This window comes from Stegodyphus dumicola, chromosome 1 (assembly GCF_044657685.1).
Source record: "Stegodyphus dumicola isolate Sdum_Otavi_A_Nest chromosome 1, ASM4465768v1".
Classification (NCBI taxonomy): domain Eukaryota; kingdom Metazoa; phylum Arthropoda; class Arachnida; order Araneae; family Eresidae; genus Stegodyphus; species Stegodyphus dumicola.
The window spans coordinates 243939080-244227437 of NC_140768.1; positions in this window are offsets into that span (position 1 = coordinate 243939080).

Consider the following 288358-nt stretch of genomic DNA (forward strand, 5'->3'; position numbering starts at 1 on the left):
AACAATTTAATTAGAGGATGACAAAAAGTACACTATTTGTTTAATATTTCACACAGAAATTTTCAAGGGGTTAGTATTTAAAACATTAAACCGATATTAATGAATGCTTACAACATGTTTCGTTCTTCTCGACATTATACTACTCAAAAATAAGTAAAATAATTTTCTAATTTATTTGCAGAACTATTAAAACATTGTAATTTGTTTTTTTTAATTTTGCAATTTGTTTTTTCTATTTATTATTACTATATTCATATATATATATACTACATATACAACTACTATATTCATATATATATATATTTATTTATATATACATGACTGCAAGTTCCTCGGTTTATCTCCGAGTTTAAACGTTTATCGTAACGAACAGCGAGTTTTTGAATACCCACCTCATAAAACTCTACTGCGAGTGGTAACAGCCAGTAAAATTCACCGTTGTTTTCATTTCTGCATCAATGTCTTGAAAATCTTGCTCGAACATTCTCAGCCATTTTCTCATTCTACTGTCACTGTGCTGCAGCCTACGCGCACATTGTTTTTCACATAGGTGTGAAACTTCAAACGCTGTTAGCAAACAGACCTTACTTATAAACATCCTATATATATATATATATGCTACTTGTTTTCAAAATTTTCAGTATTTTTTCCTCTGCTTGCTTTCACAGTTTATTTCCTTGCATTTTGGAGTTGATTTCCTGAAATACTTTCGATAATCTTGTAAGGATCTTAAGTTTTACTAACGTTTATTTTATTTTAAATCTTTACTATCACTTCTTATTTTCTACTTCCGGCCAAAATTATAAGCGTTAATGTTTTTATGCAAAGTTTGTCTGGCGAACGCCAAGTATTTAAGTTGTGGCTTTTTGCCAAGCAAAAAGGAGGAAGCAGTTAGTCGAAGCAGGCCGTTTACCTTAGAAGTTTTACGCAGTTGCTGGTTGCCTTCCAGGCTAGAGGTTTTAATCCTCTTGATAAATTTTAAACGTATTGTAGTGTTCACAGTTATCTGTACTACATACGGCTTCCTGTTAATATAAGGCCAATCTTCCACGTTTATTATTTTAAAGTTAAATTAGAGTTTAGTTCTATTTTTATATTTTTACGTTAGACCCCAAGTAGCGGGTCTGTGTATTCCGAAGTACGGAAGTTATTGTAAATAGAGAAAAATAAAGGGTTTTGTATACCCTTCTTGTGTATCCTATCTACTTCCCACAATTGTTGAACATAGCTTTAGTAAGCTCTCTGTTCCGAGTCAGGTCCTTGCATGTTCCCGAAGAAGGTTAGACGGAACATTGAACCTGATAATCTGAATGGTTTTGCTCGTGTCTACGTCTTCGAGTTAACAAAAGTTTAACATTAAAATACATTAAAATAGCTAACCAGTAAATATATGTATAAAATGTGAACCCTCTTTGGTAACATGAGAATTTCTGTAAATCTCATATATTACTTTTCCTAGAAATAGTTTTGGAATTTTGAAACGTTTTAGAAACGTTGCTTTATTATGTTATTAATTCACATGTTTTTAATGTGATTTTTATTTTAAACCATTAAGATCAAATACGGTCTCTGCCAATATCTACCTGATGCTATTCCACAGACGGATCCTAGGAATATCCAGAGAAATGAAGCACGTTCCAATACACAAATGTATTTGTTAGTTTTGGGAGTTTTCCTGTTGATTATAATATTTATTCTCCTGATATTTATATTTGGACCTCATGAACACGTTTGTTTAAAGAAGATAACTAGTTCACCATTAGTGCCCCGTGCAATGAATAAATGTATGGAGAATAACATTTGATTTGAAAGACTGAAGTTCAACTGATTGTCTTAAATGTTGTTACCTGGTGTTGGTAAAGTGACTTATATATATGTGACCATATTTTTGAATGATTGTACAAGTTCTGTATGTTATATGGATTTGTTATAATAAACAAAGGAGCAAAAAAGCAAGGTATACCTTGCACTTATTACTTTACACTCAGTTCATATTTATATGAAAGAATGTGAAATGCCATTGTAGTTAATTTATTTAAAAATAATACGGAAACAGAGAGTGATTTTCGTAATATTTCGAAGATTTTCGTATATATATACACACAAACACACATATATATTTAAAATTAAGACGGCGACGAATTGTTTAAGGTTCTTTTACGTTGCTTAGAATTGAAATTATTTCCTTCTGACTGTAGAATATGTTTTTATTTATTTCTTCTTTTTAATTTATTCTTCAAAAGAAAATTATCATGAAACATTATATAATTTTATTCATCCTACTAATGTTAGCTAAAGGCGACATTTGGAATCATCTGATGCAAGAAAAGGAGGAAAAAATAATTAATAAATTTATACGGTATATACTCCAATATTCATCTGTGCGATTTGCATCCTGATCTAGATTGAAATGTATGAAGAACACACCGACCAAAGAGCAAAAATAAGAGAAAGCAAAAATGACTTTCAAAACATCTTTTAGTGTGTGTTTATTACTCAGATATTAAGAGGCTTAATTTAAAGCATCTTAATATCTGAATTTAATATATGATTTTAAGAGGAAAGGCAGTGATCCCAAGTCCTTAAGTGCTGTTAGATGGAAATGGCTTTCCGGAGACCAATCAAGGTCTGAAGTATGGGCAGGAAAACCTCACAAAACAATATTTTACCATTATAAAAGCAACTTTACTTTTAAGCGCTTATCGTTCCTATGGCAACTTTCGATGAAGTTTAATCGTTCCCACTGTAAAAATACATATAAAAAACTCTTGTTATGAAATGCATTTTATATTTCAATCAAAATAAGCAGAACGTGAGTTTTCTGTACTACACATTTTACTTATACGAAATGCAAAGAATATCCAGTGTGTTTCGCATAATGAATTGTAGTGCTAAACGCATTCAGTGAAACGATCACTCGCACGATTTAAGAGATTTTCGGTTTAAAATTCTCGATCATGCATCATAAGCCTAATGCGGATACTGCCACATTACAGTTAGGCTAAATGTAAAACTAAATTTATTTGACTTTCTGTTTAGGTGATGAGTAAATGAGGAAAACTCCCAACTGCCTTCATTGTTAGAAAAAGGCTATAACCAATAAACCAGATGTGTGTCCTCGCAACCGTCTCCCGCCTTTGTATGGAAAGACGAGGATACAGAAGGATTTACGTATGATTTACTCAAGAAATTAAAATCTGACTATTTTTATCTGCAAGTATGTATTAACCATGAGAAATTCCTATCATACTACGTCCGCTTCTTGAGAAAGGATGTACGATACTTGTGGCACTAGAGAAAAAGAAGCTAACGACTTTCTATATACTACTAGACTGTAACAGGACTTCCAATTTACTTAGCAAACAATTCCTACACAACTGTCAGAATCATTCTCCAACAACGCTATTCACAGATTACTGTAGTGTCAAGGGAACTGGAGCCTTAAGTGAACATTTAACACGTCATCACAGAAGCATCGTGTAACAGGGTAGAGCCTGATAAAGATTAAATAGGCTGTGACCTACCATATGTATATAATTTGTAAATAGCTACTAACAATTGTTGAAGGTTCTACTGACATCTTGTATTACTGATAGAGATAAGTTTTTTTTTATCCCCACCTCTGGGATTGGGGTTCCTTGCGGTGCGTTCTAGCTAAATTATACTGAATTCTTCTGGAAGCTTCGCGAGTCCACGACTCCTGATTAAAAATGAGATTTTAAAAAGCGAGCCGCATAGTGAGGGCCAAAAACACAAGCGAAATAGGAATACATATTATTAATACGAAATTAAGACTTTATATCACCATCCCTATTTTTTTGCCTATGCTACAATGAATTTTGCCATTTTCGCTTTTCTTGTCATTCTTTATCTTCCATTTTACAGAAACCTTTTGCATGTTTCTTTAGTTTAATTTTTAATGTGCATTTATTGTTCTTAATCAGAACATGGTATGAGTGACTTAATGTCTAGTATATTTTTTATTATATAAGAGTCTTCTCGTTGTATGAAATGTATTAATTCCTTGTGATTTTTTCATACATGCAGAAAGTGAGAGACGAAGTTGTAAAGTTCGTAAGTCTTTCATAAATTTATCAAAATTAAGCAAATGCATAAAATAAAGATTTCAACGCAACCATTTTTTCGGTTGCTCAAAGAAATTTAAATATTTATTGAAACTTCTTTTACCAAATATTTTCCTTAAGAAGGATTTCTGCAGTAAATCCTCTTTAAAAAGTTGATGAATATTCTGTATAACGTAGACCTACTTTAAATTCGTTTTAAAATACTGTTATCACCTATCGTTTTTAGAAAGATGTTATTTATTCAATGTGGCAAAATGGGATTTTAAACGCACTAGAGAATACTCTTGAAGTGAAACATAGGGAAAATATAATTAATTTTTCTAGTTACAGAAACATAACACGAAATAATCACAGTAATTAGAAATATGAAATTTTTATCGTGGGGTAGTATTTTTTGCTATGCAGTGGACTGCGCCACATTTGTAATAAGCAAGGAAGACTGAGTACCGAAATGGAGATTTAGGAGTTTGTATATACTAATTCTGCATATGTTAAGGTTATCAGTAATTGGTTTGGAAAAATTTTAAAAACTGGTAGCATTGTTGACCTTCAAAGTAGGGATCGACTTACTGTAAATGTTAATAGCGTTCGTGAATCCGTAAGGGGATACATTAAGGACCGAGTCTTTGCTGCTCTAGTTCAGTGGTTAGCAAAAGTATTACTATCATAATGTTCAGAATCCGTTAACATAACATCCAAAATACATTTAAATACTACTTTTACACATTATTTTATAAATAATCTACCTTTAATCTTGCACTTACACACAGAAGATGTCATACATACGGAAGAGACCTAGCAATGTGTCTGCGTACTTGAATACGTTTATGCTTCAACGCTTAAAATATAAAATGCAGATGTTTATGTACTGGATCATTTATCTTATATTAAAGAAATATTTATTAAGAAGAAAATATTACATATAGAAAGAGTAAATTAAAACAGGAATGTAAGGAAATTTTATCGAAACAGTTTAATGTACTTCATACATATATAGTACATATGAAAATTTCTAAAGAGAAATTGGTATTAAAGTGCCGTAAAATTTTAATGCTGGTTTTGTTAAAAATAACAGATAATTTTGGAAAGGGCCTGACTCATCTTCTCTATAAATGAAGAAACTGTGAAAGGTTCTGGTAAAGTCAGGCTGTGTGTCCAGTACTCGTATTCCAGTCGTGTTTCCAAAACAGAAATTTTTAAGCTCTGACTGATAAACTCAGTAACATTTGAAAGATAAAAGTTAAATAAACCAGAACTTGGGACTATGAAAACGCAGCATTTATAACCGTAACATTTATTTTAGAGTTGCACTTCAAGCAACTGATACAATAGCCTTTACCAGCTGTCACTAAAAGAAAGACAATCCATGTCATTTCAGTTGTCGGCATAAACTGATAATCTCTACATTTATTGATTAAGTTAAACCCTGTTTCATCAACCTTTGAAGATGATCCTCCAGTTTGTTCAATTCCAAATTTCTTACGGAAGGCATCATTTCGCAAAAAGCAAAAAACCAGGTAGCCCCAGCAGTTTTTCTCAGCATGTTCTCCGGAAATATTGAAATATTTGTAATTTCAAACAGAAAATACGAAGATTTATAAAAATTACAATAGGAGAGAATGAAATAAACTTATCGAAGCACAAAATAAATAAACAAATATAATAGAGAGTCTTGTATCCCTCAGATTAAAATGGAGTTTGAAGCTAATAATAATGGAGGTTGAATCATATCTAAATTACTTAATAAATTTAAAGAGATATTAAAAACAAATATAATCCATATATTCCTTTCTGATGTTTATTTCTATTCCTTTTATCTCATTATTTTAGTACGTCCCAATTAGAGTGTCATTTTTAACGATGCTCGAAATGTTACACTAGTGTTTCATCATTTGTTTGCTAACGAAACCCACATTTATTAGAGACAATTCAAAGCAAAATGAAACTAACTTTAACGGAAATCACAGGAAACTCCTGTTCACACTAAGAAGTCCGTACCCCAACCGAAGCTAAAAATGGGTAATAAATCTTGATCTGGTATTTTTTCTTTTTCCCTACGCATCAAAGCAGAAAATAATGAGAAAAATAGAATATTGATGTCTCTGAACTCGATATCGTACACAACGTAGATTTAAGATCTTAACAGAAAAAAGAACTTCTGTTTAAATATTTCAAAATAAGGGGCACAAAAAATGTTTACAGAAGCAAAATTTCAAGTATAAAATGACAAAAGCGTGTGATGTTTAATCGTATCCGCAACTAAATCGATATTTTCTGATATCGCAGTGCTACCTAATCTTGTACAGAGTGACGGGATTTTGTTTTCCTGCACGATAGTCGTTTGCTACAAGCTTGTATTTAATTTCCTCAAACTAATCGATGGGGTTTCAAGTGAAAAGTGTTTTATTTCTGAACACGAGTTCTGTAAATGCAGAAATTATTTGCTTATTTTTTTCTCTGCTGTGAACTCCTTAGCAGCGGAAGTTTCCTAATGTGCGTTAAATTCGATAAATGGACTAGAAAGTCAACTTTTTAACTTGATATTGGATTCTTTTGAGAAGCCTATCGATTTTAATTCGTTTATGAGGCGCATCCGATAAAAAAGTGTGTGAATTAACGAATACTTGGCTCAGTGCTAGCTTTACTGAAAAGATAACCTCGCCATTTTTTAATTTATTTCTTAGTATCATGTCCTGTATCATATACAATAAAGAGATAAACTAAAAAAATGTTTTAGATATTTATAACATTAAAAATATAGTTTTAAAACTTCAGTATAGATTCCAATATAAAAATCATCTTAATTTTGTTCATAGACTTTTGTATAATAAACTTTATATTGTGATAATTATGATTTTTGCCTTATTTTTTTATTTTTTATTTGCTTTTTTGCTGCAGTTAAACATAATTTTGTTGCATGTAATAAATCAAAACAGCTGTGTTCGATATGGTATCAGCGGTGCCGGATATTTATCATCGAGCCCGGCTCGAAACACCAAAAGGAAATTTATGTTTTTTGATGGTTATTACTCTTCTTGCGGATGTAATATTAGTCTCCCTCTGCAATGTACTCAAGCAGCATTCTTGGTAATGAGACGTCTAAGTAGCCGATTTAGTAGCTATTCCCGAGCAACACAAGAGCAAAAACCTCCAACCATTAACCCCCGGGGGATTAGCATTAAATCCACCTACATAAAACTACCTTGATTTCCATAGTTATTACCACAATTCAAAAGCTTTCATTTACATTACAGTTAATAAATATAAATTAACAAATCGAATAAATTTCCATACACTTAAGAATAAATTTCCATACACAAGTAGAAAGTCAATTACATTATACTGAGCTTTTCTTGCATAGTATGCATACAGATAAATTAAAATATTTTATCTGGTTAATATCATTTATCAAATTATTTATCCAACCAAATTTTTTCAGAGCTCCAATGGCCGAGTTATAACACCACTGAACGTAGGTAGTTCGACCTAGTTGAGTGTCTGCTGAAGAACTATCTGCTTCAGAGTTTCCGTTATTATTCCACGTGTGCAGTATGAATATGAGACAATTTCTGTTAAAGTTTCTTTAGCAAAAGATCTCCCCTCATAGCTAGATAGACCTCGTACGCTTTACCCCATTCTAAATAATCCGATCCAATCCAATGTTTTTATGATACTTTTCTCCCTTTCTTGAACATGCAGCAACCTGCATTAGAATAATTTAAAAAAATGCGTCCCTCATATAATGTTTGAATTGCTCTGCTAAAATGTCAGTACCTTTCAATATAATTCACTCATTTAATAAATGGAACTGCCGATTAAGGAAATCCTAGCAAACACAAGCTATATAATGCATGCATATTGCGAGTAAGAGAGAGGAAAATTTACCATTTATTATTCAAATCAACTTTGCTTCTCTTTACCTGTTAGGATAAATGGCAGATTAGTATTAGGAGGATTTCTCGTTATTCGCTGTTCGCCATTAGTGGAACACAACTACTCTGGATTTCTTACCTTTTTTAAAGTATTTCATAAAGGTTCGTTGAATTATTCAGTGAATGCTAACTTTGTTATTTATATATAAAACAAAGTACTTTTTTAGCTGACTGACATAATTTTATTTGCCTAACTAGTTTATTAATTGTCAAATGTAATTAATATTAGCAAGCATTATAAAATAAATACCTACTTAAATAATAATAAATAATTAAGCCATGTTTTTTTTCATATGATTCCATGGAGTTTCCAAAGTAAAATCATTTTAATTGGAGCATCGCCGTCAAATTATTTATAAGCAGCTTGGGTAATAAATGAGGTTGAATAAAAATTGTAAAGAACTTCATTTCCAGAAAAGGAATTAAATGGTTATCAAAAATATTCAACTGTAGAACACACTTTTCCGCTTCTTAAAAAAATTCACCCTGAAAGCCATACCTTCTTTCTGTCAGATTTTTTTTTCCCGTTTGGAACCGGTCCTAAATTTTTATTTATTTTGAAGGATATATGAAATATCGCTGACAGGCATCCCACTTTACTTGCGTTTTCGATTCCTGCTCAGTATAACTCCAAAAAGTGCATTAATTTTATATACTGAAAATATCTAAAACCACAATTAAGTAATCAATCCCGTATTTATTGTTCCACCTACTTAAAGGTTGGTTCTGCCAATACGTCCTAACTCTTTGTGGTGCACTATACTTTAAAGTCAGAATTTTAACAAAAAAAGTTGTACGCAGTCTATCTAGGCCTAAAGGAGCATACAGGTAAAATTTTGTATAAATTTCATTTACCGTTTTAATTCTGTGGGTGTTCCATGAGGTGGAACACATCGACGCCAGAGATTTTAAAAGTGCGACTAAGCGAGCATTGTAGTGAAGCACGGAAATGAGTAGGAGCGTTTTTATAGTAATGAAAAAACACTGTATTATGGCTGTATACATGGTTTTCTCGATATACACAACATTCTTTAATAAATATGGATAAATGACATACATATATGTATATACATAAGTTATATACAAAGATATTTACAAATTTTTCGATTTCTTAGCTTTGTGAAATTATTCAAAGCATGTCGCACCTTTTTGATAGAAGCACAAACCAACTTTGCAAGTTTTGAACACAAAACTTGTTTTGTGCGGCTTCTTGTTCCGTGCAACAATATGTTTAGAATTCCAAGTAAAAACTTGAGGCTGCGTAGAGGGGGCCTGGGTAAGATGGATCATCAACCTTCTCATCAAATAAATGAGTTTCATCCGACATATCACAGTAGGATTACACAAGTGGTTCAGGAGCATATATCTCAGTATCGCTGCTATCTTCATGCTCTGAATCAGAATAAGAGGGTAATTCATGAAGCACGTTTAGCGCTTCAGAAAGAGTTAGACTTCTCCGCGCCATTTATTGAAAATTAATAATAAAAAATTAACTACAATTAATTCTAACAGTAAAGAAAAATAAGCTATAAGATATACATACACAAAAAATATCTACACAATTATTGAAAGTAAACGGAAATGAGACTAAAAAGCGACAGCAAAAAATTCGCGCATCTCTAAGTAAAGATGACTCGAGCTACTGATAAAAAACGCGCCTGAAAATTGCTCAGAAAAATTTCAAGATGACCATATTAGGGCTTTCATAGCACAAACCACCCCTCACCCCTCAAGACTGCTTTGTTTGAATTTATTACCCCCAAAAAAGTAAATAGAAAACATATAGAACAGATGTTTTCTCCTAAGACAGATGTTGTGAAGCGTAATAGCATGAGATCGCTAAAGGCGCAGTGTTCCCGCTAATGGAACACCCCGTTTTATTCAATGATTCTGCATATGGTTTTTGTATGAAAAATGTAAAAAAAATATATAACAAATAATATAGAGAACCAGCCATCAAAATTATTCAGAAATTGGTTTTCAAACACATTTTTTGTATCACAAAATATATATATATATAGAGAGAGAGAGAGAGAATTAGTAGAAAATAAATGGATTTTAATAACACATCATAAATGAAAATTTTGGGTCTCCTTGTCATATATGCTGCTATCGACTATTTAAAAAGAGAAGTTCGAAGTATATTATATAGGCATTTTTATCCATTTATGGTTGAATTTAACGGTTTCAGAAGCGATTCAAGTTGGGTGTTCCATGTAGTGGAACACTGAGCAACAAAGGGCTAAGAGAAGCGATACATCCTTCCAGGATGTGCAATTCATTAGTTACACAGACAGACAAAAACAGAATAGTAAACAACATAAAATTCTTAAATTTGCATAATATTTTATAGTCATATATTTCATAATGTCATATGTAGCAATAAGACAATTTTTTTACAAAAACGTATTTATACTAAACTATGAAAAAATATGAAAAAGAGAAAGGTTTTTCCCAAAAATTTTGGAAGTGTTATTTGATACCATATAAGTAATGAAATAGAAACGACGATCTTAAGGAAATACTTGTCTTTTACAGAATACTTATAACCCTATTTTTAATTTATTTACTGCTTAATAAAGAGAGGACTAGATATTTTGATAGAAATTCAGGTATATTCCAGTAACAACTGTCTTCATGCACAATATATTTGTTAGTAGATTTGTAGGAATAAGTTGTTTTGTAGTTCGCAATGCACCCCTTGAAGTAATTTTTAGAATTTAAAATAGTTTTTAAGGCAAATGTCTCTAGTTAACCATGGACATTATTATTTATTTTATTTTTGAATATTACCCGCAAAGTAATCACGACCCTTTATTTTTGGCCAAAGAATTTGTAAAACTAATATTTGTTCATTTTCTTAGTATATTAAAATCCCAAAACTATGAATCGTGCTGTTCATAAGCAACACAAATATTAAATCCAACCCAAGTATCTGTAATATCAAAATGTGAAAGCAATGTTAAGTACGTCACTAATGTACAGCGTATTTTGTTTTGTTGCAGTTTCGACTCAGACGACTACACGAACCTTATAAATTCATAAATTTTGTGTTTAGAGTTTTTATTGTTTTACCAAAGTAAATATGTTTATACAAAAATTACGCATGAAAAGAATGCGCAAAATGTAGTAAAAAGTGCTATAAAGAGATACATTAAATCTTATTTAAAAAAAACTGTGACTTTCATAATCTCATCTCTTATACAACGTATCACATTTAATAATTAAAACAATTATGTGATTCAAACGCCATAGGTTTCAGTGTTAAAGTAAACCAGATCGTCCCTACTCTTTCTTTCGGACATGTGGGTGACGCACGCTTCGCCCACTGGGTTAATCTACCTCTTATAAGGTGCATGAACGACTAATCGTGACGTCACAATCCAGTATCATGACTGTCTTATATATGCTTTAATCCACAAGCGACAGCGTCAACGAATGCTACTAGTGCCAAAATTGCAGCAGTAAAAATAATTAATTAATTAAGTAATCAAGCAGTGAGGTATATAATTATTCAAGCTTACATGAATTTATGTATTTAATGTGAACTACGATACATACGAACTTTATGTATCCAAGAATTATTGTATATATATATAAGTGTCAACAATCATACTAAGTACACAAAACTAATGTATATAGGATAATGTAATCAACTCATCAAATGTTTTTATCGCAATCAAGTATTCAAGTGGTAAATAACTAGTATTTAAATGTATAAACGGTATTCATAACATAATTATGTATCTATTACGTTTTTATTGCAATCAAGTATTCAAGTATATAACTAGTATTTAAATGTATAACAGTATTCAGAACGTAATTATGTATCTATTATAACAACGCATGTATGTACTTAAATAATGCAAGCCCCAAATAATGAATGTAAACATGTCTAATGTATGTCTTACCGTAATCAAGCTGTCAAATACATAACTAATGTATTCATGTAACTTTATAGTGTATCCAATTTATTTATTTGTTTATTTACCATCAGACGAGCAGCCGCACAGTCTTTAAGACAGTTTTTACGATGTATCCAATGTATTAATGTATTTTATTGATGGATCATATTTCATGCATTTAAGAATTATTAATATTATTATTATTGTTATGTTGCCCTGGGACTCGGAAGCTGCCGGTTCAAGATAGTGGAGGGCGTGGGACATATACCTGCTTACCTTTGTTAGACAACAGGTGTCCCCGTCCTCCGTCACCTGTCACCTGTTAGGAGTTATTGGTTCTGTACGTTAGTGCATGGCTTATAAGTTTCAAGAGTTCTTAAATGGCACATCAAGCATTCTTTTGAAGAGACTAAAAGTAGTTCTGTTATTTGAATGCACCATCTCTCTCCTTTGTTTAGCGTCAACGTTTAGCCATTGATGCTCGAAGTTGCAATCCTATGCTAACAGAAAACTGCGCACTCGGGGGGAAACCACAGAATAATCCCCAAGAGAAAAGTAATCGCTTTACTCAAGTAGGTTACTGTTAATGTTATAGCATTCTACTTGGCATGGGAGAAGGAAATCTATTCCATCGAAAATTCTTATATATGGGCGTTTTTGTTCTTGTATTCTTGTATTCTTATATATGGGCGCAGTTGTTTGAGGGAAACAGATTTTGGCGTTTACTGATACGAAAGAATCAAAGCTGTTTTCTTCAGGTTCATTTGACCTTCACCCTACCATTGCAGTTACAACTGAGAGGAAAGGAATGTTGGTTCTGCAGGCAATACGGAGACATCATATAAAAATATTACAAAATCAAAAAGAGTCTAAATTATGAAAATGCAACCTGAATAACTGCGAAGTTAAAAAATTAAATTTTTAAAAATGCGTTTAAGAGCAGTAAAACTTTGTAGAGGTATTTTGGTTAGCAGGAGATGTGAAAAATGAGCAACACCTTCGCGGGAAACGAACCGCGGACCTCAGGAATACGTGCCCAGCGTGCAGACCACCACACCACGAACGCATGCGAAGAAGACAGGAGAAATACCTTATAATATTTTTTGTATGAAACACTAATTTGAAATAAATCTTGATAAAAAATTAAATTTTTAATAGAGCTTTCTTTTTAAAAATACTTTCTTTTTAATAGAGCTTTCTTTTTAAAAATACTTTCTTTTTAATAGAGCTTTCTTTTTAAAAATACTTTTTTAATATTTCTTTTTAGAAATACAGTACGAGATATTCGAACATCTGCTTTGTAAAACAAAAATGCATGTGCCTTTGGTTGTAGTTGTAATGTCAATACACTAAAATCTGCATTTGATTACTCAAGTCTATAAAATAAATTGATTAAAAAATTCGGAATTTTGACAGAGAGAGAGAAAGTAATTTATAAACGAAATATGCCTTAACTCACCCCATAAAAAATCGTGCCAACTTCGGAGTAATACGATAATTAGGAGTGGTGGATTATCTGTTTTTGGGTTTGGCAGTGTATATCTGTATAGTATTTCTAATTTTTTTTACGTATGAGGTTGTGCAACCGAATTACATTACACTGTTGAGACAAACCAACAAATTACGTCAGCTATTATAACCATAGTATAAGCTACGTAAATCTGTTTGGTTTGTCACATAATTTAGCATATGCTACGAATTATTATAATATATTTATATTTGTTAATTACCGAAATGCACTCCAAAATTTATCACTCACGTGCTTATTTTTGCTCACAAAGCTGGAAGGAATTACTGCTTTCTTCTATGCGAGTTCTTGTTAGCATGTTAGCATGCCCAGCAAGCAAATAAAAGGTTTGTGATTCGACGGATTTTTCATGTTCCTTTGCTTCGAAAAAAACCAAAAGTTTGCTAAAACGGCGCCTGAACTAAAATGTCGGTAAAAGATACTTCGTAACCACTCGGATTTGTTCCACTGAAACTCGTGTTACTCCTAGTCACCCATTACATGGGGCAGAAGGAGCAGAATTATCGCCTTTCGCCTTGCATGCTGTAGTGTTTTGATACGTCCAATTAGTAATCGGAACGTCCGAATCTCGGTAAGCGTCAACTGCGTTCTCGCTGAGTTCTTGTGTGCTTTTTGTTGCAAAATAATACTAGTCTATAAAAGGACCCGAAGTCATCGCCAGTTAGTGTAATGTTGGGTATAAGGACTGCTGAATACAATTTCTACAATATAGTTAGCGATGTCTAATTTATACTCTATCTTTAAGTTTCGTCGATAACCGAGGACAACTATATGAGAAAGCGACTGCGCTTAAACATTAACTGCTTTAATTAAAGTTTTAGATATTCTCAAATAAAAATATTACAATTAAAACATTTTTTTTTAGAAATTTTCATTTCGAATTAAAAAATAACTGTTTTATTCTCATAAAACACCTAGTTTCTTTCTTTCAAAAGATTTTGATATAAATCCTCGTATTTAATTATTAAACTAAAAAGGCTATGGGTTACCTCTCTCAATTTATAAAATCAAAGCTGCTGAATAGACAGGAGAATGAGTCTTTCCATGTGCCTTATCTGTGTCATCTTGTTATACCTTCCGTGCTTTATTAGACACTTTTAATCAAAGGGGGCCGTACTTTTCAAAAACTGCTCAATGTATGCTTGTATAACTAGCCACTACTGGGCGAAAGAAGCAAAATTACACAATCAACACTTTACTTCACTAAAATTCGTAAATAAATAACACATATAGGAAACGAAAGCAGTATTGGATTTTTCATATCAGTGTGTCATTTTTTCCTATAAAAGATCCATCAGGACACCAAATTTTATATTAATAATTATTAATTATCATTTCAATTAATCATGGAGTTAAAGCATATACTTATTTAGAAAAAGGGACAGAATATATAAGCAAAATAAAATGAATATGTTGCACAAAATATTCGATTTATTTTATTGCTAGCGTAATATATTACATCATACTTTGTTTTTCGAAAATATCATTATTTCAAATCTCCCAAATGTTTGCACCATTTATTTTTTACCAAAATATTATTCATTTAATAAAAGTCTTCTAAAATGCCTTCTAATCCTCTCTTTAGAGATTTACAATTCTTCCATGCTGCTTAGATTGTGTAATTTTAAAATATCTTCGTTGTTCAACAAAAGATATCTCTGAGTAAGCTTAAAATAAAGCATTATGTTATGAATACAGATTTTCATTACTATTATAGTTAAATGGCGTGGTTTCTGTTGCAAATTCAAAAATTATTATTAAGTTAAATTATTATAGTTAAATGGCGTGGTTTCAATTGCAAAATGTATTCTAGTCGTTTATTTTCTTTAATGCTCTAATTAGCTATTTAAACGGATGGTTTTTGAAAACAAACAAAAAAGAAAGTAATTATAGAATTTTAGCAAAACATGTGTAAATACAGTTCTCTCATAAATGTATGTAAACCCCTGGCCATTCAGGAGTCTGAAAGATGAGAAGGATAAGTACACATAATATTAAAATACCTCAGAAAAAATAACATAAAATTAACACCCGCTGTAACGAATACAGTCTTTAAAAAATTCTGGTCCACCAGCGGCCGAGCGGTAAAGTCGCTGAACACTGGTAGTTCGGTTCGAGGTTCGAATCCCGCGAACGGGCTGGCTGCTTGAATGTTTTTGTGGTTTTCCCCATGTGTAAAGTGTATACGAGCCAGTTTTCCTTAGAAAGTCCTCCACGAAGGCATCCCTCCCCTTAGGCAGATAGCCCTAGTGTGCTTTACCATAATTAAATACACATTTAAAAATTTTTCCAGAAGTTAAAGCAATCTTTTTAGTTCCATCCATTTTCCTACAGACGCGGTACTATTTTATACTGCTACAGAAAACCTCAAAATACCTAAATGGTGTCTGTGATTATATTCATGGATACGATTAAAACATATTGCTGTATTTTTAACAATTTTCCACAGAATTTCTGCGTGTTGTAACTGTAAAGGTAGGAACCAATCATCCAAGTTTAGGCTACTGGAACAGCAAAAAACACAATTTTTCTCTTATCTTTTTCGTGGTTTAAATGAAAACTATGAGAGGTAAGTATAATATCCATTTCTTCGAAAACAAGGTATATAATAAACATGTCTTAGGAGATTGTTCTCTGCCCCAATGGAACTATTGATCTCAAAGCGTTCAGCGTTTCCATTCAAGTTCTTGAGCTGTAAGACAGCGTTCTGTTCAGCATTGATGCTATAATAGAAATTTTGAGATTTTTTGCTATTCAGGGAAAGTGGAAGAAGTGAATACATTCTTATGAAATAGGATAGTAGAGACAACACGTTCATATGAAGATTCGTTGTAGGAAATGGAATTTTTAACTCTCATCAGTTTCCCTTGCTCCAGTGTTTGAAACGCTCTCTGTATTCTGCCTTCTGAATGAGGGTTTTGCATTCTTTAGAGTTTTTGAAAGATTTACGATATTATTTTTATGGGTTATTGTACCTTTGCTTTGCAACGGATATCTTGAGGAAAATTGATGCTTTTTTCACTGGATATTGAGCAGGACAGATTAGAGTTTAAGTTACTTTCTTTCTTCTACTTTTTTGTATGAACACAGCTTCACATATTTTTAGCCTAATTCTCTTTAATTTATATTGATAAATGCTTATTTGTTAAAAATTGATCCATACACAGAAAGTATAAACTAAAAACAAACGCATAATCTGAGACGCTAAGATTAGCATTATTCGAAAATATAAAATGGGTGTAGTTAAGTAAAAATGTGATAGAAAAAAAAAAAACCTAAGCCGCCAAACTGTAACGGTGGTTAGCGACACTGATTGCTGTATCGAAGCGCCCGAGTTCTTATCCCGCAGAAGGCGCAGATGTATGTAGATGTACAGAGTCTGTGAAGGCACTCTAAATATAGAGGAAGCCGAAAGTCCTCTCGTGAGATTGATGGTAGGGAAATAGAGTCCCACGGACTTGTCTCCCTGGCATGCTCTCTATCAAAACAGGTGTGGAACTGAGCAAAGTCGTACAGTCACCTATATGGTGCTCAAAGCTCTATGCAACGATAGGCGCAATCTTGGCCGTTTGGCGCGATGAATTTATTAGGCTTGTTCTGATGTCAGATACCTGATCTGATGTTACTGTCGATAGGGTGGGATAAATCACAACACCACCAACAAACACCAAGCATGTCGAGCATGTTGAATTGAAAAATGGTTTCCCATTCAGAGAAGGCAAAGTTCCCAATATTTAGACAAATGCTCCACACAACGGCCAACGGATTCGCTAAAACACTTTAGAGAGACTACATTCGTGTATTGAAGCGGCTGGTTAGGTAGGCTCAAGGAGCGGGACATTTCTTCAGGAAAAATTATTCATGAATAAGGGAATATTAAGAAACATGATATCAAGAAATAAAAAGGTAAATATAAAATTTAAAAAAGATAAATATGTAAAGAAAATAGTGTTGGGGATAATTTTAGTTGCCACTACAAAGAAAAAAAAGCGTCATTTTTAACGTCAACGCATGTGGACTGCTTTACATGTCAATGTGAAACCAAATATTAAAATTTGCAGCTCAAGCATGCACTAACAGATGTTCTTGTGCATATGAAAACGAATGAAAATTAGCATTATAGGCTTTTGGTAATTAAAAATTTTTCAAAAAACAGAACTTTAAAAAATGTGAAGATTTTCCCTGCTTCTTATAACATTAATCATATGAAATGGAGGACATAGGAACTGAGGTGACGAACGTTTGGACCAAAAGCGACAGATTTCGACGAATATGTTAAGTATAATTATCGTGCTTCCTAAAAAATGTTTAAGATGAGCTTCTTTCTGTAATAACTCCTGTTCATATTTTATCCCATAGGTTGTATGATTGAAGTTGCTTTGCGGGTATAAAATCATTTTTAATCTATACGAAAATTTCGGTATTTGAGTATGCAGTGCAGTTATCAATCAAAATCTGTCGCTTTTGGTCCAAAGTCCTTCATCTTAGTTCCTATACCCTCCATTTTACTTTTTAGTGCACTATAAAAATGATGGCGGCTTTTACAGAATAAACTGTCCAAATTGCTTCAGTTCGCCGATCTGCCAAACGGTAACCCCATTGTCGTACCAAAGGGTAGGTGGAAGAAAATAATCAATTCGAGAATTTACCTATCGCTAGAAGCGGCTAAAAAAATGGAATTTCGATACATTCAGACATGAACACTTGAACAATTTTTAGACGAACATTTTACAAACATGTGATGACAGTTTGCTACATAGGAAAAGGCGAGTGATGAAGATATTGAGACAGAAACTAAAATGAAAAATCATATGCAGTCATTACATGACCTCCAGCCCATTTCATGTTTTAACAGCAACGAGCTCTAAGTAAAGTTACACTTCCGGTTTATCATGTGAAAACAAAATCTTACTTGTTATTTCAATAAATAGAAAGATCTGTAATACAAAATTCTAGAAATTTTAATAGGTATAATTGGATATGCGTAAAAACCAGTTTTTCTAAATGTGTATCAATATAATCAGATGTTTACTCCTTTATTTCATTTTATTAAAAATTATATTTTAATGGACAGTTCAAATATACGAGTATATAATTCAATTAATGTTTAATAAAAATAATTAAGTGTTTATAATGTATTTAAAAATACTATGAAATGAATTCCAGAATTGAATTTTCATTGGTGAAATTTCTATAGTATTAACAAATCTAAATTCACTTTAATCTGCACGTATATCCCCACGATATTTAAGTATCAGTAAACAACGCTAGTTAGGTTTTGGAATTACAGCTGAATGTTAACTACATTGCATTCCAGGATCAAAAAGAGGTAAAATAATAACTGCTTTCGAATTTGCTTTTTACTCTTGTGCCTTGTCATCATCAATGCTACAAGGCAATAGGGCAATAGCAAGTGCATTTTCAGTAACTTGCCTGCGTTGCAAGAGTTTTCATATTCAGCAAAGAAAACATGCTTAAAAATCCTTCTCATCTATGTTTTATAATAAATAAATATAAGATCTAGATATATTAAAAATAGCCTTTATATGTGCTGCATGTTTTATTAAACTCTTATTATAGCGATTGTGCATTTTCCCACAAAAGTATGTTAAGAATTCCAAGTAAAATACCATTTCTGGTTTGTCGTATTTAATAAAAATCTAAGGTCATGCTCTCATTCATGATTGTTTAAGTACCAAGTTTCGAAAATCTATTCAGAGCTTCAAGAAAAGTATCATTTCCTATTTATCGATTTCAGCCAATATTAAGTCAATATAATATAAGCCGGTAATATTTAAGCCAATATAATATTTCTAATATATTGCTTCTTTTGATATAAACGTCTTACAGTATAATCCAAAACTGGAAAACTGTGTTACAATATAATCCAAAAATAAAAAATTTTGGATGATACTGCAATATAGTTATTTTTTTTTAAATACGGTTATGTGCTTTAAGTAAAGTAACATTTCTAAGTGTCCGTTGAAAACTATCATGGACTTCAAATAAAATACCACTTCTGGTTGTCTAGCTGGTTACAGGCAAAAATGACCCGGCAAAAACATCATGGTCTAAAACGTCGCGGAGAAAGCAAGCTTTGAAATTTGCAAATGCATATTACGGCAATAATTTGTGAGCTCAAGAAGGAATAAGGAATATTTTTACTTTTATATTTTTGAACTAAGCAACAAATTTTTATTGAAAAATTAAGCAAGAAACTTAAGCATTCGAAAACTAAAATTAAGTAGAAAACTAATGCATTCAACAGAATTTTACAATCTGATAATTAATTAAAAATTTTAATAGAGGTAACCACATGTAGTTACTCATCTTCCTTTTCCTAATCTTTTTTAGAATATATTTCTCATGAAAAATTACAAGTAAAATTTTATAAAAATGTTTAATTAATTAATGGCCTTTGTTAGTTAATTATAAAAGTTTAAAATTCTATTAACGGTTATCCTAGAATTACATTTTTACTCATTTTCAGTCTTTGAATATTTAAATTTCCTTCTTAGTTTTTCACTAAAATTTTATTAGTTAATTCAAAAATATGAAATACAAAAGTTAAAATATTCCTCATTTCTTCTTGCGGTCACAAATCATTATGAGAATTTTTAAAGACCGAAAATGCATGTCTGTGGCGTTATAGTCATGCGATGATTTTTATACGTGCAATTTTTTTTTACCACGATATTTCCGACGACAATGTTCTTAAACTGTGAAGTTTTTTGAATTTATTTTCGACCGCGATATTTTGTACTAAATGTTTTAGACCTGCGATGTTTTGCGCTTATCCCACAATGTTTCGCAAGACAACTCTTTCGCTTTGCGCAGTTTTCTCTGCAATGTTTTCGTCCGCGATGTTTCTGACGCGCTGCTTTCGGCGAACACCTGTTCAGATTCCTCAAAATTTAATCTAATCTTTACAGGTGACTGGTGACGGAAGACGGGGACGCCTGGTGTTTAACAGTGGTAAACAGGCATATGTCCTACGCCTTCCCCTGTGTAGAAGCAGCAACTTTAAATTAATAAAGTATTTACAGTGCAACAAGAGCAGATGAGTGATTGTGTTACATTGCAGTTCAGGTTACATTAGCATGTCATAAATAGTCAAGTGCAAGACATAAACAGAAAAAGTCTTAAATTAAAAAAAAAAAAAAAAAAAAAAAAAACACACATTAATTACATAAAAATAAGGCGTAGATGCCAATACTCTTCACTCAATACATAAACTTAAGCATATTGCCAATGCATGATAGTGTTGTATATTGGGAATACTGAGGTATCTAGAGATTCTATACTTACTACAGGGTGTGCAGACAGTGAACAAAAGCTTAGTAAAAACATGATACTTGATAAAATACAGGACAAAATACATGATACAATACATGAGACACGGAATACATTGATAAAATACAAGAGACATGAAATACATTGATAAAATACATGAAACAGGATGCAACTTTAGAAATAGTACACAACACTAAAAATGTGATATACAGAGCGGAATACGTATACAAAGGTATTAACAGAATACAAAACAGAAGATAGTGCATTAAAGATTTATGTACAATGGATATATACACAGAATACCCACACAGGTGACAGGTGACGGAGGACGGGGACGCCTGGCGTCTGACAGAGGTAAACAGGCATATGTCCCACACCCTCCCCTATCCAGATGCAACAACTACACATTACACATTAATATGATACATAATTAAGCACACACATTTGAAATACATGACAAATAAATATACATAGAGAAAACACAGTTCAACACAAAATATACAAAACATAACAGTACAATGATACAAAGTACACACAATACGACATTAAACAGCATAAAACTTATATAAACATTACGTTAAACACACACATTGCATAAAACACATAAAACATATAAGGTGCACAGTTATAGTGGCAGTTCAGTATAGTTTCAGGGAAAGTACTTTACAGTGGCAGTACTTGGCACATTGCGCAGAATGTACGCAATACCCACAAGTGAAACACTAGCGGTATACAGCATGCAGTATGTATCGTTGCACAGTTTGTTAAGGCAGAATGCAGTCACTGAGACCATTATGAATAGCACTGTTTTATAATGGGAGGCAAAGGTCTTGGCCGTAGGCCTTAATGGTGTTAACGATTTTGCACACTGTGTTGATTGCCGCTTTATTTTTAAGGATAAACTTGTGGAAGGCAGGTATGTTCGTGGGTTCCGGGAAATGGTGCTGTTCTGTGAGTGGGCACCGGAAGATATAGTGATCGGGTGTCCCCTCTTCCCCGCATACACAGCGATCCGTATTAGAAATAGTGCGTCTGTTGAAGTAGTCCGGGAAGGGACCGTGCCCAGTTACAAAGTTAGTAAGTGGAGCGTTTGCTATGAGTCTCTCCGTTGTCACCATCGGTAGAAAACCATACACTCTTCTTCCTGTGTTTCCATGTTCCCATACTCTTTGCCACCACTGGACTGCTGCGCCTTTCAGCAGTCTTTTAAGATGGGAAGGTGGCGCCGGAACAGCGATGGGACGTGCGTTGATGTTTGAGGCTGCCTCTTTGGCGAGCACGTCCGCTGCCTCATTACCTGCATTGCCTTCGTGAGCTTTCATCCATGTCATGTCCACGTGTACCTGTGGGTTATCTTTTAAGAGTTTTTGAAGGCGGATGATCAACGGGGAAACATGGTTGTGTTTGCTTAGGGCCAGCAAGGCAGACATACTATCCGTATAGAGATAAGCTTTTGAGATTTTTCGGCTTATTAGATATTCAACAGCAGCTGTAATTGCTATCACTTCTGCCTGAAAGACGCTATTGCTGTCACCTAGGTGGCCTTTCCAATGATGTAATTCTTGGCTTTGCCAACAGTGCAGGAAAGCACTGCCAACGCCTTCAGCATGTTTAGAACCATCAGTGTAAAGTGTATGGTAGCTGATGTGCTGTATTTCCTTGTTGGGCTGTTTGATGATGTGGGTGTGGACCCCTAGTCCTTTATGCGCTGGATGTGTGTGCAGCGGTGTCTTGGGGTGCTCATAAAGTGCTGGACTGTAGAGAGTACCTGCGAAGGAGGCGTCTTTCCTCAAGTGAAGGACTCTCGTATATGTCGCCTCTAGCTCGGCCTGGATGTGTAGAGGGACTATACCTGCTAGAGTAAGGGCGGAGCTCGTGGCTGTTGTGCAGTATGCCCTGCAGATGCTTATGACAAAAGGGCGTTGGAGTGATGTTGACTGCTTGATTTTCCTCGTTGTCATCGGTTGAGCCCAGATTGCAGCTGCGTACAGCACAATCTTTTCCACCACCGTGCTATAAAGCACTTTTTGAATGTGGGGATTTAGTCCCCAATTCCTTCCTTGAAATTTCCGTGTCATTCTGGCTATAGCGGAGGTTTTTGCTCTCTGTTGCTGCAAATGTGGCACCCATGTTAAGCCAGAGTCCCAGACCACTCCTAGATACTTCTGTGTATCCATGAATTTAATGTTGCGGCCAAGTAATCGGATACAGGGACGACGTACAGGCCTCGTGCCCGGTCTTGGGATGAGGAGTGCAGAAGACTTGGTGATAGAAATCCTCAGCTTAAGGTCTTCGCATAGGCTTGCGAACTTGGCGCACGCTTCGCTGCCATTGGCTTCAATTTCGTCTCGTGTGCGACCTTTAACAAGGAGAGCCGCGTCATCAGCATATGCAATGACAGTTGTGTGATCAGGCCACGTCGCTTCCAGGATTTTGTTAAATGTCAGGTTCCAGAGCAAGGGCCCTGCACAGGACCCTTGTGGGCAGCCTCTGACTTGGGTCTTTTTAACAATACCATTATTGTTTGCCATAAGTAATTGCCTATCTGTGAGATAACTCTCAAAGACTTGGTAGATGTTCTCCGGGCATTGCGCCTCTCTGAGGGCCTGCTTGATGGCGGGCCACCAAAGGGTGTCGAAAGCGCTCTTGAGGTCTATTGAGATGAATGCAGTCTGAAGATTCTGTGAGCGATTAAGCTGGACTTCATCATATATTCGTTGAAGGGCATGTGTGGTTGAGCAACCTGAACGGAAGCCATATTGCTTGGGACTGAGGAAGTTGTTTTTGTGAATATGATACTTCAGCCTGTTAACTATGATCTTTTCATAGATCTTACCCAACGCTGAAAGGAGACAGATCGGACGAAAGGAGCAGGGGTCTATTGGGTTCTTATCTTTTTTGAGAAAAAGTACCACGTGTCCCTTCTTGAAAGCTTGTGGAAATACTCTGTGGTGCAGGAGTTTATTGAAGTAGAGGCGAAAGAAGGTGGGCCGTGCTCGGAAGGCGACCTTTAAGATTGCATAATCAAGTCCGTCCGGACCCGGTGCCTTCTTCAGTGGTAGATGGCGGAAGATGTGAGTGATTTCCTGCATTGTAATGGGGACATCTTCTGGCGTTCTTGGGATCTCTGTGGAGTTTCTCAAAAGTCGCTGGGCCGTCGTGTCATCCTGTTCTGGATCCGCTGGGAAGATTGCATCAAGCAGTGCTGTGGCCGTGGACCCTGCTAAGTCAATTGTTTGTGGTAGATTCCCTGGCTGCACTGGCACTTGTGCCGGCTGGAAGATTTTCTGCGTGGCCAGTTTATGCAGGATTCCGTAAGGATTGCTATTGCTGGTACAAAAATTGCGCCAGCTGTTGATTTTGGCTTCTAGAATTGCTTTTTTATAAGTAGCCCGTGCTTGTCGGAATGCAGTTAGCAACCTTTCCGTTTCTGTGCCGTCTACAGCCGTTCGGAGACGGCGACGTAATGCTCTGCACCTTTGGCGCATTTGTCTCAGCTGCCTAGTCCACCACGTAATGCCTTGCAGTTTCTTGGCAGTCCTGATTGGTAGAATTCGCTCGCATGTGTCCTTGAGAGTGGTGAGAAGATTATCTGTGTAGATATTCATATCATACTGGTCATTATGCGTATTAAGCTCCATCTCTTCTCTTCTGAGAGTTTCGCTGAAAATGCGATGCAGATGCCTAATCTTGCCACCCGGAAGCTTAAACCTTTTTAAAATGCTAATGCTGGTGTCTACTTGAATGAGGAAATGGATGTACTTATGATCGGAATTGCTTTCATCATCCATGACAGTCCAAGAGTAAATATTGTTGACAATGTCCGATGTTGAAAGGGTCAAGTCGGGCCAGCCTTTATGATACGAGTTGTCAAATGTCGGCTGTGCACCGGGGCTGTTATGCAAATGCAGGTTATTGCTCGCCATGAAGTTTTCCATTTCGTGGCCCTTAGGAGTCGTGTCACGGTAGCCCCAAATGACGTTGTGGGCGTTGAAGTCGCCTCCAATGATGTGTGGTACCGTAGGACATTTCAGTCTAACGTGATTGTATGCTGTAGTTGCGTCAGTGAGGTCATCGTTGGGGGAGGAATAAACGGAGCTTAGTATGAACTGTTGATTGTTAAAGATAACTAGTACGGAGACGAAATCTCGTTCCATTGAAACCAGGAAAGGTGTCCAGGTAGGGTTACAGCAGGCAATGGCTGCTCTGGGTGCCTGCTCTGCTGTGGATTTCCTTTGGAAGATCTTCCATGCCAGGGGAAAACTTGCCACCTGGCCTTCACGGCAGTATGGTTCCTGGATTAGAAGAAAGTCTAAATTATGATGTATTGCATGTTGTATGGCTTGGGTTGAGGCAGCTTCTGCTCTCTGCAAATTAATTTGAGCACATCGTATGGGTGTCTGGTGCTGGGTGGTTTCCACTTTTGTTTCTGGTCGATCTTCAGTGGGTGTATTTTTCGTTTTGTGTGGCGTCCATGCTGGTGCGGAGGTACTTGGTCGTTGTGCGTTATTCGTAGATTGTGCTTCGTCGGATTCGCTCAACATACCGTGCATAGGTTGGGCATCGGATGTCGTATGCTGGATGGTTGCAGGGCATTGTACTATGTGTTCGGAAATTTGTATCTGCGCAGTTGATACAGGTGGGCTGGCATGCGTGGCAGTCCTTGATGCTGTGGTTGCCCGAACAGAAGGCGCAGTAGATTTTATTCGTGCAGCCTTGTTGAGTATGACCGAACTCTTAGCATCGGAAACATCTCTTGGTATTGAAGTGTTCCGCGATGCGGTGTCTTTGCCAACCAATGAACAATTTGGGCCATTGGAGGAGACTTCGGTAAGCTGCTGGCTGGCACTCCACGATCCATTTAACAGTATTTTCTCTGTCTTTGAGACGGTAGAGGATCTTTGCTGATGCTTTGGATAGATGGAACTCGGAGCTGAGCGCTTTTTCCAATTCTTCTGGCTGGACATCAGGTGACACACTGTGTATGGCCACTCTCGGTAATCTGGTCTGTGGTTGTCTGGTCTTGACCAGATGTTGCCCCTGTTTACTCTGTAGGGTGTTGACTAATTTTGTTGCGTCCTCTTTGGTTACGCAGTCTACCGCTAATCCTCCCTTCTGCAGGTTCCGGATGGTGCTAATTTTGACTCCCAGCTTTTGTAGTGGAAATTTCTCGTTGAGGACTGTTTTCAGGTCTTTGCTAGAGGTTGCTGTATTCTCTGTTGGATAAATGAGAATAGTATGCTTCAGCTTCGGGGCGGCAACTTGTGCGTAAGATTTAACGCGTGTGCTGTTGGAAGCTGCCGTCTGTATGGTGATCGGTGCTGTGAGAACTTCTTCCTCAGTGTTCACACCTATTTCAGTAGTAGGCCGAGGGTTATCGCTGTCTGGACCCTGTAGGGCCAGCTCTCTGAGTGCTTCTATTATAAAACTTATTTGGTCTCGTAAGTCAGCTGGAAGTACTGCTCGTTTGCCGCACTTTGTTTTGCTGATGCGCAGAGCCTCGTCTGCAAATGAATGAATCTTCTCCGAGTAGCTTAGAGTGTCTTTCTGGGCTGGATTTGTAAGGTCGAGGTCCCTTGCTAAAATGGAGTTGTCACTTTCTTGCATATTTCATCAATTGCTTAGTTGCAGGAGAAAGTAAATTATAATCACTTTGTCGCTGAGAACACTGTTGTGAACACTTGAGCTGTGTGCTAAACACAGATTGGGTAGAATACTGTTGCAGATACTTATACACTTGAACACAGAGCACTTTTATAAACACTTGGGATGTGTGCTAAACACTGATTGCCCGGAACGCTTTTGCTAACGCTTGCACAGTATATTATCACAGTATGACATTTGTACACTTTAACACTTCGGCACTAAATTAGTGTTGCATTATGCACTACACATTATTCTTGGTGATCGTGCACATAGTTACACTATTTAAGCAATTATTACACAGTTACACTATTAAGCAATTTACACTATTTAAGCAATTAAATACCCTATTTAAGCAATTGTATACAATTTATACTACACTAATCACTAAGGTTACTGTGGTGCAGATAAAGTTTTGATTACTTGAACACTGAATTAATGTGGCACTCTATACTTAATATATTATTGTCATTCGCTACCTTGTATATTGCACAAAAGTGAAAACACTGTTGAGCACAGTAGATATGCGAACCAAGGTGCAGTGAAGAAAAATGTTAATTAAGTGGTACCGATAATCACAAATAATTAATTAATTTGAATAACTAAAGTTAGATCATTACTTTCACAAATGCCAGTTAATACATTGTGATTGATAACGTTATCAGAATGCAAGAAAAATACAAATTATACTTGAGTACAGATAATAGGAGAACTGAGATACATAGCAAATTGGAGTAAATTTGGTAGAACCGATAAGTACAGATAATTAATTAATTTATTTAAGCGAAAACCTAATAGTCCGGTTTCTCTAGAAGTCTGTATACTATTCGTCACTTAAGGATGACCAGTAAATTTAATGTAGTTAAATAGCAGATATTTGCGGTAATTGGGAGACGAGATAATTAATTATTGCTGCTAATTAAAAAATTAAAGAACGAAAGGCCTACCTTGGCCGTTATGTTTCTTCTGTTTTCATCTGTTGCTTGCACTGCAGGTAATCCAATGTAATCCGATTGAGAAAAACACACTCACACTGCACTGTATAATATCGCAAAAATTGAAGAATTTCTTAAGTCCCGAAAATTCCTGAAGAAATTAGTAAATTCAGAAGTTATTGACGGATTTTCTCCAAATTTTGAAACTTCCACTTCCTGGGGCTTGAGTTGAAAAATGCCGTTTATTCCAGAATGCTACGCCAATTAGGGGCTTAATTAGCAGGCTGATTAGTATTACTCCAGTACCTCTTGTTTACCTTTGTAGACTGGTTTCAATTCGAGGACGACGGGGGGTAGATGACATCCGGTTGACCGTCGGAGTGGGAAAAGGTCAGAGTTCACCAAATTAAAACGTGGTAAATCATATAAAAATTAATTTCGCGACTTCTAATTATCTGACTGCTATGAAATTACCATCAAAATACTCGTGAAGATGTGGAGCGTCTAGCAGTATGAAAACCCAGGCTCATCGATGAAAGGTGACTGCTGGGCGGGCGATCAAATACGCGTTGTAAGGCTTACTTGGGTATTCGAAGCGTAGATGAAGCAATTAATCTGTAATTAATTAAACGGTGGACCAAGCTTGAAAATTTTGCATCGATGTGCTCCTTAAGATGTTGGCTATCCACTGCAGGTGATTTTAGCTAGATGCGCTGCGTATTTCCGCGAATGCTGGGGTAGAAAACGGAGCAACAAAGGAACGACCTTCACACACGCCGTCAACGGCAGCTCTCTATCTCTAATCTTTACATGAACGACGAATGCTTAACTACAGAAAAGAGAAATTTTTGGAAGTTTGATGTAAGAATTATCGTGGACAATCATAGTCACGCACGTCCCACCAGCGGCCGAGCGGTAAAGTCGCTGAACACTGGTAGTTCGGTCCGAAGTTCGAATCCCGCGAACGGGCTGGCTGCATGGGTGTTTTCGTGGTTTTCCCCATGTGTAACGTGTATACGAGCCAGTTTCCCTTAGAAAGTCCTCCACGAAAGGCATCCCTCCTCTTAGGCAGATAGCCCCAGTGTGCTTTGCCATAAATAAATACACCACAACATAGTCACGCACAGACAGACATCATTGTAAGAATAGTAAAAACGCATTCGGAGACCCTAAATAACTCTTATTCAATGAAAATTCACTATCGGAATTTTGAACCCAAAGTTTTACTTCCCTTACTTATGTATATAATTTGGCGATGCGGGAGGTAAAAATGCTGACATCAAAGTTTCATTCTTAATGTTGATGAAAATGTTGAAAGAAGAAAGGCAACAGAAGGAAACTGAACTTTCTGCCACAACGGATGAAAAACCTGCGATGTGTGTCATGAATACGTTTTTATTCACACAATGTGTAAAACCGGAAGTGATGGGGACTTTTCTGTCTTAGACATGGAATAGAAATATGTGTAAAGATTTCCTGCAGTGCATTGCAACAGCAAAAACTGGATATAAATTTTATGCTGATTTTTTAGAGTAAAAGTTTAATTCGTCAACAATTTTTATTTATTTTTAATATTTATACATTTTAAGAATAAAATGATTATTTATAATTCTGCGTAATGATTTTAGAGAGAGACAAGTGCTTTGAATAAAGGGTCTGATCCATAATTTTTGTGTTAAGCAGTATGTTTTTTGTGTAAAGTATTTTATCATGTAAAATTATTTACACTTGGTAAAATTGAAAAAAGGACGGAAAGCAAATTTGATAACTCAATAATACTAATTGTAATTCATCATTAACATGATTTTTGAAAACTGCATTCTTTATTTACTTTTATTTGCAGATAAGACTATGCTGCTGAATTTTTTTTTTTTTTTTTTTTTTTTTTTTTTTAAATTTACAAGTTAGTTTTATAATTTTTTGTGAGGTAACACATTTTCTTTCCTGACAGGATATAATGAGGATATAATGAACTATGTATACCTCAGTCGTTTGAAGCTCGTTATAGCGATGCCTGTATTTCTGAAACTGTGTGTTAATTACACAATGAATCGTACTTATGTTATCATATTGGCACTTAAACGTAGCTTCCTTGCCTGCGTTTGGATAAATTTCTGAAGATAAAATGAAATAAATTAAAAAAGATAATTCATTAAACCGCCCGTCGAAATCCTTTTGATGTAACTATTGCAAAAGGGAAAAGAACATAGCTGTACAAAATACCGTGAAAACAATATTGCCAGAAAAAGCATTTCGCAGTAGAAAACAAAACAGAAGCAACAATCGAGTTTCGATACATTGCTGCGCAAAATAATATGTTGAAACTGAAGAACGACAGAAGCATGTGTTTGAATGCAACAACCATGGCGAAGCAAACACATTTATTAGCATGTGTATCAAAATAAATTTTTCTTGTTCTTTTATGAGCCAAACTAAAAAAAATATGTTGCTTGTTGTTAATACAAAAAATCTGGGGAAACTTTCTGTAGAATTTTCACTTGAAGATTTTATTTATCTATAATAACACATACGTAAATATATAAATGAATAAAAAAAACATTAATTTAAAGGCAGAGCCAGAAAGTATCCCTGCAAGTAAGAAAATAAATATAGAAAAAGGATAGCCCTTTTCCCACTAGAAGAAGAAAATGAAGCAGGAATCACGTAAACTTATTTACAAACACTCTTGGCAAAAAACTATAAAATACAGAACCATAAACGCTATTTCCTTGAAATGTATTCTTTACTAACCTGCATTTTAAAAGTGACAGCAGAAATTATGCATTTTAATATTTTGGACACAAGAATAGAAATGCAGAGGACATAAATTCCTTACCACGATATTTTATTTCCGCTTGAATAGGAAATGTTGATAAAATATTCAAGTTCGTTATATTACCTGTTCTTGTATTTGCTCATTTTTTAGCTGCGAATGTCTTGAAGATATTGGAAAATATAATAAGTTACTATTTGTTTACCTTGAAAAGTTTTAGTCAAAGTCTTAACAAAAAACAAAAAAAAAAAAAAAAAAAAAACGAATAAATTTGTTTCATTATTTCTTACAAAATATAATTATTCCTGTAAATATAATTATACTTTCTTTTGTTCTCCAAAGGTTTTTATGGTAAATTACTATTATTTAAATTCATTTTTCAAAACATTCCCTGTGTTAAGGGAAAGAATATTTTGATAAAGGAGTCTGTGCTAACAATTTCGGAATGTTGCACTGCTGCAAGTTCTGCTTTTTTTTTGGGGGGGGGGGGTCTAACAAGGAGTTTTTACCTAGTTTTTCAAGGATGTCTAAAATTTTTCAAAATCCCACATCACATTTTTATTATTGTTTTAAGAGGACTACATCGTTTTTTTACATGTAGGTTAAGTTTCTGTTGGTATAATTTGTGTCACAACCCCTCGTGTTTTCACCGGTTCATAAGCTACATCAAGTGAGAAAATATCTGTTAAACCTTCAACCCTTTTACAATTAATGTGTATGTAGAAAATATGTAAGTATTTTTGGGCTCGTTTCGTTTCTTTTAGTTAAACGTCTTCATTTGTTTCGTCTTTCGTTACTAGCAAAATCTAATACGTTCCTTTTGAGTAATTTTCTTTTAAGGCATAAAACAGTTGGGGTTTAAAAAGTATCACTCAATAATTCCTAACGATGAAGTAAGAGAAAGCTGAGCCTCACAAAGGACTGTCAAGTTAATAATTATAGTGATTTTCATTTTATTAACCCCTACCCCCGTTTATTATTACAGGTTCCACTTAAGGATATCCGGAACAGCGATAAAATGTAGCCACAGAAACTAATTTACTTTGCCTCTTTGTGATTCTAATCCGCACCACAGAATGCTTTCTTTGCTTATGCTAGGTTGCCTAGTCAAATGAACTGTTGTTGAAGACATTTTTCTTTTCATTTTTTAAGGAATATTAAACTTGCGATGATACATTGCATTAGAATACTGTCATTGTAATAAAAGTTAAAATGTTGTTATATCATTTCAAACACAGGCTGATACGTCTTTTGATATACTCATATATATAAATGCTGGATATATTTAGTTGATGTAATGAGAACAATTTCAATTACGTTTTTACACTTAAATAGTTCAACGTATGTGAAGAAGCAACGTAAAAAAGAAGTGTACTTTTTTTCTGTTCATTTCTTTGTTTCCTAAACTAAAGAATATGTACAGAGAGAATCAGGTCTTCATATTATCATAGTTCTATAGAAATCATTCTTTATTCTTCTGTTATTGGAGTCGGATTCAGAAATATATACATGTACGCATATATGTATGGATGTGTGTGTTCAGATATGCATGTATCTATATACGTAGGTATGTACATGTGTGTATACACACACATACATAAGCACATACATACTTGAATATGTATATACATTTATAAATCTGGTCCCAATAATAGAAAGGTGCCTAATATTTTATTTTTTAAAAACTAGCTGAAGAAATGTTTGAATGTATCAGTATTATGAGATAGTACTCCACTTTCTTGGAAATAAATACGATAAATGTACAGTTATCCAACAAGTTGACAAACGGCTTCAAAAATTCCATAAACACATTTATCCGTTCATATTTTTACATACATAGAAACTTCGTACTTTCTGTGCATATACAAAACAACATAACACTATCAAATGTCCTTCTTCCACCTGGAGAACACGGCAACATGCCATTTTATAATATTTACCTTTATATACATTCATGTATATTGTATTTTGATTTAATCTCCCAACAATAAACTACATTTTTATCATTCATTACAGGAGTTCGTAATAAATATGTTGTTAGTATTAAGTGCTTTGATAATCTTAATAAACCTAAATGCAGTGTTCATTAATTCAATATTCATTTAATTAGTTCAACGCTCATTCAATTAATTCAATGTTCATTCAATTAATTCAATGTTCTGTTACAGAACATTGAATTAATAAAATTAACGCAGGCAGCAATCCGAAATTGCTCATATAAAAACGGTTCTTTAAATTAACTCGTTTCGAAAATCGTTTCATGTTTATTAGATATCAAAAGTTTTATTTAATGTAATAATTTCTTCTGAGAAGCTAAACTTTGATGATTTTGATGTGATAAATGTGATTTTGTGTGTATTATTAACCGATCGGCTACAATTTTTATGTGTTATTTATAGTTAACTTGTTAATTGCATATAAAACATTTATCTGTAGATTTCATGAATTAGTATTTTCCTGAATGGTGGCTTTTTTTTCGTACAGCGTACCAGCTCTATATCAATTTGCCCAATATCAACAGTTGTTCATTATTCACAGTTTAAAACTCTCTTACTCCTAATCCATTGGTTTTTAATAATATTAATAATACAAAAACTGATGATGAAATGCAGATATTTTGAGATATAAGATAAATCGATATCACGGATTAAGTCAGTAGAAAGAATGCATTATGTTCTCATAAATTCAAAATCCTTTCTCTAGTTTCTTCATTGTGATAATATGACAGAATCACTAGAGTAGTAAAATTAACCAGTTCTACACGTTTTGTTAAAAGTCTCTACATCAAAATGCTACTATTCTGAGGTATTATATGTATACCAAACATAGAAACAATATTTCTCAGCTTTGTATGTGTACCATAATAGCTTTACAATGGCATCATTAAGACCAACACACAATGATGGAGAGCTGGCTTTTATTTTAATGTAAACAAAGTTATAGAATAGCAAACACATTTGAAGTGCCGTGTTTCCAGATGTCACTGAATAAAAGGACCTACGTTAACGCCTGACAGTGGAGAGTGCATATCTATTGTTAGCACGTTCTGATTCATTTCACACATCGAACAATTAGCATGATGAATTACTTAGCTAAATTTCAATTGTATTTAAATAATTCAGTTTTGAAGCAGAAAGTATGTTTGTTTTACTCGTTACACTGAACATTATTAAAAACATTACAAAAGACACTATCAGCAGCAAACAAAAACTTTTCTTGTTGATATCATTTTGTTTCCACAATTCTTGAAATAAAAAGCTTGAGATATTTTGCTATTGCTATGAAATAGACAGTATTTATGTCATATGAATTTAAATATATACTTTTCATTGATTAATTCTTTATATTATCCATGAAGGCCCAGCTTTTAAATTCTTGTCATGCCAGTTCAGCAACCGAAGTGACTCCTTTTTAATACGCTTTTCAAAATTTCAATTAAATATGCCACAATATTATATACAAGAATAATGACTTCGAAAATAAAATGTTAATTTTGCAAAGAAATTTTTTATATTAATTCTTAAAATAAAACGCTTTAAGAAAGTCTTAAAATAAATTTAAAAACTTGACTAATTTTTCTCGGATTTATCTGTTTTTTGCGTAAATATAGCATCTATATGCATGGAAAAAGATATGAAGAAGCTATTAAATTATAAATAAAATAACAATGTGGGATACATATTTGGTGAAGTTTAGTAAATCCATAGTCTAGTATAATTTTCAAGGTATGAAATTATCGACATACTTAAAATGGTTGAAATAATTACTAGGTGCTTCTGAAAGCCTTTCTAAATTAAGAAGATTAGAGCCTGAAGAGCATTTTTGAAAAGAAAAGTATGGACCTTAAGAAATTTGCGACTTCCTCATTGCATGCATTTTTGTTCACGGTAATATTTGATTAGCTATCACAGTTTTAGAGATAAGAATACAGATATAATGAACTTCATACAGAAAGTAATTTAGCGTTATAGAAATGAATGCTTTATTTAGGCTAATTACGATGAAGCAAAGATCGTTTAACTTTTTACATTTCTATTAATGAATAAATATGGCTTATTAATGAAAACAAAGAATAAGTTCGTTACAGATAAATAAGTTGCAAAATAATGAGCTATCTGGTATTAGAGACAATGAACAAATTAGTATTCAATCTTACTAAACAATATTTAACAAACATTTAATGTTAATATTTAACAAAATGGAACTCTTATCTACTATAAACATCAGCGAATAATTAGAATTCTGCTTAAATATCTTAAATAAACACAAAGAGAATCATACAAAATCGTGTGTGTGTGTCCCAAAGACAATGTTATTTAATATAAATATTAATGATGATTTTAATTTTGCACATTTGGGAGCATTTGGAAAACGTAAAATTTAGAACATAATAAAATAAAAAAAATTAAACAAATCTGAAGGCTTTCAGATTTTATCTTACGCCAAAAAGGCGTTTTTTTTTAACATTTTATGTGTTACCTTTATTTACTGAATATCATGTTCTTTGCACTTGAATCACATATAAAATTCAATTCAACAGCAATATCACAACATATTTCAAAACAGCGAAACAGCAATCTTTAGAATTTCTGATGCACTGTGTCGTGCGCTGGAGATACTTTTTTTTCCGTCCAGTGTTGCCATTGCTAGCTTTGAAATTGTTGAGTTTTTTACTCAAAAATTCGCTAAAGTTTCACAAAATATGAAATAGATAATAAAACGAATTCCAAATTTGGGTTTCCAGATGCCCATATTCGGGTGGAAACATACGTTATTTCAAAATTTGATGGTTTTAGGTACGGTCATTTTATTACAGTGCGAAAAATATACATACGTTTATGCAGATTCTTCATTATTTATTTTCTTTAATTATAACACAAGGCTGTAATATTTGGTGGCAACAGTTTGAAAAGTGAACCGATATTTAAAATTTGCAGATGATACAATGCGTACTAAGTTTTGGTAAAGGTTGGTTTGCTGCAAAGCAACAAACAAAAATAGAAATTTAATTTAAAAAAAAGAATTCGTAAGTCGTTTTTCATTCTATGCAGATGATGGCGAGTTGTTATGTGCTATTTTTTCGTGAAGGTTTCAAAACGAATGAAGCCATTTTCCCCATTAACATATTTTTCACCCTCTCCCATTCTAGAAATAGAAACGAAGTAATTTATAATTTCATTTTGCATATAACTAATACCAGTTTTCAAATATTTGTTGCTGGTAGAATTTTCCCATCATTTTCATAGGCTTCAAATAGCTAGATACTTGCAACCTAGTGCAAGCGTCTGGCGAGAAAGGCCAATACCCATCAAACATTTAACTGTCTCACCACACAGAACCTAAGGTCAGCTACAGGAAAGAACAAATTTAGACCCGAGACGACAGGGAACTTGCGTAACAATTTTGACGGAGAGAATCCCAGAAAACGGATCCGAGGATTTCCCACCTCTTTTTCTTTACCACATTGTCTGTCGATAAGACTTTCTGCTTGCCAGTGTGTTGATTGCCCCATGACGCGTAATCATTATACACTTACAAACATCCACAGAACATTACGGCCGCGTTCAAAGGTTGCATGCTATGCTAATGTTTTATCCAAGTGTTAAGTAAAAATGCAATAAAGCACCGCTCGCTTTCATTACAAGGTCTGACTCTTTAGTAACTAATAATAGCATAAAATCATCCGTTCCTCAAACTAATGTACAGGGTAAATAAATATATTTTCCTTTCCCGTTCGGAAAGACTGCTGTCACAGATAAACGTACATTTATTTTCTGAAAATCAACAAAGTCATTTATGTTTCTCACTGCTCTGAGTTCAGAAGAATATCAGCTTTTCTCAGCAGTCATCTGTGCATTTGATTAATTCCCCGCGTCATCAGCAATGAAGCTTCTATTGATTTTCATGGCTGTGCAGGATATGATCATCGCTATTGCTTTCCTAAACACGTCTAAACTTGTCTCTGGAAATTGCTTTCGTCTCGATAACGCCATATCAGGCTCCAGCTGCTTTTTCCTTTTTTTCTGAATGTTAATCGGGATTTCTTCCTTTTCACGCTTATAGATTAATATCTCGTTATTGTATTTCTGGCTTTAAATTTGCGCTCTTCCCGTTTGTTAGAAAATATGGGTGCTGATGTAAATTCTTTCCGGGAAAATAGATAAAAAATTGGAATCTAAATTGATGTAAATGCTACATGCAAATCGCTATTAATTGAAAATAACAATTAGAAGAAATTAGATATTTATGAAGAAAGGCAACTGGGAAATAAATATTCTTATTTATTGAATTTTTTTTATTAATCTTTTGTTTTCTTACTGATTTAGGAATAACTGCATTATTAATATATACATATTCATACATAAATGTAATATATGCATATATATATATATATATATATATATATATATATATATATATATATATGTATGTAAGGCATAAAATATGAAAGCAATCTGAAACTTTAATTTTACAATAATCTCTTTATTCTTCAATTTAATTTGAGTGCGTCCCCTTTCTTTCCTAAAAATAGTAACTATTCATAACCTATCAACATAAATTGTGTCACATCAAAATTAATCTCTATCCTAAGATCTTACGTAAACCCGCAATGACAACTTTTATCCAGTCACTGAAAAAGATTTTTATTGAAATGAAGGCATTTTTATCTCCCCCTCTCTTTTTCCGAATGCGTTATACGCTTTCCCGCTTTCCTGCATCCAAGTAATACGCTGCCGCTTGATTCCATATTTCATTCAATGTATCTCATCTGTATAGGATATAGTCTTTGTAAATATTGCGGGGTGTATATTGCACCCCTGATGATGTCTGAATCAGATCAGATACTGCGTCTGGAGAATCATATTATCCAGTAACAAAATTATGATGAATCAACAGCTACGTCTGTATATATATATATATATAGCTCTTGAGCTACATATATATTTATATAACCCAATCGCTGCTCCGAAATAAAACAAAAACTTGTTGATGTTATAAATATTATTGCAGTTGCTACACAATCACTCTTTAGCTGCATGCAATGTCTAGGAAAGTACGTCTCTTAGTTAAGCTTCTTTTCTATTATCTAAAATGTAAACTGCGTAAATAGGAATTGTGGGGCGCGTTTGACACTACTAGTATTGTACCAGTTTAGGCAAAAATGTATTTCAGAATAATTATTCCTGTTCAAACTAGAAATGTAGAAATGATGTTTTAACTATCAAGTCAGTTCTGAATTTCGCTCCAGTCAGATCTACCAGCAGTTTTTCTCTGCCATGACTAAAACGTGAATTGGTTTCATCTTCTGGAAAAGCTACAACATCATGTATGTATAATAAAAATTAAAATTCAAAATAAAAATAAATTCCATTAATTATATGCAAAATTTAAAAAACAATTAAGGAAACTATAAGAACAATTCATTTTTATGGTTAGCAAGCCTAGAAGGCAAAGGATTAAAAGAAAATACTAATAAAAAATGAAGAAGGTGAATGGGGAAAGCTCGCGGGATTCGAACCTCGGACCGAACTACCAGCGTTCAGCGACTTTACCGCTTGGCCGCTCGCGGGGTCGAAAGGGAAAAGAAAAGATAATTTAAATAATCGCAGCTCTTCGTCTGGAAGTAGATTACAATTTCATATAATCCACCTCTTTTTTGATTTTATTTCTGGAAGGATTGAAATAATAATATTTTACCAAAGCAATAATTAGAAACAACAAATTAAATTCTTACCAGAAATATATCAGCTCCAAAACTGTTGGAACAACAATTATTAACATGCAGTTACAAAACCTTGAATAAACATCAATTTTCACCCCCTTGATCGAGTGAATAAAATAATTAAATATCGGTAGTTTTATTCGAGCTTCAGGTGTTACAGAAATGAGAGTTTCTGTTAAGTTCTGTAATATTCACGATAAATAATATAACAGCTAATTAACATTTTTACTAAGCCCTCCATGAAGGCAGATATCTTTTAATTTAACTGCAATTGAAGAAAAACCTATTCAATGCTTCAATTTTAATTTTACTTTATAATTACGCTCTTTACACGTACGTTTACGAAGTTTAATTAAGCAATGAAAAGAAGGGAAGAGACTTTTAATAATAAAATTGCTAACTTGAAACCTAAACTTCAATCGTAAGACCTTGTTTACGCATCTATGTTAATAGTATTTTCATTAACTATATTCTTTCCTTTCTTCTACTGTAGCTTCATACTGTAGCCTTATTCTACTGAATTTGCAGATTCTAGTAATAATTAAGAATAATTAGGTAAGATGAACCTATAAAATATTTTATCAAATGATACCATTTAGTAAAAATATGTATAATTTATATTTTTATACATATTCTGTACGAAAGTATTGCAAAGAGTATTCCGTTGTAAAGTCATTAGGATTTTTTGGAAGCCAGAGAGATGAAAAATTAACAACCGCCTTCGCCGGGAATCGAACCACGGACCTCTAGAATACCAGCCCAGCGTGCTACCGTTACACCACGAAGCCACGCTAGGGAAGTTGGAGAAATACCTTATATACTCCCCTTTTTGAAGGGCGACTAGGGTTTTAGAGGACCTGGTCGCCAAATCCTGGGTGTGGAGAATAATCATCCACAACCCTTTTAGTTCGGGCGCCACTGTAGAGTCATTAGGTATTTTGGAGGGAGGAAAGATGAAAAATTAGCAACCACCTTCGCCGGGAATTGAACTACTGACCACTGGAATACCGGCCCAGCGTGCTACCGTTACACTACGAAGGCACGCTAGGGAAATAGGAGAAATACCTTATACCGTGGTCTTAATCTATTAAAGGTCTTCCTGTGGGGAACATGTCCATAACTGGACTGATAAAAAGTTGAAACAGTCAAAAAATTCAGCATGTACTTTTAAAATTTAATCTGTTTTTGTATGATTTAAATCCGTTTAAAGTTTAATCCCTTAAGCATTTAAGCCTAAACAAAATTTTGAAAGTTAAATATCGTATAACCTTAAATTTTATAAATAATACAATTGAAAATTTAGCATTTATATAAAAAATAATTTTAAATACTGTCAACTACATTCGTGTGCAAAATTAAGAGAATTTTCAAATTATATAAATTTTTAAGAAAGTTATTGAACCAAAGTTGCTAATTACGCCGAAGTCGAATACGAAGCGCATGCGCGTGTTATCTATGGAGTTGTGATTGTAGGTAAGATATAAACATACAAGGGGTTTTCGGAAATTCGTACGCTCGTACTCTTTCACGATATTCTCCGTGTTTCTCATAAGAGTTGGGTAAATTTTATAAGGTATCATGTAAAATGAGTAGCCACTAACATATGGATGACGGAAAGAGATGCAGAATTGTCGGTGGATTAGAGACAGGCCAGTCCCAAGCGCAAGTAAATATTGAGCTCAATGTAATATTCAGTATTGCCTTCAATTTGTTAAAACAATTTCAGCACACCGGATCCATATCGAAAAGACCTACAGAAGGTCGACCAAGATCCATAACCACGAATATGGATCGTTATTTGGCACATTTAGCACGACTACACAGGCCTGCTACAGCTTCACATCTACCATATGAGCTATATATACTGGCACAGGAACTCGAGTTTCGCGGTCTGCTCTTGCTTGAAGACATCATGAGATATGGCTGCATGTTAGAAGACTCGCTGTTTGCGTTCCGCTCAGTGTAGCACACAAGAGTTTAGAATGGCTCAGACAAAATACACCTAGGATCAGACTACAGTGGAGCACCGCGCTGAGTAGCGCCGTACCAGATGAGTAGAGATTTAGTCTGCACACTGAATCTCAGGGACCTGTACCTCGAAGAACCCTGAAACACAATACCTTCCCTCCCCAGGGAAAAGGATTATTATAGTGAAGCGTAATGGTTTGGGCAGGCTTTATATTTTACGCCCGCGTGTGTTTTACAAAGACTTCCTAACTGCTATAAGGTATAGAGAGAAGATCTTAAAATTCCCTGTTTGAATTTTCAGGGTGCAGTTACTGTTGGATTCCTGTTCCTGGTTTGCTCCATATAGGGTTCAGACGGTCGATGGTTACCAGGAAATATGAGGATATTCGCCACAGATTGGCCAGACAGATCTCCTGAATTTACTCCTATAGAGTTTATCTGAGAAACACTTGTGAGGATAGTTTCATTTCGCCCTCCTCCTCCGAGAGTAATGGTATTGAAAACTGCCATGCTTCAGGAGTGGGATCGGCTGCCACAGATACTCCTAAGTTACGTCTAGTCCAGTGTGCCGTCATGCTGCGTGGCCTGTCTGGTTTCTTCGTATTATATTTATCTTCAGCTCGGTATCACAACATTGATTTTGGACATTCTTGCACTATGAACTTTATTAATAACAATGCTTACATAAAATGCCTTTTGAATGGTACATCTCTTTCTCTGTCATAAATGTTAAATTATTCATACCAAATTTTAATAAAATCTGTCCGTTAGTCCTAGAGAAATTTGAAAAAAAAAAAAAAAAAATCTGAAAGTTTTAGATTATAAATTACGTCTAAAGGGGCGTTTTTTTAACGTTTTGTGTGTTACCTTTCTTTATTAAATATCATGTTCTTCGCACTTAAACCATAAATTTCAGTTCAATAGCAATGTCGAAAAATAATTTTAAAATGAGTCTATCTTTAGAATTTCCGATTCACAGTTTCGTGCGCTTGAGATGAAACATTCTCCCCCCCCCGTAGAAGATTGTTGCCATTGCTCGCTTGCAAATCGTTGAATTTGTTACTCAAAAATTCGTTAAGTTTTATAAAATATGAAATCGATAATAAAACTGATTCCAAATTTCAAATTTGGGCTTCCCACAAGCCCATAATCGCAGTAGGTTTACGTCATTCAAAATTCGATGGCTCTATGTACCGTTGTTTTATCACAAAGCGAGAAATATACATACATTTATGCAGATTTTCAATACTTAATTTCTTCAAATATAATGCAAGACTCTAACATTTGGAGGCAACAGTTTGAAAAGTGAAACGGACATTTATAGTGATTCAACGCAAAATCGGAAAACGGAAACACAAGTCCTTCAGGGACAAAGCCCCTTTGGACAAATAATGTGCAAATTCTCTTAATTTTGCACAGGAGTGTTGTTAATTTATAAGATAGATGTACCATTTAGGAATTTATATTCAAATTGAACACAAATATTTAACAAAATCTATGGTTTCTGACTGAATGAAGATGGCTTATTATGTTTGACTACTTACACTATGGAAACGAATTTTTTCGATAACAAACTTTTCTTCTTATTTTTAGAAAGATTAAAGTGTATTTAGAAAGATTCAAGTTTTTATTTGTTGTATGTATTTATTTACTTAAAAGATGTCAAAAAATCAAAGATCAAATTTTTTATTGTCTGAAAGTTTGCATTATTTAATTAGGTTTTGTAAGGAATCATGAAAGTACGGCTAAGCGAGATATTTGCTCATGAACTCATTTTGAAAAATCTTCTTTAAAATTTAAGATTTAATGGGAGAATCTAAATAAACTTTGAAGAAAAGGTTGTAAGAACTATCACATTTCCCATGCATATACTATATTTGCGTTGCAAGTGGTTAGTACATCCAAATAGTAATTAGGAGATCCGTGGCTCAAATTTCCACCAGAGCACAGTTCTTCCGAAAGACTAATAATTTTAACAGAGTTATATCTAAAATTATGTAGAATATCAGCTTTAAAATTCTATAGTGTCTGTCATTTCTAAGTTCAAATATTATTCGGGATACTACTGGAGAAGTATGTCATCCAATATAAATATTATTTGGGATACTACTGGAGAAGTATGGCATCCAATATAAATATTATTTGGGATACTACTGGAGAAGTATGTCATCCAATAAGCAAAGAAGCTGCTTTTAAGAACAAATTATTACTGCGCCTTTGTATCAAAGGAGTGAGTTCAACCATCCAGTAAGAAACGGTACTTTCTGAAATAAAAAGTTTTAAACTTTGATTCGCATAGAAAACTTAGGTTACTGTACAGTTTAGAATTAAGAGCTAAGCGCAATTTGCAGATTCCTGAACTATAAACAAGGAAACAATTCCAGTTCATGGTAAACTTAATATGAGGTAATATATGAATAAATAAAGACATTAATAGGATAAAGAAAAGAAAGCCATCAAAAAGAATCTTTTTCTAGTGAGTAAAAACATTCAGAAAAAGAAATGAATTCTAAAAATATTAAAAATAAGAGCTAGAATTGAAAAGAAGAGTTGATTTTAATACAGTTTTAGTCATCATCAGGGAAGAACCAACAATGGATTTGGATAATATTTCAGTCCCTCCTGCCAATTAAAATGATATAAAAGCGTATTTGTTCAATTTATCCTTCTGATTTTCTTTTTTGAGTCGAAATTTAACCAATTTATGTTTTCATTTTGTTCCCTTTACATGTTTTCTAAGAGGTAGGGAATTAATTAAATTATTTCTTTCATATTAATATTTTTCCTTGTTTACATTCTTTGTAGAAAAAAAAGGGCCCTTTAAATGAAATACTTTTATGCTATATTTTCATTGTTTGTAAATAATAAAAGTGTAGTTAAATGTGATAAAAACTTTGAATAACATCTGACTAGAAATTCATGTTAAATGTTCTGATTTGAATTAATATCTAAATTATAACAGAAGATTAATAAATAACTGAAACCTCAGACTTGATAAAAGTATTTTAAAGAAATATAATTTGAATTTAGTCCTAAATAAATAACTTTTTAAATTTCAACAGAACAATAACATCAATAGCAAATGACAGAAATTGCGAATATACTCGGCTTTCCTTACATTTTACTCTATACCCCAGCGAGTGGCAAATTGCTACATATGTAGGCAACCGACGAAGTAAATATTCAAAGTAACATGATGCGAAAATATTGGCTCTCTAATTCTGCTGAAAGCAAGCAATTCAGGCTACACGCAGATCTCAATACAGATGTAATATTTAGGTAGTGTTGCCAACCGAAACAGGAGTTAGGAATAGCAGTTGCATTAGACAAATGCCGCAAGCACATATTTTCATAAATCATTTCGAGAATTTTCAACTCTAATTGGCAACTAGAGATTGCAGATTCAACAACTATTTCCCTATCATATCGAAGAGAGGGTTTCAAAAGTCTTCCACAAGCGCCATGAAGGTCATAATGGGCTGTATCGGATAATTTATTCAATTGTTTGGAAGAGCGATTGTAGAGAATGAGTTGTATCAGCAGTAGCAATTCGAAATACTGGAAGTAGGAATAGAAAATCTAATGGTAACTCAGGGTGCTTAAAACGGAATATAAAACAACAACAAGATAGCTTTGGTTAAATATTGCATTAAAGTATAAAATTTATCTCAATTAGTACAGAAATAATTTTGCTATCTTTTCAGATTTTTAGATGTATTTTAACTCAGATTTCTTTTAATATTAAGACGTAGTTTAAACATGCGCATAAATGATTTTAAGTATAGACATGGCCAAACTGCTTGCAGGCTTTATCGTAATTTACTGTGATGCAGTTTTACATCAAAAGATAACAAAGTAACTGAAAAAAATAATTAAGCACAGAAATCTGACAACATGGAGAGGAAAATGAGATCTGTGCATTAGGTAAATTAGGATTTCGTTTAAATAGTTTTGCTTACGATTGGAAAGATTAATTATAGTTCTGAGTCAATGATTAGCATAAATTAATATGGTTTGCTATTAAATTTTCATCTGACTCCACGAAAATATTCATTGTGCATATATCTGCGAATATTGCTCTCGAAGGTAACAAATATTTGAAGTAAATTTATTAAAGTTCTCGGAATGTTTTCAAAATTGGCAATTTTGCTCTTCGAGGATCGCTTGATGCTGCTTTTACTGAATCTTTTCATCTGTATCGTCGAAAGTGTTTCAATCAAATTCTTGAACTTACTTTGAGAAATTTTGAAAATATGTTTTGCTCTTTTTGCAATGCCTGTGACGTTAAATTTATAATTCCTTATCGAAAAAACGTTTAGCTAGAAAGACTTCTTTCTAAGTATTTACTTAAATCTGTAAGGAAAACAAAAATACACTTGGCATTTAAGTAATCAATTTGTAAATTTAACGTAGGATTTTATGGAGAGTATTAGATCAAGAATGGGTGGCTGAGGATATTCGAGAATCGAAAGTGAAATTAAACTAATGATTTTAAATTCAATCATAACAAACAGAAGTAAAGATCTGTCAATAATAAAAGATAACGCATTAAGCTATCTTCTTAGTACGCTTATGCATTGTGGCAGTGACGTTTAGTTTTAGTTTATACAGTGAATGGACAAAAATATGGAAACACCTTGTGAAATGCATGTTTGAAAAGAAAGATTGATTTTAATGAAATATGTAGGAGGCGCTGGCGTTTTTGATTACTGACGCCACCTATACAACTTCGTAAATGTGCTAACCAGTTCAGTTGTTGTCGGAGTACTGTTACGTGAGGCTGTCATTGCATTATGTCAGAGTTAACAGACTTCGAACGTGGGCAAATTGTTGGAGCACGTATGGTAGGTGCTTCCGTAAGCAAGATAGCCGAGGTGTTTTAGAGTTACTGTATCGAAGATTTATTCCGCATATTTGAAAAGCGGAAAAACATCATCTGCTAAATCACAGCGCGGACGAAAGTGTGTTCTGAGTGATCGTGACAGACGATCATTAAGGGCAATTGTGACGAAAAATAAGAAGACCACAGCTGCAAAAGTTACTGCTGAAATGAATGTTGTGTTACCGAACCCTGTGAGTACCAAAACAATTAGAAGGGAGCTTCATAAACAGGGAATTGCAGGCCGTGCTGCAATTGAGAAGCCACTCATCAGTGATGCTAATGCCCGTAACAGGAAAAGGTGATGTTTAAGTCATAAAGCCTGGACTATAGAGCAGTGGAAGCGAGTAATATGGTTTGACGAGTCTTCTTTCACATTGTTTCCCACTTCTGGCCGAGTTTACGTCTGGAGAACGCCATCTCAAGCCTACAATACAGACTGCTTGTTACCAAGCGTGAAACATGGCGGGGGTTCTGTTATGGTTTTGGCAGTCATATCGTGGTTCTCTGCCAGCCCCATGATAACTGTGTCAGGGCACATGACTGCCAAGACTTATGTGAACATTTTGGCCGATCAAGTTCATCCCATGGTACAAACTTTGTTTCCCGATGGTGTCTTCCAAGACGACAAAGCCCCTGTTCACACAGCTCACATTGTCCAGGACTGGTTTTCTGAGCAGGAGGTTGAGTTGTCCCATCTCCCCTGGCCACCACAGTCACCAGACCTGAATATTATCGAACCTTTGTGGTCTACATTGGAACGGAAAGTGCGTTCTCGTTATCCACCGCCAACATCGTTATCTGAATTTGCCATCGTTTTGCAGGAAGAATGGTATAATATTCCCTTGTTAAACATACAGGAACTGTATTTATCCATTCCGAGAAGACTGCAAGCTGTTTTGGATGCCAACGGGTTTCCTACACCATATTAAGCAAAGAAACATGTTTTTTTAAAGGTGTTTCCATATTTTTGTCCAACCACTGTACCTTACTCATGGAATACAAATAATGCACAATAACTAAATGGACACATTTCATAAGGTTCAATCAATTCACGCGTTTTTGTTAGTGAACACACAGATTTTATTTGTTAGTGAAAATACAGGTCTTTTTCAAGATCTACCTATCTTTCTGAACATCATGTTAAATTGCTTATTTTTTTCTTACTTTTAACCGTTTCGGCCACTCTTAAATGCACTGCTTACTTAAACTGAAAGGGTGAAATGTGCTAGACATATTTAACTTTATACACTTGATATTCTGTCTAGTTTCCTCTGCAAAACAGACAAAATGTGCTCTGGATTAGAATGCACTGTGCTTTCACAATGTAAAATTACAAACTGCGCAAGGTTACTGGGAAAAAGGACAACGAATTTTCAGCAACGTATTGTTGCCAGCCCTTAACAAAATGCTATCATCTTATGTACCGATCCAATATGTATCTCTTGATGTATGCGATTTTCGTTCGTGAAATACAATGCACATTCATTTGACTGTTAAGTTTTAGGAATCAGCTACAGAAGATAATGGGATGTTACACCACTCTGTTTAAATTTAAGAAAAATCGAGTACTTCTATTAATTTAGAAAAAATAAAACTTTCAAGAAAATTATACGATCGATTTCTTTCATTTTATTATAATATTTTCTACTGACATTATTACTAATTATTTATTTATTATCTGCAAATTATATTTACAGGTACTAAATAAATAATTATTAATTATTATTTATTAATTTATCTGAAAAGTTTAAAAATCATTTGAGTAATTTGAATTACTTCAGGAATAAAAAAATTTTTACTCTTTTTGAACCACTTTTAGTAGAATATAAGAATATTTGGATTTTAGAAATTTTGTGTTTGTGTATTTGAAAGACTAAATAGCGAAGCTTATTGATTTAGGAAACGTAACAAGTGTAAGCTACACTGAATACGAAAGAATATTGTACATGCTATTCAAGCATAATTACTGTTGTGTAGTATAATTGTTACCAATTATCATTAGCTGCCAGAACCTAAGAATAATTATGGTCGAGTTAATTTCAAGAAGCAAGATAGTAGTTAGTTGGAATAAAACATGATGCAAACATTTTTTAAATTCCTAGCACACATAATTTCTCAGAGACGTGACCAGGAGAAACAGTACTGAAACAATTGTAATTTCCTAAGGAATGGAATTTATTTACCGAAAAAGACTATTATTATTTTTTTAATTCATTCTTTGATCAGCTTCTTAGTTTGCAGGAAAAGAATGGCTTCTCAAATTTCTTGAAACATAAACTGTTATGTATGCTCAAAAGATGGCGCTCGTCACAGAGTTACTTGCAAAGAACATCGCAGAATCATGAATAATTCAAACGTCGACGTATTCGAATTTCAATTTTTTAAAACACATTTGCGAATAAATGTCTCATGCTATTTTGTACTTCAGCATCAGGATAGAGGAGGCATTTATTCAGAAATGCAGAGACTTTTTTCCAAACCAGAGCAAATATATGACATTGTTTTGCATTTCTTACACGAAATACTTGAAAGATGCTGCGATATATTGGAATCTTAGATACGTATGAAAAACAAAAATGCATCGTCTTACTATAACAAATATTTTATCGATCGTAATTCTAAAATTCTTTGTTTCTTATCTGTTCTTACTAAATATGTTATTAGGTACATATTTTCTCATAGAAAAAGACCTAAGAACTATATGGCACTTCTTATTAATAAAACATATGGCCGCGGTAGTGATGTTTCCTGTTATCATTATTTAGAATGAGTGAGAGAGTGGCGGGAGAACACGCACGGGCTCAGTCCCTGTACCATGTAGTGAATCGGTACAGCGCCATGTCCACCTTTATTTTTAAATAAAATATAAACATAAATACATATATATAATATATATATACGACAAGATATACACATATTTATACAAATGGTGAAATATACATATATAAGTGAATTATTAATATTCAGAGTTATTCTTAAAATTATTACTTTATGTTTATTTAGAATGAGTGAGAGAGTGGCGGGAGAACACGCACGGGCTCAGTCCCTGTACCATGTAGTGAATCGGTACAGCGCCATGTCCACCTTTATTTTTAAATAAAATATAAACATAAATACATATATATAATATATATATACGACAAGATATACACATATTTATACAAATGGTGAAATATACATATATAAGTGAATTATTAATATTCAGAGTTATTCTTAAAATTATTACTTTATGTTACTATATTTACCTAGTAACACACAAATCTGCTTTAAGTACTTTTATAAGACTTAGGTGACTTTAAATTAAACATCGCTTCTTGATTAAGTATATTTATAGTACACTTGCCTATTCTTGTTTGGATGTTTCGTATGTAGACTATTGGTTAAAGAGTAGCTCATTGTGTAGTGCTTTCGATTCTCTGTTTCTCCACCGTTGTATAATTCTGTGTCTCTGATTCTCAATCATGCAAAATAAACGAGAAATGGACCATGCCTCCAAATGATATAGCTTACTAACTGCGAATTATTTACATTCCGATGCCTGTCTCCATGTGCAGTGTGATAATATGCTCTGTAGCACTAAGGCTCCATTCTTCTAACCATCTGGGTATTGCTTTCAATTTATGATTCTCTTGTAAAGTTGCGCGCTTCCAACCTGCACGCAACAAAGTGGTGACTGCTGAAAACTGGAAATTAGACAGAGTCTTGAGAAGGGTTTAAGTCCCTTTTTTTTCAACTTTAGAAGTCACAAATGCGTGCTCTTGACGCTCACAAACTACGCCGACCCGGCGGTAAAATAAAAATAAGAAACTAAAAAGAGATAATAACAAGCGACTAACTACGAGGCTCTCTAAACGTAACTAACCTCACCGCGTTCTAAAATACCGCTGATAGTTCAGAAAACTCTGAATATTACGTTGAAATATTAAAAATTTGCCGACGCAAGCACACAGGCCGAAACGCGTGGTTCTTCAATTTCTAACTAACTACCGCCCACCAGCGGCCGAGCGGTAAAGTCGCTGAAAACTGGTAGTTTGGTCCGAGGTTCGAATCCCGCGAACGGGCTGGCTGCATGGGTGTTTTCGTGGTTTTCCCCATGTGTAACGTGTATACGAGCCAGTTTCCCTTAGAAAGTCCTCCCCGAAGGCATCCCTCCTCTTAGGCAAATAGCCCTCGAGGCTTTGCCGTAATTACATAACCTAACCTAACCTAACCTAACTAACTACCTCCGCGCTCGTGAAGTAAGAAAAGCACACTTCGAACTCGTTTCCTTTCTATTTAACTCAGAATACTTCCGCTGATAATTTGAATCCTTGCGCGTTCTACTAAAATTTACATACTCTAGCGTTGACAGTTCCAGGGGAAAGTAAGGCTTGACAGGAAAGATAGTTTAAACTTAAAATAAATGCTAGTTAAAATAAATATAAACCCTACATTTGCCGCTGCCAGAATGTGGAAAACTTGGAAGCAGGTCCTACAAACGACCTGTTGAAAGGTTTCTACAATTCTGAACTAACTTTTAAGAGCCTCGTTTACATAAAAAAAATCTTATCTCACAAAAGGATAATAAAATTTCTGAGTATACTTAATTAAATCTCTCTTCTTACAGCAACTTTTCCTGGACTTCAGCAATCAATCTTGTTCTTTTCCTTCCAGCATCTGGAAGGAATAAGTATCAGTATCTTTCTAAATACATTATAATTTACATTTTCTTGACACTGAATAAATTTTTGTTTTTAAACGATTTATTTTCCTTAGTTACTGCTTAATTCACATTCATTCAAGTATTCAAACATTAATTTAACTTTACCCTGGCTCTCCACCATGTGTGGTGTCAAACGGGAATATTCGTGTTTTAGTATTACAACACTTCCCCTAACCACAATGATTTGTTAGAATTCAACGACCAAATAGACACACCTTACTCGACATTCTACAACTCGATGAGCTACTTTAACATTCTTAAAATTCAAGTGTAGGTGGAGAACCCTACAAAACACATTCATTCAAATTTCCTCCTCATTCATCTTTAGACATGCAGGCTTTCGCTCTAAAGCATGATTTTATCTATAGTTTAATACTTAAATTTGAATTCATTGCTTTTGAGCATTTACTTTTAGCATCTAAAATTTTATGCTTCTAGACTAAATTCTACTTTTACATAACTTTCAATTAACATAACAGAATTAGTCTTTCGACCAACAGAAACTGCTTGTTCTTAGATTTTATACTGAAAGAAAATAATACTTTTGCTTTAGCTAAATAAAGTAAAACAAAACTAAGTCTCAACCCAGACACATTGACTTTCGTCAAAACATAGAACTTCGTATTTACGCATAACATTTTGGAACAAAAGAAAAACATTTTATAGAAGATTTTAACTTATCTTTGAGTTTTCGATGATTGGAACTCCGTCATTCTTTTCTGGCAGAACTGTTCCCTCGTTATAGGTTTCATGGACGTCAGTCTTCTCCTTAATGACCTGCGTGTGTCGTCCACTTTAATTTTTCTTTTTCGTCCTCTGCATGCTGGCCTCTTGGAGTAATAGTCGTCGGGTTGCTGTCTTTGTCGTTTTTTCCCTGGACGGCTGGTCTTGGCGTCCTCCGGTCTGGAGTCATTTTGAATTTCTTCTGTTGTTGCTGGTCTTTTCGTTCCTCCTATGTCTTTTTATTTTCGGGAACGGCGGCCTTGTTTGCAGCTGACTCTCTGGCCCTGGGAGCGTTCTCCTTGATGTATAATTTCTATTGCGATACGTTATAGGTAGTGTTTTCCTCTTTACCAAGGTTTCTTTACGCGGTGGCTTTGCGTTCTTGTTTTTCTTAAATGCTGGAGTCTGAAAGTTTTCGTTTTTTCTTTTCAGTACCGTCGCCTGGGTTGTAGAATTGCTAGGTCTCTCTTCAGTTCTCTGCTTCTTGGGTGGTGGAACGGGTGACGTTATTTCTGGACCTTCTACTTCTTTTACGCTTGAGTCCTGCAAGAAACTTTTAAGGATTTCAAAATTATTTTGATTATAGTATTTTTTTCACCTGGTCGGGACTTGCTTTACAGATTTCCCCTCTCTCGTTCTTAAGGTACAATACGACTCTATTGATTTCCTGAATTACATAGGGGCCTTCAAATTTTGGAGGTAACTTTGCAGTAAAATTGTCTGGGGAACTTGATAAAGAAAATTTCCGCTTCAACTCTTTATCCCCAACTTTACCCCCAATCTGCTTCACGGCGTTTTCTATCATAATGTACTTTTTGCCTATTTCTTGCCGTGTCCGAACATTTAATCGCCTGGTCAATAAGTTTATGCACATCTTTCTGTTTAAATTCTTGCTTGCTTTATTGCACAAAGAATAATTTATATAAAGGCGTAATTAACTTTCGGCCTAAAAATAATTCTGCTGGGGTTTTTCCCGTAGTATCGTGATTTGCCGTTCTTAAAGCATAAGCCAACTCATTTATGTAGCCATCCCAGCGCTTGTGATGTGTGCTTACGTAACTGCGAATTATTTTTACAATGTTTTTATTAACTCTTTCTGCTATGTTTGCCTGTGGTCTATACGGAACCATTTCGATATGGCGTATGCCAAGTCCAGTGCATATGTTTTCAAATATTTGACTAATGAATTGTTTACCATTATCGCTAATGACTTTTATCGGTGCACCGTATTTTAAAATGTATCTGTGATATTACAGTGATGACATCATACATAAATATGTATGACTAAAACTGATTAAGAATGCATCTGCGACTGTTTTGGCTGACGCGCGTTTAAGTGGAACAATTTCTGCCCATTTTGAAAAATGATCTACAATTACTAAAAGAAAACGATTTTTATTTAACTCGCTCTTGGGGAAAGGACCAAGAAGATCTATGCCTAAAATTTTATTCGGAAATGTAGCGCGAATGCTATTTAAGTACCCGGCCGGGCTGTAATTAATATCATTTATTAACTGACATTGATTGCAGGACCTGACATACGCAGTTACTATTTTGTATAATTGCGGGAAATACACCGCCTCGCGTACCCTTTTTAAAGTCTTTCTGACCCCTAAATGACCCGCTGCTTCCGCGTCGTGTAATTCCTTCAAAATGCTTAATCGAAGCGAGGCTGGGATGACTGGTTTGTACTCGAGATTTTCGTTTGTTGTTTTCGTATAAAATAATAAATTATCTATTATTTCATAGTTTTCTGCTCTATTTCTTATCGCATCGATATCTGTATGTTCAAAGCTTTCGGGGTATTTCAAATATGCATAGATACTTCCAAATTCAGGATCAGCTTTCAGTTCAGCGATAATTGTATCTCTAGAACCAAAAATTTTGGAAGTCAACACAGCGCATTTAAGTTCATTACCTTCATCGTCCAGTTTTATACGAGAAAGTGCGTCAGCTACATTGTTTTCCTTACCCGGTTTATATTTTATTATTAGATTATATTCTTGGAGTTTTAAAGCCCATCTTATTAACCTTGGCGTTAGGTTTTTTCCCGAGTAAAGTCTACCAACAGCCGCATGATCCGAAAAGACTGTTACTGGCGATTTGCCGAAATAAACTCGAAATTTGTGTACAGCCATTAATACGGCTAATGTTTCTCTCTCTGTAGCTGTATAATTCCTTTGTGTATGATTCAACGTTTTACTAAAAAATGCCAAAGGATTGCTATTTTGCATAAGAACCGCACCCACTGCATATTCCCACGCATCTGCTGCAATTTCCAGGTTTTCGTCCCCCTCCGGGAATTTCAAAACAGGGGCATTGATGAGCGCTTCTTTTAATCTTTCAAATGCGGTATTTGCTTCCGCTGTCCACGTGAATTTACTTAAGTATAACAGGGGTATTTCTTTTAATTATAACAGGGGTTCAACAATATTAGCGAAATCTTTTATGAATGACCGATAGTAAGAACATAACCCAAGGAAAGAAGAAAGTTTCTTGGCGGTGTTGGGAGGTGGGAAATTGTTGATTGCTTTTATTTTTGAATCTTGAGTTTCTATACCCTTTTGCGAAATTTTATAACCCAGATATTTAAGTTCTTTAGTTGCGAACTTGCATTTTGAAACGTTAATTGTAAGACCGGCCTCTTTTAATAATTTAAAAACTTGTTCGAGATCACTAATGTGTTGTTCCAACGTACTACTCGTTATAATTATATCATCTAGATAGATTAAAGTGATTTTCCTAGGACAGGCTTTAGAACAATATCCATAGCTCTCTGGAATGTTGATGGGTCCCCACATAACCCAAAGGGCATGCGTAAAAATGCATAAGTGCCCGATTTTGTTATAAATGCGGTTTTATGTATGTCTTCGGGTCTCATAGCTATTTGATAGTAGCCAGACGTTAAGTCCAAAGTAGTCATGTATGTAGTAGATTTAATCTTTCTAATAATTTACTCTATAACCGGCAAAGGGTAAACTGGGAATTTAGTAATACTATTCAGTTTTCTGTAATCGATAGCAAACCTCCAAGCCCTATCATCCGAAGGAGGAAACTCGTTCTTTTTCCTACATAGTACGACTGGACTCGCGTACTCACTATTTATGGGCGTTATTATTTTGTTCTTTAACATTTCCTGAATATTTTCTTCGATGATTACGTCTTTTTGTTTATCATAGCGATACGGTTTAGTACTACAAGGTTTGTCGGCAGTTAACTGTATCTGATGCGTAACTATTTGACAGCTACCAGGCCTTTCTGAAAACAAGTTTGAAAAAATACTCACCACTTGCTGGATGGCTTGACTTTCATGGTAAATCAAATGGCTAAGGTCAACTTGCGTTTATTCCACAGGTTCCACCACCCTCTGGTCCATCTCCAGCACAATAGAACTGTCCTGAAAATTCAATTTGGCCCTCGCGGCCCTTAAAAACTCCATACCTAAAATAAGAGGATTTTTCAAATGTTTTACTACAAAAATTAATACTTTGAGGCTTTCCTCTTTTACCTGTATGTTTAATGATAATTTCCCGATGCAGTGAAAGGTTTTTCCTTGCGCCGCTATAATTTCTGTGTTTTTGTTTTTGAATAATCGTAACATATAAAAATTCTTTTTGAAGAATGTATCGCTCATAAAATTACCTTCTGCTCCTGTATCGATGAGGGCTTCTACTGGTACATCGCCAACCAGGACTTGTATAATTGGTAGATGTGAGTTCTTTACGATGACCGTATTTAAGTGTCTTTTTGAGGGCTTTTTTAAAACTTCCGGGGTCTGGACCCTCGCTTTCACAGGCCCCTCTACTCGTTTAAAGCTTTCCTTTCAACTTCTGCCTTCTGGGTACGCGGACGTTTGTTTTCAAATATCCTTTTTGGGCCTTGACCTTCGAGGTTCGATGAGTTAGCTTAATAGCTCTTTCCCCCATAAGAGCGGTTTGCATTTCTGGTCTGCTCATTTGAAGATTGCCTTCGGGCACTTTGAGAATACGATGCCCCTCTAGCTTTTTCCGCTATTCTGCGATTTTGAAACTTAACCGCCAATTCGAAGAGCTCCTGCAATGTGCTTGGGTTTCTAATTTCAAAGTAATCTTGAACAGCAGGTAACAATCTTGGTATAATTATTTCAATAATCTCCGCGTCGGATTTCTTCCCATACAGCATATCCGTCAGTTTAATTTTTCGCAGAATAAAGTCCGTTAACTCTTCTATATCCCGTTGATAGAAACTATATATTTCGACTTCTAGCCTTGCTCGAATTTTCACTATGGAGAAGGCCTTTAATAACGATTTTTTGAAATTTTCAAATGTATATGTCTGGCCTCCAAATTTCCCTAATAAAAATTTGCCTATATTCTTCCAACATAGCGCGGCCTGTCCTCTTAGTGCAGATGTGGCGACGGCAACTTTTTGTCCTTCAGCCACAGGGTAGAGCTGAAAGTGATTGTCGAAGCTTTCTAGAAATATCGCCACCGAATTTTTTCCGTCGGAATTGTCGTTTGGCTTGATTGACGCTCTCAACGTCTGGACCAGGTATACAAATCCATCCAATTGGCTTGCCATTTCTTGTTGTTGTCCCGCGGCTTCCATCCGATTTTCGGCCATTTCAGTTCGACAAGTGTTCGGGCGCCAATGTAAAGTTGCGCGCTTCCAACCTGCACGCAACAAAGTGGTAACTGCTGAAAACTGGAAATTAGACAGAGTCTTGAGAAGGGTTTAAGTCCCTTTTTATTCAACTTTAGAAGTTACAAATGCGTGTTCTTGACGCTCAGAATCTACGCCGACCCGGCTGTAAAATAAAAATAAGAAACTTAAAAGAGATAATAACAAGCGACTAACTACGAGGCTCTCTAAACGTAACTAACCTCACCGCGTTCTAAAATACCGCTGATAATTCAGCAAACTGTGAATATTAAGTTGAAAGATTAACAATTTGCCGAGGCAAGCACATAGGCCGAAACGCGTGGTTCTTCAATTTCTAACTAACTACCTCCGCGCTCGTGAAGTAAGAAAAGCACACTTCGAACTCGTTTCCTTTCTATTTAACTCAGAATACTTCCGCTGATAATTTGAATCCTTGCGCGTTCTACTAAAATTTACATACTCTGGCAATGGCAGTTCCAGGGAAAAGTAAGGCTTGACAGGAAAGATAGTTTAAACTTAAAATAAATTTTAGTTAAAATAAATAAATACACTCTTAAGGTGTGATGAGGGACATTAAATCTTAGTTTGATAGCCCTTGTTCTCGTTGCATCATCATTCGCGAGACGATCTTTTGTCTCACTGCTGTAATTGCCAGGACGTGATTTAATACATTCTAGTATGATACTGCGATATATAGATTTGTGGGGTTGTTTTGTACAGCAGCATTGATGATCAGTGTTGTGGATTTAAAATTTCATTCAATGAAGAGATATTATCATTTTTTATTTTGATATTATAAAGTTGCTTGCTTCATATATATTTTATGGTCTCAACTATAGCTAATGCTTCACCTTGAAAGACACTATAATTGGAGTGTAGGTGACATTTCCACTGATATTCTATCTGTTCATGAAGTAATACTATAGAAGCACTTCAAGCGTTGTACTCAACGTTTCAACCATCTGTATAAATTCGTAATTCGGTAACTGAGGTGGAATTTATATTGTTTGTGTTGTTGAATTTTATTTTGGTTCTTGGGTTCTTTTTGTGATAGATTTTTGTGCAGGTATGGAGCATGATTTTCTTATTTGTTCGAGAGGCTATGCTTCATTATCTAAAGTCTCTAGTTTTTGCAGTTGTTTGACTAGTTGACATACTAAAATCCCTGCAACGACATTGACTGAATTTGTAGAAGTTATTCAGTATATCCTATTAATGTTAAATAAGAACAGTCTTTGTATTCTAGACAGATATTTGATTTTACGTCCTTGCATGGATTGAGCCGATACCGCTGTACTTTATATTATAATTTTCTCTTTAACTGTAGAATATAGAACTTTTTGAATGTGGAAGTTCAGTCCCCATTTTTAATCTTTGTAAATACCGAAGTTTCTTTGTAAATAATGGTGGTACACTTTTTGAGTTCCATGATGAGCTCCATTTTTGATTCCATACTTGTTTAGAGAAGGACTCTTCGCCTTTCCTTAAAATATAAAAGAGCATGGAGTGAAGTATGTTAAATGGCGAATACGTTACCATCATTTAATTACACAACTTCTGAATTGTACCTTTCAATATATGTTTGACACATGTGCCAATACATACTGATATGTTCTGTGCATCTGATTTTAGGACTAATTCACACAAATCCGAAAGTTTAAGAAGAAATCCTAACTCCTCATCTTTCAATATAAAATACACTCATGTCCAGAATTATCTTTACATGCATAAAATTCCGAATTTCGCAGAAATTGTGAACTATAATTTTATGAAATCTGATGCACAACATCACAATATACAAATACAAAGTAAAAATCTAAGATAAAATTGTAGCATGAAGAAGCAAGAATGGTAGTATTATGTTATCAGGTAAATTCAGGAAATAAGAAATATAACTTAGAAAACAATGCTAACCGCTGTTTGGGGAAATAAGTTCCACTCTTCCATCAATGCACTCTTCAAGACATTCATATCTCCTAAAGAGGATGTTTCCTTGCACCTGCTTTTCCAAGGTAACACAAAAATTTCTCTATTGGTTAAGACCAGCAAATTTTCCTCGCGACTTTATTTGCTCAAAGCGATCCAAGGAATTTGTCAACCATCCAAGGAATTTATACAAGGAATTTGTCAACCATCTTTGCTTATTGTGGACGAGCATTATCACGTATAAATAAAAACTTAGTAGTTTCATATGCACTTCTAAAAAGTTTTATGTAAGGTTCCAAGACCTCATTTTGATATCTCTGGTAAGCCGCTGATCTGCTGTTGAAACCGTTTAAGGTTGTCGTACGTAATTCAGTCGATCATTATTCCTCTCCTCCACCCTAAAAATTGCTTCATCCGTCATCATACCTGCATTGCGGGAAGGGTCATGATCCTTTGTTCGAATATCGTAATGCATTCCTAACTCTTTCCAGATGTAAAAACATTTAGAGTAAGAGTTAAGCCTAACATCGATTCACAAGTAAATAGAACAGGGCACCACTGGTGTTCACTCCACTTCTGATATTCTTTATACCAATTGAAGCGATGCCTCTTTTATAATGAATTGATCTTGAGATTACGACCTTGTCCAGAACTTTTTACAACAATTCCGGAGCTCTGAAAGCGTTTCTATAGCCTAGAGACTGTCAGTTTTGAAATATTCATACATATCATTGCTTCCGTGGTTAACTACCCTGCTTCTATAAAGCCGATGATTCGCTATTTAACCCAGCGTTATTCGCGCCGGGCTTCCGAGGCCCGATAAGTTTGTTAAAGCTATGTAAACCCTACCCCTTAATACTGAAATGGACCACACCCGGTCTAGCTGAGCGTAAAGTAACCTTTGACACAAAGGGGAGGCGTTTCCGGAATTTTGTTTTATTCTATTCGGACAAAAAGCCATTTTTCGGGTCGCTTAAGCCCGGCGCGAGTAAAAGTGTTTCTAATTTCGAGTTTGAAGTGCACTGATTTCGTAGCACAACATGGCTCGCAGATTAACATATGATGAAGAAATGGAACGATTACGTAATTTTCTAAATAAAGTATCGACTGATGACGAATCTATCGAAGGTGATGATTTATTGTCTGATTGCTATGAAAGGTTTAGTGAGCATCATACGTCGTCTGAAGAAGAAATCGAGTCTGATGAAGAAGACGCTACTGTTTCTAATTCAGTTGATTGTTTTATTGGAAAATATGGAAAGACAATTTGGAAGAACACAAAATTTCGTCAAAATGTTCGAACCTTATCGCGAAATATTATTTCAAAATTGCCTGGAAATGTTGAAGATGCAAAAAATGTAACTTCTCCTCTTGAGTCTTGGAGTTTATTACTGGATGAAAATATCTTGAATACGATCGTCACCTGTACAAATATATATATTGACACTATCAGTGACAATGTTCAAAGAGAACGAGATGCTAAAGAAACAAAACTCTTCGAAGTTAAAGCTTTTATTGGATTACTATATTTATGTGGTATACATAAAGCATCCCATGTGCATGTGAGAGATTTATGGCGCACTGATGGAATGGGAATAGAAATATTTCATAGGACCATGTCTCATAATCGTTTTTTGTGTCTTATGAGATGCATCCGATTTGACGATGTTAGAAATAGGCAAATGAGAAAAGAAATGGACAAACTTGCCCCAATAAGATATGTACTTGGCTCATTTGTGCATAATTGTTAGGAGTTTTACACAGCTGGATCATGTGTTATAATTGACGAAAATATCGAAACATTTAGAGGACGCTGTTCATTTCTACAGTACATACCAAAATGCCAGCTCGGTATTGAATAAAGATTTTCGCTCTAGTTGATGCAAGAACTTTCTTTACATGTAATTTAAAAGTTTATACAGGTACTCAGCCCCAAAGCCCGTATCATGTAAATAATTCATCAGTTGAAGTCGTCAAAAGGTTAACAGAAAGATTAAATTCTGGGAGAAATGTAACAGTCGACAACTGGTATACTAGTTATGAACTTGCAGAGTATCTCCTTCAGGAAAACATTACTCTAGAGGACACCATAAGAAAGAACAAGAGGGAAATACCGAAAGAGTTTGTGAACAGTAAAAGTCGTAAGGTGCATTCATCCTTGTTTGCATTCCAGAAAGACATGACTTTAGTGTCGTATGTTCCTAAAAAAACAAATATGTTAACCTCTTATCTACAATGCATAACGACGATGCTATTGACCAAACAACAGGTGAGGCAAAAAAACCTGAAGTAATAACATTTTATAATTTGACGAAAGGAGCTGTTGATGTGGTGGGCCAAATGTCAGTAGCGTATTCAACTGCAGGAATTAGCAATAGATGGCTGTTCTTTACACTGCTAAATACTGCTGCAATCAATGCTCGAGTATTACTCCAATGCTCAAAACATCCAACACAGGAAGCGGAGTCAGTTTTTGAGAGATCTTGCAACAGATTTGCTGAAAGACTACACAGCGGAGAGGTGCACTGTACCATGTCTCCCTCGACATTTGCAAGAAATCTATCTCTCAAGAGCAAAAAACATACTGCTAAAAACAGAAAGTAATTAAGAGAAAAAAGTGCTATATTTGCACAAGTACAAAGGATAAAAAATCTAAGATAATATGTGCAAAATGTGAAAGAAATGTCTGTGGAGATCATTCTGTTTTAACATGTACGAATTGTACATAAAACTTGGTAAGTTTTTTTTTAAAATTCTATACATATATTGAATAAAATTAAAGCTCTAAATATTGTTTTAAATTATGTTGTTAGTAAATGCTTAATGAAGGGTTTAATGACCTGCATAAATTATGAATCCATAAACGGGCCTCGCAGGACCAGCGTGAACACTTGCGTAAGTACGATTAGCGCGAGTAACGCCGGGTTAACAGATTTTTTTCAAATACTACTTCGTAACCTTACAACCCGTTTGATCTCACTGAAATCAAGTTCTGTACTGAAGGAACTCACTCAGATATTCACTTTGCTCAAAGCGCTTGATTCAGGAATAGATGTTTCATTATATATTATTTCATTATATATGTCATGCCTTTATTTGCACATCAGAAAACGTTTGACGACATTTGACTTTAACAGTGCATCGGGAATTCTAAGCATAAGCTGCTGCTCAGCCTTTATTAAAGATTTTGTGATTTTGCTGATGAACTTTATGTGGTGTAAATGCGAAATAAACGATCTTTCTTTATGATAAAGCTAAAATGAACATTAACAAAAAAAAAAAAAAAAAAAAAAGGATAAAAGCTATAATGCAGGAGCAAACTGGTAGACTACTAGTTCGGCAAGAACGTAAAAAATCTTAGCAAATCGTTTTGTTTGACCTCTAAAATCTGCAGTCTTTCAGATTTTATTTATTTATTAGCGAAATTTTAAGCAAACAACCAATTCCTAAATAAAACTTTGTTGCGCAATACGCGTTTTCAGAGATTTTAATTAACATCTCGCAACAACCCGCGGCAATCAAAAATAAATATCTGGCGCTACCCGCAATACTCAATCCGTAAATAAATTTTCAGTGGCCAATATAGCGTTTTAAGAGTTTTTAATTAATATATCTGCTGATTAAGATCGTACCAAGATGAAATGGCCGAAGTGGTTTTCAACGGTCTTTAGGAATTCGGGGTACATCTCTCGAAACTCAGCTTCCGGGGAAGATGATGTTACAAACAGACAGACAAGCACACATTTTAATAGCATAGATTTATTTGTTGCCGAACAACTAATTTTAAGAGAAATTTCTTTTTTTAAACCCATGAATTTTCCTTTGTATGATAAATAACTAATTACTTTTCAACTAAGATATTTCTTCTCTGCGATTTTATCCATCAAGTACTAATAAAAAGCTTATTCGTAACGATGCATCAAGGTAGCTCCTTGTCTTCTTATTCTTCCCTGTTACGAATCTGTTTAACAGAACTTCAAGAATTATCTTAATGTTGTAATAACATTGTGATTGATTGGTATCTTTATTTCGTCCGTAATGCTTATTATTAAGTAGATACAAGTAAGAAAAGAAATTACTTGTTAAATTCAATTTTATTTTTTGTCACTAGTAGAAAGAGTAGGGAATTATTTTGATGTCTTTTACCATTGGATTATTGCATCAGCTGCACTGCAATTTTGCGTATATGTATCTTTATTCATAATGGCATAACCTAACTCAGTAATTTTCTTAATATCTGGTACATTTTTCGTAATACTTGTTATTTTAACATTGAGACGGTATTATTTCGTTTCATTATATATTATTATATTTAACTCTAGGCAGTCATTGTGTGAAAAGGAAATTGACATTTTGCAAGACCAAATGAGAAACTTTATGGGAAAAGGAAAAATAAAAATACGTTTTTGCAAGATCTTCCTTGACCATTTTGTGAACATTGTTTTTATTGATGTTAAGCTCATCAGCTATCAATTAAACAGTTAGGTGACGTGTTTTCAGTTTTTAAGCAGCTGTTGTAAAAGTTTTTATTTGCGTTTTCAACCGCCTGAGATTGCGAAGGGAAGCGTTTTTGCATTCATCGTTACCATCTTTGCGAAATTGTTTAATCACTGGACAGAATACTAATGAATCTGCTAATTACTGTAATATTGATTTACTGGAATTAGTTGAAAAATGAGTCCTAAAATTTATAAATGCGCCAGGTTTTCAAAAGATTATTCTTGCTACTACGTTACTGATGAAAATTGAAGTTAGCACAGGCACGAAAACAGTTTATTTAGCGATCCAACTTAAGGAAAAGAAAGTATATTAGATTAAATAGATTAATTCATAACCTAAAAGTCTAAATAGCAATTAATGCTATTTTTAGAAGTTTTCCATAATGGAAGTATAATAATTGATTAAAATTTTGTATATTATTAACGATTTCAAAATGAAAGTAAGGCATTCTTTAAAAAACTGAAACATATTACAGGCTATAATGCAAAACAAGGAAGGTAAAATAAATCAAACAACAGTATTTAAAAACAGTATTACTAAACAACAGTATGCTATGAATTCAAAAGAACAACAAAGCAAGTTTTTAACATCGAAGGTTATATTATTTATTTATTTGATTAATTTTGCCGCTGAAATAGTTGAAATTTCAACCCAAGACTGTTAAAAAATTAGATAATATTATTGGTTTAAAACTTACAAAAATGTTCAGACTGTAGCTGAAACTGAAACATTTGATACTGTTGTGTGCGTAAGGGTTCGTAATAAATTGAATGCACAAGTCCGATGAAAAGTGAATAAAGCTTATTTTTATCATAATGGAAACAAAATGCTTAAATTTCCTCAGATATTTGTACAATATTGCAATATCTCGCAGTAAATATCTTTTAAACTAATAAAACGTTCAAAAGAACTAATTAAAAATAAAGAAAGCTAACCCGATTTCACCGCGAGTTCGCTACAGTAAACAACAACAGTTTTCTAAACAAATTGAATTGAGATGTTTTCCTCTAGCTTTTTATAAGATTTTTAACTACGCATGAGAAATGTCTCGTATTTTCGCTAGATGTTAAAAGAGTTACGAGATATCTATGTATTAAATACGTGTGTTCCTGTATTTAAAATTTTTCCAGCGCAGCTTTCTCTTCAAATATGCCTCATGCTGCACTGAACTGTAATATGAAACAATTTTGATTAATTCTATTTAAAAATATCTAAATCAATACAAAAACCGTAACACTGCCCTCTTTCCAAGAACTGCACGTCCCGATAGTACAATCCCTGGACAGGAAACCAAACTTAAACTAAGGCATAAATGCAATAATAAAGATTACATTACAATAACAACATAAGCAATAATTGCAATAATCAACATAAATCAATTCAAATACTGAGTACAAATCAAATACTAAATTTATAAAAAAAAGGACAATGATCTTACACTATTTACAATTATATACACTACGTACTACGGCACTACTGCCATAGTAATGAGCTAACCTGTCGTAATGAACGACTTTAGGCTTAGAGTTCGCTGATTTACAGATACGAATCACGACGTCGTTCAGCCTGTTTAGGACTGTGTACGGACCATCTCAAGGTGACTGTAGTTTAAGACAAAGTCCTTTCCTTCGAGTCGGATTCCACAACCACACTTTGTCTTCTTCGTTGAATCGATGTTCAGTAGCTTTCGTGTCGTATCGGGTCTTCCTCTTCTCCGTCGACAAGTTGACTCGCTCTCGTGCAAAGTTGTGCATCACTTCAAACCGAGCCTGGAGATCTTGAATGTATTCCTCAGGCGATAAAGGTGCATCCAGAGGGCGACCAAACAAGACATCACATGGAAGACGCGGGTCACGACCGGATGAGCATCTGGGATGGAGAACAGCATGTAGTCTTGTGTTTCTCTTCGATCCTAGTATGATTTCGGCAGCTTTCTGAGCAGGGTCATTCAGACAATACGTCGGCGTATCCAGGTGAGGATCCCTTCTGATGATGGATATGTCCTCTAATGCTGAAAACAATCTATTGTTTTTAAATCCAAGGAAAAATTGTATTTCCTTAAAAATTCCAGTCCGAGTATGGAAGGATCTGTAATCTCTGCCACATATGCCGTGTGATATTAGGTGACACTTCTAAACGTAATAGTGATTCATGTTTAACTTCCCATCTACGTCCATTTTATCACCAGACGCTGTCCGGAGGGTAACACAGGAGGGCGCTCAAATGAATTTTTCTTTAAACTGTTGAGCTAAATCTTTCCGAATGATTGTAACATTAGCTCCTGTGTCAATGAGCCTATTCCAAGGAACTCCATCGATATACCCATTGCTGGATAGTCCATTACTGCTGCAACTTACTGCAGAAATCTTAAGCGCTTTAAAGAGTTTTTTTTTTCATTATCTGGCAACCTCTGTTCCCCGATATGGTCATTAATTTGTTTCCTCCGTCGTTGATGGGAAATGGTCTTATTTTCTGTAAACGGGTGTTCTGCAGTTCCTTCGTAAGTGGCATTCAGCTTCACAGTTTGGTGTCTTGTCAAGCACTTTGGTCTCTTGGCAGTCCTTTTTCGTCTGATGGCATTTATTTGTCTGTTTAACTTGTTTGTCTTATTTTCGATGTTCTGCAGTTCCTTCGTATGCGGTCTTCAACACCGCAGTTCCGGCTCTTTAGGATCGGTTTCCTTTCACCAATATCATATCTCAAACCAATATCTCAAAGCCTTCACTGGTCTTGTCAAGTAATCCGTTTTATTTTCCGCGTCCTGGGGTGTTCTGCAATGCCGTCGTATGTGGCCTTCAGTACCACATTTCCAACACCTTAGAGCCACTTTGTTCTCACTTTTACTCCGTATCAAAGCATTGACTTGTCTGGATAAATCTTCTAAACGAGCCATCAACTGATGCACTGGCTCATGGACTCGCACAGCTCTGACTGGGTAGCGATCCCTACGAGTTGCTTGCTGAGCTGCATCAAATTTCTTGGCGTGCACTAGAGCGATTTTTACGTCCTTGACATATCCGCCATTCGCAGAGCTTTCTATATTTCAGGATCCCGAATGTCGTCGATAAAGTATTGTAGGGACACGACTTCCTTTGTTTCTGTTGGGCACTCCAAAGAGGCAAGATGGGACAGCCTTTCAACATCAGTGGCGAGCTCTTGGAGTGTTTCAGTGGGCTTCTATTGACGGGATTTTAATTGAAGCCTGCTATAGTCTTTTAAACATATCTCGAAACGCAGCTGCAATGCACCGGACAGAGCTTCGAAATCTAGCCTCTGATTTTCTGGAAGAATTTGAAAAATATCCACAGCGTCTGCTCTCAGGTAAGCGGTGAGATGATAGGCTTTTGGTTGGGAATCCCATCCGTTCGCTTCCGCTACTATTGAAAATTGCGTCTTATTCACTTGCAATGAGGTCTTCCCGTCATATGTAAATAACTTCAGGTAGGAACGAGTAGGCGTGGGTAAAAATTTAAAAACCCTTAGAATTGCTTCCTTCTGTTACTATGCACTTCTTTCAACTTCTTTGGCGACAGCAGCAGAAAACCCTTTCATCAATTTTGTTGTTGGATGGCAGAATCTCTTTCTTCAATTTGTTGCTCCACCGCAGAAACTCTTTCTTAAATTTCTCCAACTTTGCCTTCAACTGTATCTTTTCTTCTTTCCATAGCCTCGAATGTGTTTTCTATAACGCAGGTAATTTCTCTTTTCATTTCCTCTTCACTTGCTCCAATCATTTATCCTTTAACAAATTCTTAGCTCATTTCATTTCTTCTTGGCCTGCTTCCAAATCTTCTTTAAATAAAGCAAAGACTAGAATCAGTTGTCTTAACTGCTCTTCCATCGCTCTTGTGATTAGCATTCAAATCCCACTCCTGACCCCAAAATGTGTTGCGTGGGTTCGCAATAAAAGGAAGGCACAAGTCCGATGAAAAGTGAATAAAATTTATTTTTATCACAACAAATAAAACCAAAATGCCTAAATTTCCTCAGATACTCGTACAATATTGCAATATCTCGCAGTAGTTACCTTTTAATCTGCCAAAACGTTCAAAAAAACTAATTCAAAATAGAAAAAGCTAATCTGATTTCACCGAGAATTCGCTACAGTAAACAACAGTTTTCTAAACAAACTGAATTGAGATGTTTTGTTCCAGCTTTTTATAAGATTTTTAACCACACACGGGAAACTTCTTGTATTTTCGCTAGATGTTAAAAGAGTTACGAGATATCTACGTATTAAATACGTGTATTAAATACATTTTTCCCTAGATATTAAGAGGACAATTACGAGATATCTATTTATTAAATGCGCGTGCCCCTGCGTTTTTAATTTTTTCCAGCGCAGCTTTCTCGTCAAATAAGTCTCGTGCTGCATTGCATGGTAATATAAAACAAATTTGATTAATTCTATTTAAAAATATCTGAATCAATAACTACATAACAATATCATTACTACGATTGTAAGCATGTTTGGGAAAAAATTATAAGTAATATATAATTAAAAATTATTTGTAATTCATTTTTCAAACGTTACTTTTATTATATAGTGATATATGTCTCATTTCCGATGTATGTGTAAAGAAAAACTTAATTCTATAAATTTAAAAATCTTCGACTTACATAAAGTCAAAATAAAGCATCTTTCAAAGCTTATAAATATTAAAAGCGATTTCAATCATATAATATTAAAGCGTTTCTTACAAAAATTTCCTTTAATTTATGTTCATGTAGGTTACTGGTTAAAAGAAATAGTGCTTTAACCTCTAATCACCGATCTCTAAAGCCTGCACAAGGAGTCCACTATAGAGATATATCTGATCCTCTGTAATCTGTAATATGTGACAAGCACTTTGATCTTTAGAAAATTTTCTTTAGATAAAATTCTTTATTAGTGTATAGAAGTTTTGAACTGTTTTCCGTCATAAACGATATTTTGATTTATACATCGTTATTACATTGTTTTTACTTTTCAGCAAAGTTAGCTTTTGTCACATGCCGAAATATTATGAAATTATCTAAATGTTGAATCTAGAATATATGTGTAATTTTTTTATCATATTCTTGTCCAAAATTTCTTATACTCAGGTTTGCTTCATAGAAACAATTCCATGTCAGTCGAACTGAGTGAGATCAGAATTTGGTGAAAATGACGATATTCGAATTTCAGCTGGTCATTTGCAATTAGAGAGCTTGCGAAATCTGTCAGAAACCAGCTATCGAGTATTTGGGATTAACCTTATTCGTGTTATACATGTAATTGCAGGAGAAGAGGAAATGAAATCGAAAACTGACATAACCTATGCACTCAATCCTGTGACCTTTACTATCATTGCGATATGGAATATGAGGCAGAATTTAGCAGCATTTGGGGATATTTTGCCTATAGGCATTGCATATCGTGCAGTAAATGATAGTAGGAATGATGACATAACGATTTTAGATTAGAGAACGAAATGACCAACTGAATTGCTTTGAGTTTAATGTATTTCTCTCAAATGGTATATAAATCTTTTACCTTGTTCTTAAGCGAGAATGCTTAACAGCTTATATCGTTTTGGAGGTAAGTACTAATTACCTTCAAAACCTAAGTATTAATTGCCTCCTCTGCGAAAAGGCAATTAAATTCGCCTTCTCGAAGAGGTGCGATAGATGTTTGGCTGTAGCCGATGCAGTTATTGTTGGATTCTAAGCTAGAAAAGTGGTTCGAGCAAAAGGTTGACAGAATGAAAAAAGTTTCTCTCTAACTTCAAGTCTCAGTGTTAATGTATACTTTCTATCCTGATGGTAAAATGTCTGTAATAAGTATTGTACAAGGTGTCACGAAAAGAAAAGTCAATACACCTGCCTATTTCATGGACTTTGATTTTGTTATCTTGACAGTCCATGCACCTTGGTTAGTAAGTTTTCACTTGCATAAGCCACTGAAAAAAGCAAACACAAATGCAGAAGATATAGCTATTTGCTTTTATTGAAGAAGTTCGATGTCTATTTTTAAATGCATACCAGATGTCAAAGAACTCTTATTGTCTACTCGCACATATTGATTTTCGGCTGCTTTTATTATTTGTCTATCACTAATCGCATAACATTCTTTACATTCACATATGCTATTCGTTACATATGTGACTATGTTTGCGTAACCTGTCATGACCATAAGATCAACTTGTTTGGTTAGGCGGGTCGGGCTGCGCCCACTACTGATACTGATGTGACTATGTTTAAAAAATTAATAATTTTCTTATCTATTTTCATTTTGGTGACTAGAAATGGTGATGAAATACACTAAAGCTTTAAAGTGAATACGCTAAAGTTATAAAACATTCGCTAAATTTCTATCGGTGACTAAAAATTTAAAATGCATCTGAAGATTTTGATTTCGCGGTTCAAAGAGCAGGCTTACTGTTTCGAAAGATAACTTGAGCTGTTTTCAAGAATAACCAAACTATCGAGGCCCACCACTTAAGTCGCTGAACACTGAATGTTGCGACCGGGTGGCGAATCCCAGCGAATGGGCTGGCTGTGTGGGCGTTTTCGTTGTTTTTGCCATGTGTAACATATATACAAGGCAAGATTCTTTTAGAAAGTCCTCTACGAAGGCCTCCATCCCTTTAAGCAGATAGCTTTCGGGTGCATTGCTATACTTAAATAAATAAAATAAACCAACCAAACTATGATGAATATTGTTCTCAGCGTGTTTCAAGTCCACATTCTGCTTTTTAATTTAAAGGAAATCAAACTTCCTTCCTTGAGACTGAAGAAAGATTTGTTAGATACTTGAATTTCAGTATTAGTATCGCAAAGCACACGAAATCCATCTGCTTAAGAGGAGGGATGCTGTAGTAGAGGAACTTTTAAGTATTTACCAAACAGTGATTCCTATTAACGGTTATACATGTGAAAAATCAAGAAAATGCCATTTCATCCAGCCCGTTCGCCGCCTATTCCGTAGACGTGGATTAATAATGTGATTTAAATATTTGTTTTTATTTTAATTGGTATTTGTGGTCATAACTAACTTGGAACACTAATCATGCCTGTACCAAAACATTTATAGTTTTCAGATCTTTGAAAAGAGGAAGAGAGGGGTTTGGAAATTTTAAATTCAGAACTGTCTATGCTATCTTCGTTATTTAAAGGGGAAATATTGTAATTAAATTAGAGAATTAAGTAGCTATTTCAAATTTAATTTAGAATTTGATTCAGGTAGCATTTTGTCTTATGTATCTCCACCACCCCCTCGTTCAAAGAAAGAAGGCCTAGTAACAATACAGCCTTTTTTTAGAGAAAAAGTGCTAAAGCCTAGGTAAATAAAAAGCATGCGTAGTGTGAAGCATGTGAAGAAAGATTTGTTAGATACTTGAATTTCAGTATTAGTATCGCAAAGCACACGAAATCCATCTGCTTAAGAGGAGGGATGCTGTAGTAGAGGAACTTTTAAGTATTTACCAAACAGTGATTCCTATTAACGGTTATACATGTGAAAAATCAAGAAAATGCCATTTCATCCAGCCCGTTCGCCGCCTATTCCGTAGACGTGGATTAATAATGTGATTTAAATATTTGTTTTTATTTTAATTGGTATTTGTGGTCATAACTAACTTGGAACACTAATCATGCCTGTACCAAAACATTTATAGTTTTCAGATCTTTGAAAAGAGGAAGAGAGGGGTTTGGAAATTTTAAATTCAGAACTGTCTATGCTATCTTCGTTATTTAAAGGGGAAATATTGTAATTAAATTAGAGAATTAAGTAGCTATTTCAAATTTAATTTAGAATTTGATTCAGGTAGCATTTTGTCTTATGTATCTCCACCACCCCCTCGTTCAAAGAAAGAAGGCCTAGTAACAATACAGCCTTTTTTTAGAGAAAAAGTGCTAAAGCCTAGGTAAATAAAAAGCATGCGTAGTTTTAAAAATACAAATCATACAATTTTGACTTTAATAATAATTTTTCAAACAATATGCAAAATAAAAAATATGTAAATCCAAATTCTAAACTTAAATTTGCAATAACTCTTTAATTCTCTGATTTAGTTTTGATATTTCCATTCATTTTGTAATGATAAAGACGTAGCTCGTTCGGAACTTAAACCCAAAATTTCCGAAACGGAACTTTTCTTCTGGTAAAATAATAAGGCTCAAACTGGACGCCACACTTCGCTTCTGAACCTTGGCGTAGCTAAATTACTGCTTGTTGCTTCTCTTCTTCCTTCAAAGAAAGAACATGTTAATGTTCTAGAACAGGCACGATTAGTGCTGTAAGCTAATTTGTGGCCGCAGATGTCAAATGGAGTAAAATGACTATTTAAATCTGCCTAGACTGTCAATTCTGCTCATTATGTGTGAAAATTGTTTGACTTCTAAATTAATATTTATTCGGCGTGTTATTGTATCTCAATTCTATGAGCTCAGCTTTAAGAACTTCGAAAATATCTATTAATAAACAAGAATTTAGGAATTTCAATATTAATCAGCAAATTAGAGCAGAATGCTGTAAGTTATGTAATCAAGAGATAATAATTAAATCAAAAGATGATGGCTAACAATCTAACACTCAAATTAAAACTGCAACAAAATCAGAACAAATGAAATATCGCTAAAATATTGACATAATACAATAAAGGGTTGAAAATTCTTTGAAGGTTTTCAAGGAGCAGAACGAAAAATTTTCAACCGATAATCTGAAATTTATCTAGATAATTATAAAAATAAATTCATGAAATAATTCAAATATAACTGTAAATAAAAATAAAATTCATTTAATTAAATAATAAAGCAAGGCTATTGAATACTTTTCGTAATATTATAAAATAAAATTTAAATCTCCTCTAAAATTTTTTTAATGTCTTCACAATATAATTTGCTCCGATGTGACCTTTGTTGATCCAACGATCCTGACACGACGTTGTGCATTCGCTTCGGAGCAGACTATTGTCTTGATGACTGAGAAAATTTTTAAACTTTATTTCATAGCATTCTGTTTCAGTGTTATAAAAATTATAAATGGCCTTTAATATTTTTTATTTAAATTAGTTTTTTATTTGCATTAATTTTGAATTATTTCATAAATTTATTTTTATAATCCCCCACATATAATTCAGAAACGTGGTTCTACTCAAAACACTTCATCTGCTTCTTTAAAACAAACAAAGAACTTTCAAATATTTGTTATATTATATTTTTATTACCTTATATCGTTGAGGTTTTTTGTTTTTGTTCCAATTGTGTTTTGTGTTCTTTCTGTTAGCCATCACATTTTTAGTTCAAATGGGCTTTTTCCCTGAGGGACTATTGTTTTGGTTTTGCCATTTTGCGTTGAAATCTTTATCAAGCTGTATGACGCTTCAAACTGTTGCCACCAAATATCATCGCCCTGTATTATATTTAAAGAAATTTAATAATGAAGAATCTGCATAAATGTACGTATGATTCTGGCATTGTGATAAACAACGGTACCTAGAGCCATCCAATTTTCAATGACTTATATTTCTATTGCGAATATGGGCATCTGGAAGCTGAAATTTGGAATTTGCTTTATTATCGATTTCATATTTTGTAAAACTTTCATGAACGAATTTCTGGTTAACAAAAAAATCGCAAAGCGAGTAATGGCAAACTTGTACAGAAAATACATTTTTACCTCCAGCGCGTGAGACTGTCTATCGGCACGGCAATAAAGGTATGCTCAATTTAAAATCTTTTTGCGATATTGCTCTTGAATTGAATTTTATGGTTTAAGTGCAAAGAACATGATAATTAATAAATAAAGGTAACACAAAAATTGTAAAAAACGCTCTTTGGACATAATTTAAAATCTGAAAACTTTCAGAATTTTTTTATTATTATTTGTTTAATTTCTATTATGCATCGCATTAGATTTGTTATAGTATTTGAATAGAACTTGTGGTAATTCTTCAGATGATATAATCTTTGTGCTCTTTTGAGTTATAAAATGAATTTTAATACTGTTAAGGGAATGTAGCGCCGAAGTATCGCTATGGTAAATAAATACAGTGAACGTTAAAGAGGGCACTTTATTCTATTGTGGTTTATGCGCCATCGACGAAGTAGACTTAATTCAAAATTCGTTAACTTTTAATCCAATATGTTTAAATGAAATGCAGGAAAATTTCGTGTAATTTAATATTCCGTACAAGGAAGTCATGTGGTATACACATCAGATTTTTTTTTTTAACCCAAATATAATCCTGTCTAGAATTTTCGCGCTGCTGAAGCATTATCAGTAGAGACATAAAGTAAGAAATCTAGAACCAGTTTTTCACAAATACAAATAATTGAATTTTATAATTAACAAATTTCAAATAATCTGTAAATGCAATAATTTAATAAATGTTAAAAACAAAGTTCTTTAAACAATCAATACCCGAATTCGAAGAAACAATGAAATTGAAAGAACATAATAGAAGAGAAATTCAATCAATCTCAATGCCATTTTGTCAGGAAGAGGAACAACGAAATCAATTAAAATCTTTATTCGACAAAAATCCTTGCTTTTCTGTATCCAGAATTAGCCGATGAATCATTTCAATTCATATTAATTATAATAGTCCATCCGAAAATTATGACCTCTCCCCAGACAAGGAAGAAGAAAACAAAGTAAATTCAAATTAAAATCTTGAATAAAGAGAATTCATTTCAGATAATTTAATACATAAGTGAAATAACACACTGGTGTAATATGTTAAGAGAATTTTCATATTTGATCTACGATCTTCAGAACTACTGGACAGATTTTAATAAAATTTGGTGTGGACATAGGTTGATATAATACAAACGAAATAAACATTCAAAAGTTATAATAGACACACATGTTCGTGTGTGACACTCATGGGAGTCTGAAGATCTGAAACAGCGGTTGCATACAAAAGCGGTTGCATACAAAGACACAAAAGAAATGGGTTAATAAGGGGTATGGTCCCCTCTTACAGCCATACAGGCCTCGCAGCGTGGTTTTATACTGGAAATAAGGCAGTTTATCAATTTTATCAGTGTGGCTATTGGACCCACTCATTAAGCAACGTTGTTTTCAGTTCCTGGATGGTTCTCGCATGGAGGTAGGAAGTAAGATGGAGTAGCCCTAAACAGGTTTCTCCCGTACCCTGCTCTGAAGCAACGGCGATCCCTACGTGGTGACCAAAACATTGGGTCATTTACCATTAAGTTCAATGGGTTTTGACGCCATCGGATGTAAATATTTTGTAATTACGTCATAAATATACATATAAATGTATATATTTTCTTTTTCTACAACACTTCAGAGTCCTAAGTATGTGAAAACAACATATTTTTAAACAACATTTCATTCTGAACGGAATTAAATGCTATACTTTTCACAGGACAGTTTTCTCAGAATGGTTTAATTTGAATGAAATATTTTCACAAGTTTTCGTTAATTACATTAGAAAAAAAATTAAGGTAATTCGATTTTATTCGATTAAGGTACAAAAATTAAGATCAAAATTTATTGTATTATTAATATTAAAATTATGCATTATTTCTTTTCTATTTATAGAGCTTCTTCCTAAAATACTTTCTTAAATATGACATGATTTTTTAGATTCTGAGACATCTTTTAAATCGAAAAATATAAGTCAATTTATAATTAATGCTCTATTCTGTTCATTTTAAATTAGAGAATTATTAGAAATTAGAGAAATACTTTAAATAGTACTTAACTTTCTCCGAACATTTCTGAAAGGGAATAAAATAAGGATTTTTTTAAAGTATTATTTAAAACTTGTAACTGAGTTACTATAAAATGTAGGGGAAATAATTCTTTTAATTATACTTACCAGATTTTTTTTACCATTAATTTCAAAAATACATATTCCAAAACTCTTTATTACTTTCTCAAGTGCGCATCTCATAGCATTTGCTTTACAATGCCTTTTAACAAATTGCTTTCCAGTACAAACAATTCTTGCTTAAATAATTTTATATCTTATTTGTCAAGAGGATTTCAATTTATGTTTACAATTCAATATTAAGGTTATTGTATATTTATATAACATTTATAATCATTATAAATTAGATACATTTAATAATTAGATTTCTTCACAGTTGTTTATAAATGAATAAATTCTTCATTTCAAATACATTTATAAATAATTTAATGAATATTTATGTATTTTGTTAAAGGCAGATACATGCTTTTTGCAAGCACATGCATAAATACCCATACATATTTCATATTTTTCATTTCAGGCATGTGCAAATCTTTAATTTCTGTGCATTCACTATATTTTATTTTTAATTGACCCAAATAAGTAAAACGTGTAAGCCCAAAGGGATTATTTTTCAGATATATAAAATTCAAATGAGCAACAATAAAGCCTCTCCTCTAAAAAATTTTAATAGGTACATGTTACAATAATATATGGATGTGAAAAAAAATATTTTATTTAAAACATTTTGGCGTTTGGAACATAAAATGAAAGTAGCGAATACTCTATCAAGGGTATCGAAAGACGTATACAATTTTAACGATACCGTAAGGTATTTTTCATTCTTTAAGCATAACATTTTTGTTAAAATTTATATTTTTGTAGTTCAACAGCTTAGAATTTTATAAAACAAATTCATAATCAAAATCACTGTTGTTAGTTATCGAAAAATAACCAAGATGTGATTTTTGCGTAAATGTCACTAAAATTTACAAATTGCTATTATCCATCACACTATGAATGTTTCTTTCATGTGAAAATACTTCATCCTTTTTCGATTTGTATGGAACTGTCGTGAGTCGAAATACTATCAGAACACTGTCAAGCGAGCTTCTGAATGTAAACAAAGAACACCCCATCTGGTGACCGAAGCTTCGAAGCAGTGCTTCACTTCTAGTACCGGTTGGCCACTCCTTCCTTTCGTACCTCCATGGGTTCTCGGAGGGGGTTGCGAGTTTCAATTGCTCTTCCCAGAATGTTCATGCTCCGGCAAATATCCTTACTGTCGAGAAATTCTTCAACCAGAAGAGCTCTATGTGGCATCGCGTTATCGTCCTGTAAGATGAACTCGGGGCCTATTGCACCCTGGAAAAGGCAAACATAGAGCTCCAAGACTTCATCCCTATACCTCACTCCAGTCACAGAGCCTCTGTCAAAGTCGTGGAGAAGGGTGCGGCCATCCAACATGATGCCTGCCCAGACAATTACACCGCCACCGCCATAATTGTTGATTTCGCAGATATTAGAAGGTAGGTAGCGGGTCCCTGGCTCTTTCCATATGAAAGTAGGCCGAGATTCGGTGTTTTAGGCTAAAACGGGACTCGTCGGTGAACAGAACGGTCGCCCATTGCTCCATACTCCAATCACTATGGTAATCGGACTATCCTGCAGGTAGACGTGAGCGGGACGCAAACAGTCGGTCTTCTGGCAAACAACCCTCCCTCATTCAGTCTTTTGGAAACAGTCACCCTTGTTACATGGGTTCCTGTGGCTGCATATAGGTCCCGAGAGAGCTGAGAAGCTGTAGCCCCTCTGTTATGCCTTGCTAAAATGGACAAATAACGATCTTCTCTGGCCGTTGTGGCTCTTGGACGACCTTGCCCAGGCTTTCTCTCGATGGATTCTGTATCGTGGAACTGTTTCCATATGTTACACACGACGCTGGCCGTTAAATTAAACTCTCTGTATATCTGGACTTGCGATTAGCCTGCCTCTAGCCTCCCCACAATTCGCCACGTCATTCCATCGCCTAAACGTTGGTGGTTACTCATTTGTTCCGATGTGAATTTAGCCGATTACTGCAAAATAACACCAAGAAATTTGTGAAGGTGTGCTAGCGAACGCAATTCGTCTCACCCTCCACGTGCTTATAAAGCCTGTTTTTCTGATGGCTCCGCCTACACACGCGTGTATGCTTATGTATTTGCTGTACACGATTTGCATTTTTATCTAGAAGCAGTGATGTTTCCTTAAATACTTTAGTGAAAAATTCAAATCAAACTTTTACCTTTAAACTAAGAGCATATAATCCAAAGAATTTAAAATGTAAGTAAAATTATAAAACCTTAGTGAAAAGACTTAAACAAACACTCACAAGAAGTAATTAAAAACTTCCAGCACTTGCATTTAGAGCACATTCGACATTATGCATAAGATCGTTATAATAGTGACGTTTACGTTTGCCATTTTGGCTTCATTGGCGAAACTAAAATACTGTGGGCAGAAAGTAGTCGCTCAAAAGGCTAAAAATTGAAACAAAAGATAGAATTTTGAAACCAAAAGAAAAACTTTCTAATACTTCTATAAAAATTGTAATTTTAAAAAAAGGAAATTATATATTCACTCTATTGCTCGGTTCAGTGATCTCAGGTTTTTACTCTTGTATGTTGGTAAATTGTGCATTTTTTGCTTTAAAAAACGAATGAATTATGTTGTTCTTATCTTCCGGTTAAGGTTTTTATGCCTTTAGTTATTCTGCATGCAATAGTTGCAGAGTTATCAATAATTTAAAAGTTGTTTAAGTGCGAATAAGTCTAATTCTTCTTACCATAGCAATCATATTTGTTTGCATTTGGAAGATGTCAGAATAGTGAAAGTATTTCTGCACCTTCAGGGTCTTCTTGCCTAGTAGGATCAAAAGGAAACTTCTAGTTTTGTGCACCGAAATATCTGCCTTCTTGCCTGTTGGCCGAACTGCTTCTTTCGGCGCAGAATCTCTACTCTTAATTATAATTTTTTTTTAAAATTGTTTTAACTGTATAGGTGTTTTATGTTTTTCTATACCTTTCAATTTTGAATGAAGATATTTTATTTTGAGTTTTATGTATTTTTGCCTTGCCTCGAAGTGAGGACTGAATTGATTGAGTGAGAAATATATCTCTAATGAAATTCGAGGAAATAAGTGCTCCGTATTAGCAGCAAATATTGTCGTCAGTCTGTCTCGGACAGAAGAGAATGCTTACGAATAGCGCATGCGCATTAGGTAAGCGGAGCTGAATCGTCTGTGAGAAACTGTTTCTTTTTTATGTTTAATTTCTTTTATACATCGTTTTAGATTTATTATAGCATTTTAATAGAACATGTGGCAACGATTAGGTAATTCTACAGATGCTGTTATTTTTGTGCATTCTGCGTTATAAAATCAATGGAATGTAACGTTCTTAAGTATACCTTGCGCCAGAGTGTCGCTATGATAAATACATAAATAAATAAAGTGAATTTTAAAGAGGGCATTTATTATGTTGTGGTTTATGCGCTATCAAAGAAATATATTTAATTCAATTCAATAAGTTTAAATGAAATGTGGTAAAAATGCATATAATTTATAATTCGGTACAAAGAAGTCATGTGGTGTACACATCTGATTTTTTTGGGATCAAATTTCAAGTGTAACTACTCAATCTGAGCAGGCGCATTATCAATTAATTTTAATAAAATATTTCAAATGTAATTAAATTTCTAAATAGCGAAAAGAAAAAATCTGATGTGTCCACCACATGACTTTCTTGTACGGAATATTAAATTATACGCATTTTTTTCTTCCATTTCATTTAAACTTATTAGATTGAATTAAACCTACTTCGCCAACAGCGCATAAACCATAATAGAATAAATGCATTCTTTAAAATTCACTTTGTTTAACATAGCGACACTCTGGCGCTAGGTTTTACTTAACAGTATTATATTTCGTTCATATTATAACTCAGAATGTAGAAAATTTATATCATTTAAAGAATTATCTAATCGTTGCCACATGTTCTATTCAAATACTATAACAAAGCTAGAACGATGTATTAACGAAATTAAGAAAACAAAACAAAAAAGACACAGTTTTTCACAGACGATTAAGTATTTCTCTTTCAATTAATTCAGTTTTTACTTCGTGACAAGGCAAAAATACATAAAAACTCAAAATATCTGTATTAAAAATTACGAAGTAAATCTTAAACGCTTATTTCCTCGAAAAAATTCCAGAAAGGATTAAGCATGATTTAAATAATAAATGAAGGCGTTATCTTTGTTGTTGCGAAGCTAAGTTTCTCTAGATTGGCAACAAATCCGCCGTCCTGCTGTTTCAAATGTAAACAAGAACAATGGCCGCCATCAAAAACATTATTAGGCTTAGCGGCACATAAACAACTTTAAAATTGTTGATAATTCTAAATATATTGCATACAGATTTACTATAGGCATAAAAACTTTAACCAGAAGATAAGAACAACATAATTCAATCATTTTTAAAGCAAAAAATGTACAATTTACAAACATATAAGAGTAAAGAAACTGAGATCACTGAGCCGGGTAACAGAGTGGATGTATATATAAATATATTTATATACGTTTGGTGCGGCCGATTGCAACCAAAATACGAGGTGCACATCTACATGTGATAGCAGTCCTATATACAAAATTTCAACGTTCTGAGGCTACTCGTTTTTGAGTTATGCGAGATACGTACGTGCATACGTTCGCACAGACGCCACGAAAAATTCTCTTCAGAATTCATTTTAAAGCAGTTTTATAATTTTTTTGGAGGAAAAGAGTGTTTTATTCTGTCCTTATATACAGATATCACGGAAATACATCGTTAAATTGCATTTGAAAGAGGTCAAAATGGGAATTTTCGTTGAAATATGCTGCCTGAAACTTTTCGCGATTACATTACTTCCTTTTTACTTCGTACAAGGAAGTAAAAACAGATAAAAAAGTAAATAAAACAGAATAATAAAAAAATAATCATTAATTAATTGAAATGATTACAAAATTAATCCTTACTGAGCAATAAACTACTGCAACCAATAATATTAAAATTACGAAAATTTACAAAAATCAAAATAAAGCCAAGGAAAGTTTTTAATTTAAAGGAATAAATAAAGCTTAATTCAATTAAACTGTTCCTCAAGAGGATAGTCTTAACTGAATAAATCTTGTTAGCGACTAGCCATTAACCAGAAACGAAACTAATTACTTAAATAGGTAAAACATAATAAATAATTAATAAGTTATAATATTCGTCTGACTGAAACCTATCCCCCAGACAGGAAACTATTTAACTTATTGTGTTTTATCTATTAAAGTTAGGGGATATCTTTCTACCAGATGGAAATTAATTTATTAATAATTTCGTTTATTATGTTTTATCTGTTTTGAGTTAATGATTTCTATTTCTGGCTGATGAGAAATCACGAAAAAAAAAATCATTAAGTTCCTCTCTTGATATAGAGCTTTGCGGAATCAATCTTTATTCTTTTAACAAATAAAAAATTATTGAATTTATTTTAATTTTTGAAAATGTTTAGATTTATATTATTAATGACTGAAATTATTTAGTCTTCCCTAAGGATTATTTTTTTCGCAGAACAATTTCTTTTAATCATTTCCCAATAAACTCTTTTTAATCATTTCAATTAGCTTTTTTCTATATATGTGGTATTTCGAAAAATTAACTACGTTTAAATTATCTATTGGCGTCTATCTATCTACATCTATGTACTATACTTATATATATTAAGAGTTAAAATGTTAAATTTCAAGACTTGATTAACTATTTTTTGTTTTCCTCTTGATATGCGTAAGTACTCTTAATTTGAATATTATCATTATTACTCCTCAAAAACACTATAGAAGGTTAAATTCATTAATTAATTTTCTTGGAAAATATATGTTAAATAAAGAACAAAATGTGAGTATATTTATGAAGTGATTTATAGATAATAAGAATGATCAGCAATTCTTTTGACATCGGAATTGTTTGAAAGACATAAAAGTTTTAAGATATAGCATTTTTCGAACAACTGAAATTAAGATATATAATTAATTATTAATTATTTTATTTACAAATGCCTGGGTTTAGGTTGATAATATTGCGAGATGCTGTACTTGTGTTGCTTGATTTAAGAACAGATAATAACTTATCTTTACCACTGAGCTCAATTTTACTGGGGTAAATAACAGATTTTTCATGACTGAAAAAAATTTCGGAATTTTTCAACTTATTAGGCATTTTCTTTTCAGCAAAATCTTCTTTTTCCGATTCATCCCAAGAAATATAATTTTCTTCTTCACTCTTGGGTAGCCTCAGGTCTAACCCAAAACACTTTGACATCTTCAAGGCAACACAGAAATGAACTTAGTCGGATTCTGAAATGAAACATTACAGCTAACCATTCGTCTGTGAGACGAATATTGTTCTAAAAATGCTATATGAGAAAATATTCCGGTAAGAAGGAGTGCCCTAATCTATAGCGGCCAGGATCATATAAAGGTACTGAGTCCCACGTCCCAGTTCCTATTTTAGGTAAGGCAGGGCAAGGTTATTTGTTGGGTTTCGTCCAGGAGACGAATAGGTAGCATTCTACGGGTAATTAGTATTAGATTAGTTTCTTATTTCCTAGCTTGAGTTAAAACCCAAATGGAAGCTAATAATAAACCCGAGAAGGTGCCAGTTGTCAATTATTTTGAGTTGTAATAAAGGGAAAATTTAACCTTTCTTTGGATTGTTTCTTGAATAAAACTCTGCGATAAGTCGCTACACAGTTCGTAAGTATTTTAGCCTTCAAGGACTGCCAATTTAGCTCAGATATTATAAACTGTTCGTAATAAAAAGGGATTTTTTTAATTATTGCGCAATAACACTATTTGTCATAATTTTTGTAACCTCTAATGTGTTTCGTTCAATTTTATGTATTCTTATTTGCTATCTTTACATGTTCTATATTCATGTCTTATTCTGTTGATAGATATTGATCAATGAATTGCTAAGCGGAAAACGTTTCAAGAGTCTTAATTTTCTTGTAGTTGCTTTTGTTAACTATAAAAAAAACCATTTACATAATTCGATATATCTTAGCGTGATTAAATCACTTAAGTGAAGTCTTGTATAATCTACTATAAGGAAAACTGTAATAAACTACTTTTGTTATTTTATAACTATGCAAACTTCAGTAATACTAGTAAAATGCAATACAATTTTGATTTTTTTAATAGTAGTTGCATATAACTGTTTACACTTAAGAGTGTCTTCCTTCTTTATTTGAAACAGCATTCTAAAGTTAAATGGTGTTGTGAACTTTTTATGAATGGCATAATACATGTGACATTCAATGAAAAAGCAAGTTAGAAATTTTAGAAAATTGCATGATTTTTGTTAATATATCTATGTTATATAATTTAGAGTGTGAACATTTACTGCAATGTTTGATATAACCAGTGCATTATCTTCAATCATTTCTTCTGCATATTTATTTTCTGCAAATTCTTTGAATATTTATATTTGTTTATAATGACTTAAATATAAGTACACTGAATACTCTGAGCACAATCATCTGTGGTTCCATATGACTTTTGTCTCTCCCCCCCTCAAGAATCGACGTGGAGAACTCTGCGAAGCTACTGTCTAGGATCTGTACTTAGGCAGTCTCAGTGTCGAGGATATAGAAATTATGAACCTAGGTGGTTCTAAAGACTGCGGAAAGACCACTTATTGGTCCGCTCGTGGATCTGGTAAGTCCAAGCTCAAAGTTCTAGTAGCCCGAGGTGACGTTATGGGTTCTGCCTGGAGGTGGCGCCATGGGGATTCTGGGTAATATCCTTGGGCGACGGGCAGCCCGTGTGATTGGTGGGTATAAAATCTTTGACCTGCAGATCCAATTCCTCCAAGGTTCGATGACAGGGTTTGAACCCCTGGGCCTGGTTCTTTTGTGCGGCCTCGTAGTGTTTTATTTTGAGGCAGAACAAGGAAATGCCCAATAAGTTATAGTTATGACTTTTGTCTTCTCGCAAAGTGGTCATTTTAAAGAGGTGATGGGTTTGTTTTTGTTCTCATAAATAGCAATCTCCTTCAGAAATGTTCGATATGAAAATGTTCAGTATATATATATTTTTTTCCGAATTTATTTAAGCATCAAAGGTATAGAATGTTTAGAACACCTTATATTCAAAGAATAAAGAGTGGAATAAGGTACAGGAGCCTATTTCAAATAAAAATGAAAAATTATGCATGCAGAGAGTCCTGGAAATTAAAACTCACCAAGATATCATTGATATGATTTTGAGCTGCATAAATATTTTTTCATTTTTGTTTGAAAGATACAGTTGTGTTAGATAAAAAAGGTAACAAAATCTGTTCTTCACTAACTTTTTCATTTAAAAGCCCTTGCATTTGATTTCAAGGATAGAGGTGAAGTTTGATTTTGTCTATTTACTCTTAAGGAAGTTTACTAATTTTTATTCTAATGCATAGGTTAGTCTACCTACAGCTAAAAATGGTATTATCCTCGAAGCTGGTAATAAGCTTTTTGCCACTCGGTGCAGCTTCTGTTTTTCCTGAATTTTGCCGCCTTTAACGCCACAGCAATTTCATCGGTGCTAATGATGTATGTACGTTCAGATTTATGAATTGGAATCCTGTTTGGTGAGCAAGGTTTTCATAATTTGTTCTGAACTAAGTACTTTAATTGCATTATGGTTCAAAATATTTAAGTCTCCCCTGCATTCCACACTTTCTAATGCTGAGCTTATTAGTTTAAGTTTATAAAACTTATTTTAAGCATTCCTAAAACAATATGTTCATTGTTAGTAAAAATGAATATTTAAAATTACAGCAGATTTGCTTTAAGAAGGTTTCTTCAAATATAGCACTGACGATAAAAATATGATATGACTAGTCAGGGCCGCCGCTACCATGTGTGAGGTGTGTTCAAAACACACAGGCGGCCGATTAAGAGAGGCGGCCGCGGACCGCCGATCTTTAAGCAAAAAATCATACTCACCGAGTTTTATTGAAAATAAATCTTCCAAAACATAAACTCATCAAGCTTTAATAACGAAAATAAGCCGAACGTATTTCTTCGCGAATTTGTATCTTATTACAGTATTGTAACAACATAAGGAAATACACACTTGAGTCGTCAAATTTTGTTCTTTATTGGGTTATGGAATATTTGCCGATGCAGCAAAGAATTGATGATTGAAAAATATTACAGCGGATGAAACTAATAATTGGGGTTATTAGTTCGCGAAAATAAGCAGTTGTTGGTTAATACTTGCTGTGACAAACAGATAGCATTCCTCCTACACGAGGAGGGCGTTCTCCCCCCCTCCTAGAGACATGGAGGTAGGAAGTAAGATGGAGACGCCCTAAACAAGTCTCTCCGTACCCTGCTCTGAAGCACCGGCGATCCCTACGTGGTGACCAAAACATTGGGTCATTTACCATTGAGTTATGGGATTTGACGCGTTCGGGTGTAAATATTTTGTAATTACGTCGCAAATATACATATAAATGTATATATTTTCTTTTTCTACAACACTTCAGAGTCCTAAGTATGTGAAAACAACATATTTTTAAACAACATTTCATTCTGAAGGGAATTAAATGCTATACTTTTCACAGGACAGTTTTCTCAGAATGGTTTAATTTGAATGAAATATTTTCACAAGTTTTCGTTAATTACATTAGAAAAAAAATTAAGGTAATTCGATTTTATTCGGTTAAGGTACAAAAATTAAGATCAAAGTTTATTGTATTATTAATATTAAAATTATGCATTATTTCTTTTCTATTTATAGAGCTTCTTCCTAAAATACTTTCTTAAATATGACATGATTTTTTAGATTCTGAGACATCTTTTAAATCGAAAAATATAAGTCAATTTATAATTAATGCTCTATTCGGTTCATTTTAAATTAGAGAATTATTAGGAATTAGCGAAATACTTTAAATAAGATTTTCGCTAATAATTAAATAGGTATTAAATAGCATTTGACTTTCTCTGAACATTTCTGATAGGGAATAAAATAAGTTTTTTTTTTTTTTTTTTTTTTTTTTTTTAAGTATTATTTAAAACTTGTAACTGAGTTATTATAAAATGTAAAGGGAATAATTCTTTTAATTATACTTATCAGATTTTTTTTTTTTACCCTTCATTTCAACAATACGTATTCCAAAACTCTTTATTACGTTCTTAAGTGCGCATCTCATAGCATTTGCTTTACAATACCTTTTAAGAGATTGCTTTCCAATACGAACAATTCTTGCTTAAATAGTTTTATAACGTATTTGTCAACAGGATTTCAATTTATGTTTACAATTCAATATTAAGGTTATTATATATTTAGATAACATTTATAATCATTACAAATTAGATACATTTAATCATTAGATTTCTTCACAGTATTTTCACAGTTGTTTATAAGTGAATAAATTATTCATTTCAAATACATTTATAAATAATTTAATGAATATTTAAGTATTTTGTCAAAGGCAGATACATGCTTTTTGCAAGCACATGCATAAATACCCATACATATTTCCTATTTATCATTTCCGGCATGTGCAAATCTTTAATTTCTGTGCATTCACTATATTTTTCGTGTAAAGCAATTTACACTAATTTAGCATACACCCGAAAATTTTACATAAAAAATATATATGAATATAATTTGAATGAAAATTATAATTATTATTTTTAATACCCACTCAAAGGTCAGTTTTTCTTCAAAATTCCTCCACGATGGCATCTCTCTCTTTAGGCAGATAGCCCTTGCATGCATTACTCTATTTAATAAAAACTTAATTTGACCTATGTGCCTAATTACAAATATTTTAACATACATAATTTTATATTTACATTTAGCCATCAAGTTTCAAACGTTTCAAATCTTCTAGAAAATAAATTTTGGCAGATCTCTTTTAGCAATTTTCTTAAAAATCTATATTTTTGTAGTGCAACAGCTTAGAATTTTATAAAACAAATTCATAATCAAAATCGCTGTTGTTAGTTATCGAAAAATTACCAAGATGTGATTTTTGCGTAAATGTCACTAAACTATACAAATTGCTATTATCCATCACACTATGAATGTTTCTTTCATGCGAGAGTGTCCCTTTTTCGATTTCTATGGAACTGTCGTGTGTCGAAATACTATGAGAATCTTGTCAAGCGAGCTTCTGAATGTAAACAAATAACACCCCGTCTGGTGACCCAAGCTTGAAAGCAGTGCTTCACTTCTAGCGCGGAATGGCCCCTCCTCCCTTTCCTACCTCCATGCCTAGAGACTCGACCATGGAGGTAGGAAAAGGACTTCCTACCTCCATGCACTCGACAGACGAAAAGGAGACATCACCAAGCGCATGCGCAGATGTATTTAGCTGCGCCTTAATTTTCTTACAGTTGCGTTGTAAATTTGTAGTAGATGCGAAGAATGGACCACTGCAAGTGTGAGGTAACAAATTTTAATTTTAGTTTAAACAACCCCGTGCGATCGCATAGTTTTGCCGATTTTGCGTGTGCGATGTGAAGATGTTACATTTTAACGAATATAATGACATTTTGTACTTTGTACTTTAAAAAGTGTTACCGTTTTGTTACATTGATACTTACATACTTTTTACCAAAAACGTGCGTAGATTCAGTGCAGTTTTGTATACTACTATTTAGGTTTTTATTTTCGACCCTTAAAAATAAAATATTGTAAGTGTAAAATTAGTGCATCAACTTCTGTGGGTACCGGGTGCCTAAGAGATGAATCTGTAGTGTGCTGGGAAGCAGGAAAAGACATTTCATTTACTAAAAAAAATCATGCTGTTGATGATCGCGAAAAAGAGAAAAGGCAAGAATGGGAGAAGGAAAAAGTAGAGCAGACAACTGAAACAGGTATGGACATGGATGCTTTAACTACTTTTAAATCTTTAGAAAAAGACGACGCTCTTTGCCTAGTTTCTGACGATCCTGGTAAATGGCCTATAAACCTAACCCACAGTCAGGTACAATATATAATTGAAAATTTCCCAAGTCAAGTTCAAAACATAGCATTTCCCAGAGATAAGCAAAATAAAAAAAAAATTCAGAGTCATATTTTTACCGTACTTTAAGCAATGGTGAAAAAATCCACAGTCCTTGGTTATTATATTCTTTATCTTTAAATAGTGTTTTCTGTGCACCATGTAAACTATTTTGCACCGATGTCACAAAAAGGAGTGTATATATGGTAAAGAAGGAGTGAACGATTGGCAACACTTATCTTTAATCTTAAAAAGGCATGAGAGCAGATTAATCCATATTAAATATACTAAACAAATGCATGACTTGAGTGTAGCACTGAAAAAGGGTACGACAATCGACTCCTCTAATCAGCGATTATACGAACTGGAAAAAAATCATTGGCGTGCCGTTATTGAAAGATTGATGCTTATTGTCAGATATTTATCTCGTCAGTGCTTGGCCTTTAGGGGTTCATCACAAAAACTGTTTCAGCCAGATAATGAAAATTTCCTTCAATTGACTCAAATGATTTCCAAATTTGACGCAGTTCTTTCCGAACATTTACGTAGAATACAATCCAAAAATTACAAAAATGCGCCTCACTATCTAGGTTGGGAACACCAAAACGAAATGATTAAGTTATTGGCAACAACTATACAAGAACAAATATTAGACAGAATACGACAGGCAAAATATTTTTCTATAATTCTAGATTGTACCCCAGATATTTCACATACTGAACAAATAACTGTTATAATTCGACGTGTTCCTTGCGCCCCACCAGTTAAGATTTATGAACATTTCTTGGGATTCTGCCCAATTACAGATACAACTGGTCAAGGATTATATGAGTTTGTAGTAAAAAACCTTCAAGAGCTAAAACTGGATATGATTAATTTACGAGGATAAGGTTATGACAATGGGGCTAATATGCGAGGAAAACACATAGGACTACAGAAAAAAAATTTTGGACGCTTGTCCCCGTGCATTTTTTATTCCTTGTATAGCTCACAGTTTAAATTTTGTTGTGAACGACGCTGTTAAAGTAAGCTTCGAAACAGTTGATTTTTTTAAATTAATTCAGGAATTGTACGTTTACTTCTCAGCATCAAATTATAGATGGAGTATATTATTAGCGCATATTCCGAAACTTACATTAAAGCCATTATCAGATACAAGATGGGAATGTCGCATAGAAGCAATCACACCACTTAAAACACAATTAGGTGAAATATATGATGCTCTAGCAAAATTAAAAGATGATGCAACTAGAGATATAATTACGAGAACTTTGGCAAATTCACTGGGTAAAAAAATCAGTACCTTTAAATTTATATTTTCAACAATAATCTGGCATGCAATTCTTAATAAAGTCAACGTAGTGAGTAAACTCTTACAAAGTCCAAAATTAAACATTAAATCTTCAGCCGAAGCCCTAGAAAATTTAAAAGACTACTTTGTTGAAATAAGATGTGACGAACATTTCAAAATATTTATGGATGCTGCAAAGCAAATTGCTGCCGAAGTTGAACTAGAAGCAGAATTTCCTCCTCCAGCAGCAAAACGCATTGGAAGAAGAAAAATAAATTTTGATTACGAACACGAGGATGAAAGCATTTTAGATCCAGAGAGCTCTTTTACTTTAAAATTTTGGATGCAACAATGCAACAAGTCAACTTTTACTTTAAAATTTTGGATGCAACAATTGGGGCTATAAATGAGAGATTTCAATTATTAAACCAACATATTAACATCTTCAAAATTTTATATAATATACACGAATATGGCGACCTTAAAGACAATGAACTGAAAGCCCACTGTGCCGAAGCGAAACTAGCCTTGACAGACAAGAAGCTAAATCATAGCGACATTAACGGGGCGGAATTATTCGAAGAAATTAAAGCTATGTAACCCCATCTTAAAACTAAAATGAATACAATTGGAATTCTTGAATGCATACTAGAAAATAATTTATCGTCATCTTTTCCAAATTTAACCGTACTAATTAGAATTTTCTTGACCTTACCGGTCATTGTTGCAACTGGAGAACGTTCATTCTCCAAGCTCAAGTTGATAAAAACTATCTTAGATCATCCATGAGTCAGGAAAGATTATCGGCTTTGGCAACTCTTTCTACTGAACACGAATTGTGCGATACCATAGACCTTAATAGTGTGTTAAAAAAATTTTCGGAAAAAAAATCTCGGAGAGCGCAATTTTAACTTTTATCCTAAAAACAATTTGAGAAGTGTTTCAAAGCTCCTAGGTTCTTTTTTCACCATTATAAGGTAAGTTTTTTTTAAAAAATCCGTTTGATTTAGTTCCCACAATTTTACTAATTTTTCTTTATATTTTTAAAACGATTTCGTTAAAAATTAGGTCTATTTTATATTAAAACATTGACTTCTGAAGTTTTATAATTGAAAAAAAAATTATTTTTAAGACAAATTTGCTGAAAAATTATTCTTTGGAAAAAGGTAGAAATTTACATAAATTGTATTCCATTCCAACGATCTTCATTTTGTACTCTAGAGAAGGGGGGGGGAGGGACGGAGCGGCGAAAACTATGTGGGCACACCATGGACCTTATAAGAAATAGACTAACCCAATTGCGTTTTCTCCCTTATCTGACGCGTTCCCGGCTGTCACCTTGATCACATCCGGAGGAGTAGGGACGACTTCCAGAAATTAGCAATGGTTGGCTATAGCAATGATAACTTATCAAAAATAAGAATATTTAAGAACGAAAAGTATACATCTTATATAGCTGGTTTTGTTGTTAAAAGCTTAGCTTATAAAGTAAAGTGTAATATCTGTTTCCCAGCTTTAGTTTCAACAGAACCATAATGATTGTTTGCTAGGTTTCAAATATTATAAATCTGGATGTAAAGGTTTGACTTCTCCTTCCAGTGACGTCTGAATGATCTGCAAAAATGCAGAAATAATTTTTAGGCAGACTGAAAAGGAGTTTAAATTGAATAAAAAAATATTATAAATTTCATGACTCTAAAAGTTTTAAAAAGCGTAGGAACACATATATTTCCTTCTCTTCAAGACCATATTTATGATGATGAGCCAGATAAAAACCACCTGATTAAATTAATTAAAGCAGTGATATTTCAATATTTAAAAATCAGAATGCATCATGCAGTTGCATGTTACAATGAATCTAAACAGAGAGAAAATATTCGAAGCAAACTTACTAAATTAATTTTATTTAAGCATCAATAAACCATATTATCTGTTTCTCTTCCTCTCTCTCTCTAAATATATATATATAGGTGTGTGAATTTACATTAATAGATAAATAGATATATAATCTTGTTTTCACAAATATTTGAAATAAAAAGTGAAGTAAGCGAATTTTTCAATGCAACAAATATCCTAAATTGTTTACTTTCATACATATGTATTTATGGATGTATAGTCATTCTGCTTAAAGTATTTACAGGTATATAAAATTACAAGGTTACTTTAGGCACATTAATAAAAATTTAAGATTGGACATATAATATCTTGTATATTTATATTTTTTTAAAATTTATTTCTAGTTCTGCATAAGATTTTTTTTATTTACTGCGAATTCTTTTTTAAAAATTTTTCATTACATTCAGAAAAGTTTATGCTCCAAATTTTATGAGTTATTAATATTGTAATAAATGATCATCTTTTAATACCATAATAATTTTGAAAACAGAAAAAGTAAATAAAATAATCCTTGGTTTCTATAAACATTTGAAATGATAAATATTTGCTACTACTGCCTGAAAATGTTCATAAAATTAAAAAAAAAAAATTACCAAATCTTGTTTAATTTTACCTTATTTGTTTCATAGCATCATGTACTATCAATCTTACTTAATTTTACTTTATTTGTAGGCAAAAGTAAATTCATAAATTTTTTGTTTAGAGTTTTTAACGTTTTATCAAAGTAATGATGTTTAGAAAAAAATTACGCTTATCCTCAAAATGCAGTAAAAAAATTACTCAAAATGCACTAACATGTGGTTTCATGAGATATATAAAACCTTATTAGCAAAAACTGTGATTTTTATTATCTCATCATTTATACAACGTTTCACATTTAATAATTAAAAAGAGTTATATGATACAAACACCATATGTTTCAATGTTACGAGAAACTAAATAGTCCCTACTCTCTCTTCCCGACATGTGTGTGACGCAAACCCCGCCCACTGGGTTAGTCTATTTCTTATAAGGTCCATGGGGCACACAGGCGGCCATCACCCTAGCGGCGGCCCTGTGATTAATTGGGAAATGAATTCAATTTCAGTTTCATCATTTTTCAACTTTGCCCATAAATTTTAATCACAATTTGCGAATCATCATTTCTATAATCTTTTCATTATTGCTATTCCCGAATAAAAAGAATGGGCAAATATAGAATATTAAATATATTACACATTAGGAATGGCGGTTTTTTTAATAGTTGCAAGTCTTTTTAAAGCTAAGTGTTATCATTTAAATTTATTTTCAGATAAAGTGATTAAAGTTATATACATATACATGTAATAAGAATGACGCAGGTTGATGGCTTAGAATATAGAATATTGAATCTGTAAGGAACAGCAAACTTGGTAGCCGAGGTATATTAAATATTTATCTTTATTTCAATTGACATTTGACGCCACAGTTTACTTGGCACTCCACTCTAATCGTGCCTATTCAAGAACATTTACTGTTTTGGTTCTATTGCGATAGTATAAGAGCAGACGGGAACGAGCTTAACGGGAACGAGGTAGACGCAAAAGTGAGCGATTAATCCAATATGGAAGAATGGATGCTATCGAAAATTCGTATTATGAGAAAACGATGGAGGAAAGGGACATGAATTTGAGAAACAGTTAAAATGTAGTGTTTTATGATGTAAAAATATGTAGATAAATATGAAAAATACGTATGTAAAACTCAACTTGTAAAACTAAAGCAATATGTGTTCAGCAAAAGCAAATAATGTTACTTTCATTTACTTTTATTTATCAAGTGAATATTTTTATATACATCTTTAACACTACATCGTATACAAAAAATGTATTAATTTACAGAATTTTTATTTCCTAACAGATCGTTGAAGGAAAGAGGACTCATACATAATCCATTTTCTAAACTTAATTAGATTTTGTATAGAGAAAAAATTTTAAATCAATCAATTAAGAGTTATTTACAATGCTTATATTATTAGCTCAGTCCTATTGTATGCAGAAAGATCGGAACATGTTAGAAGATTTTATTCAAGTTCATTATTTCAGAAGTCATTCTTATCTAATAGAGAGTTTGTTAAAATATGTAGTTTTATATTAAATATGCACGCTATTCAGATGTTCCAGATAAAGCATAAGTAGATATACTTCAGGATTCATAAAAGCCGTGAATTAAAAATTAAATAATATTTTAATACGCACAATAGTCCAATAGAACGGACTACCCTTGTAGAAAGACGTTTTAACGATCTTTTGCGGCTATCCTAAAGTAAATTACAGAACTGAAAGGTAATTTCTATAATCTTATAAAATCTTATAAAAGGAGGAAAACATCTCAGTCGTTAGTAGTTACTTAGTTTGTTGTTGTTTAGAAAACTGCCGTTGTTGATTATAGCGAATTCGCGGATTAGCGTTCTTTAGCTGTTTTGAATTACGTTCTATTGTACATTTACTACTGTGAGATATTGTGATACTGCATGATAATTTGAGAAAATTTAAGCATTCTGTTGTGATAATAATAAATTTTTGTTCATTTTTCATCGGATTTGTGCATTCATTTCATAACGAACCCGTACGCACGCAACAATTTTTGTTCAACAATAAAAATTGTTGCGTGCATACGGGTTCGTTATGAAATGAATGCACAAGTCCGATGAAAAATGAACAAAAATTTATTATTATCACAACAATAAAAATTGTTGCGTGCGTACGGGTTCGTTATGAAATGAATGCACAAGTCCGATGAAAAATGAACAAAAATTTATTATTATCACAACAGAAATGCTTAAATTTTCTCAAATTATCATGCAGTATCACAATATCTCACAGTAGTTATCTTTTAACTACTTAAATGTACAATAGAACGTAATTCAAAACAGCTAAAGAACGCTAATCCGCGAATTCGCTACAATCAACAAGAGCAGTTTTCTAAACAACAACAAACTAAGCAACTCCTGGGTAAACTATAGGTAAAGATGTGAAATCGACATTTTTGCTAAAGTGGAAAAAGCATGGAATTTCGCTGACATCTGAGCGTTTTAAATACGATATAATGCGACGTTTCTGCAACACCATGCGAGACGAGATTCCTACATCATTATGACGTCATCATGCTATTTGGGTTCCTTCTCGTGTGTATAATATCCTCTGTTCACTGTGGCGTATCATGAGCAATGTGCACGGTGATGGGTGTCAACTTAAAGACGATGCTTTCAATTATTTTCGATATAGCTTTCTAGTAAATATCTGGCGAATAGGGCGGAAGTATGTTGCGGTATTTTAAACAAAAATTTACATATTTTCAGAAATAATGAATCAAAACATCGAATTCATTGTAAGAGTGATTTATTACAATTCTCTCATATTGCTAGAATTTCTAGAATTATTTAAGTAGTAATAATCTATAATTTATGCACTTTTACTGTAAAATATCAAGAATGTTTGATTACTAAATTACTCACATAGATTTCAACGAAACCCTTTGGAACGAAAATGTGATTTCTGTTTAACTAGTATGTACTTTTGAATTCAATTATACACTCGAAATTAATTTTTTTCTGAAATATCTGAAAGTTAGCCAATGTATGTGTTCACTTCCACACGCCTATTGAATTAATTTCCACCTTTTCGTTGCCCTGTGTTGGCAACACTCTTTTGAGATTTGTCGTTCGTAGAATATTGTCGCTAAAAGCGTAGCTGGCCTGTAACGGTTGTAATTCTTATTTTATAACTTATCTGTATTGCTGAATTATTACTATATGTTTACGCATGAATGTTTTATTATTAAATGTATGCAGTTTGGTTTAAATAGATCAAGAGTAGTTGAATTTATTAGGGATATTTAAAATCGAAACTACGTCATCCATTTCGGCACCATTCTAACACAGGAACGTAAACAGTATGTTATACATCTATTTTATTCTATTTAATTTACATGTAACATATACATTCGCCCTTGAATTTGAGTAATTATCAAAACTTAGTTAATCTTCATCATGGCGTTTACACATTTTCGATTCGATCACGAATCGAAAAAAAAATAAAAAAAACAAATGTCACTCGAAATGAGAAATATCGTCTGCTGTTTCTAAATTAATTCTTCTTTTAAAATGTCGCACGAATAATGTGAAACCCAGCATTTTTCTCGGTTCTTATTTGAAATATTGGCGAAAGAGGCGCACAGTGAGTGCCAGAGTTAAGCTCATTAATGAATATGTCCTTAATTTTACTAGTTACCATTTTCTCTGTTTAAACCTTAAAATCTTTTTGAGCAGAGAGGATTATCTTTCATTTTCTATCACACGTAACCTGAACGTAATTACAAAAACAATTCGTTCTTCTCAGAGACTATAGACTACAGAATTAGGTACGCGAAATGATGGTTCAAAAATCAAAACAGCATTGTTTTATGAATCAGTTTATAAAATATAAGCTTTTGCTATGTTCATAGAGTACTGCGCTAAAAAGGTTCATGTAATTTCTTGAAATGGAATATATAAGAATTTTTATGTTTAGTTAAATGCACTAAAAATTAAAAATATTGCTTAGCTATCATAATACTCTTGGTCCCATGTGACTATGAGTGGGGGCTAATGTTGTGTACTTTAAATCAAAATTTTCAAATAGAAATTTAATTGAACTCAGCGTGATCATTTTTACACATGTCATTTCTATATGATTACTTCTGTTATTCCTTGAATTTCTGCTACGTAGACAAGCTGTGTATTGAAGGATATATATTTGCTCTTTCCAAAGACAAATATTCTTATTCTGTAATTCAAAAACATTGTAAAATGCATAGTATTATGATTTCTAGGAGCAAACTAAGGAATAGTATTAATCAGAAAGGGAAAAACCATCAATCATTACTTCTACATCGAAAGAACGAATACCCGAAGTCAATTTCAAAGTCTCTAGTAACAATAAATAAAATAATAAACCAGAATTTACAACTTAAAAAAGCTAAAAGCCTTAACGTTCACTAGTTTTTGCCCAGTCATGTGGCTCAATGCAGAACAATTTCTAAAACATTTTATGAAAATTATTTAGCAGGAGGTAAATGGAAATACCTTCTGACCTTCGATGAAGCATAGGTTTACCTAAATGACTGTAACAATAAAATGTCTATTTATTACTGCCTGGTTAACCCTGGTTAAAACCCTGGTTCCGTGAATGCAAAGAAAGTTTCACTATGGATTTTATGATTGTCGCAGGCTACTTTTATAACGGAAAATTAAGAATAAAAGGCATGGAAAAAATTTTAAAAATCAACGCCTTTCAAATAGTGAAGCTTCATTAAGACAAAGCAATAAATCATACCTCGTAAAACACCACTGCATTCTATGAAAAAATGAAGACTAATACAAGTATTGCATATTTAACTTTTCATTGTATTCCTGCGAAACCCCTGGCAGTTAAAATCTAAAATATTTAGGCTTTGGTACCAAACGCACTACGCTTGATTGATTGACTCTGGAAAATAGTGGAAGAGGAATAGAAATCAGTGTCCCTCTAAATTTTAAGGAAAAATATTTTATTATAAAAATCACGAAGCAGATGTTTAGTCAAAAAAATAACTATCAGACTGAACATTAAAAATAATGTCATTAATTCTTCTTTTAAAATACGTTTTAAACAAAAATTATACAGCCCCGAAATCGTTCTAAAAATGGGTAAATAAAACTACCTGTCAGATAATTAATTTCATTCATGAAAAAAAGCACATTCACACAGCATTAAACAGTTCTGAATGTGTTTTGCGTTCTTATATTTGGCAATCCCATGAAATTTAGCATCATGTTAAAGCAATATTTCAGGTGAAATTATTAAAAGCGGCATATTTGTTTCCTTCGTATACCCAGATGAAAAAAATACCTCAACTGCGTGTAATTTTCAAAGTAATGTGAATACGAGCAAGTTTCCTATATTCCTACGAGCAAGTCTTCTATATTACTTCTCCCTTTAAGCAGATAGTCCTTTCCCGCTTGGACATAATTTAATAAATCCAAACCTTCTTCAACAACTCTTAGTTTCCAGTGCAAATCGTATCACTTCCTTCTATTTTACAGAGAGAAATTAAAAATCTATAACGCATTTTGCAATGCTTGAAAATTTACGTGAAAGCGTACATAATTCTACTGCCAATAATAATCTGAGTAGGCAGTCTGCGATATACAAGAAAATGGAAAACAATAAAGCAATATTCATTAATTTAAAGACGTGTGAAGAAATAAAAGTCTAAAGAAAGACAAAATGCAAAAGTAAGAGAAATTTTGGATTCAAAAATTAAAACGAAACAAAGGAAATTATTGAAAAAGTGGCAAGAAAAATATTTAAAAAAGTGCAATATGATCCTTCAAATCCCAGTCTAGTACTTCAAACTCATGTTTCTTAATTACTTTTAGCAACGCATTTTTTTACTTCTGTTGCATTTTTGCATTCTGCCAGGTGAAATTCTATGGTAACCTTATACAGTTTCTTAGGTGTCACGAATAAGGATATATCTGTTTCCATGCTTTGACTTGCAAATATTGCGCGATTGCTAGATTTCTTTTCTCTCGTTTTTATTTTTATTTTTTTTTTAACTTTCTTTAAGCGGATGCTAGAGATTAAAGATTATGAGTAACACTGCATTTTTTTTTCTAGCTTTTGTTACTGTTAGATATTTTAATTGAGTTAAATAAATAGATGAGTTAAGGAAAGAAAAGAATATAAAACTAGAAAAGTCAGAACATTTTGCAGTATGAAACAAAAGAAATCCTTTTTTAGATTTAAATAATGGGGATATATTGTTTTCTTGTATAAAATGATGAATATCTAGCAATGACGTTCTAAAGGTCTTGGTGCCGCCCAAACGTGAAAGTAGTTAATGACTCTAACTGCCGTATCGAAGGGCCTGGGTTCGAATCTCAGAGAGCGCATAGATGTAAATTGTCTGTTCCTTCGTAGGAGGTAGCAGTGGCCGCTTATTAGTTGCCTCCGTAATAAAATAACCACCCCTTCTGGCCTTAGTAGTGCCCAAAGCACAAAAAGGCTTAAATATAAAAAAAGCTCATGTGTGGCACATGTCTTTCTTGTACGGAATATTAAATTATACGCATTTTCTCCTGCGTTTCATATATCTCAAATTTCATTAGAGATATATTTCTCATTCAATTAATTCTGTTCTCACTTCGCAGCAAAGCTAAAATACATAAAAACTCAAAATATTTTCATCAAAAATTGAAAGACATACAGGAACATAAAACTAAAAGTTTCCTTTTAGTCCCACTCTGAAAAATGTCATTGAAGGTGCAAAAAGAATTAAATCACTATTCTTCTAAGTTTCAAATGTAAACAAATATGGCTGCTATAGTAAAAACTTAGCCGCACTTAAATACTTTTTAAATTGTCGGTAATTCTACAAATATTGCATGCAGATTACCTAAAGTCATAAAACTCTTAACCGGAGGATAAAAAAAAAACATAATTCAATCATTTTTAAAGCAAAATATGCACAATTTACCAACATATAAGAATAAAAAACTGAACTCATTGAGTTGAGTAACAGATTGGTTGTGTATATATATATAAATATGTATATATCACTAAATACACACACACATATATATATATGTATATATAACTAAATACACACACACACACACACATATATATATATATTATATGTATTTTCATTGCACTTTATTTTACTTATGTTAAAAATTTTTTTCACCGGAACCACAGTATCACAGCCACTTTCAAGCGGACGCATTAAGAATTTTCTTTTTTACCTTGTTTTCTAATTTTTGCAGCTCAATCCGCAAAATTCTTGATCACAAAGGTCTTTTTTAGTTTTCTCTCTTTTCTTTACTTATGTATATATCATTTTAAATCAGTTTTACAATTCGTTTGGGCGGGAAGTCCTTTATTCCGTCCTTCCGTGCAACGAACTCGAAGCCCTTTGTTTCCAACAGAGTCAGAGAAATTTGGTTTCTCACAGATCCAGAAAATTGGATCTATTGTTAAGGTAAAAGAATTCAGCTGATTTATTGAAATAAATCAGCTGAATTCTAACTGTGTAAAGCTAACAACACTTGCAGGAATAACGTCACTTACAGGAAATAACGTCTGTTGGCAAGGTACAGTTTGGTTTTCACTTCATGAGCATTCATGGCCGTCAAAATTAGTAACAAAATTAACCATATATGAGTTAATTGAAAGAAGCTTGAAGCCGCAAATTAATAATTTATGTTGCACCTGAAACAGTTTAAAATGTTTATAAATTTAGCAGTCTTACAAGAATTTACCATATCACAATACGGATAATGGGTTTTGCATATAATTCAAATAAACGAAACTTTAAGACCTCTGGCCCATTGAAAATTTTTTAACTGAAGAAGCAGAATGTAAATGTATTCAAGAACTTTCACTTAAAATAAAAAAATACTTATTAAAATGTGAAAAATATATCGGTAAAAATTAAAGTTATATAATCGCAATTCCGAAGCAGATGAAAATAGAGATTGCTTGTGCTAAATGGTAAACTGCAATTCTCTGAATTCCAAGAACCAGGAAAACATCTTGAATACTTCTTAACGAATTTGTCAAGTTATTGATTAGGAGGCATATGATAGATTATAACATTTTAGCTTAAGTACCACTTTAACGCAAAGGACGAAGATATGAGAAATCTGATTTTTGTACGTACCCCAGGTAAGAAAATATTTGCACTATTACCAACAGAGAAGATTATTGAAACTGTGTCTTTTGAAAACACTTTGATTTTTCGGGACCGATTTTTATCTGGTTCAGAAAAGGCCCGTATTGTATTATGCAGTAACTAGAGGTGACCATGAAGAAGTGGTACCAAATTTAAACACTAATACCTATATTCTAATTCTCTGAAGGTTCATTGCACGAAAAATATTTTGTAAAATAATTTATAGTGATAATGCGAAGGCATTTATCAAAGTTGAATCAGTATTGACAGAGATTTGGAAGAACATTTCAGATAACGAAATTCTATAATATTTCTCAGAAAACTGAATTAAATAAGAATTTGTTGTGCCTAGAGTCTCGTGGTGGGGTTCTTAGTTTGGGGAAAGGATGGTCTGAATAGTTGAGATAACACTGAAATGAGTACTTGTAGGATATATTTCATTGTCGAAGAAAGGGACCGCTCAGCCGATATAGTGGTTAGTGACCGTACCAATAAGCGCGGGATCAAATCCCTGAGAAGACATGGATTTTAAGTAAGAGATCTGTGCAGTTGTGTTACGGGCGTGACTTAGAGGTTAGATCCTTTATGCTTCGAACTCAATAGGACTTATATAACGACTCGTTCAATTTCGACATAAATTTGAACTGAATATAAAGGACGAACACTTAAATGCCCGTTCATAGTTATTTGCTTTTTCCTCATTTAAATTTTTCATACCACTCATTTATTATTTTTTATTATTCTAGATTCCACCTTCGTACTGCGTTTTGAATTTGAATACAGTCAAAAGTCGTTAATTCGGACACCCATAATCCGGAATGATCTATAATCCGGACTTCAAAGCTAAAAACTTTCTGCGCATGCGCCGCGTTGGCACATGCGCATAGAAGTTTACGCTTGCGCGTAAGACCTTTACGACTGCGCATATGCGTGTGCGCAAGTGCAGAATACGTTTTCGCCTGCGCGTTTAATGTATAACGGACGGTATAAGCTAAAATTATATAATTATCTATTTCAGTTAATGTTGATGATTGCGTTGTTCCTTAATCTTCGAACTGGATCCGGCTCATTACTTTTTTCAGACTGTAAGAGCAATTTTATAAAAGTAAACTTGAACTTTCGATTATGTCAAATAGAATTTCCGATGCTGGGGCTCCCAAAGGATCTACAAAACGAAAGTATGTTTCGATGTCCATCAAACAAAAAGTGGAATTGCTGCAAAAAGTGGATAAAGACATGAAGAAGGTGACAGAGAGGTTAGTGAAAACGAAAAAATTTTGATTGACAAGTTAGTCGGTGTTCTCGGCACAGCAATTACGGGACTTGAACAGCGGAACTTTGTAACTGAACAAGAAATTATGTCTGTTTATAGAATTAAAGAGAAAGTATTATCACATAAAACGAAGCAACTTAAACAACTTACATTGAAAGAAATGTTTAATAAAGTAAACAAATAAATATTAAGCTTTTTTTTTTTTTGTGAATTTTGATACCCTTTAGATCATAATTGTTCTTCATTTCATAAATTACGGTTACGGTTTCATATTTTTAATTTTAGAATTTCTGCATGCCATTTTACGAGATTTAAAATGATGATCTATAATCCGGAAAAATCGATAATCCGGAATCGCCGAATTCCAGACGAGTCCGGATTAACGACTTTTGACAGTATTTGTTTTCCTTCTGTAGGTTAGTATAGGTTGGTGATAGGAGGATTACTTGCTATCTAAGAATCTGAACTGTCTACTTTGAAAATGTTGCATATCTTAACATTAGTTTAGTTTTTCTTATATTTTGAATTAATTATTATTTTCTTTTAGTGCTGCTGAAAATGGTGATTGTTGTTAGTGATGACTAATGTTGAACAATGGTTATTTCCTAGTTTTTGTTACTGTTAGACGTTTTAACTGAAAGATATAAATAGATGTGTTAAGGTAAAGAAGAAAAACATCAAACTAAAAATAATCAAAACATTTTGTAATTTAAACCATAAAAAAGAGCGATTCCATTTTAGATTTAAAAAATAGGCATATATTTTCTTCTTCTGTAAAAGGACACAAATATCTGGTAATTACGTTCTAAAAGGTTTTGTTACAAATTTTATAACTGGAAATGGATCTGAAGAATATTAAGTAAAGAAAATTACGTATACATGTTTAGAAATTTAGAAGTCTTTAAATTGCCAACGTTATGAGTGCTGATTTGCGCGTTAGGCAGAGCTAAAGTGCTTGCTTGATATTTCGCATGCTTTTGCGGCAACTTATTACATTTGTTTTTAGAATATTCTTGAAATCGATTTAGTTAGCAAAATAATTAGTAATTTGAACTCTCGTTTTGAGAGTAATTTAAAATAACTAAATATGTTCACTTTGTAAGTAAACCTGAAAATAGTTTATGCAGTGTCTTGATTATTCACCGTTTGAACTGATTTTTTTGACTTATTTTAAAAGTGATTCGTGTTTGCGATAAAGCCTTTGGATTTATTTTAAAGTTCCAAGATATGCATTAGCTTAGGAATTTTGACTCATGCTTAATTCAGAATTTCCAGTTCTTCTCGAATATTTTAATTTGATATGGACTAATATATCAAATTTCTTTGACTCATATCACACCTTGGTTATGCAGTGGCGTAAATGTAGTCTTTAGAATAGTAGTTTATTAGGTTTTGTTTCCTTCTTCTTTTCAGCCTGCCTTCGTGGCGTAACGGGAAGCATACTCAACGCGTATTCGAGAGGTTTAGGGTTCGAGTCCTGCCGAGGGCATCGCACACTTATCCCTTCTCCTGCTTAAAAAATAAAATAAAAATCTGAAAGGATTTAGATTTTAAATTACCTCCAAAGGGGCATTTTTTTAACGTTTTGTCTGTTACCTTTATTTATTAAATATCCCGTTCTTAGCACTTAAATCATAAAACTCAGTTCAAGAGCAATATCGCAAAATAATTTTAAATTCAGCATATCTTTAGAATTTCCGATACGCAGTCTCACGCGCTGGAGATAAAAATGTTTTTCTGTACATCATTGCCATTCTCGCTTTGAAATCCTTGAGTTTGTTAATAAAAAATTCGTTTTACCAAATATGAAATCGATAATAAAACAAATTTCAAATTTCAAATTTGGGCTTCCAGATGCCCATATTCGCAGTAGGATTACGTCATTCAAAATTCAATGGCTCTATGTACCGTCGTTTTATCACAATGAGAGAAATATACATGCATTTATGCAGATTTTTTATTATTTAATTTCTTCAAATATAATGCAGGACTCTAACATTTTGTGGCAACAGTTTGAAAAGTGAAACAGACATTCAGAGTGATTCAACGTAAAATCGCAAAACGAAAACAATAGTCCGTCAGGGACAAAAAAAAAAAAAAAAAAAAAAAAAAAAAAACACTAATGAGTGTACATGTAAAAAGCAGATTTTATTCTGAATTTATTTCTGTTCAATTTTCATGGTTTTTACATAAAAATTCAAAGCAAATCACAATAAATAATAAATGCCATTTAAGCTTATATTCGAAAAAAATAAATTGTTTAAAAAGTATTTGTGAAGCATTATCTCAAAGCATACTTGAAAAGATTTACTGGCGTAGATATAGTTGAGAAAATAAATCGTTTAAACAAGTGTCGAGTAAGTCATTAAATCTTATCTAAAAGTATAATACGTTAAATATTTTTAATACTTATACAAAATCATTAATTTTTTTCTATTTTACGGCTAAATTATTCCAACGAATAGTATTGCAAGCAAGATTTACTATGCTATTTTGTGCAATCTTTTTAAAACCTTGTTATTTGCTTTCTGATAAGATATTTAAAAACCTGAAGCAAAAATATATTATCTAACCAAGGAAAAGAAATGCTGGTTTCAATATTTAACTTATTTCGATTTTCATCGATACCGGCAAATCGCGAAGGGTTTGTTCGAAGTTTGTTTTTGAATAAAAGCGTGGGTAAGAAATTTATTTCATTTTGTAACAAAAATTTGTCTTTAACTTTCTGTATAGGCCATTAGAGGTCAAAGTTTAGACAAATAGTTTGAGCTTAGAGCATTCGTTCTTATCTCTGATAGAGAGTAAACTTTAGTAATCTCTCACTTGGATCTAATGGCATTTTTTCCGTCTTCTTGTTGGAAATTCCTAAGAGAGTAGACGAAAGAATCTGGCGTATTTTATGACACAACAGGCTACCAGCACGCATGCAGAACACGGAGTCTTCAATACTTTGTACAGAAAAGACTTTCAAATTTAGATAACATTTTTTGTTTAGAAAGGTTGTTTTAAATTCACATTTCAGTTAATTTCAACTCGGTATCTGGCTTTATCAATCCAAACACCAACGGGTGATTATTTTTAAATCACCAGATAATCTCAAAAAATGGTATACATAAAGGTTTCTTTTTTCCAATGAGTATTAATTGCACTTTTGCTGAGTATACTTAATTTCCACTTTTAGTTGCGGCCATTACAATTCTTGTTCTTTTTATTATTATTAAATTCTTACTGTTAGTTCATATTCTCCCTATATCTTGTTCAAATTTTCAATCGTTAATAACTATTTTTTCATCCACTCAAGTTCAGATACATTTTTTAAACTTGTAGTGGATGACACTTGATGTTAATAAAGATTTTCACATATTAAAAATAATTAAATTTTAAAATTTCACATACAGTGTCTCACAAAAGTGATGGGACACTTGTGCTTTACAAAAGGAAACTATAGTAAAATAAATTAAAAAACATGTAAAAATATTTTGTGGGTGTGTTTCATACTTAAATTTAGTAACAATTATTACATAACATGCAATTTCTCAAAATATTAAAATATTAATTTAATAAAAATACAATTGTTTAGAACGGAGCAAAAAATGGCTCACATAAGTGATGGGACACTTAATTTTCCATCAAATATTTATCCAAAAATTTTACTTTTTAAAAGGTTTTAATATTTTGTTGGATTTCCTTTTAAAACATGATTTAATCTTCTTGGGATGGATTCGACTAATTTTTTTGTGATTTCTGGAGTGATTTTACCCCATTCTTCTTGAAGCACCGATTTTAATTGTTGTTTTGAAGAAATGGTGTGTTTGCGAATTCTTGATTCCAATTCTTGCCAGATATTCTCTATGGGATTTAAGTCTGGAGATTGTGGTGCTGTTTTTATTATTTCAGGACAGTTATACAGCAGCCAGAGTCTAACGTTCAAAGCAGTGTGCTTGAGGTCATTGTCCTGGTAGTTTTTAAAATCGTTATGAAGGTTCAATTTTCTTGCTGAAGATTTTAAATTTTGATTTAAAATTTCAATATACTTGTACTGATCCATTATACTGTCAATAAAAACAAGATTACCAACTCCATCGGACGACATACACCCCCATACCATAACTCCTCCTCCACCATGTTTTACTGTTGGCACCAAATTCTGTTTGCGAAATTCTTCCCTGCGTTTTCTCCACACCAAGATTCTACCGTCAGAATCAAATATATTAAATTTACTCTCATCAGCAAATATAACTTCATTCCAGTAATCAGAATTCTTATTTATGTTGGATTTTGCGAAAGCCAGTCTGAGGTTTCTATTCTTTTCACTCACGAAGAATTTTTTCCTGGCTGCTCTACCGTGATATCCAGCAGATCGAATTACTCTTCCAATAGTCTCAGGATTAACAATTACTCCATATAATGCTTGTAAATCAGCAGCAACTTTAGGAGCACTCATTCTTGGAGTTTTTTTGGAATATTTCGAACGATAATTCGCTTTATTCCATTGGATAGCTTTGATGGTCGGCCAGGTCTTCTTTTATCCTGAATCATATGATTCTTTTTATATCATCTAATGATATTGAAAACTGTTGAATGACTCAGGTTAACTGTTTCAGCAGTTTCTCTAATATAATTTCCACGTTCAATATGCAAATTAATAACTAATTTTCGAATTTCAGGCAAAGTTTCTTTTCGTTTAGCATTCATGACTGCACAGAGATAAAAAATACAAAAATTCCAAAACAAACTGGGGAGAAATACTGCAGACGATTTTATAAATTATTGCAATTGCTTTTGAGTAAAAATAAAAACCCAAAAAATATTTTTATTGCTTACTTCAGACGATTTTTGTTGCATAGTACGTAGTAGTATCTAATGGTGTCCCATCACTTATGTGACACATTTTTTTGCTCCGTTCTAAACAATTGTATTTTTATTAAATTAATATTTTGAGAAAATATATGCTATGTAATAATTGTTACTAAATTTAAGTATGAAACACAGCCACAAAAATTTTTATATGTTTTTTTAATTTATTTTATTACAGTTTCCTTTTGTAAAGCACAAGTGTCCCATCACTTTTGTGAGATACTGTATTTCTCATATTAAGACTTACACATAATGACCGTTTATTAGGAATTCTCACGTGCTGTAAAAATTAATATTATAACAACTTATAAATAATAGTACATGACTGTGATAAATGGGATTGTAATATTTAACAAAAATAAGTGGCAACATTAAGACAGAGTCCTAAAGATTTTTAAAGTGTATAGAATTAAAGAATTGTAGTTTTATAGATATGGATGAAGCGGGTGTGATGTCCCATTATGTAGCGAAAATTCTCATAAGTAGGAATTGACTATTAAAAAAAACTTTCTTACTTGTTCTTTCTGTTTTGCTCTTCTAAAAATAGTTGTTCGGCTGCATGATGTGAATAAAGATTTAGAATGTTATAAAGCAAATATGAAATCAATAATACTTTAAATTAAGATTTATCCTCAGCGATTACCGTAAATTTGGAACTAGAGGCTTCTTTGGATCATCATGAAAATTGCCACATTTTCTGTATGCCTAGGATGAGGTCTCTGTGCAATGATAATTTGCGACATATGCAACAGTTAACCAATTAAGAAATATAACTTTATGTATACACGGGTAAATGTGCCCAATAAATCTGTGGTTTCGGAATTACTGCACCGTAGGTACGATGATATTGATTTAGATGGAAACCTATGGACTGTCTATTGGATAGTTCATGAAGTATCAACCGTATAGTCGGCAGCTTCCTATCAGTTGCCCAAACAAAGTCTTTCATATCCAGATATCCATTAGATAGTCCAGTCCCACGTTTGATATTATGAGCTACTAACTCATCCATCACGGTTGAAATGCGGTTTAGCCCACTGCTTGGCGATTCTTTTTCAGTGGGCAATAAACGCGCCAACATGGCTAACCCGATGTTTTGAAGCTGTGTTGTTATTCTGTTGCAACTAGATGTTGTGATAAAACAACGGTACCTAGAGCCATCAAATTTTGAATAACATACGTTTCCAAACTAATATGGGCATCTGGAAGCCCAAACTTGGAATTTGGAATTTTTTTTATTATCTGATTGATATTTTGTAAAACTTGAACGAATTTTTGATTAACAAGCTCAAAGATTTCAAAGCGAACAACGGCAACACAGTACGTGGAAAAAAAAAATTACGTGCAAAGCGCAAAACTGTGTATCAGAAATTCTAAAGATATGCTCATTTTAAAATTATTTTGCGATATTGCTGTTGAACTGAATTTTATGGTTTAAGTGTAAAGAACGTTATATTTGATAAAGAAATGTAACGCAGAAAACGTTAAAAAAACGTCCCTTTGGGCGTAATGTAAAATCTGAAAGCTTTCAAGTTATACTTTATACATCTTTTTTTATTGTATTTTTAATTGTTTGGTTTTGATATGTTGATAATGCTTTCCGAAAAATATCGATAATCTGACTATCTACTCAATAGTAGCAAAATTTGACCCTATAAATAACTTATACTTTTTTATTTTAATACGTAGTATTTGCTATCTCAATTGCACTTGATAATATGAGTTCATTGATAATATGTTTGTGTATGTGTGTGTGTGTGTGTGTATGTGAAGCATTGCTTAGTGTTCCAAATTTGCAGTATTTATTTTCTTTCATTGTGATAAATTAGATTTTTTTTTATTTGTAGAATGTATAGAATTCTAGTAAGACTATAGAATATGAAGGGATTTAAGAATTTAAGAAACAGTGATATGAAAGCTGTGTATGATGTTGATCTGCAATAAAAATATTTATTATTTTTTATTATTGTAAAGTTTAAAATTTTTAGAAAATAATGAAGATTGTCTACTTATTAGTACCTAAGGGATTGTGTCGTTACATAGCAACAAGGTAATTTGTAAAAATGATAAATTAAAATGTTCTATAATATGAATTTAAATTTTTTGGCAACTACTCCGGTAAAAGAAAGGAAAAAAAAGAGGGAAATAGTTTTTTGATTCGACCGTATTGGCAACAGAGATAAACCAGACGAAAACCGTAGAACTAGCACTTTTTTTTTAGAACTTGAACTCGATTTTTGGTAGTTTTTGAATCGGTTCTAATCGGATATTGTTCTTTAAATGATTATCCTTTTAAACTAAAAATGTAAATAATATTATGCCAATATAACCCTCCCCCGAAAAATCAAAATCATGATTAGTATTTTTCTAGTAGCTATCCATATTTAACGTAAATTGGAGTATACACTATTTTATTTAAAAGGCACGCAATAATTTGCAACATCTGATATAATTGCCGCAATAAATTTAATAATAAAAATCTTTTTTTATTTGTATAAATTCTAAAATCTTTGAAAATACTGAAGCTGTGTGAAATACAAATATGAGAGACTGCGACGTTGCTTACAGTTTTAATAACTGTTACAATTCACTTACTGCATCATTATAACTTAAAATATAAAGAATTTATTATACTTATTTCTATATCTATAAAGAAAACATTGTGACGTCACAATTTTAGTCCCACCCATTTATGGACATCACTTAGCTCCGCCTTAGAAACTTTGTTTACGCAACGTATTCTGAGATTTTACTGGCGATTTTCTACTGAAAATCGCCAAGAAGTGGGCTAAAGCACATTTTCACCGATATACCTTTAGTCACTCAAGCTCCAGATGAATCCACAAAATTTGCGGTATCATAGGCAGTGTTACCACCACTCCAGTAGATAAGATGATATCATTTTAAATATTCTACTTTTCGCATTTTTTAATACACTATTTAGTCTGTCTGTTTTATCTGCATAGTCAACATCTGCATATGTTCACTGTGTCTGATTCTGAAATTTTTGATGACACATGATTCTGAAATTTTCATTTGAGCTTATATTACGTGAATTTATTGTGTGTTTTTACATAAGATTCTAAAAACATATTGAAATCTACATGAATATTAAAAGTTCCTCCTTTGTTACAAACAAAGAAAAATTCAGGAGATTAGTATATAATACAAAATAAGTCAATTTTAATGGTAAATTTAAAGTTGAGATCCACACACGGATTAATGTAAATCATAAGCATTGTTAAAGTGAAATGGCATAGGATAGAACTGACAAGTCTAACATCATGTGCTTCAATTTTGGGAGAATTATGCCTCATAAGACAGAATGGCCCATAAATGCTGAAGGCCTTAGTTGTAATATGAAGTAAGAAAAAGTAATCAAAAAATTATTCATAAAAAATAGTTCATAAAACAAATAAAGACGACATTAAAAAAAATCTGGGTTCTGATCACTTTTCGAAACACATTCTTACAAAGTACTCAATAACTAATAACAAATTTTATTCTTCAGTACTGTTTATTCTGAATAGTTACGTATATATTTATACATATTTACAACCAAGGAAAAACAAATAAATTGGAAAAAGAAGAAAAAAAGTCATAGATCAAACGAAAATAAAGTTACTTCCATTAGATGAGCACCCGTTTTTATAGATTTGTTTGCATTATGCATCATGCTGAATTATGGATACGTTTTTTGTAGCATGTGAGCTTCGGAGATCAAAGAAAGGCAGAAGTGTCATACATGCTAATTCACAAAAACGTAATGTATCAACAAGTCGTGTTCCCCTCCCCCCAAAATAATCATGAAAACTACAAAGAATGACATTGATTTTCGAATCTTTTTGAAAATTTAAAAAAGTGTCTATTAAATCTTTAACTGAAAATAATTGCAGAAAGAAGATTCAACGCATTTCCATGAGGCAAAAGTTGATAAAAGTATTTCTGTGAGAAAAAGTTCTGTGTAGGATTAAGATTCAGCAGAAGATTCGCTATATGAGTAAACGTTTACTTTGAAATGCACTATAAGTTATTTTAACTCCTCCTTCCAGTATGCCTTCGTGCTGTAACAGTAACATAATCGGCGTGTATTCAAGAGGTCAAGGTTCGAATACCAGCAAGGGCATTGTTCATTTTTATGTCACCAGCATCAGAAAAACCCAATGGTTTCCTCAGTGGCGCCCGAACTAAAAGGTAGTGGATGATAATTCATCACCACAAGATTTGGCGATTGGATTCTCTCATCGCCAGTGGCCCTTTAAAAGGGGCAGCATATAAGATATTTTCTTCCTCCTTCCAAGATGCTTTCGTGGTGTAACAGTAGCGCACTCGGTGAGTATTCGAGAGGTCCAGGTTCGAGTCCCGGCTAGGGCATTGCTCATTTTTCACATCACAGCATGAAAAGAATGCCTAATGACGTTACAGCACAAAAGTTTTCAGTTTCTTTCTCATTTAGCTAGTTCATTTTAATTAAAATAATAAAGTATTAATTCTCATGCGTTGGATGAATATTTTTCTTTACCTGTATGAGCTAAGCGATACGAAATTTGCTCCTTATTATGTGTGTCTGTATATTCCATAATAATAACACTGCGTATATCACTCGTTTGGCACAAAATCTTTGAGCTCTAGTGTATGATAAATCTTTCTACCTTCTGTTGTTATTTGTAACAAACCAAATGCTTCTAAATGTTCAACAGAAAACTTAATGTAAGGTACAATAATACAGTTTGTTCTATCAAAGAGATGGCGCATATTTAAGAGCACATAAGTTTAGGAATATCACGTATTAAATGGCTCTCCGAGCCTTACCTTGGTCTGCTATGTATAAGGAAATTGATAAACTATTTACAGAAAGAATGATTTCTTCGAAAGCAGAAATAGGTTTTATGAACCATTTGTAGAAAACAGATGTGGAATATCAGAGCATATTTTTGCCTTATCATTTACTACTGTTTTATTATTACATATTAGAAATGCGTATCAACATGCAAGAGTCCATGTTTCTAGTATTTATAGTTATTTTAGATACATTCACATATTTAATATCATGTTCTATTTTGCAATAACTTTGGAAACCATGCTCTAAAAATTCAAAAATGGATATCATTGCTACAATCAAGAGTATAAATATGGAAAACCTTTGCAAGGATGGCTTAGAAGATAGTAAAATGTGTAGACAAATGCATTAAATTGCATATATGCCGTTTGCAGCGTAAAATAAAATCAAGGATAAGGCTTACAAAACATATTATATCACACACATATTATATCCATTTGACTGACACATATTATTTCCATTTATTAATAATAATATATCCATTATATTATATCCATTGACATATAATAAGAGCACGTTCCATTGCATGTCCGCCTGTAACTGCTGTTTACTTAAACGCTTATAAAAATTTCTAAAATATGTAGACCAGAAGAATATGCATTTATAAAACGTTCAGCTCAAAGTAAAGTTTGTGTAATTAAAGGAATTTATATCTTTGTCCAAATTAATTTTATATATATTTTTAAACAAACTTTAGTTGATATTTGCAAATAAATTAAAATATAAATTTATTTACTATTTGAAGAACTCCAGAATGACATCTTTGTGGTGCAGAATACATTAAAAGCTGCAAATTCACATCTCGGAGTCTGTTTACCATTTAATAAAAATTACCAGCAGGAATAAAATATTAGCTGGCTATTGAATTGCTTAACATCAAATCAATATTACACAAGTAATATCATCATCATCCAAATTTATAACAGATCAACTTCATAATAAGCATAATATTCATAATAAATGCAAGTTCATTTATATTTATGGTCTAAAAGTTGGCAGGGAAGCAGAATAAAACAACTGACTTTCCTACCTGAGAGTAGACTTTGAATATCGGCCAATGCGCCAGGAGGACACTATACAAATTATTAGTCCTTGTTTAGAAATGAATTGTGTTTAATATTAAGTGCTTTGTTATTCTTGATCTTGTGTGAGCAAGTTACAATAAAATATATGTGATTAGTTAATCTGACACTATAGTTATGGTTAGAGGAACTTCGATTCGACCAGGAAAGTATTAAGTTTTTATTATAGCCCAATGCTGCTCAGTGACAGGAAGTAAATACAAACATCTTACCAAGAATGGACTTATAACCTCAGTTTCGTGCCAGCAGTCGGTTTTCGCTAAACATTCAGCCGTCCAGAATGGCATGCTATGAATTTATGCTGTAAAACTCTTACAGAAAGAACAAAAATGATACTATGCATTCTCCTTAATCAGTATATGGATCGAAAATATCCGTCAAAATAATATACGGGAGATATTTTTCAAAAGACATTATAGTTGTTACAAAATTTTAACTTTACGTCACTTTTACACATTATAACTATAACCGCCAAAGAAAATATAAATTTAGGTAAAGATTTCCTCGATTTTACTTTACTGGTCACGCTTCAGTCACTCTGTGCCTGATGTTCTAATTTCGATTGGAGCTAGTTCCATTAAGATTTGTCGATGAAGTGACGCTCTCTCTTCACACCTTCACGCCATATGCAGATGTGCATCTCCTAAACGAGTTCGAGGGAGAAAGGGCATAGCCAGAGAGAAAGCGGAAATTTCCGTCACGAAGTCTGTTTGCTAATACCCCTGGGGCCCAAGCGACGCATCCCAAATCTAATTAAAATTAATCTACGGATTTAGATCCACTGCGGCACTTCATAAATCAAGTGAAAAGGGAAGTTCGCATAACGACTAATTGGATGCGAATTTGATGCCCGGATTTTTGATGATCCTCCGCGTAGTTGTTGACAGAACTGGAGATATTCGGCTCCAAAGATTCAACTGTGAAATAAAATCGGGATAAATTTTCTTAAAGGATATTTTCAGAAACATGCACCAGTTAGTTTACATAAATGATTTAAGAAATAAGTAAATTTTTTATTCTATTCTACTCTGACATCAAATTATTTAGTAATATATATATATATATATATATGTCTGTATCAAATAAAAATCTAGTTTTAATTTGTAATAGTCTCTGAAATCTTCCATTTAGTTTAATTGCCTCCTTTTTCAATTTTAAAAGTAGTAAAATGCCTGAAATGCATGGTACAAAAGAATTATTCTGTTATGAATAATTATAGGACATACTTTTAATTGGCACAAATATGCTTGAGATACATCAAATTTAGTTTTACCTATTCATGGGTCTTGCCACACTTTACAGGTGCTGTAAGTATGAATCATTTGTCAGACCACACATATTACGTCAAGAACATCAATAGTCTGTGCTTCATTGTAATCATCTTACAACGGGATCTGCTTAGTGTGGTGGTATCCTCATTTTTCAAAAGAGATTAGGCTAATTGAATATGGTAAAATACACTTACTTCGAAGTTGAATATCCAAATTCTTAAAGCATCCTACTAGCAAAGCAACAAAAAATGTTAGATGAACATTCATTATAATGCGCGTAATTCACAAGTAACGCGAGAAGAAAGACTAATATGTATACAACATACAATGCATATAATAGTATGACAGACATAAAATAAACTGGGATGCAGTATGGGTTCATGGAAATCTTATCTACAACTGCATCTTATAAGCAGGAAGAAATAAAAACTTTATTGAAATAAATAATAGTTTATGTTGAAATAAGTAGCTATAAATATCTCAAGAAGAACAACAAATATAAAGTTAATTTTTGAAATTCAAGAAATTTCGGAGATCTCTGAAATCCGTCACAAAGGAAACTCTAAAGCCGTAACGCTGAGTAATCACACACTGTTAGACTGACTAATTCAGCTAAGTCTTTGAATTAATTGGCTCTCATTTACGAGCTACTGTATTTATGAGATTTTCCAGAGCTCTTTACATTTTCGGAAAAATTACGTTTAGGACTTCGAAAATAAGTTTTCTAGAAACTTCCAGATTATTTCCAATTTCGCGAAATGTAGGGAAATGGCATCAGAATCCTTCAGGAGAGTTTACGCGTATATCTCAGCTTTTAACTGAGCTTCCATCACATTTTAATTAGGAATTTCAAGATCTGCAAAGCGATATACGAATATCTACTTAAGATGGATGTAATTTAGGTTTAAAAAATTAATAATAAAACTATTACATTAAATACACTATAAAACAATAGAGCAAATAAAAGAACTCGGTCGCTTTAAAAATGCACACAATTTTAAAATACAATGAAATAAGCACAACTATTTATATAAATTTGAGGCAATATATGGGTTCGAGATCTTTTTAACTAAATTAATGAATTAATACTTTCTTAGTAATTAATGAATTAATACTTTTTTGCTTAGTAATTCATTTTAATTAATAAGACTAAGAGACAAAAGTACAAATACTGCGTCTTTAGAATTCAACTCATTCGCTGCCAGCTCCAAACAGATCTTCTTCAAAATAAAATCACTTTTGTCATCTATTTTCAAATGATTATTTCATTAAACGTTCAATTTACACCTGCACAAAACAAAGAATGACACCAGTTTTAATAATTAAAGAGACAGTCCAAATTGCACTTCATGTCCCCTGCTATCTGACAAGCGTCTATTTCCCATGATGTCCGAAAGTCTCATTACACTTGATTATTGCACGTGTATCGGTACACGATAGCTCCGAAAGACATTTTCCTTTGATGTACAACGACCACCTGCTTGGATTTCAGCCTAGAGTTCAAAGGTCTAGGAGAAGAGCCGGGCATCAGGTGCGGTGCTGCCAAACCCATACATAATAATACATAATACCGTATGGTTTTAAATGCAGGACACACAGCAGAGTACAAGAGATTGCCGTTGCTGCTTAAAACGTTCGGGTGTGTTACGGATGTATACAGCATCCTTATACCGTTGCTGAAGTTCTTATGATATAACAATATTTCATTAAATATGAAAGCATGCTCTTCTAAGAATGTCAGATATTTCTTTTGAATTTTAAGTTTGACAAGGGTTTTAGCTCAAACGATGACAATTTCATAAAATTTAAAGGCTGAAATTAGCACCTTTTATAGTGCGGTAAATGAAAACTTCTATTTTAAAATTACGGCAAATATGATAAAAGGACTTCAGAAGTCTATATGATGCAATAGGCGTCTTGTTAATATGTAATTATGTAACATGATATACCAGGAACAATGTATTTTCAAGTTAAGTTCATTAGAAATTGTAGCAAATTACATTTTTGATTTTACAAAGTGTCCAGTAAATTTAAACACAACGAGAAATTAGCGTATCAGGACGGATGAAAATTTGTTCCTGAAGACTTACGACATTTCGTTTTAGACACATAATATAATTTATTCAGATTGTTAACAGATAGATAGCACTACAACATAAGTATGACAAGAATTGTAATACTTAGCTAGCGTTACTATATGTAAAAATTAATTTAACTTATAGTTCGTTATGGACTGCTACGGTGTTAATAATATCATTTATGTATATTTCTTTCTTCTAATAACGTAGATGCCATATACTACTGAAAAACGCCGTCCATTAGTGAAAACTTAAATTTATTCATTTTAAAAGAAAAGGCATTTTTGTTATACTTTTTTTTTCTCACTCAGATTATGTTGTAATAGTTTATTGATCTAATGCTTTTTTTTTAAACTGTCCAGAATTACGGAGCATCCAGTATTTTGAAATACGCCAGTATATCTTAAAAACAGTATCAAGAATATACAGGAAATAATGATAAAAACGAAAAATTTAGTTTTCTGAAGCAATTTCTATGCAACAGAAATTGGTAAGAACAATGTATAAGGTATAAAACAATAGCCGACAAAATAAACTCCGCTCGGAATTTTTTTTCCTTATTTTTTACACACCCTTCTCATAAGAGTTCAGCAACAAAGCAGCCATTTTTTGGCCGTTTTTCATACACAGATAATTAATCACACTCTCTTCTCAGCTGATTGCATCTTTCTTTTCCTTTTCTTTACTCGTTGTTTCGCTACTTTTTATCCATACCACTTCATTGTTCGCTTCTACTTTCATTTTCTTCCTTTAGTCCATCTAAAAAATATTATTTCGGCCGGCCTATCGGATGAATCATATTATTCGTTTCTTTTCGTTACTCATTTTAAAGTGGACTCTTCTTCTTCCTTGCATTTCAAGTATTTATAACATTTTGTCACCTTTCGAAATTGCTTAAGAGTAAAACGTTTTAAACAGAAGCTCAGCCGCGATAGAAAAATAAATATTAATGGATAAAAAATATTTTACCTAAGGCTTTTATTTAAGATTTATGCTTAGATGGTTTGTATTAAATATGACTAAAAGAAAATAAAAATATGTGCATCGATATATTATTGTATTTAGGGCAAATACAGACACATGCAGAAAAGAGAGCAGAAAAAAAAAATCGTACAGAAAATGTATCTCTAATTCCGTTTCTCTAGTGGTATAAGTTATTTGTGACCGCATATGCAACGAAGGTTAGAGAAAATTAATATCAATAAGAAATATCAGAATAGAAAAATTATCTCTAAGAAAAATTGCATTGTGTTTATGTCTTCTGGAATACCAGACTCTTTCGTACTTTATTATTATAATTAGATGGTCAGCGTTGCGTTGGCAAATTAACTTAATTCATTAAAATCATGTTCCAAATTCAAATACACACTTTAAATTACTAAGTAACATTTAATTAAGGGGGTTAATAATAAATGTGTTTAAGCATCCTTTTTTTTTTTAATTTTGGAAAAGTCAGATATTCGGTTCGTAGGTTTGCTTAAATCTGATAAAAGACAGCTACGTCTTAAGTGATTTTTGAGTATTATTACAATTTAAAAACACAAATTATTTATTCATCTATTTGAAATTTATACACATTGTACAGTAACATTTTGCCTTTCTGGTGAACTTATATAAGTCGGTTAATTACTTGAGAAATTATTTGCAAATAAGTATTATTTTATTAGAAAAGGCAAGGAATTTTCTGGCTTTCAATAGCTACTTTTAAGGAACGTCACCCGCTTGGGAGGTTTTATCTGGTTTTCACGTCCTGTTTCTGATTGGACTGGAAAGTGAGCGAAGAAAGTTACTCTTTCTTGTCTCGATTGGTGTCAAGGAAGAAAGGAATTGAATTGCAGGAACAAAACATTAAAAATTATTGTATTGTTTTGTTATTGGCGTGGGTGCTGAAAATTCTCCCTTCCTTTGGGACATATCTGGAATGTGGCAGCCTTCACTCTTTAAAACGGGTATTTAATTTAAAATATTGCAAATTATGTTGACTTAAGCTTTTCTCGCTCTAACCAATTAACATCACGGTAAGAGATCACGTGTTTCAGTTCCTCTGCCTCCTGTAACAATATCTTGAATTAACTGCAACTCAAGACTCGAATTTCTAATAACATACATCTTTTCAAGATTTAAATTCCCACATTACTAAAGCCTTAATTCGATTATTCAAATAAGAACAAGTCATGTACTTTTGGTAGTACGACACTTGTAGCCTAATGCTAAGACCTGATCTGACCTGAGAAAGAACTCACCTTTTTTGCTCTCTAATTCCACTGCTTTCATTCTGTGCACCACCTTCAAGCGGCGATTTGTCTTGAAATAGGAAAAAGAAATAGCAAAACAAACTAAACATAACTATCTACTGTAGAATTCGACGCCATAACCCAGCTAATAATCTAGCTAGGATTCGGTTAAAGATGAAGATCTTGATGTCGTTAACATCCTTTCATTTTGAAGGCGGAATTGGGTGTCGATTTCCGTTTACCTCTTCTTCTCCAGCTACTTTTCCATTTCACCGACTCCCTTGTGGTTTCTTCTTAGTGATGCATTCCTTCAAGGCTAGGTCCCTGCTATTTACCATCACCTGCCAAGTTCTGCTCTTCATACTTATGTTCTCACAGAAGGCTGAGTCCCTTATATTTACCATCTTGACTTTAAAACCCGCCGACCTATCTCATCTACAGTACCTTTTCATTACCATCTAACCATTTCCAGGCTTCCTTGTCATGAGTCGCAAAAAGATGTGTAACTTTGTTTGACATTCTTTTTTTTTTAATTTGTTTAATAACAAAATAAAAAAATAAATTGATTGAAATGATGAACTGTTTTTATTTCTTTTCCTGTCACCTAAAGTCCTGCTAACCAGGTTTGTTGTCTGTATATATATTTGTTTGAATTTCTTAGAACACAACACAGTGTTTGTATTGATACATTTTAATTTTAAATTAATTAAGGGCTTTGAAGGGTGTATATGAATCACTACAAAACATCTAAAACTTGCTTAACGAGTTCTAATTCGAAAACGGGTTCTAATTCGAAACGGGTTCTAATTCGAAAAAAATGGACTGTATGTGATTTTTAACAACAAACAAATGATAAAGAATTATACTATGAAAAAAATAATTTACCGTACCACATATTATAAACTAAGAAATTCGAAGCCGATGTACCTGCTATTAATTATCTGCTCGTAGCTAGATCCTTCGTAGCTAGATGGAACTTCAACACAAGTGGTGTTCACAACACTAAGACTTGCTAACTGTCATTTTGCGATAAGTATAGGCTTCTAAAATACTTAATGAAATTTGCATAAAAATAGGGTAACTTTAAGAAAGAACAAATATTTCAAAAATGCATCACCCTGAAAAAGAAAATACAATTATCTAACTCTCTTTGGCCACATAAACTAGTCTGATTCTACTAATGAACCTGACGACTTCTCACACAGACAGGAAATAATACCAGCACGAAAGAAAAGTGTAAATAACACTTTATTATTTTCAACTATGGAATAGAAAGGCACGTACTTTGTGCTTTATGCTGCGGAACTTAAACGTTGTTACCCAAATCAATCCAAGTGTATAAAAAGAGTTCTGCTGGACTACCATTTTTAATTAACTATGTTGACTCAACAAACCTACCCGGCGTGTTAGTTATCCAAATGGTCAAAAAGGCATATCAGCAACTCTTCGTAACAGCAAGGTCAGAAACGAAACGTGCGCTGGCTAGCAAAACAGGCTGTGAATAAACTCCATGTTTCATCCGTTTAAATATTCATTTCACTTAATTTTAAATTAGCATCCTGGCGAGGAAATGCGAGGAGAAGTTGATGAGTTAAGGAAAGATAACAAAATTTGAATAATAAATTAATTGAACTAAAGGAAGCCCTACACATTTAGTACAAATTAATTATATTTTAGTTTCTAACAATTTTATAAACCATTAAAAATTAATATTTAGACTAACAATTAATCCAGTCTTCATAATTTCGTAAGCTTATGTCACGTGGAGTAGAAACACTTTAGAAACCGTCTATTTGCTATGCTTCTTAGAAAAATGATTAAAGATCTTATTTTATGTGTGAGGCGACATCGCTTGCCACCGAAGATGTATGTATCTAAATGATTCAATGTACAATTTTATTTTGAGACTTCATATCACGATCCTTCAGGACACGAATATTCACAGTGTGGGCGCTAACAAATCAACAACAGGGGCAGACATCCACAAACACAGCCGTAAGTAACTTCGAAATAGCTTTTTCCAGCAATAGTTGGCTCTAATTACCAAATTAAGAAGGCGCCACTAGACTAGCAGGCTACATGAAAACAATGTGTATTCCGTACATGCACTAGCTTTTAAAAGTTAAGCACGCGACGGCAAACGCAACAAAAATAGAATTTGATTAATGCCGAATTACATATGCGAAGAGAAAATGTATTTAAGTATGAAAGAAAGTAAACATTATGTAAAAAGTAAAAACAATATTTAATTTTCTTAAATTTCTATGATGACGTCTTACATTAATAAGGTATATAACTACCTGAACCTTAAAAAAAAATTATAGCAGTTGTATTGTTTCAATGAGATTATCAACCATCGCAGATGCTAGTAATGGTTATTCCTCCATCAGGGTAGTTTAGAACTCTTTGAAACTATCTGGAGAAAAGACAGAGACAATATATGCATGCAGAGACAATATATGTGCGACATATAAAAGATTTTTAATGGGTTAAGCTCGGAGGAATACGACGACTATACCATACGAGAAATGCTTTCAATTTACAGATTCTCGTACTGGGCAGAGAACTTCATCCCAGTACCATGCAACCTGTCACAGAAGTGTCTTTGAAGATGTTCAGCTGGGTGAGAAAGGCCTTGAAATTCAAACTTATACCATGATGTTCCCTCCTATGAATTCGTGATATTAAACGATGGTCTGAACCTTTTTCTATGTGCCTCGTTCTCTCCATAACCTTAACTCTTATCTTTTGATTCCAGGGAAAATCTGGATCCGTCCGTAAACGCGACGTTACACCAGTCTGAGATGATATGATGTGTGTTCTTGTGTAATGTGACTTGTGATGTTGATGGCACCACTTTAATATTGTCCCTCTAGATTGAATGATTAATTGAATAAAACACTCGGTACCTGGGCTTAGAAACCCTTCATGTGAATCCTTTGGTGCACAGTGCTGTCAGATATTGTTTTACCAAGTGACGCTGCAAACAGGGATTGGAGGTCTCTCGTTCACTCCGCTTGGTTACTACAGAAGTATACCGATCTTCAGAAGGGGTGGTTTACCTTGAGCAAACGCAGATCTCAGAACAATTATGTAACTTATCTAGAACCGTTTCCATATTCGAGAAATCACTGAGGAGTCAAGAGAAAGAGTGACATCTTTGTTTGACCGTCGTACATCAATACCTTCGATAGCACGCTAGGTATTGCCATTCGTCTTCTTTCAGCTATAGAAGAATTAAAATTAATTTGAAAATCTTGCAGCACTTCGTATCATCAATCAAATGAACTTCTGAAACTCTTCAGCATTCTGAATTCTTTAACGATTGACTAACTGATACAAGTATTCGCAATCAGTCATGATTGGCTATAACATACGATATTTGCATATTATCATCTGTATCTGCAGGAATTTTCAGCCACTCAAAATCAACCAGGCTTTCGAAAATTGATAATTTGCTTTGCGAGGCTAAACTTTGTAAGACAGTGTATAATATACTTATTAGGCAGCGCATATGATTAATTGCATTATTAGGCCTGTGCCTAAGTCCAAGAGAATTAGGCCTACGGTTTCAGGAATTTAAAGTGGGCCTCAAAACCCTCATATAGTTCTTCATAACTTTTTTTTTTTTTTTTTTTTTTTAATTTCTTGTACGAAGTAAATGAAGTATTGTAATCACGAAAAATTTGGTGTATCATATTTCAACGAAAGTGTTCATTTAGATCGCTATCAAAAGCAATTTAACGATGTTTTTGCGTGACATTTGTACCTAAGGATAGAATAATAGAACTCCTTTTCACGAACGGATTATAAAACGGATTTAAAAGGGATTCAGAAGAGAATTTTTTCATGTCGACGTTAAGAAAGTATTCTCGTATTTATTTACGTATGTATGTATCTCGCATAATTCAAGAACGAGTAGCCTCAGAACGTTGAAATTTTGTATATATAGGACAATATATATATATAGGACAACCTAAATATTTAGTTTTACAACTTCCTTTTCGGTTCAAATCGGCTGCACCAAAAGTATATATATAGAGAGAGATATATACATCCACACCGCACGCTGTTAGTCAGATTGGTGAGCTCAGTTTTTTTATTCTTATATGTTGATAAATTGCGCATTTTTTGCTTTAAAATTGATTTAATTATATTGTTCTTATGTTCCGGTTAACGGTTTTATGTCTTCAGTTAATCTGCTTGCAATCGTTGTAGACTTGCTAACAATTTAAAAGTTGTTTTAGCCTAATAGAGCAGCCATATTTGTTTACATTTGAAACTTAGCAGAATAGTGAATTAAGTCAGTTTCTGCAACTTCAGCGTCTTTTTGTCGAGTGGGAACAAAAGGCAACTTTCCGTTTTGTGCACCGAAACACCTGCCTCCTTGTTCGAATTGCTTGTTTTTGCCCAGAAACTTTAATTTTAATTGTAAAAAAACTTTTTTAACTTTTATAAATGTTTCTGGTGTTTTATGTTTTTCTATATTCAATTTTTAATGAAGATGTGTTTTTATGTATTTTTCCCTTGCCGCGAAGTGAGAACTGCATTATTTGAATGAGAAATGTATCTTTAATGAAATTCGAGGAAATAGGTTTAAATGAAATTCAGAAAAAAAGATGCATAATTTAATAGGCCGTGCAAGGAAGTCACAAGGTGCCCACATCAGATTTATTTCTATACTCGAAGACAAGAAAGTTGAATGTGACAGGGGGTTGCCCGAAAGGACGGTGTACTTAAAGCTCCAGGCTGCATTTATTGGACTTAATATGATAGTACAAAATACAAGGTGTAACATCCCAAAAATATATGCGGGTCGTACGATAATCTGACCACTTGTCTAGGGTCAGATTATCGTACTCCGGGGCCCAACGTCAAGAAAGTAGAAAAAGGGCACTGCAGGCCGTGACCCACTAGGGCTGCTGCGCCACTGAGTTTAGTTTTTAAATATGTGCTACAGAAAAGTTCATTATCTACAAAGTCATATTTAACATTAAATGTCACACAAGAATCTACAAGTAGTTTGGATATACCACATGATCAAGCAAGGTTTTGTGCAAAGTCAAAAATCTGAATCTGTATTTCAAGCTAAATTCAAAAATACGATTTCCTGACCAGAAAGATAATAATAATGAAAATCCCGTTTGCTTTCGTATTCAAAGTGCAGTTTTGATATTTCCAAAAATAATGAAGCCCATCGTATTGCAATTTTTATTTCTGTCACACAAGAAATAACACAAGAATAAACTGGAAAGAGGATTGTTCAAAAGAAACAAATAAGCAGGTTTTAAAGAATTTATAAAATATTTTTCAGCCAAATTTAAGCACGAAATTCAGTTTTAAATGTGTTAGAAAGAAACCTAATTCAAAGACTTTATTCTGGTTATCAAAGAAAATAATAATTTATAAAACTGATTGCATTATAATTAAAAAGGCAAAGAAACTCTTTTTCATTCTGAAGATATTCTATTGATTATAGAAATTTCTTAGATCTTTTTTTTTAAAAAACGTTCCTTTTAAAATACTAGTTTATTGTATGTAATAAGAAAATTCAAAGGTGATATTAAAAGGGGAGAAATTAGTAATAAAGTGTTTAAAAAAAGTTTCTGGTACATTCGTTTGGCTTTAGTAAAGCTTTCAGAAGTTCTACCCTAGAATCTAATATAATTTTCTGTAGAGGGGATTTAACTTGACCAAAGGGTTAAATATCTTTTTATTGTTACCTGCGTATCTCGAGCCACCACTAGAGATTCCATTAAATATTTGAAATTATTATTTCTTGTTTGATCTTTTTGTACTTCATTTCTTATATATTCAGTGTTTACTTTGTGATTTATACTTCATTATTTTGATTTCGTCACATTTAAATAGCATCATTTTCTTAATAGGCCCACCAGCGGCCGAGCGGTAAAGTCGCTGAACACTGGTAGTTCGGTCCGAGGTTCGAATCCCGCGAACGGGCTGGCTGCATGGGTGTTTTCGTGGTTTTCCCCATGTGTAACGTGTATACGAGCCAGTTTCCCTTAGAAAGTCCTCCACGAAAGGCATCCCTCCCCTTAGGCATATAGCCCTAGTGTGCTTTGCCGTAATTAAAATACACATACACATACACACATTTTCTTAATAACTGCTTATTTTACACAGATCTTATTTTACTCAGGCTACGGAAGTTTTCCTCCGTAGCCTGAGTACCTTTTACTGATAAATCATGCAAACTGCTCAGTTATGAATGATTTGCTTGTTATATTTCGGATTGCTGATACAAGCAAACTTGGAGTAAGCAATTTAGGTATTAAATTCTATATCAATTAAACAGTTATTACGATTCGAACCTTTGCAATAACTTCTTCCGTAGTTCTCTTGCGGCCGAGCGGTAAAGACGCTGAACACTGGTAGTTCGGTCTGAGGTTCGAATCACGCGAACGGGGTGGCTGCATGGGCGTTTTCGTGGTTTTCCCCATGTGTAATGTGTATACGAGCCAGTTTCCCTTAGAAAGCCCTCCACGAAGGCATCCCTCCTTTTAGGCAGATAGCCCTCGTGTGCTTTGCCATAATTGAATAATCCAATCCAATCCAATCCTTCCGTAGTTCTCACCAGAATGCAAATTACCTTCGACCGGAACATTAGTAAACAGTGATTTGACATCAAATGATAAAATTGAAGTCATTGATAAACTTAAAAATATTTCTCCACTTCTTCCATTATGGTTTCATTTGATGTCAAATCACTGTTTACTAATGTTCCGGTCGAAGGAGCACTAAATTGTCTTGAAACTAGGCTTCGGGAATTTCACTTCACACATACTGAAATTAATGAGTTGGTTTCGCTTACTAAAGTTTCTCTGAGTCAAACCCACTTTGTTTTCCAAAATGCATATTTTCGTCAAGTTGAAGGATTGGCTATGGGTAATCCTCTCAGTCCGGTACTTGCTGACATTTATATGCACTATTTTGAGATGAAATTATTTGATAAATTCTCTTTTCGTCTTTGGATTCGGTATGTTGACGACACTTTCGCACTTTTTGACGGTTATAAAGAGGATTTATCCGAGATTCTATCTATTATGAATTCAATTGATCCAGCCATCCAATTCACTCTTGAAATTGAATCCAACAATTCCCTCCCCTTCCTCGATATTCTTATAATCCGCAATGAAACCGATTTTAGCACCACTGTGTACCGTAAACCCTTTGCAGTTTGCTTACCACCCCATGCCAAGTCATGCCACCCTGTTAAGCAAAAAATGGCTTCTTTTTACTATTATGTTTTCCGCTCGCTTAAAGTTTGTTCCTCTGAATCTTTGCTTACCAATGAACTTAATTATTTGAGAGCAGTTGCGATTGACCGTGGATTTTCTCCCGTGATTATTGATAAAGCCGTTAAAAAATTTTCAGATTCCCATCAAAGAAGACATTCCACTGTTAGAAATAATATTAATGACCTTGTCGTGCTTCCATTTTATCCTTCTGTTAGCTATAAAATTGCACGGATTGTCCAGAAATTCAATTTTCAAGTCGGTTTCTCCCCTATTAATAAAATTCACCCTTCGATTCTAAAAGACTGCGTTTCTGTCTGGAATTCTTGGGGAATATATAGTATATCGTGTCAGTGTGGTTTAAAATATATTGGCCAAACAAAAAGAGCGTTGAAGTTTCGTATCAAGGAACATGAATCTTATGTCAAAAAAGGCGAAATTAACAAGTCTTCAATAGCGTATCATAGTTGGACTTTTAACCATAATTTTGATTTTGGGTCTGCAAAAATCATCCAAAAGGCTTCTTCCAAAGGTGAATTGGATTTTCTTGAGGCTTTTCACATTCACAAAGATTTAGCAAGTTTAGTTAATGATTTGAAGTCCAATCCAGTCCTTCCTAATGCCTTTAAAATTCTGCTATCTTAATTCAGTTATTTTTGCCGATAGATAGCGTTACCTCCTCGCGTTTGATACTACCAGAGGGTATAAAAATCCGTTCTTTCCATTATTTGAAGTTCAGATTTTGAGCGTAAGGTGCATTTGCCCCTCGCTCCCTATTTTAACTTCGCTAATATTTCTTTATGCTTGATCAGATAGCCTGGCTCAGTAAAAGTAGGCGGCCAGTGCTACTCTGATTAAAAATCTAGTTATAACCACGTGCAGTGCTGATAAGGACCACGTGTTTCTCCACGTGACTCCTCCTATTTTCTTCTTTCTATGTATTTCTTTCTCTTGATGAGGAGGGACCTTTAGCTGCCCTCGAAATCGATTGAGTGTTTCATTATACCTACGCTAAATACAAGGTTGTTTTTTACGATTTTGATTATCAGTGCGAATTTAAAGCTGATGTATACATACTACGCTACAGAGTAATAGATCGAAATTTTCAAGCCAAGACGCATAAATTATGCCCTAAGCTTATGAATAAGAATATTCAAGTTGAAAACTTCAGCAACCTATGAAACTCTTCCTTTTCCTTTTCCTCTAGCTTTAGGCAGATAAGAAAACATCTCAATTTTAGTCTTATTTTAAACGTTTGATTCGAAATTCATTTGTAACATTTGAGCAGATTTGAAGAATTTACCATAGATAACTTTTTTTTTATCTATATTGATTATGTTTAATTCAGGATTCAGCCGATGTCTTCAGGACTTCTCGTTCCAAGACGTTAGTGTATGGTTCAAAGGTATCTGATTACTGTAATCTGATATGGTATCTGATCATTTCTTTTTTATAGAAAACTGGTTAAAAGTAGAAGGAAACCGTTTATAACCCATTTTACTATTTTCTTGAATATTATTAGTTGCTTCACTATAATATTTATCTATTAGCGTCCCATTTTATTAGAAACGAATTTCAGCAGGTAGGACTAAATAAAATAAAGTATAACAGATTCACGGATTTCCTTTTAAGAAGCTATTTTGTTTTTAGTCAGAGAGAATATTTTGAACTTTAAACCAAGCAATCAAAGAATGTTACTTAATTTGAAGCACCTCTCCTTGACAACTATTAATTTGCCATTATCTTTTGCGCTGAAAAAGAGAACTTTCTACATGGCATTTTCTAATCAAACAGTTTCTCACTATAAGGCAACCAGTGATAAAGTGGAGAATTCATAGAAACGAAAATCTAATCGATAGCCTATGATTTTGTTTCTAAACTAAGTGATAAACCAGTCATGATACTGATCCTCAGAAGCTAAGACATTCTAAGTGACGTAAGTCGGCACAAGTAAGATAATACAAGTCAACTACTATTCAAAGATCACAGCTGCTTGAATTTAATCTCGATATAAACACTGTAAAAATAAAATAGTAGTTTAAAAAAATGATAAGGCAAATATAAAAAAAAGTGTGAAATAATGTAAATAATTTTTTTGCTGCCAAACCAAGAAACAGAAATTTTGAATACTTCAGGTTAATACGTATACATAGTATCACGTCATGATTTAAATTTAATGTAATATAACAACTTTTATTTCAGTATCATTAAAAGAAGTAATTTGGCAATAGCATGTCGGGCCAATTGTCTTAAATCTGAAACAAAAAAGTTGCCAGCAGCAGCTATTTATTTAAAATGCTGACATTAACGAAAATTTTCGACATACAATAAAGTCACACAAATCGTGTGCTTTCTTAACGTCAGAACATAATCTTATTTAATAATAATTTATATAAAAGTTTAGCAATACTATTGTTATTTCCTATTTTGTAAAAATTACAAATTTTTATTAGCAAACTGTACAGTTTGAAAGCGAACAGTGGCAACACTTGTCGAAATAAAGCAGATTTTTATCTCCCGCGTGCGAGAATGTTGTCACTTGCAAAAATGAGGGCGAAAATTATAGTTTTCAGAGTTTTTAGTTAATAAATATCTCGGCTCTGAAAAGTCATACCAAGATGAAAATGGTTGAAATGGTTTCCCACGATTTGTTGGAACCTGGGGGTACTTCTGTCGAAACTCAAATGCCCGCCGTTCTTGAGGAGATAATGCCACAAAGAAGAGAACAGACAAACACAGATTTAATAGTATAGATGCTGTTTTTATACTGTGATTTTGTTGTTAAATTGAATTTTCTGGGGCGTAAGTGCCAGGAATATTATATTTAATAAATAAAGTTAAACACAAAAAGTGGTAATAAAAAGACAAAAAAAGTTGTTTAAATCTTATCAACTAAAGTGAACATTGATATTATAAACTGAGAACAAAAAATACGCTCAACACTAGATCGGAAATTCTAAACATATGTTGCTATTTTGCTTTAAAACATTTTATGATTTTACTGTTAAACTACACGTGGCGTACGTGCGAAAAAGCGATGCTTAATAATAAAGCTAAAACGACCAAAAAAAAAAAAAAAAAAAAGACTGTGTTAACAAGGCGTGAATCGAAGAGTAGACTGGTAAAGTACTGTGCTAAACGAGAGCATCAACTTTAATTGAACCTTTGGTGCGATGTTAAAATATGAATCCTTTCAGATTTCCTTTTCTTTTTTTCTCTTTCTTCTTTTATTTTTTGTATTCCTTTGATTCCTTTCCATATTTAATTGCAAAGTTTTCAAAGTAATTTATATTCCCCATTGTTATGAATTTTGTACATAAATGAATGATTTTAGTGCAATCATTTGTGAAATTGTTGTATTTTCCTGCGTAAAGTAACATGAAAATTCTAAAGAAACAATCTATGCCGGAAAAGTAAGAATACAGAGGCAAGTCCATTTAACTTTGAGTAAATGGGTATCTCGGTAATTTGGCGAGAAAACTCCCGAAGTCGCCAAACTTGGAGACCGTTTGGTCCGATCCCTGGATCACCGTAATAAGTATTGTAACTGAATAGATGTAATTGATCACTATATTAGCTGTAACCGTAATTCGACCCTCATATTGCTTTTCAGTAATTTGGAGAAGCAGAAAGTATAGGGTGCGGCAGCGTTCATAATAGTATATTAAAAGCACACCATAAGGCAGTAACTGTAATTTATTTATTACCTCTTATGTCAATTAATAGTTAAAGGCATGCCATTTATACTAATGTGTAAGTCATTGTCTATTGCGTGGATTACTTTTGGAATATGATGCCCCTTCTGCACAACACATTCATCTAGGCGGAGTTGGAAGCTTGCCATAACTCCGCGTAACGTATTCCCTGGGACACTGCCGACGGCAGTTCGGATGCGATCCTTCAAGTCAGGAATGGTGGCACAAAGTGTTTGGAAAACGTCTTGCTTCAGGTGACCCCAAAGTCGGCACATGAAAGATCAGGTGAGCGAGGCGGCCAGGAAATGTCACCAAAACGGGAAATTACTCTACTGGAAATGTCTGTCACAATGATCCGTTCATCTGGAACTTTCCCATAAAGTCCCAAGTTGAAATGTTGCCGAAATAGACGCTGGGTAGCAACAACAGAGTAGTTACTTTTGAAATAACTTTCAACAGCAAAGGCATTCTGTGCACTAACGATCCATATCACTGTCACACTCGAAATGGCAGCTCATTAGTGCACGAATGCGGCGCGAACTGGCGCGCATTCATGCAGTACGTCATTGTGCTACGCACGTCAAATTACGCTATGAACACTGCCGCACCCTGTACTAGAAATATCTCGGAGGCCGGCTGAAAATTGTATGAGGCTGGAAAAAGCGCATCTGCTCTTAGTTTTCTGTCTCTCTCTCTCCCTTTTTTTTTTTTTTTTTTTGTTTGTTTGTTTTTTTTGGTTTTGTTTTGTTGTTATTTTTACGAGTTGTTAGTTCAGCGTGAGATGGGAGATATTTCCAGGTTAGGTTTTCCTTTAGATGCCTTTTGAATTCCATTGTGTTTAACGTTCTTAGTAGTTTGAAGCGTTACTACTGACTGTACTTTGTAATACTACAGTATACTACAGTATTACAGAGTATAATCAGTAGTAACGCTTCAAACTACTAAGAACGTTAAACACCTCTCAGAATAGAAAATCCCTTGAACTCTGAAGTTATTATTATTATTATTATTATTATTATTATTATTATTATTATTATTATTATTATTATTATTTTATTGACCTATCACCAGACCCGTGTGCGTTCATTCTATTACGATCCAGTACGCACGCAAAACTATATTTTATCCTGTTCTTGTTGAATTAATCGCTTTCGTAGCATTATGTACGACATTAAGGCCATTTATTTAGTTAAACATTCTTCAGTTCTTGATCTGTCTCAGTGTATACATACAGAGCTAAAATGAAATGATTAGTAAAAGAAGCTGAAACGATTAGTGAAAAAAATGCTAAAATGATTAGTAAAGGAAAGAAACTCACTTAAATTCATAAACTAAAAGCGCGCTAACATCTTTGATGCATTTAGTGGAAATAATAACATCTTTGATGCATTTAGTGGAAATAATACAAAAGAGTAAAGGAGAAAAAGACAACCTTTAGAGAGAAAGAAGATGCAAACATTTTAAAGATTTTCGTTACCTTAAACAAAGAGGAATTAAATTATCTCTTTTATACATGTTATTTTACCTAAACATCAGGCTGAAATAATGCCGTTCAATATCTCTTTTATAAAAACTGATGTTTTGTATACCAGAAGATATAAACTGATAACTTGAAATTTTGGACAACTAAAACAATCTGATGCACTGAGATCGTTAATGGATACCTCAAAACTACTTTTAGTTCAGAATTATCATGTGATAAAGCTCACGAGAGCATCTGATTAACCAGTAGTGTTTGTTCATGCTACATATGTTTAAGGATTGTTTGGAGTAACGAAACTCTTACTAAACTGTATAAGACCTGATAAAATATGGTATTTCTGAGAACTTAAAATTTTAACTCTAACTCTTGCACTTAACTTAGAATATATTGCTAGTTTTTTCTTGAGTAGTGCAATATTAGGGGTGGATAATAGCATTAAATTAAACTTTCAAATACATTGTTTATGCCTACTTTCCTCGTGAAACCAGATTTGTTGAAAATATTTTTAAATCAATGGAAAGAAAGAGTGAAAAGCTTTTTCCTTTTTGTGACAGCAGGCACCAAATAATTTTCTTACAAAGTGTAGCGAAGATATGTGTGCCAACTTGATTCTACCAAAAAGAGAAACATACCTTCATTATTGAGATTATTTTGATTGCAATAATATTTTTCTAAACATGAAAAATTAGTATAAGAACATAATAACTGTTTAGTTATTTCAATAAACAAAGAATGAAATACAATTTTAAAGATTACTTTGAAATTGTTTTATTGACAGTACTTATTTTGGAAGGAAGAAAATTGTTACAAAAAATTAAAACAACACAAGTCAAGTGTAGTCAATAGATGTCCTCGACTGTGTATTGAAAATGGTCAAACCTCAAGTAACAAATATAAAAATATGGGTAAAATATTCAAGGCAACCAAAAACAGAAATTATAGACAGCTAATTAGTGAGCTTATGGAAGAAAAACAAAGCTTTTAAGAATAACAAGTCACTCAAACTTCATTTCTTGTGTTGCCATCTTAGTATACCCCCTTCCAAAGAACTTAAAAACTGTAAGAAACAAGAACGAAGAATGTTTGCATAAAGAGAGAATATACTGGAATTACCACTGATTTGAATAACATATACCTGCAAATTAATTATACTTGAGCATCAAACTGTCGACCACGAGAACGTAATACGAGATAGGAATATTTGCTAGTTAGGTTTTAGTTGTTCAAAAGACATACCATTCAGTATTTAAAGCTTCTATGTAATTACTAGACCTTGAAAGTAATTTGAAGCAAAAAACTAATAAAAAATTTAGCTTTTATACGCTGAATGGAGGTTTACGACAACCCATCTGCTTCGATGCAATGGAAACTGAAGCTATTCAAAAAAAATTTTTTTTTTCTTCTTAGACCCACTGTAGAATTATGATAAGTCATAGAATCCGATTAGCTGTTTTCTCTCCAAAATCGATTCTTACGGATTTCATCTTTTACTTGTTGCCAGTCCAATTTCAATAAAAAAAAAAGAATTCAATGAAAAAAGAATTCTTGCTTTCTTTCTTGCATAGCCACAAGGAAAAATTCTACTAATGAATTGTTTTTGCAGCCGAATGATGTTTCGGAAGACATTTCTTATCTTATTTTCGTGTGAAATGTGGTCGATTAATCGGTACCTTTTTTCCTGTGTTTCTTCCCATTTGATTCTGATCTGCGCGCATTTTAATCATTGGCTGACTTCAATTTTTTAACCTTAGCATTTACTTATACATTTTTTTTTTTTTTTTTGTTAATCAGCAAAACGTTTCCTTAGGGAACTTAATAATTGTTATAAGGCATTAATTATCAACTATACGATAATTCTTTTCTTAGGTTATCTTGAAGATGGGCAAGCTTTTTACGTTACTTAAAAAAACAAGTATAAAGATGATTTATTCAGGCTTATTTTTTACTTAATGAAGTGTAAAAAATATTATTTTCATTTGGATTGACTATTAAAAAAGTTTTACATTAGTAAGCAGGCAATTTACTTAACAATAATTCTCTCATATTTATTTTCCATGTTGATAACTTTTTAAAGAAATCGAGGTCCAATTGTAAGAGTTATTTCAATAGACTATCTTAAAGAAATTCAACAAAGCAAACTGCAAAACTTTTTTTGACAAAAAGGACTTTAATAATCTTTAGAATAGAAAAACGATGTACCTAACGATTAAAACGATTAAAATATGAAATGATCGTTACACATGCTTAAACTATTTTAAGAATTTATAACATATTAAAAAAAAAGACAAAAAGTCTGAAAGGTTTCAGATTTTAAATTAAGTCCAAAGGGGCGTTTTTTAACGTTTTGTGTGTTACCTTTATTGATTAAATATCATGTTCTACGTACTCAAACCATAAAATTCAGTTAAACAGCAATATTGTAAATTAATTTTAAAATGAGCAAATCTTTAGAATTTTCGATACAGCATCTCGCGCGCTGGAGATAAAAACGTTTCATTTTTTTCGTACAGTGTTGCCATTGCTCCATTTGAAATCGTTTAGTTTTTTAATCAAAAATTCGTTGAAGGTTTACAAAATCTGAAATCGATAATAAAACAAATTTCAGATTCAAATTAGGGCTTCCACATGCCCATATTATATGGAAGATTACGTTATTCAAATTTTGATGGCTCTAGGTACCCTTGTTTTATCACAATGCGAGAAATATACATACATTTATGCATTCATTATTTAATTTCTTTAAATACAAGGCAGGGCGATAACATATGTGTCAACGTTTTGAAAAGTGATACAGCCTTTTAAAGTTTACGACGCAAAATGCCAAAACGAAATTAATAGTCCTTCAGGGCAAATTGCCCCTTTAGACTAAATAAAAAATCTGAAAGAATTCAGATTATAATTTACGTCCAAAGGGGCGTTTTTTTACCGTTTTATGTGTTACCTTTGTTTATTAAATATCAAGGTCTTCGCACTTGAACCATAAAATTAAGTTCAACCGCATTATAGCAAAATAATTTTTAAATGAGCATATTTTTAGAATTTCCAACACACAGTTCCGCGCGCTGGAGATAATTTCCCCCCCCCAGTAGAGTGTAGCCATTGCTCGGTTTTAAGTCGTTAAGTTTGTTAATCAAACATTTGTTAAAATAACAAAACAGGAAATAGATAATAAAAGAAATTCCAGATTCCAAATTTCGTTTTCAAGATGCCCATATTCGGGTGGAAAAGTATGTTATTCAAAATTGGATAGCTCTAGGTACTATTGTTTTATCACAATGCAAGAAACATACATACATTTATGCAGATTTTTCATTATTTAATTTCTTTAAATATATTACAGGGCGATAATATTTGGTGGCAACAATCTGAAAAGTGAATCGGACATTTATAGTGAACCAACGCAAAATGCCAAAAGGAAAATAATAGTCCTTCAGGGCAAATTGCCCCTTTGGACTAATAATAAAATATGACACACTAGAAAAAATAATATTGTAGATGAAGTAATATATATAGCAACGTTAAATTTAAAAATTGGGAAAATCACAATATTAATCTGGTAACAATTTAAAGGGAAAAAAGTGTTAATAATACGTTTTTAAACATATAAACACTTCTCGATCTTTTTCAGGAAAAGGGTCAATTTGCTTTACTTTTTGATAGAAGAGTTGACCTTTTCCTAACCTTTTGATCCTGATTTCTGCGTAAAGTCACAGTGAGCTATGTATGCCAGTTAACGGCGACTTAATGTTGAATCCCCCGTTTTTTTATTAAAAATCACTTAATAATGCATTGTAAATCCTTGAAATTTATATCATAACTTAAAATCATACACATCATCAGCGATCACATCATAAAATCTTTTAAATTATTTTTGTTTATCAATCTTAAAGGCAATCGGAGGCTTTGAATTTACTCTTTCAGAAATTTATGCATTATTAAAATGAAAGTACTAAGCTCCACTTAGTTATTTTTATTTCGTGTCTAGTTCTTCAGTTGTTAGGGAATTGACTACGTTAAAAAGAAATATTCGTTTGAAAAATAATCGTTCAAAACCACAGCTTTTCGAAAGCTTTTAAAAGATATCATGTTTAAAGTATCTTTCTAAAATAAATCTTAATCTTCCCAAGACAGAATCTTCTTTTTATATTTTAATTTAATAAGAAGACACTGTAATAATTTCATATGATATTAAGCGAACAAAAACGAAAACCTAAAACGAAATGCAGTTTTCAATAAAATACAAATAAAAATATTTAATCTTGCTGAATCATCGTTCAGTTCTTTACTTTTATTGAATCAAGTTATAGTCGCTTACCTATAGATGCATTTCGCTGTTGTTAAATATTCTTGCCAAATATGTGATGGCTAACGGAAACAAATAAATAATATCTGTTATAACTAAAAATGATATTAACTTAGAGTTATTACGACTTTATTCTTACCTCTGTGAATAATATTTGAGTAAAATGTATCACAAAAAGAAATTTAAAAAAATCCGGAAAGGTTTCAGATTTTAAGGTTCGCCTAAAAGGATTTGTTAAGGTTTTCTATGCTCTCGCTGAGCTCTCTCTCAGTCTACCGTTCTGCTGTTACACTTTTTCTTACTAATCCATTTTTTCTTTCTTTGTCTTTTTAGCTTTATTATTAAGCATCAATTTCTTCGCACTTAACCCATATGCAATTCAACAGCAAAATTACAAAAATTTTAAAAGCAGCATATTTTTACAATCCCCAATGCAATCTTAACCGTTGGCATATATTTTTATATTTTGTTTTCGGTCTTTTCTCAGTTCATGGTATCAATGTTCAGTTTTCTTAGAAAGATGGCATTACAAAACTTATTTGTCGTTTCATTGTTAACGCTTTGTTTTTTTTTTTTTATTTTATTTATTAAATATCACGCTGTTGGAGCTTAAGCGATATAAAATTTGACTCAACAGCAAAATCACAAAATATTTAAAAACAGCACATATTTAAAACTTCCGACAGATAGTCTCGAGCATTGGAGATATTTTTTTAAGACAATATACAATGTTGCCACTGCTCGTTTAAATATCTTTGAGTTTGTTAATCAAACATTCGTTAAAGTTTTGCGAAATCTGAAATAGATAATAAAACAAATTCGAATTTCAAAATTCGATGCCCATGTTTGGGTGCAGAACTACGTTACTCAACATTTGATGGCTCTAAGTACCAAGCAAACATCCATGCAGATTCTTTTTTATTTAATTTTGTTAAATATTATACAAGGCGATAATATTTAGTGGCCACAATTTGAAAAGTGATACGCCTTTTATAGTGATTCAGCGCAAAATGCTATTTCGAGACTAATATTCAATTGAGAAAACGATAGAAATTTCCCAATGAAAAGCTAATTTTACTATTCTGTTTCCTCGCTACACATATAAAAAGGAATAATAAACTACTGAAAAATGGCTTTCCGAAATGAACAGTTTTGGCTGGTAGACATGGAAAAATTTAATGTGGCTTACGAGCAATGTTTGCTCTTTCTAGATTTCTTTCTATCAATTAGTTAGTTATACATATAGCGGTTTTATATAGCTATATGTAATATATGTATAGCGGTTCTATACCGTTATTGGTTAATACTTCCTGGAGCAATAGAGTGCTATGCAGTTATAAATGTTTGATAATTATGTGCAGCATTAGTGTGAAGTATTTGATAAACAAACATAAAAGCAATACTGTGCAGAGACTCCTATTATAAGGTATTTCGCAACTACAGTTATCACATAGTTACAGATTTAAAAGTTATAAATAACTGATAAATAATATAATACATATTCTTGATAATACGCTGCATTTACGATTCATGGCAGAATTATGATATATATATACTACAGACACCTTTTTCATAGCAAGATATGATATGCATATTTTTATACAGTATGCTTGTCATATCTTACTATGCATACAAGTATTCGAACGAATGATACATGTTATTTAAAAAATGTTATCCGAATAAATAATTAAATAAACAACTTGAAATCTTCAGAATATCCATTTTTCTTTATTTTCTACAACAGCAACGGTAATAAAACAATTTTTATATACTGCTTTGCGACTGCGCAGATAATCTCACAGAGTACCTTAAATATTAACAAGAGATTAAATACAAAAGAAATTAATAAGTATTTGTTATGCATAAGCCATTATTAAAGGAGAAATATCAGGTTATTTCAAGCGGATAAATTAATTGGATTGGTCGTTTATATTGTCCCTTGTCATTTCGAATAACACACGAACGTACGTGTCTGTCATGACCAGTAAAACTCTCTTCGACAATACAAGTTGTCACAGAAATTTTGATTTAGCGGTCCCTTCAAGCAAAACTACGTCTCCTCTTTTAAGAGCCTTCCCTGGTGATGGATTTACAAATTTATGTGTATTTCTCATTTGCATAAAATAATTGTCTTTCCATTTCTTCCAGAGTGACGTAAAAGTTTAGTCTGATATAATTTTCGACGTGTCCTTTGTACAAGGTTGACTGCCGAAAATTTCAACAAAATGTATAAGATAGTAATATTCTCTTGACCAGGAAAGACAAAATGGGCTGGAGTAAGAGGTTTGGTTTCATCTAATTCATTGCTTATATAAGTAAGGGGCTCATCATTAAATGCCAATACGATTTTCACAAGAATGGTCGTCATTTCCTCGAAGCTAAGACACGCCTTTCCAAGGACGTTCCTTACAGGGCCTTGAAACGCTTCTCAAGAGTGTTTCATAGAATCTGCCCCACAATGGAGCATGAGGGACAATAAACTGCCACGTTATTTCATGCACAGCAAGAAAATTTTGTAAGTCCGAATCAGCCAAAATTTGGGAAAATCCTTTCAGAATGTTGTCTGCGGTCTTAAAACGCTTAGCATTATCATTTAAATGATGACCTTATAATTCCCCCTTCTTGCATAAAAACGTCTTAAGGACAATATGAAACGTTTCTTCGACATTCATTGCAGTAATTGATTTAATATGAAGTGCTTTAGTAAGTCGACGTGTGAATAAGGCTATGTATAATATCTGTTAATACCATATTACTACTTGTAACGTTACTTAATATATACATATATTAATCAAAAAATGTAAACTGCAACATAATGTTGCCTTTTTTTAATAGTATATAATACCTCTCAAAATACCTTATCTTGAGTTCTAAGGAATATAAATTAATTGACTGTGCATTTATTTCTGTTAGCAAAGTATCCCTTAAATGCTGACGTACGTCCACTTTTAATGAACTCTATTAAAGTGAAGCAGACTGTTGTATTTGGTTGCTGTTTTATCAGAACTCTTTAATATCATCCACTCCACTGAGTATTGAGATAGTTTAATAAGTCGTAATTTCTTATCTCTTTCCAGTGTCTTTGGTAGCTCCTTTTAAGCAAAGAAAATAATACAGTTGTTGCAAACAACCATAAACTTAGTCTCTAATTCTTACTAAAAGTTTGCGTGATAAAACTTTATGGCTCAAAGCTGAAAACGCTAGGCTTAGTATTTAGCTTTAGGTGATACTTAAAAATTAAAAGTTTAGTTCTCAGGGTTTAAATAATTATACCTTTTTTTCAGCGTCCAGAATATATGCATAGTTTAGACTTTTATCAGTCCCATATCGACATGGACAAGAATACCGTTTCAGAATTTGTATTAAAGTCACAAAAAACTCGCGTAATCCTTGTCTTCGCGTTTTTTTTTTTTTTTTTTTCCCCTTGCCCCATCCTTTATTTCTTTCTATCCCTTGGGGTATTTCTACTCACGCCTTTTCTCGGATCTCCCGAGAGATCACGAGATAGTAATCGGTCGCGTTTTATATCCACTTTCAGGAAAAGTCCTCTCAATCTGAACTTTCAGTTGTGCCTTTTTACTGCCCCTTGCGATGGGAATCCGCTTTGGGCCTCTTACTTACCGTTTCCTTGATTTTTTGCTGTTTTCACTTTCTCTCGCAGACACAACGCCAGAGGCTCTTAAAGGGAAAGGAACAGAGGAATCATCTGAGATTTAATCTCTGCGGGAATCTCGTCGCTTCTTCTTGTATTTGTTGTTAGCTTCTTGTCATTCGAAAGTGGCAACGCCATTGTCTGTGAAGTTCTTTAAGAAGTCTCAAACAGCGAGCACATGATTAATGATATCTACTCTGACTCACAAGAGGCGCATTCTTCTTGCGCTAAAGTAAAAGAAAACAAATTTGAAGTCATAATGATAAATTCTATCTTGTTTTCGATAGTTATTTTAAAATAAATAACACATTCAACATAAAACTAAGTATAAATATATGATAACAATTTAATTAAATTTGTATATTCCATTCATCTTTTTTCATACATCTATATGTAATGCATTCAGATGCTTTAGGAAGTTTCGCACTTATTAAATAGGATAAAAGCAGTCGTTATTTATTTAACACACAATTTTAATTCTGTATTTTGTAATTTTTTTTATTTAATTTTTAAATTCGGATATTTCGATTTTCCTGTTACGTTTGATTTTAATGTGCACCGGGCATCTGTGACAGTTTTCATTCTACCATAATGCAACAGCTCTAACAGCGGTCTTTTTCCAGCCGCGCAGAAAATGTTAACCTCAAATTAAGTAATATATAACAACATTTTTACAAATTTCAAGCCGGGCATGTTTGCATGGATCGTGAGGATGTCTGCTATTATATGATGTAATTAATTTATGTTCTTTTCCTGTCTAACTTTCCAGCTAACGACTCTTGTGTAAAAAGAATTATAATGTGGCTTCTAATTTTCTATATCTTTCCTACCGCACTTAATTGAATGAAATTTTAAAGAAAATTAATGACAAGGAATGAATGAATTTAATACCAAAAAACAATATCTAAAAGGGTTCAAATTTTAAAGGTTGTTAAAAGTGGATCTTTTAAAATGTAATATGGTTTATCGGTAAAGATGGATCAGAAGGAAAAGCGAAACTTTTTTGGGATACAAGATGAATTTACATTTGGACTAATATAGGAACGTTATATATCATCTACATATTAGAAAAGGAAAAAGAAGTATATAATGTCATTCTTTAAAAAACAATGAATGTTTCTAATTAGGTATATCGCGAGTTAAATGCATTTTTATTAAAATCAATATTTAAAAAAATAAAAAATAACATTATTGTGAACCGCATCTATTGCTTTTAAATATCTTAATATCTTAATTTATTAATCGGTATAAGATAGATTAAATTTTAAAGATGAATATCTTGCCTTTTGTCGAATAACAGCATACTCCCCCCACCCAAAAAAAAAAAAAAAAAAAAAAGGGAAATAACGTAAAACCGTGTTTCGAGACTAATAGCCTTTTCGGGGTATCTGGTATAGAAATATGCAAGGTTAGGTTTTTCATCACTAATATTTAGAAATAATTATTGGGAAAACAATATTTACTACATCTTAATTCTATTCCTTAAACGCTACTTTTACATCAGATTGCTCAATATTTTAACTTATAAGGCATTTTCCCACTTCCCTAGCGTGCCTTCGTGGTGTAGTGGCCAGCACACTGAGCCGGTATTTCAGAGGTCCGTAGTTTAACTCCCGGCAAAGGCGGTTGCTAATTTTTCATTTCTCCGACTTTTCAAAATAACCTAATGTCTCTACAAACTCACTATCACAAAACGTAGCTCAAACTTAATAAAAATCAGTTTTTATGTGGAATGCCAGAGTTTCACAATCTTTGCGTTCTGAACAGATATTCTGACCATACTTCGTGAAATGTTCATTTATATCTCATTTACCAGAAAATATTTCTTGATATTTCTTCAACATGTTATTTAATGCCAACGTTTTGCTATTTAATTTGATTCCAACTGAGGATTGGCAAGGTTCCTTAAGCATCCATGCATGGAATAGAAGCATTATAAAAATGTTGCAATCCATAACAGTTGTTGAAGGTTCTGTAGTATTAGTGCCACATACTGTTGGTTTTGGAAGCATCGGTAAGTGAATGTAGTTAAGCCTCGTTCGCTGTTCCAGGCCCCTTGATTCCATCCTCTATTATTACAGCATTCCTGTTATATAGACACATTTTTTCAGAGTTTAAATCAAAAAAAGGCACTACCCGTGGTGTGGTACCAATACAAAGCATTTCAAGCAACGCCTAGCAAGGTCTCCTGTGAGCCCTGTGAAGTGTAATTATCTGATAACTAGTGTGTCTGGACAACACCCACATTGCCAATGGTTAAAGAATGGGTGTTCACCCCACTTCACCATATCCATATGCATGTAGAAAATGTTGTCCACTCCAAGTTGAGCCACCATATTCCACCTTCAATTTTCTAATACTTTGGTAAGTTTTATAATGCATACTTTTGCATTCTTTTGGGGTGTGTGATATCGTTCGTAACAAATATTAAAATAAAAAAAAGGTGCAAGTTAAAATTTATAAGCAAAATACATCTTCAATCTAACTTCTTGAATACAATCCGTTTTCTCGAATCCATTCTCATATTCAAAATATTTTTTTACGTTTCAAATGAAAAAATTTTACCGCTAATAAAATTACCGCTAATTCTAGTTATAGTGTCGACTTTATTAACAATTTATCCTGCAGGCACCTTTACATTTGGTAGTCATGAAAATACATCATAGCCCGTTACTGATATGAATACCTAAAATAGTGCGCAGGTTTAGAATTAAGCAACAACAAGATTCAAATTCTATTTTAAAACGTTCAGTGGTCCGTCTTGTGTGGGCCTATTATATTTCATTTCTGGTCTCAGAAAATCCATATCATCCATAAACTTCTCTCCCGTTTCACATATGTTTTTACATTCCTTTGGCTTACCTTCGAAGATGAAAATAATCCTATAATATACCTACCATGTAGCTACATACAAGATCAGCTCAGTCTCTCATCAAAACTAAAATCATATTTTTAGAATTTGATCGCTGCTTAACCCTGATAATGAATGGTGATGCCATCAAACTCCGATTATCTATAACTAATGCACCCGTAGCATGAGTAATCAAAAACACAGATTCTCTCCACCCCCCCCGCTCCCGAGAAACGTATTCTCTTATCTTCAATGGATATAAAAGGGTCAGCATTCAGTAGATCTATGCCGCAATAAGATACGTTAAATTATGATTAGAAAACGGTAATAAAACTTTGACCGATTTTTTTAATTTTCTTTGCATAAAAATAGTGTGTAATCCTTTCTTCAGTATGGAAACATAGTGATATATGAAGTTCGCATTTGATAAATTCCATCTTAATTTATTGACCGATTGGCTAATATAATTTAACAATTTGTTTACTTTTTTTATTTACAAATATTGTGCCCACCCATTATTTTTCTATTATATTTCTATTTGGTTTCTTTAGTCCATCCTTCTACTAGCTATTTTTGAGTAGCAACATTCAGAAAATTCAGTTTAGTAAAATCGTGAGAGTCTTCAACATTCTCAGGTTCATTTTTAGGCTTTTTTGATTCATATTTAAATGCTTCTGAACATTAATATTCAGACTGTTGCATTATTTAGCTACCAATGCTTAAGCGTTGCCATAAATTAAATATCGGAATTTTTACGAAATCCCTATATGTAAGAAAAAATTATTCCAAAGAAACGTCTGATATTTTATTCTACCAAAAGTTTAGCTTACTCATCTGCACTGACTTTTCCGAGCTTTGTTTATTTATTTAGCGAATATATTGTGTTAAAAACGTTTTATTTGATTTATGTTGAGGTATGGGGTCGCAGAATTTCATTATAAGTTCAGGTTCATAGAGATACTGGTTCGTGCTCAAAATTATGGGTTAAAAATATTTTGCCCTATCAGTCTTAAATATTGTTTATGTATATTTATTTCAAATTGAAAGATTACGAAGCAGTTTATTATATTAAACAGTTTTAAAATTGTAGTTAGATATACACACCGGGCTTGAGCAAATATGATTGCAAATCATATTTAAACAAACATGCCTTGAATGCTACAGCAAGCTCATAAACGTTTTAATTTATTCAAATGAGAAATCAAGATTAAAGTATATAATAACATTATTGATTAATTAATATCAAAGTACCTCTAAAGTTTTCATTTTTAAAGATGTAAGATCTTGGGATTTGTACTCCATTCCGTATGTGCTATTTTAAATCACTTCTGCAAATTACAGAAAACTCTTTCCTTTCTCTTTGAATTTTGATCATGCCAGCAGAGAAAAATTGTTATTATTCAGGCTGAACTGTCTGTTGCTCTCTGCAGACTTTATAATCTTAGATTCTTAATTATTCTGTCATGATATTAAACTATGTTTTGAATATATGCTTAAGAGTTCACATTTAACGCATTTATTCACATCTAGTCTGTAATCAAATGTGTATTTTTACATAAATGAGCCTTTGTTACATACTTATTTATTTCATTAATCTTTCATTTATTTCCTCAGACGAAGGAATATTTAAATTTACATTAAAAATTAAAAAATATATATAAATTAATGTATAAAGTAATGTAAACTTTAAAAATAAGCTGCCATAGCAAAAAATTGAAAGTAAGATATTAAAGATTAAATAATGAACATAAACATTAAATACTAGTATTAAGCATTAAGTTTAAAAATTAAACATTCAATTCAAACATAAATTACTACAAATCAATATAAATATTAAATTCAACATTAAACATAAACATCAAAATTTAAACTTAAACTGCTACAAATTAATATTAACTTTAAACATGAAATGAGAAGTACAAAACATTTAAACTCCTTGTAAAACATAGATTCTTGTATGACAAAAGTCTACCTTTTAAAAAAGATAAACTTAGACTAAATCGTGCAGCATTAAGAATTCTGAGATAGGTTAGGTTATTTCTTACTCCAGAATATTTATTTTCAGTACTTGAGTATTGCTTCCTCCAAGAATATCTGTGAGAAACTGCCTCACAAAGATGTATTCCATATTCGTATTAAAAAACGCAGTTACTTCAGTTCAAAAAAACAGGTAAAAGCACAGAAAATCCACATAACCAGCCCATTTATAAAGTTACCTATTAACATTAAAATATCCTGCATACAGACCTGTGATAATTAGCTATTCTGAGTATTGAAAAGCCAACTACGTGGGAAAAAGCTATCTTCAGGTAAGGAAGTGTAAACGCCCATGCGTACAGCGCTACACAACATTTTGGGATTTATTCATAAAATGCTATGAAAAATGTAATTCTGTATGAGAAGTCAAAATTTTCATCCTAACTGCCAGTAGCAGAATTTAAAACAGATATCACTAGCAGTACAGCGAAAGAGAACAGTTACATGATTTACACTGCGTAAAAGTTTTAGGAAGTTAATTTCTGAAAATTCTAATTGTACTAATCTTGATTATAACCTTACCAATATATAATATTAATCCTATTTACTTTTTTGTTACTTTTTTATTTACCTTAATCCTTCCCTGTTTCTTTACCTCGTAGAGTCATTAGATGATTTTGAAGCAGAAGACGAGAAAAATGAACTGGAACCCTGAACCTCTTGAATAAGGGCCGAGTATGCTTAGGCATGCAGTAATGGGCCCGGAAATACCTTATATTCTCCTACATTTAAATAGCGACTGCGGATGAAGGAATCCAATTGCCAAATCCTGATGAGGACGAATTATTGTCCACCACCTTTCAGTTAGGGCGCTTTTCAGAATCATTAGGTTTTCTTGAAGCAGGAAATGTCTAAAACGAGCAATGTCCTCTCGGGGGCTCGAACACTGGACTCCTCGAATATGCTTCCAATTGCACTACGAAAGCATGCGGGAAGGAGAGAGAAAATATCTTATAACCTTAAGTATCATTTCTTTACTTACCTAATTAATCCTGCAAACTTACCTTTACTTATTAACACTAATTCTGTTTACTTACTGAACCATATTTTTACTTATACTACTGCTAAAGGACACATGCTTACTATCACATAACGCTGTATGTTATTACATTACGCACAGAGTGGATTAATGTTGCAAAGGTATAAAATAAAGAAATTTACAGTAAGATTCAACAAATGTATTAAAAATTATGAACTATTCTATAAATTAATATAAACATTAAGCATAAACTACTATAACGCAAAGATTAAGACAACAGGACACAAACATTAATAATAAAAATTTTTAATTAAACATAAAACGTAGATTACTGAGCATAAACTGTAAAATTTAAACCGAAATTAATACAAATTAATATAAACAGTAACTATAAAAACAAAATATAAACATTAAAGAGAAACATTTAACTGTATGCAAAAAATAGATCCTTATACAATAAAAATATGTCTTTCACTAACAATAAAATTTCCCAAGGAAGATTAAGGGAACATATAAACCTTCCCCTAGATTAAGTTATTTAAAATAAACGAACTATGAAAAGGTCCATCTGAGACTTCAGATGTTAAGAAATTCCATACAATATTTTTAATTGGAATTTGAGATGAAACAGATTTGAAAATTAAATAATTTTACAAATTATAACTAAGCAAAAGGAGCATATTTCATTTTTTAAAAGGAATGTACTTCACAGCAAATAAGCGTGTATTTGATAATTATATTAGCATCAAATCTGTTCACCAGGATAAACAGGGAGGAAAAAATTATTCATAAATGAGTAAACCTTATTGAAAATACACTTCTATCCAAAAAGAACAGCATGTTTTCAAAGCTCACCATTACAAAAATGTCAGTAACGTTTAAATTCACAGTTCATATGCATGGCAGTAAAGATCCTGTGCACGTTACACATGGAGAAGATCGCGAAAACATCCATGCAGCCAGCCCGTTTGCACGAAATCGAACCCAGGTGGGAACTACCAGTGTTTAGCAGCTTTACCGTTTGGACGCTGATCAACGAAAACATATCTTACTACAAATATCATTTGTTCAACCTTACTCGCATCAGGAATACGATGAACGATAGTCGAATAATATTTCGCTTTGTGAACTTGTTTCATAATATAAGATTTTAAGTTATTATGTAAGAGTCCTAAAATTTCATTCTGAATGTTTTTACTAAATACGTTGTTGTCTTTTCTTCAAGATCATGCTTCTCCATTATTGGATGAAATTCAGAAAGGCTAGAGAACTTTCACCAAGCAATTTAATAATTGGCATTATGCCTAAAATGACTTCATGTCAATATTTAAATTCAGATGTAATTAATCTTCGTGCAATTGAATCTACTGTCTCACAAGTTTTAAATCTTCATTTCAACTCGATCCATGATTTCAAATTATTTACGTGAATTTTCGAGTCCTCATGCTTTCTTACTATCTCACCAATATTTTTTCAGTTTCTATAATCTTCATTTAAAAACGAATTCAATTTTGAATTAGCGAAAATTCTGCAGCAGATATAGAACACAGAATCTTTTGAAGCGGAATATACCATCGAATCTCTTGACACGTGTTCCCCATTTTTTAGAATTCTAGGGTTGTGCGTTTAAATTCATTGGGTGAACTTAGAATTTTAAAGTTTTTCAGGTGCAACAAACAATACTAACTTATTTCAGAAAAGCACTTTTCACATCCACTACACTGTAAATGTTACATAAACTTTATCACTACCACAATCCAAATGGATCTGAGTCTCTGTTATTAGAGGGTAAAAAAGCTTGTTAAATCATGCCAGCGGTGAGGCGCATTTCTCACTTCGCGGTGCTGTCGCGTATACAAATACTCACTACCTAGAACTTAGAGGCTTATCTGTTCTTGTCTGCTGTGCATCTCAAAATATGGGAACGACCAGAAGCTTGACAATGATTAGTGTATTTAATTTTATTTTACTATGCCTTTATTTTCTAGATTCAGACAATCGGAACATACTTGAGTTTCTGTTTTTATTTCAGTTGGTTCTACCGCCTCTAAGTTTTGCCACCGTAGGCAGTTGCCTAACTTACCTATCCCCTACAGCCGGCCTTGACTACAGTCTCAAGTGATGTGGATGAAATAAATTCTGTGCGGTGATGACGAAACGCGTTGCAGTAAAAGGAACAGCATCTTTTAAAGCTCTTGAAATGCCTATTTTATAGCAAGAGCTTATATAATAAGGCTAACAGCCTAATTACGTTGAACCTTACAAATGCTTAGTTAAAAAAATTTAGATTCACCTTAACTGCTAGTTTAAAAACTGGGATCCAAATGCCACAAGACTACATTCATGCTTTTTTTTTCTATTCTATCATCCTTTTAAAGATTTTCAATTAATTTACTTAAATAATTTAATTGCTCTTAACACGATAAATAAGGTTATGCATGTACTTAAACAAATCAATCTCGACCATGTTTATTTAAACTGAAGAAAATCGTTTTCAGGTGCAAATTTCTATTTATAAACTTTACACGAAACGAATTCGGTATAACAATGTAAAGATTTAAAACTGATTACTTGCAAGCGATTTTCGCCTGCAACATCAACTCGAATTTTCATTCCTCTCAAAGCACGAAGACAGAATTCGCTGTTTGACATTAATCTCTTATGTCGAATCTCTTGATAAAACTTTGTGTTACATGTTAAACTGCATCAAGAACAATAAATAAAACACCTAAATTAGTTTAAAATTCGCTCTGAAAGTTTACAGATTCCTGCATTCGTTACCCTAATTGGCAATCAAGTCCTTCTCTTGTACTGAAATTCTAATTTCAGTGCAAACTGCTTGTTAAATCTCGTTTACTCTTTTCTAATTGCTTTTAAAGAGCTCGTTTAATTTACAAATAAAGCTTTCTTTATATACCTCATTTATATGCAGAATTTGTGATAATTTAATTTAATAAAGAGATTTTTTGTAGTAATATTTATGCATTTAATTATTGCTCTCAAAGCGTCATTTTGGCTTCTTGTTTATTGATTGCTATATTATGCAGACAAAATTATATTATTCCAAGTAACAATTTTGGTTTAAACGCATATGTCAGAATTTTTTATATAATTTTAAAATATTTTGAGAATTTTTAAATTATTCTTCGTATGGCATTTTTTGTTTTTACCGTCACGATTCCAACCTATGAGGAGAGTTGGTCTGGTAAATGCACATAATAGTTTAATTGATATTTTTCCTGTTTTAAGTTTAATTTTATATTTCATTTTCGTATTTGTCAGCTTAGAAACAGACTTATTCCTTTGCATTTTTTGATGCACCAACACCCTGTCGAAGGTGTGTCAGAGGTGTATATATGCGGATTAAATAAATTTGTATGTGGCGGAATTTCCTGGTATGAAAGAATACAAGCTATATACTTCTAATATGTTCTCCATGGAAGCAACTCTTTGTCTTCCGTGGCAAACAGCCTTCGTGTACTGGTGTCTCAAGCAATTATTAAACTAATCGTCCATACCGATGGCATTTAATATTGATTAGATGATTGGGGTTTCAATGTCTTTGTGAAACAGGATAGTAGAAATGGATGTGAAAAGCTGCATTTAAAATTTCCCCTGGGGGTCGACTGGGAGCAATCCTGGCGTTTTGGCTAGTTCAATATCTAGAGAGAATATATTTCTGAGGAAACATTAACAGTTTGTATAGTGACCAGAACCATATTTTATTCCTTGGTAGGTTGGACGCTACATGGTTTGATTTTGAAAGTTATGCTTGGGAGTTTGGCTCCCTTTGATCAATTCTGGAAGATGGTCGATGCCAAACAAGCGTTCTTCGAATTTCAGGTGAATGCATCGCTGTCCACCGCTGACTTTGTGTGCAATTGTCCGGAATTTGTGAGTCAGAAATTGTCCCCTGTCTTGTTCCGGGGATTATGCGTCTTTGGATCGTCTTTAGGAGTTGGGGCGGTTAACTGTGTAACGGTAGCCTCGAGCTAGCCATGTCTGGGTTCCCTTTCCTCCTAATACACTTCATTTTAAATTATATTCATAAGAATATCCTGAGCAGAGGATAATAGCAAAGGAACAGAATAAAAAGCCATCGGACACCGTCATCCTTAGAACTCTCAGTCAAGGGATTGGGGTCAACTCAATAACTCGTTTATGCCGTCCTGTATTTGAATAATTCAAATCCCGAGTTTTTACTTATCATTTAAGAAAATATACGATAATCATGTAAATTTTAAAAGTAGGCTAAATCCAACCTTCTGTCTGTTTTAATTTTATTTGAATGGCCGATCTAAAACAGATCGCTAAATTTTCAAAACACTAGTAGTTCACTAAATTTTATTTAGTGAAAGCTCTTTCGATCATGATGTTTTCAAAGTTTTCTTCTTTGGTAAAGAACATGAGTAACGATCCAACTTCTTACAATTTCATTTCTTTTTTCAAATGCTTGAAACACTTTGTTCTTTATTTTAGTTTTTTTTTTCATTCTATTTTATTCAGATGGCATTATAAATCTTTTTATTATTATTGTTTTTTACTTTGCTAAAAGAATTATGTAGTTTCAGCAAAATATCGTGAAGTACGTTTGTTCCTCGATGATGACAATCTCATATTTCCAATAATTGGAGCTTTTATATGATACGAAAAACAACAGGAGTTGAATTTTATCTAATTTGAAAGCTCAGCTAGACCAGTCCTGTTTCATTTACCAACATAGCAGTGGTATAACCTACAACAGCTGGATCTTGATTCTACATAGGCTATTCTAATTATTATTAAGTGCCTGGCAATCCATTCCGAATCACCATTTTAAACACATAACGCCTTCTGACTAATGTTCGAAACGCAGAATACCGTCTCTCGTTTGCGAATAGTTTTGTTGGCGAAACTATATATTCTACCTTTCCAATATGCTCTCTAACTGTCCTTTTCTGGGCGTATCGTCATGTTAATAGCAATTGTTATTTACGCCAGAAGTGTGATCAATAATTGTTTGCTGCGCTTCCCCGTGTTTCACGATTACTCATCACTCACGCAAAGCAACAATCGAGAGGGGATGTTCTGAGCGGTGTTTACTGCAAGCGTAATTATGTAGAGAACTCTGGAAGCTGACTTTTCATCGCAGGTGATTGGAGGGGGGGGGGAGATATCCGGGGTGTGGGAATGATAGTCAAAGGGGGATTTCATTTCTAGGCTGTTTGGTAATTCATCGGAATGGTTAATTTAGCATTTCACTCGCCCGCTTTCATTAATCGTATATATTAATTAATGTCTATTTGAAGGAGTGATGTTAATAAGAATTCTCGGAGATCTGGGAAGTTTATAATTTGGGTTTATATTCGTTTCATTACAAACGTGCTCGGATATACGCGATTAATACTGCGCAGAAGTGTGATTCAAAGCTTAATAACTAAATCGGAAATGTGGTTTTATTTATTCATATTGTAGAATAAATGTATTTTCATATGTTTCACATAGCATTAAGGAATATATTAAAAACTTAAAAAATAGCGAAAATCATTTTGGTTATTTGATATTACGCATAAATCAAAGTACACTGGATTAGGATATACTGCAGTATTATATTATTCTGAAATGAATTCCGCAAATTATTCCCTAAGATGGTAAACGAATGCATATTGAGAAAACATGAAACGTATATTTTCTGAATACACGCAATTGTTCGGATCTCGAAGCCGTAGGATGAGAAATTTTTTTTGAAAGTCTATTTTGTCTAGGCTTCAGATACGTAGTGGTACTATAAATCCTTTTTACTTAGTAGTTTTTATTACACTCAATAACAACCCTAGATATTAATTTAACATTTTATTTAATTAAAAATAAAATGCTAAAGTTTTGATTCAATTACTGTTATGTTAAAAGTACAGTTTATTGATTCAATTATATTAGAGATTATTTAATTTAACTAGACATTGCTTTTAACTATGTTAAAAGCAATGTAAATTCTGAAACCCAAATGATAACACATGAATGAAATTTCAGTTCTTCAACTGAAGAATTTAAAATTATAAACACTCCTCTCTGCAAGGAGCTTCAGCCATCCGTATACATTTATTAGCACTTATGGTGTGCTTTGCTAGTAAATGAAAAGAAGTTATTAACCAAGCAAGAAATAAGTATCTTACATTTACGATATCTGTTCCATCTAACTGTATGGATACAGTAATTTAATTTTTTTTCATACTTGGATCGGAGAGCCACATTAGCGGTGATAATTCGGTATTCTTCTGTTATCGTAACCGGATTCAGAATTGTATGTATGTATGCACGTCTTATGTAACTAGCTAGAGAACTTTGGAAGCTGAGTATATATGTGTGAGTATATACGCTATTAAAGGGATTAAAATTAATAATTTTAAGTGTATCATCATGATGATAATCTGAAGATCTAAACGCACACATATAGTACGTATTCTATTACTACACCTTATTTTCTGATGAAAGGCGTAGCAAAACATTTAAACTTTATTAAAATAATGATTTTTTTTTATACAACAGTTTTATTTCTAATGACAAAATAAGAATTTGTTGTCTCATTATTATAATCGTTTTCTTAATATTTAATTAATTTGACGTTTTAAGTGCGTTTAATCCTTCTTTACGATTAAAAAAAATTACCCGATATTTTTCCGTGTAGGGCGATAAATGTTCTATCATTCCTTATTGCGTATTGTTCATAGATAAGACATAGTGTTCCTATTTTTTATATTCGTGTTTTTCTTTTTCAATTAAACATTTTAAATACAAGACTTAAAAGTATGTTTTTATGCTTTTTTCTTTGATTATTGAAACAATAAACCTAAAAAATATGCTTTTTCTTTGATTATTGAAACAATAAACCTAAAAAATGTATTTCGTATTTAACCTGTGCTGTCTTGAAACGGAAAAGACCTGAGACTGGCCACCAATAAGCAGGCGGTTGAAGACTGTTGAATATTTGTAGTTCGAACCTAGGTGAATGGGCTGGTTGCAAGCTTTGTTTTCCGTAGTTTTCCTGTGTGTAACATAGATTCGCGTCAGCTTACATAAGAAATCATTCACAAAAGCCCCTTCCTCTTCTCTTAGGCAGATGGTCCTCGTTTGCTTTCCCATATTTATGTAACCTAACCTAATCTAACTTCTCTTAAACGAGGCTGTAATTAATATAAATAAATGAGCCTCGCTAATGTTGTAGATTATGTGAATATTGGGCACACATGTAAAACATAATATAAAATTACTTCCAAATTGTTATATCCAGAAATATACTTGTAAACTATACATCTTAATTTCTAAGGCCAACAGCGTGAGTAACTGGATTTGTATAAATGTTCGTTAGTTTTCTTAAAGGCTTCTTCATGTTGGTTTGATTTTTTTAAACATGTTGGAGTTTCACATACGTCCTAAAGCTAAAAGAAAAAGTAATTTGCGAATTTTTTGTGCAAGGCATTTTTGGTCCATTACCGGCTAAGTGGTAAGCTGCTAAATATGAGTACTTAGATCTGGGTTTAAATCCTGTGGGAAAGGATTCATGGGAGATTTCGTAATTTTACCGATGCGAGATACCAATACGAATGAGTTTCTCTTAGAAAGCCCTTCACAAAGGTATTTTTCTCTTAAGCAGTTAGCTATATCATGCTTTGTAACATTCCAAATTATCCAAATTCAGTTAGTGTCTTTTTATTCAGAGAATTGTTGCAGAGTGTCTTGGTGAGAAGTGCGTAGTAAAGCTATTCTCGTGAGTCCAAACTGCCATTTATTCTGGTAAAACCCGTTCACGCACATGGTTGAACATCTACGCCATGCATATTTACATACCAAATACTCAAATACTACGAAAGTAGCAAAGCCGAAAATACTAAACTGTCATTTTTATGATTTCAGAATTCTAATCTTATATCAGAAAAGGGAAAAAGAAGAAAATGAGTGCGGCATGGGCGCACTCAGCTAATCAATATTTGCGTTTATTTTTGTGCAACAAATTTCCATACTTTTTTATATTAGATATACTGTTTATATTAAAGATGTAAATGGATGATGATGTCCGGATTTTCTCCGGTTATCTACACTTTTGAAATCTGTTACTGCTTCGTATTGTAAAAAGGTTCAAAATTTGTGATTAATTCTTTTGCTCTTCTGGAATGTTTATTCTTAAAGTTTATGGGAATTGTGAATACATAAAAATATTAACTCAATATTTGAAAACACTGGAGAACATCAAGCTGTTTAATTTAATTCTTCTTCTTCTAAAGCTGAAGATCGCAACTATTTGTAAAGCAATTTAAAATAGAATCCCAAATTTTAAGTTTTTTATTTTAGAAAACAGATGAGATGATATTTCTATATATTTAAAATTGTGAACTTTGAGATTCAGCAAAACAATGTATAGGATGATAAAAGCCTTATTTATATGATTTAATTTTTTCATTGGCATTCTGCCCCTGTTTTGATTTTAGCTTTAAATGTTATGATATAAATGAGCTTTAAAAGGTGAGTTGTGTACTTCTCTTAAACCAAAACTTGTAACGTTTATGAACATTTCTATATTGTTACGTTTTTCCCCCTCCTCACACCAAATGTTACGTTATTTTCTTCCCAGCACTTTATGGAATATCCAAACACACTTCATTTACTAATATTAATCAAGACATCTCCAAAACACTTTTACAATCGTCGAAAATCTACTATAAACACGCTGGAACAATCAGCGACACAATGTCAGGCAATAATGGGGGAGATAGCTTCACTGCAAAGCACCGGAGTACACCTCCCGACTCTGCTCGGTTGTTCTCAGAACTGAACGTACTCTCGCGATTCTCCACGCTACAACTCGCGATGCACTCGACGACAGACAGAGCACAGCTCCCTATCCTTCGGTTTCAGTCGTTCCCGGAGCTTAACACACTCTCTACGATGCACTAACCGCGATACACTAAGAGACTGTTCGATGAACTCGACGACCCACTCGGCACTCGCTGCTCGGCTGTCAACTCGATCGACTCTGCACAGACTGACTAAGTCGAGATTAACTGTCTCGCACTCTTGATGAGGCACTCTCTCAATGACTGACTATCAGTTCGCCAGACGAGGCGCACACTCACTAACTGCGGACTAGCAGGGTTTCGGCTTGTGTTCGAAAACATTCTGGACTAAACCGGTCAGAATTCGTTCCAGAAGGTTCTCCATCCGTCCATGGTATACCGCCAATTTTGTCGCCAAATGGGCGATTTCTCGCCAAATGTGGCAATTTTAAGGCACATTTTAAGGCCTCGCCATTTTAAGGCAACCCTAAAACTGCTTTGCGGAGAAGCTATCTTACCGCTCCTGTACATTTCGTAACAATGTGTTTATAAAAGTTACAAGTTACCGTTTACTTTATGTATTATTTCCCACGTTCGCTTAATCTGTTTGTTAGAGAATCCGGAACTTGCTACTTTGCATATATTATGACTAGGACGCTTAATTCCAGCTGATGAGGAAGGCGCATATGATATTTCTAGATATAAATAAATAAACATTAAATAGACAAAACATTTCATAAATAGGCGTATCTAGAAGCATTTAAGCGCAAATACACAAATAAGACAAGCTTAAATGCACAAATCAATTTTAATTATATAGAAGCAAGTGCATAATTATAAGGGCATCTGTATAAAAAGCAACTTATCGTAACCTGATATAGAGAGTGTAGTATTCTTCAAACTACAATTAGACGCAGTCACCTAATGCTGGGAGAGCAAAGCGATAGTGCAAAGCATAAATAAACTCACACATAACTCAATCTGACAGATAAATAGGTGCACACCGGAAATAGGCATTGCTATACCCTGCTATAAAAGAATTTAAATCTTGTTAGAATCTAATATAGCAGTATTGAAGTTAATGCTTCCCAATTCCAACACTGCATATAATAGGCTCTCAAGTAATAAAAACCTACACAACGAGGATCCTAAATTGCCCGACAGGCACGCTTACGCATAGGGACAGAGCTTAAGCTCCCAAATGGTAGAACAAAAGAATATCCACGGGAACATTAAATCACAATTTTATCTTTTCCCAGATACGTACCCCTCTTGAGCAGCTCAATCGTTAGCGCCACTAAACAGCAGACAGCAGAGAAAGTACAGGAAAACCATCCGTCTTTATCAAGACCTGACAGTCCATAGCTTACGGCGGTCCCGTGACAATTTACGTAAAAGCGAGTTGCTGCTTACAATTAATATTCAGCAGCCGATACCTTATAAAAGATGCACTTTACAGAGGAAAATTTCCGAGAGGAGAGAGCTTCCTGTTATTTTACTTTTTTGCTTCAGCTTCGGTGTGTGCTGTGGATTGACTGTCGGTTGATCCCTCAATATTTATGAATTCCATTCGCATTTTTGTTTGCTTAAAGCATGTAACTAATGTAAAATTCGTGTTGTATTCGTGACAGCTTAACAGTCGGAATTGTTTTAGCCTTTAAGTGAAATTGATCTTATATATTTTACATATTCAGCGTTTATGTTTTAATTGAGATTTCAAGTTAAATTAGAAATTTCGGCATAGTTCAGGAGATGACAGGTTTAGTTATACGTAAATTGAAATATGAATTTGGCATTTAGAATAATTATGCATCGCATAGTTTCATATAACATGCCATGAAGAATAATTGCTTATCACCAGATACAAAGAATCCATTCCTTATTACAAACTATCTTCATGTTTTGAGAAACAAGTTTTATGCCATTTGTCTGAAACATTTATTTACATCACATGATATTATTGCATTTTAGAGTATTGGAAATGAAAATTTTACCTTCTTGTATTTCCATATGTTTATAAATATTAAGCTGTTTAGAGTCTAATGGTATGAAAGAGCAAGCAGGTGCTTATCAGGCACGTTTTAAGTAAAATATTTGAAATTATTATAGATAACTACTTTTTATTTTCAGGCTAGATTTCATTTCGTAGTTATTCGATAATTTACATTTATTCATTGCTTTGCTTTGGCAACAGAATGAGCGTTGTTGCCGCCATGGAATTCGGTCGCTATAGAAAGTAACCAACCACGGAGTTGTTATACTCTGTGTAGCTGACTTATAACTGTTTTAATATTTATTTTTAACTAAACTATGTTATCAGATTATACTATTAGATGCTTTTGTATGGATACTGTAACTATTGTATACTTACAATCTGTGACCTTGTATAAATAAGTAGTAGTTTAATCCATCGAAGTTATAGCAAAACGAAACTTCGTACTCCTATTTCCGCGCCACATTTGATTGTTGGTCATTAAAACACTACTTTGATATTTATGTCAAAAATAATCCTTAGCCTGTTTATTAGTTTCTTTGTTATCATATAATTCATAATTATTAATAAATTAAATTTTACGTTTACCTATTTCAAATAAATTTTTCATCTTCTAGCAAAAGTTATATTTTGAAATTTCGTTATGAGTGTAATGTAATCGTTGGTGTTTGGAGGGACAGCATATCATTTGCTGTTTGCAGAGGAAAATTATCTCAGGAATATTTTTTATTATTTAATTTTTTATTTTTCCACGAAAAGTATTTCATTTCAGATTAATTGTTTGAGAACAATGTACATTTTTTAAAATAATTTATCTCTTATCTATTAAGAAAATATTTTTGAGAGATGTGACTGTCTTCAGTGTAGCATTTCGTTCAGCTTCTCATGCTTACTCGCATACATGTGTTTAGAACCAGTTTCATTTCAAATTTTTTCATTTGTGTTTGCAAGCAGAGTTAGTACTAAAAGTTTTAGATATTTAATTAATTGGTTTGCTATTAAAATTTATACAATAATTAATTATTAAATGTATGTTATAAATGCATATCTGATTTAATCCTGAAGTAATTAGTTTCGGGAAGTTCTGTAGTTCAGAACTTTAGAATAGTTAATATAAATTTATTACATTATAAAATAATTATTCTCATTAAAACATATTATTCTGAGAATTGTAACCTTGATTTTGAATTCTTATCATATTGCTAATAAATTTAACTTATTAAAGTTAACTCTCGTTAAGCCGTTACAAGAGCGGACCAGTCAAAAGTGACGTTTTAAAAGGGGTGACAGTAAATACGAGTTAACGAAATGCTTCTTTTTAACCACGGTCAGACGTTCTAGGAAAAAAAAATAAGATATATATATATATATATAGATAGATAGATAGATAGATAGATAGATATAGATATATAAACTTAATGCTTCTGATTATTATTAAATATATATACATGCAAATGCTATTTCTAAACGCACACTACAATACTACTTGGAAAATTAATTGCATTTTGGTGTATTTGATTATGGCAAAGCACTCAAGGGCTACCTGTCTAAGGAAACGGATATTTTCGTGGAGATCTTTTTAATAGTAATGAGCTCGTATACACTTTACACGTGAGGAAAACCAAGAAAATTACCTCAGTTGTTTTTAGTTTTTTCCACCACTGTAATCTCTTCGTCGTCTATTTCCTTGCCAAAATTTTTAAAAAAGTAACTGTATTTATCTCAGTTGTAGCATCTTCATACTTCGGCACTTTATCTAGTTCTTCAGTGGAGTCAGTGCTATGTATATTTATTGAAATCAAATTCTAATATTATCTCAATTTGTTGTTATCATAATTACTTAGGCCACAGCCGAAGTTCGATAATATGTATAAATAAATGTTCAAAATTGCGACCACCAGCAGCAATACATGCTTGGTAACGTCGCAGAAAGGATTAACGAACATTTTGAAAAACGACAGGCATTTCGTGCACGCTTGCAGCCGCAATGGATAGTCGTGCTACGAGGTCCCACAGAGAGTCAACGGGAGTCTCGTAAATGATGCTTTCCAGATAGCCCCATAAAAAAAAATCCAAGCTGGATAAATCTGGCCAACGTGGTGGCCATCGAACGGGTCCACCATGGTCAATCCATCGGCCCGGAAATGTCCTATCCAATTAATTGCGGACCCGTACGTGCTTATGGGTTGGTGCACCATCATGCTGGAAGCACATGCGATCACGAAAGGCAACCGGAACGTCCTATAGCAATGCCGGTAGCATTTCTTGCAGAAAAATATGATAACATAAGCCATTTGTGCTTGCAGGTAAGAGGTATGGGCCTATGAGGTAGTCGTTAACAATACTCGTCCACACATTCACGGAAAGCGGGTTTGGAATGCATGTCGACGTTTGCAGTGTGGATTATGAGTTGCCCACACGTGCATGTTGTGTCTATTGAAGATGCCGTCCTGTGAGAAGGTTGCCTCGTCCGTGAATAGCAAATCCGATGGAAAATACGCCTGCGTCGCATACAGCTGCAAGATCCAATGACAGAAATGAACTCGAAGAGGGAAATCTGTCTCTTGCAAGGCTTGGACTCTCTGCAAATGGTATGGGTGCAAACCATTTTCATACAATACTCTCCAAACGGTGGAATGACTCAGCTGCAGACGACGTGCAATAGCTCTTGTACTTATCTGAGGTGATTCATGCACAATGTTCAAGATGGATTCTTCAATGGGAGGTTGTCGTGCACTTCTTCCACTTCTAGTGTCAGAGGTGGCCTCAAATGACCCGTTTTCACACAGAGATGCTATGCAACCTCTCGAACAGCATACGCCTGTTCGGAAACCGTTCCTGGTAAAACCGTAGCGCTGCTCTGCCGTTCCCATTAGCAGCACCATACATGAGATGCATGTCCGCTTTTTCCCTGTGCGTAAATTCACACATCACGCTCGACATCAGAGTGGCGAATGATCCTCTGATGCATCGGATCGTGGTTTGTCGGGCTCACTACCACTGTATTTCCAGACAATCAGAGCTGTAGTTCCTATTACTGTTAGTGTTCCCTTTTTTGATCATTTATTGTGAATACTGTATTGCTGCAAAGAAGCACTTTGCGTTGATTTTGTACATAAACACATTTTCCTCTCGTGTCGTTCTTCTGCGTTCATGCCTTAACCCGTCACTTTAGACCTTACATTCCTATACAAAAAATGCATGTTTTAGTACGCTCCACCACCTCTCCAAGTTTGTCCCATGATCTACGAAACACCTTGTATACATGTATTTAAGAAACAATGTGTTACAAATAACTAAAAACATTTTAATGCTTTAAGAAACAATGTATTTTAAAAAATGAAAGTGTTAAATTTATGCTCAACTAACATAGTAAGCTACTGCTAACCAACATATTTAATTAAAAATACTTCAGTATTTGAACAGTATTATTTATTTCATATGAAAAACTTTAAAACAGTTGTTGGTTTTCTTTAGGAACAGATGGGCATTATATTTCTCACACATTATTCTAGAGTATGACTTTTAGTCCATAATTTGCATTACCTTTCTTCTGTGTGAAAATGCCAATGAGCTACAATGGGTTTCATCGATAAGTTCATCATATAACGTGCCACTCACGCTACATAGTACAAGAACTTTTATGCTCCATTTACGCGGCTCGTTTTCAATCTAATGCTTTAGACTACTTCTACCCTTGAATGGGATTATAAACTCATTAATACTGATATACTCTTTTTTATCTAATTTTAAATTTCTCGCTAAGTGGCCTTATTTTATTATTGGTTGCCATAACCAGGTTGACTATGGAATATATTTTTGTTGTTGCCGTTGGCATAAAGATATTGTCCCAGAGCTTGAAAGCGATTCGGAACATATCCTCTGAAATCAAAGGAAATTTTGAGTCATTACATAAATAGTTGGGTGCTCTTCTGTTATCGCTACCGCATTCAGAATAATATGTATGTATAAGCATGCATGTGTTTGTGTAAACACACACGTACATACATCCGTACATAGCACATGCATGCATGAACACATCCATCCATACACACATACATATATACGTATCTGAATCCCGTCCCGATAACAGAAGAGTACTACTAGTTGCATGCAGGCATAAACACAAGGCAAGTCCTAGAAGTACCACATTTATAATGAGCAGAAACTAAAAACCACAAAACATCATACAACATCTTACACAGTACTACAATAAGACTTAATTAAAATAATGGTCAGAAGTTGTTATAGATCTTCAATCTAAGAAGGTAATGCAATTGATTGACCCACAAAAATAACGTTTCGGACGGAATTACGCAGTTAAAGATGTTTTTAACATTGAGAGTCTACCAAATGTCTAATTTAAGGTTCATCTTAGACGATTTCTATCAAATTTGAGTATGGCAGTAGGACTAAAAATTTGGATATCAGTTGAAAGTTATTACAATATTTTGACAGAACTACGCATTGGTTTAGAAATTGGTATAATGTGATTATGTATTTATTGTAATTTTATTAAATAATTGTAAATTTTGATCAGGTTTGATTCTTATTTTGAGAATCCGTGTTTCCCTTTCATGTTCGCTTGGGGATGTTTCTCCTTTTATGTTAAACGGAACCAACTTTTATATCATATCGCCTGCTTTTAGTTTTCTAGGATTAAAACTCCAGGTTAGGTAGGCAGTTGTTAAGTGTACTGTAAACCAGTTTATAATTTTAAAAATAAGTGTTTAATTTATTACTTAAAAATGAAATTAAATACTTTTACGATTTATTAAAAAATCATCCATCTAATAAGTAAATGCCATTTAGATAAAGAAACTGATAAACTTTTGGTTTGATGCCAAAGTAAGTTAACAAAGAAATTACACAAAACTGAGCAAAATAACATTTAATGAACCTATTTAAACTTTCTATATTTTTGTTAATTATTTCTTTAATAATTCATAATTCTTGAACTTCCTTCTACTAAAATATTTTTACAGAATTTGTTGTGTTATGAGAAAGGATTGATCAAAGTTTAAAACACTATATTTCGTAAACTGTAAAAAATTTTTTAAATAAGTATGTATCATGGAGTGAAGAAAACAAAGTTTTAATATTTTATTAATAGCACTAGAGATTTTTCTAGTGCGTTTATCTTATTACATGACACGCTCCTTAAAGTTACTACAATTCTGTCCACACGTGTTGCAATATTTACACGCTGATAGCTACGAAAGCAGCAGAGAATTATGTCTTAGAACATTTCTTTCGTTGATTGAACGTAGAAAAGTTCTTTAAATGAAACCCCAGCAGTACCTTGGGAGAAAGGTCAGAAATATTCAGATGGGTATCATCTATTTATCAGATCATTGGTGGCCACATAATACTATTAAGCAATTTTCCCTGTCAACGAACTTAGTTTTACCGTGGAAATAACATACTGTTACGAAATGTCCAGGCGCGGTTAGATAACTTACCCGCAAAGCAGGTTTCAGGTTGCCATAAAATGGCAAAGGAAAGAAGGATTGCCACATTTGGCGAGAAATCACCCATTTGGCGACAGAATTGGCGGTATACCATGGACGGATGGAGAACCTTTTGGAACGAATTCTTACCGGCTCAGCCCAGAATGTTCTCGAACACAAGCCAAAAACTATACAAACTCTGCTGGTACGCGGAGAGTCAGTGCGAGATAGTTAGTGTCTCGAGTTTAGTCCGTGCGGAGTCGATCGAGTTGACAGCCGGGCAGCGAGTGCCGAGTAGGTCGTCGAGTGCATCGAAAGAGTCTCTTAGTGTATCGCGATTAGTGCATCGTCGAGAGAGTGCGTTGAGCTCCAGGAACTACTGAACCGAAGAGTCAGGAGATGTGCTCTGTGTCGTCCAGTGCATCCCGAGTTTTAGCATGCAGAATCTCGAGAGTACGTGGAGTTCCGAGAATGACGAAGCAGAGTCGGGAGCTGTACTGTCGTGTTTTGGAGTGAAGCTGTCTCCACTGTTGTAGCCTGATAACCTGACGGCTGTATCGCTGATTGTTCCAGCGAGTGTATAGTAGATCTTTGACGACTGTAAAGCGTGACTTTGGAGCTGTCCTGATTAATATTGGGTAAATAAAATGTGTTTCGATACTTCATCAAGTGTCGTCGTTATTCACTTCAAATCCTTACGAGCCCCGTACGTAACGAACATAGTAAAGGAAAGAAAATAACGTAATAATATGTTTTATAAGGACATGCTTCATTGAGCCAATGAGTTGGATCTCATTCTTCTGCCACACGAATGTTTTTCAATCATACTTCATTTGAGGAAATAACTACAAGTGCATCACATGAAGACAAGCTTGCTTGCCACAGCAGTCTCGGCGGAAAAAATAAAGGCTCCTATACTTCTCTCAGGAACACAGTGCAGAAGAAATTTAGGTTTCTTGAACCTCATTTATGTTCATCAAAGCATTAGAGTTTCCTGTGCTGCATATTTGAAAATTGTAGCTGTTTATGGTTTCACAAAAATAAAATGTTAGTTTATTTCTGGTCATCAGATGGACGGGAAAACCGTTGTTTTGCAAAGCCTATCCCATGAGATTACAAAATTTAATCGTTGATACAATTATTTGGCTCTCAGTTGTGTAATATTTACAAAAGATATTATTTCATTTGCTATCGCCGACGCAGTGTCATCCATATATTTAACTGCAAGAATACTAAAATAATGGCCAATGCGATTCGCTGAATTTTGGGATATGTGGAAATTCCTCATTTTCGTTAGAATACGCTTGTCGATCTGGGGTTTTACTCCTATACAGGCAGCCGATGTTTCCATATCTTCCACACTATCTTAAGTTTAAGAAGTTAAAGTTTAAGTTTAAGAAACGCTGGGCTCTAGTCCAGCGTTTCTTAAACTGTGGGTCGCGGGACCTGCAGCAGAGGGTCGCCAAAAATTTTAGCAGTTTTGATATTTCTTTAACTTATTATAATAATTTTACAATTACCAAATATTTTTACACAATGTATCTGAAAATAGATAAAGATAGGACAATACAGACCCAAAAAAAAAAAAAAAAAAAAAAAAAAAAGAGGGGAAACGTTTCGACGCTTCGACGCATTCGTTTTATAATATAAACGTTCATTTTACTTGCTTTGCACGTGACGCTGTCACTTTCTCTGTTACTTATTTAAAATTTTCGCATTGTTCTATGTCTTGAAATTAAAGTTAATGACCTAAAGCTGCAATAGTATATTACAGTATAAGTGAAAAAATTTACAGTTTCACACAAGCGTGTGTCGGATTTGCGCAATGCTTATGGGGTCTCACAAAATTTTCGTATATACGTATTATGGGTTCTTGGGGGTCGCGAAAAAATCCCAGTGATAAAATAGGGTCGCGACTGAAAAAAAGGTTAAGAAATCCTACTCTAGTACACTGCTGGATGTCTGTCTTATTTTCTTCGAAAAACACGTTGCATTATAAATCTTGGTAAACATTTTTGGAAATACTAAATGATAAAACGCGTTCTGTAGAACAGAGGACCTTTACACATTTTAGAATTATTTCCATGCAGTTTAATTAATAGTTAAAATGTAAAGAGTACTTTTTTAAATGTTCGATCTTACCGCCTTTTTTCTGGATTATATGTCTGCATTATGATTTCCATGCTAGAAGGGCTTTTCGTAAAATTTCAGGAGGCACTGATTTCCATTCCTCTTCCATTACCTTCCAGATTCCATCAAACGTAATGGGTTTGCAAATAAAGGCACAATAGCCTATAAGATAAATATCCGGGGCTTCTCAGTAATACGTTGCAAGGCCTGTATCAGTCTTTATTTTTGTGAAGGAATGCGATGGTACCTTTCGAAGTATGACTTGTTACTTTATTTTGAAAAAGCTTCACTCTTTGAATGTTATTGTGATGAAGAAAAGGAATTTCTTCTGCAAATATCGTACGTAAAATTTTTCTTGATAATATGTTGAACTAATTTTGCCATTCTTCTAATTTTACATTAATCACTAATTTTCCCACTCTTCTTATTTTTAATTCCCATTTGTAAGATTATTCTATGACAATCATAAATCTCTTACTGAAATATTATTTGCATTTACGGAACCAGATTTTTGCATTTTCCTTTTCATTTTTGATAAAAAATAATTCTTTTTAATTGCAATTACTTAGGTAAACTGATGCTTTAAGAAAAGCCATAATGCATTTCCATTTATCTCTTGCTAAATAGTTCTCCTACAGAGCTCTACAAATTAATCTGCGGTGAGCCACATGGGAAGATAATGAACATTACTTTTTTTTCAGTTTGAAAACCTTGCTTTATTATTATATTTACTGTTTTGACATATGTATGTAAAGACCTAGTAATTGACTTCTGAGTCGGTGGATTTTCTCTAGTTATCAATGACTTACATTTAGAGACATACAGACAGTAGAAACAATACGTACCCTTTAATTTAATAGTTGTTGAACTTTTCTTATATATGCATTTTTGCAACAGCTTATCCGTCTTAAAAACATACATATTCTAATTATTGCACAGAAGAAAAACATGTGCATCTAATTAAAACGATGATATTCCTGTTTGCATATTTTTAATGCACAACTATGTAACCAACGATATTTTTAATGCACACATATATAACTTAGAATACTTATATAACTCAGAAATTTAGTGTTAAATATCTAGGTCTGGTAGAAACATATTACACATACATAAAAGCAAATAAATTATTAAATGAAACAAACACATTTCATTCAATGTTTGCCTTTTTTTAATAAAACGTAATGTATTCACACGAATTGTTATTTTCTATTTCTTGACTTTTCTGTACCCATTTTCAAAACTAACATTGTTTTCAACAACTGCTGAAAATAGTCTAACATAATTGAAAAAAACATAAAAGTAAAATTTACGTATTCGTATTACATTCTGTTCACAGCTCGTTATTCAAGTTCTTCCACACGGAAAAGGAAAAATTTCATAAGGCTTAGTTAAGTCTTTTTGAGAAGCAATATATAATTTGACTTTTTTTTTTCGTTCTTCTCCTTTCGCATTTTTACCCAGAAAAGGATCTGATCAGGCGAGATTTCCTTCGTTTGCCATGTTTGTCTTTGCATTTATTCGCCAAATATGAGAGACCTCTAGAAACAGAGAAGGGAGTCGAATTTCTTTAAACTAATGACTGAAGCGCGCGCGGGATTCAGAAACGTAAACATCTTCATTAGGCTTTGTGTTTGTCTTTTCAGTTTCAAGTCAGGATTTTCGGCAAAAATTTCCTTTTCTGAAATTGACTAGCTCATCTTGCATCTGATGAATACTGTGATCTCTTCAATTTCTGGAAGGAAAAAAAAAATGCCAGAGCTCGCAGAGATTGACGTCATGCTCTAACTTCCAGCGAAGTGGACGCTTTCGGGAAGGAATAAATGAAGCGGAGATACGAAATAAGATTGTTTTTATAAGGAATTTTGTCTCAAAAAATGTATCTCTTTGGGTAAAATAATAAAATTTATATCGGATAAAATTTGAGGAAAATATTTGTTTTCTTTACAAAAATAAGCATGATTCAAAACAAATAACGTAATTATATTAAACTGTATCTTTATTTCCGGCTGGAAAGCTCTGATTTTCTAAAAGTCTACTTATAATAATTTCTACTTATAATAATTTCATATGTAAGAGCATAATATGTAGATGACTACAAAATTAAAAATAAGAAAAAAAAAAAAAGAAAAAAAAAGAAAAGAAAAAAAAATCTGAAATGTTTCAGATGTTAAATTACGTCCAAAGGGGCGTTTTTTAACATTTTGTTTGCTACCTTTCTTTATTAAATATCATGTTCCTCGCACTTAAACCATAAGATCCAGTGCAACAGCAATATCGCAAAATAGTTTTAAAACGAGCATATCTTTAGAATTTCCGATACAGAGACTCACGCGCTGGAGATAAAAATGTTTTTTCTGCACAACGTTGCCATTGCTCGCTTTGAAATCCTTGAGTTTGTTAATCAAAAATTCGTCAAAGTTTTAAAAAATAGGAAATCGATCATAAAACAAATTTCAAATTTCAAATTTGGTCTTCCACATGCTCATATTCGTTGGAGGATTACGTTATTCAAAATTCGATGACTCTATGTACCGTTATTTTATGACAATGTGAGAAATATACATACATTTACGCAGATTTTCATTATTTAATTTCTTCAAATATAATGCAGGACTCTAACATTTTATGGCAACAGTTTGAAAAGTGAACCGACATTTATGAGTCCGACGCAAAATGCCAAAACGAAACTAATAGTCCTTCGGGATTCAAATCCCTTTGGACTAATAATATTAAATATAGTGTAATTAGACTGCTATAAATTAAGGATTAGAAAGAGAATGAAATAAATAAAAAGTTCAAACTGATTGATTTTGCCGTTATGGATCCATATTTGTCAGATACAGAACTAGTTTTAGCCTTTAAACTATAAGCCTTGTATTACTGCCTACTCTGTTACTCAAATATTTTAGTTTAGCGATTGTTATCCCACTTTGTATATTTTAAAGATAATTTGGTACTGTTCTGTTATCGGGAGCGGATTCAGATATCGCCAAAAGCGGACGACCTGGCGAAAAATTCAAAGCGGAAAAATAATCGCCAAATTATTCAAATTACGATACTGTTAAGTTGAAGAAAAATCCAAGGGAAAAAATAACAACTCATATTCGTAAAATTAGACATGTTTAATATAATTTAAACAAATTGCCAAAGAAATCCAGGAAAAAAAATTCGTTTTAAGGTTTTTTGTTAACTTTTTAAAGACTGAATATTTTCTCGTTCCTAAGGAAATTGTATAGAAGATATTTCATCATTAGGCAAGTCAAATTTTCAAATCCGTAGTAAACACAATAATAATAAAAACACAAGTAACCGCTACAACTTTGGAATTTGCATTCTCGTTGCGAATTTTGAAAAGACATTCTTTTACTTTTCCTTAAAAAAGTTAACATTGTAACAACTTTAGAAGTGAACTTTGGCGACTTCATATAAACCAATCTCTTGGCGAGTTTAGTGAAACATTTGACGACGATTCCGGTCCCGATAACAGAACAGTACCGATAATTGTTCTTATGAAAACAACTTTGTCGTTTTATTGTCGCGAAATATATTCAACTTTCATTGTGTGTTGTTATACTTTCTATTCATAAACATAAGGTATACGTTGAGTTCCTTTCTTCTATTGGCATTTATGAGAAATAATTTGTAAATAACAACATTGCTTTTCTCTTTCTCTGTATATGCGTTAGAGGCAAAACGATTAGGCATTCTTTACAATGTCGAAATTGGTAAGTTTAAATATGGAACGTGTAGATTTTCATGCATTTGCTAGGTGTTCTGCAGTAAGCCAAAGACAAACCTTCAAAGTATTAAATGCTCTATGAAACGAAGCTTGGTAATGCAACCCAGATGCCGTCAAGGCTCGGGTAACATACATAAAACTCCTGAAAGTTGTAATAAAGCAGGTATAACAACAATGTCTGTTAGCTGTTTGAAATTGCTGGCTGAATTTTAAACCAGCTGAGGGCGAATCATAATTAGTTTTTTATAGTCTCAGGTCATATAGTGAGTTTGAGACTTTCCTTACCGTGAAATGATTGTCCTATTAGACGCTTCCGCTCACCTATGGGTGGCGGCTAAGAAATCGTGAGGTATACTTGCAATAACAAACGCCGGAATTTAAGTGATTTGGATAAAAATGGTATTTAAGTGGAATTCAGAATGCAATTTCAGCCCACTTTCTAAAATAAACCATTTGACTGCAGTGAACCTGTTTCACTCCAGTCGAAAAATCCTGTTATCTGAAATTTATTTCTTACATTTTTCATGTTTAAATTAGTCAAATAAAAAAGTAAATCTTTTGCAATCAAAATTACCCGAAATATTTTCATTTAAAATTGAAATAGACCGTTTAAGAATATTTCCAAAGGTATGCGCATTGCATGACAAGCTTCTTACACAAATTATATTTTTCCATTAGAAAATATTAAGAGCACTAGTTTCAAATAAAAACTTGGGAATATCCAAAAAATTCAACAATTTGTTTTTAATGCAATTCGACTCTATATCAAACCTAAACAGAAATTCCATTTTTTAAATGAAAATGTTCGTATAATTTTTACATTTAGTTTACACTTATATGTTATGGATCGATATCCTTTATAAGGTTGCCAAGGCGAAAAATTACTTGCCAAGGCGAAAAACGATTAAACACTGGAGATTTCCTTCATATAGTTGCTGTTTGTATTATTTTTTTTCAAACATATTCTCGTAACCAATGATGTCATATTCTGAAAGCTTACTTTATTTGTCTATTTCTTCAACTGGAATTACTTTAACTCAAAACATAACTTTAGAACTTATTGAAACTCTTGAAGTAGACACATCTGTAAAAAATTCGACGACATTTGCTGATTTATGTATGCAGGCTATGGACATAATTATTCACTGTTGTGGATGTAATATGTATCGTAGCCACCGTTTTATGAATGCTGTTGTGGATTATAATGCTGTTGCGGATATTATTATAATTAGAATTATTTTGTTTTCTGTACTAATGATTTTGACACTATCTGATTAACGCTAACCTTGGTTTCGGTACACAACATACTGAACGACTCAGGGGTTCCCTGAAATGGGAAAACAAGAAGCAAAGAGGAATTGTAAACATCACCTCCCACAATACCTCTCGGAATTAAAATGCTGGAAGAGTCGAGCAAGTACAAGAATAGTTTGGAAGAAATTTTGCAGACCATAGCATATCCACCTGCTATAATATCATTCAAATAGACTTTTGTATTTTCCTCATAAGCAATTTATTATATTCTTGATTCTTTCGGGGGTAAAGTTAACATAATTAACATAAAAAAGTTTATCATCCATTCTCAAAGTTGCTAACGATTTGTCAACTTTTCGTGGTGTCTATGCATAGTTGGAAAATACTATTATATTCTCTGGAGCTCGAATTATTTACTTACAGATACTACCGGATATCATTTAATAAGTTCGTGTTTGTTTTTTCGAATTTCGGTAGGAATCTTAAGTAAGTATGACATGAATCACATTTAATAGAATACCTTTTGTATTAAAAATATAGAGAATGAAAAGCCAAATTATTTTCTCCCATTTCTAATGAATGGTTAAGCCATAAAAATAAATAAGCGGGATCATTCATGGCTTACATCAGAAGAAAAGAAGCTTTCAGATTCCAATAATCAAAACTTATGGAAGTTGGGATTTGAACATATGTGAATGTTCGCACACTAAACTTTCCACGAAACAGAAGGAAATGTATACGCATTAAAAACGCAAACACAAAAGGAACTTACGATAAAAGAAAAGGAACTTAAGGTTATCGCAAGAAGAAAATGAAAAATCTCCGATCCCTTGTTGAAAAAAATCCTAAGAAACTAAATAGATTTCCCAATTCCTGGAGTATCTCCAAAAGACTTCTACTTTTTCTCTTTCTGAATTGCAAGTCGATAAAAGAGTTAAAATCTAAATAGAATAAAAGTTCTCCTTCAGTTCGAGTTCGCCAAATTCCCGTTGCAGCTGGATGTAATAACTAATAATAGTTATTCGAACTGGAAAGATGGAGTCAAAAGCAAATTTTATTTTAATCAAATTTTATACAGAAGAAAACTGTATCAAATGTCACGATTTCGAAGACTGGATTGAGAAGCCTGAAGCTGTAAAGGGTTTGATACTTTTGGAGTACACTGCGAAGGGACTTTCTAGCAGTTACGATATTTAAAATAAAATCTAAATTCTTAAGATTAGAGATAAGCATTGGTGCTTTCTTAAGTGTTTAAAACATGTTATTTTTATCATACATTTGACATAGATAGTTTCTACCTTAATAGATGGTTGAATAATATGGTTGATTCGGAGATTGGCAGATTTTTATTTCTGATCCTTTACCATTCCAGATATAATCTATTAAAAATTAAACGTTTCAAATGAAATTTAACGATTGAAAGTTATTTAACGATTGAAAAATTAATTGAAAAAGGAGGTTTTGAACTACGCTTAAGAAATTTTTATACGAATAGTGTTCTTTATATTTATATTTTTATGGTGTAATTTATGCGTATGACATTTCATTTATTTACAAACAGAGGTTTCCAAAACCTACGATAAAGCCTTACTCTCAGTTAAGGTCTCGTATTGCGCTTAGATCATTCAAAATTAATGCCAGAAAAAAGACCTCTTTTATTTCTTTTATAAGAGGGTTCGCAAGCTTCCTGACCAGAGCTTGTAATTAAGAATCAATTCAAATATTTTAATTTGTTTTGCACCTCAGCCAAGAAATTCAAAACAAGACTTTGGTGGTGTTATCTACCTCCTAGACGAAATTTAAAGACTGTGTCTTTGTTAATTCAAGCAAAATTTAGGAAGGATTTATAACTTAATAACTTATCTAGAACCAAAAACAAACTAATTTATGTGTCTTTAGAATATTAGAAACCAATTCCTAATATTTTCTTGGCGTGTATTCTCGTTGCTGAAAACTTGAACTTTCAAAATTATTCTTAAAATTCCAAGAATATCCCAAATTATCATTTCTTTCGTGACACAGGAATCTATAATGATCTTATTAATCCAACCATTCTTTTATCTTCTACAAGGTTGGTTGGTTGATTTTGTTAATTACGGCAAAGCTTTTTAACTCAAAACAGAACTCTAAGGAAAAGGATGTCTTCCTTTCTAAGGGAAACTTGCTCGTATACGTGCTAAACATAGGGAAAACCACGAAAAGGCAACCACCTCGTTAGAGTGAAATCAAGCCCAAGACGGAACTACCAGGATTCAGCGATTTTACCGCTCACAATTTATAACCGTTTATAAATTGTGAAGATTTCCACATAGTGGCTAGCTACCTTAAACTATTTTTCCAGGAGGAAATTTGTCTCACTATTTGTAATTTTAATGTATTTGCATTGTAAAAGTATTCTGATAAAATCTCTTATAACACTGAATTTTCAAACAGTTTCATTTTATAATACTTGATATTATGATATAGCTTGTCAAATTTCATAAATTTAAGAGCAAATTTTATAGCTTTTATACCTTACACAAGCTATAAAAGGATTTTATAGCTTGTGTAAGGTATAAATATAATTATTTAGCGTAAAGGATGAACATTAGAGAATGAATGGATGAACATTAGAGAGAACCTTAAATACGGAATTCATTATATTGATTCATTTTACCACCAAAAATAGATAAGTCATGATTAGATTAAAATGTTGAGATGCATAAAATACCCTCTTAACTGAAAAAAATCTGGAGCTGCAGTGTATAAAAATGAAACCTTATTTAAGCAATGCAAAATTAAAAATTTGAATTTGTGTCTCACTGATATCTATTTTAATCCAGGAAGAAAGGAAGCAACTTATATCTGACTAATATCTATTTCAATCAACGAAGCAAGTTTTTTTTTTTTTTTTTTTTTTTTTTTTTTTTTTTTTTTACTTCCTTGTACGAAGTAAAGGAAGTATTGTAATCACGAAAAATTCCGGGTGTCATATTTCAACGAAAATATCTATTTTGACCGCTATTCGAATGCAATTTAACGATATTTTTGCTTGACATCTGTACGTAAGGACAGAATAAAGGCCTCATTTTCTCCAAACGAATTATAAAATTGATTTAAAATAGATTCAGAAGACATTTTTTCGTGTCCCACTTGTACGTACGTATGTATGTATGTATCTCGCATAACTCAACAAGTTGCCTCAGAACGTTGAAAGTTTGTGTATAGAACTGCTATAATATGTAGTTGTGCACTTCTCGTTTTGGTTGCAATCAGCCATACCAAACGTATTATAAATATGTATATACCCACTCTGGTACTCGGCTCCGTAACCTCAGTTTTTTTTATACTTATAAGTTAGTAAATTGTGCACTTTTTCCTTTAAAAATGATTGAATTATGTTGTTTTTATCCTCGGGTTAAGGATTTTATGCCTTTAGTTAATCTGAATGCGATAGTTGTAAAATTATCAACAATTTAAAAGTTGTTTAAGTGGGGTTAAGCCTAGTTCTTGTTTACCATAGGAGCGATATATGTTTACATTTGAAACTTAGCAGAATAGTGAATTCAATTTCCGCTCCTTCAGTGCCTTTTGCTAGTGGGACCAAAATTAATCTTTCATTTTTGTGCACCGAAAAATCTGCCTTGATTCCTGTTGGCCGAGGTGCTTGTTTTTGCGTAGAAACTCTAATTTTAATTGCAAAAATTTTTTTTTTTAATTTTTATTGTTTCAACTGTATTTGGTATTTTATTTTTTTTCTATATTTTACAATTTTAAATGATCATATTTTGAGCTTTTATGTATTTTTGCCTTGTCGAAAACTGAGAAATAAGTATCTAGGAAATAAGTATTTCGTATTAGCAGCAAATAATGTCGCCAGTGTGTCTCGGACAGAGGAGAATGCTTAGGAGTCGCACATACGCATTAGGTTAGGTTATTTAATTACGGCAAAGCTTCGAGGGCTATCTGCCTAAGCGGAGGGATGCCTTCGTGGAGGACTTTCTAAGAGAACACGTTACACATGATATTTTATAAGAAAACGCCCATGCTGTATGTAAAAATTTCAGATGCAGCCAGCCCGTTCGCGGGATTCGAACCTCAGACCGAAATACCTGTGTTCAGCGACTTTACCGCTCGGCCGCTGGTTGGCCCATACGCATTAGAAAATTAGGTAAGCGGCGCTGAATCGTCTGTATAAAACTGTTTCTTTTTTATTAGTTTAATTTTTGATACATCGTTTTAGATTTATTATAGTATTTGAATAGAACACGTGGCAATGATTAAATAATTTTTCAGGTGATATAATTTTCTTGCATTCTGAGTTTTCTTTGGAATAAGATTCTGAATAAGATGTATCATTTTTAAAACACGCTCTTAAGTGAACCTAGCGCAGGTATGTAATATAGTATGGTAAATAAATATAGTGAATTTTAAACAGTGTATTTATTATATTGTGGTTTATGCTATCGACGAACTAGATTTAATTCAATTCCATACGTTTATATGAAATACAGGGAAAAATCGTATAGTTTAATATTCCGTACAAGGAATTCATGTGGTGTACACATCGGATTTTTTTCCTCGTTTGATAAAGTTTGGCCATTTTTCTCACCAGTTTCTGATATTTCACTGTACAAACAGAAAACACGTATTGACTTAATTTGTCACTTCGGGATCATCAAAAAGCCTTTGCTATTTCTATTCTTCATTTACACTCATGTCCATAAATTAAGGATAATGCAAAATCAGGCAGAGGAAGTGTTAGAAGCAAAACAAATTCGACTTATTGTAAAGCTTATTTATTAAACAACAGGTAAAGAGCAAAAAAAGATGCTATATGTTTGATATTATTAAAAAATTAGCGATTTTTTCTCCCTGGAGCAAATTACAAAAAACACCTATTTACAAAAAACCAATATTAGATGGTCGGTATGATTGTTAATACATTGTATGTCTCCCAGATGATGCAATACAGTTCGTACAACGTCTAGGCATGCTGAGTATCAAATTATCGATCTGATCTTGGGGGATATTACACCACTCAATAAGCAATGCTCTCCGAAGTTTCGATAGACATGTAGGAGGAGGTTGACGGGCTGCAACTCGTCGGCCAAGCATGTCGCACACGTGCTCTACTGGATTCAAGTCCGGTGAGAATGCTGGCGAGTCCACACGGGTGATATCCTCCGATTGAAGGCATTCGCTTACGATGTTTGTACCGTGAGGACGGGCGTTGTCATCCACAAACACAAATTGTGCGCCCATGGCGCCCCGAACAAACGTACATGTTGTTCCAGAATGACGTCCCGATAGATTTGGCTTGTCATGGTTCCAATTTGAACATGCAGCTCAGTTCTGGAACCCAGAATAATTCCACTCCAAACGAGCACTCCTGCACCACCGTAACGGTGTCGTTCAATGATGTGTTCTTGGTGGTAACGGGTATCTGGAGCTCTCCATATGAAAGTCCGTCGAGAATCAGGCTGCAAGCTAAACCTGGACTCGTCGGAAATCATCACACAAGCCCACTGTTGCGGTGTCCACAATGCATGCTCTCTACTCCAAGCTAACCGCAGGCGACAGTGAGTTGCAGTAAGTGGAACGCATCTGACAGGTCTACGAGCATATAAACCAATCTGCCCTAAGCGTCTGTACACGGGCAATTCCAAGTTCGTCTGATACTTCCAGTTGGGTACGCCCACATTCCAGACGGCCGATAATTCTACCACGTAAAAAATCATCCAAATGCGTCCTTTGTGTCATAACTATTCGGTTATTGCACTGAAATGTTTATAAAGCGCCTGCGAACAATTTTACTTCTTTGCCTGTATTCCTTATATATCACTCTCTTACACTCTCGTCATTGTGACGTACCATTGGTGTCATCTGGTTGCTTCCTGAAATTTGCATATGATTCTTGAAGATGTGTGTAGGGATTTTACAGGTGATATATTTATTTTAGAGTTCGATTTCCACGTAACTCCGAATTATCCTTAATTTATGGACATGAGTGTACTTTCCCGTTATTTCTGTTGTTCATAAGCAATGTGACAGGCAGGCCGCTCGATACGACTTGCTAGGTCGCTGGTTGCTTCGACGTGCCGTTTGGACTATCCTGCATTAGGTACTAACTTCCATATTTTAATTCCAAAACACTGTTAAGATTTAGATTATGCTTTTGAGGCAGAGACTGCTAGATTTACACGAGTTTCAGAATGCTGCAGCCTTAGAAGACTGTTTCAAGATTTTCCTTCACTGGATTTTTAACAGGCTATCTATGAAAATTGTCATTGATTACATTGTCATAAATGCAGAATACGGAATAACAGGGGTAACAACAAGGACGACATTAACGTTTAGCCCAAAATTACGGTTAAGCTTACAAATAGTTATAAAAAATACACTAAGAAAAACACATGTTATATCTAACAGATAACTATTTTTAGTAAATTACCTATATTAAGCAGTATACTTTGGAGAATAAATTAATTTGGTTTATTAAATTAAATCAACGTTCAGATCAATAAATAAAAGCATACATCTTCAAAAGAGAAAAAGGAATGCTTCTACAAGCTTTTATTTAGTCCACTCGTGACGTTTGTCTGTTTGGTCGAAGTTTGTCATCGATTTTTGACCTACTTCCTGATAAACTATCGAGTTTAAATTTTGAGCATACACAGTTTGTGAATGATAATGCAGTGTTTTGAAGCGATATAATTTAAAAATTCGATTTACTTTTTTTAATGGAAAGATTGTAATGTAAAATTCGATTTTTTTTTTCAGATATCTTGTTTACCCTATTGACTAAAAATTTTAGAAATTGATTATTTGCAGATAGAGCTGGAAAAAATCTTTTAAAGCGAATTTGTACCAAATATTTTTATGTCATTCTGACTTTTTGAGGAATTTTCGAAAATCGATAGAATGTTTCGACTATTTTACGTTTATGATTTTAAAAATCTTACATCTAAAATTGTGCTGGTTACAAATTTTTAATATTTTTAACATTTAACATTTTAAAACAATCTCTTCGCCCTTTTTTAAAACAAGAATTATAAAAATCATTAGGCAATTTTCTACATTTCTTAAAAAAATATTACGATGTGGCACAGAATCGCTTCTTTGTTGGGAAATATAGTTTCATGCGTGATAATAAAAATCCACAGCGTCACATTTAATTTTTTCTAAGTAGGTTTATGAAACGTTTTTTCAGCATTTAATTTTATGAGTGCATTTTCTTAATATTATTGGGGTATATGATATTATATTTCTTATGGAAATTAAAATTCTAGAAATTCAACATTTTTCTGTTATAAGGACTTGAAATTTATCTGTAGATTGATCTGTTTATTGATCTGTAGAATCTCAGAAAGAACAGTAATGTTTTCAAAACTAATCTTGAATTAGCGATAAATATAGTACACACAACTGTTTATGGACGGCAATATAATAAAGCGAACCGATTTTTTTAATTCAATTTAGATCTTTAAAATTTAATATGGGAAAGGTTATCCGTATATAGCTTCATTAAACTATGAAGCTAAAAATCTCAGAATTTTATGATTTGTACCATCGGATCATCGAATAGAGAGGAAAGCAAACTTTTAAATGAAATTTATCAAAACATTTTATGCAATTTCTGAATTTTGTTTTCATTATTTCTAATTTGTTGTGGATTTTGAATTTTTGATTATTTTACGTAGGTAAATGTTGGAAGTAAAAACGTGATTATTTATTGTAGAAAAAGGATTTTTAATTTGACTGTTCACGTGTCACTGAGTTTAAAAATGCAAACAAAAAATGACAAATATTTCTGTAAAATAACATTTTATTTAAAACTTATAAAATAATTAATAAACTAAAAGTAGAAATAATTTATTACATAGTTTAATGACAGCAAGATATTAAATCAATTGATATCTTTAAAAAATTCATCTGACACTTTATATGAGGAATAATAAAGGTGTGGGCAACTAAACGAGGAAATCCTAATAACCGAGTTGGCGTTGTCAAAAGCATAAACCATTAACTTGCATTTACATTAATTAATGCATAACCATTAATGCATTTATCAAAGATGTCCCAACTCTTTTGTTATTTGTGATATAAATTGGTAAATTTTGTTTTAATTAAATGCTCCCATTAAAGTGTATAACAAATTATTTTATACTTTTAATTAATTTATTGTTATAATAATTGTTATTTTAATATAACTTTTGTATTCCGACAGAAGCCCACGATAGGATGTCCGGAGAAAAATTAAAAACTGTACACTTGCTTAATGAATTACGAATTTATTGTTAAACGGATTTTGCTTATACAATATTATATATTCAAGATAGGTACAATTAAATTAAGTATTGTTGTGGGTAAAACTATTCCTGAATATTTTGAAATAATCTGTCATTGCTAATGTTGTTCCATGCATTTTCTTTTCTTCTTTGTATTTTAAAGAACATTTTTGCTTTCTAGAACAGTTTGATTGTTTGTGATAATATTTTTTCCTGTTAACACATTTAAACGCTTTTTAGTTAAAAGTCAGCTTAATTCATAACCTGGATACTTCGACTAAAGAGAGTTGATTGTAGTAAAAACAAGATTTAATTAAAAGAGCTTGCGCTTCTAGCAGTCAAATACATACAATCAAAATCGTTGTATACAGTATCGTGATGGTCAGAAACGGAATGGAATGAACGTTCTTACTATTATCCTTGAAGAAAGTGAAGCACAAAGAATCCAAATATGTATCTAGGCTTTTAACTTAGCATTTTCTGCGATTGATTTTTAACTTAGCAGACGAGACTCGGCATGTCATTTATTTTTGCTCTGCTCAACACAGAAGATGTTAGTAAAGATCGTGACTTGAAGATCGTGACTTAAAGAGAACGTGAAATATAAATAATAGGACAAGAACTTGCATTTTACGGTGTGGCAACAAGAAGAGGATTCGAAAGATTTTTATTTTTATTTTTGCTTTAGAGAGTTGAGGATTTTGAATATTTTAATAGTTGTAAGAGTTTTAACTGCAGTAGTTAAGAGTTTAAAATTTTGATAGTTAAGAGCTACAGTATTTATTTTTTTGGTTCTGTTTTAAAATTTAAATAAAAGTATTTTGTTTATTCTGAAAAATTAGCTTTATTCTTCCTAGAAGATTCAATATTCATTATATTGAAATAAGGAAAGGATTTTTACTGGCGCAGTCGACAGGATCGGGATTTCTCCGCATATAATTACGAACCAAAATAACTCAGGTGAGAGCTCAATTTACCTTGTTAACGTAAAATAATTAATTAAGATTATGAAAAGTTAATTATTGTTTCCGTCATGGAATATTAGTTTATTTACTTGTCAAAGTAATGAATACGCCAGTGTTCAAATGTAATTTCGTTTGACTCGCCAGAGTAAGTGAACAACACATTAAGTATTGATTCCACTGATTGATTTTCGTGCCGAATAAAATTAAATTCATTGTGAATTATATTTAAATAGAAAATAAGAGAGAAAAAAATTGTTTTTTTTAAAAAAAAAAAAAAAAAACTAAGAGTCTATTGGCTGAATAAAATCGAGACATGGCTTTTATGGGACGTGGGAAAAAAGAGGATTTGCTAGTTTTAGCTGCTGAATTAGAAATTCAAGTAGATCCAAGTATGAAAATCGTGGCGATAAAAAATGAAATAATTCAAAGTGATGAAGCATTTGCTAAAGAAGTGTTTTTAACGATTATTGAAGAGAGGGAAAGAAAAGAAGAGGAACAGCGAAGAAAGGAGAAAGAAGAGATTGAGGAACAGCGAAGAAAGGAAAAAGAAGAGATTGAGGAACAGCGAAGAAAGTAGAAAGAAGAGCTTGATGAAAGGCGAAGGAAAGAAGAGATTGAGGAACAGCGAAGAAAGGAGAAAGAAGAATTAGAAGCACAACAGAAAAGAGAGCAAATGGAGTTTGAATTGAGGAAACTCGAAATTGAATCTCATGTTCGACTAACACAAACTCCACCAACAAATGAAAATGGACATCATAATTTTGATTTAATTAAGCTTATTCCCAAATTCAATTTAAAACACGATGATATTGTGATTTATTTATCCTTATTTGAAAGACAAGCTAAAAGGACAAAGATTGATCCTAAAGATTGGGTTTCATGTTTATTGACTTTAATGCCATCTGAAATCATTCAATTAATTGGTAGGGAATCTGAAGAAAATTTTGAAGATTATGAGTACATTAAGGCCATTTTATTGAAGAGATTTAAATTAAATCCTGAAAGCTTTAGAAAAAAATTTGTGATGCACCAAAAGAGCGCTGAAAAATCATGGAGAGATTTTTGCTACGAAATTACAAGTTATTTTGAAGAATGGATCAATGGTCTTGAAATCACAAATTTTGCCGCGTTAAAAGACTTGATTATTACTGACCAAATTAAGAAAAGAGTACCCTATGAAGTAAGAGACCATCTTCTTGACGACTGGGCGAAGTTCGTTTCTCCAACCAAATTAGCTGATAAACTTGACGAATATGACAGTGTTCGTAATATCTCAAAACGGACTGGTGGTAGTCCATCAGCAGACAGAACTAATAAAAAATGGCAACCTCATTCTCCACTTTCAGAAAGAGCTTTCAGAAATAAATCGCTGTCCGCTGAAAACACGCCAAGAGTGTACCCATCCCGTAAGACTGACGAACCACAAAAGCCTAGTTTCAAACTAACTTGCTATAATTGTGGAAAAGAAGGTCATACATCTAAGTTATGTACCAAAAATCGGATACCAAGAAGTGCTTCTGCAACAGCACAAAACAACTTAATACAAACACAAGCACCCCTTACAGAAAAAGAAAAACCAGAAGTGCTGACTGCCAAGATCTCTATTCCTGTCTCAAAATCAGTGGACGTGTCTAGAAACATAGATGAATTAAAACTTGTCAAAGTTAAATGTGGAGATATTATTTTAAATGGAATCGTAGACACGGGAGCACAAATCTCAGTAGTCCGTGAGAAATTGGTTGACAACATACCTTGCGAAGGAGAAAGTAAAATAGAGATATCTTCTGCTTTTGGTGAAAACGAAATTACTCCACTAAAGATTTTCCAGATGAAAATTGACGATGATTTTCACGGTAGAGTGTCCATTACGTGTGCTGTTTCAAAAAAGCTAGTTACCGATTTGTCATTGAGTTCTTCAGCTTATGAAACACTCTGTGGGAATATCGAACTGTTTAACTGTGATCGTTATTGGGATGCATCCCCCTTAGAGTACAAAGAGACAGATGATAAACCGTTACCAGTTGAAGAAAATACTACAAATTTGGCTGTTGTTAATCAGCTTTCCCAAGAAAACATAGAGTCTGGGAAAACAACGAATAGAGTAAGACTAGAATTCAAGACACATCAAGAACAAGACGAAACTCTGGAAAAATGCTTTGAATGGGCAAATAAAAATAAAAATTCATATACTTTCGATGATGGCATATTACTTCATTCCGAATATATCTGTGGTGAAAACATTAAGCAAGTTGTATTACCTTTAGAAAAAAGAAGGGAAGTCCTAAGAATGGCACATGAAATCCCTCTTGCCGGCCACCTCGGTGAGAAAAAGACAATTCAACGAATCAAGTACTCATTCTTTTGGCCTACTATTAAGCAAGATGTTAAAAAATTCTGTGGAAGTTGTAAAGAACTGCCCTTTACAGAAATGGAGAAAACAGAAATGATAGAAGATAAAATTGTTGAACAGGAAGCACAGAAGGAAGAAATTATAACAGGAGAAACTAAGAGGGTAGAAACAGAAGATGAACTCAAAGGGGAAAAGTTAATTGACAGCAAAATAACAGATGTAGAAATTATTCCACCTGAAAGTAAAAACGAATTTATGGGTGAGACTGAAATCCCAGTTGAAAAAGAAACTGTCAATGAAAGTGAAACTCAAGTGAAGCCAATAACCAAAACAGAAAATACAGATGATGCTGAAACTGCAGCTGAAAAAGAAATAATTGCAGATGACAATAAAACTCAAGTAAATCTTGATTATGAGAACATAGAAGAGAAAGAATATATTGCTGAAATTGGAAACGAGAAGGAAAAAGTAGATGATAAAAAGAATGACTTAATAATCCATAAGGAAAGTATGAAAGCTGACTTAGTACCTAAAAATGAAAATGTAAATCACACAGAAGCTGCAGATCTTGAAACTGAAAATAAACTTGCAGATAACAGTGAACTATTACAATTTACTGAAAAAGAAATTCTGGATGATAACAGAAACAAAAAGTACAATAAGGACAGCATAGATACTGTTGAACTGGGAGATGAAAAAGAAAATGTGGATTATACAACAAAAGTTAAAACTGAAAAGGAAAATGTCATCCACAATGATACTGAAAACCACAGAAACCTTTCAAGTTCAAGGGTGAAAACATGGAAGATTGAACAGAAAGTTATTCGGATGAAAGCGAAGAACTGGAAGACGAGAAAGAAACGGAAGGAATTGCTGAATTAATAGAAGAGCCCGAGTCCGAGGTAGACGATCTACATCATGTTGATGAAGAATTATTAGAAAAAGCAGAAGAAAAAAATTGCTGAGATTTTTTTAGTTTATAGGACTTTCACCAAGCACAGAAATCCCATATTTGAAGAAATTGATAAAGTTGAAACAATCGATAAATGGTATGAGCTACTTGACAAAGCCATTGGAAAGATAGAAGAGAGGAGAGATGATAAGGAATAACAGCTACTAGGATTGCCTACCATAGGTGAGAATGATAATGAACATAAGCCATTTACAAAAGAAATGCCCATAACATTCTTCAGCAAGAAATTAACGCCCTGTCAACAACGATAGTCAACCATCGAACGAGAAGCATTTTGTGTCATCGAAGCCTTGAAAAAATTTGACACATAGATTTTCGGTGCCAAAGTGCAGATTGTGTTTGATCACAATCCCCTCACCTACTTGACCCAAAGCGCCCCTCATGGTGCTAAACTGTCTCGTTGGGCCTTAGCGTTACAACGGTATAACATGACTGTGACATACCGCAAAGGAAGTTCACATGGGAATGCTGATGCTTTTTCAAGGTTAGCTGTTAACTCTTTCTCTCTCAATGAACTCTGAGCAACATTGTCTCTACGGTGACGAATGTGCTTCTTGTGGGGGGACTAGTAAAGATCGTGACTTGTAAAGATCATGACTTGTGAAGATCGTGACTTAAAGAGAACGCGAAATATAAATAATAGGACAAGAACTTGCATTTTACGGTGTGGCAACAAGAAGAGGATTCGAAAGATTTTTATTTTTATTTTTGTTTTAGAGAGTTGAGGATTTTGAATATTTTAATAGTTGTAAGAGTTTTAACTGCAGTAGTTAAGAGTTTAAAATTTTGATAGTTAAGAGCTGCAGTATTTATTTTTTTGGTTCTGTTTTAAAATTTAAATAAAAGTATTTTGTTTATTCTGAAAAATTAGCTTTAATCTTCCTACAAGATTCAATATTCATTATATTGAAATAAGGAAGGGATCTTTACTATGTTCGTTATTTAGTAAGAGGTTAATGATATTCTCTTAGCATTTTCTTCTTGTTGTTGTTACTTAGCTCGCTTTTCTGACAATAACATCAGAACGAGCCCACGAAATTCGTCATCGCAAGGAGTGCAAGATTGCGCCTGTCGTTGGCAATAGCCTTGAGCACCATACAAGTGAGAATACTACTTTGCTAGTTTCGGCCCTAAATTTGATAGAAAGCAAACTGGAGGACGGCACCGAGGTCTCCCATCCCACTTTCCATACCACAACCTCTCTAGAGGACTTTCGGCTTGCCGCGTGTTTAGAGTGCCTCCATCCCGCACAGACAGTATACATTTACAAACATCCATTTTTTCTCAGGGCCCTTCTGTACGCTAGTCAGAGTCGCTAAACACTACTCCGGCTTGGTGGCTGTTTCCTTTCTAAGATGATTATCACGTTGATTAATGTGTTCAGGCAAATGGGAACCTGCAAGTAAATAAAACTCCTTAAACAAGATAACCCATTTTTTTAACCCAGGATTTATTTTATTACATAAAACTGGGTTGTTACAAAACATTTAATCTTATACTAATTAATATTAAGGACTTATAGCTTTCTTCATTGATTAACAAACCCCGTAGGTAAATGCTAGCCTTTAGAAGGCTACAAGGATTTACCTTCAATTCAAGTTCTTGGTACCGGAAACTCATTGGCTTAAAAACAGCTACATTTCCGCCTAGTGAGTCTTAGAAGAAACTTTCATTCCATTGTTACAATTTGTTTCCGAAAGAAAAACTGAAGTACTCTTTCCGAGAATTTTTTAAAAATCTTTCATGTGTCAACCCTCCATGTGGTCGGGGTATGACACCGAAAACCTAAAGTTTCCCAAACGGCTAAGCCTAAGTGGTATTTTCTTGATTATAATCACAGCATGAACCTCCACCATCACAGCATAAACAGCATCCAGTAAAATGTCTGAACACTTTTCAGGATGCACATCTGTATATTAAAGATATCATAACCAATATTTTTAAATGTAATATGACTTGGCCATTCGATGAGTAACAATAACCTTTCATTTTAATTCATTGATACAGAACGTCTTAAAATAAATAAAGCTTTACAAATTCAATAGCTGCATGATTAGTCACGTTAATTAAATCAAAATATGATATTTATTAAGGCGTACCATAAATTAAATATTAGAAATGAGTTGTTATGAGTATTTGCCCAAATTCACACAGGCCCCACCAGCCGCCGAGTGGCAAAGTAGCTGAACACTGGTAGATCGGTGCGCCATCCAAATCTCAGTGGAGGGGCTGTATGGGAGTTTTCGTGGCTTTCCCTATGTATACTGCCAGTTTCCCTTAGAAAGTCCCCCACGAAGGCATGCCTTTCCTTGGGAAAATAACCCTCGAATCCTTTGTCATAATCAAAATAATTCGTAGCTTTACACAGGATCAGTGAGAAGTTTTAGAACTACGCATATGTCAGACGTTAATATGAAATGTTAGTACAGCTTAGCAAGGGTAAAAATGTTCCTTCCTGTTTTTAGACAACTACCTGTTGTTTAGGTTAAAAGTAAATGAAAGCAAGAATCTGTGAAAGATGCCCAAAAGAAACTTATTCCTGGAGATAAGGGTATGAAACCGATATTTATATTATTAAATAATATATATGTAATAGTGGGCCAGGTTAAAAATTTAAACATATGAGAAGAAAACAGTTTTATAAAAAGATTTCCCCTTTTTCACTTTACTCAGTTGGCAAATATAATAAACGAACTGGTGAGCTAAACTTAAAACAAATGTGTGTCACTACGAAGATTTCCAATAAACCTAATTTAAAAAGAATACACTCACTATAGATTTTATTTACTTTACTAGGAAACGGAAAATCGAAAACTTCTGAGTTTAGGACTTGAAAATGTCAATTACATTGGACTATATCCTGGAAATAAAATTATCCCGATAAAAAGAAAACGAATTTCATACATCTCTACTCTCTTGTTGCTGACTGATTCAACTGAATAGAAATTATGACTTTACCTATTTTTATCCTTTTCTTCTTTTATCACACTTTCGTTTTATCGCTGTAACTTTAACCGAATTAAAAGAAATAAACTGTTTTGTCGCCCTTTGGACCAACTCCAGAGGACTAACGATCGCCGATAGATCTTGTTAGGACTGGGACATCATCAAAGTGTACTTTGCCTGTTTTGTTTCAAGAACATTTTATTTTTTGTTTGAGGAAAAAAGGAAGACGTATTTAGTAAAATGTGTAATTCAGATTTAATGAAATAGCAGGAAGCTTTAATTGTTGCTTAAGGGTCCGTTAGATTATAATTTTCTTTGTTTAGAGATAGGTTATTAATTTTAATTATTCTTTTAGGGCTCTGAAGCAAAGTCAGCGTGAAAGATAATTTAAGGGTTGTAATCTATTGCTTTCACAAATCTGTTGACTGATGTAGGTTTCGAGCACATTGTTGATATTGTTCTACACCTAATAAGCTGTGTTCTAAACGCATTAATGCGTTGCTGATGTCTAAATGGGAGTTACGGGAATACAAGTAACGAGGAAAAACGTTTCTCTGAAAAACGGAAGATAATCTGCTTTATATACTACTAAATAAACTATTTCTTTGACGCAAAATAAATTAGAAAATTGCTTAAAATAACTGATTTCTGTCTTGTAAAATTTCGCTTAATTTATTACATTGAATGTAGTTATGTTTTAAATTTGAAAAAAACTAAGACAGGTATTGGTAAAATCCTCTTTTGTGTATATGGAGTATTTGAGTACTGTATACGTTTTGTCACTTAAGGGAAGTCAGCTAAAAATATGATAACAGCTTATACTTATTTGTCTTTAAATTATCAAGTATTAAAAACATTTTCCTCTTCTGCATTAGTTTCCTCCAAGAGCATTAATAATATGTATTATTAATACACTATTAGATTATCTTAAACCTCGCCCGAGTACTGCCTTTCGCGTATTTTGCGTACTGTGCTCACACGAAAAACGCTACTCATAATGAAATTCCCTTAACGTTAGCAAACATTAATGCAATCACCATGCGAATCAAATTTACCATCATTTCGGCAAATACCAATTTTCTGATACCATGATAATAAGTGCAACGCGTACGTTATATTACTCATTATAAGGACATATGCAATGACATTTTCGAATTCAGGCTGTTGCATCTAACAGCAAAAAATTGAAAGTTTTTTTCAAAATTATGAATAGAATAAATATTTAATAATTATATTTTGAGAAGTTAAAATATGTTTATTGTGTTTATGATTTTTAGCTCTGAAGTGAAATCTGTAACATCTTATTATTTAGCAAGTAAGCGCGGAAAATTAATTACAGGAAAATTCTGGAAACAATTCAGCTTTGCGGCCATTATTAGTGTCAGGATTTTACACATCGTTCAGTAAAACTAAATCCCCTTGCATTCGAATCATGTTCATCTAACGCATAAAATGTAATTAAAATCTTCAAATAAAAAGTTATATTAGCATTCACACCCTCAAGTCGCAAAATCCTCTAATGTGACTCTCATATGTGTGTTACGTTAGCTGTATCTATAAGCGATATACATATATAATTACCCGAATCATTCGACGATTCATGTTAATTTGAGCATTATAATCATCCAAGTGTTACTTAAAAACTGATGAAAGGTGTTTCGACTGAAACGTGATTAGTTACATAGCCTGGATAAGGGTAAGGCAAGTGAGGTGAAGAAATAGATGGAGGGCCAAATTTTCAGTATTCATTTTAAAAAGAAATTTTAACTTTTAACTCTAAATACACAAATGAATATATGAAAAAATTTGGAGTTATAAATAATCACTCTGAATTAAAAGCGGAATTAATAACATTAATTTATTCTCAGAAGAGGTGATATTCCAGAGCAGTGCATGAATTATTTTCTAACATTATTAACAATAATTTTATTACTCAGAGTAGCATATCGAAGTTAATTTACACCTAATGTAACGGTCTTTTAAACTTGCATAGGAAACTATCATGCTCTTAACATTAGTACTTCTTTGCTTTTGCCTCCCATTAATTTGTAATGCACATTTGTCATAACAAACTTTTCAAAGTTCACTAACTAAGCATAGACGGCGACGCAAGTGCCGATGTCCGTATGTACAAGCGAACCTTGGTACATTATAACAGTTATATAAGTTATAAGCGGTTTTAGGGCCCACCAGCGGCCGAGCGGTAAAGTCGCTGAACACTGGTAGTTCGGTCTGAGGTTCGAATCTCGCGAACGGGCTTGCTGCATGGGTGTTTTCGTGGTTTTCTCCATGTGTAACGTGTAAACAAGCCAGTTTTCCTTAGAAAGTCCTCCACGAAGGCATCCCTCCCCTTAGGCAGATAGCCCTCGAGATTTTGCCGTAATTAAATAGCCTAACCATAAGTGTTTTTTTTTTTTTTTTTTTTGGAAATTGATACACTGCAAAAGTGAGCATAAGTTATACACGTTAAATGCATTTTTAACAAGGTTTTTTAATGCCATGAGTTTACACATAATTTTAGATACGTAATTACTTTTTAAATTATGGTGAATAACTATCAGAGCCTAAGCGACACGCTGTCAGCAGGCAGGTGAAAGAGGCGAAAAGGCGGAAGACTACGCAGTCAAATACCTATTTATAACAGGTAAGTGCATAAAGTATAGTTAAGCTGCTAAACTGGTTAACTTTATCTTGTTATGTAACGTGGAAAGATCTCGAATTTGGGACAACATATGAACTTAGGGGGGGGGGGAACACCAAATTTAGAATAGTTAATGAATTTAGAATAGTTTGAGGTCGCCAATCGTTTCTTAGACCAGACATCGTATTTTGTTATATCTTACATATTCCCGACGCTTCACAAGAAAGGTTGGGAGAGCATTTTAGGAGAAAATACATTAGTATATTAGCGAATCAACAGAATGTTTATCATATGAGGAAAGACATGAGGAATCATCAAGGACATAGCCTGTAGATTTTCCTATGCCCCGTCGAGGTTCGAATCCCGCGAACGGGCTGGCTGCATGGGCGTTTTCGTGGTTTTCCCCATGTGTAACGTGTATACGAGCCAGTTTCCCTTAGAAAGTCCTCCACGAAGGCATCCCTCCCCTTAGGCAGATAGCCCTCGTGTGCTTTGCCATAATTAAATACACCTACACCAACACCTATACCCCGTCGTTGTTCATGACTTTTCTCATATATAGATTATGAAATACTAAAACATATAGTTTACCACTATTATAACAGCAATATAATCTCTAAATAAAATAAAATAATAAATTAACAAAAATATAATTTTTTATAAAGTCCGAAAACTTTCTGAAAAAATGTCCTATGAAAATTTTTGTAATGTCTCTTGAAAATAGTTCCACAAAGTAAATGTTCAATGTTTTTCAAACTTTCTTGATTAAAATGTTTCCATATATCTGCTAACTTTCATGTGAAATATAACACACAATTTATGATTAATTGAACAACTTTTTCTTATTGTGGATACACATGTTTAATACAATAGAAAATTCAATATAAAACATTATGATATAATGCAATACTAAATAACACAATACTACTTTTGGCATGTCCTCTCCAACAAAATCAGCGTACCAGCTTGTTGATGGTTGGGGGATGCTTAAGAACATATATAAAAAAAACCTCCGTTCCTTAGAACTGGTTTTTGGCATTGTACAATTGTCAAAGTTTTTTGTTTAAAAAATCTTTCATATTAATTATTAAAAATACAAAATTAAGACTAAAATTTAAGACAAATAGCTCGTATAATCAAGTTAAAGACTTTTAAATTTTGCAAAATATAACTGAATATTACCCTACCATAAGAAGAAAGAAATGAATTGTTTTTTTCCGAATTAAAATTACCATAATTTATTTTTCAGAATATGGTAGAAGAAAAAGTATATATACCGAGTAGATGTATAAGTAGATCTAAGCTGTGATTGTTTAATTTCAGTTTGTTATGTAGCGTGGAAAGATCTCCAATTTGGGAGAACATATGAACTTACGGGGGGGAGAACACCAAATTTAGAATAGTTAATGTAGAGGTCGCCAGTCGGTTCTTAAAACAGCCATAGTATTTTGTTATATCTTTTATATATATATATATTCACGCAGGAAAACACGATGTCAAGCAGCCAATACATATACTGTTATGAAGTTTTGATACACAGAGACAAATATAATAATTAAAGTTAAAAGGCTCTGTTACAACTGTTGATCCATTAAAATACACATAAAACTAAATAATACGTTATTACTGAATTGAAACAAGAGAAAACGGAACAATATTATAGACATATACAAGACTTATTAAAAATTTCAAATTATGGGGAATATTCGTCGGAGGTCAGATCAAAATCGCGCATGTGCAAATTAGAAGTCGAAGATGGTTTTCTGTCCAGAACTGCCTGCCGTATTAGAATAAGAAATTAAATGTATGACGAGGATTTAACACTGTAAATCCCAACAAGATTTCTTTGCAACTAAAATAACTATTTATAATTTGAATGTCGTTTCAATTGCATTGTTACTAGACAGTATTATAAGAAAAACGAATTAACTAAATGGCAGAGAAATATCTAAGAACGTTGTAAAAGTTATGAAAGCGGGACTGTAAAAATTATTTTTCTTGAACTACTGACATTTCAAATATATCTACAGATAATAGGAAAAACGCTTAAACGCAATTTGTAAAATTGAGAACATTCATAATTTTTTGTTTGTTACGAAAACATTTATTCTATTTCTAGTTTGAATCAGTTTTCCCATATTAACGCAAATTATTAAGCATTTTTATTTTACTATCAGTTTATTTTATAATAATTAAAATATTCACGCTTATAGAAAAAGGAATGTGTATAGGTTTAATCAGTTTTACGCTATGATTTGTTAAAAGATAGTTTCGAAACAATTAGAAGAATGATTCTGAATTTTAAAAATAACTAAAAACTCTTTTAAAAGTACTTAAAGAAACTTTAAAAGGATTAAATATTAATGATACCATATTCGGATCTAAAAATCTCACACATGGATCTATTCAATTCTATTATAAACATAAATAATATAAAGCGTGTAAACAAATTTAAGTTTATTGTATGGTAGATGCTTATGAATTATTTTATAATTTTCTCAAAACATAAATCTAGACCTTAGGAAATGAGTCTTCTTTTCGAAGCTCATTTCTGATCACGATATAAAGGCATAATTATAACAGTATTTTTATTTTTAAATGATTCGTCGAATTTTACTACCCCCTAATTTTTCTATAAAACTAAGTAATTCATTATGTATTATTTCAAAAGCATCCCTATTATAATTTATAAAACAGGTTTCTTTAAATATTATGATCTAAAATAGACAGTTTTTAATATAAACATTCATTCCATAAAACAAAATGATTTTTAATGTTTTATGTTAAAATACTGAAAACACCAGTATGTACTACATGTATTTATGTTTGTTACGAAGCGATTAACGATACTAATGCGTAGTTCGAAAGGCTAGTAATAACTTGACGATTCTTGTTCGAACGCTAATTTTGTTTCGACGAATTTGCATCAGTGGTAAATTTGATCTTGATTTGGATACAAAAAATTCATGACGATATCTTTCATTTATATTTAACGAAAGCACCAAAATATATCACAGCAATACACATACATCGCAATGGCGAACCACAGTTACATAATGTAAAAAACACAGAATTCTTTTGGCGCAACAGCGCCCTCTATACTATGAAAAGTTCCAACACACCTGTGCTCTTTTAAGAGCACGTTAAATTTACATATCAATAATATATTTAGATATAATCAAAATCAATATGCACGAATTAATACTGAAAACTACATTGCAAATTAAATGCAATACATGAAACAAACATATATATATAACTTTAAACTTCAAAAGGATAGATTAATTGGACGGGTCTTCGATAAAGTCCTTGAGAAGTACGAATCAAACATGAACGCACATACCCATCCCTACCTTTATAAACTTCTTCTATAATTCCAATAGGCCATAAAAATTTTGATTTCGTCGACCCCTCCAGCAATACAACCTCACCCTTTTTAAGATTCCTTTCAGGAGATGGATTTAGAAAAGTATGCGCAGACCGTAATTCGAGGAGATAATTCTCCTTCCACTTTTTCCAAATTTGTTTCAAAAGATTAGTTTGATACAGTTTTCTCCTAGTCAAAGTCTGCCTGTTCAATGGTTCATTCCTGAAAAGGTCGGCAAAATGTACAGGATAAGAAATATTTTCTTGCCCTGGAAACAAGAAATGGGCAGGTGTAAGAGCTTCTGGCTCTTTTATTTCATTATGGACATAAGTAAGAGGTCTATAATTTAAAACTAACTCAATTTCTGATAGAATAGTCATCATTTCCTCAAAGTTAAGAAGAGCCCTTCCGAGAACCTTTCTAAAAGGATCTTTGATACTTTTCATAAGCCTTTCATAAAAACCACCCCACCAAGGCGCGTGAGGCGCAATATATTGCCAAGTTATGCCGTTTATTGATATGAAATCTTTCAATTTTGAATCTATTATAATTTTTGCAAATTCTTTAAGAATTTCATTAGTGGCTCTAAAGCTCTTAGCATTGTCGGAAATGATAACTTTACAATTTCCTCTCCTAGCTAAAAATCTCCTTAATGACAAAATAAAATTTTTTGTTGACATATTTGTGATTAATTCTATGTGCACAGCTCTAGTAACACTGCATGTAAATAATGTTATGTAAGCCTTTTGAGGCGTATCCTTTCCTGGTTTTATTAAAACTGGGCCAGTGAAATCTATGCCAGTTACAGTAAAAGGAGGGTTTTCAGTAATTCTACATTTAGGTAGTTGACTAGTTATTTGTTTAGCTGGTTTCAACTTATACTTTCGACAAATTAGGCAGTTACCTAATACTCTTTTTATAATTTGTCTACCTCGTGGAATCCAAAATCTAGACCTAATTTTGGCTAGCGTAAATGTAACTCCACCATGAAAAATTTTATTATGTTCTCGAATAATAATTAACTCTGTAAATTTAGACTGCTTAGGAAGAAGTATAGGATGAGCTTCATCCTTTGTAAACGCTCCTTGCTCTAACCTTCCTTTTATGCGCAATACACCACAACTGTCGAGAAATGGGGCTAAATTCGAAAGTGGAGAGTTTTTAGGAATCGATTTACCATTTTTAAGGTTCTGCAATTCTAAGTTGAACTCTATGTTTTGCTCATGTTTTATCCAGTCTATTTCAGCATTTTTAAGTTCTTCTGCTGTGAGGGGACCTGCAATCGTTTGTCGTTTTTGAAGTTTATTAACAAACCGTTTAACTAGTGCAGTTACTCTTAGTACTTTTAACAAACAACTATATTTCCTTAAATCTAAAATAAATTTCGAATTTTCTACCAAACAGTTATTTTGCACTGCACTTTCAAATTCTTTTTTTAGCTCTAAGTCTACGTCTGTAGATTTTAAGTTCTCTCTTTCAGTAGGCCAGTATTCAGGTGATTGGCTTAGCCACGGTGGACCGTGCCACCAAAGATGGTTTGTAGCTAAATTTGCTGCAGAAATTCCTCTGGACAAGATATCTGCAGGGTTATCCTTACCAGGGCAATGAGCCCAATTATTGGTATCTGATAAAGATTGAATTTCTTCTATTCTATTTTTTACGAAAGTTTTGTCTTTACTAGCTTGTCCCTTAATCCAACATAATGTAATCATCGAGTCGGTCCAAAAATAACTAGATGTATTAAATTTAAGACATTTACTTACTTGATGGACTAATCTTGCAGACAATAAAGCTCCCATTAATTCCAGTCTTGGTAATGTAAGACTTTTCAGAGGAGCTACACGACTTTTAGAACAAATAAAACTGATACTTATCCTCCCATATTCAGATATAGCTCTTAAATACAATACAGTTCCATAGGCTAAAAGAGATGAATCTGAAAAAGAATGAATTTCAAATGAAATAAATTTACAGTTCAAATTTGAAAAATAACATCTAGGAATTTGGAGATCTTCTAAGTGTTCGATTTCACTGCACCACAACTGCCACATGTGATCCAGTGACGATGGAAGTTCATCATCCCAGTCTATGTCATGACTCCACAGTTCCTGTAGAATGCACTTCAGCTTTATGATGAAAGGCCCAAGAAATCCGATAGGATCATAAATACGACCCACTACTCGAAGAATAAACCTTTTCGAAGCAGTTCCGTTCTTGACAAACTTTGATAATTCTTTTACGTTAAAAGATATACTGTCCGCATCTGGATCCCAAACTAGACCCAACACCTTGGATGGTGAATCAAGTCCCGTACTTGAGCTCTTTTCCTCATCGATGTCGAACTCAGCATCTTTCCACAGCTTACGCAGTTCCATGGAATTGGTTTTCCATTTTCGTAATATCATGCCACATCTTTTGAGAATTTCTACACTTTCAGTCGTAATTTTCAAAGCCGCTTGCAAGTCTTCTTCGCCTCCAATCAAATCGTCGACATAAAACCATTCTGACAGTAATTTGCAAGTATCAGGAAATTCTTCTTTGCATTTATCAAAATGATATTTCAGAGTTGCAGCTAACAAATATGGACTTGGTTTTAGTCCAAATAAAACTCTACTAAAGTTCATTTCTTGATATGAATTAGAACCAATATCATCAGTCCAGAAGAATCTAGTAAATTTTCTGTCACTAGGATCGATCAAAATTTGTAGATACGCTTGCTTTATATCCGCTGTGAAGGCGATTGTATTTTGTCGAAACTTTATAAAATCATTTCAAATAGATTTGGATACAAGTTTAGTCCTTTAAATAAACAGTCATTAATTGAAAGTTGTCCTCCTTCATGAGAAGAACCATCAACCACGATTCGAAGTCGACTAGTAGATTTGTCCTCCCAAATGACAGCGTGGTGGGGTAAGTAGAATGACTGCTCAGAATATGACACTTCAGTATCTGACGACGAATTCTCAATGATACCTTCCCTACGATAATCATCAATTACCTTTTTATAATCCTCATAAAAAGCTGTATCATTTCTAAATCTCCTAACCAGACCATCGAAACGTTTCCGAACCACTTCTCTATTATTTGCTAATTTCTCCTGCATACCTGGTTTCCACGGCAACTTTACACAATATCTTCCATCTACGAACCCAACAGAATTATTAAATTCATCAAGTATCTCCTGTTCCACTAAAGTCAAACACTCCGCTTCCTTGTTTTCAATACCTAAACTTTCCAGTTCCCAGAAACGCCTGAGTTCAGCTGATACAGTGCTTTGATCACCTAAAACTAAGTTCACAGCAGCCGTTTTACTCATATCACCACAATTTCCCTGCAAGGACCATCCAAGTTCTGTGTTTACAGCTACCAAAGACGTATTTAACCTTTCAAAACCTTTTGTCAAATTCCAATAAAAATCTATACCTATTAACAAGGAAATTTCATTATCATCTGACGCTTGATTATAACCCCACGTTAAAGTTAATCCCTTGGCTTCCATTTCAGCTCTTGTACGCTCATTAGGCAAATTAATCGCCGTCTTCGAAATTTCATCTGTTTCCAACGCCTGTATTACGACTTTATTTCCATCTAAAATATTTCGCAATCTCACTTCAACTCTGCGACATGTTTGCAACCTAGGATCCTTTGCTCCAAATGAATAAATCTTTAATGTTTCTGACGCTAGACATTTTAATCCCAACTTCATAGATACATTTCTTTTAATAAAACTCTTCTCACTACCGTTATCAAACATTGCAATAACTGTACCTGACGATTTACGACCAACAATTTCTGTCCTAACACACTGCAATAAAATCACATTCCTATCATTTACAACTGAATTCAAAATAGTAGGCTGAATTTTCAATTCCTTTGGTTTTTCTTCTTCCGGTTTTGAATTAGATTTACACTTGCTAGAATTTTCAAATTTAAAACAAATAGCTTTGGCGTGTCTACCAAAGCAGAATGAACACTGTTTAGCATTACATTTTTTCACAAAACAGTTTGTGTTACAACATAACAGACATCTCCTTTCCTTAATTAATTTATCCCTTTTTTGTTGCACAGTCATGCTTTCACATTCAGTCTTACAGTGACCTTGACCGCAGAATAAACAAACTTCGGAAGTTTTCGCCATAAATTCTGTTACTGACGCGTGTTGATTATTGCGACTCGGATGAAAGTTTCGTTTCTGATTTCGAAAATTGTTTTGTTTGTGTTGGTTAGAATGAAAATTATTATATGAAGATACATTATTAGAATTAATACGGAATGCCTTTTCTCTTGCACTAATAGCATTGTGTAAAAACTTCATCAATTCCTGTAAATCATGACAATTATTTATATTTTGCTTCGAAAATTCAAGAGTCAATTCTCCTGGCAGATTTTTTAGTATTATGTTAGTCAGTATTGTTGTGTATGTTTCCGATTTGACATTTAATTCCTCTAAACATCTAATTTGAGTTTGGGCTTCAAAATAAAGGTTACGAAGAGCCTGAATGTTAGAAGCATTTCTTACAGGTGCCAGATTTAATAAATTTGACAAGTGAGCATTTATTAAAATGTCTCTTTGGCCAAATGTTTCAGAAATTAATTTAACAGCCAGTTTATAATTCTCTGGAGTAATTGAGAATCCTTTAATGCTAGCTAGAGCTTTACCACCTAATAACGACTTTAAATAGCAAAATTTGTCAACCTCAGTTGAATTAAAATTATTATGCACAGAATTCTCAAACTGATTCCAAAAATCTAAATATTCTGAAGGCTCACCATAGAATCGAGGAAGCGAAAGTTTAGGAAGTTTAGTTTTGTTTCCTAAAGTTTTATTTTCTACGTGAACATTTTCTGGATTTACTGTTTGTTCACCTGACTGATATGGAACTTTTCCAATTGATTTAATTTTGTTTTGCAACTTTACTTTAACTGGTATTATTTTTTCGTTATATTCATCTACTGTGTTAATTTCATCCTTAATTTCTTGTTCTTCTTTCAACAATTCATCAATGTCACTATTTAGTATGTTAATAATTTCAATTTTACTATTCAACTGTTCTAAATATGAATCACATACATCTATATCAATATCTGATTCATTCAAATATATGTTTATTTTTTCTACTAACTTTAAGGCTTGTTCACGATGTGTCTCACGCTTAGTTCGAAGCTTTAACAATTTAGCCATTTTCACAGTTTCTAGCAACAAATTTTACCCCTCAAATACTTTAACAATAAATTCTAATTCTAGAATTCTAAGAAAACAAACTGTAATTTTCAACAACAAATCACACTTCAAGCATTAACAACAAATTCTAATTCTAAGAAAGCACAACATTTTCTTACTTGCAAATACCAATGCAAATATTCAGTAAATGCGAAACCTAAAGTTGTAAATTTTTACCAAACAAGATCAACAACATCAAACAACCCTACTACTTCAACAATTACAAAATATTCTATTCAACCAAATTTTCAACAAAACTATTTACTCACCCCACCATTACGATAATTCCCGGCGACAGCACCACATGTTACGAAGCAATTAACGATACTAATGCGTAGTTCGAAAGGCTAGTAATAACTTGACGATTCTTGTTCGAACGCTAATTTTGTTTCGACGAATTTGCATCAGTGGTAAATTTGATCTTGATTTGGATACAAAAAATTCATGACGATATCTTTCATTTATATTTAACGAAAGCACCAAAATATATCACAGCAATACACATACATCGCAATGGCGAACCACAGTTACATAATGTAAAAAACACAGAATTCTTTTGGCGCAACAGCGCCCTGTATACTATGAAAAGTTCCAACAATATTAGTCTGCCGTTACATTTTACTTTAATTTATGTAATCTCATATCACGCAGAAAATGTCAAGTCTGGTTGTAAGAGATACATGCTTTTATATAAAAAACATAAGCTAGAAGTCGTCGACTAATGCATATTTATTAAATATTTACGCATTTAGCTATACATTATTCTTCATAACTTATATGAAATTTTAAATGAAAATTTAAAAACATGAATCACAATAATTTTTCGCTACATATATATTTGTAACTTAATACGCATTTACAAATAAACAAAAGATAAATACATTTTTTAGATATATTTAACTGATTTGTCTTTTACTCCTAAGGAATTATTTAATAAGGGTATAAATTATTGGAGAAATAAAACAACAAGGATCAGCGTTATATCTGTTAATTTGCAGGACTAGTTTCGATGGTTTAACTACAAGCATCCTCTCCAGCTGCCTAATACAAATGAACGAGATAAGATATCGTAATCAGAATGGGTGGACAAAAGTTAAGCTAATGACGCCATCTAATGATAAAACAAGGAAACTAAAACATAATTTCTCTTAAAACTGAATTTAAAGATGGATTGGAATTAGGGTCGTTAAATAGATTGGAAAGATTTTTTAATGTAAAACGCCTCTAGAAAATCTAATTCACCAATAGAAGATGATTTTTGAATAATTTTGGCTGCAGAAAAATGAAAAGTGTGATTTTCGGGCCAACAGGGCTGAGCAGTAGACGACTTATGTGTTTCCTTTTCCCTAACATATGCCTAATGTTCTTTGATCCGAAATTTTAATGCTCCCTGAGAAAAGAAAATTAAAACCTTTCACACTATTGGTAAGAAAACTACAGTCTCTAAAATAACATTAAGAAATTAAATTTTCTGCAGCCAAAATTACTCAAAAACATCTTACATTGGCGAATTAGATTTTCTAGACGCGTTTCACATTCAGAAAAGTCTTTCTCCTCTAGTAACGACCCTAATTCCAATCCACCTTTGCCTTCAGCCTTTAAAGAAATTATGTTTTAGTTTCCTTATTTAGTCAATAGATGGATCCAGTAGCGCTAACTTCTATCCAACCATCCTATCTTATCTCGTTCATTTTCACTTAAGCAGCTGATAAACTTAGTTCTGTAGTTAAATCATTCAAACTAGTCCCGCAAAATGGACAAATATAACGCTGATCCTTGTTGTTTGATTTTCTACAATAATCATTATTCGGCATGTTATTTTAACCTAAGTTATAAGGGTATAAATTGTTTCAAATCATTCTGTCTTCTTTGAGATAAATGATTAATTAATTTAAAATACGTAATGTTTGAAATGAATTGTTCATATAAAACATATTAAAATAAGCTTGTTTTTCTGTGGAAACAAACTTACATTAAAATATTACACTTGAGTGCCACAGAAAAAGATTCATAAAAGTACAATCAAAATCTGTTCTCAAACAGATTTACAGTAAAGCCAAAATTTAGATAATTTTAAAGAAAGAAAAAAAAAATAACTTCAAACTTATTGCTACATATCATCCGATATGTAAATCAATAATTTTTCTACAATTTTATTTCTTTTAAAAGCATTATAATTTCAGAAAGAAATTAGCTTTTATTCTTATACTTTTAACAAAAAGGCGGCGAGATTCTTTTAAACTGAGATAGCGAAAAATGCAATTAATTCTGCATAATGCTTTGCTTTTAATCAATTTGCATTCTTTTTGATCGATTTTAAAGTTCTTAAAAGAAATTCTGAAAAAGTAATTCAAGCACTGTACACTTTTTATTACCATGATATAATTAAAGTGGGTATTATCAATTTCAGTTATTAAATTGCAGATCCTACGTTTGATCTGATAAAATACAGAGAGGAGATTAGAATCGCATTTTAATTTCAGAATGTGGATATTGACTTTAAAAAATTAAGGATGAAAAATCATAGTTTTGCTTAAAACGTCATATACTTTTGCTTATTTGGCATAATACGCCTTTCTATATGGTAAAGATTTAACGTAAAGACTTAAATTGAATGATTTGGTTTCCAAACGTGAATGATACAAATTATAAAGTTTTATTTTAATTGTAAGGCTTTTCTTAATTATGTAATTTTCTTCTTCCTAGAAGTTTCTTGAACTGAAAGTTATACTTCTTCTTGTTGTAGAATGAACTTAAAATACCGAATATGTTTGTAATCTGCTTAAAAACGAGGAATGTGTTAGAAAGAGAGACAATCTAGAACCCTCTACCCGGCACAGAGTTTCGTTACGAAAGACCAGATTCCACAACTTCAATGAAAAATAAATATTTTCTTGATTTTAATCTGAAAATGCCCCTTCTATTTTATACCGAGATTTATGCACTTTTAGTAGATTTTCTTAATTTCTTAGTCATATACATTACTAAAGACATCACAAATATAATCTAGGCCATGTTTATTACAGTCTTGCGGTTCAGCAGTTTGAAGTATATATTTCATTAAGTTACTAAAAAGATTTCTTTGGAGCTAAAATAAAAAAATTTTATTATTCTTTTATTTTGTAAAGTACTAATATTGATAAGAAGAGAGAAAGATTTGTTTGGTTATGAAGTTGTTTTGCACAATTTATTATCAGTGAATACACAATTTTAGGCCTTTTGAAACAGGATTCATTAAAAATCAACTATATTTTCGACGGAATATGGAATCACAGATCTTTAAATTGCCAGCTGTATGAACTAACCACTTATACCACGAAACTGTGGACGGGGAATTCCTTACGGAATATCTTACAGTTTCTCCAGTTTATAGGGAGACTAAAGAAAAACATGAGACTCACTCCACAAATTTCAGCTGATAATAGTCTCGTGTCCAAGTTTGGCCCATAGTAGCTGGAAGAATATTTTATTCAGAGTCATATATCACATTCAGAGTAGTATATCGTTTTCAGAATAATATATCATACTGTAGAGTAATACATCACATTCTTTCCGTAAGTTTACTGAGGGCTCAAACTCATACAGTAGGATAGTCTGTATGTCTGGTCTATAGGTTCAGGTATCATTGGTTGTTTGGCATCGTGAACAGTACGTTTATTTCAGCACACTGTTTCTTTATTAAATCATTGCTTCTCGCGTCCTGCAAGCGCAACTTTATACCTGTTAACTGCATAATTGTGCTATGTAACGGGCCTGTCTTCAAACAATTTGGACCATCTTTAAAGCCCTCAGCTGTCGGAGAAATATCGAGTCAGATTTGTATCTGAGTATATCCCAAATCTATCTCTCAGAAGACTTTTCTCAAGCTATCATCCATACAATTTCTTCTAGCAGGGAAAATTCAAATAAGAAAAACGTGAATGAAATGAAAATTAAAGCAGCGTAAAAATTAAAGCAGCGTAAATTAAAGCAGCGTAAAATTAAAGCAGCGTAAAAATGCCTTTTTTGTATAAGTCTGTAGCTTTATTACTAAGTATTACTTGTGGAGACGGTGGAAAACTAGTACCACATTTTCATTTAGTATGGCAGTTCTACGTACGTTCTGTACGTTAGTTTAAAAAATTGCTGCGTATACTTCGAAGTACGTAAAAAAATTTCTATCATAGTTATGTGACGTCAGTTGGAGGTGTTCAGTAATTTACCTCCCAAAGATCCTTTTTATTCTTTTTTACATGTAACCACAAACATAAGAATAATAAAATTTTGGTAAGTGGCACTAATGTTGGATCAAATTATATATCATTCATTACTGTATTCTATACTGTTCTAATAACCCCTTTGCAGGAACAAAATCTTAGTCTCTTTAGGAATTTAGAGGGAAAGTTTTGCGTGCATGCCTTCAATTCGTGACTTAAAAAGCCGCTGCGTTTTTGTTGGAAACTCCACATAATTACTGTGCATTTGCACAGAACATAAGTGCAATTTGCAAACACATAGAAAAGATGTGAATTACTGTTGATGTATGTGTGTCGCCCAAACGGTATAATGGCCGGTATAGTGTTTAGTAATGCTGATTGTCATACCGAAAGCCCACGATACAAATCGCATAAAAAAGCGTGAATGTTAAAGTGCATAGTATCTCTGCGTCAAGGGGTACTGAAAATATATGACTAGCCAAAAGTCTTTTCAAGAGACTGGTGCAGAGGAAGAGGGATGGGAGACCATTGGGCCGTTCCTCGGGTGTTTCTTTCAAAAATTGGGACAGAGCTGCCCAGTTAGTGCGATGGGACTATACCTGCTCAAGGAATTGGAAAATTATGGTGTCCCCTTCCACTTCTAACTCTAACTACTAATATGCGTGTATAAATTGTTTGCTTCCGAGAAATGTAGACGAATATTGGAAAAATGTAAAGCAGTTTCATATACTAAGCCATATTTTTTATTGCTATTTTGGCTAATCTCTCTGGTCTGAATTATTCAGAAATAATAATGAGACATGTATTTAAAATTACCCAAAACAGCGATCTTAATTTGTCTTAAATTTTAAATAAAAATCTATCATTTCTTGTACTGTCAGACGTATGTCCCTCTTCTTCAGAAAAAAGGTTACAAAACTGAGAAAAGGAACAGACATTTGATATGATAATCAAGGGAAGAAGCAAAGTGAAAACGCTACCTTTGAGTAAAATAGTAATAAAAAGTAAAATGTTGAGATATTTGAATTTTGAAAGCAGTGGGGGAAACGTAATTAGGATTAATTTTATTTTGTAAAGAAGAGGAATTTTCGTTATTGTGAAAGACCTTCAAGAAACTCTGAGACACCAAATAATGAAGGTTTTATGAATGATTTTTGCACACTCAAAATCAAAAATTATGAAGACTGTATTTAAATGCCCGAGTGTGATTAGCTGGGAGAATTTTGTTTATATCTCCTTATCAAGTATAGGATTCGTGTTCTTTATGCAAAATTTTATATTTAAACCAATATAAAGCAAAGGCAGTGCACAAAGCAAAGGCAGTAGCAAAGGCAGTGCACAAAGTTAACAATTCTAATTCAAAATTTGCTTTTTTCCTTATTTAAACATCTATACCTTTCCTGTATTCTTTGGAAAATCTGCGAACAAAACAGCTTTTAACATATGAAAACAATTTCCAAAAATTTGAGTATTTACCAACATATAAACACTAGAAGAATATTATAATTTTGAAGGAGCCGAGAAACTGATGACGTAAATGTGATTGTTTATTGTGTTATCTTTATGAACATATTTTATGCTGAACTAGAGAGACTTAGTAAGGAAAAGTTCAGTGAAAAAAATTTACCACTTTTTTTACCATAATTACCCAACACATAACTGCAGTAGAGGAGCTTTTCGGATGAAGGAAACATACGCCTTTCTTACCAGGTTAACTTAAATATAATTACTGAGTATTCTGTTCAAACACTTTCTTATATAACTTTGTATAAAAGGCAAATACAAAATCCAATCTATAAACACTTTAACTTGCAGTGCACAAAGTTAACAATTCTAATTCAAAGGAGCCTTATTTCGCATGCATAAAAGAGCACAGTAACGGATGCAGTGTCAGAAAGCTTACTTCTGGAGCCGCAGTTATTTACAGAATAAGAAATAAGAACGCAAGCTTCAGGATAAAACAGCCGGCATTTTTCTTCGCATAAAATGCCAAATTCTATGATCCTAAATTCAGAGACTTTGATTTAAACATATTAAAAGCGATTGTTGGGACCATTTGATTCCAGTTTTCGAAAGAGGGGAGATCAGATTTAAAAGAGCAACTCGCTTTTGAAGAATACTTTTACAGCAAAAGGTTTCTGCAGTTATTTTACTTTCGAGAGTTATTGAAGTGAAGATAAATTTTTCTTGACACTGTTAACAAATAGGAAGATTCGTTTCTGTTAATTCGAGCAATATGATTTAGTCTCAAAAGCAACAGCAGTGAAAACTGGTAATTGCAAAGTAGCGAAATTTATTACAGATACAAGAAAGCTAACATGCAGTAGAATTTAAATTATCTCGATTCTAAATATCCATAAATTTCTAGATATCTGAAAATTTAGTTAATAAAGATCACTTAATCTAGTTTTTTAAGCTAAGTATAATTAAACTTATTTTTAATTTATTGACAGGTTTTATTTTTCCCAGCGATATAATTAATATAACAAAAAATAATATGATAGCTATTTTCTTACAAAGCTCTGTATTTTACTGTTAATTCTGTTATTTCATGTAAGTAAAAATATTGAATTATTTTAATATCAGTTGAGGAAAAATAGTTTATTTTACATAAAATAGTTTGATAATGTTTTGTTTTATGTAAGAAAGAAATCCATTCTTTATTTAATTTTTGTTCAGTAAATATAACGGCAACATTATTTGTGTAACTTTTTATGTCTGTATAAATAAAAGTAATTTAATTTTCTACGAGTACATTATAGTCGAAATAGCAATAGGTTATTTATAGAGGAAAAATAAGTATAATTTTATTGTTTACTTTTCCAATAAATGTATGTGTTTTACTTTATGCAGTTTTCTATTTTAACGTATAATTTTTATTGAATTAAAAACAGGTAAACGAAATAATGTCACAAGGTTTGTTTAAACACCATATTTTTATATTAATTTTACCCTTGTCCGTTCTTCCGTCAGCTTGACCAGAAATGTAAATTAGGTATTAGTTATGCGAGGCAAACTGCAATTTAAAAAGACATACCTTGTAAACACAATCAACAACGCTGCTTCTCTAACGATTCCGTACACCAATTGTACACTCTGATTTCGGTGGTTGTTTTTTTTTTTTTTTTTTTTTTTTTAAGTCCCTAGGGGCTCTGTCCCCGAAGGACTATAGTTCTCGTTTTGCGATTTTGTGTCAATCACTATAAACGGCAAATCACTTTTCAAACTGTTGCCACCAAATGTTAAAGTCCTGCATTATGTTTGAAAATACCTAAATAATTAAGAAATCTGCGTAAATAGATGTATATTTTTCGCATTGTGATAAAACAACGGTACATAGAGCCATCGAAGTTTGAATGACGTAATCCTCCTACGAATATGGACATGTAAGACCAAATTTGAAATTTGTTTTATTATCGAATTCATATTGTTACGAATTTGGTATTTAAAAAGCTAATGTTAGTTCAATTATAAATTAAATGGTTTTATTTCTCGCGCAGTGCAGCGCGTGACGAATATTAAAAGAAAGCTAAGCCGGAAAAAATAAAAATACAAGAGCGCGTGCGTTAAATAAATAAATATCTCTTTTTGATTTCGAGAAAGTACTGGAAAATTCTAGCGCGTGATTTTAAAATCTTATAAAAGGAGGAAAACCCCTCAGTTTGTAGTAGTTGCTTAGTTTGTTGTTGTTTAGAAAACTACTGTTGTTGATTGTAGCGAATTCGCGGATTAGCGTTCCTTAGCTGTTTTGAATTACGTTCTATTGGACATTTGAGTAGTTAAAAGATAACTACTGTGAGATATTGTAATACTGCATGATAATTTGAGAAAATTTAAGCATTTTTGTTGTGATAATAATAAATTTTTGTTCATTTTTCATCGGACTTGTGCATTCATTTCATAACGAACCCGTACGCACGCAACAATTTTTGGTGTCAGAAGTGGGATTTGAATGCCAATAACAAGAGCGATGGAAGAACAATTCAGGCAAATGATGACTGCATTTGCTGCTTTCCAAGAAAAGATGGAAGGGGCCGTCAACTCCGTTAAGGAAGAAATGAAATTGGGCCAGGAATCCGTTAAGGAAGATATGAAATTGGGCCAAGATTCCGTTAAAGGAGAGATGAGATCCGTTAAAAAGGAAATGGAAGCCGTTCACGAAAAGTTGGAAGCTGGTCAAGTAACTTTTAAAGAAGACATAAAAGCTGTACAAGAAAAGATTGAAGCAGGTCAAGTCGAAATGAAAAGAGAAATAACCTGCGTAATAGAAAGTAAATTTGAGGCTATGGAAGACAGAATAGGAGCTGTCGAAAATAAAGTCGGGCAAATTGAAGAAAAGGTTTCTTCTGTCAAAGATGAAATAGAAGATAGAGTGTCGGCTGTGGAGCAACGAGACGAAGGAAGAGTTTCGGCCTTCCAACAACAAATTGAAGAAAGAGTTTGCCGTCGAACAACAAATTGATGATAGGGTTTCTGCTGCCGTCGCCAAAGAAGTTGACAGCCTACAGAAGTGCATAGCGACGGTAGGAAACAATTCTGAAGGTTTCAAATTTTTATCGATGCCTGCTCGTTCCGTTCGGAAACTATCTACATATGATGGGAAGACCTCCTGGCAGGTGTATAGGACACAATTTTCTATCGTTGCGGATACGAATGGATGGGATTCCCAAGCTAAGGCCTGTCATCTCGCCGCTTCTCTGAGAGCAGACGCAGCGGATATCCTGCAGACGCTTCCCGAAAATCAAAGGCTAGATTTCGAAGCTCTATCCGGCGCTTTGGAGCTGCGCTTCGGCGAGAAATGTTTAAAAGACTACAGCAGGCTCCAATTAAAATCTCGTCAACAGAAGCTCACCGAAACGCTTCAGGAGCTCGCCACGGATGTTGAAAGGCTGTCACATCACGCCTTTTCGGAGTGCCCGACAGAAACAAGGGAAATCCTGTCCCTGCAATATTTCATCGATGGCATCCGGGACCCTGAAATACAGAAAGCACTGCGAATGGCGGATGTTAAAGATCTGAAAAGCGCTTTAGTGTATGCCATGAAATTTGAGGCAGCCCAGCAAGCCACCCGTCGAGACCGCCATCCAGTCAGAGCTGCTCAAGTCCAGGAGCCAGGGGATCAAGTCACTGCTCGTCTAGACGATTTAACTAGACAACTGAACGCCTTGAGACAGAATATTGGTGACAAGAAACCGACCGTAAAGTGCTGGAACTGCGGTGCTGAAGAACACATACGATGAAACTGCAGAACACCCCAGGGCACGGATGCTAAGACCGCTCCTAACAAACAGCAGGGAAACTAATTAGTGGCCATCTCGCGGGGCGGAGGTTGCCAGATCATGAAAAGCCCCAGTTTAAAGCGCTTCAGATTTCTGCAGTGAGAGGCGGCAGTAATGGACTTTTCATAATAGGACATATTAATGGAGTTCCCTGCAATATGACGATAGATACAGGAGCCAACGTTACCATCATCCGAAAAGATTTGGCTCAACAACTGGGAAGCAAACTTATCCGGACGCCGCCCTGCGTTACCCTACAGACTGTGTCCGGTGAGAATATCAACATCGATGGAAAAGTAAATGCTAACATCACGTTTGGAAGTGCCGCTTACCATCACACGGCATATGTAGCAGAGATCACTGATTATTGCATACTCGGATTGGACTTTCTAAGGAAATACAATTTTTCCTTGGACTTTAAAAATAACGAATTGCACTCTACATCTGAGGACATAGCGTTATTTGGAGTCAATGATGAAGTTAAATCTGTCCATAAAATCATAGCACAAGACAATATCACAATACCGGCAAGAACAGAAATTTTACTTCCTGGATCCATAGCCGAAAACAGAAATTTCCGCTACGGCATCATAGAATATCCCAATAACTGTAATAGCCCAAAAGGAGTACTAGTAGCCTCAACACTCGTCGACCTATCCAGAACGGTTATCCCGGTGAGAGTCGCCAATGTAACTGAGAAGGCGAGAGTTATTAAGAAAGGTGAAGTGGTTGCAACATGTACTCCAGTAACCACCGTTGAAAGAAAGAGTAACATCCAAGAATCCGTGTCTTCAGAAAGCATTACATCAGAGTTACTTCAGAATGCGCAATTAAACGATGTAGAGAAGAATGTTGCCGATCGCGTCGTTAAAGATCTTCAAGTTGTTTTCTCCCGCTCGTATTCTGACGTGGGTCGAACTAGTTTGATACAACATAGAATTGATACCGGTGATCATCCCCCGATCAAGCAACATCCAAGACGTCTACCGTTTGCTAAACAGGAAGAGGTGCGAACACTGTTAAAAGATATGGAAGAAGGCGATGTCATCGAGCCTTTAGTAAGTCCATGGGCATCTCCCATCGTCCTAGTCAGAAAGAAAGACGGCTCAACAAGATTTTGCGTCGACTATCGCCGGTTGAATGAGGTTACGAAGAAAGACAGTTACCCTCTTCCTAGAATTGACGACATTCTAGACACTCTTTCTGGAAGCAAGTGGTTCTCAACACTTGATTTAAAGAGTGGGTATTGGCAGGTAGAAATACAGCCTGAAGACCGAAAAAAGACGGCATTTACTACGGGACAAGGGCTTTGGCAATTCAAGGTGATGCCGTTTGGACTGTGTAATGCGCTGGCAACATTCGAACGTCTTATGGAAACTGTTTTGAAAGGCCTTTCCTACGAAGCCTGCCTCATATACCTGGACAACATCATCATCGTCGGAAAGAGTTTTGAAGAACATTTAGAAAATCTTAGGAAGGTGCTTCAGAAACTGAAAGAAGCCTATCTGAAGCTGAGTCCCGCTAAATGCAAATTGTTCCGAAAGGAAGTGACTTACCTGGGACATGTCATCTCTGCAGAAGGTGTGCGCACGGATCCTGAAAAGGTATCAGCCGTTAAATCCTGGAAACGTCCCGAAAATGTCCATCAGCTGAGAAGCTTCCTAGGGCTTTGCACCTACTATAGGAAATTCGTGAAGGACTTTTCTTCCATCGCAAGACCCCTACACAAGCTGACAGAGAGCAACCAGAAGTTCTTGTGGACAAAAGAATGCGAGGATGCATTTAACAACTTAAAGGAGGCTTTAACATCTGCTCCAATCCTGACGTATCCTCAGCTTGACCGACCATTTATTCTCGACACCGACGCGAGTAATGAAAGTGTTGGTGCTGTTTTGTCCCAAGAAATAGACGGCCAAGAACGTGTAGTGGCATACTGGAGCAAGTGCCTGTCTAAACCGGAGAGGAATTATTGTGTCACCAGGAAAGAGTTGCTCGCCATAGTCAAAGCTGTAGAACAGTTCCATCACTATCTATACGGCAGAAAATTCCTGCTCCGCACCGATCATGCATCATTGACCTGGCTTTTAAATTTCAAGAATCCTGAGGGTCAAATAGCCAGGTGGATACAGAGACTCCAAGAATACGACATCACTATCCGTCATCGTAAGGGATCATCACACGGAAACGCCGACGCCCTGTCTAGAAGACCTTGCCAAGAAAGCTGGCGATATTGTTCCAGGGTGGAAGCGAAATACGAGCTGCTGACTCCGGTCGCAAGACAAATTACAACATCAACATCGGCTGATCGAGAACCGTGGAGTGATGATGAAGTCAGGAAAGACCAGCTGGAAGACCGCGACATTAAACCCATAATTGATTTAATGGAGTCATCAAACAGAAAACCTACCTGGCAGGACATTTCTATCTGTAGTCCTACAACCAAACAATATTGGGCACTCTGGGATTCACTTCACATTCGAAACGGCGTCTTATACCGGAAATTCGAATCGGATGATGGGAAGACGTTCCGATGGCAACTTATACTTCCAAGATCCCGCATTCCTGATGTCCTTAAAGAGTTACATAGCACCCCTACTGGAGGTCACTTTGGAATAATGAAGACCTTGCAGAGAGTTCGTGAGCGCTTTTACTGGAATAATGCAAAGGATGACGTGCAAAAGTGGTGCCGATCTTGCGATGCCTGTGCAGGTCGGAAAGGACCGAAGAGACGCAGCCGAGGCAAGCTGCAACGTTACAACGTAGGGGCGCCTTTTGAACGTATCGCCTTTGACATCCTGGGACCTCTGCCACGAACTGCTGATGGCAACAAATACATACTCGTTGTCATTGATTACTTCACCAAGTGGCCTGAAGCTTATCCTATTCCTGATCAAGACGCTGTCACAGTAACTAAGGTAATGATACAGCACTGGATTTCCAGGTTCGGAGTGCCTCTTCAGTTACATTCCGATCAGGGAAGGAATTTTGCCTCGGCAGTGATCAAAGAACTATGCAAACTACTCGGCATTGACAAAACTCAAACGACGCCATTGCATCCCCAGTCGGACAGCATGGTAGAGAGGTTCAATCGAACCATCCTTAATAACCTCTCATTAGTGGTTTCCAGAAACCAACAGGACTGGGACAAGAAATTACCACTCTTTTTACTGGCTTACCGCAATGCTGTCCACGAGACTACCGGCTATTCTCCATCACAGATGCTCTTCGGTCGTGACCTTCGTCTGCCTTGTGATCTATTGTTTGGCCGCCCTCCGGATGCTCCTTCATCGTCTGAGGAATATATTCAAGATCTCCAGGCCCGGTTTGAAGTAATGCACAACTTTGCACGAGAGCGAGTCAACTTGGCGACGGAGAAGATGAAGACCCGCTACGACACAAGAGCTACTGAACATCAGTTCCAACGAGGAGACAAGGTGTGGTTGTGGAATCCGACTCGACGGAAAGGACTTTGTCCGAAATTACAGTCACCTTGTGATGGCCCGTATACAGTCCTAAAAAGACTGAATGACGTCGTGGTTCGGATTCGTAAGTCTTCGAACTATAAACCTAAAGTCGTTCATTACGACAGGTTAGCTCATTACTATGGCCATAGTACGTAATGTAAATAATTGTAAATAGTATCAGACCATGGTCCTTTTTGTTTATAAATGTGTATTTGATTTGATTTGCATTTAGTATTTGATTTGTATTTAGTATTTGATTTGTATTTAGTATTTGTTTTGTATTTAGTATTTGTTTTGTATTTAGTATTTGATTTGTTTAAGTTAGTTATTGCATTTATTGTTTATATTGTTTGATATTGTAATGTAATGTTTATGCCTCAGTTGCATTTATGCCACAGTTGTAAGTGTAGCTTCCTGTCCAGGGATTGTACTGCCCGGGACGTGCAGTCCTTGGGAAGGGGGCAGTGTTACGAATTTGGTATTTAAAAAGCTAATGTTAGTTCAATTATAAATTAAATGGTTTTATTTCTCGCGCAGTGCAGCGCGTGACGAATATTAAAAGAAAGCTAAGCCGGAAAAATTAAAAATACAAGAGCGCGTGCGTTAAATAAATAAATATCTCTTTTTGATTTCGAGAAAGTACTGGAAAATTCTAGCGCGTGATTTTAAAATCTTATAAAAGGAGGAAAACATCTCAGTTTGTAGTAGTTGCTTAGTTTGTTGTTGTTTAGAAAACTACTGTTGTTGATTGTAGCGAATTCGCGGATTAGCGTTCCTTAGCTGTTTTGAATTACGTTCTATTGGACATTTGAGTAGTTAAAAGATAACTACTGTGAGATATTGTAATACTGCATGATAATTTGAGAAAAGTTAAGCATTTTTGTTGTGATAATAATAAATTTTTGTTCATTTTTCATCGGACTTGTGCATTCATTTCATAACGAACCCGTACGCACGCAACAATATTTTGTAAAATTTTAACGAATTTTTGATTAACGAACTCAACGAGTTAAAAGCGAACAATGGCTACACTCTAAGGGAAAAAAATATCTCCAGCGCGCCGAACTGTGTATCGGAAATTCTAAAGATATGATCATTTTGAAATTATTTTGCGACATTGCTGTTGAACTGAATTTTATGGTTTAAATACAAAAAACATGCTATTTAATAAATAAAGGTAACCCTCAAAAGGTTAAAAAAACTCTCCTTTGGACGTAATTTAAAATCTGGAACATTTCAGATTTTTTTTTGTACTTTAGTTTTCTCGAATTACGGACCTCACGGACTCGCATCGAGCGTGCTGATGCTAGGAAGGCAAGAGAAATACCTTATGACCTTGCTGCCCCATTCAGCTTAAAATCTTGCCTGTGTTCCTAATTTGTACTTTCTTATTTTTCCCTTCAACATTTAACAATATTTGATAAGAAAATCTTTCTGATTACCTTTCCTTGAAGGAATCTACAGGACATTTGGAATTCTTTGCCAGTTTATCACAAGGAAAATTTTATTTACAGCTATTTAGAATTTGTTTCCTTACAGAAGATCATTCATCATTTTTCTATCGTTGTCATCACATCTCACTCAAAATCCGCAAAGCGGTAAGAAAAACAATAAACATAAAATAAAACGCTCAGGCCCTCTCGTAGCCAGCAACATGAAACTGTAACAGAAGACATGTCTCTGGACGCATGAATGAATTTGGAATCATTGGCTGGTCCTAAATAGACCATACTGCTCCATATCTAAGTAGATAAGTTGCTCTGTTGGTGGAATAAAGTACACTAAACTACTCATACTGCTCTTCTCAGTATGACAGAGTACAATCAGTAGTTAGCACTTTAAATTGCTAAGAACATTGAGCACAAGGCAATGCAAAGCGAAATTCGCACGTTGTTATCTCAATACTCTGAGCTCAAAAATCCAAACTAAACTGATGCTCTGTAGCATCTTATGCAGTGTTGCGTGCGTACGGGTTCGTAATATATTGAAGGCAGACAGAACCGATGATAGCTTTATGAAATTCACTTTTACTAAAAGGAATACTTTACATTTCTCGAACTTTCCACAAAAGTAGTCGTATGGCTCTTCTCAACATCACAGAGCACGATCAGTTGTTACACTCCAAACTACTAAGAACGTTAAACACAAAGGGATGCAAAGCGCATATAAAATGCTAAGGTCTCACGGATATCTCAATACACTGAAGTCGCTCTCAATTAACATCTGAGAAACTGAGGCTATGTCCGCTCTTATATAGTTTTCCCTCAGCCACCTAAAACTCTCTAGTACCTTCAACATCTCGTAATTACATATGACATATGAGTCGGATAATGTAAGACATATGAGTCGGATAGGGTTACATCTACATATAGAGATCAATTACATTTGTTCAATCACAATACCAATTACAATTATGCAGCGATCGGAAAAAATGTCGCCAAGTTTTAACGACTTTTGGCGATTTCTCCTCATATTTGGCGACAAAACTTTCGCTAGCTTGGCGATATCTCGCCAATTTAACGAGATAGCCGAGGGTTAAATAGACTGTAATTGTTAAATAGACTCATTGTTAAATAAACTGTAATTTATTTTCTAGCAGATCGTCTCTTTCAAGCATTTTATACTACATTATGCAAAAATGCTGTAATTTCACTTATAATTTTAAAACCATTTACATATAAATAAAATTCGTGACAATAGTTTTCTCCTTCCAATAAGAAATTTCTAATAACTTTGATTTCTAGAGATTGCTGGAAGGCATACACAGGTACAGTTATACAAGGACGGGACCAATTATAGTTACACCGGGATCGGAAATGTCAAATGTTGGAAAATGGTAACCAAGTTTGGCGATTTTTAACGATTTCTTGCAAATATTTTGACAAAATTAGTCCCTAAAATCATCTCCTTCAATGTTAAATGAACTTATCCGTGTAACATTCGCATTCTGAGGCCTTTTATGTTAAATTATACAAGAGGTATTGCAATTCCAGATGTGGCTTGTATTGGTTTATTTAGTTAATAATTTATATCAGATGTACTTTTGTTAGATAATTGCTTCATTATTTAATGTTCCATTTTATCATTTTTGGTATTTTACTTTTGTTTCCTAAATTAAGTGATTTATCGAAAAGATATTGTTAGGTAAATCGACATCTATCTGAAATTTGGAACTGCATTCTGAAATATTGACATAAACAGGAATAAAAGTGAGAAATATATATACATATATATCTGTACATACACAGCATGTTTGTGTTAAGGGGTCATACCTCCCTTAAAATGCTAAAACGTCGAGTAAATTGGACCATTTCAAACTACTGTATCTCATAATATATAAACAGGAAACAAATAAATTTTTTACAGAAGACACTTACAATACTACTCTATCCAAAAATGTGACTAAGCGTATAAAATAGAAAAAAAATTATTTAATAATGCTGAAAACTATATGGCACTTTATGTAATCTGAAAATGTAATATCAGCTTGCGCGCAAGATTACTCTTAAATCATATGCTTTTTTCAAAATATTTTCACCTGTAATATATTTATTATAGTCTTATTATAATTTTGAACCTTTAAAATTTTAAATATCTATAAATTTTATATTTTTTAAAAACAGTGGTTTTAAGTTACTGAAAACAGCATACTTTTTATTACTTTAAGAACCCAGAAAAATAACAAAATATAAATGGAAATTGCAAATTTTAGGTTCAGGTTGTAGCAAATTACATATTGTATCTGTGATACAACTTTCATTAGAATATATTGAATCTTTCAATTGTTATGATGCGCGCAATAATGAAAAATCATGTTTTGAGAAAAATGACTTTAAAGTTTTTTTTACCACATATTACCTAATAACCATTATTATTGCAGCTTAATTTTATATAAAATGAAAAACTTATCACCTAATATTGTTTTCTTTACTTATTTTGTATTTGATAGAAATTTCAACTGTTTACACAACATTCACACTAACACGACAATTCATGTCGTGATGTGAAATTACACCGAATAGCAAAAATGCACAAAATATATCAATACAGATTCATCATATAATAATTATACACACACTATTAGCATTAAAATGCTCCTGAAAGGTACTCCTTCAGCTTTATGAGTCTTTTTAATTTCATGCAGTTTTGCATGACGCTTGGCGCGACGAGCATCAATCGTACGAGCTATTACTCGTTTCTTCGAAGAAGTTACACGTTTATAGTCACTCCTGAATTTTGCAGTTATGCAATTAATTCCAGGGTGTATATTCAGGTATCTCAGAGTAAATAATCTACCCTTTCTACCATCATTAAAAAGAGTAACTGCTTCATGAACTGCTATTTCTGAACTACCAGATGTCTTTGGACATATTTGCCAAATCAAGGAGTTCAGTGACTCATTTGGATTTTGAGTATGAGCTCCAAGACAGCGTTTTAGGAGGTCTGGATGCGACAGTGAGTTGAAAACTGGTTTGATCACATCCATGACTGCCAGTGGTAAGGTTTCTTTATGGCGAAAATCATTCAGAAACCCTTTCGCCGAAGCAGTTTGGTACTTGCACCATGAGGACTCACCAGTTGGACAAAAAGTATGTAATGGGTCACTGTCTGTAGATCGAGTATAATAATACAAAGCCCAGATAGAATTTCGCATACCTTTCAGTGAATTTGCATGTTGGCGAATTGCATTTCCATAATACAATGACAGTCGGCTGATTGCACTATCTGTAAGCCGACTTTTTCCAGACAGACTTTTGCCATCTGAAAGCTTTCGTCCCTTATAATCAGCTTTCAGTTTACGTAAGCGAGTGCCCATCCTCTTCTGGATGTGCCCTACACACTCTAGTTTTGACACAGTCACGCCTTCATATGGTTTGCTTTCTGTTATGGAAAGAAATGTTTTTGAATCACCATCACCAATATAATTGATGTATCTCACACCACTTGCACTTTGAGACCTCTGAAAATTTTTAACCATTCCTTCAGCTTCCATTTTGGCAGATGAACCGAAATGATTTCTCCTGCAGGTGCGAGAATGGGTTTTCTGCCACTCATCAAAGGCTTCACCAGATCGAGGACCCTTCCACAATTCGCATCCTTTACATGCTACGGATAAAACGTCTACGTCGATAACTTTTCCACTATCAGCACCAATAACCCTACATACACCAATCTGAGATGTATGGCCTCTTGTTTTCCAGGTGCCATCACCACTTACACTTATGTCTGTGGAATTACTGAGTGCTATTTCTTCTGCTGCTGCATTTTTCATGCTTTCAATTGCAGTCATTTTTGTTGCATTATTGATTACGTTACAGATTCTGTCATAAGTTTTTTGCATCACAGGAGGATCTAAATCCATTATTCCACAAAATGTTTTCGATGGTTCAAGACCTTGACCAATACAACGCATTGCATAAATAATACGACGATTAATTTCTGCAATGTTCCTTTTCTCCCCAATAAGTTTAGTGTTGCTTCTCATCACAACATCTTTGCATCCGTGACATGTCAAGATCATTCTGGAACACAGACCTGCAGATCTTTTCGCAGTAAATTTTAATTTACCATGGCATACCTTACACACAGTGTTTTCTTCCAAAAAAAGAACACAGAATATTTTTATCGACAATCATGTTGCCATCAAATCGATAGCTTTCACTTGAAAAATCAATGTCTGTTACATTTAACTTTTTACAAGAAACACTTGTATTTAGTTCATATGAATTTCCAGGGAAACCATGTGCAGCTGTAGTTTCACAAATAACAGCTTGGTTTGGGGAAGAAATAGAAAATCCATTATTTATTTCATTTAAAACTGTCGATTTACCAGTTCTGGTGAACTGGTTTCCATGAAATCGGCGCTTTTTTGAACGCTTTCCAGAAGCACGTTTATAAGCATTATCAGCCATTTTACGGAGCAGTGCACAGTAAGATAATAAAATGCTTTAAAAACTTACAATTATATTTAAATTCACCCACAAACTGTTCTAAAATCACAACTGAATGATCATAAGTGACGGAAATAACAAGTGGAGTGATATGAAACACTACTAAAATATAATGAAATGAAAGGAAAAAAGAGCAATAAAAATAAAACGCAAGAACGGTTAAGAATGTAAACAAACTATCGAAGAGTTGAGAAATAACATTGCTACTCCATAAATACATCATTAAAAAATAAATCATTAGGCTTGCCACATAACACTTCGAGTAGAAACTGCTGACGCTTTTCGCTTGGACCTTTAAACCTTGTTTACATTAATTCAGCTGGTACATTTTCCTTCATAACCCATTTTCCTTCATAACTGCGCAGAAAGAATCAGGCTATAACATATATTAAAAAAAAATCAAAAATTTTGATGGTTTAAGGGAAGTATGACCCCTTAATTCTGGTAATCCATTTTATATTTAGATTAACGCCAAGAAAGTATATTTCTTTGTGCTGAGAACACATATAGACTGAAGATTAAGTACAAAATACAGTTTTCTATTGAACATGCAAACTGTATTAAATGTGCTATTCAACCCTTTGATTTTCAATCATTCTACATAATTATTGCATGGCATTTTAGTATGCAGGGAGAACAAGTCATTGCATATGATTAATGAAGAAAAATGACTTATCTTACTGTAATCTTACCATAATTTTACAACCAGTTACAGATGATAAAAAAACATATAGATGATAATAAAATTATTCCACTCCTCTAGGGAATATAATATAATATTCAAGGAAATTCATACGAGTGTCTAAATAGATACTAAAAATGCGCCAGCGAAACTGCGTCAAGAAATTTAACGCAGTTTTATATCACTTACCTCAAATCAAGAAAGACAAGTGCATACCTTTACTATAGTTTTCAATATATCTTAGTTGACAATGTGTCCAACCGAGTTACGTTATCTTAAAGTGCTGCGTTATGGATATGTATCAAGTTAGTTGACATTTTATTCCGGTTATATGTCACTTAGAGTATTTAATTCTATACTTTTACGGAGATTTTAGTTTTGCATGACTAACCATCTGTAACACTAATTTTTAGCAGCTTGTTTATATTTTGAAATGCGTACTGTAAAATTTTCAAAGATTAAAGCTGCAATATTCGAATCAGTAAAGGATATAGGATGTATAATGAATTTAAAGTTGGTTCCAACGTTAAAAACCAAACTTAAAAAAAAAAAAATCCTTTTAAGTGATGATAAACTGAATTTTAATGAAATACTCTCATTAGAACTACACATAAGCAAAGAGAAAGAGAGAGCTTCATTTTTCTAATTTCTCCAATTAATGAATTAAAATGCCGCAAATAAGTCTCGCAACTCATGAAAAATTAAGAACATATCACTTGACGTTTTCTGCTAAGAAAACAAAAAGAAATCAACTCTACTCTCGCGAGGATAAGAACTACGGAGCAACCACTTTTTAGCCGAATTCGCAGGCCACTTATAGATTCGCGGCAATTCGTTGTTCGTTATCCGAATTATCGTTTACTGCTTTAAAAAAAAAAAAAAAAAAAAAAAGAAGAAGAAGAAGAAGAATACAGTTCTATATTTCCCGTTCTACTGGGCCGGTTGACAAAATTCAAATTGCGTTCTTCATGTCTCGAAAGCGCGACGTAGAATATATATTATATTTATATATAGCACTATTCTAACGTAGGTATTTTGACACAAAGTCGGACTTTTTCTGAAATAACATACCAATTTTTTTACATATTTCGATTCTACTACTCAAATTATGCCAGACTGCCAAGTTTTGGGAAAACCGTACGAGTAGGTTTTAAAAAATTAGCTCTCAACATGTTCGCTCCTCAATGTTAATTGAATTTGGCATATATTTATTAATATCTCTTTTTTTATTAAACTTTTTGATTTTTCCTTTTACATTTCGAAATTTAGGTTCATTCCAAATACAATTCACCCATTTTTTGTGTTTTTGGTTTATTTTTTATAAATGTTTTATAAATTTTTCGAAAAAAAACTTTTAATTATAACCTTTAAAATTTTTACCATCATCTTAAAGTAGGTGTAGTTCTAAGCATACCTGCAAAAAATTAGATTTTTTTATTCAAAATTTTCTAATATATACACGAATTTACATATTTTCGCATTTTGAAATCTTTTTTTTTTTTTTTTGAGCGATAATAACACCAAATGTGGTTTAAGGATTTTCGTTACAGTGAATTGCCACAGCTATTTTTAACCTTAAATTTTCCCCTCAGTGAACTTCAGGCCAAAATTTTTACGTTTTAAACAAATATTTTTACACCACATTTAAATAGGAAGAAAAAAAATGGAGAACGTTCAAATACATCAGTTGAGTATACATTAAATAAATAAATAAATCCTGAACGTGGTTACATACACTAAGAGTTATTACATTACTTAATTCTACTCAGAACATCTACGTTCTTGTGCAAAGAACCTTTGCGATGAATGACCTTAAAATTATAAGGTTGTAATGAAAGTGCCCAGCGCATCAATCTAGAGTTACATTTGGCGTTGGATTGTAGCCAGACCAAAGGATTATGATCAGTTTGAATCAAGAATTCTTGTTGACCATCCAGATAAAAATGCAGTTTCTTGATATCGTAGATGATAGCAGCGCACTCCTTTTCAGTAGTACAATAATTCTTTTCAAACTTAGTAAATTTTTTGCTTATATACAAGATAGGATGTTCACGTTGTTCATCATCTAATTGGCATAGTACTATACCCATGTCATTGTCTGAGGCATCGGTTTGTATAATAAACCTTTTATCAAAGTCGGAAGCATACATAATTGGTCTCTTGCATAGCAACTCTTTTAAATTTTTAAAAGCTTTGTCACATATTTCAGACCATTGTATATTTCCTTTTTTTGTTACCCCCTTCAAAGCGTCTGTGAGGGGTGAAGCAATTTCCGAAAATCTTGTTATGTACTGGCGATAATACCCTACCAGTCCTAAGAAAGCACGTACTTCTGTTTTAGTTTTAGGTGTAGGATACTCCTTTACAGCCAGGATCTTTACTTCATCCGGGGTTCGTTGTCCTTGTCCCACAACATGGCCTAGGTATCTCGCTTGATCTTGTGCAAATTTACATTTTGATGGTTTTAGTCGTAAATTTGCTTTCTGTATTTTCTCTAGAACAGAAGTTAAGTTTTTAAGGTGCTCTTCCCAGTTTTCTGAGTAAATGGCAATGTCATCCAGGTATGGTACAGCGAAACCTTCGCATCCAGCCAGGACTTTAGTCATAACTTTGCTAAAAAAATATGGGGCATTTTTTAATCCAAAGGATAAACGTAGAAGCCTGAAACTTCCAAAACTAGTTACAAATGTTGCATATCTTTGGGCTCTTTCTGTTAACGGAATTTGCCAGTAGCCTCTAGATAAATCTAATAGGGTAATATATTTTGCTTTTGCTACAGTTTCGATACGTTCTTCAATATTAGGCAAAGGATAGTATTCAGTTTTAGTAACAGCATTGAGTTTACGATAATCAATACAAGGCCGAGGATCCTTTGATGAAGATTCTATCAAAATCATGGGAGATGTATAGTCCGATTCTCCCGGCTCTATAATTTTTCTGGATTTCCCTTTTGAGAATTTCAGTCTGTCGGGGTGACAGTCTGTATGGCTTTATTTGTATTGGTTCGTTATTTAATAGCTCAATATCGTGACAAACTAAGTTTGTTAGTCCAGGATTATTTGAAAAACAACCAGAATATTTCCATAAAATCATTCGTAAATCTTCTATTTGTTCGGATTTCAACCTTTTCTCGAGTTCATTCTCCTCTATGATGTCCGAGAAATTTAATATACTTGGATTGGAAGGTAAACGAGGAATGTCCATTTCTAAGTCTCCTTCCACTTCAGTTATCATATTAATCATTTCTGTCTTTTGTAATATGGTTTAAGCATGTTAATGTGATATACTTGATTTGGCTCATTTTGTTCCTCGAAACTTACAATATAATTAGTTTCTGAAATTTTCTGCCCTATTTTTCCAGGTCCTTTCCACTGTACTTCTAGTTTATTTTGACGATTCGTTGATAAAACAAGAACTAAATCTCCTCTAGCAAATTCTCTTTTCACTGCGTTTCGATTGTACCATGTTTTCCTCCGTTGTTGAGCTTCTTTCATGTTTTCCACGGCAAGTTCTTGGCATTTCTTCATTCGATTAATAAGTTCGAAAACGTAACTGACAACATTATTACTTTCTTCAATCGGTTCTAGCCACTGCTCATAAAGTAAAGTGACTGGCGTTCGTAGGTTTTTGCCATGAACTAATTCTGCTGGTGTAAAACCAGTGCTTTCGTGTGTAACTGTTCTGAGAGCAAAAAGAACTGATGGTAGATAATTCTCCCAATCCGAAGTCGCTCCTATACATACGATTCTTAACACCCTTTTTAGCGTTCTATGGAATCTCTCAACGGGATTACTCTGCGGATGATACACAGAGCTTCTTACATGTTTAATTCCGAAACGCTCCAAAAATTCCTCTGTCAAAGCACTGACGAAAGAGGTCCCCTGATCTGTTTGGATCACTTTTGGGAAACCCATACGACTGAAAATCTGTAAGAAAGCATCAATCACAGATGGCGAAGAAATGTCTGTCACCGCAACAGCATCTGGATATTTGGACGACATACACAGAGCTGTAATAATATTTTTTTTTCCAGTCTCTGAAATAGGTAACGGACCAACAGCATCCACATTTATTTTAGTGAATATTTCGGAAATTACTGGTACTAATGTCATTGGAGCCTTCTTTTTGTCATTTCCTTTTCCAGCGCGCTGACAAGCATCACAGGTTCTTAAAAAATCTTCAGTTTCTTTGTAACACCTCGTCCAGTAAAAATATCTAGCAAGTCTGTCTTTGATCTTTTTGACACCCAAATGACCAGAAGTTCCTTCGTGGCATATCTTTATAATTGACGGCTTGAGTTTTTCAGGTATAATGACAAGCTGTCTTTCAAAGCCCATTTTATCCGTCGTTTTTTTAACTAAAAGCTCTTTTCTTGTCAGACTATAGTTCTCATTTTTGCATGTACCTTCTTTAACTTCTTGGATGATTTTAGACAGTTCCTCATCAGCAAGCTGAAGTTGTGCAATTTCTTCTGAGTCAATGTTTACCAGTTTCATGAGAGTTTCATCTTCCGAATTTAGCTCCGGTAAATTATCTTCTTCTTCAAAAACGTCTCTGGATGCTTTATTTTCTTCCTTCATCGGTTCCAAGATATTCTCTTCGGCTATTTCTCTTTCCTTTTGAGCTCTAGTAGAGACAGCATTAACCTGGTGAGGACAACTATCAGGTTCCTTTCCTTGTTTATTCAACAGTGCAAAAGTTGGATTGCCTAATAAATACCTTCCTTTGTCGAGTTCATTTCTAATAATGGCAGCCTTAGTTATTACTCGCCCAAGATCGCAATTTAGTTCGATCTCAGCCAATGGTAAACAGGTTGGATTCAAATCTAATGGCTGTTGCACCCACACATTTTCACCTGTCAGCATTTCCGGCGTGATGTATTTGCGACAAACTATATCAATACTAGCACCTGAATCCCTTAATATAGGAATTTTATGACCATTTACGTAACCCATACCAGTATAAGGTAATAGAAATTTATCCTCTGGTTTTGCACTAACTCTGTTAAGATTAGCAGGAGATTCAGTACTATTCTTAAGTTTTGGACATTGGGGTCTTAAATGTTGATAGGACCCATACTGATAGCATTGTGGCGTTTTTCGTTTTTCATATTTATCATCTGGACGTGGACTTCTAGGTCTATGAAACCAGCTTTGCGAATTAAATCCTGATGACAATTTTTTTTTCAGTTTTATTTTTATTATCTGAACTCAATTTACCTTGAGTTAGTGCATTGTATCTTTCTTTCTGCCGATCCACTACAGGCCTTTTTTGAAAGTTTCCGCAAACGTTTTCATAGGCATCAAGTTTTTCAGCTAATTTTTTAGATGAAATCATCTCTACCCATTCATCAAGAAAATGATCTCGAATTTCAGAAGGAACTCGACGTTTAAGTTGGTCAAGCACCATCAAATCTAGCAACTGATCTAAAGTCTTAACTCCTAGACCAGTCACCCATTCTTTGCAATAATTTTCTATTTCATAATTGAAATCCACCCATGTGGATTCGGCATTCTTTTGATGTTACATAAATTTCTGCCTAAACTTTTCCGGGCTTAGTTTAAACCGTCTTAACAATAAATTTTTCACGTGTTCATATTCTTTAGCTTTATCGTAGGGTTCTCTAGCTATTAACTGTGTTACTTCGTAAGGAAGTAGTCCTAGTAAATGAGATACAAATTCTTCTTTATAAATTTTAGCCCATTCTGCTTGCCTTTCAAACAATAGCAAATATAGATTGATATCTCCTTTCTTGTCATCGAATTTCTGCATAAGGTGACGCAGCTCCGTTTTCGGCCGGATCTGTCCGGTATTTTGAGACTTTGTCTCTGCTTCAAGTCTTAATCTCTCTAATTCATACTGTTCGTTCCTTCTCCGCTCTTCTGCTTCTTCCTGTCTCCTACGTTCTTCTCTTTCCCTTTCCTCCCTCTCTTTCCGTTCTTCTCTTTCCTCCCTCGCTTTCCTTTCTTCTCTTTCCCTTTCCTCCCTCTCTTTCCGTCCTTCTATTATTGTGTCTAAGACTCCTTTGACGAAGACTTCATCATAATCTCTACTTTCAACAATTTTCTGTTTAAATCAACTATTTTCAAATCTGCAGTCACATGAACTCCCAGTTCAGCCGCGAGATTTTGCAAATCTTCCTTACGAGCTCTTCCTAAGTAAGACATTGTTTCTATGTTTAAAATTAACGAACACTGTGTTCCTTATATTTCCTCAAAATAGCTCAAAAATGAAATATTTAAATTATATGAAGTTTATTCTCTCTACCACATTAATTGTGACTAAAATAAGAATAACAACATAGAGCAATATATATATCTACTGTCTGGACAACTAAAATGAATATTAAAAATAATATCCAATACGGTAATAAAATAAGACAATTCAATATTAAAAGGAAGTAATAATACGGTATCGCTAATATTGCGTTCAGTGATGAACTAATAACATAAAGCAATTCATTATTAACAGGAAGTAATAATCTGGTATCACTAATATTATGTTCAGTGATTAACTAATAAAATAAAAATACGCACGATTATTCGATCTCTCCGGTGCCTCCAAAATAATTAAGACTGTGATACTTCTTTGGCGAAATGAAGCAACTCCAATGATGGAACACAGCAATAACTTTTATTTAACACTGAAAAAAATGGCGACATACAAACAAGAAGATAAAACATATTCTATAAACTTATTTAAAAAAAAATAATTACATGCTTCGTGCGAGAAAATGCATGCAGCTCTCGAGCCTGCATTTCAATATTGCCAGTAATCTGTACATTATTTATTATTCATCTATTTCAAATGCACGAAAGATTAATAACGATATTTAAGCTGTTACACCCGAAAACTTCCAGAGGAATGAAAACGCTGCATCCAGATGGGTAGAAGCTACCTTTCATATTTATGTTTATGTTTGTATTCCGTTAATACGGAATACAAATATATTTATGTTTTGAATTCCGTTAATTAAAATATGTTCTGTCACTTTAGTCGTCTTGTTACAAATCTTTATTGAATGAATTATTATTTCTCGTGTTGCGCAGAGATATTTTATACGCTTTCTTTTAGAAAAGGTTAAAATATTTTTGAGTTTTTAAATTTAATTAAGGATTGGCGATAAACAATTTTAGGATCGGAGATTCTTTTGTATTTTTTCACACAAGTTTACTATTAATTCTTTTTTACACTATTTGCTATGGAGTATTTAAGTTAAATATTTCTGTTTTACTTAGGTAAATCCTCAAATGGAAAGCTGTTTATTGCTTTTTAGTAACAACCTTTTACAATATTTGCTTATTCAAACGCATACACAAACATGAGCTACAAATAACACAAATCTTACGAGTAAAAAGGTAAAGTAATGCTATACTCATTTGCTGAAAATAGATCTCTATGGCGACTGAGCAAGAAAGCATTGACCCATCAGCATCTATCCAATGGTGACATTTCAGCGACCTGTCCTTGACTTGAATATGACGGGAAATGGTTGAATCTTTCTGAATCGCCAACAATTTGGTGCGATTTAGAAGTAGGATGTTAATAACATTATAAATTAAAGCTAATTCTTACGGGAACTTACTTCTCTCGCTAACAAAATATCATTCCTGCTACCTGAAGCTAAAAATTAAGCCATATGAAGAATTCTTTACTAAGTACCAGCATATAGTCTTTCCCAACAGATAGTTAATTATTCCATTTTAAAATTCTTAACTGTGGTTTAGCATCAATTTTAGAGTAGGATGAATCTCCCATATTAACAAAACTTTTCTGAACGAACAGCCAACGAAACTTGAGCTCTAACAAACGAGCCCAGAACATTGAGCGACAAAAGCAGCTACTATGCTTCGCTTAATATTTTATCAGACGGCGGCAATTAATCCTGGAACTCCTTAAATAAGACGACGGTTCAATAATTCTCAGATTTTAAAAGTTTTCACCAGCCTTAAGGCGACCACCCGTTAGAAGTTCGAGCAACAAGTTTAGCACATAAATCAAGCCGGGCTAAAACTCGGCGAGAATTTTAATGCCTCCTCGTAATTATTTCATAAATTTCCTCCCCTTTTCTTTCAGGTAAACTGTCGAAGGATACCTAATCCAAATATAGGATTTTGTGTTCTAAACACAAGGACAAGGCATTTAGGAGGCATGCATATTTATTCAAACTTACAACCATTGTTAATAAAATTTACATAATGCTTTGTTTTCTCTAAAATACACCTAATGTAAACATATGAATGATTTATTTGTTTGGTACAATCAAATAAGTGTTTAATAGTTTAAGAAACTCTTAATTAAAATTAATTATGTTAAATAAAGTTTTAAATTTGTGAATAAGGATTACTGAATAAAATACCCATACAGCAGATAAAATTCTTCCAAAACAAAGGGGTGTTTATGTGCAACATATGTGTTTTATTTGTTCAGTTTCTAATTAAAATAATCTAGCTCGCATTATAAAAAATAATCAACAAATATAACAGATACTTGATTATTAGTTATCATAAAAAGATATTTTATTTTAAAATGAATTATCTCTTGATATAGAAACATATAGTATATTTATATAAGCTAAAATATGATAAAACTTTCATAAACATTAAGCTATCAACTTAAATAAAATATGCAATGATATTTTTAGTATAGTTTAAATCATAGATTAAGCCAAGATAGAAAAACATATTTACTAGAGCACATTTCTGTACTGAATACTACAAACAGTTATGTTCTCTAAGGAAATTATCTCACAAAATATCATAACATTTGCAACTGAAGTTGCTCATTTTAGAGAGACTTCACTGTATCTTAGCCCTTATTATCATGCTACCTTAAGAAACTTAACTCTTATCTATCCGCATCCATGGATAATCATTATTATTTTATTTTATTGTTCGCTAAGGCTGCAGAAAAAAGGGTAAACATTAACATCTCTTTTATTTCAAGGTTTTATCACTAAGAAACTGCTCACTCTTTTCTTTTTCTAAAATACTGATTAGTTTAATAAATACTTCTGACACGTACTTTTGACAAAACTGACAAAAGTGTTTATGGAACCTACAGCGAGTGTTCTAAGGTTTTTCGATCGATAAAATGTTACCTTAGTAATTTTAAAATAAAAGTCACTTGTTATTTTATCAGTTATGTAACTAGCGCTACCTGCTCGTTCTGCGATTATTGATTTGATAAATCTTATTTTCGAAATTATGAAAAATATATGCAATATAACTTAAAATGTCCTGTATTGTTTAAGATTTATAAAATCTATTCAAAGAATTAATTAAAATATATTGGTATAATGTGTTTTTATAAATGTTATTACAAGAACGTTTCTCTGTAAGGGAATGAAATCCAAATTGCGCTCCGTTTATCTTTATAGTTTAAATGTTATTCGTTTCTCAAGTTTGAGAATTTTACTGAATTTACTTGAAATTTGCTGAAATTCAAGCTGTATTGTAAGTAATAACTATATTGTAAGTTGTATTGTAGAGTCATTATTATTATTATTATTATTATTAAAGCAGGAGCGGTTAAAATGTGCAGTTCCTTCGCCGGGACTTCTCGAATACGCGCCAAGTGTGCTACCTTTACATCACGAAGGCATGTTGGATGTAGGGAGCAAGAAATACATTTTGAAAGCTTCATTTACAAGATAATAATACTCCTCGTAGCAAACCTTTTCTAAATCAAATGTTCTTTAAAGTGGCCAGCAATTCTGGAAGCATAAACAAACAAAACAGAGGTACGCAGCATTACCTTTCTACGGCTACCACTTTCACAAAAGATCAAAACAAGAGACATTGGTCATTTTAAAGACTGTAATGAATGACTGCGCTTATGATTATATTTCGGTGGAGAAAGTTCGAGTTACAGTACAAAACACCACAGAACGTTTGTGTACAAAGAGGAGAGAAAGGCCTGGGTTACGGAATAAAACAAAGACCTTTATTTTCTTGATGAATTCTAGAATCCTAGGAATTTAAATGAGTTTCCTGAAAGAATTTTCTATTGACCAAGCATCCTTTGTCCTCATATCATCAGAACTCATCAAGGCCGAATGATAACACCGCTGAACAACCCGAACACTTATCTCAGCGAATGAGCTGCAAGCGTGAGAGTGTTCGTTGTTTTTGCCATGTTCGACATTAATACGAGTCAGCATCCTTTACAACATGTTCTAAGAAAGAATTCATCCCTTAGGCAGGTTCCGCTAGTACGTTTCACACTAATTTAATCTAATCTACTCCTCAAGTTATTTAGGGGGAGGCAGTGCAAAGACACTTGCCTATTATATGACATAAGAAAATAGTAGCATGGAATGCAAACAAAAAGACTTCCTACTCAGTTCGCATTTGAAGCAAAAATCATGCAGATATCCAAACTTAGAATTTATATTTCCGGTGCTAGATCCTTTAGACATAAAAGTATCGCATTAGCTACTATGTGCTCAAAATCACGTTTAATTGTTCTTAAAACAGTATAATTAAGACTGCTTACAACCCGTGTTAAGTCAATTTATTATCCTCAAGAACGCAGGATAGAATGTTTCTCAATCGTTTATATGCCAAAGAGAGTCTCTTGAGGAAAAACATGCTTCATTTGAATCCCGACGATGTTTAGTTGCTTGAACCCTTTCACGAGAAGATAAAAAGACTGAAAACAAAGGATTTTGTTGAACGCCTTTCTGTCGTAAGAGGATTAAATTCCGAAGGAAATAGATCCACGAAACATCCGGAATATTGCGCACAGCCGATAAGAAAGCAAACATTTCGCTTCCTATCACTCTTGATGCTTTCTGCTTAACTTGTTTGTTTACTAGATAGGCCATGGCCGATAACTGCACTAAAAACATTCTTTGCTATACGATACAGTTTAACCAAACATTTTGAGCTCCAGTTTTCCGTGAAATGTGTTGAGAGGCTGTTTCAAATAACTTAGTTTTAATTCCTCATTATTTACTCCACTGTATTGATTTTAATATTTACTAATTTAAATACATAAATGATTTTTTATTGCTATAATAACAGTTTTGAAAATTGCTTTTGAATTTATTTTTTTTTCATATTTCAGGTCAACACTTCTTAATCATTTTGCTCTGATTAATTTGCTCTTAATCATCTGCCTTTGAAATCGTAAGTAATATTACTTATGACCCTGTAAATTCTTAAAAATACTAAATGATCAGTTTGAAATCTTTTCCCGTAAATTTGGATCTGTTATTTGAAGATTCTTTGTAGAACATATTGCCCACTGTTTTATGCATTTCCTTTAATTTTATTTACGTCGTTAACTTCCAGTCAAATAAATATGTGTGCATCTGTTGATTGTAAATCACATTATTAAAGATATTTTTGCTTTCATTGCAAGTCAAATCTGGTAGTTCTCTGTTTATTCATTTTGACTCGCGTGAATATTAAATAAGTTTTGTTATAGAATAAATTAAATATATCTAATAACTTAAATTGAAAATGAAAGTCTTCATAAACAAGTGCTACTGAATCGAGAAACCGGAACAAAATATATCACATTCTGTCTCCATCATATAATACCTGACCATCCATATATTTCAAATAAATGGAATTAAAATCATGGTAGTCGAATCAAATTTTATATTTTATGAGGCAATTATATACCCAAATATAACGCCAAATTGAGATTTCATATGTATCTATCAAACTAAAAAAAAGGAAAATGGATGTAATGGCTCAAATATATTTATTTATTAGTCCAAAGGGGCAATTTACCCAGAGAGACTATCAATTTCGTTTGGGCATTTTGCGTTGATTCACTACAAGCGTTGTTTCACTTTTCAAATTGTTGCCACCAAATAATATCATCCTCTATTATATTTAAAGAAATTAAATAATGAAGAATCTGCTTAAATGTATGCTTTAGGTGGTACCCTTGTGATAACACAAAGGTACCTAGAGCCATCAAATTTCGAATAGCGTAATCCTCCCGCGAATATGGAAATCTGGAAGCCCTAATTTGAAATTTGGAATTTATTTTATTACGATTTCATATTTTGTAAACCTTTAACGAATTTTTGATTAACAAACTCAAGCATTTCAAAGAGAGCAGTGACAATGCTGTATATAAAAAACATTTTTATCTCCAGCGCCCGAGACTGTGTATCGAATTCTAAAGATATGCTCATTTTAAAATTATTTTGGGATATTGCTCTTGAACTGAGTTTTATGATTTACGTGCGAAGACTATGATATTTAATAAATACAGGTAAAACACAAAATGTTAAAAAAAGTCTCTTTGGACATAATTTTAAATCTGAAACGTTTCAGATTTTTATTGCATTTATTTATTTATTTATTTAGTGGCTTACAAAAATAAAAAATAAAAATTTTGAAGAAATTCTTTTTAACATCCGCATGAATCAAATGCAACTCAAGGAAAAAGATTTTTTTGATTTAACACTCGTTTTTTATATTCCGTATTCTATTTGTAATGAATGAAAAACCTTTCAATAAATATACATATTAAATTAACAAGCTGTTTTTCATAATAATAAAAAATTTTGCACAAGATTTATTAAAAGGAACCAATTTTCCTTTAACAGTGGTTGTATGCTCTTTTAAACAAGAATCTATCATGAGTTTATAAGAATGTGTAAAGATTTCTGTTTTGCTTTATTTGTAGATATTGCATCACAGTCGCTATCATAAACATCGCATATGTTTATGATAGCGACTCTAAGCTTTAAATCTTGAAACTGCTCTGTGAAATCCAGTGATTTTTATATTTTAATGATCGAATGATTTTATACCATATTCTGTAAAATTAACAGAAATTTCAACGTATGAAAATAACTGAATATGTGAATTTAAAGCATTGATCGATACGAAACTTTATAAAAGTTCAAATTAAACGTTCTAACTATAAGCCCATAAACGCTTCTTAATAGTGATTTTTTTGTAAAAAAAAAGCTTCGTTTAGTCGTACAAAAAATTCCATTTCTTTGACTGACTGAGTAAAGCCAAATACCGCCTAATTTAATTCATTTCTCTTTATTCTTTAGAAGTATGATGACAAATAATTATGAATTCTCTTTCAACAGAGCAAAGAATAAAAAACACATTGACTAAAATACTTAAAGCTCTCCTTCTTTGCTCTCTGATAAGATCATTTTATGTTTCACAAATTCTTTTGCTCCGCGTAATGATTCTTCACACTTCAATGTGAAAAGAAAAGGCAAATAAAATTAGTAATTTTCACATTCTCTCTCAAAAGCTTCTCGTTTGAATACAAATATCGATCGAACTAACTTTTTTTGGAGGCCGTAAACTAGAATATGCATGAAATATTTAATTAAACGTTCTGAATCTCAAGAGAATACTACATAAGATTAAATTCAAGCTAATATTCAAAAGACTTTCAAAAGCATTGAGGTTTCTCACATAATATCTTCGAGCTCGTGCATTCGTTTTATCTTTTCTTATGCAGCATCATTTCACGATTCATGCTTTTCTTTTAGTATAAAAAGTTTATTTTTTTCATAGAAATAATTTTTTTTGCTTTACGCATTTATATATTTGTACACGGACACATGCATAGGTAGGCCATGTGTGCAGGTATCTGAGCATAAAGTCAATTATGTGTCAATATCACTAGACAACAGCCTAGGGCAAATGGCACCTGCCTGTGCATACCCTCAGTGCCACTGAACATTAAACTGGTATTGTGTCAACATAATATCAATGTTCTTGAAGCTTACAGAAAAAACCCAAGATCAAATAGAGTTTAGTAAATAGAAATACACTTTCAACATTTGAAGTAACAGATGTAGAAATTCCACATTTTTTAAGAACTTCTAGAGAGGCGTATAAAGTCCTTCGACATGGGAAAGAACATGCATTGTTTCTTTTTTCTGTTACTTATAAAACAGGTGAAGGTCACTTATGGCCAGTATATGTGGAGGGCTGCTGTGATATTTGGCGTCTTGCTTTTCAATAACTAGCTGGATTAGCACGCAGAAATTCAAAAAGGGCAAATTTGAAAGTGAAAAATGCAAAGAAACTGATCTTATCTTCACTGGAAATCTATCCTAGGACATAAGCATAGTAGTTTGGTATCCTATGAATTATACAGGAAGATCCAGCAGAAATTGTCTTGGATTCCGCCTATCTCTCTCCCCCATGCACCTAGGAAACAAATAGGTAAAGAAGTGATCCCAATCTTCCATTTCAAGTAGTTAATTCTAGTTTACCAGTTTTAATTCAGGTACCTTTAGTTCAGACATTATTTTAGAAACTATTTTGGAATTTCTGAGAGTAATTTCCTGAATAATTCATTCTGACATCCCTAAGACACTTACTGAAATCTTCCTGTATTGCCCAAACACGAGTACACAAAAGAAATGTCCTTTACAGCTGTGGCAAATGATATAGTAACTTTAATACAAACTGCCACAGATTTTCATGCATTCTCTGTGTTAAGTAAAATAGTTTTTCAAAACTTCTATAACCTTCTTGGAATCCATGCATTCTTTCATTGGTTGGGAGGTTTTGGGGTATTTCCACGACTTCTCATTTTGCTTGTAAATGCATACCATACAAGATAGTATATGGAATCCATATCATCCATATAAGAAATTTACTGCACGTAAATGTTTTGCTAGAAATATCTGGATTGTTTCATAGTCGATTCTTTAATTAGAGACAAGTAATACTACAATTTCCACCTTCTTCATCCGACAGAAAATGGGCAGTTTACTTTAAAAAAGGCTCTTCTACACCCAAACTAGTTCCTCGAAAAACCATGGACTGAACTAATGAATATTTTGCTTATGAACATCACGATGAATACCTATCAGGATACTACCAATTCGTTAAATAAAAATTCATCTTTCTTGCTAATCGTTCTGTATGCCGATTCTTTCGTGGTGGATATTATGCTTGAAGTATTTATTTGTCAGAAAGATAATTGATTCGTAATACTCTTAGGTAATGTCACATGCTTGTCTTTCTCTTGCAATAAGAATTTATTCACCACTCCTTAATTAGCAAAAATTTTAAGCAATGTCTCCTTATTTGATAACTCGGTTTATCCTTCCACATTGATAGAATAGCTGACTAAATGCTTTTGCTGTTCTTAATATTGAAGAGCAAATTTCGTAGTTAAATGAAAGCTTAAAGTTTCTTAGCAAACGTATGACGTTTGTGTTACATATCGCATTTCAAAAGTGAAAGAGTTACCGGAAGAAGCGAATTCCGTCCAATCGGCAAAGCCGTATATATATCCAGTGTAGAATAATTTTTGTAACATCATTAAATATGTATACATGCGTACATCTTGACGTCCTAGAAATCAAAGCAGGGTATTAAAAGCAGAGAGAGTTCAGGTATAAAACGTCAGGGCATTTTTTATTTTAAACAAAATATTTTATTTTCATGAGAGGTTGGAGAAGTTTGAAGTTTAAAGAATCAAACTCTTGGCTCGTACGAAGACTACCGTTTACGCTCGTGTAATGTCCACGCTCATGTAATGTCCGCACTCCAACTTTACAGATAAAATTTATATAAAAAAATGTCCCGCACAATGTCCGAATCCCCAAAACTAAAGGCTTTCTTACTTTAAAATTATATATTTTTAACATCGCCTTTTCCCCTTTAGTCAATAACGTTACTCAATCAATAAACATCTTTAAAGGAGGAATACGCATTTGTTTTCTCTTTGATTGGCGCCAGGATGGAAGCAGAGGCTTTCCTTGCATTCTGGTGCAGCTGTTATTCAGTCATAACATCGGAGCCAGCAATCCACCCAGCAGACGTGGTAATAAAGGAAGGCAGTCCAGACAGGTTTTCACCATACTGGCTTCCAGAAAATACTGTTTTGTAATGAAATTACTTTCCCCTCCTTCTTTCTTGGAGCATTCTCATATTTCGTTTCCTTCCTAGTATCATTTGGAATTCGTTGTAGTTAGCAAGTAGAGTACTTGGAATGGGAAAATACAGCAGCTATACAGCGGCTTTTAAACTAAAATTCATAGAATTTGAGCAAGAAAATCGAAAAAGAGCAGCAACAAGGGTATACAAGGTGGATTAAAAGTATGTGCGCAATTGGAGCAAACAGCGTGATGAACGGGCCGCAACGAACAAAACAAGACGTGCGTTTCGTGGTTCGAAATGTAATTTTTCGAATTTGGAAAAAAAAAAAAGTAGAGTCGTATATGATATGCGTGATATTCGTGCTCAAGGGTACGCAGTAACACGGAAAATGTGCCAAATAACAGCGCTTGCTGCGGCACGAGAAAGAAGACATTCCTACATCGCAATTCAAGGCGTGCGAAGCTGGTTGCGGCGAAGGATGAAATGAAATGGATTTTCATACAGTGGGTCAGAATAATTAAAAAAAAATAATAATGTGAGCAAGATATTAAATGAACCAACGTTTACTTAATTTGTGTAACAATAAATATTAAAAGTCCAAGTGTTGGTTAATTTTGTGTTTCTGTGTGCTCCTGTGCGAAATAATACGCGCCGAGTAGTGATAACGTAAGCAAGGTAATTTATATTATATATGTGGATGGGAGAAATTAATTTTATAAATTTTAAAAATTATTTTTATAGCTATTAGACAACTTTAAATTTGATACTTTTATTATTAATGCCATTTTCTTCCACTTTGAACTTAATATGGCTGTTTGAAATGAAATTTACACCCAAAATTACAAGAAAAAGCGCGACATTTGAACGACCCGTGTAATGTCCGCGCCTGCATTTTAGTGATGTAATTTTAGTAAAAAAATGTACATACATTATGTGAGCGTATACGGTTATTTAATATATCACTACAAAATCAAATGCAGAATAATTTAAAATATTCATGCTGTTGTGAACGTATTTTCAGAAGATGTTATATTTTAAGATGTAGTTGCATCAAACAAAAAATAAAATAAAATTCCTTTCCTGATTTGCTTTCCAAACAGAAAACTCAGATGCTTTTATCATGATAATTTCCTTATACAGACATTTTTCTTACCATTTTTAGCCTTCATTACATACATTTTGAATCTTACAAAAATATTTCACATCAACTTCTGAGGAAGCCAGGAATATTCTAATAAAATCATGTTTTCATAATACAAAAATTATTTTCAATTTATGAAAAAAAATGTAGGTACAATTTTCGATGAAGCTTTCGCTGCTATCAATCTTTCTTTTCTTCTGTTTGATAAAGCTCGGATAAAACGTGCAGTAATTTCGTTTCAATCCAATACCTGGAAAATGACGATAAAAATGGAATGCAAATGAGCTACGTCTAAAAGAAAAATAAGCAAGAAAAACTTAGCAAAGCCATAACACATGGATGGATTTTCAAGAAGATAGATGATCGAACATTAAAATTCATGTGAATATATTTTTAGGAAATTTTTTATTATCCGAAAGATGTAGGAAAATGAAAATACAAGGAAAATGTTTATCAGTAGAGATTAAAAAAGAAGTTATTATACATTCTAAATAGCAATAATAAGTGCCCTTCTGGTAATTTTATCCGTTTGTTTATCTATGATTTATCTACAGCGTAAGTAATGATTTATTTTAACAAATCTCTTATTTAAAAATAGGATCAAGACTTCCTTGTTTTTGATTGCTTAGTTCCAATATGGTTCAGGACCTACTATCTGTACGATATGCAGTCAACAAGAGTTCAGCATAGTCTTTTGAAATTAAAACTTCAGCAATTAAAATTACAAGTTATATATTCGTATAAAGCAACGGTAATACGTGTTGCGTTGAAATACGATGAATTCAAATACACTCAATACTTTCGTTCCACTAGAATAAAAGCAATTCAAATAAAAGCTTATGAACTATTACAGAACACTTTGACGAAAGCATGACGTTCATTATTTTTTCATCACTTCCTGTTATATATGATAATATATCTACATAATATAGATGCCGTAATTTTTATTGCTTTCTTTTATTTCCCTGAATATAGGCTAGAACTTCAGAATAATTTAAGGCATTAGGATATCAGAGAAAAAGCTATCATACTGTATATTCCGAATCCAGCTTACTTTATTTATTAATTTATTGAATGTTGATATCTTCTTGCTATATTTATTAAATTTCAGGCACAGCGTGAGGTTAGTATGTACAAATGATCATATAAGAGAAATCGTTTAGTAATTGTTTCATTATTTTTCGCAAAGTGTTTTATTTTTCTAGAATACTATATAGAGTAAAGTAAGCCTACGGCTGTTAGACTGGGAGATATAGCCAAACTCTTTATGATCCATTCTGGACATAATTTAAACAATTTTATTACTGATGTGATATTAACATAAGAGTCATTAAACAATGCCAAAGAATTTTTAAGCCAGACAGTTTATTTGCACTAAAATGCATTGACAATTTTTACTTTAAATTTCAGATTAATTTTAATTTACATGTGACAACGGTAATTTTAAACCTTTTCCCATTTAGGTACTGAGAACAACACTAGGAAAGTAAACCGATAAATACATTAAAAAAATCTGATGTGGACACCACATGACTTTATTGTTAATGTAGAATACAGAGTTATTGAAATGAAATTTCCTTTATATGAACTTTGAGCAGAAATATGTCTAAAGTGAACTTAATGCAAACTGAAAATAATACTTCAGAAACAGATGCAGCTTCTCACATGAAAGCAATTTTAATCATCACCTTCCTGAATATATTTAATTATTCGATAGCAGAAGTGTTAATTAACGGTAACAGCCTAATCTCTCGATTTAATACTTACCAAGAAAAATTATATGAAATCTAAATCGACAAACAAAGATGACAAATCTTTTTACTTTTACACTGATAATGAGGCAGACGTCAGCTGAGATGATTTAGCAACAAACTGAGAGATAGAGAATTGAAGAAATAAATGGTGTGATTTTAAATCCATTAAGGGCCAAACATAAATTTTATTAACCGCCCACGTTACGCCGCTAGTTCGATTCCAGGAAGGGATGTACCTTGGCTTCCTTGGTTAATGTTCAAAGAAGCCAGATTCATTTAACATTTTCTTTACATAATCACTCTTTATATAGAGTAGCCATTGAATGATGTGTGTACGATATTGATCACAATTTTATGTGTATGATAAAAAATATCATTGCGTTTCGTTTAAGATTTCCTTACTACTGCTTTTTCAAAAAGATTTATTCTGTTGTTTTTTTAATCAAAACATATAGATATATATTAAATATGTCCTTTAGAATAATATGAAACTTTCCTTTCTACGCTGAATTATGAAATAATGGAAGCATGAATATTCTATGTGAGACAATTTCCAATTAGCATCACATTTTATACATCATCATGCTTAAAAAATACAGATGCCTATATTTGATTTCTAAGTACTGAAATGATTTTATATTCAAAAAAGCTGAAATTGCAAATATTGGAGTAAACAATTTTAAAAACATTAAAAAAAATCCGAAAGCAGGCAATACATAATTTAAGCATTAATTTGCAAAACTCGAAAAGCCAGTTAGAAAAGCGGAGAAATATTTTTATACTTTATTCGAGCTTTTTTTTTAATAAACTTCCTAACACCAGCTCACGCCATCTCATTAGCTATTCACAAGTTAGTTTCATCGTAAAATTGCTCAGCTCAGATTTTTGTCTTCAGCTTGTAATAATATTTGCATTCACAACTTTTTCATCATCACGCAATAAACTGACTTTTTTTGATTTTAACTAAAGGAATAAAAAAAAGTTAAATAATCTCACTTGCTGCTGCGCGATTTTATACGGCTTTGAGTTATATCTCTCTCTTTATTCGTTTAAAAAGATTACTTTTCAGAAAATTAATCTCTGATTGAGTTTACATCTAAACGTAAAATAGTTTCCCTTAAATTTGAAAACAATTTGCAAAAGAATATGAAAACATTTTAATTTATTTTATTTACCAGCGCTTATAAAAGGGAAATTAGTTTTCTTTCCTCAAATGAAATTTAATATTAAACTTAATATTAACTTACCATTCGGTAAAGCAAAACTGCTGGCTACTAACTTTGTAGCTGAGGGATTATGAAATTTTTATCTTATATTGACAATATTTATCTTTGGAAGAAAGTTAATTGAAAACTGATGCTATGCAGTATATGTTTGACGAATTTGAAAGCTTTTGCAATTTTAATTCACTTTATTATTTCCGGAGAAGGAACTTTATTATTTATTTATTTATTTAATTTTACCAGAAAACAGCCAAATTCTAAAAAAATATTACTTTAGAATTTCACTGCCTTTTAGTACCAGTTTGCGTTTGTTATCAGAAGCTTATTGTGAAATATTTTCAATTTGCCTTTCTCATCACAACTCTTTCTATGAATATATTGGCTCCTGACTCCAAATTGATCTTTATAATTATAACTCCCTTTCTTTAAACAATTTTAATCCAAATTTTTTAATTCGAAAATAATCTTTATTACATTTCTTAGCAAATGTAAACAATTCTTAGAACAACAAAAAACAAATAAAACGATATTAATCATTATTTAAAATTTCTATATAAGTTCAAGCTACAACAGTACTCCCTTCCCAGTAACTAAGTTACGGTAGAGCATATTATCACCTTTAAAACACACTATTTACAAAAAATATTATTGATACTACATGTAAATGCTAATCCCGAAATCCCACAGGGGGTTTTGTTGTCCGTTCTATACGCGAATCTTTTTCAGGAAGCTTTTGAATTTTAGAAGGTAAGTCTGTTGGAAGTTTGAAAGGTTGTCTTATTGATGTTGTTGATTGCTTCGTCGTAACGTCTGGTATTTTCAAAAAATATGCAGGATTTATTCTAGCAATAGACACTGTAACATCTCTGTGATCGATTTTTAGTGTAAAATATTTTTCTTTTCTGTCAACCACTTAAAAAGCTTTTTCACTCGATCAATGTAAATAAACACATGTAATGTTGTTTTCAAGTCTTTAGGGACGAATATTTTTGGACATATTTATCGGATACTGTTCTTGGTCCAATTTGTTCATAGTTTCTTTTAGCTGCTTCTCTGCTTGACAAAAATATGAGGTGGTGTAGGAGTTGTGCTATCTTGGAAAAATTCTCCAGGTAATCGTATATTTTGTTCATAAACCATTTGAGTAATGATGTATGCAGAGTCTTCCTGCATAGCTGTGCGTAAGCCAAGAAGAACAGTTGGAAGTGTTTCACTCCAGACCAGCTATTGTGTGCCATAAGTGTGGTCTTGAGAGATCTATAGAGGCGCTCGACCTTTCCATTTGCTTTGGGGTGGTAAGCCGTTGCATGTAGCAATTTTATTCCACAAATTTTTGATAGATTGTTGAACAACTCCGAACTAAACTGTGCACCATGATCTGCCACTAGGCGACATGGCGTCCCAAATCGTGAAATCCAGTTAGAATAAAATACTTTGTCAACTGTGTCCGCTGAAATGCTGTTAAGCGGAATCACTTCCATCCAGTTAGAGTACCGGTCAATGCAAGTGAGACAGTAAATATTCCCATTTGATGGTGGTAGGGGACCAATGAGATTAATATTCACGTCACAAAATCTTTCTGAAGGCAGTAGAAAATCACCGAAACTTAATTTTGTGTGCCGATTAATTTTGCTTTTTTTTAGCAAGCCGTGCAAGATAGATTCCAAAGCTGAACATCTCTACGGATACTTGGATAAATAAATTTAGACGATAAGAGCTTTAAAGATAACTTAATGCCAGTTTGGGCTGCGTTATGCAATTGATAAAATATTTTCTTTCGATAACTGTCAGGGATATATGATCTGAAATTATTCGTTGAACTTTCACACCACAAAGACTTCCCAGAAGGTAACGATACTACTTGAAGTTCACAGAAATTGCTGATGTCTTCAAATTTTGCAATTCTTTATCCACAATTTGTTCATCTGCAATTTTATCGTAGTCGATCAAAGAAATTTCTTCAATTCTAGACCACGTATCTGCAACGATGTTGTCTCGACCTTCTATGTGCTGTATATCAGTTGAAATTTGAAAGATGTATTGTAAATGTCTAAGTTGACGAAGTGATTCTTTTTCTAGCTTTTTTTTTAAATGCAAAGATTATGGGTTTATGGTCTGTGAATATTTTAAAAGTTCTTCCTTCCAGTAAAAATTTGAAGTGTTTAATGGAGAGGTAAATTCCTAAGTACTGTAATGCTTTTGTGCTTCATTTAGATTTTTTTGAATAAAATGCAATAGGTTTCCATCCCTTATCTTTAAATTGTTGAAGTAACGGTCCAATCGCCGAGTCTGAAGCATATGTATATAATGAAAGAGGTAGTTCAATATTCGGGAATGATAGCGTGTTGTATTGACTAAATCATCTTTGCATCGCTGAAATTGTTCCTTAGCTTTATCTGTCCACTGAATTTTCAGTTTATATTTCTTCCGGGCTCCTTTAAGGTAGTCATGTAGGAGAGATTGCTTTTTTATGCATTTTTTAAATATCGCCGATAAAAATTAAAAAGGCCTAAGAATGTTCTGAGTTCATGAATGGTTGTTGGAAGCTTGTAATTAACAATAGTTTGGACTTAATGCTTTGGAGAGGTATATTTATTCGAAATTTCGGGTAAACTTTTTCTGGTTGAACGTACGTTTTGGCAGTTATTGATAAATGTAACTAGCACAATTGAAAATGCAATAAATTTTAAAATTTCACTTTATTGTCATTTTGGACGATATAATGGTTAGCTGAAGCTGACTGCTAATCCGAATTCCCGGTTCAACTCCTGTGTAAGGTTTGACTATTCAAACGTGTTTTTCCCTATTACTATGCAGCAATCACGTGGTGGTATGCTCACTTGCTCATGTAGCCATCTATTAGCACCAATGAACAGTGCAGCAGCGCACGATTTTCGCGGTCCCTTGGGGATGATAATTCGATCCTCTGTCTGTTACGTGGTTGTCGAATGATTTTGATTAACTCTCGAGATTGTTGCAACTCCTTTTTTTTCATACTCACTATCGTTTAACGCACTGTTTTTAACTCTGGAGAAACAACGCACCTTATTAACAAGACACAGAAAGACTAATAAATTCGACTATCTTCGACGGATTAATTGTTTCCAAGCAATTGCTCGACCATTAAAAATGTACTCGTCTAAATTACAATATGCTTGCTACCTTTCTGAACTATATTAAAGGAACGTAGGCTGCATATTGGTGTAGCAATGCATTCTTTGTACAGCTAGAATATGTGAAGTATGAAATGGACTGTTAAGTTGATATTTGGTGACTTGTGGAAGGCACACACATAGAGTACTTCATATAGGCAGATTTCGTCTTTTCACTACTAGATGCTGTATGACACATTTTTGTAATGTTAAACATAAGAGCTTTATGTTAAGCGTTTGTAATGTTAAACATAACAGTTTTATGTTAAGCTTATGTAATGTCAACCACAAATTAAACTTCAACTCTCCGGATATGTTTTTTCACATTATAAACGCTCTTTATGAGATTCTTTTAATACACGGCATGTAAACCAATCTGCAATACATTTAAGTTCACAAACGTTAAAGTTCATCTGAGGTGACTGAGGTAATTGACTGGATAGCGTCAAAAATAAAAATTTGAGTTCACCAAGTCAGATAGCAATGGTAGAGCAGAGACAATATCTTTATTGCAACCTTCTCAAAGCATAGAAGGAGGAAAAAGAAGGTGAAGAATAGGGACTAGCAAATTTGATGAGCTAGCGAGGAAAGCGTTCTCTTTCGCATTTTATAACTGCAGAATATTTGTAAGCCGTAAAAAAAGGACCCGAATAACACCGCCATGTAGCGAAAGAACATACATAAGATCTAACAAGAAATGTGACTATTTAAAGTTTAATTGTATCATAGATTGTTCAAATAAATAAACGATTATGAAAGCTCTTAGATTTTATATTACGCCCAAATGGGCGTTTTTTCTTTTACAGACAAATATACGTTTCGAGAGCACTTGGGATAACGCCACAGTGGGCTAAAAATATTAAAAACAGCATATCTCTAGAATTTCGGACATACAATCTCATGTGCTGCAGATGAAGATGTTTTATTCCCTATAGTGTTGCCACTGCTCGCTTAGAAATTGTTGGGTGTTGTCATCAAAAATTGTTTAAAGTTTTACATAATATGAAAGAGACAATAAAACAAATTCCAAATTCGATCTTCCAGTTGCTCATGTTCAGGTGGAGAACTATGTTATTCAGAATTTGATGATTCTACGTACACTTGTTTTTTCACAATATGAGAAGCATACATACATTCACGTAGATTGTTAATTATTTAGTTTCTTTAAATATAATACTACAGGGCTCTAATATTTGCTGACAACAATTCGAAAAGTGAAATGCCATTTTATAGTGGACAACGCAAAATGCCAAAACGAATTTAATAGCTCTTCTAGACAAATTGCCCCACTGAGCTAAAAAAAGAAAAGCTGATAAAAATTAAGTAATCTATTGGATCCGTGGATAATATTTGGGGGCAACAATTTGAGAAGTGATTCGGACATTTAAAGTTATTCGACGTAAAATGCCGTTTCTAGACTATTGGTCCCTATGGACTAACGCCCATTTGGGCTAATAATCAATGTTTAATTGTTTAATCCTAAATAAATGTAGTTTATTAGTGCATACTATTAAAGTTCAACTTTTGGATAGTTAAATTTTAATTGTGTTACTAACCTAATTGTTTGATATAACCCTTTGCCACAACATGTTGTCTTTTGAGATAACCTGAATTTTACATATTTCAGATATCAATATTACTTTAAAAATTATGTAAAAAAGGAGTTATGTGATACACGGATAGACACAAATGATACAGGGCCTGCGTCAAAGAAAAAGTGCGGATTTGGGTATAAATATATTAAGCCTTCGTGTTAAGTCCTTTTTGAGTTTACAACATTTATTCGCATGTTGTTAAACACAGAACACTAGAGTGAAGAGTGGGATTTCTATCAAATCATTGAACATTTTCAAGCATTTATGTTCAGTATAGCATTAGGAAGAAAAACTTAAGAGATGAAATACGATTATTCGAAATATCCAGGGAAATGGAAAATTCTAAGCAGAAAGATTACACAGGCACCTGCAATGTTTGGGACTGAGATCTTTCCAAGAAATTATTTAACTCCCTTTAAACCCTTCTGCATAAAAGACGTTGATTGGAATTGATATTCATTCTCTACATTTGCATTCAAATCAATGAATGGATTTGCTTTCGAGAAAAAGGATATTGATAGAGATTTCGCGTTTGAATGAATTTAAATCAGAGTTTTGTAGCTTAAAGATTCACATCTGTTCAAATTGAAGTTAAATTTCTTTTTATTCATGTTTATTTCTAAACTCACGTTCAGTTTACATGAAATTATTTATTTAAATAATAATATATATGCGCTATTGTATAGCGAACGTATTAATAGATACGTGCTACGCATTTGTAAGGTATTTCTTTATACTAGCACTAATCCGCAGATACGTTTTCAACGCATTATTTAACTTTTGAAAAAGTTGTCAATTCCAGCAAAGATTGAGAATGACAGGCTAGTAATAAATGTTTTTGTAAGAATATAGTTATTAATATAAAATACTTAAAATGCGAATATGCATATACCTACAAATAGGAGGGGATGAAACATCTTCTTACATACCATTACAGATTAACTCGTCAATTTCAGAATAAATGGTCCCTCTTTACGGTTGCATTTAAAATTCATTCATGAGTTCATTGTGCAGTGGTACAATCATAAATGTTATATAAAAGCACATTTTATTTATTATTTACATGAACGACTGATACTATTTCATACTGTGGCTGTTAAAAGAAAATATCTAGGTTTGGTACAATAGTTACTAAACTTTTAACAATGTTATTGTGTATTTTTTATGACAATGCAGTAAAAAGATTTAAATTGGTTTAGATGTACATTATTTATTAAGTCTTGTGTCAGATGTACAACAGCAAGAAAATAATCATGCAATAAAAAACAGAAAGAGCATACCATAAATGTAGCGGAAATTTTCAAGTAATTTTCCGTACCTCTTCATTATAAGAACAGGAAAATTTAGGGTTTAAAACATGTATTCATGAATTAAATAAAAAGTAAGAGAAATAACAAGCAAACTAAGGATAGATATACTGTATATTTTGAAATATTTGCATATAATTAGAAAAATATAAAATCTTTATGGCTTGCGACTGAAAACATCAGTATCAGAAACGGCGCATTTAGTGGGCTGTTCACGTGCAGTTGTTGTGAGCACATACCGAAAGTGATGTATGGATGGTGAAACGACAATTCCAGGGCATTGATTGCAGAGGAGAGCAGAGATTGCTACGCATTATTCGCCGTGACCGAAGAGCTACAATACAGAAAAAACCACCAGCTACAACAGTGGCGAGCCAAACAGTGTTTCTGAACACACTGTGCATTTGAGCCTACGCAGCCGGAAGCCAAAACATGTCCCTGCACTAACAACAAGTCATCACCAGCTGCGTCTGCAGTGGGCTAAGGAACATCGGAACTGAGCATTAGAAGAATGGAAGAAAGTTGCACGGTCCAACGAATCGCGCTTCCTGATCCATCACATCGGCGGCCGCGTGTTACACGCCGATTTCCAAACGAAACCCTGGCTCTCGGATGCACAGTTGGACCGAGACAAGCCGGTGGCGGGGGTATTATGGTATGGACAATGTTTCAATGGAGCAATGTGAGGACCTATAATCCCCATAGAACAACCCTTGATGTATGTGCGCTACGTGAATATAGTTCCAGGCCCGGTGTCCCATTCATGACAACAATACTTCTAGTGGGGGTGTGTTTACCAACAGGCTCCATGTCATAAGGTTCGAATCATCAAGGAGTGGTTCGAGGAACATTCCAGTCTCTTTCAAGTCATGTTTTAGCCTCCAAATTCACCTCATATTAATCCAATAGAGCATCTGTGATCCCACATGGAAAACCAAATTCCTGCTGCTACGCTTCGCCCACGCAATGTGCGGAAATTGCAGAACTAGATGATGAGCGCTTGGTGCCATATACCTCAGACTACGAATCAGTACTTTGTGTAGTCAATGCCATGCCAGGTGCTGGCAGTTTTGAGGCTTAAAGGTGGTCCTATATGGTTTCTTTGTACCCCAAATTTAAGAAATAAACAGCGAGTGATCTTAACGATTTTTCTGAGTATGAGGCTGCCAGAATGAAACAGGTACTAAATTTTAGAGGGATATTTATAAATTAATCTTCATAGTCAATATGATATGTCACTAATATGAATATAACAGTTTTCCTACATAATTACATTTTGCTCGTCGCAAGCATATTTAAACTTCTAGCTATGTGGTTTCAATGAAAGCCAAATTTCATTGTTTATTGATATTCTCTTTAGTTTCATGTTCCTTTTATTATTGACGTCAGTATAAAACTACGACATTAATCGCTAAAAACCGTATGATTGAAGATCAGAATTACATTTACAGACACAAGTTTGTTCCCAATTCTATACGACTATGGAATACTATATGGAAGATTTCTCTGAGAGAACATCTGGAGTTTTCTTGTTCGGGCCTCTTTAACGCCAATAGTATCGACAGCAGTATCAAAACTAATGGAACGATCCTCTTCCTTTTAGTACTGAACAGATCAGTTCCGTGAGACTGCTGAACAGCATGCAAGAAGATGATCAATTTCTTGCGCATACAACGGAGAAAATGGAAGCTGGAGGACTCAAACAAACAAGCGATATACTTACTGACATTGCGTGACCAGGATTTGGGATAAAGGAGTAAACACGTCACAAATACTATTTAGAAAACCTCATACACTAAATCTACTCTGGTCACGACTTCATTTCTAAAGCGCAGATGAAATGATAACTAAGTTTATTTCCAGTCTACAGCGCGATGTCCTGAATTTGTAAATATAAGGTTGTGTGTTTTGCTTCTCAGATAATCGATGATTATGCTATTTTTGACCTAAATTGATTTCTGGTGACAAAGGAAGGACATGTCCCGTATTAAATTGAATTTTATATATATCTGCTCCTTTAATTGCTCTCAAACTACGCCTAAAATTCTTCTTACTTTCAGATTATAATATTTCACTGAATCAAAAGATAAAGGTTTCATTTCCAAACGCTTTTAAAAATCGAAAGAAACTTCTTTATTGTTGTATATTCAGATCGATAACTAAAAATACATAATTCAGCCCTTTTAAACATCTAAAATTTCTCTGAAATGGTTGAAATTATATGTAACTAGAATATAATTGTTTTAAAGATTTTGAAAACTTACATTTACTGGGATTAATTATTTTTTGGCCTTTTTACGTTCTATAGCTTTAATGTTGTAGAATTACGTATTATATGTGCAAATAATACTTAAGAATAAATTATGAATATCAAGCTGAAAAAAATGGAATTGTAATATAACTTTGAAAGCGCATATATTTAAATGAACTATGATCAGGGTTAATTGCTTGGACCTCTACATTTTTACACGTATATCAATGGTATTCCGAAACATGAAGGAGTTATTTGCACACAATATGATGATAAACCCTGCTCTTCTAGCAAAGTCCACAAGAGCTACATTTCTTCATAAAATTATAATTTCTTCTTAGTGCAATTGTTTGATTATTGCAAATTCAAAGTCAATACTTTAAAAAGCAATGTTGTTTTTCTTTAGACAAAAATGCTTTGTGCTAAACGTAATGCCGTTATTTTAAATGACATAATAATAATGAAATCCGCTCAGGTAAATTACTTAATGTTTTTCTTGGTAAAAAGCTATGTTTATTTAATCAATGAAACATATAAGGCGCTTCTTAGTGAGTGTTCTATAACCGTACGGAATTCTTCATTAAGCGAGGAAGTCAAGAAAATTATCTACCTTCAGATAATTTGACAAATTTAATTATACTTTAATTACATGAGCCACTGTTGATAGAAATAATTGATTTTCCCTTCAAAGACTAAAAAATGTTGTTAAAATTATTTATTGCTACTAGGCTGATTAGAAAAAATTTTATCTTAATTTGGAATTTTTATCTACATAAATGTTACAGAAAATTAGAAAAACACGGAGATTGATTTCGTGAACAAACATCCGTTTAAACAGCATAGGGATTTCCATCATTATATGGAGATATGAAAGATTTTCCAAAATTTGCAGATTTCGGTTTTGTCCTAACCATCCCTTGAAGATATCCTAGCTATCTAATGGCATCCCGCCAAACATGGATAGTGGTTAGTGTCTTTAACTTTAAAGGCCCGTTTAAAATCCCGGAGAAGGTGTAAGTGTTTGTAAATGTATAGTATCTGTGTGGTATGAGAGCACTTAAAATATGTGGAGAGTCGAAAGTCCTCTAGAGAGGTTAGTGGCGGGAGACTCTCGGACATGTCCCCCCGGGATCTCTCCTCCAAAACTGGGGGGGGGGGTGGAACTGAACAAAGTCGTGCTGTCATTCGTATGGTGCTCAAGGTGCCAACGAAAGGAGCTTAGTCATGACAATAACAATAATCTATTGGCAGTATAATTATTAACAAGACCCTATCTCGGAACTACCTTGTACTATGATTCTAAACTAATAAGTGGACTGTATAGCAAAAGAACTAACTAATTTATTTACAGTAATTAACTATTCAGATCTAATACATGCTCTGGCATGTTGCTTAGCCGAATCCAGATGGCCAAGTGAGAGTTTCTCTCCCTATCCAATAGGTGGCGCTATATTCTAACTTAACATGCCGCCGCCCGTTGAAATTACAAATTTCAACATGTAAATTACAAACAAACATACAATTTAACAATTCAAGAAAAATTAATTCTAGAGTACAATATGAAAGCTAATAGATATTTTCATCATGAATATAATATAAAATATTATAAGCATTTAAGAACATTAACATTCACTATGCTACAATCGAACTTATTCTTTAAAACAGTTCCATTTTTATGTAAATCACAATTTCAATAAGAACATAATAATGTAAACTAAGCATTATTATCCTGGATAGGTAATAAACAAATTTTACTAATACATCGAATATACACACCATTTGATGTTTTCACTTTAACAACTCTGGCCTCATTATCTTTACCAGGTAAAACTTCTAGAATTCTAGCTAAAGACCATTTAAATGGAGGAAGAATATCTTCCTTTAACACAACTAACATACCTGCCTTTAAATTTTCTTTATTAATAAACCATTTGGTGCGTTGTTGTAGATGATTTAAATAATCAATTTGCTAACGTTTCCAAATAACTTGAATGAACTTGGTAATAACTTTCACCAGGTAAATTTAGAAAGTCTATTATCTGTAAGATGAGACAAATCTGGTTCAGGATATGAAGTAATGTAACGTCCAATAAAAAAATGACCTGGCGTTAAGGCTTCAAAGTCATTTGCATCTGTTGATAAGGGTAAAATTGGACGAGAATTGAGAATACCTTCAATTTGTGTGACAACAGTCCAAAATTCTTCTAAAGTTTATAACTGCTGATTGTACGTTGAAGATGATATTTAAATGACTTAATACCAGCTTCCCATAAACCACCGAAATTTGGTGCTCTAGGTGGAATTAGTTACCAATTTATACCTTCATATGTTAAGAAATCTGCTATATCAGAATTAGATTTAAGGACTAAACTATGCGATTTTTTCAGTTCTGATTTTGTACCAACCATATTAGTACCGTTATCTGACATTATGGTATTACATTTTCCACGTCTAGCAATAAATCTTTTAATAGTAGCAAGTAATGAATCTGTGGTTAAATCAGTTACTACCTCTAAATGTATTGCTTTAGTAGATAAACAAATGAATCTAGCAACGTACACTTTTTCATAATTACCCTTTCTCTGATTTTTATACTTGATGAGGAATGGACCAGAAAAGTCGAGTCCACAAGTATTAAATACAAACCCTGGGTTCTCTCTTTCACCAGGTAAATTTCCCATAAGCTGTTCACATACAATTGGTTTAACCTTAAAACATGTTACACATTCATGTATAACCTTTTCGAGCTATATCTCGACCATTAATAACCCAAAATTTACTACGAACCTGATGCAATAGTGCTTGAGCACCAAGATGTAAATATTTAACATGGTAATACTGAAAAATTAATCTAGTAAATACATGATCTTTTGGCATTACATAAGGAAACTTTTGGTTGTAATTAAGATTACTATTGGCAAGTCTGCCTCCTACTCTCAGAAGAGAATCATTATCTAGAAATGGACATAAAAATTTTAATTTACTTTTGGAAGAAACACAATTCTTAATTTTTAAAGACAGAATATTCGTGCTAAAATGCTGTAACTGTACATACCTGATAATGATTTTCTCAGCGTCATCCAATTCTTTAACAGTTAGAGAACCTATTAAATGTTTTCCCTTACAATTGGCTATAAATCTACAAACAAAACTTAATACACGAATAATACGAATATAGTTATTACTAATGTTAAGAATATGATCTAAAACAAGGGAATTAAGAGTTCACATTTAGATTAACTAAGTCATTATCCTTAAGTTTGAGTTCTTTGACGTATTCCACATCATCCATATCAGATGAAATTAATTTACAAGGATTAGTCAAAAACCTCTCCTTAGTCAAGAAAGTTGGTCCATACCACCATAAATCATTATGAAGAAGATCTTTAGGTTCAGCTCCACGTTATATCAAATCAGCTGGATTATTGTGAGTGTTAACATGGTACCACTCATGAACCGCAGTCATGCTTCGAATAACAGATACTCTATTAGCAACAAATGTCTTTAGTTGATAAGGTTCCTTCTTAATCCATGCTAATACTATTGACGAATCAGTGAAGTAATACACCTTGACAATAGGTAGCTGAATGGCCTCTAATATTCTTTTCATTAGTTTTGCCAACAGAACTGCACCACAAAGTTCCAAACGAGGAATGGTAATTGACTTCAGAGGTGACACACGAGACTTGCTGCACAGAAGTCTTGATGAACATTCATTTGAAGATGACATACATTTCACATAAATTGCAGCACCATAGGCTTTCTGACTAGCATCACAGAATCCTATAATTTCTATTTGTTGTAATCCATTGGTTAGAACAAATCTAGGGATGCGATAATCGTTGACTATTTTTAGACTATGTAGAAATTCCTTCCATTCTTCAAAGTAATTTTTAGGAAGAGGTGTATTCCAATTTAATCTTAGAAGCCAAAGGTTTTGTAGAAATATTTTAACTTTTGTCGTAACAGGTCCAATTAAACCTAACGGATCAAAGAGGCGACCTATCGTTGATAAGACATCTCTTTTCGTGCCTGTTTCTTAAAGTATCTTTAAATCGTAAGTCAAGTATCTTTAAATCGTAAGAAAAACAGTCTGTAAACGTATTCCATGACATTCCTAAGGCCTTTGTAATCTGAGGCTTATCCGTAACTTGAAAGGAGTAATCCTGAGTAGCACTTTCTTTATTCTTCAATAATTCTGGATTGTTTGAACACCATTTGTGTAACTGCATTCCACCACGTTCTAGAACACAGGTTAACTGTGTCTGCAACTCCTTGGCTTCTTGCATGGTATTAGCTCCAGTAATAATGTCGTCCACGTAACAGTCCTTCAGTATGGCTCTTGAGGCATGAGGAAAGTCTGTCGCTTCATCCATTGCTAACTGCTTCAGGACCCTTGTTGCAAGGAATGGTGCACTTGCTGTTCCGTATGTTACAGTCCTTATACGGTAAGTCTGCACAGGACTACCAACTGATTCCTTCCACAAGATCAACTGCAGGTTTCGTTGAGATGGTTCAATAAGTATTTGTCTGTACATCTTCTGAACATCAGCTCCTAATGCATAGTTGTACTTTCGAAATCTAATAATAATAGAAAATAAATCTTCTTGAGGTATTCTCCCTTTCATTAATATTGAGTTCAGTGACTTTCCATTGCTAGTAGCCGCGGATGCATTAAACACAACGCGAAGCTTAGCAGAGGCTTTCTCTGGCCGATAAACTCCATGATGACTAAGATAACTGCAAGTCGATGTTTCAATTTCTTGAACTTCTTCCATGTGATTTAGATCCTTATATTCTTTAGTAAAATTCTTATATAATGTTTTCATATTCGAATCACTTTCTAGTCGATTCCACACTTGATGCAATCTTTTCTCAGCCAGCGTTTTCGATTCTCCTAATTCTATACCTTCCCTTATGGATAACTGAACTACGTATCTTCCATCATTTTTTCTATAGTGAGTACGCTTGAAATGTTCTTCACAGTATTTTTCTTCTTCACTCAAAGCATCCTCGATATTTTCAATGGATTCAACTTCCCAAAATCCTTGCAAAATTTCTTCAACTCTTTCTTCACTATTTAGAACTAAACCACAATAATTTACTTCTGAGTCACTCTTGCATGCACCAGACGCGATATATTCAAAAACTGTTTCTTGAAATATCAACGGTTGATTTTCTAATTGAAATTTTCCTTGTTTTAAAATCTCAAAGAACAATTCGGCCCCTAATAACATATCTATTTTGTTAGGTGTTCCAAATTGCGGATCCGCTAATTCAATATCAATGGGAATATTTAATGACTGCACATGTAAACATCTTGATGGAGTTACATTGGTTATTTTAGAAATAACCAAGCAATTAACTGATCTTACATATGTTAAATCCTTATTCGAAATCTGTACATCTAGTTGATAATTAATATTTATAACGTTCTCATTAATTCCGGATACAGATGCAAAAATTCTTTCTTTCTTTAAATTTAACAAATTAGCAACTCCTTCACACAGGAAACAACTCATGCTGCCGTTATCAAGTATTGCGCGAACTGGGATTCTTTTTCCTTCGGAGTTGCAAATATATATTATTGCAGTCGCCAATAAAGCGTTTTTTCTGCGTGTCAAAAGACAACTTGATTGATTTTTATTAGAGACATCTGCGTTCTTGTTTATAATTTCTTCACTCGCTGCTTCCGTTTTTGTTTTGTCTAACTTATGTTCGATGGCGCCATTTCTGAGCAGGCGATGTATTAATGAATGGTGTTTTTTATGGCATTCCGAACATCTGAACTTAGAATTGCATTTTGCGATTAAATGCTCGTTACTGAGACAGTTTAGACACAATTTATGGGTTTTAACTATTTCATATCTTTGATTTGGATTTAATTTCAAAAATAAATCACATTTATGCAGTGGATGATTATTATTTTTGCATATAACACAAATCGAAACACTATCGGTTTTAACCATCAGAGCCTTTGATTTCGAACTTTTTTCTAACGGATATTTCATTTTATTAATACTACGGTTAATGTTATCCAATAACTGACATCTTTTCTCTAAAAACGAAATTAATTCATCAAACGTAGGAACTTCCGTAGCATTAATGCTTAGTTCAAATTGTTTGCGCGTTTCGAAATCTAGTTTCTGAAGTACGATATTTAATAACAGAATATCCGATAAATTATTTTTCTCATATTTTAAAACATTCAAAGCCCTAACGTTTTTAGTAACATTATCTATTACATATCTTATTCTTTTAGACGATTCGAATGTTAAAGTACGTAAATCCATTATTGACTTTATATGCGTCTCAATTAATATTCTTTTATTTTCATACCTATCTTGAAGAGCTTTAAATAGAGAACTAAAAGTATCATCAACAGTTTCAAGATTTTTTGCTTCATCAGTTAATGCAGCCTTTAAATAGTAGAGTTTCTGAACTTCTGTTAATTGCGTGTTATTCGCTATGATGTTTTCGAATTGAAGCTTAAATTTATTCCATTCGGTATATTTACCAGAAAACTTAGGAATTGGTAATTCTGGCAAACGTATTTGTACTTTAGGATCAAATTTACTACAATCATTTTCATTTTCAGAATGTGCGATAGATGATAGAATTTCCATAATTCTATAATAAATAAAAAATGCATTAATGTAGAAGGATGCCTGAATAAAAAAGAGGAAAATATAGTAAAAGAAAGTCTAAAGGATGCTAAATCGTGTGAGCGAAAGTGGTATGTTATAGCTAAAATAATAACTAAATAAGAAAGCTTTTGTTCATTTAAGGTACATTTAAAGTAAAAAAAATATTACAGCGATACAACATATTTAAAAACTCATTACTTTACAGATAACTGGTTTGTTAACATGACATGTTATAGACTTATTTTGATGCCATTTACACTCTATGGGAGTGAATTTGATAATATTTTTTTTACATAAAGGGCGCATTTCTTGTAGCGATTTCCAGGTATCTGTTTTATTTGGTTCCTGCTTATAGCAGCAATTTTTTATGAAAGTAAACATTTTCTCTGTTTGTTATATCTATTTTCTCCTCCATTCTTTGAGTCGTTTTTAGTTCGTTTTAAAACCGGAAAGTACAAAAATCCATAAGATAAGCGTCAGATTATTTTACAGATATGTCATTAAATGAGATACAATTTCTTTTTGTTTCTGATTCATTCTTTTCCAAGTAACCGGCAAATGACTTAGATGTGTGACTAGGGGCTTTGTCCAAATGATGTTCAAAGGTTTTGATATCCTTTCCATATAAGTCTGGAAATTCTTGTTCAAAAATTTATTTTAATATAGTTTTGAGATTAGTTAATTTTAGAGTTACTTGAGAATTGTTTGAGTTTTAACTTACCGTTCTAAGAAAATCAAAGAACTATCGTGAATTTCACCGAGAACTTTTCTGTAAATTGGTGTTATTTCGTGCAGTCGTTTTCGACATGAGCAATAAAAAATTGATAATTTGATACACTTAAATACAGTCATATCTGTTTCAGTGTTACCACAAATTTCCCTATATCGGCAGCCAGATATTTTTCGTATAATTTTCTGCATTTGTTTCTTTCCGCATTATGCTTTGATAAAAGCAGTTGAATTTTAGTTTCAAACGTATTTTTAAACTTTAAAATTTCATGAATGATTTTACTAACAATAATAGAAGACATTTACAGTTCCGATGCAATGGATCTTTCAGTCGGTAGATTTTCTTTCGGGATCAGAGAATTCACTTTCTCAATATTTACTCACGTTCGAACAATCTTAGGATGCAGATTTGAGACCATCTTTTTAGTTTTACTTTTATAGAATATTTTTCCATTTCAAATGTCATATATTAAAAAAAAATCTGAAAGGTTTCAGATTTTAAATTACATCCAAAGGGGCGTTTTTTAACGTTTGTGTTTTAACAGCTTTGATATCGATATTAATCTCTCGTGCATTTGAAATAGATTAATAATAAATAATGTACAGATTACTGGCCATATTGAAACGCAGGTTCGAGAGCCGCATGAATTTTCTTGCACGCAGCATGTAATTATTTTTTAATGTATTTATAATACCTTTTCTTCTTTTGTTTGTATGTCGCCATTTTTAGTGTAAAATAAAAGTTATTGCTGTGCTCCATCATTGGAGTTTACTTCAAATTGTTAAAGAAGTATCACAGTGTGTTACCTACATTTATTAAATATCATGTTCTTTACACTTAAACCATAAAATTCAGTTCAACAGCAATGTCGCAAAATAATTTTAAAATGAGCATATCTTTAGAATTTCCGGTACACAGTTCCGCGCGCTAGAGATAAAAAGTTGTTTTTTTTTTTTTTTTTTTTTTTTTTTTCCGGGAAGTGTTATCATTGCTCGCTTTTAAATCGTTGAGTTTGTTAATCAAAAATTCTTTACAAAATATGAAATCGATAATAAAACAAATTCCAAATTTCAAATTTGGTCTTCTCCATTTCCATATTCGTAGAAGAATTACGTCATTCAAAATTGGATGGCTCTAGGTACCGCTGTTTTATCACAATGCAAGAAACATAGATACATTTATTCAGATTCTTCATTATTTAATTTTTTCAAATATAGTACAGGGCGATAGTATTTGATAGCAACGATTTGAAAAGTAATACAACCTTTTAAAGTTTTCAACGCAAAATTGCAAAACAAAAACAATAGTCATTCAGGGACAAAGTCCCTTTGGACTAAAAATACCTGTCTCTAAATTGCAATAACATCTATTTTTACACCATTTTTCAATTTGTTTATTCCAGCACTTTTCATCGGAAAATGCATTTTCGTAATCTTCGAGCTATCTATCAGGTTTAGAAGCCATTTCCAAAATAAATCTCTTTTTCAGCATTCCAACCAAGATAAATTAGAAGCAGACGATTGTATTAAAATGGCAAAATTTTTATTTCAAAATGTTGACGAGAAATGTTAAATAGCAAATCGTTTCCAGGAAGTTTGAACAACCTTTTGTAATGCTCATACAGAAGCATTTTATGCAGAGTTCAGGCGATTTACTATGGCGAAATAGCTGATATGACATTGCAAACAAATCATGTGGCATTTATAAATGGCAGAACTATGTAATTATTTTTTCCTGAAATTGGGTTTTAGAACTAAGTTTTATATGGTTTTTGTTTTGCTTGTAAGAAGTCGAAAGTTAACACGAAAGCACAAAATGTTTCACAACATGAAATTATTTAAAGATAGCTGCACCCCTTAACATTTTCTGAATTGGTTAGTCATGGTATTTATTTAAAATTTTTTAAATTAAAATTTTAAGTTATTATTATTAAAAAATTAAAATTAAAATTAAAAAAATATTTTTACATTGTAAAAATTACATTTCCAGCTTATTCCTTCTGATTCGTAAATTATTAGCCGTCGTATCATTTGGGCAGAATTCGAGCTGCTGAAATCTTAATATCCAATTTTAATATGCTGATATAATAGTTTAAATCTCATAACCGCAAATCAGCAGCCATTGCTTGTTATTTTAGTGTTAATCTTTCACGTTAATTTATAGCTTCAAACAGGTTTTATATATTTTTTGGCCTGCCTTCGAGAAAATTCTGTGCCAAATCGGTAAGTGTTCGTTCTAGAATGTTCTCCTACCGTCTATGGTATATTACCAATTTCGTCTTCAGTTATCGCCAATTGGGCGAATTCGCGCCAAATCTGGCAACCCTAAACCCGCCTTGCGGGGAAGCTATCTTTCCGCGGCTGGATATTTCGTAACAATATGATGAACTGTAAAGGATTGAAAAAATAGAAACAAATTTATGGCAACACTTAATTTTGCATTGGGAATTCTAAACATATGCAACTGTGTTGCTTTTTACATTTTTGTAATTTTACTGGTGCACTGTATGTGGTGTAATTGGAAAAAAACAATGCTTAATATTAAGGATAAGAAGACAAAAATTGGTTAGCAGGTTTTAGTGCAACAGTATATTTATAGACTGCAAGATCAGTGAGAGCGTTAAAAAAACCTTGATAAACCCTTTTCGGTGACCTTGAAAATCTGAAACTTTTTTTAAAATTTTTGCTTTGTGTTTTATGCTTTATGTCAAAATACTTAACCTTACACTCGCTGGGTAACCAGTCATAATTCATAATTCTTATTTTTGAGGATTTTGTTATTTTTGCATTTTCAGTTGATATACTTAACCTCATTGATATTTTTTTAATTAATAAGGTATTTACAGTGAAATTTATAAAAGGTGTTTTAACTTCTTGTATTTAATATATGCATATTTACGGATAAAAATTACGCAAAAGTTTAACATTTTGCATTGTAAATGTTTAAAACTTACTTACTAATGTTTAATAAAAAAATATTAAATATTAATTGTTAAAAATGCGGATTTTCATTTATAAAGCAATTTTTTATCATTTTAGTTGCTGAAATTATTTGTCAAATTAATGTTCTGATTCAAATAATTTGAATTTAAAGAACCGAAACGTATGTTCCAATCAAAAGTCCTGACATCAGAGTAGCTCATAAATCATTAATTCCTTATCTTTAATTTGTTTGCTGGTGAGATTGGTTGGGGAGATATAAACGGTCCACGGTTTTACGTTTTGAGGTAATAACATTTCTCCTTGATATAAAAAACTGAGATATCCATATTCCCTCTTTAGTGAATCATGGTTTAATCAAGTCCATATATTAAGCCAATTAGGATTTTTCTTTCCAGTTTCGAAATGTTCTTAAAATCTCAACCAAATTTCACAGGTTTTTCTCTATTTTTATGATATTACACGAGCAGGGAATGAATTAATACCTTTTTTCCTCCTTTGAGGTTCGATTTCCTCAAAAATCATCATTTATTAAATAAGTTGACAGAGATGTTTTTCGTAGACTATTAAAAAACCGTTTCCCCAAGATGAAGGTCTAATTTGAATTCTGCATTCAATTTCTTCTTTTCTAAGAACTTGCTAACCTGTGATTTGGAAAGAAGAAAAAAGGGAAAAAAAATGCTTCACTAATGTCATTTTCACTTGCGAAGAAAATGTTGGCCGTTAAAAATCTGTTGCGGCTGCATTTGAATGCAAATTAGTTTTAGAAAGTGGTGAAGGCTGAAGATTTAATATCATTAATGAAAGAATGGGAAGTCGCTGACTACATATATGTTACGAATTATCTGCAAACAAAAGGTTTTGCGTAAAAAAATCAAATAATAAAAGGCAACGATATGTGAAATTCCAAATAAGTGAATTCAGTTTGTGTACAGAAAAATGAAAAAATATCAGCAGCCAATTAAATTGCATAGTAGCGCAAATGCTTTTTTGGTTCAAGAAAGTTGACTTTTTATTAAAGTTGATTTTTTTAATGATATCTTAGTCCTATAAGCACTTTATACGAATATATGTAATTTTCTTTGGGTAACTCTGCGATGTGAAAGAACTTGAATAAAATAAATTTTAGTAGCTAGCAGTATTAAGTAGCAGTTATTTTAGTTCCAAATCTTAGTAGTTTGTGAATATTGCGAATTGTGATCTACTAAAATGCCAAATTTTCTCAAATTTAGCCTTACAATCTTTCTGTCCACATCAGTCCCTACTTTACAAAAGGATCTCTGATAGTGTCCTTACTTAATTATTACAAGTATGAACTAATAAACACATAAAACTGAATAAAATCACAAAATGTTATCAAAAATTAAGAATATAGTTAAGACCACAATTATATATAAAATAAATAAATAAATAAATAAATAAACAGTGTAAACTCTGCTGCTAACATAAACTGTTGGACTAACTGTAAGAACAAGGGTGCCCTCTGGTGAATAGCCAGAGAAGGACAGTAAAAGCCAACTATTTAACCTGATAGGTTGTATCAGACTACTTCTCTTTAATTTTTTTAAGTTAAATGTAATGTCCGTGTGTAACTTAAACATATTAATAAAAAATTGTTACACTATAAAGGACTCTTCTATAACCCTATAACATGACCCTATATATAACTCTTCTATAAACCTATATGACCCTATATCCAGTTTATAACAGGAGATTACGCCTAGGAGTGTAATTACGTAAATACAATTAACATATTTCGCTGCTGAAATAACATACGCAATTAATTGTGTATTATTAGATCCTTAAGCAGCATTTGCATATTGCTCTCATCCGGCCTTGCTATAAAATATAACAAGGTACTAAACAACTAGGCTATTTTTCCAGTCTTCTTTAAACCAAGAGAAGAGTCTCTATGTTGTTGTAACATAGACCCACATTCATTTGCAATTATCTTTGTTAAAACTTGAGTTACACTGTAGAGTCATTAGGTTGTTTGGAAGCAGGAGTTAAAAAAATGAGCAAAGCCCTTGCCGAGAACTGAACTACGGACCTCTAGAATACGCGCCCAGCGTGCAGACCACTAAACCATGAAGGCACGCTAAAAAGGCGGGAGAAATACCTTATATACTCCCCCTTTTAAAGGGCATCTGGGGTTTTAGGGGACCCAATCGCAAAATCCTGGTAGTGGAGAATCGTCATCCATCACTCTTTTAGTACCTGCGCCACTGTAGAGGTATTATGTTATTTCAAAGCAGAAGAGATGAAAAATGAGCAACGCCCTCGCCGGGATTCGAACCACGATCCTCTGGAATACGCGCCCAGCGTACTGACCACTACACCATTAAGGCACGCTAAGAAGGCAGGAGAAATGCCTTATAACACAATTAACCTTTTACATGTACTTGTAGATATAAATGTTACTATATCTGAGATGTTTTACCCCAATTTCTAGAGCAAGATATTATGTAATTTGATATCACAAGAACCAGGATTGAAGCTGAAAATATGCACACAAAAAAGAAAAGCCTTTTAAGAACTCTTAAATGCCCATTGTGGCACTTCTCCAGCTTTATTTGCTTCCCTGTTTTATAAGACAGATTAAGCATAAGGTTAATGATACTTGTACTATCATATTATTGGTACTCGTGAAAATATGTCTTACTTTTATAAGGTTACTTTTATACAGGTTAAAATTCAAGTAAAATTTAAGCATTTTATATTTAAACACCCAGCTGAAAAAACCTAAAATGAGGAAGAGTTTAATTTTCTACTACTAAATTATTTTATTATGAGATTAATTACAATTATGCAGAAACACTAATATTCTTTTATTCTGATAATTAGTAATATTAGAAACTTAGTACATAACATTAGATATTGTTATACTGAAGGCAGTATTTCTTTTTGGTATTAGCTATAAGACACTAAGGTGACGTAGGATGACCATACATATATTATTAGCAATGCTTCTTCAGATTCTTCAGCCCAGTATTATCATAAATCATTAGAAAGACAGAAAATTATCGAGATAAAGTTCTTTACAATTCCTTGAACCTTAAAGTTCACGTCGAGTTTATGGTTCCATTTGAGCGACTCTTGCAAATTTAGAAAATTTATCCTTGATGGAAATACAACAATACACAATTTTCAGTGTATTGTTGTATTTCCATCAACATACGTATCCATTTAGAACAGTACTATTAAATGTTAAAGTTTGTAACCCAGATGGTGATGAAGTTTGAGATTTTGCAAAATTTTCATTTCTTATATGCCAGTCACTTGATCAAAATGAATATATGTAATATATAATGGAAAAATTTATTCATTCTAAAAGAAGGCAAAATTAAACAATAAATAAATAAAAATCAGGTTGCATGAAATAAACAAAAAATGTGTTCGACATATTATATGCAATATATCCTTAGTATAATTCAAATAATGAGACCTATTCATTACTTTAAAGTTTTATTTAGGCATTCCATTTGAACATTTCTGATATTAAAATTTAATTAAATATTTTTAAAAATTGTAAATTAAAATATTTAATGTATAATAATACCAAATTTTTTTTAATTTAATAGAATTTTAAATAATGGAAGAAATTAGTTTATTTACATTTAAAATCTTAACTGATAAAAAATGAAATTTCTAATATCTGACAATTAGATGCAAATACATAAATAGAAATTTATAATATTAACCCATACGTTTTTAAATCAAAACAAGATAAATAAATATTTTATGCTTTGAAGAAATAAAAGAACACAATTCTATCAAAAAATTTGCGTAGAATCAAATGGGGATATCTCCCAATATTTAGCGGAAAGGCTACATAGGCACTGGTAACTAGAATCGAAAAAATTCATTTTAAATTTCATCGAACTTTCCATCCTACATATTTTTATCGCGGGTTTTGTTAATAAATGTTCGCCCATTTTTCGAGAACATTTATTAGTGTAGTCATTAACAAACAGTAGAGTTCCGTAATTCCATAACAGTTTCAAACAACAGGAATGTTCATCTTGAATTCAATGTAACATAATATTCTGCTCTTGACTGATCATGCCAACATTCTAGAATGAAACTGACCCTTCAATATTAATTTATTTTTCCTTCATTAAGTATCAGCACTTTACACTTATTGTTCGATAAAGGCACTCTATATAATCGATTTAAGATAACTTCAATATTATGAAACTTTTTAAGTTGACTTTTACTTCCTTCTACGAAGTAAAGGAAGTATTGTAATTGCGAAAAATTTCTAGTATCATATTTCAACGAAAAGGTCCATTTGCACCGCTCTCGAATCCAACCGGACAATTTTTTTCTGTGGCACCTATATATATGAACAATATAAAGGACTCATTTTTCCAAAAATGATTGTAAAAGGGATTTAAAATAAATTAAGAAGGGATTTTTTGTGACATTATTACCAACGTATGTATGTGTCTCTTATAACTCAAAAATGATTAGCCGTAGATGGTTGAAATTTTATATGTGAAACAGTTATAACATCTAGTTGTGCGCCTCCCTTTTTTATTTCATTAGGTTGCATCAAACATATATAATATAATATATATATATATATACCCACCCTCTTAAACAGTCGGAAAACTCTGTTTTTTTATTCGTATATGTTGGTAAATTATGCATTTTTTTTTCGGCTTTAAAAGTGATTGGATTATGCTTTTCTTATGTTACGGTTAATGATTTTATGCCTATAGTGAAATTGCACGCAATAGTTGTAGAATTATCAATAATTTAAAAGTGTAAGTAGCGCCAACTGGGAGTATATTTATTTACATTTGAAACTCTTAGCAGTGCTGGGAATAAAGTCATATGGTGCACCAAACTCAGTCTCGCTGTGCTTAGTGGGCAGATACTTTTGGCCCCACTGGGTACATTTGTTTTCTGCTCATTGGCCAAACTGCTTGTTTTTGCATAGGAACTCTAATTTTAACAGCAAAACTTATCTTTTTATTGTTTTTAACTGTATTCGGTGTTTTAAGTTTTTTTTTTTTTTTCCCTTGGTATAGAGCCTTGGTATAGCCTTATCACAGAGTGAGAACTGAATTGATTGACTGAGAAACACATCTCTAATAAAATAAGTTTAAATGAAGCACAGAAATAGGTTATATAATTTAATAGGCCATACGAAAGCCATGAGGTGTCTACTTCAGTTTTTTTTTTTTTTTTTTTAATTAAAGTTCAAGAAACAGTCCTCAGTTTTGCGAAGGTTTTGTATCAGAGGTCAAAGAGACCCTTTACATTCATTTTTCAAAGCTAAACTCGAATGGCGCATAGCTTTTTTAAAACTTCAAATTATACGGTAGGCAAACAAACTAAGCTAATTTAAATGAAAACCTTAATCTTAAATCTTGTAATATATTTTTGTATTTTGGCCTCTTTCAGTATAGTTTTATATCAATAATGTTTTAATTTGCTTTGCCTTTCAACTCTTAATCATGACGAAAAACGAAACATAAAGAACTATTTTCACCTATAAATCCAAACTGTTTTTAACATATTAGGAACTTTCGCCTTTCCCACTAAGTGCTTTCGTAGGGTGAGTGGTAGCCCATGAGAATAGCAATTGGAAGTCTGGAATAAATCTCTAACAGGCCAACAGTGATTTCCGTGTTTTCTGCTTTGAAGCCTAATAGACATTATACATGGCGCCCGACTAAATATGTGGTGAACGAGCATACGTTACCACACGGATTGATGATCCTCAATCATTGGTGTCTCATTAACTTGGAAAGAATATAAGAAAGTTTTATTTTTCTTACTTCTTTGTATCTTCGTGGTCTATGTTGTAGCACATCCTGGCGGCAATCGGAGTCGGTATCCTGCCGAGGGCAGAATAGATTTTTTGCGTTCGTACTTTGAAAAGTCTAATGAACTACAAAAATACATAAATTTCATTTAAATTTATCGAAAAAGCTTATTAATAAGAGAGTGTTTCTCGAGAGCTTTCAAACACTTTGTAAGGCTAAACTTATTTACATTTCTATCTAATTTTTTTAAAACGCGATATTACACAAATTTGAACAATTAAAGTTGGTAATGGGATTCCTGATTCCAAACATTATTTAATTTTATAAAAATACGGAACTAAAAAAATACAGTTTTTTACAGCTTTCCGTATTTTTAACAAGCGCAAAATGATAGCAATGTTTTCATATTCTATGACATCACATATATTAAATATCCCATTGCAGTGCAGTTTTTCAACCAGACTATAAATTCATTCTAAGGCATTTTTCAGTGACTTTAAACTGTGAAATTAGAAACGAATTGCTTAGTTCTTACTTAGACGCAATACAGTTAATTTTATTATAGTGTTCCTTAATTCCTGATATCCTTTTGAATGCCATCTGGGCACAAATGCAACTTCACATGACTTGCGATCCAGAATTCTCTCTCAACTTAACATTTCATCCGAAATCAATGTCCAGTTTCCATTGGGATTTTGCACAATTTATTGAACATAGCTTGAGTAAGCTCCCTGTTCCGGGTCAGGACAGTTCATGTTTCCGAAGCAAGTCAAGAGGAACACAAGTCCTGATAAGTGAAATATTTAATTATTCTTGATGCTAGGGTTTAATTCGCAATGTACGATCACTAAGTATTCAGGCCAGTAAATATTGGGCACATGTAAATTAATTAAGGATTTCTAGATAAATATATGGATAGAGTGTCACATTACAACGCCTACTAGTAGTGCACACTAATACACTGTCATTCCACTGTATATATATTTATCTATAGATATACATTAAATTGAAATGTTAAGTGAAAAAGGAATCGAGAATTACCCTGGAAACACATTTTGATGTAGATTTAAAACGTAAATATTATGTGATTTAAAATATGAATAATTAGTCCAAAGGGGCTTTGGCCCTGAAGGACTATTGTTTTCGTATTGCGATTTTGCATTGCTTCACTATAAATGTCCGTTTCCCTTTTCAAACTGTTGCCACCAAATGTTAGAGTCCTGCATTATATTTGAAGAAATTAAATAATGAAATATCTGCATAAATGTATGTATACTATTTCTTGCATTGTGATAAAACAACGGCACATAGAGCCATCGAATTTTGAATGATGTAATCCTACTGCGAATATGGGTATGGGGAAGCGCAAATTTAAAATTTGGAATTTGATTTAGGATCCATTTCATATTTTGTAAAACTTTAACGAATGTTTGATTAACAAACTCAAGAATTTCAAAGCGAGCAATGGCAATGTTGTACAGAAAAAACATTTTAATATCCAGCGCTCGAGACCCTGTATCGGAAATTGTAAAGATATGCTCAATTTAAAACTATTTTCCGATATTCCTCTTGAATTGAATTTTATGATTTAAGTGCGAAGAACAGATAAAATGTTAATAAAAACGCCCCTTTGGATGTAATTTAAAATCTGAAACCTTTCAGATTTTTATCTTTTTTAAAAATATTTTGTTCTACACAAGATTTTTGTATCACTGAAACTCCCGTGGAAGCGCAGAAAAAAGTAGTTAAAATTAAAATAACCATTAGGAAATATAGTTAATAAAGAAGAGATCAAGTTAAAAAAGTGAAAATGAAAAGTAAAAAAAAAAAAAAGATTCATTATCATTAGAACATAATCCAGTACCAATAGAATAAAACCCTTTTGCATTTGAAAGCATCTCTCATGCGCCATGTTTCAAAGGGACTTACATATACATTAAATAACCCATCCTGTCATGCTTCTTGAACTTTATGCAACTTTTATAAAATTAAGAAAAATCATTAAAAAAAATCTGAAAGCTTTCAAATTTTAATGGTCACCCAGAAAGGTTTGTTAAGGTTTTTTTACGCTCTCGCTGAGTTTCCCAGGCTACTTTCGCTGAGTAGCTGTCTGCTCTTGGACTCACTTCTGCTAACACTTGTTTTTTTGTTGCTTTATTATTAAGCATTGATTTCTTCGCACTTACACGATATACAGTTCAACAGTAGAAACACAAATATTTTAGAAGCAGTGTTGCAGCAGATGTTTGAATTTTCAATGCAGTGTTAAGTGGTGGCTTAAAATTATTTTTCGGGCTTTTCTTAGTTTATCATATCAATGTTAAGTTTTCTTAGTAAGCTGGCTTACAAACCTTTTTTTGTTTTTTTATTATTGTTGTATGTGTTAATTTTATGTACTAAATAAAATTAACACATACAAATTCTTCGTGTTTGCGCCACACGAAATTCAATTCAACAGCAAACTCACAGAATATTTAAAAATAAGACACTTTTAGAATTTCCGAAAGAAGGTGTCACGCTCTGGAGATACAATATATTATTTCGTGCATTGCTGCCACTGCTCAATTTCAGATCACAAATTCAATAACGTTTCATTAAATACGAAATAAATAATAAAAAGTAATTTAGTTTTATGTAAATATTGAACATTTTAATTGGGTCATGAATTAAATCCATTTTTGTTATTAAAATCCATCCGATTCAAAACTCAACGAATATCCTTAACAACTGCATCTATTATTAAGACACAATAACACGCCGAATAAATACTAATTCAGAAGACAAACAACAAAAATCAGCGTTATATTTACAAAATTTCCACAGACTACCGCAAATGCAAAATTTGCGGTTTTGCAGCTGAGGATGGTGGTTTGGTAAAACCATCGAAACTAGTCCTGTGGAAATTTTGTAAATATAACGCTGATTTTTGTTGTTTGTCTTCTGAACTGCATCTATTGCTCTCAAATAGTTTAGTTTATTAATCGACAACAGAAAGATACAGTTTGAAAGATAAAATAAAATGAAAATAAAATTTTCCGAATAACAAGAAACTCAAACAAAAAGTGAAACCACCTATTTACAGTGATTCAACGAAAAATCCCATTTTGAGATACATATATCACGTTGTGAGCAGCGCATCTTTGTCGTTTATGCCAGAAATACAGATGTATTTTGGGAATGAAATGAAAAAATAGGAATGAATATTACCATATAATTATGCATTATTATATATAATGTATACAAATTGTCCAAAAAATAACCATGAATGGATAGTAAACTGTAAAAGGAAAATACAGAAGATATTATGTTTTCAAATAACAAATAATAATTATAATCATTTGAATGAAAATAAAAGTCTACCAGTGAGCCATCAAAGTAAACAAAATAAACAAAATTTTATTCACCGACAAAATTATACATACGTACATATATATATAAAAATATATATATATTTACTAAATAAGATGGTATCTTTAATTTTAGAAATGTGAGCGCTATTAGAAATAATCGTAAATTAAGGCTAACGTCTATGGTACCATTTTGCTAGTATGTGGACGTAAAAATAAAGTGTAAATAGACTTTAATAATATTTTTTTAATGTTTTGTGTGTTACGTTTATTTATTCAATATCATCTTCTTCGCACTTAAAGCATAAAATTCAACTAAACAGCAATATCAGTAAGTATTTAAAAGAGTATATCTTTAGAATTTCCGATACACAGTCTCACGCGATGGAGATAATGTTTTTTCCCCGTACAGTGTTGCCATTGGTCGTTCGACTTGAGTTTCTTAATCAAAAATTCATAAATGCTTTACAAAATATGAAATAGATAACAAAATTCCCAAATTCCAATTTGGAGCTTCCGGATGTCCGTATTCGGGTACAAACTTCGTTATTCAAAATTTGATGGCTCTAGGTACCGTTGTTTTATCACAATGCGAGAAACATGCATACATTTATGCAGATTCTTCAATATTTAATTTCTTTAAATATAATACAAGGCTCTAATATTTGGTGGTAACATTTTAAAAAGTGATTCGCCAATCAATGCAAAATTCTAAAACAAAATTAATAGCTCATCTGGGCAAATTGCCTCTTTGGGCTAATAACTATTGAATAAAAGTTAAACAATGGAGATAAATGTTTCACGTAACACGCGGCCAGCATTTCTGTCAAAACATCAGAGACTATTTGGCGTTTCTAATGTACTAAATGATGTTCTGAATTGTAAGCATTGCAGTTAAGGGTGGTGAAGTAATTTATCGCGTAGTATTATTTTAACCTGAATTTGTAGCAACCATTCCGATACGTCTTTTTCCTAACGTAAGTCTCATGCTCGTAAGTGCGGAATCCTAATGTCTGTACTTGCTTGAGTAATGTATATCTAACCAACTGGGGAGGTTAACCCAGGAGTTTAATAAGAGAAAAACTACACGAATATTAAATTTATGTAAAGTAAAATAATTTCACTTTTAAAATTTTGATGGAAAGAATGGAATACCTACTAAATTCTTACAATCAGTCAAAATTAAATTCTTGGTGAGTTGAATTTTGTTTTCAGTTTTCGCATAGGTACCTCAGCCCTTTTTTTTTTTTTTTTTTGTCATTTTCACTCTCACAGCTGAAACCAGATGTCCTATTTAATTGTCAAAATTATAGCCTTCCAAACGAACTTACGTTTTGCTGATTCTTAAGGTGTATTATTAACTTCATTAACATTTAGTTTCTTATCTTAAGTTCCTCTAAAATTTGCAGGAAAGGAACACAAATTCTGTCGATAAAACAAGCTAGCTATAGGTTTAATTTAGTGCGTTTAGAATTCCATCGGAGTGAATGCACTAACTCACCCTTTGGTCAACGAGTCAAGTTTGAGGCAATCATTAAGAAGTCTCAAATAGGTTGCATAACCACTACATTGGTAAAATATTGTCGTAAGGAGCTTTAATCAGTGAATTCGATGCTAACTGCTGTTCCTTCGTATGTCTGTCAAATATACACCTTGCTTGCATCTTTTTAAATTATTGTTAATGGTACATAACTTTAGGCAGGGCTATGTGAAAAAGGAGACGTATAGGACAGCAAAACATAAAATTAAATGTGCTTTTCTTCTAACATGGGGGTACTTGGAACATGACACCATGAAATGTAAACGAAAGAACTAAATTGCAACTCTAACAATATGTACAGCTATGCTAAAGAATCGCTATTGCATTAAATCGAATATAAATCCGAAAAATAAATGCAAAAGTTTCACACGCTACAAAGCGCATGCAATTATACCAGTCAACAGCTGTAAGTGATGCGTTTCTAGTTGTAGAGAATTCTAGCAATATGAGTTCCTAATATCTGAAGTAAATAACCCGCAGAAAAGGAATGTGAGAACCTTCAAAAGAGCATCCACTCTATAAACCTTTCATTTGCGACGCAATTTTTCATTGTAGAGCCATTTAAATGCTCCTGAGAACGCGATTTTATTTTGTAGTTTTCGTACAAGACCTTTCCGTATGAATAATACCTTCGTCTGGGACGACTTTAACTGCTGATTATTCATCACTTGGCTGTTGCCAAATTGCGTAATGCATATTGACTCTTCCTTAAAGTATAAGAAGGACAACGAAACAGCAAATGTCAAATGCAAAATTATTGAATCGATGTTCATTGCTCATTGATAATGACGTCCCTTCTCAGCTACGCATGAGCTTCAACAAACAAATTACTGCACTGATACTTCGATGCTCATATTCCTCTGAGTACTGTTAGCAGTAAAACCTACAATTATAACACTTCTCATTTTCATGTGAAGGCCTTAAAAGACATTTTAGGTCATTTAAATTACATCCAAATTATATTCCCCATATATAATTCAATAAATATTTTATCGCGTCACATAAATTAATTCAATAATTCTAATAGAGCAGCTTTATCACGACGCAGATGTAAATTTGATTTCAATTTAACAAGTATAATCCTTCTTCTTATTAATCTAAAATAAGGGAACTTAATGCAATAAAAATACGTCTGTTTTCAGAAAAAAATATGAAGGTATTTCCTTAATTTAATAAGACATATTTAGCACTGAAAACATGTGAATTAGATTTCAATTTATTAAGCCTATTATTTCTTCTCTTTAATCTAAATTTTCATTCAAAACAGCTAAAGCAAAAATAATAAAACTTCTTAAAAATTAAACTTTGCATTTTAAAGTAATGGAAAAGAGTAAAACCTATGCATTTTTATACGCTATTTCAGCCTGCATTTTTTATAACAGTTATTTACAACTTTACTGAAAAACATTAGAATTCTTTAGAATTTTTTTTTTTTTTTCAAATTACTTTTGCAAATATATTTTATGTATTAGCTTTCATTTAAAGAAATGCATGATAATGAATGTTTAAAAAAGGAATGTTGAACATCGACATAAAATAAATCTTATTTACATTTATAAATAATAACAAACTAAAGAAGTCTTATATCTTCTAGTTTATCTTACATTAATGAGTTTATTTAAGAGCCTTTTCGTAAATTTTAATGAAAAACTTATGTGTTGTATTCCTGATTAATATTCATGAATATTTTCTTTTCCATTGCCTACTTATGAGTAATAACTTTCTTTTTCGAACGCAAAACATTTTAGATTCTTTTCTTTCAATATTTTTCGAACTCTAGATATTTAAACTGCTTGCTTTTTCTCCAAAATCAACAGCATATATCTTTTATCGAATTTTTAACTGCAATAAAAATATTTTAGTTTTTGCACTGAGTGTTAGTTTTTTAATTGAGAAAACTAAAACGCATTTCATGTAAGACAAAGTCTTAAAATTATTAAGAGGAAACGTTCACATTTTATGCCAGCATATAATGCATATTTTGAAATTTATAAATATTAATGTTTAATAAATGGTACCAGATAATAATTAAACCCCTGGTCGTCATATAAAAAACGGTACTACTAAGTTCTAATGTGAGTTAAATAAAAGCACGTAAATAAGTGGTATGAAGGTGATTCATTTGTACAAATGCACATAATAAAGTATATTATAAACAGGCTTTTTAATTTGAAATAGTGAAGGAAATATTAACAACTAAAATAAAATATGAAAGCTTTCTGATTTTATATTACGCCCAAATAGGTGTTTTTAACGTTTTGTGTGCAGCCTTTATTTATAAAATATCGTGTTCTTCGCACTTCAACCATACCACCTAGTTCAACAGCAATATCACACAGTATTTAAAAAGAGCATATCTTTAGAAATTCTGATACACAGTCTCGCGCACTGGAGATAAAAATGTATTTTTTTTGTACACTGTTCCCATTGTATGGGAACGAATGAATGTTCGAAGTTCAGATTTTGAGCGTGAAGGTGCAATTGCCCCTCGCTCCCTATTTTTCTCTTCGCTAATTTTTCTTGTTTGATCTAGCCTGGCTCAGTAAACTCCGGCCAGTGCAACTCTGATTAAAAATCCGGTTATAACCACGTGCAGTGCTGATAAGGACCACGTGTTTCTGACACTCTTTCCCCTTTATTTTTCTTCTTACTATGTATTTCTTTCTCCTGATGAGGAGGGACCTTTAGCTACCCTCGAAATCGATTGAGTGTTTCAATATATTTACGCTAAATACAAGGTTGTTTTTACGATTTTGACTTCAAACGTAGTTGACAATAACCCGTCGTTGATGCTAAACTATGTAAGGAGCTCTGATAATGCAGGTCATTCACGGCCAATCGCCAGACATTGCTTCTTTCAGAAACTAGACGTCCCAGACATATAAATATGTGCTTCGAAATGGTGAAAACTGATGCAATTGATGTGACTGTGCCAACGAAAAGGCGTATTAAAATCGCTGCTGAAAGGCGATGGAAGTCGCTCATTTGCTTGTGACATTGTCAAGTGGATCTCTAAAACATTCTGTTCCACTATGGCCATTGTGGATCAGCCGTGGTCTGTTTCTGGGAGGTTGCCTGCCTGTGTTTTGTCATCAGTCTAGAAAAATAGTGGCTAAAGTAAGAACTTGCCAAGCATCGTCTCTGATATTATGAGCTGTATCACTGATCGAATTCGAAGGTCTCGTACGCTTGTTCTTCCGAGTAAAGTAGGTCTCGTACGCTTGTTCTTTCGAGATGATTTAAGTGCTCCTATTCCGCAAAGCGACTACAAACACAAATATATACTCCTTATCTTAGATATGAAACTGAGTCTATTAATGCAATAATAACTTACGTATTTATCAAGAAAATTGGCAACACTTAAGGATCTACATCTCAGAATAGTATGGTGAATTATGTCTCAGAATGATATTTAATCTTTTTCTCACCATTCTTTGTCCAGGGAAATAAACTTGATAATAAGTATAATAATAATGGACATACATTTTCATAAACATATGTATGAGGATTTATGCCGTATTATTATAATTACCTAGACACTTATATTTTTATGGTGATATATATATATATATATATTCGTTAACCACCATAAATACTGAGAAAGAAGGCCTCACGTGCCGTACGCAGTCAACTACCATTTAACTGGGGACTGACTAACTGGGTGATATTTAAAAAAGAAGCTAAATTCCTTTATAGCAGAAGATGAAAAAAAAAACTTTTGTATAAATCATCAGGGTAATTCAAAACTCTCTATTGAAAACCCAAAAGTGAAATGGGAAATATGTAGGTTAAAGCAAAGCAGATGATATCACTGTATATGGGAGTTATTTTATACATAACATGAAGAAATTTAATTGTACGTAGTGCGGGAAATGTAAACACTGTATAATAATAATAATTAAAAAAAAAAAAAAAAAAAAAAAAAAAAAAAAAAAAAAAACAGTGTTACTTCCATGCTTATAAGATTCTCAGCTCAAGGACATGAATCAAGTTCTCTTGTTTTATAGTGCAATTTACAATTTCGTTATTTCTAATATTGTTTAATCATTTTTAACGTATAGCAGTTTTATTTCAATACTGATATAATTAACGTAAATAAACTTACTGTGTAGATTAAATTATTTGAATATAATGAATTGGTAGGATTGATTTCGTAAGCCACGATTTTGAATAAACCGTGATCATCATCCAAGCTACTACCTCTAAAACGGCAGTTGACTGTAAATGATACATATGAACATTTTCATGAATAATCATGCATCTGTTGCACTGTTGTTGATTATAGATAGACTTTCAACATCAACAAGTGCGTTCATTGGCCAGACTTATTACAATTCTGACTGAGAGTGTGTGTCATAGGGAGTCTTGTTCATTTTCATTTTCTACCAGTTTCTTAAGAGTGCTTTTGTACTCCCGCTCAGATAGGTCACTTGGCAACAAATTTCGCGATACGAACGTAAGGCCATCATAAAAGTAGTCGGCATCCGCCAACACAATCGTTAAATTATAAACCACTAGCATTAGCAATTAACAATAATTTTTTTAACATTCATTTAACATCTTGGAAAAGGTGATAATAACAGATAATATCCAGTTTTCTTTTTTTTAAATTAATTCTGACCCTTATTTTAAAATTAATACGTACGGTAACATTCTTCCTAGATGGATATATTATACCATTCAAGGTAAGTAATCGTACATCTTTTAATTTCTCTTTCACAATCTAAATCAACTATCCTTCAGCTTTAGAGTATAACTTCATAGTTACGTATCAATGATGCGCGCGTACATGTGTATGCACATATTCATTTGTGCTCACCAGGGTGTTATGAAATATCATCCGGCAATGGCAAACAGAACTCGGAATATTACGACGACTGTGATTAACGGTATGCATGGATGTGTCACGCTAATGAGCTTTATTCTCCTGGGCATTAATCACTCTTAATACTTGGAACGAGTTACGAAAAGCCCGTGTGCCAGAGTGCTAAACTACGTGCTGGAGTGGGGGTGAATAAAATGCCCACCAGGGAGAGATGGGAGGCTGCTGTTTGCAGTTTAGACGTAATTCGCAGTTTCTGGTAATTAGATATGAATCCACGGCTCTATTTCTCTTTGTGTACAACCGCGGTTTCACAATAACGTTTGAAACCGAGAAATGATGATAAATAATGACTGTTAATAGCTGGATGAGCGTTAACTGCGGCGGGCAGCAAAAGAGGCTAATTTGAGAGCTAGTTAGTGATGAATTTATAATGATCAGGATGTTTTAATCTCTGCAAGAATTCTATTCTGATTTTTGTTGAATTGCGTTGTTCAACACAATTAAGAAACTTCATTTGACAGTCAGGAACACTTCACTAATTTATTGCTTAAGAATGGCTTTGCGTGTTAGAGTTATTGAAAATTAATACTTTATTTAATAGAAGTAAAGACGAATTAAGCTTGAAATCTCTTACTCTTCAGTGAGCTAGAGAACTTCAATATGTCCTTGACTATGACAAAAACAAATTTGATGGAAACATTTTGTCTAGTGTTTGGTTTTAATGCAGCCTATTACTGTAAAATTATAACACATTTAATAGCTTCTCAGTAAAACGAAGCAAATCTCTGCCTTTATTACAATTATGAATCATAGTGACTAACATTAGCTTAATAAACATACGTTATGTGTAATTCATAAAGACAGATTGAGGAAGGTACTAAACTTTACAAAACCACGAGAAATAATCCTTTTACCCTATTTCAAGCTTCCGCTCTTCCAAAAGATGTAGCCGGAAGTAAAGTAATACTACATCACACGTAGTAAGGAAAGAGGCACGTAGTAAAGAAAGAGAAATTTCCTTATAGGAAGATACTTAAATTTAATACTTAAATTTCTAATTTTCCTTTCCGAGGTTGAATGAATGAGAAATTCTTAATCTTTAACATATTATCACAGTCTTCCCTCAAGGAGCAGAAATATAAAGCTTATTGTTTTAAAGTATGTAAAAGACACACTGTACGTTATTAAGTTTCAAAATTATTTTATTTTCAATGTAGACTGTTATTGCTTTGGTTTTGTTTAACCTGAAAAATGTAATACTTAATAATTACTAACATTTGATGCCATATATGGTTCCATTTCTTTACATATTCCTACGCCGACTGGTTTTGAATTTTAACTTTAACCCTCCAAGTGTCCGAGCCGTATATATACGTTCAACCAAAATTGTGCTCTAAGCGGCCAGCAAGCATATATACGTCCAACCAAAATCCTCTTCTAAGCGCCCAGCAAGCATATATACGTCCAACCAAAATATTGCTCTAAGTGGCCAGCAAGCATATATACGCTCGCGTTAGGATTTCTTTCCCCCAGCAATTTCGACGGGAGTGATTGCACTAATAGGCTCCCTGCTGGGAAGGGTTTCGCTTTTCTGAAATTTAGCTTGTTATTTTGGGGTTGCTGCACGTAACTGTTGAGTCGCCAAACATCTATGTTTTGTTCGAATTTTTAATACTGCTATCGAATTAGCTAAGACAGCAGAAATACTTTCAACACGTACTGAAAGTAAAAATGGAAATTATTTCTTCATCTAATATCTGAAATGGAGAATAAAAATAATTGAATAATAATCGCTCTTCAACTAAAATCTGGTTTGACAGTTTGAAGCTAATATATAAATCCAGAGTATTTAATCAAAGTTCCTATTTTTTAATTAGAATCGAATATCCGCAACACAATAAGTTGAACAGAATCATTAAAATAAATTTTAAAAATGTTAATGATTTAACGTACCCTAACATTTAATGAAGATTTGTTTTAATAGAAGCATATCGGTATAGTATTGAAAATGTAAATATACAAGAGATGTTTTAATCACAGACTTTTGACAGCATAAGACTGATATTAACGTTATAAACATAGAAACATCTTTATTTCCGAAAATACTAGAATAATAAACATGTTACAAGAATTTTAAATAATCGTAAGCTTTAAACTGATACTCGTTGAAACCAGGACTGACGTCACAGCAGGAGCGGTAGAATAAAAAGGCGGGAAAAATTTTAGAATTTAGAAAACATTGAGCAGCAAAATTTAGGGATGGCAAAAATTTTGGACTTTAGGTAATACACAAGGCAGAGGCATTTAGAAGCTGAAAATGTTTTTTTAATTTAGTAATGCACCGGAAAGCAAAATTTAAAATTTTCAAAAGTTACGCCGATCGGGAAAATGCCTAGCGCCGGCCATGGTTGCAACGCCTCGACGTATGCTATCATATGTTAGAGGTTCTGAACTTTATTAAGTAAGCACAGTAATGAGCAGAGTGATTTTTATTAAATATACTAGAAGTAAACGAGTAATAAAATAAACATTATCATTCTTTTCTATACAACTTTTCCTTAACTTCATTTATTATTAAAATTATTGCTATTATTATACCAATACCAGCTACTTATGGATCTTTCACTACATATTTTAAAGGCGATAGCTGAATTCATCTCCCGCAGTAATCTATAGTATAATAAACATATATTTAAATAGCTTATTGTTTCGTATATGTTTGGGAAAATGGACTAATTTTCATAACAGCAATCTTACAAATAATAAGCAATTTAAATCCGAATAAAAGTATTTTATTATTCCAAAGGGCGTTAGCCCAGAAGGGCTATTAATTTCGTTTTGGCATTTTGCGTCGATTCACTTTCTGCGTTGATTCACTTTTCAAACTGTTGCCATCAAATATTACAGCCCTGTATTATGTTTAAAGAAATTAAATAATGAAGAATCTTCATAAATGTATGTATGTTTCTCGCATTGTGATAAAACAATGGTACTTAGAGACATCAGATTTTGAATAACGTAATCTTCCACCAAATATGGTCATCTGGAAACCCTAATTTGGAATTTGTTTTATTATCGATTTCATATTTTGGAACACTGTAAGGAATTCTTGATAAACAAACTCAACGATTTCAAAGTGAGCAATGACAATATTGTACGGGGGGGGGAATTATCTCCAACGCTCGAGACTGTGTTTCGGAAATTCTAATGATACGCTCATTTTAAAATTATTTTGCGATATTGCTGTTGAATTGAATTCTATGGTTTAAGTGCGAAGAACATGATATTTAATAAATGAAAGTAACACACAAAACCTTAAAATTGAGCGTAATGTAAAATCTGAAAACGTTTTCAGATTTTATTTATTTTTTCTTCTCATTAAAACTGCAGTTGTGACGTGAATACCAGCAATTTTTCCTACAAAGTCTCTCTATAAAGATGTCTACCTCAAGGTAAATAGCTTTTCCGTGCATTTCCATTTAACTTTATCAAATCTGTCTACAAGCACAGACGTCTAGTGATTATCCAAACAGTATAAAAACGTAGTCGTTTAATACGTATGCGTAAAAAAATGTTATACATATTTTATTACAGTGTATTGTAAAAAGTGTTGCTTAAACACTGTCATAAAGCAGTGAATGAGAAGAAAAAAAAAAAAAAAAAAAAAAAAAAAGAGCTTCTTACTTTTCGTACAGCTGTTAACAGGATCATTATTTTGTTTTCAAACAGAGAACGAAATTTTCAGAATAGAGAATTTTCAGAGGATGAAATATGTCGAAAGAAATTAATGGTGTTACCGCAATTTCGGTTTGCGAATTTTAAAAAATCCATACAATATGCACAAATCTATAACAATCACTTGAATGATTTTTAATACCCAATTTAGAAGACAGACCTGATATTTGATCAATGCTTTCAGTTTTATCTTCTTCTCGGTATTAATAGATTGAATACGTAATTCAATTAAACTTTTCCTTGAAAGCATCAATTTCATTTGTAAATGTTTTGCAATACTAAATACTAATATTATTAAAATTCCCAGTCTTAGTAAAAGGCCAACCACTGGCAGAGTGAATAAGAGTACTGTAATTGTGTTAAGCCGGCTTTAAAATCCCAGAGAATGAGGTGGTTACTTAGTCGTTTTTGTATTTTTTTTTCCCATGAGCAATGCGAACACGAGCTAGTTGCCCTTGAAAAATCCTCCTCGTATGCGTCCTTTGCCTTAGGGTAATAGCCCTCGTATGCTATATCAGGTGCGCTGCAAACTCGGGAAAGTTTACGTTCTTTTATTATAGTTAATTAAAATAGCAATCAAACCCAATAATACTGTTTATGGATGTTTCATAAGTTATTCAAGTCTTAAAAAACATACTACTAGTGCCTTTTGTATGTGTTACTAGAACAGAATTTTTGATAGGATTAAATTAGATCAAGAAAATTGCAATCTATTGGCTATGCATTAAAGAGAAACAATTAATTCCAAATTATCATTCATTTCAACATGTTATGGACAAATCTTTAATTAAAAAATACGTATTTATAACAAAAACAAGATCAAAAGAGGAAAATATTTCAATTTGATTGTGAAGAAGTAGAAAAATGCAGTAAATTTTTCGTATGCTTTAATAATTCTTCAATTTCGTAGTATCGACCTAGCGGTAATGTCGCTGAACTGGCAGTTTGACCTAGGTTGAAATCCTAGTGAAAGGGTGGACTGCATGGGAGTTTTAATGGTTTCCTTTTCTGTAGCGTGAATACGAGATATTTTCCCTTCAGAAGTCTTCACGAAAGCATCCTTGTTCTTAGACAGATAGTTTTAGTCTCTTAGTTAAGAAGAATCGTAGGTTACCTCACTTGCGTAAACAAACGAAAGTGAGTTCTCGCTCTATATTGGCTCTTATAGACTTTTGCATTGATTTAATTTTAATGTAAATTTGAACGTGAGTGTAAAATTAATTTTTTTATGTCACAAATATTATTAAATTTATATAGCATAATCATTGGTACGCAAGTGAGCTAACCTGTTCTTCTACGGACTTTGAGTCATTACGGCTTTTGATGCTGCAGACGTGAAAAATGTACATTGGCCTTTGCCGGGATTCGAACCCTGGAGCTCTCGAATACGCGTCGAGTATGCTTCTAATTACATCGCGATGGATTTTCAGAGGATGAAATATGTCGAAAGAAATTAATGGTGTTACCGCAATTTCGGTTTGCGAATTTTAAAAAATCCATACAATATGCACAAATCTATAACAATCACTTGAATGATTTTTAATACCCAATTTAGAAGACAGACCTGATATTTGATCAATGCTTTCAGTTTTATCTTCTTCTCGGTATTAATAGATTGAATACGTAATTCAATTAAACTTTTCCTTGAAAGCATCAATTTCATTTGTAAATGTTTTGCAATACTAAATACTAATATTATTAAAATTCCCAGTCTTAGTAAAAGGCCAACCACTGGCAGAGTGAATAAGAGTACTGTAATTGTGTTAAGCCGGCTTTAAAATCCCAGAGAATGAGGTGGCTACTTAGTCGTTTTTGTATTTTTTTTTCCCATGAGCAATGCGAACACGAGCTAGTTGCCCTTGAAAAATCCTCCTCGTATGCGTCCTTTGCCTTAGGGTAATAGCCCTCGTATGCTATATCAGGTGCGCTGCAAACTCGGGAAAGTTTACGTTCTTTTATTATAGTTAATTAAAATAGCAATCAAACCCAATAATATTGTTTATGGATGTTTCATAAGTTATTCAAGTCTTAAAAAACATACTACTAGTGCCTTTTGTATGTGTTACTAGAACAGAATTTTTGATAGGATTAAATTAGATCAAGAAAATTGCAATCTATTGGCTATGCATTAAAGAGAAACAATTAATTCCAAATTATCATTCATTTCAACATGTTATGGACAAATCTTTAATTAAAAAATACGTATTTATAACAAAAACAAGATCAAAAGAGGAAAATATTTCAATTTGATTGTGAAGAAGTAGAAAAATGCAGTAAATTTTTCGTATGCTTTAATAATTCTTCAATTTCGTAGTATCGACCTAGCGGTAATGTCGCTGAACTGGCAGTTTGACCTAGGTTGAAATCCTAGTGAAAGGGTGGACTGCATGGGAGTTTTAATGGTTTCCTTTTCTGTAGCGTGAATACGAGATATTTTCCCTTCAGAAGTCTTCACGAAAGCATCCTTGTTCTTAGACAGATAGTTTTAGTCTCTTAGTTAAGAAGAATCGTAGGTTACCTCACTTGCGTAAACAAACGAAAGTGAGTTCTCGCTCTATATTGGCTCTTATAGACTTTTGCATTGATTTAATTTTAATGTAAATTTGAACGTGAGTGTAAAATTAATTTTTTTATGTCACAAATATTATTAAATTTATATAGCATAATCATTGGTACGCAAGTGAGCTAACCTGTTCTTCTACGGACTTTGAGTCATTACGGCTTTTGATGCTGCAGACGTGAAAAATGTACATTGGCCTTTGCCGGGATTCGAACCCTGGAGCTCTCGAATACGCGTCGAGTATGCTTCTAATTACATCGCGATGGATTACGTAAAGGAGGGGGAAAATACCTTATTAATTAAACTAACTATCATAGTGTCCAAACTCTGCTATTCTATTCTAAGCAAGGCATTGAAGAAAGTTGCTCTGCAGTAACTCTTATTCTCGAAGTAAAGGAAAACAAACTACTGAAATATAATGTCTTTTGATTGTAATCAATTTTGAGTTTTCCTCGTTTTTACGTCGTTCGTTTTAGAGTTTCGGATGACCTCTTGTTGTCCATCCATTAAAAGTATTATCCACTGAACGATGAGTGCGCATTCAAAACATAAAAATTTTAAAAAGTAGATAAATAAAGATTTTAATTAATTTTGGAAATAGGTATAGTCTACACTAAAAATGGATAAAAAATATTTGAGCTATCTTATTCCAAAAGCGTTAAATTTCTAAAAGCATTTCAAAACATTTTTGATTGTTGCTGTGATAAAATAATACGAAATACCAAAAGCAGATTTTGGTTTTTGAAATAAATTACTATCATGAAACTACATTTATAATATTCTGTTGCATTCTGATGACCATACTTTAGATAATCCTTCCAGTTTTTAAATTAAATGTTGAATAGAATTGCAGATATAAATTTATGCACAATGAGAATGAAATTTACGTAGGGTGGAAATAATCATACAATACTTGCCACCAAGAATAATTCTATGTAACAGAACAGTACTTCAGGTTCTGCATATAAAACTGTACAATGTTAGTTATATTATAAAATGTTCAGGAAACATCAAGAATTTCACTTTATTTGTAATCATTCTCATTCAGCGTTGCAAGTAAATTCATGGTAATCATGAACTCCATGTGTGCAATTTTCGCTCAATCAATCGAGCATTTTCAATTATTAAATATCCATTCATGATATATATCATTTCCATAGTAAAGTTCTCGTTTTCTTCTTTACTTACTCAAAAAGAAAGCTAGAAAAGTACATCGTTCGAGAGTCCTCCCTTTTTGAGGTATATTTATCGAATTCCATTAAATTATTTGTCTAATGTAGTTAAGAGCTGAAGGTTAAGAATTCTGCAGTTAAGAACTTTTTTGACTGAGTCAAATTTTGAAATAAATTTCTGATTTGCTTTGCCAATTTCAGTTGCTTCTGCAGAGTCGTTTCTGCAACGCTAGTACAATATTTCACCGAATACGAGTTTTCCCATTTGGTATTTTTATTCTGACAGAAAATTCAGTGTGGGAATGTACACAAAAAAATATACGAATTTAGAAAAATTTCAAGTAATTTATCGTTTTTCAGTACATGATTTAAAATCATCATTATAAACTTTTAATATGGAAAAGGAATTTTTAATAAATAAAATCATTCAAAATCTAGATAGTAATATAGTTTATCTGAAAGGAGTTCATTTATGTGCCGGCTTTTCACTTTAGACGATCTTTTATCATTGCACTCTACTTCATGACACAATTTTCTTTCCGCAAATATCTCCAGCGACGGGGGGAAGGCATTGAGGGTCTTAATGTAGCAAAGAATATTTTATTTTTATCTAAAAAAAAGTATTTATAATAACGATGAATAGGAAGCTGAGAATTAAAGTTAAGATTTTGGTAGGAAAAAAAGAAAAATGCAGAACTTGTAGAAACTGAATGGTATAGGAAAATTTTTAATTTAATATTCTATCATATAAATTCGTTGTGATCAACGTTCAAAGTTACCATGTAAAGAAACATTTTTTAAATTCAAATTCATCTCAAATAGATTTAGTAATAATTCAAGTCAATGTCGTTGGAAAATATTCATGTTAACGTCATTCAGAAAAGATTATTGATTAGAATATAAATTGAAAGATAAAATAAGTAAAATTAGTTGTTTATTAAACTATAGGCTAACGTAATGCATTTTATTTAGTACATAAATTGTGTATGTTTTTATTTGTATAATGCGATGAGTAGAAAATTTTGATGACCGTATCTTTTCTCTGGGCCTAATTATTAGTTCTATTCTTCTTCTTGCTACGTAATACAAATGAGTAATGGTACAAAGTTATGGTGGAATCAAAACGTAATTTTCTATAAATTTTTGCGTGAGGAATGACTATAATTTTTATGCAGCTTTTGTGAAATATTTTAGTAAAACACGGAGAAATAAAAGTAAATAATTTTCCAAATAAAAAACTAAAAACGCAAAGCAATATCTATTTCAAACACATATTCATAAAGTACGTACGCTGTTTAAAATCTGCTTAGTTACGCAGCCAACACGGCGATAACCAGTAAAATCTGGTATACATTCAATTAAATCTTTCTTGCCATAACGGGAGCCTGCTGGACAAAAGGACATGGACACGTCAATACGCCCCGCTGAACGACGGTCATTTGAGTCATGGAGATAGGAAGTAAGACCTTTCCTACCTCCATGATTTGAGTCGGGGGAAAGCAACTAAAGACAGCGAAACGTCTGCCGCTTTTAGCTTTAATCTGGATACAGAATGGGCAGAAGAAATAGTAGAATCTGGTTTCTTTTCAAGACTTGAGATGAAGAGATTTTAGTTGAGGGTCTCGGCCACTAAGAAGGTTAACTACTCTTATTAGAAGAACAGTATATTTTTTTTTTTTTTTTCAGATTTACTAAAAAGTACTTTCGAATTAAGTGGACTCGGTACCTTTTGAAGGATTTTTTTTTATTTAAAAACTTTCATCTAGAGTATTTATGATGGTTAGTGGTTTTCATACACAAAGTGATTTTAACCCTTCAATGCATGATTTTTTTATATTTTTGCCAAACATTTTTTTTTGGTTCATGGTCATGGGTTAAATAAATATTTAAAAATATGGAAAAATATTTAAAAAAAATATTTAACATTTTCATTGGTTAGTTTTTGAATTTTTAGGTTTAATGCATATATGCATCGTCATGCATTTAGCACTAAAATGTAAACCATATGAAAAATCATTTACAATAATACATTTAATAAATATTGGCATAAAATACTTAATTATGTATTGTTTATAGAAGATATTCACTTTAATTAAAATTTTATTAATACTTAATTCTAATTAATCATGTTCAGGCTTTATAAAATTGTGATAAAAATTTATATAAAAATGACGTATCAAATATTTTGTACATGTATATTTATTGTGCAGTCTGTATTTTATGGAAAATTTTGAAACAATTTCTATCCTTATTTAGACGTTATGCTACAGTGCATTTTTCACATCCAATAAATTTTTGGAATTTGAAATTTCGCATTTTACAATGAGTGCAGTTTTCGTTTCATATGGGAACACTTTGAATTTCATCCTGTGTGACGAAGATTGGAGGAATGTTTGATGCAGAATCTCTCTGCCTTTACACATTGTAATCATTTTTTAAAAGACCGGTCGCTCTTCCACGCTTAGGAACTGAACTTCACCCATTTTATACCAGTCTAACTTATACCAGTCTAACTAATTTTATACTAGTCTAATGTTTGATGCAGAATCTCTCTGCCTTTACACATTGTAATCATTTTTTAAAAGACCGCTCGCTCTTCCACGCTTAGGAACTGAACTTCACCCATTTTATACCAGTCTAACGGATATCTTAACCCGAAAAGCGGCCAGGTTTAGCAAATCCTTGGAGTTGGATACATTCTGTAGAGATACTCGTTTAGACAGCAGCCACGCATTTGTGATCGCTAGGTCTTAGACGTGGTAAAAATTCTCATATACCACTTTCTTGATCTTAGAGTTATTTTATATCTTCTTATGTGAGTATCCAACAAATCTAAGCCCCCCCCCCCATATGTTTGTTGCTTGTTGCATCGTTTCACAACTTTTGGGCAGCCCACAATAATTGTCTCTTCAGGTCTGCAACGTATTTAACGCTTGATCTCCTCGACTTTTTCAGTTGCTCTTTCGCAAGGAGCTTGCAACCTAGAATTCTGTTCCTACGCACAGTTCTCAAACAAAGAATGCCCTCATAAGCTAAACACTTCATTATGTCAATTGAAATATAAAAATTATCCAAATACAATTTGAAATTTTGATTTCGAAGAATCTCTCTACAAAGTCTAATCACAACATTTACATTGACGCGCGCCCAATTCTGCATCATTAGTTAAGTGATTATGAAGTAGATTTACTTTGCCTGATTGTACCTTAAACTTGTGAGAAAATCCATCGAGACCACATAAAAATGAACATTTATGACTCTAAATAAGATCAGTGCATGGAAATATCGAGTGGGTGTTGCTGTCATAAAATAGTCATGAAATAAAACGTATTAGGAAGTCTTATAATTAAAACTCCATTCTAAATTTTAACCTGATTCATATGTGCATCACACTGCAATCTAGAGTGAAATCTAATCATAAATGCATAGTGATGCATATATGAATCAAACAGAAAAATTTAAATATTTCATTGAAAAATTCTACAGTTAAATATTAACATAGAATTGAAAAGTATATACCTTCAGCTATACAGAGTAGAATTCTTAAGCGTCTAATATCGAATTTATGAACAACACAAAGTTAGCTTGACCACTGAAAAAAAACAGAAATGAATAAATGAATTCTGTGTTTTTGGCACTAATGAAATAAATGGTACAGTTCTTATGTTGCCATCTACTGGGGAAAAGAATACCTAAACATTAATATGGATATAGTAAGATAAAAATCAGCCCAGTAAACCAGCCAGCTTTGTAATGTTTTAATGCTAAATTCAGGAAAAAGTGGTATGATTTATATATGCATCACCATGCATTGAAGGGTTAAGCTGAAAAATTTGCCAGCAAAATTTGCCAGTAATCTTTTTAATTAAAAGTGTTTGAAGAAATATTTAACAATTAGAATGTCTTTCGTCTCCTCAAATTTTCAATGTTTTTCCCCCAAATTTTTTTATTCTTCATTAGAGTGTTCTTAATATCTTTAAGGATTGTTTTGGCAATTAATGAATTAGTTTTTGAGAAAAAATAAAAAGCACATTTTTATGTAAAAACTTTGCAACAAATATGATTTCAATCACATTTTCACTTCCAATAATTTTCTTTTCATTATTTTGCAAAACCCTATCAGCGTTTCTATTAAGTTTATAATTTTAACCAAGCAGTAAAAATATTTGTTCCATATCTATATAAGTCTTAGGACTTTAAATAAAAGGACTTATTGAAAAACCGCAAACTGAGAAAATGCAGTTTAAATAATGTAAACTGAATGGTAATTAAAACAATTTAAATTTCTTAAAAATGTTATTACTGAATTTCAATACATCTCTGTCTGTGTGTGTCTTTCGTTCGCGCTGCGCGTAAGCTAAAAAATCCACGGCTACAAAATTTGGTACATAGGTGCATATAGACAAGAGCCAGTGCACCTCGAAGCGATTTTTTAGAAATTCGAATTAGAATCTTTTTTATTTTATGTTTTGTGACGACATCGCGTCATTTTGAGACATAATGGGCTATAGGAAAGCGAGATTTTATTCTACACACTCCATTTTCACATCGTCATGAAACGTAGGCACTTAGCTATTTTACGAACTTAAAATCAATTTCGTGTTTCAATAAATCGATTAAATACGAATTTATTTAACAAAGGGAGCTTAACAGCTTTTCAACTGGATTTTTTCTGAAAAAGTTTATTTTTAAAGATGTACACTTTATTTTTCTTTGATTTTTCGACACGTTAAACTTTCATCCTTGCGACTGCTTTTACAAAAAGAATTTTGGAAAAATGATAATATTTTGTATTTTTAAATGAAGCTTCCGAGTACACTTCTCAAATCTTTAAAAATGTGATTTTGGCAACAATTTTCCTGTCTTATTATTGTCGATAGATTTTTGATGAAATCGCATCATTTTGAATAGTTTCATTGTTTTAGAAATATGGGTTTGGCAACAATTTTTCATCGTATTTCTTATGTCACTGTTTTTAAGAGATTGGCATATTTCATATTTCATTTTTCATTTATATATATATATATATATATATAATACATTTTTATTGATTTTTTTTAATAACGTTGTTTTGCTGAGTAAAATTCTGCACGGAATTTTATGATTTTTGAGTTGCTTTCATGTTATTTTTTGCTTATTTCAGATAGAAATTCAGATAGAAATCTTCGATATTGAAAAGTTTTGCATGATTATTTTTTCTTCAACGGAAAGTTGGTTAATTTTTTATTAGGATAATTAATATTTGTATTAAGGTATATTGCTTATTTCATTGTATTTTTTTTTCTCTTGAAAATATGAGGTAAAATATCATTAATTATACTTTGCTTTTCAGAATTATTTGTTCTCTGTATTCTTTTACGTTATTTATTGCTCATTTCACTGCTTTTAAGATATTGAAAATTTTGAGTGATTTTTGAGGAAACAAAATTCTTAACCTCCTTTATACCATTTGAGTTCTTAAGATTTTGCAAAGGGAAGTTGGTTAATTTGTTTATTAGGATAATTAATATTTATATTAAGGGATACTGCTTATTTTACTGTAATTTTGTTATACGTAATAACTTTTTTTTTATGAAGATTAAAATTCTACGCAGTTTTTAAATTTAACGTTTGGTGTTCCCTTCAGCCATTTTTCTGGTACATTTAAAAGCCAGACGAAGGCTGGCAGCGAAGCTGCTAGTATATATATAAAACAAAATCTAGTATTGTTCAATTGGTCAATATAAATATAAATTAGAAGCTTTTGTTTAAAACATTATCTAGCCAGAAATTCTGCAAAAAATTCATAGGATGCAAGTAGAATATTTCTTTACCTGTTTTTGTTATTTAAAACACGTTAAAAAGAATTTTAATGCGTGAAATAATCATAATATATTTTCTAAAACACTTATAATCAACATTAATAATGTTAATTTGTCTTTTTAGTCATTTCTTCATAAAGCAAAATTTGAACTTTGAACAGCCATAAAACATTTTTTTAAACCAAATGAACAGTATATGTGACATTGTCTCTTCTTTTAGCCATTTTTTCTTGTATATAAATTGCATTTTAAGGTAGCAAAAAGGTGGGAGAACTACCTTATTTACTCCACTTTTTAAAGGGCGACTGGGGTTGTTAGGTGACCTAGTCGCCAAATCCTGGGGGTGGAGAATCATCATCCACCCCCCTTTTTGCTCGGTCGCCACTGTAGAAACATTAGGTTAATTGGAAACAAGAGTGATGAAAAATGAGCAACGCCTTCGCTGGGAATCGAACCGCGAATCTCTGGAATACGCGGCCAGCGTGCAGACTACGAAGGCATGCTAAGAAGGAGAGAGAGATACCTTAATCAGAAACCTGTATTTTGTCTTTAAAATATAATTAACCAGGAACCGTTAGTAACACCGATTATCAAAGAGCAGTTGCAACTGACAGAGGCTAAGCATTTTATATTGCTGGCAAGGCTGCTAAGAAATTTCAGCTCCTAATATAAAGACAAGTCTTCTGCAAATAGTCATAAGAAATTAATATTTATTCAGTTCTTAAATTACAAAATTTGGTGTATTTTACATATTTATTCCTTTAATTTCGCAGTTTGTTTCTTAAAAGCCCTATTTCGATATAAACCCTTGGGGAACATTTAGCATGACTTGCCAGCATAGCTTACTTTACAATAATCAAACAAATAAGACTGCAGTTGACATCAAGGGATATGTAACCTCAGAACTTTTCCGTTAGATGACAACTTGCATCAAATATTTTCCCTTGAAGAGATATGCGCTTTGATATAGCGAAATCATTTCAATTGTGTAAACAGTTTCGAAATGTAAGACATATACACTCTTAGCCCCCCCCCCCCAAAAAAAAACGCACCAAGAAGGAATTATCTGAATGGGACGAAAATTGGTAGATTACATGTACAGAAAAACAAATGATTGCAGTTTGAGAAAAACTGGATGATTTATTGAAGTGATAGAGCTTCACAAAGTGAAAAAGTCAGTAACGCTTGTCCACGTCTGGTACTTATGCAAGCAATTATTCGGCTTGGTATCGATTGATAGAGAATGAGGATGTTCTTCTGAAAAATATGGTGTCAAATTCGGTCCAACTGGCGCATTAGATGAGTCCCGACCAGTGCAAACGGGCTTGACGTTATACAATGTAGTCAATGGTAGTCGGTGCAAGGGTAGCCGTGACCTCAGTCCCCTTTCTGCGAGCCGTCTATGAATGGTCCTTGCGGACACTGAAGTACTAGTTACACGTACAATGGATGATAATGATGCATCTGGGGCTGTGAGTGTCGTCTGACGATTGCTCGGTCTTCACTTTCTGTCGTTTCTCTAGGCCTACCGCTTCCTTCTTGACGCTATGTGCGGCCATCGTTCACCCATTCCTGCCAACATCGTCTAATAGTGGCATCGCTCCTGCTCAAATGTCGAGCTATTCGCCCATAAGACCAACCGTCTTCTTTGAGCCCAACTACACAACCTCTCTCAAATTCTGACATCTGGCATATCGTTCGCGCACTTGTATGAGAGGCATAGTTACTGTCTACCAGAGTACACGGAATGAAATTCGTGAAGAATTTATGACCTGGAATCGTAATTTCTGCTCTTAAATATCCTGCCAGTTGCGCTGCCATTCATTGGCAGCAAAAATGAAAAATTTTGCATTTTCCATCGAAACCTGTATGCATATCAATTTGTGTCAAATTTGCTTTATATCTTATATCTTCTCGGTGGGTCGGGGTGGGTCTTTTTTTTTTTTTTTTTTTTTTTTTTTGTCTAAGAGTGTACATTTAGTTATTTAAATAAACAACGAATAGAATACAATAACTAATAAAAACTTTATATTGACTATATTTACTTTGAAAACAAGAATAATGTTATAAAAAATAAGTACAGTAATTTTAATTTAATAGTGACCTTCAGAAAACCGTAGAGCATATATTAGTTTTAGAAAACCGTTTAGGGCGTCTTGTCTTCAAAGAGAAAAGATTCGAAAGTTCCACGGAGAACGGAGAGAAATAAATTGCTTTTTGCACAAGATTGCTACTCTGTTAATCATATAACATTAGGCTTTCCTTTGGATTGAGGATATTGATGTTTTTAAAAATACTTTGCTCAATGATTTGAATTCCAGTCCATATTTTCTTGCATCTGCAAGAATTCCAGTCCATATTTTCTTGCATCTGTCCATATCTGCAAACAAAGTAATTCTTAATTTATTTTGGTACGTTGTTCAAGATTTTATCCATAAATGGCATGATGTCCTCGGCTTCTCTTTGTTATAAATAACGTCAAAATACCTTGAAACTTCTCTTTTGCTTTTTTCCGCTTATATTGAATATTCCTACATTCATTAGATTTGTCTGTCGAAATAAAACGCGGAGCTGCCAAAAGACAGCTCTTTGTTAAAATTTCTCTTTCGATTTCTTCCCTTTGTGATGGAGGTTTTTACCTTTATTAAATTAGTTGACTGGGAAAAAACTCTCAGCTGCAGAAAGATGACTCCTGTTTAAAATGATAAAAAAAAGTAGCTTTAATTTTTAAGTTCTTCGAGAATAGATGATATGATACCGAGAAAAGAAGAAATGAAAGCAGAGTAACATAAAATTTTAACTGAATAATTGAACTTAAAATAACGTATCATTTATTGAAATTTTAATTAAAATTCCCCAAACGAAGTAAGGGCAGACTAAAAGAGTAACAAGAGCTCATGTGTCTATACTACTGATGATTTTTGTCATAGATAATGGGAACATTGTTTCGATGAAGAACATAAAGAAAACGAAATTCTAATACCAAACAATTTGCGTTGTATTTTGAATATCACCCAGACGAGCTAAAGAACTTTTATTATATTTATTGCCAGTTGCGAGGAGGAAAAGTACATTCATGGACGTTATCCGGAATTGAATTCCTATTCTCCCGCGCAGTTAGCTTGATTACGAGTAGACATTGTAACCTCGTAAAACTCCGTCCCACTTCTTGCAGCCGTTAACTGAGATGGCGTTACGTAATGACCAATCATTCCTCTGCCACGGATTAAGTGATCATCTATGACTAGAATATTTCTTCTTTGGCATGTTTAGCATGTAGTAACAAAGTATGAAGTATTCTGATTAATACACCCTGTTCCATTGGAAAAGGTAGATATGCAGGGTGAAAGCAACTTTATTTAAATTGTTGATTTTAAATGTTTGAGAATGTAGTGAAATTGCATTTGATTTAAACGGAATGAAACCGAAATACATATGTTAATGCAAACTTAGGACTTTTAATGCAGCCTTAGGACTGTTAGCATTTCTCTGTTTGGATACATATTCCAAATCTATTTAAATAGATTTTAAGAAAGGAACCGACGGGAAAGTGGCTTGTGACACTGACTCCCGTACCGAAAAGCCCATATTCGAACCCCGAAGAAGTAATTAGTCCATACATTCAAAGACGTAACAATGGACCACCTATTAGGTGTCTCCATAATAAAATGGCTACCGCTTCCGGCGTAATAGTGGCCGACGCGTATAAACGGCTAGAACCTGCACTTGAAAGAAAGATAAAGATTTTAGTAGTTTCTGTTTTGTACTGCATGTATATCCTTAGTCTCAGTATTGCAAGATTTAATTTCTTTTAAAAAATGGTGTCTTAAAGCTGTACTTTGGGTTTTTTATATAGCGCCACAAAGGACAATATTAATACTACATACTTCTAAGAATAATTTGTGATTTGGTTTTGCTAATATTGTAGCATTACCTGAGTAAGAGGGAATTTTAGTTTTAAAATTTCACAATGAACCTCTGAAGCATACAGATTCAATTTGTTTTTTGCACGTAACTAGAATATATATGACTAATAAGTTAAATGACTAAATAAAATAATACGTTAAATGACACATGAAGTGAAATGGAATCTTACGAAACACAAACAATGTAGCACATTATGTTGGTGGTGAAAATCCTCAAGCAAAACTGACAAGGGTAATTTAATAGGCATTCAGGATGATGGCCATAGAATAGTTATTTACAAGGTTATTAAGAGCTATTCACTACTCCTAAATTTTACAAGGTTTAGTATTCTGAAGAATACTAGCTTAATATTATTATTCGTATTTATTGTTGGTCTTCAGCTGATATGAACAAATTACCATAATCAACATACATTTACCTTACTGAACGCCATTATGAAATATAAATATATATTGTTAAATTTTAACCTAAGAATACTAGCGCGAAGTCATTGGAATGACTCCTAATAGTAAGGTTATGCTAACATAAAAATTATGGTAGTAATTTTATCGATTAGAAAAAGAAGAATTCGCAGAACTTCACAGCCTGGGTTTTATATTAATGATTTCAGGAAATCTTTTGAATTCAAGATTTACCCCCTCCTTGCCGCAATTACGCCAAGCTGAAAGCAAGCAGTAATATAAATAATAATTAAGCAGTTGAATAAAAATTGTATGGCACATTTTGTCATTTGAAACCTGCATTTATAGACCAATGTGGTGCTAGAATATAATTGACGCTTTTATATTACATACTCGATGGATAATGAGAGGGGGAAAGGGTTTTTTGTATGAAACAATATTATATCACAGTTTGGAAGTCATGCAGAATTTAGGATAGTTAAATGTTGAAAATTCTAATGCCTATTTTTCAATAGTTTTACTCTGGATTATAAAATTCGCAAACAATTTTAATGTAAAGTTTCTTAAAATTTATTTAAATGTAAATAAAACATAACAGTTAAGACAGAAATTTAAATAAAACAGGATATGGAATTCGAATTTATTCAGTATTTGCGGAAATATTTTGTAATCGTCCAGTTTTAGAAATTCTCCTAACTTGAAATTCGAGCCTTGATAAAAGTATTCTCCTAGTAAAAATAAATCTCTTGTTTTCATGCTTTTCCTCTTTTGAAATCAAAATTATATGCATTTTATGGAAACAGCAGATATGACTCAAAAGCAAGAGGTTTGATAAGTCATACTTAAATAAATATGAGACAAGTTTAAAAATAAACTAACAACAACAGCCATATATAATAAGATGCATCGTACATTTCATTTTATAGCTGTATTCTAGAAAATGCATCAATAATTTCATTTAGTACTCGCTCTACATCTGAGATTTTGTGCTGCATTAAAATATTAAAAACTCTTTTAAAAGTATCTGACATTTTTTCCTTTTAAAACAAACTTCCTTATTGCATATATCTTTGCAACATATCATATTAAATCAGCTCAAATTTGAATCTCTGAATGTTTACGCTAACTAAAAATAGACAAATATGTTTGACAATAAAATACATACAATGAAATAATTTATATTATAATACATATTTAGATATACATAATAGATTTACATAACACATTGAGCTTACTGCATAAACACACGTGTATCTGTTTATTGGTGTGACTAGTCTGGACAATGACTGCAAATGAAAAAAAAATGAATTTTAAATTTATCAAAGTTTTTTGCAAAAATATTGTTATTGCATATTTTGTCATCGTTAAAGTTAAAGAGTTAAAGAGTAAGCAGCTTTTTCTTAATTTTGGGTTGATCATCACAATAACTTAGTTTCTCTAACAACCGAACAAACCAATTTAATAACTGAGCAAATTAAACCAAAATAGTTCCTAGGATCCGAAATCGTACAATTAAAAGCAACTGTATCAGCCTGACAGTCAATCAGTCAGTGCTAACTGCGGCACACCACGGAAGTATACTTTGACATTTAATCAATCAAAGCATTTCGATTATTCGTTTCGGCAATCGGCTGTTGTCTCGGCGCTGTTTGTTGACGAAATCCTTAGATAGCTTATTGATTATAAATACAATACAATTATTTAATTTATAATGAAACGACATACTGCTGTACTTATTTTGTATGTAGCTGTCGTACAATTACAGAAGTGGGCGTGTTATTATGGCAACGACTCGAGGACTATCTGCTTAAGTGGAGGAATGCCTTCGTGGAGGACTTTCTAAGGGAAACTGGCTCGTATACACGTTATACATGGGGAAAATCACGAAAACGCCCATGCAGCCAGCCAATTCGCGGGATTCGAACCTCGGACCGAACTATCAGTGTTCAGCGATTTTACCGCTCGGCCGCTGGTGGGCACGATTATTGAAGGATATGATTCTGCTACTAAGTCTTTTAACCTTTTAGTAAAATATTTGGTACGACGGTACCCCGACAAAGAGCCACTTGTTCAAACTTTTCGCTTGAAATGCACTGGATCTTTTCACTTGATGCCAAAACCTAAAAGACTAAATGTCACCTAATTTCAATAGGTAAAATATTCTAGAAATTCAAAAGCCTATTGATTCAATAGGTTCAATAGGCTTTTGTAAAATATTAAAAACTTTTTAGAAGAAACTATATATATATATATATTCCAGCAGTCGTGATGAAGCTTTGCATCAAAGTTCAGGCATTGCTTTTGCAGAGTGGTAAGGCGGAATCCAAATGACAAGATGATTCAGCTTTTAATTGCGCATCTTTCTTCCATAGCTTTAATTCAATTTTCACCGTAGATCATGCTTTACTTCAAATAAGTTCTCCAAGTTACATATTCAATAGTGGTTTAAACTAAGTACGATTGAATTTAAACTTTCTGCGTCACCACTATTTCTAACAAAGGAAAGATAGGTTAAGCAGCAGAGAGATGTATAGCACAGAAGGAGAGGCGAGCCCCTTATGTGCAACTCCGCACCCTAATTGTAGTGCTAAGGTTACTATGAACCATCAGTTCCCGAAATAAGCTGAAGCGGTTAGACTTCTATGCAGAGTAATTTCTTTCTCCTTCGGGATAGCAACATTTTAAAACATTTTAAAAACACAAATTAATTAAGATTTAAATCTTGTGCACATATCTAAACCATAGAACGATTTTAAAGCATCGGACCAGTCTTTGGAATTATGTTTTAGAACTGTTATATATTGAAAACTTTACTTTCGCTTTACTGAATATAGTTTGAATTGTTTCGGATAGTTTCGATGCCTTTCAAATTTTCAATAAAATATCTCTTTGCGCAGATAAAACGAAGACAATGACGAACAATACAATTATAAATCCGAGTATACATCAAATAAATCTCGTTCTGAGTTATAAAACATCTTTTTATTTTAGAACATGGCCTGCTGTTTCTCGTTTAAATTAGGAAACTTTGTTTGGTCTGTATCTAAGATACGAGACGATGAGGATTTATGTAGTAAGAAACATTTGATTTTTCCTTCAAACTCAGATTGGAGCTCGGAATAGATTTCAAGTATTTACGTCTCGCCAGCACCTGCCATTTGGAGGAAACGGTGATCTAAATGACAAGAAATTATTTTCAGTAAATATTTGTAAACCTTGGAAAGTATGACCTTTTCTAACCTAAATGCTTCAGGAATTTAAAGTTAGGATTCCCTGGTTCACTAGATGAAATTACACTGAGTTATTTGTTTTCTTGTGGTATAAATTTTAACTTATATCTTCATACTATAAATGAATAAATACTTATTTTACTACAATACAATCAGAATACAGTTTCGTAATCCTGCAGATTTAAATTATCATATATATTTCAACGACGAAAGCTAATTTTAAATTCGCATTTAGCTGCGTTTATTGCCTGATGATATATACCTAGAGAAGATTAAAAATTTATGACCTACTTTACAGTAGAAATATAGCTTTCTAATACACATTCTTTCACCAAGTTACTGTATATCCTACTTCTGATGTAAATGATTGACTGATCAATAAAGCTTGAAATACTACTTTATTATGAAAATTAATTTATATTCATGATATCCTAGTTGATTTCACACGACCTTAATTTTGATTCTGAAGTTTAATTTGTCTTAAAGTTAAAAAAGTGTCTTAAAGTGTCTTAAAGTTTTTTTCATTTAATATTTCTCTTTGCATTTAATTTTATAAGAGAAATTAACACTAAAATTCGAATTTATAGTAATTAACATTATTAATATACATGTTGGGCTGCTCTGTTAATACTAAAATTCAAATTTACAGAGCCACCCAGCGGATATAGTGGTTAGCGTCGCTGACTGCCCTGCCGAAAGGCCCTTTTCGAACTCCGAAGAAGGCGTGGATGTTTGTAAATGTATAGTGTCCGCGCTGCATGGCGCACACTAAATGCGCCGAGCCAAAGTCCTCTCGAGAGGTTAATGGTAGTGGAAGAGTGTGGGAGACCCTCGGACCAGTTATCCCCTGGGGTGCTCTTGATCAAAATTGGGGGCGCAACTGAGCTAAATCCCACTGTCATCTACAATGTGCTCAAGGCTATGGCGAACGACAGGTATAATCTTGCGCTTCTTGCCACGAGAAATTTCCTGGGCTTGAGTTGACAATACGTCAGACAAATGAGCACTAGTCAGCAACAACAACGAATTTACAGCGATAGCTGAGTTTTATTAGTTGCGGTTTTTAAAGACAGAACTATATTAATTTTTAATATATCTCTCTGTATATATATATATATATATATATAGTATGTGTGTGTGTGTACAAGATAAAAATATGTATATAGCATTATAATTAAATTTAGTTATAGCCTCTTAATTCCTCATTTTTTATTCGGGTATTTCCTCACTGCATTTTAAAAATCGTAATACCTCTTCTGGACTGCGTCATTTCCAGATCAGTTTATGTCACATGGCTTGCATAACGCTGTTGATGTAGCTAATTTGGAATCTGAACTGAAAATTTTGAGGATCAAATTTTTCTCTTAATAAGCAATATAAACCAAAACCTTCTGTTGGTGAGCTTCCATATTGTATAACTAGCAGATTCGCTGCCAGCCTTCGTCTGGCTTTTAAATGTATCGGAAAAATGGCTGAAAGGAACACCAAACGTTAAATTTAAAAACTGCGTAGAATTTTACTCTGCAGAACAACTTCATAAAAAAGTTATTACGTATAAACAAAATTACATTGAAATAAGCAATATCCCTTAATACAAATATTAATTATACTAATAAATAAATTAACCAACTCAAAATGACGCAATTTCGTCACAAAACATAAAATTAAAAAAATTCTAATTTGAATTTCGAAAAAATCGCTTCGAGGTGCACTGGCTCTTGCCTAGATGCACCTATGTACGAAATTTCGTAGCCGTAGATCTATTAGCTTACGCGCAACGCAAACGAAAGACACACACACACACCACACAGACAGACTCTTTCTTTTATTATATATAGAGATTGATCAGTTTTGTTTCTATCTCTGTTATCAAGTGGACGATAATACACTCTGCTCTCTTACTATCGGAACAGTATCAAAAATGTAAATTGTAGCTGCAAATGCCAATTGCAAATAAAAACGGAATTAACACTAGAAGCGCCGTTGGGGTCATTTTGACATTTTTTTCCCCACTTTTTCGCGTTTTTTTTAACATACAGCTGAGCTTCAAAGCTGATATTTTTTTTTTTACTTTTTCTAAAATGTTTCCAAGTATACTATGCCAATTTTTCATATTTCTTCGTTAGTTATTTAAATAAATAATCGCAGATGTACCTAAAACAACCAACTGGGGTCATTTTGACCCTCATAAGAAAAACGATATATTTTTAAGCGAATGTCCGTTTTCGAATTCCCCATGCCACGTTTTCGTTTTCTGCGCATTGGGAGACACACAGCTGTTATCGCGATGACTCAGGGGAGAAAAATAAAATCCAAAACTGAGCATATTCTCTCTCCGTTGCAATGACGAGAGGAAGAGGATTGAGTACACAAGAGTGCCTTGCCCTTCTTGAACAGTTGGAATTAGATATAAGTGGTGATGATAGCAGTGATGAAGATTTTAACGTTGATGTGAACTTACAGAATGCGTCGGTCTCTGAAAGCAGTGATAGTGATGTCGAGGACAATTCTGGAAATGTGATCCCTATGAGGCAAGCCGGAAGCTCACGTGGACGCGGACGATGTCGTGGTCAAGGACGAGGCAACAACGTTGCTGGCAGCAGTAATGAGAAGTATACCTCATCCAGCGGTATTCTCTGGACCCGTATGAACCTTAGCAGCACCGCTTCCACTTCAGGTCGCACGTCAGCTCGAAATATTGTAACCACTGCAAGTGGACCAACGTCGTTTGCTCATCGTAATATAGGAACAAATCCTGCTCAGCGTGGCGTTTGATGGTAAGTGAATCAATGGTGAAACGCATTCAATCATGTACAGTTGCTGATACACGACGCCAACTTAGAGATTATAGTAACTGGCATGTTACTCTGGAAGAACTTGAAGCCTTTTATGCCCTCCTGTATGCCCGTGGAGCACTAGGCCATTCAAAACTTTGTGCAGATGATTTGTGGAAGAAGAATCGGGGACCACCTGTGTTCAAAGAAACAATGTCACGCAATCGGTTCCGTGAAATAATGTGGTATCTCAGATTCGATGTCCGATGCACCAAAGCTGATCGTCTCGCCACTAGCAGATATGCTC